The sequence below is a fragment of the Diceros bicornis genome, chromosome 1 (genome assembly GCF_020826845.1).
Source record: "Diceros bicornis minor isolate mBicDic1 chromosome 1, mDicBic1.mat.cur, whole genome shotgun sequence".
Taxonomy (NCBI): domain Eukaryota; kingdom Metazoa; phylum Chordata; class Mammalia; order Perissodactyla; family Rhinocerotidae; genus Diceros; species Diceros bicornis.
Genome location: NC_080740.1, coordinates 43,300,562 through 43,588,919, shown reverse-complemented (window position 1 = coordinate 43,588,919; position 288,358 = coordinate 43,300,562). Strand labels below are relative to the sequence as shown.

Genomic DNA, 288,358 nt, shown 5'->3' with positions numbered 1-288,358 from the left:
CGAGGTTCCTTCAGTTTACATTTTTATGACTACATTCTGCTATCTGCTTTCATATAAAATAGTTTCTAGGTTCCATTGTGCTGAAGGCCTAGAGTTTTTTTCTTCTGCGAATCCTGTCTTCACAATGTTGAAAAGAGTTCAAGTTTTATTTACTGAAGAGTCCCTTCTTCATTTCTCTTCACTCAACACTGATTTCATGCCCTTAAATACGTTATGTTTGAAGCTGCGATTTTTCCCTGGAATCAAACCAGGAACGAAGTTAATCTCAGCCCATTACACTGCTAATGCTTATCTTCACCTCAGGACGTTTTCCAACATACTTAGAAGTCATTATCCCTTATAGGACCTAGCAGTTTACTAAGTTTCCACTTTGTTTAAAATTAGCGTGACCATATAATTTATTATCGTAACCAGGATACATTTAGTGGGAAAGAAGACTCTATTAATAATTATGCTGGCACAACTGGCATTAACTGGGACTGTCCCGATCAAACAGGTACATATGTTCACCCAGTTAAAAGGCATCTCTTGGTGGGGAGAGGTTGTGCTCTGGCTCTACAATCTAACACTAGTATGCCCCCTTGTTATTTTCTACTGTAGCATCCAATTATTTTTTTTCATCACAAAGTACAAGAACAAATTTATTTATGTACTTTAAATACCTGTATTCCTCACTAGATTTTTTTTTGTTCTGTAAAGCAAGATCTGTCACCTAGCACAGCATTTAACATACAGTAGGTGCTCAATAAATGCCTGTTAGATGAAGGAATAAATGGACAAGCCTACTACTCAAAGGCATCTGATTGATTATTCAAGAAGATCTCAAAATAAATAAGGTTTCTGCAAAGGAAAGACAATGACAAATCTACTTTGGTAGATTTCAGACCCAAGCACTGCTGCTTTGTATTTCTGGTGTCTGGGATAAGTCCGGCCATTTTCCTCACCAATGGCATAGTAGTAGATTTGGTGCTGAGAAACATTCAAGTTTAATGGCATTTCAAATTGTATTAATAGTGAATGTAAAGGTGTAATGAAGTTTTTTTTCTCTTCAAGTGGAATGGGGCCAAAGCGTGGTTTTCTGGCTGCGCTGGGAGCCCCACAGGGGCCTGGGCTTTGGGTGCAGAACAAAGGCTTCAGGGGCCGTTCATCACCTGCATATGACCTGCAACAAAAATCTACCAGATCACTAAATGGGTAAGATTTTAGAGGACTGAATTATGCAAATCGACCTCAGAAGAAACCAATTAATGGACTGGAATGCTAACTTTAAAATTTACAAAGAAAATTAGGCCAAGCATACCAGAATACTCATGTCTACTGGTCAGCACAAACTCTCCTATGGAGAAATGTGAATTAGTGACCGAAGGCTGCTTAGGAATATAGACTCCAGGTAGGTAGCTTCATGATCTTAATGCCGTTGGAATCAAGCTTTGAGTGCTCAGGTCCTCCAGGGACGTAGATACTGTCGGGTACTTGGAGAGTCACCTTACACAAGTACTCATGTCTGCTCCTTAGAGAACCCCCCCTCCTGTACAGAGCTGGATAGCACCAACATTTATAATTTAAAATGTGATTTTAAATTGTTTGCATTAATACATACAATAAACTATGATAAGATTTTTACCATTTTAAATAAGAAAATGGGATCCAAGAAGGAAAAAAAAGGCGGGGGGGAATAACTTGATATTTGCATGAAAAATAAGGTCTGTGAAATCCTTATGCTTGACAGAGGTGGGTTGTAAATTTGAGCCTGAACTTTTCAGTAGGCAGGATGGAGGAAAAAAGCTGATCGATTCCTCCTCTCCAGCTCCCATTTATCATCTCCTCATACCTGACATGTTACCAAATAACTGAGTAATTAAGTTATATCCTGGTTTCAGAGGTTGGATTAAACTGGAAGGCTACCTAGTTTTTCCAGGTGCAAATTTACATATCATCTTCTAGGGAAGGTACTTCTACACATGGATGAGTTAATCGTTACTTCAATTCAGAGATTGTTTGTTTCTTAAGCTTATTTCCAAACTCTGTAAGATGTGTCCTACTTGGAAACAGAGCCCTGTGTACTGACTCTAATAAATTACTTAATAAGAATTATAAACACATGGTGTATTGTTAGGTTAACTATGGTCAACTAAGCTTTCTGATTTGGAAACCACAGATTTTTTTTTGGTAAGAAACACTTTTATCTCCCTACCACATATATATTATGGCCTACTATAATAGAGGCAATACTCTGACTCATTTCTCTTTTTGCCATGGTGATAGAGTGAAATTCCTTCCATGATTAACTAATAACTTAAGTTCCTTCTTAAAACATGATATAGACCACAAGAAAATACCATTTTATTATAGAGTAATAAAGAGTTGAGGGGTCGGCCCTGTGGCGCAAGTGGTTAAGTGCATGCACTCCACTGTGGTGGCCTGGGGTTTGCAGGCTCGAATTCCGGGTGCACACCGAAGCATTGCTTGGTAAGCCGCGCTGTGGCGGTGTCTCATATAAAGTAGAGGAAGATGGGCACGGATGTTAGCTCAGGGCCACTCTTCCTCAAGAAAAAAAAAAGGGGGAGGATTGGCATCGGATGTTAGCTCAGGGCTAGTCCTCCTCACAAAAAAAAAAAAAAAGAATTGAATAAGGGGGATCCCCATTTGGGTTTTGTAGCTCCCATAGTACTTCCTTCTCTGACCCCTCAAAATTCACCCAATCAAATACAAATAAGAGATGGCAATTAGGCAATTGACAACAGTGATTCTCAACTGTGGTACCCCCTCTATTCTCCACCATCTTCTGGACAGATGGGATTCACTGCTGTGATCTGGGCATATGTCGTATTCCTCAGGTGTGTTGAGAATGCAACTAGGTTGAAAGTCACTGCCCAACACTTTGGGTAAAGACTGAACACTATTTGGGTAAAGACTGAAATTTTTAATAATGAAGTCACCTTAACTGGGCCATTAGCTGGGACTTGATAATGTTTTTGTTTTAGTTAGTTTTTTGTTAGAATCATATTTGTTTTATTATGATCTAAACTATGTTTGAAAAGAGAATTGCCAAAAATTCCCATTTGTCCAAACTTTAGGATACTGAGTTTTATAGCTGTATATGTACAGATACAAAGACCACAAGGAAAGTCCAGCAGCAAAATAAAGAAAACTCTATGGCATAAACATATTTTAAAAACATAATAATATGTCGTGTAGAAGGGGACATATTGCTAAATTCCCTAGCCAAGGATGGATAACAATCTTCATCGTGTTCAGGGACTGCGTTCAATTAGGCATCCGATAATTCCATCCCTCATTAGAGATAATCAGTGTCTAGAGACTAGATTGATAGATGTTTCTAAAATTTTGGCTAGAATTATATAGAAGAAATTATACTGAAATTATAGAAAAATCATGAAGAAATTATTTAGTAAAACATTCACAACCAGCTTACGTGGAAAAATACCTCTTTCCTCCTACTTCACTCCAGGATTAGGTCTTATTCATGAGGATTTTTTGACTCTAAAACATACTCTTACTGGGGGCAAATGTAGTGCAAAAGATCTTATTTATAGAAAATATAACCAACTCATGGGCCCATGCAGATTTTTATAAGTTTAATATCCTGATTTAGCAAATGATGACATTATAGCTTATAAGGGATGGAGCTTGAAATTCAAATCTCCAAAGCCTAAGCTTTGAACTATTCTGTTATATGGCTATAATAAATACAGCAGTGTGTGTGTGTGTGTGTGTGTGTGTGTGTGTGTGTGTGTGTTTTCCTAGGACTAGGGTCTTTGGCTTTTGTCAGATTCTTACAGGGTTTGTAACTTTCAAAAGGTAAAGATTTATTGTTTTCCTGGCCAATTTGGAAATTTGTATAAAGCCACAGGTTTGGTACGTTAAGATTAGGACAAATATAATTAAAATTCAAGGCTTAGCTTACTAGTAACAGAAGAAGATGTTTATTGTGTACAAAAGAAAGCACAGCACAGACTTGGACAATAAAACTTAACAGGAAGTCCTTGGTAACAATTTCATTAAGCCAAAACAAGAAATTAATGAGTGAGAATTACTTGCAGAGTTTCCACGATTCAGAGTAAAAAATTGTAGAGATTAGCTGGTGACTACGTATTGGCCATCTACCAAGGTTTCTTGTAGTTTGGGAAGTTTCCGTTCATGACAAGGTTTAGCATTACTCATATTTAGATTGGGATTTACACGCACCCTTATTGGCATCTGGGTAGATATTAGGAAAATCAGGCCCTCAGAAACCTGTCAAATTATTATCTGTTTCAGAGTCTCATTTGAAATCATTTGGAACTCAAAAGTCTGGAAATATTTTATCGGTCTCTAATTTATTTACCACATATTAGGACTAACGTTTTCCAACCATTTCTCTAAGTGAAGAGTCACCGTGCCTATACTGTCGTGCATGGGCAGTATTTGGTCTTGCTGAGGAAATAAGCAATAGGAATTTGGTGCCATAGGAATTAGGCCTAGAATATGGATTAACTATGTCTTTGATGCGTAGATTAATATCTCCAACCGGTGTTAATCTTAGATATGAGTAGGATTAGTTAGACGGGAGCTAAGTGTGATTTGGACAATAAATACTGGTGATCCACTTACATGATGAGACAGGGACAGAGCTGAAACTAGAATTCCACAGCTTGGACCTTGTACTGGTTACTCATCCTCATGGCAGCCATGTTCCTGCTCATAGATAGAGAGGTTCCAAAGGTTGATGTGTTACAGCTCACAGCAAAGAATGGCAGCATGAAGTGGTCACCTGATGGCTGATGATATGGGCCCAAACCTCTACACAGCAATTTGTGGGGCATCCTGACACTATTAATTCGGCATCAGATCAGTTTTCCTAACTGAGACTTCTCTTTCTAGCTCATAGGAATCTGACATGTTGCACCTCCCCTCCCCTGCAGGGCTTCCCTCTTTAGGGAGTGAAAAGTAGACCTTCTAGGAAAATAAAAAAAGGCTGAGAACTGCTATGGAAAATGTGACCAAAAGAAAAGAAAAAGGGGGAAAAATAGCACTTGCATATGTCCGTATGTGTATGTATCATCTGTGTGTGCATTGTATAGCTATGAGAATAAGTACAATATTTGAATATGTAACTTTTTAAATGATTATTTTTCATTGAAATTGATGCCCAACTCAATTTTAATTTTTCTGAAGACTTTTTCATTTTATAGTTTTAATTCTGGCATTTGTGTAGGATTTCTTTGTTCATTATTTACCATAAAAGTAAGGTTGAAAAATGGTATTTAGCCAAATGTGTGCTTTATCAAACTCATTGTAATAGTTGATATATTCTTAATAAGCATATTCAAAAGCTGCAAATATACAGAGCAATAAACAAACTGAATGTTTTATCTCCAAATAAATCACTTTTTTTTGCTTCTGGCTGGGGGGTCAATCCTGCCCCAGATGAGCGTCATCCTGCTTTTCATCTCTCAGAGCCACATAGTAGGCCCTCAATATTTACATATGAATAAAGAAGAAGGTGCTGACTGTTGCTAAAGAAACAGGCTTTGTGTCATGTTTCAAAAATGAATTTATTTGAGTCACAAAATTTTGTGTGATTTTTTTTTTAAGGATCTGCCATGAAAAATAAAGACACGATGAGTTTGTGTCACTTATATACTGGTAGATTCATAGAATAAAATTAGCGAGGATGTAGTGACATAATCATCATGGTGCTGAAGGGTCTGTGAAAGCTTAGATAACTAAATTCAATTTCCTACTAGAAGCACGTTAAAACAAATACAATTTCCTACAAAAACATGTAATAATATAATTTCGTGCCTCAAAGGATAACATAGGTCTGAGTTTAAGGTTACTCTCCGTAGTAGATAAGATTAACTCTTTCTTTTTAAAAAAGCAGAACACACAGGAAAGTTTATCATCCTTCTCAGCAAACAGACTAACTGAAGACCAAATTTGGTGCCAAAATATAGAATATATTTAGATCTAACTTAAGAAGGACCTTCTTCCTACCTGGCTAATGATCTTTAACCTTTATGCTTTTATGGTAACTTTTTTATAAATAGTCACCAACCTTTGATCTTATATTTACAAAATAGGTTAATGACTAGCCCAGTGCTTTGCGTTCTTAAAATACTTAAGCCTTCAAAAGTTACTCATTAAATGAATGCTGTGGTGGCTTGGGGAATATGGTTTTACATACAATTTTAACGTAGGCTGAATCAAAATATCTGGGGTTTACGACTATCTACCCTATATAACTCCACAGACTGGGGATAAATTCTCAGGTGTTACTGGCATTTGTGGTACAAAATCTGCCATCGTAAACCTGGCTGAGCTATGAGAGAGTCAGAGTAACTCGGCAGTTATTAAGGAGTGATATTAGTTTCCTATTGCTGCTGTTAACAAATTACCACAAATTTGGTAGCTTAAAACAACACAAATTTATTTTACAATTCTGGGAGGCAGAAGTCTGAAATAGGTTTCACTTGGCTAAAATCAAGGCATAGGGAGGGCTGCAATTCCTTCTGAAGGATCTAAGGGAGAATCTGTTCCCTTGCCTTTTCAATCTTCTAGAGGATTCCTGATTTCTTGGTTCATGGCCCCTCCTCCATCCTCAAAGCCCACAGCATAGCATCTTCATGTCTCTGACACAGACGCCCTGCCTCTCTTTCACTTTTAAGGACCCAAGAGATTACATTGAGCCCACCTGGAAATTCCAGGGTAATCTTCTCATCTCAAAACCCTTAATTTAATGACTTCTACAAAATCCCTTTTGCCAGGTTAGGTAATAGTCACAGGTTCCAGGGATTAGAACATGCACATATTTGGGGGGGTCATTATTCTACCTATCACAGGAATGTTGACAACATTTAATTATTTTTATTATTATAATTATTTTTGCCTACATATTAATGTTTTATTTTTTATTTTCTTGGTTTGCTTACATTCTTTTTTTTTTTTTATTGAGGTAACATTGGTTTATAACATTATATAAATTTCAGGTGTACATCATTATAATTTGATTTCTGTGTAGATTACATCATGTTCACCACCCAAAGACCAATTACCATCCATCACCAAATTAAAATAAATTTATCTTTAATTGTACAATATAGACATATATTCACTTACATATAAGATTATAGATAAATCTAAAATTCCTCTTTTTTTGTTTTCTCCTCCCAGTTATCCAGCCTTCTCGGAAATAACCAATGTTGCTCATTTAGTTTATGACCTTTACTATTTTTTTTTTTTAATATGCTCAGATACATTTACATGTAGCTAAAGAAGTATAGTTTTGCTTGTGGTTTTCTTCTTTCTTTCTTTTCTTTTTTTTTTCACAAGTCCTTTAGGATTTTGATGTAATTACTTTGGGGTTAGAGATAAGTTCCCTAGTGACATTAATACCTTTACAATATTTAGTCTTCCCAACTGGGAACACAGTTTGTTATTCCATTTTTTCAGGGCTTAAGGACCTCGGTAAAATTGTATAGGTTTTTGTGAGATCTTTATAGGTTTGCTGTCAGATATTTTATGTTTTTTGTTGCTGTTGATATGATGAATGTAATTATTTTTCTCATTGCGTTTTCTAATGGATTATTACTGAATTATCGGTAAGCTATTGACTTTTGTTTTTTGCATATTATTCCAATATCTAACCATTTTGATGAACTCTCTAGGTTCTAAATGTTAAAAATTTATTTTGTTAGGTGTTTTACAGAGCCAATGAATTTATCTGAAAATGATGAGAATTTTACCATTAACCATCCTTTACCAGAATTATATTCTTTAATCAATGTATTTAGGACTATAAATTTACCTCTGGGTCCCATATTAGCTGCATCTCACAAGTTTTGATATGTAGTATTTGATTATTGTTCAATTCTAAATATTGCAGCCTAGTTTGTCTTTTTTTATTATTGTGGTAAGAACAGATAACGTGACATCTACCCTCTTAGCAATTTTTTAAGTGTATAGTACAGTTTTAACTACAAGCACAATGTTGTCCAGTAGATCTCTAGAACTTATTAATTTTGCATAACTGAAACTTTATACCTGTTGAACAGCAACTCTCCATTTCCTCCTTCCCTCAGCCCCTGGCAATCACTATTGTACTTTCTCCTTCAATGACTTGGACTTTTTTAGATACCCCATATAAGTGGAATCATGCAGTATTTGTCCTTTTGTGACTGGCTTATTTCACTTAGCAAAATATTCTCAAGGTTCATACATGTGGTCATAGATGGCAGGATTTCTTTCTTTTTTATGGCTGAACAATATTCCATTGTATGTATATACCACATTTTCTTTATCCATTAATCCATCAATGGACATTTAGGTTGTTTCCATATCTTGACTATTGTGAATAATGCTGCAATGAACATGGGAGTACACATATGTCTTTGAGATTCTGATTTCAATTCTTTTGGATAAGTACCCAAAAGTGGGATTGCTGGATCATATAGTAATTCTATTTTTAATTTTTTGAGGGGCTTCTATACTATTTTCCAATGCAGCTGCACCATTTTATATTTCCATCAACCGTGTACAAGGATTCCAATTTCTTCACATACTTGTCATAACTTATTTTTTTTTGATAATGGTCATCCTAACAGGTATGAGATGATATCTCATTGTGGTTTTGGTTTACATTTCACTGATGATTAGTGTTGTTGAGCATTTTTTCATATATCTGTTGGCCATTTGTATGTCTTCTTCTTCTTTTTTTTTTTTGTGAGGAAGATCAGCCCTGAGCTAACATCCATGTCAATCCTCCTCTTTTTGCTGAGGAAGTTGACCCTGGGCTAACATCTGTGCCAATCTTCCTCCACTTTATGTGGGACACCACCACAGCATGGTCTGATAAGCGGTGCATTGGTGTGTGTCTGGGATCTGAACCCAGGCCACCAGCAGCGGAGTGTGTGCACTTAACCTCTATGCCACGAGGCTGGCCCACTGTATGTCTTCTTTTAAGAAATGTCTGTTTAAGTCCTTTGCCCATTTTTAAATCAGGTTATTTGATTTTTTGCTATTGAGTTGTAGGAGTTCTTTATGTATTTTAGATATTAACCTCTTATTAGATGCATGGTTTGCAAATATGATCTCCTACTCTATGGACTATCTTTTCACTCTGTTGATTGTTTCCTTTGCAGAGCAGAAGCTTTTTAGTTTGATGTAGTCCCACTTGTCTATTTTTGCTTTTGTTGCAGTCTATTTTGAATAGAATATCTCTCTCTCCCTGTTAAATATTCCTCCCTACCTCCATAAGATTTATGATTACTCCTTCCAGGCCCTCTGGGGCTCTTAATTTAGAAAGAGGTAGTGTTTCAGGATTCCTTTTCCATGGTGACCTTGAAACTATCAAAGATGCTGTCAGTATCCAGCGCGGTCTGTGTCGTGGACTAGTTCTTTATCCTCCCACCTCCTTAGTTGCAGCTCCAGACAGGGCACATCAGCAGCTTTTTGCAGCTTCCTTTGCCTCTTCAGGTGAGCCCCATCATAGCCCCTGATTTTAAAGAGTAAGCCTAGTTTTGATCACATGGAAAATTTATAGTTTCCAGTAGCTCATAGGAGCTGAACTTCTAGCCATCTCTGTCTGATTTTGGATTTGAACACCTGCATGGCTGCAAGTAAACCCTGCTCAATGCTGTGTTTTTGGTCCGTGGAGTTATTAATATTGTTTTTGAATCTAGCTACCCTCTCACTATATGGTATTTCTTACTTTCTGCTAGACATCTCTATCTAGGTGCCCTAACAGTGCCTCAGGTTCAGTATCCTCCTCAAATTGTTGTCTTTACCTGAAGTTGTGTTTCTAGTAACTATGGCAGCCTTCTTCTGGTGTGTGACTTTCCTTCGTCCCATTGTGTAATTTGGTCCTGATTCTATACCCACAAAATATCTTGCATCCATCTACTATTTTACTTCCTGCAATCACCATCCTAGGTTAGAACTTTATAGCCCCTTTTCAAGGCTACTGCAAATAGATTCCTATCTACTTTAATTTCAAGCCCTGTTGCTAGATTAATTTTCCTAAAGCATAGTTTGAAACTCTCACTCCCTTATGTAAAACTCTTCAATTGCTCCCTACGCTCTCCTAAATAAAGTTCAGAACTCCTTTTTAGGTTGGCATTCAAGGCTCTTGGCAAGCGTGGCCCAACATTGTTTTCAGAGTTAATATTCTCCAATGTCTCGCTCAGTGGTTATCACACTTATTTGTGTGTGTGTGTTTTTGTTTTGTTTTTAAGCAGTGGTCCACTTTTTCCAAGCTAAATCTTATAGGGACACCCTTCCCCTCAATATGAACTGGTTAAACTAAGGTAGGAATTTTCATCCAATCTTAACTAATTTTACCTTCATGCTTTTGGTAGCTCCCAGGGATGACAAATACTTTGAGTCCTGGCATAGCCTGTGTTCTTCATTCCCCAGAACTGTCTCAAAATTTTCATCCGTGTGCCATTACTCCTACTATTGCTTCTGCCTTGAAAGAGCTGCTGTAATCACACCCATCCTGAGAGAACCACCTCAGCTACTACCCCACTGGTAGAATTTCACTCAATTACTGCGGTCAAGTGGGATGTCCACCCCTGTCTCCAGCAGCCTGGTAATATCCAGCCTAAGAGCACTTGAAATTCTGCCTTATAATATAGATGTTTATGTTTACATGTTTACATCTTGCTTGCTATCCTAGATTGTAATTTCCCTGAGGACAAGAAGTTTTCAATTTTAAAACCCATTTGACCATTCCCCTCATACGAGGGTCTAATGGAAAGGATGCTTAATAAAATATTTGTATAATAAGTTTGTAAGTACTGCTTATAGCTTCTAAATTCCTTGAAAACCTAAAGAAAATTGTGATAATCACACTTCTAATAATAATATTAATTTCTTATTTTTTATATCCAGAAATGTGCATGTATGTATACACATATGTGTATATATGTATAAGTATATATACAGATATACGAAAATATTGAAACTATATGTGAATTTCAGAAGTAATTATTCATCAATAATAGGTTCACAATTAGACTTATATTTAAAAGAAAATTTTTAACCCAAAAAATAAAGAAAAAAACAAAAACAATACCCTACCTCCATAAGTTTAGCAATGGCCCCATTTTTGTTCAAGTAGCCAATTGGATCACATTTCCAAGTGCCTGTTGACGGTGCTTTTGCTTTGGTGAGTCAGCAATGCCGCATTCTATATTCAGAGGATATAGTTGCATCGTAATTATCAAGAGTGTTGATGTTTCATAAGAAGTCCCAGTTTACAGTATTCTGACTCTGTGATTACAGAGGCTTCTTCAGAGAAAAAACTTAAAGGCTCATTAACTACTATTTGAAAAATCACTTCCGGCAGTACATTTGATTACATCTTTACCTTAAGAATTAAGTTTTGCTTTTTAAAAATACAATCAATGTTGAGCTGCTTTTAATGCACAACCCATGTTTATTTAGTACAGCATAATAAAAATAACTTGGCTTGCCACCAAAAAATATCGCCTTAAGGAACCTGAGGTGCTCATCTTTGGTTCTCTCATTTCCCTCCCCCTCCAGTATATAAATGAAAAGTTCAAAGTGACTGCCTGAATCCCCAAAGGGTCTCAGAAAAAAATGAAATCTTCTTTTCCCAGACCACAGGGTAGTGAAATAAATTAGTATAATGATTTATGTTTACGGGTTTAGTCGATTCTGATAGAGATTATAGAGACAAAATGACAAACTGCCTTAGCGGTAAGCTTAAATCACGTCAGCCAATCTTTAGTTTTTCCTTCCTCTAATTGCTCCTCCTCTTCATTTGTCTTCCCAGGCAACCTTTGGAAGAAATACTAGTTCAATCAGTGTATGTGCAAACCACCCGAGATAAAAAAAGTTTAGTCTAATTTGTCTCACTAAATCGTAATGTCTCTAGTAAACAAATCTTGGTTTGAAAGGAGACTAAAGAAATCTGAATAATTACGGTGCAAAATGCTCTCTTTTTGCGTTTCTAAAGATACCATTTATACATAGGTCGCTCATCTCTGCACTCCTGCCTCTGTACTTCTTTTCCTTATTGTCTTTGAAATTGTGTCCTATTTCCAAATTAGAACCAAGAATCGCACGCAATATTTATATTCACACAGTTTGGGACCTGTTCAATATAAAAGTAAAAGGTATAGACTTTTTTAAGGAAAAAATCCGGTGTGTCCTACACTGGAAAAGGCTATGTTGAGAAATTACTTTTATAGGGATAATAAAGATTCCAGCATAAAATGGACATAAAACCTCTAGCCACATGAAGAAGACTTTGAAGCATGTGAGCTTTTAGATGATGAGAACAGGATTAAAAGAGTGTGTTCTTTGTTTCAACAGCAAAACTTTATAGTGAGCTTACTATGTGCCAAAAACTGATCTAGGTTCTGGTGACATTACCTTTCATTTAGGGAGACTAGGAAATCCAGGGAAATTGGCTTGTATTAAGTCTCTTTGTGTTTTTATTGAAAAATCACAGAATATCATCTCCACGTTAGAAATCATATCAAACCAGTTTGATTATGGTTAAAGTCTTTTAACTGCTTTTTTCTCTGAAGACAGAACAAACCTGACTTCTCTGACTTCTCCCCAGATCTATCAGAGAGAAGGTTTTGAATCTGAGCTGTAAGTGATGCCGAAGACAAGCTGGGTGGCCTTGCCAACAACATGGGGCTAGAAACCAGTAGATTGCAGCAGCCTCTTGCTTGCATAAGAAGGAGAAAGTCTCTAAAGCCCTTGGTGGTCTGTGGAAGTCACAGCGTTCACTTGCTGCCCACCACATGAGTGTCTGATGCGACTCGCCAGGAGCTTCAGGTGAGGCTCCCTCGTCAGGCCAAGCTCGGCAGCATCCCTCACATCCGCAAGATGGATTTTCATGCTTGTCATGAGGTGTTAGAACTAAGGAATCTTAGGAACCATCTCTAAAATGAGAGACTTGGTATATAGGAGATACCGTGGTCTAGAAAAGATAAGGGACTTTCTTAAGGTCATACGGGTAATAAAGTAGAGAGCTGGGATGGGGACCTGGGTCCTACAAAACCAGGAGGAATGACTCTAGAACCTCTAGACTCATGCTTAGCATGGAATTAGAATGAAGCAAATCAGAGAAGCACATTTAAAGAAAGAGAAGCCTTGAAACGTTAAAGCAAACTTGACTCTTTCCTAGTTAGAAGAGTCACTTCTATGCCAACGTACTTGGACTTGGACAACTAATATGCTTGCTTCGACTCTTCTGTTTTAGAGGAGTGACAGAGTGATTCATTAACCACTGTGTAAAAATTACTGTGCTATTTGTGTTATTTGTAGCTAAAGAAATATTGTGAGTGAATGGATTACTTGGACAGAAAATTTCTCTTCATTAATGGATCTTAACTGTACAGGAAAAAATTAATGGCTTATATACTGGTGAATAACACATCCAGGTTGAGGGGATACAATTCAAGTGATGGTCAGTCAAGACATACAAGTGCTTGCCTTTCTCTATTTTTCTAACTCAAAAGAGAAAAGAAAGTGCAATTTGTACAGACAAGAAACAAACACACCCACTGCTTTCTTGTATTTTACAATTTAAGTGGCCAATTTAATATACATGTAATAGTGTTATCGTATTTCTTCTTTGTGGGACTTGGTTATAGGGAGGTGCATGTCCCTGCCAATGCAGAGTTTACGGAGGAGCTCACATTGATCAAATACCGTTATGTGCCAGGCCTTGTCACGGGCACTTTGATGTATTTTATCTCATGTCCTCATCACAGCAGTCCTGTAAATAATTGTTACCATCTCCATGTTATAGATGAGAAAATTGGATTTTAGAGGGGTTAAGTAATGTGCCCAAGATCACATAGCTAATAAATGGAAAAGCCAGAATTTTAACCAGATCTGAAGACCCCAGTCCATGTTCTTCTCTTTCATCCCAATACTAAAGCATGATTCTTTGGAGAATAGAGAAGGAAATGAATAATTTCAACCAAAGAGAAGGAAAGACCTTTCACAAAAGAGGGAGCATGATTTTGGCAGTGGCCAGAATAAAGCAGGGATGAGGGAACAGTGTGGCACTCAGGCACGGACACTGTAACTGGCCACGCCCCTATCTTCTATCTTTCTCTGCCAAGACCTCTCTGCCAGAGGAGGCTTTGCTACCTGAGAATAATAGTGAGTTAAGGTGGATTTGAACCCTTTCCTTCTGCAAGCTCGAGCAGGAGTGAAGCACAAGGGGGCAGATTTGAGTTAGAATCCACATTTGCGTGCAAGCTGAGGACTCCGGCAATAAGACCTGACACAACGAACATACCATGTGATCCGGCTGGGTTAGAGGGAGAAAGGGCAAGAGGAACCTGGAGTCTTTCAGATGCCATGTATGTTCTTGACTCCCATGTTAGACGGCAATTTTGGCTTGTTTGCTACTTCAGTAACAAAGCGTTTCTATTAAAGGAAAACATCTTCAATATTTAATAGGGAATGTTATCTTTTATCAAAAACCCTGTCAATAACAACCAAGTGAACAAAACAACCAAAACAACTTGAACAAGAAAAGGATTTCAGAGCAGAGTGTTTGGCTATCCGACAACAGTCACAAATGTTTTGTGAACTCTCTTTAGATAGGAAATATATATATTTTTTGTGAATAAGAAATTAAAGAGTAAAGATAAGAGAATCTTCACTTCTGTATGAATGAAGACATAAGTCATGCCAAACCTCTGAATTCTTATCACTTTCCTATGATATCCATTTATCATGGTCATCTATCTGCTTATCAGGCCTGCGAGAGGTAAAACATCAAAAAGCACAAGTAATCTCAAGCCCTTGAAGAAACCACGACGTTGGGCATGACCCTTCAAAAGGCGTCATCATCAAACAGAAGCTATGTCAACTCTCTCACATGGCAAGAGGTTATAATGCTAATGATTAAAGATGATGTTACAGAGAAAACAGGAGAAGCTACATTTTTTTAAAAAAGAGCTAAATTTCCAAGGTCTTTTCATGATTGTTCTCTACAATTCACTTTATACAGAATTGCTCGGCAGCAGTTTTCTGAAGGAGAAAGCTTAAGGGAAAAATATGTTGTCAAAAATTTAAAGAATTATTTATTTGTGTCATTTTATCCGGGATCTCATAGCCTATCTGCCTAGCTGCAATGCTAGAATTCAAAGACACCAGAATGAGAAGGGGCTGGAGAACGGGGCAGTAGGAAAGGTGTGGACGTAGGATTCAACATGGCATCATTGGAGACATCATAATAAAATTTCAAAGCCCCAGACCAGTCCTAGTGTCAATGCATGTCACAGAAACTGATAGACTAAGTAGCTGTGATTCTCAGCTTTTATTCCAGGGAACACTTATCTAAGGCTATTGCAGATAATCCAGATGGATGCCGAGTAGAGAGTAATTTAGCACCACATTTGAGCTGTTGCTACCAAGGGAATGTTCTGCAGCATCACCCAGGAAGTGCAATGGTGCCCACAGATCTGTCCCTAGCTTTGGCTCCAAGCAGAGATGGTAAAATCTTCTCTCTTCACACTGGCCTGTGGAGGAACTCACAACATGCAGTGAGAGATGAGGGGCACAGCCTCGTAGATGAGTGCTGGAGATGGCAGCAGCACAGCACAGCCGCATTCTCAGCATACACTGGAAGGAAGTGTAGCTTTCTGTGGATAATCCCTGGAGGAGCTGAGACTGTGTCTTGACTAAGTGCACAAGCAAGATGAATGGTATGAAACAAAAGGCAGGGAGACCAAACCTTGGACATGAAGGAGGATCCAGATCGAATCAGACTAACCCAGAACTATCCGCTAGTCACACCATGTAAAGGCTTATTTGCATGTTCTTTAGTGGGGAGGAAAGGGTATCTGACATCAGCACCTCTGTCTCTATTTTAGAGCATGGAGTCCACACCTGAGACCTGTGAACCCCAAGTTTTCTCGGACGGCCTCAGGGGGACGAGGACCCTTTAAAGTTGTTTGAAAAATTTGTGATGTATAAATGTTCATTTTTTCTGAGGAAACAATTCTCAAATGTGTCCCAAAAAAGGGTGACCACTGCTTTAATACTTATTGTATGTATAGGTAAGTACATTGCTCTTACGCAGGATGGGTTAGCCATAACTCAATAAGTCACTCTGAACACATCTTTTATTGTCTTAATTTTCATAGTCTTGAATTCAAAGACTCTTCTAAGTTTTTCCACATTGCTATATGAACTAAGACAGACACTGCCTTGTTATGGGCACCAACGGTTTGATTCTAAGACAAAGCGAGATAAGCAGCCCCCTTACTGAACTGAACTAATGAGGTTTGGTTCCATCTGGATATAAATAATTACAGCCAGAGGTTGCAAACTCAGATGTCTATAGGGGCCACGCAGCTTACAGAAGGGCAAGCTATAAGATGATAAAAGGCAGTGAAAACTTACCCTTTCTCTTGGGAGGCTATGAGAAACTATGGAGCATATGCCAGGGTTGGACAGTTATCATGATGGAATGCATGGCCAGTGTTGCCAGATCTTTCAGATTTTTAAGATCTAGAGATCTGAATTTTTCACAAAAATTTCTGTTATGTTAAGGATATCCAGAAAAAGTACTACTAAGATGTATGGATCTTTACTTGATGCATGACTGAGCTATAAATCTTAGTTTTAGGTAACCTGGATTAAATGCTTTTAAAAGTCTTCTAAAGTTTATCTTTAAGATTTACAAAACTCTAAAAATATTTTAACTTAAAATGATAATATGTAAGAATAGGTAGACAGTTGGAAACTCACTCCTCTTTGAAGATGCAGTTGATCATATTATCCACATGATATAGAATGTCACTAGGAAGAAGCCCAAGAAGAGTGCCCCTTCAGGTGCCTGGGGGAGATGTGAACTTGGTCCACGTTGTCTGCAGGGACACATATAACGTGATGTTACTAATTCTGAAGAGTGGCTGATATTATTTCAGAAAGGAAATTTTACTGTATATGGATAGAGAAATGAGGCAGTAAAGAAGGGACAGAAAATGAGTCTGTATAGAGCCCATGCAGCAGGTCTGTTCCTTTCCTCCTGAGATGGGAAGAGCTAGGTATCAGAAGTCAGAGCTGCAGTAGCCAGGCATAGAGTACTCGTGACCTGGGGAATAAGAAAGCATGGGGTGCTCGTTTTGGCAATTGAAAAGCTTCTACTAAACATGAGGGTTGAATTTCTAGTCTGCCCTGGGACACACACAAAGCCTAGAGACTCAGATATACCAAACCTGATTCAGCCACAGCCAGGAGACATTTACTCTCCCAAGCCCAGTAGCTAATGGGCAATGCTGGAAGAGAGCCCTAAAGGATCATATGAGGTTTGCACTCAGTTCTTGCAGAAATGCAATGCTTACCAAAAGGGCTGATTTCACAGTTGGCTAACTTATAATCTCTTTTCTTTAGTTCCAGCCAGAAGAGTCAAAGTATGTGTAGTGTGTTCTAGAAGCCTTCTCTTTATGGAAGAAAATATGGCATTATTTTATATGCTTTGGCCTCTAGTCTTAAGGACGCTCACAGGTATCGACTGTGAGGGCCATGCCTAAGAGAAGGATACTCTTTAAGATTACTGTGGACTACCATGAAATAATGGATGCATTTATTTGAAAAGCTATTTAAAGCTCAACATCATCAATTTTAGCTGCTTTACAAGAAAACTAAGCTGGAATATAAATAGCTGTATTAGTTTATTCTCTATATAATTTGGGTGTTATCATTTCAAACTCCAATCTTGGTTTCAAGTTTTCACACATTTTCTTCTGCCCTATCAGGATGTGATATCCAGACAAAATCTTTCTAATAGTCAGTAAAGGTCATATCTTGTTTTATCTCCAATAACTACACGGCTAAAATTTGTACCTTCTTAGTAGTCTCAAGTTAGTAGAAAAAGAAAGATCATTTATTTTGTGCCCATTTAATAGGGAAATAGTTTGGAATATTTATTTTTATCAACCTAAAATTAAGAGAGAGTTTCTTCACCCTGTGTTGCCATTTAAGGGAACCATTAGAAATTGTATATACACCAATATACTACATTCAGTATATATACCAATATACTGAATGCAGTATATTGCCAAATCAACATAAAACACTTGTTTGAACTCTGAAATACAAAGACCATTATTCATGATATGGAAATTGACTAATTATAAGAAAATTTTAAAGAAAAAATAATCTATTTGTAGAAAGAAAAAGCAAATCACTAAAAATTTGCCTATAATTATCAATCCTAAATTTTCTACAAAAATTGGAAAACTAGCCTGAGTTTTGTAGTACCTTTTGTATGGGTATATGTATAACCTTCTGGAAAGAAGACCTGTAGTATGAAAGGGAAGTCTAAAACAAAGGGTCCTAGGCAGTATGGCAGAATAGTTAAAAGCATGGAAATCAGAAATCAGACTGCCCAATTCTAATCCCAGCTCCACCACTTATCCTTTCTATAAAATGGGAAAAAAATTATAATATCTATCTTATAGAATTTTTTTAAGAATTAAATAAGATAATACCTGCAAAATACTTTAACTAGTGCCTGGTACATGGAAGAATTCTTTTTCTATTTTTTTAAAAAGATTTACCATTCTAACATATGTGTAGTGATATCTCTTTGTGGTTCTAATTTGCATTTTCCTGATGACTAATCATGTTGAGCAACTTTTCATGACCTTGTTTGCTGTCTGTATATCTTTTTTGGTAAACTGGCTGTTCAAATATTTTGTCCATTTTTTATTCCAATAGGGTATTAAATCTCCTCTCCTCACCATGGCTTGCAGAAAGATTGGTCACTGTGCACTGGCAGGGCAGTCTCAAGGGAGATGGCAAACACAAAATGTTCACAAAGAGTGGCTCAGAGTTGCCTAGCAGCAATGATGTATAAGAATAGGGAAATGCTGATAAATCAAATCTTCGTGTTCTTAGAATTTGCAGTTGACTTGTCACCCAAGGAGCTTTTAGTAGAATCTGATTATGGTGCTGGTATCTGAGCACAAGGATAACACCCAATTCAGGGGCTGAGGTGAGAGAAGTGGCCTCCAGCATTATAGACAAGGAGACACCTGCTTTGATCTCCAATAGCGTTAGATCTTGGTCACTCGGATGGTATTTTTGACATGTCAAGTTGGCTAGGCTACAGACCCCAGTTATTCAATCAAATACTAATCTAGGTGTCGCTCTGAAAGTATTTTGTAGATGTGATTAAAGTCCATAATCAGTTGACCCTAAGGGAGATTATCCTAGTTAATCTGGGTGAGCCTGATTCAATCAATTGAAAGGTCTCAAAAGCAGAACTGAGGCTTTCTTGAAGTAGAAGAAATTCCCCTTTTGGATAGCCCATACCCAAGAGCTGCCCTTCCTGAGGGCCTGCCTTATGGATTTTGCACTTGCCTAGCCAGGTCTGACAATTACATGAACCAACTCCTTGCAATAAATCTCCTAATATATGTTGCCTATTAGTTCTGCTTTTCTGGTTGAACTTTGACTGAGAGTGCTGCCCATTGACTAACTTGGCCTCATTTTTCATAAACATGTCTTAGTCCACAAAACTTTTTAAAAACAAATTAGTTTCAAGATGCTTTTTTTAAGCAAGACATAGCTGCATTTTAAAAAAGTATATACTTTAATGAATTGTCTTTTAATAGAATTAATAACCTATTTAAATTTTTTGTGACTAGTGATATATTTGTACGTATTTATAGCATCTAATTTTGTGCTTTCTCTTTACATTTATTTTTTTTAATTTTCTTTTCCCCCCTCTTTTTCTGCATTTTATTGGATTGCTAAAAATTTTCAAAATTTTTCCTACTATTTTCCTTTGCTGGTTTGAAGCCCATACAACCCATCTACATTCTTTTAGAGGTCACTATAGTTTTATATCAATATTTATTTATATTTTTAGTAACAAAACATAAATTTATTCAATATTTATAGCCTCTTCCCAAACACATCATGGGACTTATCAGGTTTTAAATACCATCAAACAATCCCAAACAAAATATTGTTGTTTTTTTCTAGAGCTTTAGTTTTACTATTTTTATATATGCTAAAATTTGTTTTGACTAATTTTTATAGTAATAGTAAACTGTTAATTCTTTTTCCTACCATTTCTATATGGCAGGGACAAGACAGTGTGTGAACCTAAGGAGCCATCTTGACCTTGATTAATTTAATTTTTTATTAGAGATTTTTCAGCATTTGATGTGATCTCAACTAATTAAAATTCTCAAGATATGTCTTAAACAATTTAACCCAGAAATACTCCTAAATTTTACAAAACACAACCAAAAGATGAGAAAACTAGAATTGTAAGTTTAATTCATTACATTTTCCAAGGGTCATCTTGTCCTTTTTCATGAATTTCTAGAATCTTGTACCATAGAACCAGAAAAGAATAATGAAGCACCTACCAATGCTTTCAAAATATCTGGAAGCAAAAGGTTAACCTTTAGTAGTATTAGATTAAAATTTAATATAGCTTAGATATGGAGTTACAGATTATGCAGTATAAGATAGTATTTAATATGCTAAAAAGAAGTTCCTTTTCCTTAAACTTTTTCCAGATATAAAATTGCCCCTTAATTAAGAGTCAAATTTTTAAACTACTACTAATTAAACCAATGTTGTTATTGAGAAAGATTGCAGATCTCAATTCATTGATTCACACAAAGTAATAGCCATTATTACACTGAATTCAAACCTTCTGGGAAAGCAGAACACAAACCCTGAAGTTAAATAAGATTCAGAGTTGTTCTAAAAATGGTGTAAGTCAATATTTAATCAATCAGAACAAATCTGTTTTTGTATAAAAATTTAAACACACAAAATGAATACCTTGAGACAACTTTGGAATATATAAAAGCAAAGAATTTCCAAATAAACACAGTCTTAGCTTATGAGTAAAGCCCTCCGTTGTCATGGGCTGCAGAATAGCAGTGCAGTATAGACAAAGCATGATAGGGCCATAGATCACAGTAATAACATTTGCAATAAACAATAACAGAACAAAGCAGACATCTATAAGAATCCCACGAGGAATTTACGTTATCCATAATTTTTCTTTACATTTGAAAAACTACGGCAGGAAAGGCCATTACAGTCAATGGCACCAATTAATTTCTGCAACTTTTAATGACATCTTTCTGAGTAAAACCCTCACATAATGCCCTGAGCACATGATTAATAGCAGCTTATGTTTGATTTGTACTGGATTCTTGATTTTTTTTAGTATTTTTAAAGAGTCCCTCTGCAGCCAATCAAGCAATCAACATGAAATACTCAGATTCTCTCTTGAAAAGTACAAAAAAAAAAAAAAGAAAAGACAATGTGGCTTCTTTCCTGGGCCAACAGACAACTGGTGATGTTATTTAAGTAGTTTTATGGATGATGGATTACAGAGATTTTTAGTACAAGAGAAAATGATAGTCAAAGAAAACCATTTAATTCTTGTTCTATTCAGGATATCAGAATATAACACTACTCTTAAATATGGGTTTGTAATACACAATTTCTTTTTATTGACTTTCTGAGACTTTAGCAAAAAGTATTTCTTCATAGCCTAGAAAATATCCCGAGTTTGTGATATCAATGAAAGGATTTAAACTAACAAATAGGACCACACAAGAACTCACATATGCTTTTAGTGGGCATGATCATGGGAAATGAATCCTTGATTAGCATGGGGTTTGGATGGAGTTTCTCTTTCCTTTAGCCATAAAAGGTCCAGTCAAAATTTGGATGAGTAGTTTAATAAATAAGTCTGTAACCTAAGATAGTGAGTCTATCTAGTGGTGTGCTGGCAAGCGCAAGGTTCCTACTCTCAAGACATGTACTATTGAGAAGGGTCTTCTGAATGGAAAACAGAAGCCTAGAAAGAGGCTACATAGCATGTGTGCAAGTGACATCTTGCAAAGCAAACATGGCCCAATGGAGACCAAATCCTGCCCAGAACCATTTATCAGTGATGACCATGGGGAAAATATGAAGTGTCTAGGAGGGACAAAACATGCATTCATTCCATAAATATTCACTGTCTATTTTAGTCCAGATACTGAGACAAGTTTAGAAAGGCTTAAATGGCTTGCCCAAGGGCACAAAGTAGGTCACAGAGTTGGGGTTATCCAACTCACTCCAAAATCCTAGTTTGTGAACAATATGCTTTAGTCCATCATGAAAATAGCACAAGTAAAAGGACATTGGATTTCATGATTTAGTGAATCAAAATGAAAATTAGTGAAAAATTCTCCTACTACTTGGTGGTGTAGATATTTTGAACTATTTCAACTACAGATTTTAATCATATTAGAAGACCATGATTCTTGTTCAAGGGGCTCTATTTAACTGTTAATGGTCTTGTGTTCATAGTTAAAGAAGAATTAATGCCTAGATACTTTGGGAATGAATTGTACCCCTGTCTTTAGATTTTCATAATTTTCCTATAATTATCCATAGTTTCTATGTTCATTAACCAAGAATTCCAGATAACACAGCAATCACTCAAACTTCATAACCTCTGCTGACAAAAAGGGTTTTGGATGACAGCTGGCTAGATTAGAGATGATAAAATTCAGATTTTTCCATGACTGCCCATATTGTCACAAAGCAGTTTTGTGGTTTTATACCAGAGCAAACCATTGGCTATGTTCTGATGTGTATTTTATGTAATCTCTCTTCTAATCCACAGAAAGCTTTGTAAAATGGGAAACCTTTTTTAATGAATGGAGTCATCGAGTTCTACATTGCTTTTACTTACAAAATTGCTGCCTAACTCTTTACTACTAAAATGTTACCCCTGTAGATAACTAATAAGGATTATTGCGTATTAAAGGGGGTCCTAGAACTGGAGGTGACCTCAGAGGTAATAAACTCTAATGTCCTCATTTTACAAATCCAGAAATTGAAGCTTTGAAAGTACTTGCTCAAGATCACTGAGAAAGTTTGTGGCAAAGCCAGGATAGAGCCCTAGTCACCAGACTCCTAGTAATTGCTGTGATGCTTCCTGATTACTCAAAATCATGGTAAACAAGAAACAGGGCATTGTACTGTGTTCTTTAAAACACTCTGTGAGCCCTGTTAGAAATTGGAGTATTCTTTTGCCTCCTCTTTTAAGAAGACACAAACTTAACCTTCCTAGAAAGATCAAGATCAAACTTAAAGCTATTCTGCCAAGTGTATGTGTAAGTATTCTGAACAGTCAATATTGGTCATTGCCATTCCCCTTAGCAGAGACAGAGTCTTACTAATTGCCATGTACCATTTTTTTCCTGTAAAACAAAATGTACCCATTGTATTTGAAAGGCTTATTTCCATATTAAACTAAAGAAAGTGGGAGAAATGGAAAAGGAGTGTCAAGAAAACCAAATAAGAAAAGAGGTGAAATGTGGAAAGAGGAGAGTGAGAGGTTTACCTTGAGAGTACCGGGGGACAGCTTCACACCCATTAGGGGAGCTATTATTTAAAAAAATAGGGAATAAGAGTTGGCAAGGATGTGGAGAAATTGGAACCCTTGTGCACTGTTGGTGAGATTTTAAAATGGTGTAGCATCTGTGGAAAACTATAAAACTATATGGCAATTCTTAAAAAAAGTAAACATAGAATTAGGATATGATCCGGTAATTCCACTTCTGGGTATATACTCAAAAGAAGTGAAAGCAGGGACTTGAACAGATATTTGTGCACCTGTTTTTATAGGGGCATTAATCACAATAGCCAAAATGTGGAGGCAACTCAAGTGACCATTGACAGATGAATGGATAAAACAAATGTGATATATATGCTCAATGGAATATTATTCAGCCCTAAAAAGGAAGGAAATTCTGACACATGCTATAATACGGATGAACCTTGAAGACATTATGCTCAATGAAATAATCCAGTCACAGAAAGACAAATACTGTGTGATTCCATATATATGAGATAGAGTAGTCAAATTCGTAGTCAAATTCGTAGAGACAGACCATAGAATAGTGATTGCCAGGGGCTGGAGCGAGGGGACAATGGGGAGTTGTTTAATGGGTACAGAGTTTCAGCTGGGAAAGATGAAAAGTTCTGGAGATGGATGGGAGTGATGGCTGCACAACACTGTGAATGTGTTAATGCCACAGAACTGTATACTTAAAAAGGGTTAAAATGGTAAATTTTATATTATGTATATTTTACCACGATTTTAGAAAAAAGTACTGGGGGAAATTTGTGAAATGAAAAAATGTAAACAACCTTTATACTTCAGTATCCACCTAAAAAAAAAATCTCAAGTAATATTCATTATTTTCAGCAAAGATAATTCTTTTTGTTTCCAAAACAAGCAACTGTTTTTCAAAGTAGTTTGGGGGCAATTCCACTTTCTTCCCCATGGACAGTGTTTAGAGGCAGGTAAACTAATGCACTCTTTCCAGCCTAGAAAAGGTATTGAGGATTTCAGAAGTATAAACTCTGTGGAGCTAAAATATTTTTTTCCCTTGTGTAGTACAATGTTCACTTTGATTATTTCTATTTGAAAATAAATAGCCAAGCTTTTATTTTTGCAATACTCTTTCTGATCGATCAAGGCAGCAGGAATGAATTCTTTCTACTCCTTTACAGTCAGTTTTTCTTTAATTACAGGAAACTCTCATTATAAATACACTCTGCATTATCAGGCAGCATTGGCTATTGGGTACTTAGCCCGGCTGCCAAGTTTATTTTAGTCTTTACAGCTTCTAACTTGCAAGGACATTCCAACTTCTCCCATATCCTTTTAGAGATTGAGTAATGGCCAAACTGCAAAGGATCATTACTTATTAAATGATAGTATAGCTTCCCATGAGCATATATGATATGAAGCAGCTAATTTAAGATATTTAAAGTGGTGCTCGTTTTTATTGACAAAATATATAGTATCTTGAGATGAATGTTTACTTAGTCACCATTGCAAGTATATCATATTATTATTACTCAGAGATTTTAGGAAGCTGCTACCGTGTGCTAGAGCATTTACCATGCACTGTGACAAAAAGGGCCAACAGATGTGGTCCATGCCCCAGAAGATCTTACCATTTATTAGAGGCACTATACAGATCTTAGTTAGTTTACTTTACAGAATTTTGTAATTGGAATGGTTCAGGAGCAGTTCTGCCCCCAAGATTGCCAGAAAATACACCCTTTATATGTATCTTCATCTCTTGTGGTGTGAGAAATACACCACACAACTTACTGTCTATCTTAACATGACTTTACTATTTCATTGTTGTCAATAGCATAATTTTACTATTTCAAGTCTCTTGCCCAAGTAAATAACTGGATTGTTTATTACAGAAATTTCCCAAAAGATCCATCAACTCTTCGACTGAAAACATCAGCAAGCAGTTCACCACTGAACGCTCTTTGAGTCTTTCCCTTCAAAATTCCAATAAATCAGACCTTGCCCTTCCCTCATCTGTGGTACTCACAATAACCAAAAGACGAAACAACAGCGACAACAAAAAAATCGCAAATGTTAATCAACGGAAGAATGGATAAACAAAGTGTGGTATATCCATACAATGAACATTACTCAGCCATAAAAAAAGATCAAAGTACTGATCCATGCTACAACATAAATGACCCTCAAAAACGTTATGCTAAGAGAAAGAAGCCAGACACAAAAGGCCACATATTGTATGGTTCCATTTACACGAAATATCCAAAATAGGTGAATCCACAGAGACAGACAGCATATTAGTGGTTGCCAGGGGTTCGGGGTGTTTGTAGGAGAATGGGAAGTGACTGCTTAATAGTTATGGGATTTCCTTTAGGGGTGATGAACATGCTTTGGAACTAGATAGATGTGACATTTGCACAACATTGTGAATTTACTAAACGCTGCTAAATTTACACTTTAAAATGGTTGACTTTATGTTATGTGAATTTCACCTCAACTAAGAAAAAATTTTCTTTAGTCTGTAGAGTTAACATTCTTTCTTATGTTGATGAGAAATATACTCAGTTTTTAACATGTTGTAATTAACAGGTTCTAGTGATATTTGGGGAGCCAACATTTGACAGCTGTAATTTAAACCAGAGACCATAGTCCTATTTGGGTTTTGAAAATAGATCACAATCCCCTAGGTTGTGACCCTTGATGACTTTCAAAGCTGGAGTTCAGTTTCTCCTCAGTTTTCTCCCCCTGTGAGCAAGTGCTCCCCTTTTTGCCACCATGTTTTATTTTCTTATGTTTCATCTTCCTACACTTCAGTGATCAAGATGTCGTGGATTTCAAGGCACTCTTACATGTAAATCCTAACCCCTGTTTGATTAGCTCTACATTTCTATGTCACAGTCAGCTTTTTCATTATGATGCTTCAATCCTTAAAAAAAATTGTAGTATTTATACATGTCCACTTTTTGGTTTGTTTTTGCTTGTTTATAACCTTTTTGCAAATTATTATTATTTTTTAAGTTTAGTTCTCATGCTGAAAGCACAGAGACTCCCCCAAGACACCTTGAATAAGGAGACCTACTGTGAGGACCCTACATTCAGTTGAACTGGAACAGGATTGGAATGGCAGCAGCTGGGCCTGGGCTAGTCTCTATTTCACTATGTGCAAGTAGGAGAGGCGTGAGCATGTAGGAAATACTCCCCATTTCTGTCTCTTTTGTCTGGGTTTTTTGTTTCTACTCGGGTATGCTTGTCCTGAATGACTCTTATTCCATTTTTTCCTTATGGCTTCTCAATTTAATCAAAGCATAACATAGCCAGGAACGAGTTGGTGAAGCAAGTGTAGTGCCAGGATGCCTATGCCTCATGCTTCGCCATTCTACTGTCCATTCCTTCCCACATCGCAAATATACTCAGATCTAAACCTGTTCTAAGTCGTGGATAATTCGTATAAGTATGTGTCTGCTTTGTTCAAAGACAACTGCTTCATCCTAAAGCCCAATTCAGTAGATTTATCTTCAACAATTACTGGGCTTTGATCACCCTAGAATAGGTGGTGTCGTGTGGTATGTAGCTGTCCTTTTCCAGTGCACTTCCCTTATCAGGATACATGTCTGTTGATTTGTGGGAAGCTGGCTGTTTTTCGTTCCTGACAAACTCCAGTGATTAAAATGTAGTGGCTTCTCTTGTTCCCCTGATAAAGGTGACAGCTGCAGAGTTTCCAGTGGTGGTGGATATCGTCCATGCAGATTGCTTTTTAATGAAAGCCATATATTATCTTACCTAGAGACCCTGAAGCTGTACCTTGTTAATGTACTCTCGGTTGGCACCACATTTATCTATAAATTAGTTGTATTAAACACACTCCTTACTATTTATGCAGCCTTTAAAGAGATTTTCTAGTGAGAAGATTTTGACCCCTTTCTTCACCTTAAGTATTGTTATAGCCCGTGACAACCCCACCAATATTTTAAAGTGCAGTTTAAACTTTATAGTTTAAAACATTCCTAAGCTGGAAAAATTTTACCACAACCATGCTCAATAACTTCATAATCCTCCACCACATTTAGCTATTAAAATATTGTGAAAAGATGGAGTTGATTAGAGCGCCAGCCTTTCAGTTGAAAGTTTGCAATAATTCTGAAAGCGAAGCCCACTAAATAGCATGGTTAAATAAATCTGAAAGAAGAAATCAATTTAAAATTTAGGCTATAAAGGTTTAAAATTTGAAATTATAGGAAATCTCCTATTCATATGTAGAAAAATAAAATCCTGTCGTAGTTTAAAACTCAAATAATCCCCCAACATACAACTTTTTGATATCACCATATCTTGCATAGGCTGTATGTAATAACGTTGGGTCTACCGAGTGGTCACAATTCTGCTGGCAGTGAATGGCCTCTATTGTCCCCACGGAGGAAGACTCCACAGTGAAGTGCAAACTTCATGCTGTGGCTCTGGAAATAGCTACAACACCCAGGCCTTGTAATGACCCATGAACCAAAATTGGAAACAAACAACTATTTTGCTGAATGTGTCCTCTCTGACCTAAACCCAATATTAAACTTTTTACAGAACTATAAATCAAATCCATTAAAAACAAAAAACCCAGTGAACCAGCCTGAACTAAATCCAAACCTACATATTTTCTAAAACAACTGAACTGTAACAAAACTAAAACATCAAAATATTCTCCAACATGAATCGATATTTCATTTGGTTCAAGTCTCTGAACCATATTTTCTATTTCAAGACAGGATTGTTGTTAAGTATTAACCATCACTTTAAAGAGAAAATATAGAAGGGAGGTTAATGCCATAGTGAGTACTGAGTATAAATAAGAAAAGTATGCAGTAAAATGTGTGAAAATATCCATTTTATAAATAATTTAAGTAAACACACAATCATTTAAAGAAAAGCCATAAAAAATTGTCAAAAAGAAGCAAATACAATAATCAAATTTGGGACAATTGAGAAGGTATGGGGGAATCAACGCAGATCACCTTTAGGAAGTGGTAAATGGAATATTCCATGGGGAGTGAATTGATTCCATGATGTAGTAGAGGAAACAAGCAAGCAAATAAATATTAAGCACTGCTAACATCAATTTATATTTTAGATTCCAGGCTATTATATTCACCCTTGTTGGAATTTTCCTTATATATTGGTTATTTTTTTGTTGATTATGAATGGTAGAGAAGTTAGTAGCAAATAGAAAACAATTTTAGGGTAACTTTTGGTCTGTATGAATAAGAAACTACAAAATTCAAAAGTGTACTATTTCAATTTTTAAGTTATCCTAGACAGATGAAAAATTTGGATGGTTTTCAAAAGAAATTTGAGGAAATGATTTTCTAACATCCCAAATTTTGTAAATCATCCTTTTGTGGTGTAGAAATATGAATGTGTCTCTAAAAATAACTGAAATATATTTACACCTTATATTTAACTATGCTCTGGCATATACATACATATCTATATGCACACACACACATTTATCTAAAGAAGTCTAGCTTTTCATGAATGGCATATCACTAGGGAAATGGTCACAGGGCAGAGAGTCTGTGTGGATCCATAATTTTTTCCAACAAGTTCAGGTAAACTAGGGTTCTTGATAAGAATACTAACATATTCAATCTATCTCTTAGGGCTGTGATGAAAAGTTAGAAGTCTGACGTGTGTTCAAAATATTTATAAAATAATAAAATTATACTCCATGTCTGTAAATTTCTCTTAAAGAAATAATCATGAATGTGAGAAGATCTACCCACAAGAATTATCTACAATCAATATGTAGCAGGAACTATTAGCTAATCATCAAACCCATTTCCTCATCTTCCAGGGCATATAGCCAATGAATATTTCCCAGCTTACCTTATAGTTACAGGTGACCCTTTGATTAAGTTCTATCCAATGGAATGTGAGCAGAAGTGATGTTTGATGTGTGTCACTTCTAGTCTCACTGGTAATTGTTATGCTCTTTCCCTTTCCACACTGACCTTGGAAGCCACATGCTAAAGATGGTGGAACCATAATATCGAAGGATCTTGCATCTTTGAATCACCATTTGAAGGAAAGCTACCTGGTGATCAGGAACATTGGTTTGGACTCTACATGAGCAATAAATAAACTCTACTGCATAAAATCTGTTGAGATTTCAGGCGTTTATCTGCTCTAGTGTTACCTTAACATTTTTTGTAATAGCAAAAAATTGGAAACAACCTTAAACCCTAACAAAGTTGCAGTGACTATTCTATTTGGTGGAGATGATTGATAATTTTAATTTCCTTCCTTGAGTTGTTCTCGATAGCATTCATTTTCTATAATACATACCTATGACATTTGTAATTGATATATAAAAATTTATAGTTTTGATATTATAAAAATCAAATTAAATATGAATAGTTTGATGGTGTAGAGTGTTGATAGCATCCAAAAGAGATGGATAATTTTAATAGAAGGAGAAAATATTTTATGCTCATAAAATGCTGTAAGTAGTTGGGAAGAAGAAAAAAAATACCTTTTTATTTTCCTCTCAGTTTAATTTGATTGTATTCCACGGAAAACTGATGATTTTAAGTGGAGGGAATGTTACTGGTTGATTCCTTCATACACATTGTTAAAAGTCTTTGTGTGTGTGTGCGCGTATGTGTGTGTGTGTGAGATATCTAATAGGAATCAAATTGAGACTTGACCAAGCAAATGACCACGGCGTGGCCGGATTCTCAACACTCCTAAAAATTGTATTAAATGGCCTTACTGCCCCGGAAAAAAAAAACAATCATCTATTATTAGGTGACTAATCTAAGGATAGAAAAGCATATCCATTTTTCTATTCACTAACTTTTATTTTAGGTATCACTTATGTGGTTATTACTCCTTTTTATGATGGTCATTATTTATATTATGTAATCAGCTTTAACTCCTTTAGTTTTATTAAAGCTAGGTAAATATTGCCCTTTATTCACATAGTATTCTCTGTCTTAGTTGACTTGTACATAACTAACTCAACCAGAATAACCACGTTCTTCTTTCCACTGAAAAACCAACATTCTGATTGAAGTCCATTGCACATTCAATGCATGTAGTTAACAGTTTATGTTCCATTACCTTTGTGTGTTTTCAGAACTACTAGTTGAGCTGTATGCTTAATGAGGGTTGTTGAGTCTGAGATTTGATTTTTACCCTACTTACAAGCTAATAAATTAGCCCTTTATTATTTCATGGATGCAGGCAGAAGACACGAGACTCCTAGGTTAGAGACAAAGGACTTTATTACTCATGGTATAGCAAGAAACAGGAGCATTGGCTTATTTGCATTAGTTCCCCTTGCTTCCAAGTGGAACTTCCAATATGGTAGGCCCAGATGGATGCTACACATGCAGTCAGTTTGCATTTCATTTGAGGAACATTGGACTTGGGGAATCTGCCTCTTTTATAACAAGCAGTAGACCTACTCTTTGTCCAGGGAGAGATGTTACCTCATCTCCCAAAGTTGCTGCATAAACAACCTTGAGTAATGACCCAAATAAAAGAGCAGTCAAGGTTTTGCAGTCTTGGGACACAAAGCTGTTTCTTAAAAAACTGCCCTCAAATATAGTATGGGCAAGATAATTATTAAATATTCACAAATATTTCATAAAAATTTAGATGGATCTTGCACTAAGATTACATCACAAGTTCTTATAGTTCTCACTCCATTTTAAAGAAACTGGAGATAGAAATCACAGATGATGCATTCTGGTTTGAGAAATAAAGTCAATAAAGAATTGCAATTAGTACATACATACTCAAAGTAAATGAATAGCATTAAGTGAAAAGATTGGCAAATGAATGCACATTTATATGTCTTAAATTAAAAAAATATATTTAATGAAGATATGTATAAGCGTTTCTGGCTCAGTGCTTTAGCCCACTTTTTCAAATAATTGTAGTTCCAACTATTCTAGTTTTCTTCCTTTTCAAGAGCTGTTTATCATCAAATGATACCCACTGATAGCCTCACTAGTGGTTTAGAACCAGATTCTGTATATTTTCTAAAGAACGTGTCTCAGCAAAGAGTGTGATAGTACACAACGTCCAGAGCTGCATTACCTAATTTCCTAAAGGATTTTCTTTCAGAAACCATTTTTCCTCTCTCTGAGAAAAAAGGCACCTTCTCAGGTTGTTGCAGGTAATGACAAACTTAGCTACCTGAAGAGTTATTTTCCAGTTTATGAATCACTCATGAGAAGATTTGTTGACATCATGACAATTTCCAGAAAGAATGCCCACTACAAAGTAAGAAGAAAGAAAGGTCTTAGTAGCTATAGTACACATCAGAATGCAATTATTTATGAGATGGTTTTCCAGAGCTTCTCATGAAGCACCAGCTGCCTTTGACTAAGCTGCTGCTTTTTCCGTGGACAGTTGATATGGAGGTTCTCACCTATCCCGCATGTGGCGTGAAGCCTGGAATTGATGAAACCGATGTGGATGGCCCCGTGTGAAGAGTCCCAAGCCACAGCCATCAGTGTATTGCATTTTACGAGCACCTCAGCTATGGCAAAGGGTACTGTTATTTTATAAGCCTAGAGGATTCTGGACAGGGCAATAGGCCCACACATACAGTGTCCCATCGCACCAATCAAGTTCAAAGATTTAAAAACTTATCTAGAGTACTATATAGACATGACTTGGAAATAGCTTATTCTCAATTCTTATTGAAAACAAACTGTGTTGAAAATGGCACAACCCAATCTAAGTTTGGCAAATTAGTGCTTTGACTTGAATTTATATTACATTAAGAAATGTTAGGACACAAAAGGGCTTAGTGAGGAAAAAATTTTTGACCATGACTTTTTCCAGCAATCACAGAGTTCCACAAAACATATGCAAACAAACCTTGAACATCCTGACTAGCCCATTTATCCTGCAGTAACACCAGTTCTTGCTTATAAACTGTTAACCTTCTGGGACTTTCCTTTCTACACCTCTTTTTTGGGTTCAGTTCCTATTGCATCCACATAATTTGATTGACGAAAATGACCTCCTGATGCAAAAGAAGCAAAGAATTTCCAGATTTAGATTACTAGGGAAAAGAAGGAGATTATCAAAGATCTAAATAATGCAACCAATAGGAAAACATCCTAGTAAATCATACTAACCCAGCTAAATTAGATAGCACTGTCCATATACAATTACACTGTTTGGCTCCCACGACAGCCTTTAAATGTGACATGTTATTTGACATGTTTGCAATTAGGGCTTAGAAAAAAAATCAATTTTCTTCTATTCCACTTAAAATAAAAAATGTACTGTTTTCCAATGAAATGCACCTTTTTTTTAATTCAAGACAGACAAAAAAGTAATACCAGAATAAACATATCACAGCTGCATTATGAAGACAGACATTTAAAGGCCAATTTTATTAGATTTTATGAAAGGGCAGAACCTAGAAGTAATTACCAGCATGTTGTATTTACTTTCACATCATTATCCTTATTCACTCTGCCCCCAGACTTGGAACAGGCAGTGAGGTAGACAGTAACTGGCGGTCCTGGGTGAGTGTCTGAAAAAGCTCTGTGGGAATTGTCTTCATTACCAACTCACACAGGGGGCATCTTCCTCCTTTGATCAGCCTGAGATTCACTACGGACCAGAGAAAGTTGTTCTTTATCCCTCCACCTTCTGTTTTCCTTCAGTGTTGGTTTCAAACTGCTTTGAATAATCCATACGCACAGGCTATGGATAAATATTCAAAGGCAAGATTCCTAACTGAACAAAATGCTTCCAACTTGCCATTCTTCCCTTCTCATAGTCCCTTATTTCTTCTTATATCCTCTTAAAATATATAATAAGCTTTTGATATTTTTTCTCTTTCAGGAAGACATTTTGACCTTTACCATACTTTTCCCCATCACTACATATCAGATATATATAATAGTAATAATGGCAATAATAATAGCAATAATAGTAACAATAAACTAACATTATTTATGTGGTTTCTATGCACCAGGCACTGTTCTAAATGATTTATATGAATTGTCTCAGCTGATCTTTTCAGTGACCCTAGAGTTGTTATTATCATCAATAAATATATCTGCCATTATCAATAGATTAAGGGATCTCAGTGATAATTCTGAAGTAAATCATTATAATTCTTGTCAGTTACTTTAATGCAAATAGGGGGCTATGATACTTAAATAAACTCTGAGATGAATTTTGAACAAAACAAATTAAACATTCTGGCAGAATAATGGCAGAATAATGCCACCCACCAAAGATATCCACGGCCTAATTCCCAAAACCTGTGACTATGTTACCTCACACAGCAAAAGGGACATTGTAGATGTGATTTGGTTAAGGATCTTGAGATAGGAAGGTTATCCTGGATTATCTGGGTGAGCCCACCAAATCACAAGAGTCCTTATAAGAGGGTGGCAGGACTGTCAGAATAGGAAAAAGACTGGAAGATGCTATGCTGCTGGCTTTGAAGATGGAGGAAGGGGTCACAGGTAATAAATGTAGGTAACATCTAGCAGCTGGAAAAGGCAAAGGAACAGATTTTCCTCTACAGCCTCTGGAAAAAACACAGCCCTGCTGACACCTTGATTTTAGCCCAGTGAAACCCATTTTGGAATTCTGACAGCCAGAACTGTAAGATAATAAATGTGTGTTGCTTTAAGCTACTAAATTTGTGGTAATTTTGTTATAGCAGCAATAGGAAACTAATACAAGCATGAATCTGATATAATGTGTGAAGTGTTATCACATGGTATGAAGAAATATGGGGCCCCAGAGGAGGGTCCTGGAGGAGTCAGGAGAGTCTCTTCAGAGGATGCCACTCTGTGAGAGCTGGTCAACTGTGAAGTTAGAAGAAGCATCATCCACACAAGATCACCCTCATTTGTGACACAAATTGTAACCTCAGGGAGTTCCCCAAACCACCCTCAGTTTCAATAATTCTCTGGAAGGACTTACAGAACTCAGCGAGAGCTGTTAGACTCGTGGTTGCATTTTATTACAGGGAAAGGATGCAGATTAGAATCAGCCAAGGGCAGAAGCATATAAGGCAGAGTCTGGGGAAGTACCAAAGGCAGACATTCCATTTTCTCTCCCTCTTGAGTTGTGGACAGCCTCACTTTCCTGGCATTGATGTGTGGCAATACTGATGTGTGGCATAGGAGTATTGCCAAATAGGGACGCTCACCTATGCCTTGGCAGAGTTTTTATTGGGGCTCCATCACATAGGCATGACTGATTGATTGATTGCTCATATAGTTGATCTCAGTTTCCAAGTCAACTGATACCACTTTACTGAGTAAAGTTTACCTTATAGTGTTGGTCTTTCCACTCAGTCTCCACTCTAAATACTACCTGGTGTGGACAGCTGCCATCCTAAATCAGTGTTAGACTATCTGGCATGACTTAGGCCTCTGGCAAATGAAGGCACTCCTACCAGTCATGACACATAGAAGGGCCCAAAGATTGCCTCCCAGAAGCTGAGGGCAAAGTCCAGACCTTCTCTTTGGGCAAGGCTAAATCTTCACTACACATACACCAAGCTGTGTTTAAAGAGTGAGTGGGATTGTTCCCATCGGAGCAAAGGAAAGAGAGAGAAGGGCATCTAAGACACAGAGAACACCATGAGCAAAGGCACAAATGCTTGTGGCATTTCTAAAGAAAAAGCTAGTAATTGACTGTAATTTGAATACAGGGTACTGGGCACTGGAAGATGGGAGTGGCTGGTGAAAACCCTGATTGTAAAGGCCCGAGGGCCATATTAAGGATTTTATATGAAGAGCAAGGGGCATTTGGAAGATTTTTCAGAAGGGAGTGATTTGTACAAAGAGTCCTTTTGTAATGTGAATAGTCACCTCTCAGTTTATGTTTTATGAATTCATGCTTTTGTCTATTAGATTTATTTTTAATAGGGCAATTTGTATTTATAAGGAAGGAGGAAGTTCTCTTTTGCTAAAGTAATGCTGACAACAGAGTTAGACAATCTGTGCAGACTAGACCAGGTCAAGTTCTAGGCTGCAGGACAGAAACTCTGGCAGGGGTGGGTTAGCAGGACTGCTCCCTCTGACTTCTTGTCATCATCTGGAAAATGCAGTGTAACTTGTAGAAAACCCGGTAATGCTGGGACAGAGCTGGCCTGCAAGTAGACTTCTGGCAAACAGCCCAGTAGGTACATGGCTAGTCTTAAAGGAGACTTATCCTAAAGTTAGTTATTTAGTCTTTATTTTGCTTCCCCACAAAGGTCCCCATGCTACAATGCTGTGATGGTCAAGACTCAGAGACAATCAGAAATGCACTATCTTAGCCAGCTACTGTAAGAAAATACCATAGACTGGGTGGCTTAAATAACAAACATTTTTTTTCTCACAGTTCTGGAACCTGGGAAGTCCAAGATCACGGTGCTAGTGGATTCAGTTCTTGGTGAGGACCCTTTTCCTGGCTTGCAGACAGCCACCTTCTTTCTCTATTTTTGCATGGTGGAGAGAAAGAGCACTGTAGTCTCTTCTTCTTCTTATACTGGCACTAATCCCATCATGGGGGCCCCACCCTTATAACCTCATCTAAACCTAATTACCTCCCAAAGGCCCCACACCTCCTAAAACCATCGCATATGGACTTTAGGGGGATGCAAACATTCAGTCCATAACACTCACCATTTTTCTCCATTCAGTTTAGAAGTGCCCATGGGAGCTTACCACACAAAGGAACACCATTGTCTGTCATTTCCTTTTAACAACAGACTTGTTTCTACACAAAAGCTAACTTGAAGGCATTCAGTTGGGAAAGTTATATTATGTGCTTCCTGTAGAAAGAAAGACTGCATTCAATGCCTGAGAACATGGCTTAAATACTTGGTCCACCTTTTGTATGATCTTCTGCATATTTCTCTCTAATATTAACCTGTAAAATGGAAACAGTAATGATCCTTTTTTTCTTTTGAAGATGCTTACTTCACAGAGTTTTGTGAGGATCATGGAATATTGAGATGGTTATAAACAAATGTACACGTGAATTTTCATCTACATGACACAAAACATTGTGTTCATTTTCTGGGAGGTTTGTGGGCCTGCAGGAACTGTTCAAGGACCCTCCATTAGAAAGCACCACTCCTTGAAGGGCCTCTGGGAAACCAAAGAGCTCTAGGACCTGTGGCCTGTATCCTCAAGGACCTTATGAGCTAGGTGATGAGACAAGTTACATAGGCACAAAGATGACCCCAGAAATAAGCTGCTAGATTTAATCACCAAAAATACAAGATTTTCAGTTAAATGTGAATTTCAGATAAGCAACGAATGATTTTTTAAGTATAAGTATGTCCCATGCAACATTTGGGACATACTTATACTAAAGAAAATCATTCGTTGTTTATCTGAGATTCACCTTTAACTGAGTGTTCTGTATTTTATTTGACAATCCTACTCAAAAACCAAAGGAGAAAATGAACTCTCTTGGGACTTAAAAGAGGGAATGTGTCAGTGGGTTCTCAAGGAAGCAGGTGCTGAGGCGGAGTTAGGAGGGCAAAAGGCTTACTGAACAGCAAGACTTGTAAAAGGAAAAGGGAAGAAGCAGGCTTGGCTGGGGGAGCCATCAGTGATGCTGACCTGACGAAGTCTCTGCCAGCACAATCGAGAGATCTAAACAAAGAGTGCCCATTAGAAGAGCCCACGCTGGATAGAAATGGCAGGCTTTTGTACCACCGAGTTGCTCAGTCTCCTCCCAACTCCCAGCCAAAGTAACTTCCTTCTTGTGAAGTCACTGATGCCAAAAATTGTATCATTAAAATGCCATTGCCGCCCAACAACAGAGAATTGGTTAAATTCTCTACCTCTTCAGCACTGACATACTATGCTTTCTTTAAATATAATTGTAGAAAAATAATGACAAAAAATGGGTTAAAACTCAGGTTATGAAACAATATATAGCGTATAATCTCATTTTGTTAACATATGTATTTGAGTCCATGTTTATACACACATATGCACACACACACACAAGTACACATTAGGGGGATGGAGAGAGAAAGAGAGAGCAATTGAGAGGATATACTGTAAAATATTAACAATAATTATCTCTGAGTAGTGGGATTATGGGAGATTTTATTCTGTTTGTTGTTATTAATATTTTCTAAAATTTCTACAATGAGTTAGAGTTATTTTTGTATTACAAAGCCTAAGTTATTATAATTTTTAAAAGTCACTATTATACTCCTTGGCCTTTCCTTCCCTTCTCGCAAGAATTAAATACTTTTCTACACATATTTAAAGTATAGTTGGAACTTGCCATAGGAAAAGATGTCACTCCTTACTTCATTCCACCGGAGAAAGTGATCTAAGCAGTTTCCTGGGATTCTCCTTTTTAGAACCCTATACATCATTGTAGTGACAGCAGGCAACCCTGATAAATGCTAGTGGTCACAATAGAGACGATCTTTGCTTTTTTTCTCCCATATAAGAGGGAAAGAAATAGCAGTTTCCTTGTTACTACCTTCCTCCTTCTGTTTTTAATGTTTAATCTCTTCTTCATTCTGGGGAGCAAAAACGTCGCTTTACTGTTAAAACACCTTGCCTTTGTCAAGAAAGCTTTTATATTAAAGAGCTAGATGTGGAATTTAAAAGCTTATGAAAGTTTTATTTATCAGAGACGTGGATGGCTAGTTCATAAAATATGAGAACATCTACATTTGCCTTCAAGACATGCTGTGGTTTTCTTGGACCATATAAAATACTGCCTTCAGCAACATTATAAGAAGGGATTAAATACTCTTGAGAAGAGAGAAAATAAGATATCATTTGGTTTAGATGTTTGAAGATACTTCTTTGATACTGTGAAACCTGTGTTGTTGTTTTTTTTTCATTTTAGGCTGAAGACATAAAATAAGCAATTTGGAAAGAAAAAACTTAAATGGGTTCAGAAAATGCCTGAGTCATTCATGAATGATGTTTTCATTGGAGAAATCTGTAAAAGAAAACTGAAGATCTTTTACAAGCCAAAAAATCTGCTTCTCTTCTTTATCCTGGCTCCTCCCTGGCAGGGAGGAATATGACTTCCTAGGGGTCCAAAGAGAAAGTTCTCAACCTGCCTTCTTCAGATTCTCTACCACATCAGGTTGACAATTGTTATGGTTTCCAAAACCATAACATCCAAATTTGGTTGTAAAAGTTTGAACATTTATTCAGTTAAATAGCATTCTGAACAATTATGACATACCCGGCACTGAGGTGCTAAGGATATAGACTCTGAGATGGTTGCCTCAGAGTGGGAGTAGGTGGGTAAGAGAGTCAGATTACATGATTGCTGAGGTTCCTTCCAGTTTTTTTTTTATTTTGGTAGTTTTTCTTTTTGCTGAGGAAGATTCACCCTGAGCTAACCTCTGTTGCCAATCTTCCTCTTTTTGCTTGAGGGAGATTTGCCCTGAGCTAACATCTGTGCCAATCTTCCTCTGTTTTGTATGTGGGTTGCCACCACAGCATGGTTGCTGATGAGTGGTGTAGGTCCGCACCAGGGAACCGAACCCAGGTCGCCAAAGCGGAGTGCACCAAACTTAACAACTAGGCCACAGGACCAGCCCTCCTTCCAGTTTTAATGTTCTACATAACATTCTCATAAAATTCCTCAAAGGAATCAGAATTGGAAGGTAGTTAAAATCAAAGTAAGCTAATAGTTTAACCAAATATAAAGAAAAACAAAGAGAAGGTCACCTACTCAGCCTGGGGGAAGAGACAGTGGGGATGCTTCCTGGGGAGGGAATTACTTAGCTGAGTCTTGTAGAACAAGGAGGTGGACAGACAAAGGATAGCAGAGGAGCCCCCTGCAGAAGGGCCCTGGAGCCCTTGGTAAGAGTCCTTGGTGAGTTTGAGGAACTGGAAATGGTTCGACACAATTGGAAAATGAAGATAGGTCTGCCAGAGTGATCAACAGAGGGTGGAGGTGCAGAAGGAGCTGATGGAGATGGCTCGGCACAGCAAATTAGGGAATCTGGGGAACCAGTGAAGGTTTTTGGCAGAGGGGTAACTTGATCAGATTTGAATTTTAGAAAATGACTGTGACAGCAACTCAGGGAATGGGTTTGAAGCTGGGTGTTGGTAGAAGACGAGAAGCCAGAACAAGGAGAGAGACAGGGGCCTAATTTGGTGGCCTGAACTGAGGCTATGGGGACAAAAGGAGGAGATGGGTCCAGATTTATTTAGAAGGCAAAATTGGAAGAATTGGATAACAAATTAACTGGGCTTGGAAGAGAGTCTTGTGTGATGGGGTAGGGATGATTTCTAGATTGACTCCCAAGGTTCTGGCTCAAGCAACTGAGGGATAATAGTGTTATTTGCTAAGGCAAAGAATAAAGGGAAGGGAGATTTGGAGGGCAGGAAAGATGATGGCTGGGTTTTGAACACACTGAGTTTCAGATGTGTGGTAGATTGTATTTTCCAGAGAGAGTCCCAACCTTACCTTGCATACCACATGCTATTGTTACAACGTGACTTTGATATGTCCACTACTGAGAGATGGGGGTCTATGTTCCTTCCAGGTGGGCCTTTGTGACTGCTCTGACAAATAGAATATGATGGAATTGATGCTATGTGACTTCTAGGGCTATCTCATAAAAATTCCATGCACTTCTACCTTGCTCTCTTGGAATGCTTGCTCTCAGAACACAGCTGCCATATTTTCAAGAAGTCCAAACTGGCACCAGGTGAGGAGACCACAGGGAGAGGCCCTGTGCAGGTCTTCCAGCCAACAGCCCAGCTGAGGTCCCTGCCAACAGGAACATCAACCACTAGCTATGTGAATGAAGGTATATCCAGATGATTCTAGGTCCAAACTGTCAAGTTGTTCCAACCTTGAATCTTCCCAGTTGAGGTCCCTAACATAGTGCATTACAGATCAGCCATCCTTGTTGTATCCTCTTTGAAATCTTGGCCCATAGAATTTGCGAGCATAGTAAAATGGTTGTTGTACACAACTACATTTTGGGGTGTTTGCTATATAGCAATAGTACCCAAAACAGGATGCACTTGTGATAGTCACATGAACATGCCAGTGCAGATTTGGCTGTGTGTACTGGAGCTCGTAGCAGAGGTTTGGGTTGGAAATGTTGAACTGGGAGTCACTGGCGTATAGATTATAACTGAAGCCCATAGATATAGGTGGTATCTTAGGAAGTGTCTTAAGTAAGAAGACGAGAAGGATGGATCTGGAATCCAAGAGCATACTTATATTTAAGGAATATTTAGAAGAAAAGAAGCATGCAGAAGAATCTAAGAATAATATTAGTCAGGATTCAGACAGGAAACTAGAAATAACCTGAAATATTTCATGCAGAGATCTAGGTGCTTACAAAATTATTGGAAAGGCTAGGCATCTGCTACCAGCTTCCAGGTTCACTGCCATAGCTGTGGTACAGAGTCAGAGAGCTGCTGCCACCACCCAGAGGACAGGGATCTGCAGAAAACTGTTTGCAGCCTCACAGATCCATCTCAGCACTGAGGTGATGATTGGTAGTGGGGCCTGGAGGCTGCTGCAGAAACTCTTCTCTGTGAAGCCCTTGCCTCCGCCCCCACTGCTAGGGGAGAAGAACAACTTCCACTTTCCCAATCCAGTGCAGTGCATCTCACTGCATCCAGAGTGCAAATTTCATCCAGAACCCCAGAGCAAGGGAATATAAAGAAATGTATCCCAGGCTTCTCCTAGCAGAGAGCTTAAAAAGGCAGGTGAGAATGAATGCTGATTATAAAAACCAAACCAAACTGACCCAAAGCCCATATGACTTTCCAAAGAAATGGGGTGGTTTGAGGTGCAGAATAGAGTCCATCTCTAAAGTCAAGTCAGGAAAGGAAATTGAGGGGTGGAAGGGCAGTGGATTTTGCAGTCCAATAACCTTCAGTTCAAATCCCCAATTCAGTCACATACTTACGGGGCTCACTACTCTTTTAGCCTTCTGTTTCCTCAACTGTCACGCGGGGATGAAAATACAACATTGCAGTGTTCTTGGGAGAATTGAAAACCACATGTATTGGGTGCTGAGCACAGAGATTGGAACACGGAGGCAGACGCAAATGGTGGCTGTTAAAATTCCTAAAGGGGGAAGTGAGGCATGACTCCGCGGAGCAGTGGGAAGTCCACTGCCCACACGGGAGGTTCCATCTCCCTTGACGGATGAAGAGCATGAATGGCAAACACATTAGTGGAGCAGAAACTTCCTGAATGGCATTTTGTCAGACTGGATTCAATAGCCCTTGATTTAACACTACTCCTTTAGAGATCTTTAGATAAAAAGTGGCTTATATCCTCTCAGAGAGTTAGTTTCAACACATACTTTGAAAGGTGAAAGGAAGTGGGCCAAAGCAAGAAAAAGCCGCTAAGAGGTTGGTTTACAGCAGCTGGTACCAAACTGCAGGTTTCAGAGCTGACTCCACTCCCCCTTACACTGCGATCTTGTTCTGCTCCTAGGGGAGGCTCGCTGAGCTGCAAACATCCTGTGAATGCCAGTCTGTCTCCGCTTCTACCCGGGTTGTCTCCATTGCTAAATCATAGTCCAAAAGACGGAACAGTCAAAATGCAGTGTGTAACATCTAAGGATGCTTAGCCTAGTGTAGTAGGAAGATCACAGCTGGATTTAGACCCAGGTGATTCTCCCTTTGAGCTGGGTCACCACAGCTACATTCATAAATTGAGCCTCAATTTCTTCACTTATATAATAGAAAAAAATGTACTGCCTACCCTGCAGGGCTGTTGTGAAGATGCAATGAGATTAGGAAATGATGATAGCCACCACTTATTGACACGAATGTGCCAGATGCTATGCTAAAGGCTTTATATACATTTACTTAATTTAATCCTCAGAACAAGCCATGAGGATTTGTTATCTCTAATTTGTAGATAAGGAAACTGAGGTTTTAAGAGATTAAGTAACTTGCCCAAATCACACAGACACTAAATGTGCTGCAGAGGCAGGATTTGAACCCCTGCTGATGGAAGAGTAGCATGGGGTCTGGCATGCAGAAAGCACTCAGTAAATGGAAAATGTTATTGTTTACTAGTCTAGCCCACCCCCTCATTTGATAGACCCCACACTGATTCACAGACAGCGACTTGCCAAGATGCAGGACTGGGGTTGAAGCCTAAATCTCCTGATTCTTAGTTTATTGCTTTTTAGCTTAACCTAAACTGTCATCCCTGTATCAAATCCCTTTCTAGGAAGACTGACTTGAAGCTTAGACAGGCTGGCCCTGAGGGATCACATGTGCATGACAACAGCGCTCTCTGCTGGCTTCTAAGAGAACTGACAGGGGCCTCTAGCAGTTTACTTCTGACTGAAGGTTTCTTGTAAGTTAGACTTGCTCTCGGCAGCCCTTGATTACTCCCCACCTCCTTTTTTTTTTTAAGATGGGCACCCTTGTGTCCTTATGTCTTTCTTTTACTAGGAAGTCATCTTTTGTCTTTGAAAACCTGGTGACCCTGCCCTAAGAGGGGTGGACCCAGTCTTAGGGTTTCCTCTGATTCTCCAGGAGCCCTCCCCTAAGATTCTAGCATGCTCTTCCCCGTCCCCCTCTTACTGAGAATCACTCGCTTGGTGAGGACAGTGAGGACTGTAACCCAGGCGGTAGCCGTGGGTGTGCTGGTGAATGAGAGAGCAACAGGAGCATGAGGTACAAAGAGCTGTCGTTAGGGTGGAAGTCCATAGGTCTCGACGCTGCCGAAGTCACGTGGGAGAACCACTCTGAGCACACACCACCACGTTTGACTCCAACCTGGGCTTTGCGCTGTACATACAGCAAGGTAGCTGAATGTTTAGGAATACATTCTTTAGGGAAGAAACCCAGCATCTCTTGGTCTCTAACTTCAGAGGTCAAATATGGTGTTCAGTGACCACTGCACATTCAATTTCTAATATTTGGAGCAAATGTTGATGTTTCTAAATGATGAACACATCAATAGTCAAATTCCTGCTCTCACTGAGGATTTAAGGAGAGATTGCATGTAACCTGCATGGCACGGTGCCCACCACCCAGAAAAGCAAGTGATAAAGAATCGCTAGAACAAAAAAACAAAACAAAGCCATTACGTTCCCAAGACCAGCACAGGCTCTCTAGCCTCCTCAATTCCTTCTACAGAGTGGGCATCGGCAGGCTTTTGGAATGAGAATCTGATTGCCAGGCATTCCATTCCCAGCCCTGCCCTCGGTAATACAGGAACTCATCAGCCTTCTCCTGGCATCAGAAACAAACTTATTGTTTTAAATATCCTTGCCTTCAATCCTCCTGCAATTACCAAGAGTTTGCTTTTCTGCCCTTTATTTTCAAATTAGAGAAAATTCACCAAAACTTTTCCTTGATTACTCTCTTCCTGAAAAAGAGAAGAGATGGGGCTCTGGGGAGGAAAGGAACCAATTACATCACTGACAGAATCTGCCAATACCGGCTGGACGTGGTTTTCTATCTTATTTAGGTGGCATTTTAACCAGCAAGGACCAGGCGCGGTCCTAGTGATGTATACAATTTGACAGGGGTTTCTGTTACTACCTCAAGGCTGACTGTATTTGTGTAATCATTTCATTTAAAGAGGTCAATTGGTTAAGAGCACAGACTAAGATAATCCTGGACTCATACCCACGTCAGTCACCTACTCACCAGGCAGTCTCGGGTAATTCGTTAACTTCTTTAACTCAAGCAGGGATCCCCAACTAAAGTAGGGATAATGATAACAGGATCTCTCCTGGCAGCTCTTGTGAGGGTTACAGAAGATAATGTATGGAACTGCTGGTCACTGTGTCTGGCACAGAGTAAGCATTCAATTCACTCATTTATTCAACACAAATTGACTGAGTACCTACTATGTGATAGGCGCTGATCCATGTTCTGGGTATTCAGCAGTGAAAGAAACAGCAAACTCCCCGCTCTCAGAGAGCCCACAGTCCAGCTTGGGGAGACAGATGCTAAACTTGTAAGACATGATATATCTGGAGCAATGTGCTGTGAAGAGAAATAAAGCAGATTAAGGGTTGGACAGTGACCGGGACGCTATTTTTGACAGGGGGAATGCCTCTCTTTCTTTTGACAGGAAAGGCTTCTCTGGGAAAATGGCATTTGGGAAGAAGCCTGAGTGAAGTAAAGGAGACAAGCCTCGGGGATCCCACAGGAAGAGTGTTCCACACAGAGAGATCAGCAAATGTCAGGCTGAGACGCAGGCGCACACTTGAACTTGGGAGCAGAGCAAGCGAACGCGGCTGGAGTTGGGGGGCCAGGCAGAGGAGTCAGAGAGGTGGCTGGGAGCCAGCTCCTGGGTGGTGGGACCTGCGAGGCCAAGGGAAGGACCAGTCAATGAGCGGTGAAGGTGTGCAGGCCAAAGGACCAGACAAGCCCACCATCGTTTTCTTCTTCCTTGGCTCCTTCTCATTCACCCTTCTTTGCACCTGGTGTCGTCTTAGGCAGATATCTGTATCCAGTAGCAACCTTAAAAATCGTTCCGTTTCATGGCCATCATTTAACCTCTGCTTGATTCTGGAGAACTTTAAGATTCATGAGAACTGGAACTTGGGATATCGGTTTAGAGAAGGCATTTGAATAAACTCCATCCCAGTGCTCATTCTGCCTTCTCTATTCAGTACTATTATTATTATTATTAATATTAAATTCTTCCCCATGATAGCTTATTTTGTTAACTGTAAAAGCTTAACTGCCAAGGAAGTTTTTATAACTATTAATTTGAAAACCCACTGATGAGCCTTCAAGAAAATTAACCCAGGTTGTTTGCTTATCCCACAAATATGATGGTCACGTTCACCTTTGCCAGGAACAAAAACTAAAATTATTGATTGCCTGTTTCCTTCAGTACACAGAAGCAAATATTTTATTTTCAAACTTGAGAAATATCGCAAAGCAGAAAGTCTTCCTGAAAACGTAACCCTGCCTATCAAGAATGTGTTTGATGACATAAAATAGATGTTGAAGCTACAGAAATCTTCTCTTATCAGAGGCGGAATCTTTTTCTGGAGGATATTTAAATTTAACCTCTGTGTGTGTAGGCATATATATGTGTGTATAGGTATATATATTTCCCTCTGAGGAAAGCCAGCTGCCATGTTGTGAGCTGCCCTATGGAGAGGCCCACATGGTAAGGAACTGATGTCTCCAACCAACAGCCAGTGAGGATCTGAGGACCCCTGAGTGAGCTTGGAAGCTGATCTTCCCCCAGTCAAGCCTTAAGAAGGCTAAAGGCTCAGCCAACACCTTGATTTTAGCCTAGTGAGAGACCATGCGGCAGAGGCAACCAGATGAGCTGGGCCTGACGCACAGAAGCTGTGAGATAAGATTTGTTGACTTAAGTTACCAAGTTATTCAGTAATAGAGAACTAACAGCTCATAGATGAATTTTTTCTTTTAGCTTTTCCTCAATATCCAGGTTCAAAGAAATACTTTAGGAATATAATGCTTACTAAAGGCACTAGGTTTGCATTTTATGATGACTCCAGAAATGTAAGCTCAAAGACTAGGTCCTCTTACCATAGAAACTGAAAAGCAAGTAAATTGTCGAAGTATTTTGAACTGAAATAATAAAACAAATGCTTGAAAATTCTTTCCACTGTTATGCACCACTCTGAAATATATTAAAATGTAAAGAATACATTCGGTTCAGCACACATTGGCATTTATACACATGCCCATTGTGGGGTTAGATGCAGGGTGATCGCACATAGCCCTGTCTCTAGGAGCTTGCAATCAAGTTTACGGTTGTCACTACCAGATATTTCCACAGTGTTAACATCACCATTTCACAGTCCCGGAGAAAGTTCCTGATTCCCTCTAAGAAGGTTTCTTCAGTTTGAATTAAAACTACCAGTTCTGGTATTGGCGTTTGCTCTTATAAAAAGTCAGATAAGCAGGATGATAAACCATGAATTGGGTCTAGAATATGGATCTGAAGCAAAATAAGGACTGAGAAATCATCCCTTTCATTTACCTGAAAAACTACACCAGGAGCAAAGAAGTTATAAATGTTGTTTAAGATTCCAGAGCTAAGCAGTTATATGGGACTATAGAGGATGGTTTACTCAGTGCAGACACCTGCCTACTGATAAACAGCTGGAGGCAAAACAAAAAATATCCCCTGAAACATTGAAATGGCAGCAAAGCAAATAGTTCTGTTTATGGAGGGAAAAGGGCCCCAAATAAACATATAAATAAACCAAAAAGAAGAAGCACTGACATAATCATGAGCACTTCTCACATAAGGAGACCTGGATTTCTGCAAATTATATTTACTTAGCGAAATGTGAATGCAATATTGCTCATGCTTACCTGAAGAACCAGGAAGCAAATGAGCCTAGAATTAAACCAGATATGCTGGCTAGAATGCCTTTAAAACTTGCTTTCAGAGTCATCAAAATTGTTTGGAAAACCAATGATCTAATAACCATGGAAAACCAAAGCTCCTAATAAATATTGTTTATTTCTAGTTTCAGCTTCTAATCTGTGATGTATGTACACATACACTATCAGTAGTCTCAGCATTGAGGATTTGTTCCTTAAGAGACCTCCATCGCTTTCCCAAAGCATTTATGGCTCTATATGTGTCCTTCCTCTCTACACTATGAACCCCCTAGAGCTGTCTAATTCATTTTTTTAATCTCCCACTAGCCAAATTCCTGGCACATAGTAGATGATCAAAATCTGCCAATTGAACAAATAAATGATAGAGTAAAGGAGCTGAAGGAGAACCTGTGTGAAGCCTCAATAGCATAATCCTTCATCAGACGACAGTCTCACCGGACCATCACGTCCCCTCAAAGAACCACCATCCACAATGTGAACTGAAGGGGGTTCCCCTTGGATGGGAACTCTTCTCTAAAGCTGCTACCATCACCTTGAATCTTGGACTGCTGTTTCTACCCTGCCTTCTCTATCCACGTTTTCTGTCTACCCCTTCTCTGCTGGGGTGGGGTTTCCAACATAGTATTACCATGACTGGGTGAGCAGATAGAGCAGAGAGATAGACGCTTCCCAGCTCTCTGTCACTGAGGGCTCAACTGTTACCCAGAGTCATTTTTATCTTGTATCAGGATTTGATAAAAATTAATCAGAGCCCAATAAACTCAACAAGAAGCAAACATTTATTTAACTTATCCTATTAAACCTAGTGTATTCAGGAAGTCTTCATTGTTAAAGAACTTTTGTAATATTGTCATGAGCAGGATGTCCTGACTGAGGAGGAATGACTTACTAGGGGATCATTTAAAAAGGATGGCCTATAAATATCTATAGAGATATTGACACATGAGCACTTTCCCAACTTTGGCTCAAAGCACAATGCCATGGCCGCGCCTAGATCTTTCTTACTACCATTCCACTGAAAGTCTTAAAGCATATCTACTGATTCTCATGTGACTTCTGAAGGAGGAAGCCACCACTTTACAAAATGGGAAACTGAACTGCCGTAAGTGTTTTTTTTTTGGCTGAGGAAGATTTGCCCTTAGCTAACATCTCTGCCAGTCTTCCTCTATTTTGTATGTGGGTCGCCGCCACAGCATGGTGGCCAACAAGTGGTGTAGGTCTACGTCCAGGAACTGAACCCCGGCTGCCAAGCAGAGTGTGCCAAACTTAACCACTAGGCCATGGGGCCAGTCCACATAAGTGTTTTCTTAATCTGGGACATAGGTGGTAAAATAAATGATTCCTTCATGACAGACAGTTGTTAATCAATCATGGAGTTCACTTCTGTTAGGCCTGGGCATGACCCAGAATCCTTTTCAATACAGCTAAGTGTAGCTACACCAAAAGGGTGGCATGTGAGAAGATATACATTTGCCATCCCTAAGGACACAGGGGCAAATGCTAGTTGTGGCTATGGAGACATTGTTCTGCAGGTATCTTAGTAACAGGCGCATGAAAATTTTTCAGATGAGTGTCCTGAAACTCAGTGAGACTGTCAGTTGACCAAGGTCACGCAGCAAGTGGAAGGCAGAGCACAGTTTGAATATGGAATGTCTCACCTGAAGCTCTTCAACAGGAGTGGGTGGCTTTTCTTTTCACCTCAATATTGTGTTCCATAGTCCTAAGAGAGAGGATCTGGGAGAGACAAGTAGAGCTAAATCTCAATGTCTTTCCTGATTATAAATTGCCGTTCTCTAACCTCTTTGCCAACTTACGGTTAGACAGCCATTACTTTATGTGCAAACGTCTTGCTGTCTAGAGCCCTAAGTCCGTGGTCTTATACGCACCATTCTCCATTCTTGGCATGTGCTCTTCTCTATTTCCTGAACTATGAATCTGCAAAACTATTTTCATCATGAAGTCTTTTATAATGAGCTCTAGGCTCTTGATTTGGAGAATATATCCGAAAAACATAAAAGACTAAAATTAAGAAGTAAATGTGTGAATGAACAAATAATTTTGCAAATAGTTGAAAACATAGTCAGAATCTGAGTAGTTTTATAGGAAAGATCTTACCAAATATGTATTTTAAAAACTATTCCAGAGCAAAAGAAAAGTGGAGAGCTTCTCATCTCATTTCATGAGACTAGACAAAATTCCTGATGCCAACTGGAGAAGGGAGCAAAACAAACAAGCAAACACACAAGAAAAAACAATAACAAAACTAAAACATACCTGGGGCTGGCCCGGTGGCGTAGTGGTTAAGTTTGCACACTCCACTTCGGTGGCCTGGGGTTCCTGGGTTTGAATCCTGGGTGCCGACCTACACGCTGCTCATCAAGCCATGCTGTGACAGCATCCCACATACAAAAATAGAGGAAGATTGGCGTAGATGTCAGCTCAGGAACAATCTTCCTCAAGCAAAAAGAGGAAGATTGGCAACAGACATTAGTTCAGGGCCAATCTTCCTCACCAAAAAAAAAAAAAAAAACCACCAACCCAGAAAACTAAAACACACCAAAGAGCTCCCACCACTTTCATCTGGTCACCTTCCTGAGGACTTGCTCTAGTACCTCAGAGCTTAGGTCTCATTAGTGATCTCATCAGTGGAATGAGCCTGCTTTGGGATTTGTTGGTCCACTTGATGGGCGGTGGTGACGAAAGGGAAAGGGATTAGAGCTCAGCTAGCATCTCTCACCATCAAAGAGAATGAGTTATTGTTTTAAGTGGGAGCATTGTCTCTGCCAGAAAAATAATTCAATTGCTGATAGAAAGAGCCCCCTCTCCCCAACAGGAATTAGCTCAAGACACCAAATAAAAGTTTTCTATGTAGCAAGACCAGCATTTATTTACACTAGGACATCTTCAGGGTAAGAAGGGCCTTGTCATTTTAGCTGGTTGACAACCAGAAGGCCATAGTAGATTTCTGGATTAGTAGCAAGGACATTGAACCGGGAGGAATCAGAAGGCCTACTTGGAGTCCTAACTACATCCCTCATGAGCTCTCAGAGCTTTGGGAAGTCATTTAACACCTGGAATCCTATCTCTTTATCTGTAAACAGGTGATGAGGTTACCTAAGGCTGACCTCATGGAATGTTGAGAATCAAATAGGACAACAGGAAAGGACTTTAGAATTTGTAATATGATATTAAAGAGGACTGTGTGGGCAGGGGAACCTTTAAAAGATATTGATAAAACATATTCAAAGTCTATTATTTATTAAATCACTCACTACCTTGTAACCTTGGGCACGTTACTTAACCTCTATGGGCCGAACTTTCCTCATCTGCTAAATGGGATTAATACTACCCATCTAATAAAGCTGTTGTGAGGATTAAGTTAGTGTTCTTAAAATGCTTAGAAATACAAATATTTTTAAATAAAAATATTTATTAAATAAAATAAAAATCAGATTAATGAGGTATCTCAAAAGTTATTTCTTATAAAATTATGGATTATTAGGTGATAAAACAACAATAAAACAAGATTTTATGCAAATTATAGCTCATCATTTTTGGTGATTATGAGCCACTTTGCACAGGCATTGTAATCTTGTGACAGTACCCTATCCTTGGATTTGGTGATGAAGGACTTGCGAAAGCCTGTCTTGAAACACCATCCACACAGAAATGTGACTGTGGTCAACATACCACTGGCATAGGTCTGGGCTACAGAGTGGACTGCAGAAATTTGGCCTTTATTGTATTCCTGAATGTTCACCTGAGTTAAATTTTCAGTGATCTAGGTCATTGCCGTTGGATTTGTATGTATTTATGTTCATCAAATTGGGTGACAATGCTTTAGGACTCCTACGTGATCTAGTTCTTTGGAGTTCATGGTGACATTTGTGGCACAGCCGTGCAGAAGAGGTTTGAAGTACAGAACCCCTTCAGTGGTAACCAAACATTTACGGTCACCTTGGACCTGAAGCCATCTCGCTGAACCACTGTCAAAGATCCATTCTGTTTGGCTTCAACCACACCTTTGCCTTCAACGCCACAAATTTTACAACTGCCTTACTTTCTCACTCAAGACATTTCCCCCCTCAGAAGAAATGCACTCATTCTGCAATTGCAATTTTGTGATCACACATTCGATGTGGTATAGAAATGAAATACGCACAAAAGATGGATAGTCACAGGCAACTTGAAACATGCCTCAATATGTTCCCAAACAAGTTCATAAGCAATTGGAGTTTCACATTGCAAAACTAGCATCAAGCAAACCATTTGTTTACAGGAAAGAATTTTTGAGCCACCCTTATAATTTTAAATATGGGAGCTTCAACTGGAAACACAAATATTGAATCCTTTTCCTCCGTGTTCTAATTCTATTCCATCAAGACCGACTAGACAGGAGTGAACTGTGGTACCCTTTAGGTCCGCCCACCAGCAGCGTCTACCAATGAGAGGCTCATTTACATGGTGGGCTGTCCTTAAGAAGGCGGGGTGGTGCCTACTGAATGAGTAGTAGAGGAAATGATCACACTCCTCTGGCCACAGCTGTTTAGGTCAAAGCTTAACACTTGACTCAACCTGGGCTAGATTCTCTGTTTGAGGAAACTGGAACTTGGACACAGTGACAGTCAGGACCTTGAGTTCAGAGGACATGTTGGATTGTTTGGGGCAGCCCGTTTTCTACAAACACAGTGAAACAGATAAAGCTGATCCATAGAAAAGAAAGAAGCAGATGTGCAGGGAGAAGAAGACAGAGCATTTGGCAAGAGGATGAGAAGTAGGAGGGAGACTGAGGTCGCTTTGGTTTCTAACTGCTTTGCTGTTTTTATTTCCAGGCCTACATGAAGGCTGATGATGCTTCCTGCCTTTGAGTTCTGTGAAAGATCCTTGAGTCCTACCGGTGTAATCTCCTCCCTCCGCCTTACCCTAAATTGAGTGGGTTTTTGTTACTTTTAACCAAATAATCCCCTGACTAGGACAAGTGAGTAGGCAGAACATAGTGAGGGGAAGAACTAGTAGACCAATGACTGCGTTGGTCTCATTGTAGCCTTTGTCTGATTGAGTCCTGTTCTCACAAACCTGTCTTCTCAGGTGGGCTACCTGGTGGTGTGGCAGGGATCAGCCTTTCTCTTTTGGTGTGTGTTCTGTGCTGAGGAAACCAGGTAATCACAAATCTGTATCCATTAATCGATTCTGTAAATACTTAGCACCTTTCTCATGCTAACACTCTTTGAGAGGCAATGGAGGATGTCTTGATTAATAAAGTCAAGTCTCTCGTCTCTAGGAGCTCAGTGTCAATAGGTGAAATATCTTCTTTAATCAGATTTGTGAAGCAAAACAAAATTGTATTTTAATTCTACTGATTTTTAAAAATACTTTTCCTTCTCATTGTGCGGCACATATTCTAATGAGAAGGCTCAAGAATGTTTAATATCCAGAAATTAGATAATCAGTTCTTTTTAAAAAGATGTCTGATAGTATCAGTATAGTTTCATATATGTTGTTTATATAGAACATTTTGGTATTTTAAAATACAACTTAAAATTTTGTGGCAAAAAATCCTACAGATCAATTCCACATTAAAATCTCCTTTGCCTTGGCCGTGTTCAATTTCTTTCCTCAAAAAAATATTTATCTAGTGTTGCTTTTGTGTTTCTGTCAAGAACCCCAGGATCTGAGGCAGGGGCTGTGGAAACTCGGTATGCCGGTGCCTGGTAACTCAGACAGCAGTGTGTTTCCTCAGGCTTCAGGCGCTGAGGCTCTGGGCAGAGGGAGGGAGTTGGCCTCAATATTCTCGCTGGATTGTACACTCTGGTAAGGCAGCTCTTAGAAACAAGCAAGGAAAAGGAGAGGGAGGAGGAGGAGAGAAAGAGCAGGAGGAAGAAGAAGAGGAAGGAGGAGCAGCAGCCGAAGAAATTAAGCCAAAACAAAGGGTTCCATCCGTGGTTGTTTTGCTCCAGGCTCTCCGCTTTGCTGGGTTCCCTGCTGAAATAAAAGAGCCAGGGATGTCTCAAGCTCTGTCTCCCTCTGGTGACGATTCTTACTGTCTCCCGACTCCGGCACAGGCTGTGTGGCCATCCCTGTTTTTCTGAGCAGCTGAAGCTTCTATTGATAAAAATGCTCACTCTTTCCCTTGGAAGACTCAAATGGAAGCTTCAGTTGGGGCGGCGGCGTAACACCACTAGTGAATGGCACGTGCCCTCGGGTGCGACTGCCTGGGTTCGAATGCCAGCTCTGCCGCCCGCCGTGAAGCAGCCGGTGCATTATTGAAACTCTCTGCGCCTGTTTCCTCATCGGCAAATTGAGGGTGCGAGCTGCGTGAAGCCGAGGTTGTTGTGAAGAGTGAACGCGACACTCCGCGTCGGCGCCTGCACGTGCCTGGCAGAGAGAGCGCGCGCTGCTGTGGCTCCGGCCAGAGGCGCTGGGACTGGGATCCGTGAAGGCACTCTTGTCCTTAGGGAGCTCGGCTTTTCCGACAAGCCAAAGGCATCCTATGAAAGGTCGGGGGTGTGCACATTAGGAGTCACTTTCCTTGTGGAACTTCAGAGCTTGTATTTTCAAATCAGATCCCAGATGGTACAAAGTATATGAAAAACAAACAAAAAATTCCCCAGATCCTGGTCACCAGAAGAATTTAGAAATTTCTATCTCAGGGAGATTCTGGAGTCTGACTCTTTGGGTCAAATCCTGATTCTACCACTTTTCAGCTGTTTGACTTTGGGCAGATTATTTGGCTTTTCTGAGCCTTAGTCTCTGAGTCCTCTGTAAAGTGGGGGGTAAGATGGCTCCCCACCCCTACAGTGTCTTGGGACTGTTAAATGAGATCATCCTCATGAAGCACCTAGTAAATGCTTGTGCACAGGAAGCCCTCAGTGTATGTTACATATTATCAACTCCAATCCAATCTGAGCTTTTCACTCTCCAAGGAAGGCTGAGCCCAGCATCAAGGGAGAAAGCTTGCTAACTGTAGAGTAATTTCTGAAGCAATCAGGTTAGCAGGAATGAAGCCTGCTTTCCTTTTTTTTTTTTTTTTTTTTAAAAAAAGTGTTTTTCAGAATTAACTGTATATTCAAATTGCCTAGAGAGCTTTAAAAAATGTCAAAACCCAGTCTCTACCCTGGGAGGTTCTTATGTAATTGATCTGGGGTGTGGCCTGAGGTTGAGATTTACAAAAGCTCCCCAGAAGATGATAATGTGCAGCCAAGGCTGGCAACCACTGCCTTAGGAGTATCTTCTACACACCTGCATGATGTTTGGGTTTTCTCCTTTTTTTGCACCTTCATGCAAAATCTGCTAAGGTGTACAAGCTAAAAAGAAATTTAAGGACAGAACATTTGAAATCAGAGCAGCTTGACTGGCTTTTCAGAAACAGGAAAACAATGGGAAAGGACAGCTCAAGTCCCACCAAGTACTTTTGCAAACTGTGATACTCTTCGGGAGGATAACCTGTCCCCCTTCTCTTTGAAATCCCCTTCACTTACACAGAGGCCAGAAGTCCTCTGCTATCCCACAGAGATCCAAAACCTGGGATCAGTTGTATGCACATGTGCACACATGAACCCAGGTCAACAGCCAACATCAAGGGAGGAATCTTCCTGAAAGATATGAAGAAACTTTTAGGAAATGGGTGGAGTGAGGGTCACCAGGAAGAATCTGCCTCTATATCTCTGGTAAGGGACTTTAGATGGAAGCCACTGGTGTTATATTTGTCTGAGGCCCAGAGCCCATCTGGGAATAGCTTAGGGTCAGGCAGTGGCCATTGACCAGCTCTCTCAGGGATGAACCTCTCAGATGAGTGGGGATTTGGGGTTGATGGTGGGAGTACAGCAAGCAAGGGCTCCCTTTCCAACCAAGGAGGTGCAGGTGCAGGGAAAGATGTCATCTTAAGGGAAGAGTGGGAGGATATATCTAGTGTGTCTGGGGACAGCAATTAGCAATTAGATGGAAGGCAGTTTTCCAGTACAACCCTGAAGTGTCACTTGCCTCATTTTCCAGTCCAGAGCATGGACTCTGCAGTCAGATTACCTAAATTTGAATCTCAGCTTTGCCACTTACTTTGTGACCTTGGTGTACCACTTAACCTCTCAATGCCTCAGTTTTCCCATCTGTAAAATGGCAATGCTAATAGCACTCACTCCACAGAGTTGTTGGAAGGCTTAAATAAAGTAATCAATGGCAAGTGCTTTGAATAGTGTTTAGGACATGCTGAGGAACACATTCAGTGTCAATATTTTTATTATTTCTGATCCAGCTCTGAAGAAACATTTTTAGGTCTTAAAAAGGGAAAATCTCATTAAAACACAAGTGACTACAATGAAAGGGGTTGCACAGAAAAACGAAGAGAGTGATCTGTGGTTTGGGAGAATTCTCACACCCCTGCCATGAGGACCCTTCCTCTAACTTCAGCAGCAGAAGTGTTGGAAAGGCGCAATGGCTGAGATCAAGCTAGGAAAAGAATTTCAATGTCAGGGCAAAGCCAGCTGGTGTCCTCCAAAGTGACAGCAGGGGATGCTGCAGGGAAAAACACAGGCAGAGCTGCAATCTTTTTGCCTCGGAGAACTTTTTGTGCCATAGGAGAATGCCCTAGCTAACCAGGTTCTACTTTTAGGAATTAGTTCCTAGCAATTTTGTTGTAGGGGGTACTGAAAATGACTATCTCCATCGTTAGGACTTGTAGCCCGTTTTTCCGTTTAGGTGGACCCGAGTATTGACCAGCGGGTCCCCAGCTGGTCCCTGAACACGAGGCCCATTAAACCTGGAGACAGAGTGAGTGCTCCCATTGTACCATCTTTGGGGGCAATTCTGCTGCACAAAGGAGTATGCGTAAGTTCCTAAGAGCAACTCCAGGGGTCTTGGGAGCTTTTGGAATGCGAGGTGAGATGAAGCCCCTAAGGAGAGACCCAGGCCCTCATCATTTGCTGTGACAAACCAACAAGCTCTGTGGCTTTTGTCACATTGCTCTGGGGAAGGTGGGCCAGATCCCTGTTGATCACCAGGGTCAGGCAGGACAGTTAGATATTTGGTCAAATGACCAATTCCAGGTCCACTTAAGCAGTGATTTAAGAGTTAATAAATTCCCCAAATATCTTCAGTCCAGAAATAGTAAGAATCAGATTCAAAGTGTAGCATGATAAAAGAAAAAGCTATTTCAGAGTCTCTGTTAATGAGGGCATCATATGAAGTTTTCCCAGAAAAGGTTTTTTAAGAGGTTTCAAAGTTTTAAAAATTAATTAACATTTTACATTCAGCATCCCACAGATTTCACATCTGCCTCTGACTTTCTTACTAATTAGAAAAGCTGCTGGTGGAGGAATTGTTAGATGTTTGCATAGTACAAATTGGGGCATAATTAGAAGGCAGGGTGTGTGCTAATGAGCAGCAAGGCTGATAAACCAGTGTTTACACCAACAGAGAATCTTTCTTCTCAAGGTTCTTTGAGCTCGTTTCTATTAGGATCCTATATGACTGTAGGTACACATGCCTTTTGATAGTTGGGTAGGAGTTGTTTGAAACTATACAATCTTCAGAGAGAAGACTTGCCTCTGAAGTCTTTTAGGCTTAAAATCCAATGAGAATATTGCAGCCATGCAATACCTGTTCTCAGGTATAATCAGGTTAGACCTAGTACCACTTTCATTACCATCTGACAGTTACTTTGGAATGCTTCTAGATATGCATCTTAAAGGGTCTCTTTTCTTTGTGGAACCTCCAGGCTGGCAGGGACTGAACAGGTCCGGCTCTCATGGAACGCAAAGCAGGGGCCAAGCTGAGTATTATATGGCCCCAGCTGTAGTTCCCATCATTATTGGTCAGCCATTTTGTCTTTGTGATCTTCCTTAGGCACTGAAGACAGCCTGCTGATTCAATATGGAACAAATAAGGGGCACGAGCTGTTCGGCTAACACACAGTAGTTTGTAATAGAAGGTAACAAGTGAAATGTAAGGCATTTCACCTGCCCACAGAAAGTGACTATCTTATTGAAGAAATAAAATATACACTGAAAACCAGTACCATGTAGGAGATGAGTAGTTGTCAAAATGAGGCCTCTGTGGGGGCCGGCCCGGTGGCGCAAGCGGTTAAGTGCGCGTGCCCCGCTGCGTTGGCCCGGGTTCGCCAGTTCAGATCCCAGGCACACACTGGCACACCGCTTGGCAAGCCGTGCTGTGGCGGCATCCCATATAAAGTGGAGGAAGATGGGCATGGATGTCCATGTCCAGTCCACGGCCAGTCTTCCTCAGCAAAAAGAGGAGGATTGGCAGATGTTAGCTCAGGGCCGATCTTCCTCACACACACAAAAAAATGAGGCCTCTGTGAAGGTTTCTGAAGCCAGAGCCCCTGTTCCTGCCTAGGAAGAGAGTGGTGACATTGATGAGAACTTGTGGCCCTTGAGACAATGTGGACTCCTGTGGAATCCCTGCTTCCATGTGGTTCTGGTCCCTTTGTAGAAGGAAATCACCACGGCATAGACTGTCAGGGATCATAACCTGAGGGTTCCAGATAATACCAGCATGTTGTTAATTACAACAATTGCCATTGCCCCATCTTGGGCGATCCTGGTCCACTGTTAGCCTAGACCATCCTACAGCTGTCTGCAGCCTCCATGGAAATGTCTTGATTCTCTAAGCCTGGGAACCTTCCCTCCAGCTTCAAAGCTTTGGCCACACTCAACCAAGTTCTTTGGCCCAACACTGGTCAGGAGGTTCTCAGCAGTCACCTCTGCCTGCTTACCCAAGTCGAGTGGGTGTGCACCAGTGTTGCATACACGTGGCCATTCCTTAGGCCTGGAGTGGCATATTCAAAGTCCACAAAGACCAGAGAGGTAACACAAATGATTGTGAAGACATTGGCAAACCGGAGGACACAGCCTCCTTCTACAGAAAGCAGCCACCACTTGGCTCCAGCCACATGGGATTGTGGACTGAGCATTGCCAGATCTTTCTGATTTCTCAAGAGAAATTGGAACACTGGATTTGTACAGGAAATTTTCCAATTTTGGAAGCGTTAACAACAAATTCAAAACTTTCAAAAACCATAAGTTGAACAAAACAACACACACACAGCTCGTACTATATTCATTCTACATGTGGCCTGGATGGAATGTGCCTTAGGCTGATGATCCCAGTCTCAACAGATATAAACAAAGTGTCAACAGAATTTAGGGATGGGTGATTTTGGCATGAGCTGAAAGAGTCATACAAGACTGCAAGAAGGACCATGACAATTCTATTGCTTTGTACTAGAAACAGGATCTCTAGTGCCCTGTTTATTATTCATTTTTACCATTCTAAAATGGATTTTTTGAAAATTATGAAATATTTTTAATTTTGAAAATATTCTGTTAATATAGTACCATATTAAGTCTCTATTTCCCTAGAAAGCTGTTCTTGGCAGTTCATGCATCCTGTTTTATGATGTAATATGTTGGGATAGAGGTAAATAAATCCCTGAGGCAAAACACAGTTTTTAAAACTCAGGAATTTTAACACATATCATTTTAAAAAATCTAATAGAGTGACGTTCTGCTGAAAGAACATTTACTCTCTGAAGACATATCTGCAGCAGAACGTTGCCTTAAGGAACTAGAAATGCCTCCTTGTTACCAAGAGCTCGTATATGAAATAGATTATGTTGACATTCCAAAGATAGTTATGAAATGTTCCTTTTTGTATGACAGTGAAGTGATGCTTCGGTAGTAACATGCATCTTTTTTTGTATAACATTGTTAAGGGAGAAAAATTGCCTTTAAATTTTATAATGGTCACAATTACATATTAGAGAAAAGGGATTTATTTTCCCTGGTACATTTTTTGTATTCTTTTCCATTTTTTAAAAATTAATTTATATACAGTAAAATTCACCCTGTTTTTTGTGTACAGTTCTATGAGTTTTGACAGACACATAAGTTATATAACCTCTGGTATCCAATTTTGACATTGGAAGTCAAGTATAAAGACAGTCTCAAATCTAGATACATTAATTGCTTCAATTTATTCTTTTCACTCATTCAGTCATTCCAGCTCCTTTATATAGCAGGCACTGGGAATACAAAGGAGCAAAGACATGGCCCCTGCCTTCAAGGAGCTTTCTGGTTTGTAGAGGAGCCAGACACCTAAAAGTGACAACGTAGCCAGGTAACTGCTGTAAAGGATGTCCATAGAGATATCACTCCCATTTATTCATCTAACTAATATAATCTGATCCATCCATCAGTACCAGGTCCACTGCTCAGTGTTCAGAGTACAACTGTGGGCAAGAGAGCCCCAAGCAAGCTCACACGCCAGCCGACGGGCAACTAGACGCAGAGAGGTGAGTGCTCTGCTGGGGAAGGATGGAGACCTGTGGGAGGAGCACAGGGGGCCTGGACAAAGCTCCATCTTACACTGGGAATGGAGGGGAAGGTGTGCTTGGGAAAGCACGAAGGGTCTTGTTGAGTTCCCTGTGCAATTCCTCCAGCACAGCCCAATTCTGGAAGGGGTTGAGGAAGTCTTCACCGAGGGGTAAAGAGGTTGTTAAGTAGATTGATTTATGTCTGGTTAATGATGGAGAAAATGTGTGAGAGAGCATTTCCACTAAAATATAATCCAAGAAAGCTTCTGTTTTTCATGCTCCAATCAGGCATAAAAAAATGGCTGTCCTGCCCACAGGAAGTCCATGATCCATGCGTTGGCAACGCCAGGAAAGCCATTTATTAGTAGGGGGAGGACAGAGAACAGGCCTGGGTGTCTGGTACCAGCCGCCCTGCCTGGCCCCTTGCTGGCCCAGCTCCAGGTGCTGACAGCCACAGGCTGGGCCCGTGATGAAGTAGACATTGGCGGGGCTCACTCCCAGCCAGCCATGGGAGACTGAGATAAGCTGGCCTAATGGGCTGCCTTGGTTACTCTATCACTCTCAAGGCAGGCAGATAATGGTCAGAAGGCAGCCAGAGTGAAAGGTTCCCTGGACTGGAATGCTTGGTTTTGTCCAGATCCATTGGCAGGGTCTTCTGTATCTTCTACCATGCTGGGCAGTGTTCATCAGCTGACAAAGGGGACAGTTAATTTAAATGATGGGAAATTTATTGGCTTGAATTCTGTTCCCTGTTCACTCCCCATCTCTTCATTACAAATGAGTGGAAATCTCCACCTCAAGCCAATGGCCAGCCTTCAGTCCTCTTTTGCCCCCAGCCACACCTTCACAGTCTCCTCTGTGTTTCCCGGTGCTGAATACTTTGCAAAGCACAAAGTCAGCCTTAGAATTAGATAAAGAGGGGTTATCAGCCTTGGGACTATTGACTTTGGGTCTGGATAATTCTTTGTGGTGGAGGCTGTCCTGTGCATTGTAGGATGTTTAGCAGCATTCTCTAACCTCTACCTACTAGATGCCAGCAGGACTTCCTCTAATTATGGCAACCAAAAATGTCTCCAAACACTATCAGATGTTCCCTAGGGGGGCAAATGGCTCTTTGTTGAGAAACACTGAGATAGACCTGGGTTCTAATCTTGATTCTACCACTCATTAAGTTGCTTAGCCTCTCTGAGTCCCAATATCCTTGTTCATAAAATATTTTATATGGTTGTTATAGGAATTAGAAAAATGTAAGTTGGTTAATTCCTGGCATGTGGTATGTCTTCAAAGGGCAGGTATTCTTACCATTTCAGTACTCTATAAATTTTCCTAGATAATTTTTATTGTTGTTGTAGTTCAGATTTCTGGTGACGAAAGAGTTCAAGAAGAATTGTGGAACTGACAGAAATTTCCTTGGCTCTGTCCCTGGCCACATAAGGAAGCTTGGCCTGGATTACATCACCTAAAAGTATAGTTTGGGGTCTCTGTCCGGGAAAGCTGCTGTTTCCAACATTCCTATAGAATGGGATCAGCAGCCCCGTGAGCATAAAGAGACTTCTACCTTGTTTCTGCTGGCTCTGGGGTTTGAACCGCCTCCCTCACTTCTCATTATGAGCACGTAGTTCACTGATGGTTTCTGAAGCCAAGGTTTGAATCCCCAGGCTTTGAGAGTCAGGGTTTAGAACAGATCCAAACCGATTTAGTAGTAGAGTTTTTAAATGGTTTGTAAAGAGAGAATTATTTCTTGGAATATAAGTTGTAATTTTGAGAAAATAGCATTTTAGGGTTGCTGATCAGGATTTAAGGAATGTTCTCCCTCTACCTCTACCACCTCACCACATACACTCTCCCCTTTCTGAAAATATGAACATTTTTATACAATTACATTGAAAAGCATTCTTCAAGAAATTAATATTCTTCCTTTAGCTGATTTATAAGAATAGAGAAGGAATAGAAAGAGGAGACGTTTTTCAGTTTATCAAAAGTCTGAGGTAACATGTCAGTCCTTCTCCCTCTATTCTCTTCTCTTCCTTTCTTTCATCCTTTCCTTCCTTCCCTTCCTTCCTTTCCTTCCCTTTCTTCTCTTTCTTTCTTTCTATAAAAATCTTTATGTTTGTTCTAGGACCTGCCATGCATTATGACAGTCACAACCTAGGACATAATAACTGAACTGAATAAGAATGGCAAAATTAATTTTTCAATTATACTGGAGTGAACTGCTTGTCAAATATAAGTAAAAAACCCCATAAGTGTACACTTTAGTTGTACACAGATTTTAGTCAGAGTTGTACTCAGAGTACAACTTATTTTTATTATTTTGGAAGAAAAACAGTGTTAGGTACCAAGGATCCAAAGAGGAGTGAGACAATCTCTGTAACCAGGAAGTAGAGAATCTAATTTGGAGAGAATAGATAATACAGTTGTTGTAAAGATTAAATTAGAAAATTGACTAAAAAGAAATTAGAACAGTGCTCACACAGAGTAAGCATTCAATAAATTTTAGGAGAAGAGGAAACAGAAGGAAAAAAGGAAGGAAGGAAGGAGGGAGGGAGGGAAGGAAGGAAGGAAGGATCTTATAGAATAGTATACATTAAATGATAAATGAGGGGCACAGATAATTCTTTAGGAATCCAGAGAAGATTCCAGGGCATGGGTAAGTCAGAGAAAACTCCTTGAGATAAACATGGAGAGACATGAAATGTCAAGTAGTTGAGTGGAAACAGAAACCTCAGTTTAGCCAATAACAAATATTTCTAAGAGATAAACACTCATCAGGCAATATTTTACTAAATAAGACTTCTTTTGAATTGCCAGAATTCTCTTCTGAGTTCCTCAAAATATCAAGCTAATGTAGGACAATAAAAGCCATTCCCTCTTAGTGTCTTAAACCCATGTATTTTTAGAACCTAAGATTTGCCTATGTAGTGTGTGATGGAGAGACCTAGGCACATTTAGAAAAGGGCCACAGCTGTCCTTCCTAAAGGCAACCAGAAAGAGCTGAGACGTGTTCTCATTTACCAGCTTTCAGCTGGTGGCCATGACTTCCTCTCGGTGTAGGGTTGTAAGTTCTTTAAGTCACTGCCTGCCATGTAAGTAGTAATTACATTACTTACATTACTCCTAGGTTTACCTCTTTTGAACTCTCGGATTCATATCTGAATCCCTAGATATTCCAGTTCCCATATGAGGAAAAACATCTCAATTCCAAGTCTTTCATTTACCTAAGGGCCAGCACTGTTGGTTTTTGCCCAAATACGTTTTTAGGATCAACTGGGATCAAATCTTCATTTCTATTTAGGGCAAGAGGGAGAAGGACATTCCTGGATCTTGGCATGTTCGAGAAAGTGAGATGACAACAAGCCTGGACCCAGAAATATGGGGCCCTGTACAAGGTAAATAATTTGGTATTCCTTCAAACTGATACATTCTTTGTGTATTTAACATTTATTTAGTAGGGGTGAGCAGATACTGATTTTTTATTAATAAAAATTGTATACCTCTCTCTTAGTGCTCAAAATTAAGACTTGATTACATGTAAAGTGTGTAAAATTACTTTTTTTTCTTTTTACTTATAATTGTTTTGGAATTTCCCTTTTGTAGACTAATTTCTTGGGAAGCATATTAAATTATCTAAACTTCAGATAAAATATTCACTTACTGGGCCTGCCCGGTGGCACAAGCGGTTAAGGGCGCACCCTCCGCTGTGGCTGCCCGGGGTTTGCAGGTTCGGATCCCGGGAGCTCACCGACGCACTGCTTGTCAAGCAATGCTGTGGCGGCATCCCATATAAAGTGGAGGAAGATGGGCATGGATGTTAGCCCAGGGCCAGTCTTCCTCAGCAAAAAAAGAGGAGGATTGGCAGATGTTAGTGCAGGGCTGATCTCCTCACAAAAAAAAAAAAAAAAAAAAAAATTCACTTACTGTCAGTAAATAGCACTCTGGTGTAGTTGTGCTGGGCAGATTGCCCTTTGGGAGGAGGGGTTTTTATAGTGCCACTGGAAAAGTTGCCTACTTTGTGGAAAGCAGGAACTATTTATATTTTACCAGAGTGATCTGTGATCTGGATAGCAACCCATGTTAATAGGTGCCGTGCTTTCAATTTATTTTGCCCAGTTGACCTGCCACTGAACCCAGCTCCAGATGACAGCCCGGGCGCTGCCTCTGCAGGTCAGTTACCCTGGGCTCTTTCTGGTCATTCCCTGAGGGCTCACTATCTGGGAATTGCTCATGAATGACTGGCTTTCCAGAGTGAGACAGGAACCAGCCTAATGAGATAGGGTCGTCCCCAAGGCCCCTGGCCTAACAAGATAAGGCCCCTAACCAATCTGCAAGCTAGAAGGATCAGATAGAGACCACCAAGATCCACATTCCACAGCCTTGGGGCGTTCCCTGGTTTATACAAGCGACCTAGCACTCAGGAGTTGATTGAAGATGACCTTAGCCCCATTACCATAGTAAAAATCACACCTAGGGGTGGAGAGCTAGCATGCTAATGATACATGCAATGCATGTGGTGGCGTGTTGAACAACAGCACAAGCGCAAGAAAAACCCCACCTCTATATGCCATGACAAGACTCTCCTCTCCAGCCTTCACCTAATAAAAAGGCCCACAATCCTGCTCCCTAAGGAGCCGATCACCTGCCCCTTTCCTTTTCACACCAGCTCCCTTGTGTCTCCCTTGTGCACAAGCTAATAAACTTTTGCTTTTCTACTCCCATTTTTTGTCTCTTTGATTTCTATCCTGGGGGACAATGAGAACCCAATGCGTGGGTAACAAGAGGATTCTTTTTTGTGTGTGTGTGAGGAAGATTGGCCCTGGGCTAACGTCTGTGCCCATCTTCCTCTACTTTATATGGGACACCGCCTCAGCATGGCTTAATGAGCAGTGTGTCAGTCTGCACCCAGGATCTGAATTGGCAAACCCCGGGCTGCCGAAGCGGGGCGGGCAAACCTAACCGCTATACCACCTGCCAGCCTCCAAGAGGATTCTTTTTATAGATCTATAAAAATAAAACTGACTGTACATTTAATAGAAAAAGATATTTAGAAAAATGATAAAAATAGTTGCATTAGGACCTTGTCACATCTTCCATGGTTTTAAATTCTGGTTAAATCTCTCAATGTGTACCTTTCCTTTCAAATTTTATTAGTCATCCTGTTCCTTTTGAGGATTACTCACCCTGTTCTCAATCTGCTCTCACTCTGGTGGTCTACTTCACAATGTATCATAACTGGGACTATATGATATCATAAAGACAGACTTTGACTTCAGGAACCTAGGATGATGCTAAGTTACCTTTAAAACCCTCTGTGTGGGGCCAGCCTTGTGGCATAGCAGTTAAGTTCATGTGCTCTGCTTTGGCGGCCTGGGTCTCGCTGGTTGGGATCCTGGGCGATCCTACGCACTGCTCATCAAGCCATGCTGAGGCGCTGTCCCACATGGAGCAACTAGAAGGATGTACAATTATGATATGCAACTATCTACTGGGGCTTTGGGGAGAAAAAAAGGAAAAAAGAGGAAGATTGGCAACAGATGTTAGCTCAGAGCCAATCTTCCTAAAAAAAAATAAAAAACCCTCTGTGAAGTGTGGTAGGGGCAAGACAAATTACACCTCTGCCTTTGGAAAATCACTTAAATTGTTCCTACATTTTGATGAAATAATGAAAGGCAATAGGATATATTGAAGTATATCAGGAAGCCATTTAGTTTAAAACTAATTTAGCCTGATCTTGTTTTTCCAGAAAGGCCTGACGTGGCCTGTTGAGCATGCATTGTACATCAGCTTTAAACATTTACAATGTCCCAAAGACAAGAATGATGCCCTTAAAGGTAGGGATGTTGCCTCCCCCAAATCAGCATTTCTTTAAGGATAAGCATTTCTTCCCAGAAACTAAGGATTAATTACTGACCTGCTTTAACTCATCTCCTGACCACTGACTGACCTGCTGTGCCAGCAAAGCATCTTGTGACTGTAGTAAAAGAGAGAGTCCTGTAATATGTGATGTATGTACTTTGTTCCAAGATGGTGTATAACCACTCTGTACACCTCAGTTCTTCGGACGGCTTCTTTCCTTGGTGGAAAAGTTCTCCCAGGCTATAGTCCTCAAACTGGCTCATATAAAAAACTCACCCCAGTTTTGATTTATAGATTGATTATGGATTATTTGCATTGACAATTCCCTTCAAGGCCTTACCCCCTACACGATTTGTCCTCTGTTGATCTCTGACCTCGCCTCCTATCACTCTGCCTCCTTCACTGTATATTAGCTATAGGGGGTTTCTTGCTGTTCCTTAAATATGCCAAGCTCATTTCCACCTCTGAGTTTTCTTGTCTGGAGTACTGGTCCCAGATTTCCATCTGGTTCATTCTCTCACTTCATTTAGATGTCTGTTCAAGTATTACCACCTCACAGAGGCCTTTCCTAACCACTCCGTCTAAGCAAGTCACCAGCCTTGCAATCATTCTCTATCATCTTACTTAACTTTGTCTTCTTTTATTATCACTATCTGATGTTATAGTATGTATTTATTTATTTTTGTTGTTTTTTCCATTAGAATATAAGCTCACCAGGGGCAGGATTTTTATCTGTTTTACATACTACTGTATCTCTTGTATTTTATCTCTAGAGTCCAAAAGGGGTAAACTTAGAAACAATATAAGGCATTTACTTAATAAAGAATATAGCAGGTAGTTACCTAGAGAACTTACAACTTCACAATGAGAAAATTCAAGGCCACCAGCTTAGAGTGTGTAAACAAACGATGTTGTGGCATTTCAAGGCAAATTTCTGGCTCTTTATGATTCCTCACTCATAGTAGGGATTTAACAATATATATTTTTGCATAAATGATTAAATGTCTCAAATTAAGAGTTGAGGCTAGACAATTTCTAATGTCTTCAAGTCTTTAAAATTCCAGAAGTGTCATCAATTTAGTGAAATAGGGTGCCTTTGGAATTCCTATGGGATCCTAGACTAGGGGGATTCTGTTAATATCATATTGAGAAGAGGGAATGTTTAGGGAAGAAATGAGCTTGTTTCTCTTTTTCTTTTCCACTAGAGAGAATCAGGAAGACAGAAAAAAGAATCAGTGTTTCACTAGTGGAAACTGGGCTAAATCATGAAAGGTGTGTTCTATACTTTCCAAAATGCCCTTGTTGGCAAACTTGTAGAGATGTTTGAGAGTTAATAGCTATCACCAGGGCCCCAGGCAAAGTTGCAGGGAAGGTTGAGCTTGCATTGTGCATTCCAACCCACCTCTTTCCTTGTGAGTCTACTTTTCACCTCACTGACTGCACTCGAGCTATTGAATTTCCTCCTGCTGCCATTTGCTTCTAAATCTTTCCCCTCCCTGAGTGCTCTACTGCTCGGCACAGAGATTTATCGTGTTTCTCCCTCAGCTAGAGCTCCAATCCTCTCAGTTCTCCTGGTAGCCCAGTTAATTAAAAACATTTATATTAAAGGTTGAATGAGGCCTGAAGAAAATTTGCAGTTTGAAAAAATAGCCCAATATCTTACCTGGTCTCCTAAGACCTGATATTCTTAGAATTAGGATTGTAGTCTCACACACATGCACACACACACGCATACACACACACCCTATTTCTCTGTAAAGTTACCCTGTGAGCTAGGAAGCAGTCAACAAAACCTTGCTTTGGTGGGAATCCTAAGTGAGCAATCATGGCCCTCAACATACTGACTCATGTTTATACTGAAAGTCATGGGTTTAGAGGTACAATCTTTGACATTTTTCTAATCAGATCAAACTAGCAAAATAATGTTTTTCAGACAAAGAGATTTCCTAACCATTGCACTTTTTTGGCCTTGTGGCATAGACTACAGAGCAACATACTCTGTGATTTAACAGAATAGTTAAGTAGTACAAATCCCTTAGAGTCACCTTGATATGGAACAAGAGCAGATGCCTTCATTCTCACTTTGCCCTTAAAGGATTGTATCCTTAATCCTGGTTCTCAAGGAGAAGTCTGAGTTCCCACTGCCCTGACAAGCAGTGACAATGAGTAGGACTGATTCCCGCATCTCTGTAACCTTCTCTGGAGAGTCTTGGGATTACTGAGGGGAGAGGACCCTAGAAAAAGATTGGGCTGTTAATTTGTCTCAGAGTCCTCATATTTTGGTGTATAAATGATGAGTGACATCATATTCTCCCCTAAGATGCTTAAGTTTGAAAAAGGCAGTTATAAAAAATAGTGAGACCAGTGGCCAGTGGCAGCCGTGGATGCAGGGGGAATTGAGTTTCAGCACAGAGCCTTGCAGCAGTGACTCATACTCTAGAGCAGTGGGGTCTGAGCAATGCGCATAGGACAGAGCACTGGCATTTGCCTTGGATTTAAAGTAGACCGGAGATCAGAATTTCTAGGGACAGGTCCCAGGAATCTGCATTTTAATGAACACCTCTGGTGATTGTGATGCACAGCCAGATCTGAGATCACTTCCTGGAAGCACCTCTTCTAATGGAGCAGACTGATCCCTAGAATCATAGGGAATATGAACCCTAGAAACTAGGGATGACTTTGCAGGCGGGGATTACAGTACTCAGGAGGTCTTGCACAGCTGTGGGGCAGAAGCGGGCCAGTCTTTAGGAAATGTTATTTAAAAATCAACTTTATTGATTTATTGAAGTATAATTTACATGCAATAAAATGCATCAATTTTACTGTACAGTTTGATGAGTTGTGAAAAAAAATGTATACATATGTGTAACAACCACCCCAGTCACGTTATAGAATATTTCTAAGACATATTAAATTTCCCGCATGCTCCTTTACAGTCAAACCCCCTACCACCCTGATCCACACACCAGGCAACCACTCTTCTTGTTTCCATCAGTACAGATTAGTTTTGTCTGTTCTTGAAATTTGTATAAAGGAATCACACAGTATATGTTCTTTAGTGTCAGGCTCCTTTTGCTCAGCATAGTGTTTTTGAGATTAATCTATGTTGCGTATATCAGTCATCTATTCCTTGCTATTGCTGAGTAGTATTCCATTGTATGAATGTAAAAAGATTTATTTAACCATTCACCTAATGATGGATATTTGGGTTTTTTTCCAGTTTTGTGCTATTATGAATAAAGTTTCTGTAAATATTTTTATATAAGCTTTTTGTGGATATATATATCCTTCTCTTGAGTAAATACCTAACAGTAGAACTACTGGATCATATAGTTGACGTATGTTTAACATTACAGGAAATTGCCAATTTTCTGTACCATTTTGCATTGCCACCAACAATGTAAGAGTTGCAGATGCTTGATGTCCTTGATAACACTTGGTATTGTCAGTCTGTTTCATTTTAGCCATTCTAGTGACTGTATGACATTTCATTTAGTGGTGTCTTATTTTGTTTTAATTTGCATTTCTCTAACGTCTGATGATGTTGAACACTTTTTCAAGTATGTTTGCCATGTGTATATCTTCTTTTGTGAAGTATTGTTTCAAATATTTTGCCTGTTTACATTTTGGGGTTGTTTGTCTTCTTATAATTGAGTAAGAGTTCTTTATATATTCAGGATTTCAATCCCTTGTCAGAAACATGTACTGTGAATATTTTATGCTCTCTGTGGCTTGCCTTTTATTTTTTTAGTGATGTCTTTTGAAAAGTAAAAGTTTTTACTTTGCTTAAATCTAAGCTATCATTTTTTCTCTTTTATTGTTAGGGTGTTTTGTGTTCTATCTACAAGAATCTTCGCCTACAATCTAAGGTCACAAGTATTTTCCTCGTGTTCTAGAAGTTTCATATATTAGACTTTTATATATAGGTCTAAGATCCATTTTGAGTCCATTTTTATATTATGATCAAGTATTCAAGTTTCTTTTACCTACTGCATTAGTTCTCACTAATGTTCTCCAGAGAAACAGAACAAAGAGAATATATAGATCTAGATCTAGGGAGAGAGAGAGATCGATCTAGATCTCTGAGAGAGATTTGTTTTAAGGAATTGGTTCATGTAATTGTGGAAGTTTGGTAAGTTCAAAATCTGATGGGGTAGGCTGGAGATTCAGGGAAGAGTTGCAGTTCGAGTGCAAAGGTCATCTGCTGTCAGAATTCCTTTTTTATCATGGGAGCTCAGTCTTTATCTATTAAAGCTTTCAACTGATTGGATGAGGCCCAACCATAGTATGGAGGGCAATCTGCTTTACTCAAAGTCCACCAATTTAAATGTTAATCTCATCCAAAAAAAGTCCTCACAGAAACATCCAGAATAGTGTTTGACTACATATCCTGGCACCATGGCCAGCCAAATTGACACATAAAATTAACCATCACATCCACACAGATACTCAATTGTTCTAGGGCCACTTTTCCCACTGAACTACCTTGGGAACTTTGTCAAAAATCAATTGACTGTAAATGTGTGGGTCTCTCTATTTCTGGACTCTCTATTCTGCTCCACTGATGTATATATCTATCCTTACACCAAAACAACTCTCTTGATTTCTGTAGTTTGGCAGCAAATCTTGGACTCAAAGAGTGTAAATCCTTCAACTTTTTTCTTTTCCAAATCATTTTTGCCTTCTCTATGTCCTTTGCATTTCTATATATATTTTAAAATCAGCATACCAATTTCTTAAAAAATAAAATTCTGTCAAGAATTTGATTGGGATTATATTGAAGCTGCAGATCAACTTAGGACAATTGACATCTTAACAATATTGAATTTTTCGATCCATAAACATGGTTTATTTCTCTGTTTTTTAGGTCTTCAATTTCTCTCAGCAGTGTTTTGTAGTTTTCAGTATACAAGTTTTACACATATTTTGTTAAATTTGTTCCTAAATAGTCTCTGTTTTCTGATGCTACTGCAAAATATTTTAAAAATTTCACTTTCCAATCATTCACTGCTAATATATAGAAATGCAATTTATTTTTGTTTATTAACTTGTACCCTGAGAGTTTGCAAAATTCCCTTATTAGCTCTAGTAGCTTATTTTGTAGGTTCCTTAGGATTTCTTATGCACACAATCATGTCACCTGTGAGTAAAGACAATTTTACTACTTCTTGTCCAATCTGCAGGTGTTTTATTGCTTTTCCTTGCCTTATTACATGAACTAGGACTTCCATTACAATTTGAATTGCAGTGATGAGAGTGGACATCCTTGCCTTATTCTTAATCTTAATCTTAGGAAAGGCAATAAGTTTTTGACCATTATATGGAATGTTAGCTGTAGGCTTTTCTGAGATATCCTTTTATCATGTTAAGAATGTTTCCTTTTTTCCTTGTTGGCTGAAAGCTTTTATTCATGAATGGATATTAAGTTTTGTCAAATGCTTTTACTATATCTATTAATATAATCATATGTTTTTCTCTTTTATTGTCTTATTGTGGTACATTGCATTGAATATTTTAAAAACAGGAAAAATCAACCTTGCATTCCTGGGATAAACCCCACTTGGTAATAATGTCTTATGCTTTGTATTGCTAGTGTCAGTTTGCTAAAATTTTGTTAAAGATTTTTGGTTTCTATTTTCACAAGGATATTTATCTGTAGTTTTCTTTTCTTTTAATGTCTTTATTTGGTTTTGCTATCAGGGTAATAAAATGATTTAGGAAATAATCCTTCATCCTCTATTTCCTGGGTTTCTGTGGAATTGGTATTATTTCTTCAATGTTTGATAGAGTTCACCCAGTGAAGCCATTTGATCTGAAATTTTCTTGAAGAGCGTTTTTAAAAATCATATATTCAATTTATTTGTTAGATATAGAACTCTATTATGTACGTACAGAGAGAGAGAGTTATTCAGATTTTCTATTTCTTCTTGTGTCAATTTTGTTAATTTATGTCTTTGTTCATTTTTCTAAGTTGTCAAATTTATTGTGATAGAATTGTTCATAGTGTTCTCTTATTACGTTTTTAAATGGCTGCAGGATCTATAATGATAATGACTATTTCAGTACTGATATTGATGTTTTATGCTTTTTTTCCCCTTGATCAGCCTGGAGTTTACCAACTTTATAGATCTTTTTGAATAACTAGCTTTCGTTTTCATAGATTTTTATCTGGTTTGTTTTATTTTTCATTGATTTCTGCTCTTATTTCATTTCCTTCATTCTACTTACCTTGGGTTTAATTGCTTTTCTTTTTATAGTTTCTTACTGTGGAAACTTATATAACTGATTTTAAACTTTTCTTTTTTTCTAATATAAGCATTACATCTAACAGTTTACCACTTAGCATTGCTTTAGCTGCATCCCCAAAATTTTGATATATTGTGTTTTCACTATCTTTCACTTTATTTTCTAACTTCCTTTGTAATTTCTTCTTTGACCCAAAGATACACACACAAAAATACAAACACATAAGAAAATGGAATCATATTTTATTTGTATTTGTTACCTGCTCTTTTACTTAACAATAATATCAAGAACATCTTTCCATTAAATAATTTTCTGCAGCATCATTTATAATGAGTGTATATTTTTGCACATTATGGATATATCATACAAAATTTATTTAAACCGAGCCCCTACTGTCAGATAACTTGACTGTTTCCAATTTTTCACAGTTACAAATTGTGATAAATATCCTCATATATTAATCTTTGTGTAACTAAGAATTTTTTTCTTTACATAATTTTCTATAAGTGGAATTGTTGGGTAAGGGTGTCCTGTTTCAAGGCAATTTCCCATTTTCATACTGACTTCTTCTTGGGCCTAAACCTACATTTTTTATGTGGCTGAATTGATTTATTTGGCAAAATTCTCACTTGTTTGATTTCCTCTAAGTCTTTTTATTTGTTGGTGGATGGTTTTTGCAGAAAATTCTATTGAATAGTCATACTGAATCAGGTAAAGAAACCAAATATTGGTATATTTGTTGCTTCTTGGTTAATTTTTTTTTTTTTTCAGCATTGATGTGGTCTGTGAGCTGCATCAGCCCATAGACATGGCTATTTGGCATTCATAGTAATGAAAAATATTAAACTGCCAACATCTAAAATTTGAGGGGGTATTACATATAGCATGTGGCTTTTTGGGTTCTCTTGGAAAATTAGGAATCTGGCAACACTGGGCCAGCATTTCTCCATGATAAATAGTGGGAAAGGAGTAATTACTTCAGATAGAGCACGCCCTTTCCATTTTGTCATAGTGCTCACTCTGCCAGTGCCAGTTGATTAGGATACAGCTTGACTCTTAATAGGTATTTGGATTCACAAGGCCTGATTTGGTAGGATAGAATCTATTAGAAAACTAATGCTAGTCATGTATGGGCAAAGCCTGATTTATCATTTCAAACCATGTGACAATGGTTTGGAATGGTCTCCACATGCAGGTACGAAAATTTCCCAGTGTCCATGACTGGTATTCTGTTATGTCTCCTGTTTCCTTCTCCAAGAAATTCTAGACCTCCACTTGGTAACCTATCAGATTTAAAAAAAAAAAGAAACTTCACTCTCTTGAGATACAGAGCAGAGATTTCTTCTTGGTGCTTTAATAGTATGAGTTTTGTTAGGCAATTATCTCTAGAACTATGCAAACATAATATATCTACATAACGTCTCTCAGATTTTTCAGGTCTCAGTTTTAACGGTATATTGAAGATACAGCTCTCACCTATCAGTAGTTTTTAATTCACAATACAGTTCTGTTGGGATCAAATTACTAACGTGGGATGTTCCCTCTCTATTCCCCAACCCTACCCAGTCGAAGAGAATTCTCTAGTTACCAGATCAATTTCCTGATTATTTTTCTTCCTACAAATAAGGATTGTTTTCTGCTAGGAGAGAGGTAAGGTTAATCTACATAATAAAGTGATACAGAAAAGAGAGGGTGAGAAAAGGCAGAGAAAGGATAATGATTTGTTGAGAGAAGTTATGGGGAATTGTGAATTGAAATGCTCTGGATTGGCAGCAAGTGTGAGGGGGAGGGGCAGAAGACAAAAGGGATTTTTAATAAATATTGTTATGGTCTTTGAATTGAGATCCCCTTTATGGTTCTTAAGAAACATAAATAAAGGCTTGAGTTATTTTGAAATTACTTTTGGCTGTGGGAAACTGTTTCTTGACTGCAACCCTGCTCTGAGACCAAACTGTGTCTGCCCCAGGTTTATAAAGGTTACACAGGCTTATGAATAGGTTTTCCTTGTTCATATTCTTTTATTGTGCTATGATTATACTCATTTGCTGTTCATGAGATAGTAAGTACTGGACACCTGTTTAAACAGATTTAAGGTTGTTCCTTCTGGCCAAGAGTTTTGTTGTGTACTCTCTTTAAAAAAAATCCAAGACCTAGACAATTGAGACATATATTTCTGTTCTCCTTTTCTATTTATATTTCTCATTTGATGGTTTTTCTGAGGTGGGAAGTCCACGTTAAAGGTCGTACTGCTTCTGGCTCTAAGGTTTGATTTCTTAAATACATCCCAGGTCAACTGGAGTGCTATACTTTATTACTTTTTAAAAACCAAAACCCTGCCAAGTGAAAGGAGAGAAGGACATGTTTAGATGAAAGTGCTTGATGTTCAAATTCTGCAGTTTGTTGACATTTTATTGCTCAATGCAATTTTTCCTATCCTTCAGGGCATTTTGCTTAATGTTTTCCCAAGAAAAGTATGATGAGGCTTCAAAGCAAGCCCCAGGTTTTAACAACAATGCTCTTATTCTGGTTTATATGAGTCACATGTCCAAAACCTCGTATAAATCTGAAGTTTTTCCCATAAACACTTATGCCCAGAAAATATGGTAAGCCACGTTAACAAGCCATATTAGATATCACACACTAATATGGAAATAAACCAGGTAATTCCAATGTAATAGAGTTTTGTGGGGGGTGGGGAGAGGAGAGGTATACTTAAACCAGATGTTAGATGTACTATGCTAAATTCATTCAAGGATATCTGTCACCAGTGGTCTAATGGTACCGGCTGGTTGGGTATGAATTTGTCATTGAGAACCGGCTGTGTTAGTGTAATGCCTTAAACATGAAATTATTACAAATACACCAACAAGATGATATATAACCCCAAGAAGCCTGTTCTTCATGATTATTTATTACACGGGTCAAGGGGAATATGAACAACTTATTACCTTTAAAGTGGTTCTCATCTTACTGAACCACATACATACCAATAATATGTGGCCTTATGAGGGGATATATTTTAGTACTTTCATGGTTAAAAAATGAAGTGCCAATTCTTACACTTGAATTGCTGTACAATCCCTTTCTTACTATTATCTGCTTCCAGAGCTGACTCTTCCCTTCTCTACTTGCACTGGATTGAGTACTTGTTCTGGTCACCTGGGTCGGTCTGAATAGGAGCACTTCTGGGAGGATGGGCCCACAGAAATGAGTAGGCTGGGAGGAGGAAATGCTTGGCATTTATGGTTGTACCAACCTAAAAAAAGTTAATGAGAGATGGTGGAATCTCATTCTCTGGAGGTTTAATAAACAAAGTATATGCTTTCTTCTGTCTGGAATGGTATGCATGTGCTACTTCTAGCAAGTATTGGGAGGCAGCTGATCTCTCAGTCTTTGCCCAGCGTACCATGCTTTCCTTTTCCGTGTGTTTATTACTGAAAAGCAGAAGAAAGGGCTCTCTTACCTTACAATAAGAAGATATAATAGCAGGCAGAGTTGGCAGAGTCACTTCATTGCTGATGATTTCCAACAGGGTAATCCTCCAGGAGCTAAAGTCAGCAAAACCTGCAACATTTAGGATACTGTGGGGTCTGAACTCGTGTTTAGGAAAATGTTAATACATATTTGAAACTTCATCTGACAACCATTCTGCAATACTCATTGCACAACAGAGGAAATTTTCAGCCCTGGTTTTTAATTTTCTTCTCTTTTGCGGGCTTAGGGATGGACCTCAATGTTATTTTAACTTAGTTTCCTCCAGGCAAGGAGATTTACTTAATTAGGTAGCCAATCAAGACACCCTGTTACTGAACATTTTGTATAGTGCAGGCTGTGTGCTCCTTATGGTTTGTGGTGTGTCTGGAAAACAAAAGGGGCACAGGAGAGGAAGCTTAGCCTTTTAAACATGTCTAGAAGGAGGCTGAAAGATATTCAAATAAAGTGACTGTTTTTAAGTTTCCACTGGGCCAAGATAAATTCTAGCAAAATGGTCCTAAAATCAGAGGTGTGATTTTTCTTAGTTGTCGGAGTTTAAGTCTGAGAAGGAACAGCAGCTAGGAATTCACTTGGAATGCTGCTCTTGTATGTACAAGCAGAAAGAAGGGCTTTCCATTCTCTTCTGATCACAATGAAGCTCAAGGAAGAATTGCTTCCTGCTGGAGGTATATCATTACAATCCAGCAATTGTTGGGAATGTGACATCACAGGATTTTTCTAGCAGATGTGTGTGCAGATCCAGATAAACATGGAGGTTTGCAGCCGTGATGCCAGGAATCCATTCAGATAAGCCACAAATAGAATGGTTCCTTTCTCCTTGAAGTCTTTACAGGTTTTGGAAATTGGCTGTAATAATAAATCCTGCATGTGGGCCAATAAAGGCAACCACCGTCAATAACATAATGACCAGAACTTCTCAATTTAACTTAATATTTACTCCCTGTAAAGTTAATTTAATGCTATTTAATGCCTGTAGTAAGTTTATGAAAATTTTAAATATCTTTATTTTTAAAAGTACATCTCTTTCAACACAGGTGAATGTAAGGGAAATAAATGCTACAAATAATGATAGATAATTTTAGCAATTTGTTTACATGTTCTTTGTGCTAAATTAACGTAAATATGATGTTATGTTATGATTAACATAAAAATGATGATGTGAAGGGTGAGAGAAGGGAAGTGTGAGTTATTCACCTGTGAATAGCAAAATTTTTGAGTAAGGGACAAGAGATGCAAAAAAAGGGGGAGGCTTCATGTAAAATGGAAGCTCTCTTCCATCTCTGATTGACTATTCTTTTCTTTGAACTCAGACAATACGTTACTCAGACAATACGTTTTACCTGTGTTGTAGGGTGAGTTTTCCTCAATCACATACCACCTCTCCCCACCTGGCCAGTCTCTCTTTCTCTCCCACTAAGCCAAGACCTGGTTCTTAAGTCTGGAACTCACAGGGCATAAGGGAACAGAATATGAGTTTTTGTGATATAACTCTAGTTGGAGAAGGAAATAAAGACTCTTTTAGTGTAAGTTACAGGAGACATACAGACTAGACTATGTTCATCTTTGCCAAAAGGAGAGAAGTACCCCTACCCACCTCCCCCCATAGGATCCAAAGCATCCTCCTCACCCCACCCTACCACCCTTCCTAGCAGAGGAAGGAGAGAAAGTAGAGAGAAAAGGATAGCCTACAATGGATGTTAACCCAAGAGGTGGCTGAACCTTGAAGAAGGTGAGAGAGTAAAAGGAGGGCACAGGAGGAAGGTCAAGAAGGTGTCAGTTAAGGTCCATCTGATAAGCAGCCATCAAAATGGGATTAGATGTACAAGAGATTTATTGAGGGACATTCCTATGAAGGATAAAAGGGGAGGGAGCAGGAGCAGGCAGGGAGAGCCTTCAGACTGTGATGCAGGGCTGACCCCTGTGAAAGGAGAAAGGGAAGGAGGGATTGGGTAGGAAGAGCCTCAGACCACAGCACATTTTGGAGAAAGTTTTAGCCAGGTTAAGGGGAGTCCTAGGCCACAGTTGTCCCTTAGAGGAGTCCCCTGGCAGGAAGAAATGCCCTGGCTCTAATACCTCTGCTGTGCTCAGTCACTGGCTGAGAAAACTCTGGGGAAGTGTGGCCTTGGGGTGAGGGCCACAACACAGCTGAAGGCCCTTCTCACAGCACCTTTTCTTGAAGAGAGCTCAGGGGGATTGACCAAGGCCACCACAAGGAGGAATATATGGTGCTGACACAAGAGTGGCCACAATGAAGGCTCTAAGGGTGTAGGACTAAGGCCCTGGATCTGGGTTAGAGCAAGAAGACAAGTTGAGTAAAACAGAGAACTCACTTCTGAATCTCTGCCCACTTGTCTGTGGGTTGGAAAATATTGCTCGATCGAGTTAAGGGTTGATTGAACATGTTCCAAGATTCTCTGAGTTTGACAACCTACCAGTAAGGCCATTTGGCTGTGGATATGTAGTGCTGTGTTCAGATGTGTAATTCTCATTTTGACACTTAATCGCATTATATGAGATTAGAAAAACAACTAAGAAAAAACAACTAAGGATTGCTACTGAGATTGAATACAAACTTTACTTTTGACCTTTTCCTGGCAGGCAAGACAAAAAGGAAAACACAAGTTATATAAGGTTCTTATTAGCTAATAGAAAGAAGCATGCCAGTTTTTCTATAGAGGCAGATTTTTTCCTAGCACTAACTCTAAGAAGAATTTTTTTTTATGGCCCCTTATAGATCCATTGGCTTTTTAAACACATGATGGTTTCAATAACAGTTTTATAAAAAAATATAGGAACTTTTTTCCTGTATGATTATTTCTTACATTGATTTTTGATCAATGCCACAGTTCAGAGATGACATTTCTTTGAGGACTTAGGATGTAGTTCAACCATCAGCAGTGAAATGGAGTTGAAGGATTACATCTGGGCTCATAGCCTATGGAAGGAGCCTGGGAATGGTACATTATAGTAATAATGACCACACGCTACTACGTTAAGTATCAGTTTGATATTATTAGCAAACAAATGAAGTTGTATTCAAATAGAATATGACTTTGGCTGCATTTCTTTGGAATTTGGCTAAATAGTTTTGCCTTGGCACAAACATTTTGATTTGACACTAGGCCTTCATCATAATAGAAAGTCTAAATTCCATATTTGTACAATGATCTAAAATTGATACCTGAAACTAATAGGATATGGTATGTCAATTATACTTCAATTAAGCAAAATGATTCCAGTATGTCACAAACTCGTATTAAGAGAAACCACTCTGGGGGATGTGAAAGCATTCTGAAAGAAAGTCCTCCGGTTTACGAATCAGTTTCAGCACCAAACACAATTAAACAATTTTCTTTTATACTCTGCGATTCTTCAAGACTTGAACATGCTAATAATGCTGCCACAGATTGAGCTTCCTGCTAAGTGGACTCTGACCTCGAGACTGGTTTGCAGGAAGTTTATTATAGATGACTGTTGGGATCTGGTACGGCTTCTTCGAGTTGTCTCGAGCTGGGCGAGGTCCTGGGCCTATATACCCCCACATTGACCAGACTTTGGATACAGGCTGCCCTGGGAAAGGATGTGCTCTTGGGCAAGGTGGCTCTCTGGAAAAAAAAAAGAGCAATTCCCGGAAAAGGCTAACACTTGAGGGCTCTGGGCCAGTAGTCCTGCCAGCAACTGGAGAATGAGTCCTTTGGTTCAGAAGGCGGTGCATCACAATGTATCATAGGATTTCTTATGCACTGTTTACCAGACTAGCAAAATATACTCTAATCCTGGAGCACAGCCAAACATCTCCTAGACCAAGTGGTAGATAGAATACGATTTCTGAAATGTTGCTTTATTCCAATGACCTGGATGTACACTCTTTATTCTGTATGATTAGGACATCAAATAGGGTTTATATTTAGCTACTTCTACTGGAAGCCACAGCTCAGTGACTTGGTCAACGAAAAGAGCTTATTTCACTCACTTAACAAATAATACGTAGGACAGTCCAGCTGCTCATGGAACCAGGTTCTTTCTCCTTCCTTCTTTTCCGTTTTTGGCACGTGACTCTGTTCTCATGGCTGCAAGAGGTGCTGCTCCACCCCAGAGGGGAAGTGGGGTGAAGTACAAGGGGAGAAACAGAAGTGCAAGGTGAGCTTCTTCCTCTAAACATGTTCTAAAGCGCCACTCTCTGATTTCTACCGACTTTTAACTAGCCGGGACTGAGTCACATAACCATTCCTAATTTCAAGGGCATCTGGGAAAGTAATTTTACCTGAGAACATTTAACTGACTTCTCTTAATTAGGAAGAAAGGGAGAAAAAATATTGAGAAGGCAACTAGCACTGACTACCACAAAGAGCAGAATTTAATTCTTCCTTCTTTGTTACTAATTGGCTGAACACAGCAAGAACAAACTCCACAGAAAGAAAAGATAAATATAGTTATAAAATATAAATATGAGCACAACATCACAACAGATTGCTGTATTTTTCAGATTTATCCTGTTTAACTCCAACTTGCCACATTTCATCAAAAGCACCATGCATTTATTACCATAGATTTGCGGTTGCATTTCCACCACTTGGGACAGAGCTGTGCACAAAGTAGGCATTCACTGTGTGTGTGTGTGTGTGTGTGTGTGTGTGTGTTGTGTAAACAAAGGAACGTATTTGGCATACAATGTAGCACTGTACTGTGTAATGTGGACATAAAATATGTCCTGCACCTTGCTGGCATATTATGGGGAGCCCTGCAGAAGTGGTTGGGGAGTGGGTTTTAGTCTTTGCTTTCGTGTGTTTTTGTTTTGATTATGACATTGCCAGATGGGTAGCTTTCTGATGATTTGACTTCTATAAACATAGATTTTAGGAAATTTAGAGAAATAACAATTGAACAGCTAGCCACATTATGACTAAACATAAAAGTACAATGACCCTGTCCTTTATTGACCCTGTCCTTTATTGAAAAATTATTGTTCTGTCTTCTACCTATCCCATCCAGAAAAGAAGCCTTACTTTCTATAACTATGATTTTTAAATCTCCTCCATATGAAATACTAGTACTGAGTATGATTTTCAATCTATAGACACATCAAACATGAGCGTGCCACGACCCCAATGACACTTCCCTAAAACACCCAATAGTCTCTTCTCCATATCTACCACAGGTTTAGTGGTACACCATTCTTCCCCTCTTTTTGAGAAAGGGTCCTTTTTGTCAAACTATCTTCTCAAATATTGTCTCAGTAGATAGTTCACAGCGTCACAAAATTAAAAATAAAGGCCATGGTGAATGCCAGAAGATTCTGCATTTCTAATATCTTCCCAGCTGATGCCGATGCTGATAGTGCCTGAACACACTTTGAGTAGCAAGGTGCTTGTTTTAAAACTTGGTTGCACATTGGAATCCTGGGGGAGTTTTTATAAATGCTGATGCCTGGGTTCCACCCCAGCGAGTTGGATTTATCTGTTATGGGGTTCAGCTTGGGCATCAGATTTTTAGAAGCTCTCCCAGGTGATTCTAATGTGCAGCAAAGTCTGAGAACCACTGCTATAAACCAGTCAGAATATTTTTTTCCGCAATCACTCCAAATGCACAATTTGGTAAACTTATCTATCCTTGTATGCCCCGCTATGGTTGATACCAATGTTTGGGTCTTTTCTATTCAAGGACAGTGCCTAACACAGGGCCTCTTTCTTGGCATGGGCTCAATCAGAGTTTGTTGACTACATTAGTATGTAGAAAGATGGTTGTTCTACTTACGTGCTCTGGCAAGAAGGTAAGAGGTGATTTACCTTTCATTGTAATCATAGGTATAGCACATTTCTACTTACTGCAATTCCTTTGCCAGCCTTCTTCCAAGGAAGATCCTAGATAAAGGGTTTAGAGATCTTGGGAACTGAGAACAGAGAAGAGAGAAAAAACAGAGGGGAGATGACAGCAAAGAGGAAGGGGCAAGAGTAAAGAAGAGAAGGAGAGAGAGAAAAGGAGGAGGTTGTGGAAGAAGATTTGGAAGAAATGAGAAGAAGATAAAGATGGATACAAGGGTATTGAAAAAAGTTGCTAGTACATATTTACTAACCACCATCTATGAGAGGTGACACAAAGATTCTGTCGAGATCAACAAACGTATGGTCTCATTAGGAGACAGGAATCAAGTACTTGAAAAGTTATATAAAACTATGCAATAGTAAAAGAATAAAGGGAAATAATATAGCCATAACACATACATATAGACAGAGCTATGAACAAATGAGAGTTATGGGCAATAGATAGCATGGACTCCATTTTTATGGGTGGAAATGGTATCAACCCTGTTGTAATGAATTCCTTATTCTTACTTTGCTTTATCAACTTAACGTGAAGCATATAGGTAGTTACTGAAGAAATAACATTTAACCTACTTTGTATCAGGGAGTCTTTCAGGGAATTTTTAAAATATTTATTTTATAGTTATTTCCTCTAGCCTGTACCATCCAGTATGTTGCTTATGAATATTCACTTTGAGAAAAAAATTATCAAAATTTGCTTGGAGATACCCTTTGAGAGTCTCATCCCCACTCCCAACTCCATGATGCAAACCTAGAACTTTCTTATTAGGGTTGAGGTCTTGATACTAATGTTTTATGAGAATAAACAATGGGAATTCAATCCATTCAAAGTGGTGAAGGTTTGGTATCTTGTTATCTTTTCTAAGAAACACTCTTAATTTGATGTGTTGAACTTTGGCAAGTCCCTTTAGTGACATAAAAGACGCCAGTCTTTACAAGACGCTGACAGATGTTGTGATAGTTTTTTACAATGGAGCTGAGTTTCCTGCTCCGCTGCATGTAATTAGGCATGCAGATAGAGCTTTACTCATTTTACTAGCCCAATGGGAGGGAGTTGGGGCAAGAGCCTCAAAGCTCTGCTTACTAAAAGGAAACACTCTCTTTAACATGTAAATGTGTCTCAATTTCTATAAGAAATAAGTTTGTGTTTTCATTTTAAAAATTCTGCACAAAACTAAGTTTGTGGTAAGGAAAACATCATTTGTATTAATTTCAAGCAAACATAATTTATCCATTTCATAAGGAATTTGGACAGTAAAAAGATATTGTACACATGTGATTTAAGAACCAGCATTTTTCGTGTCCTAGCAACCTCATTAAACATAGAATGCATTGTCTTGCAGTCTGGCTCATCTGAACCTGCTCGACTTTCCTATTTTACCGTTTTTTTTCCTTTGTTCTTCTGGTCTTAGTACTGTGGTATCTAAAATGCTAGTGTCAATAAACAATTGAATTGCCCGAGTTTTCTAGGTCAAGGTGGTTTCTCTTACTTTCAAACCCTTGAAATTTTTTTTGCTGTGTTTCAGTGGGAACTCTGTGTCTGGCTCATAAAATCTCTGCAGAATGCCCAGCCCCCTTCAACTTTCAGGTTTAAAAATATAGTTTGTCTAAGAACAAAACTGGGGCCTCTGGGGGACAGAGAGAGCACTCTTTGGATTGCCTTTCTTTGCAGGCTCCATTCTAGGTCCAAGTCCCAAAGGTTGGCTCACAGATGACTCCTCTGCACCAAGCAGAAAATGTTGGAATCCCTGTTTCACATGTGCTTGCCATGAAGTCTCTATTAGAAATCAAGCACTAGGACAGAGCAGTGAAACGTGAGGAAGCAATCAAAGAGGGCACATGAGGCCAAGGGGCCAAAACCAGAATAGGGCATCTCACTTGAGGCAAAGACAATGTGAGAATGCAGAACCACACACAGCACCAGGCTCTAACAACAGGAACTCGTAGGACCCAAACAAGGACAGAGCAGATTGGGGAAATTCACAGACATGTCACTCTCAAAGTTGGAAGGAACCTACCTCCTAGATGTGTACGTAGGCCAGTCTTGCCCTTTTCCAGATTTATCAAGGAGGTAACATCCTTTGCCCAAGACCAAGAGTTCTCCAGAAGTAGAGCCAATTTCACAACTCATGCCTCCTGTGTACTAGCCCAGTGGGCAAGGTACTAAGGAGACAACATAGTGTAGGACAGACAGGATAGTGTAGTTGGGATGATGAGCAAATTTGCACCAAAGCCGATTCTGCTATTTACTAGTAGTGTTATCTTCGACACATGACTTAAACTTTCTGAACTTTAATTTTCTAATCTATAAAATGAGTAATAATATCTCCACACAAGCATGGCTGGTATTTAAGGCATTTAATATTAGCTCCTTCTTCTATACTTCATTGCATCTCATCAAATCCAGGCTTGTCAGATGATCTGCAAATGCAAGATTACCTCCTAATTCAGCATCTTGGCCTATTTTGTCCACACAGCATACAGAATGGTCCACACTTGACTGCAGTAACATTGCTAGTAACTGCAATAGCATACAGTGCTCCCTCCTACTAGTAAGAATACATTCTACTTTCAAACTCAAACTTGACAAGCCTTTTATAGGCCATGCCAACACTTTGAAAATAAAACTCTTGAAGTTTCAACAGAAATATATTTTTACATGATAGGATGAAACCATCTGGAACTTACTGCTTACATGGATTAAAAGCTGCATCAACAGTAGGGCTGTTATGAACTCAGGCTCCAAACTGTCTCCTAAAGGGATTAGACAGGCTTCATAATGTGTTAGAGGTAGAAAAAAGTGACCCAAGAAGGGGCTAAATCCTTAGTTGTCATGAGTATTTCCTCATGTCAACGCTGCGATTTGAGAAGACAGAAGGAATTGACTTACTTTATATAGTTGTCTGATCCTTTAGTACTTAATGAAAACTAGAATGTTTTATTGGACCCCTCTGGGAAAACAGCTAAACTGGACAGTTTGTTCCTGAAATAAAATATCAGTAATCAAAATACTCTCCAAGTCCCTTAGAAATCAGAACATCACAGATTTATTAGAAAGTAGGTACCCCAAGCTTATAGGTGGCTATTAACATTGTTTTATTTCCTTTATACAAAAAGTAGAAATGACAGAAAAACACTCTTGACAGAAAACAATACCACGGACCTGGTCTCATTGAGGAGCTGAACCCAAACTGCCCATATTATGGGGAAAGGGAAGTTCAACCTACATTAGCAAACACTCATGCAATTGATGAAATACAAAATGGCATCAGTGGCTTGGTGAATGCCCTGTGGGTAGGTTGAATCAATCCAATCTGAAAAAACGCACATTTGCCCAATCATGCTTTTAAACAGTATCTCTTTAAAAACAAGTTATATTTACAAATATCACCCCAAAATGTGTCTTGTATAGTATACTATTATAAATTTAAGGCATTCTGATATTCTGTTCTTCTGCTGGTGAGGCATTGTTCTCATGGTTCTATTTCCACAGAGGATAGTCCAGAAATTTCCAATGGTGTCCAAAGGGCAGCAATGAGAGTTAATAAAAAAGTGATTTATAAGAAGAGTTCTTTTGATTCTGGCTCGGCAATGTGCTTTATGCTGTAGGATTTCTTCATTTTTCTACTCATGTCATTATGCCTAAGCAGAAGAGAAACCACAAGGCCAAAATTAGATAAAACTATGGTCAAGTTACAAGACGTATGACACCACTAAACAGGTCACAAAAAATGGAAATTATCCTCACACAAACCACACTGAAAAACACTTCATTCCAGTAGGCAAATTATTCTCTTTTCATATAAACCATTCTTTAAACAATAAAAGCAATAGTCATGTAATAACACACACTTACTGAACAGTTTTTAATTTGGCTCTGGAAATAATTTCCCAATCACAGTGATTGGAATCCAGGCAAAACTGTACAGTCAAGTGAATTTTATCAGAGTGAAACAAGATAGGAAGTATAGTACTGCTGCTCAAGTGAAAACAAGAGATATTTATATTTTATTTACTTGGATTCACTGATAACACCTATTATTCTCCAATAATCTTCAGTATTAATAGTTTAAAGAAGATGCTTTCTCTTTGAGTGTGTGATTTCTGAGTAGTAGCATGTTGGAAGACCACAAGTAGGTAAATCTATGGGAAAAGGAAGAAACTAGGGAACAATAATGCTGTTTTTCCCTCAATACTTGATACCTAGTTAGCCTATGGAAAGAAGTACAAGCTCAAAACTTGGAACAGTTTTGCTTTTTAAGTGAATTTCCCTCTGGGTAGATGAATTCATTTTTATGAGATGTTAGTCCCATTCTGGGTATAAAATCTTTCAGAAAGGAGCTATCTCCTGAGGGTGGGCAAACTTACATATTACTAAATTCCTTCTTGTTGCTACACCAGAGAAAAACAAACTGTTTCTGGTAATGGTACTTTCTAATATGAGAACATATTTGGATGGAGAACCCCAAGTTTAGTTTTATAGCCTCAAAATCATGCTTGCTTACAAAGACCATGCAGTCTATTCTCAGTGTTCTAGTAAACAGTTGATCATTATCACCATCTGAAAGTTATTCTTACTTTTGCCTTTGAATAGAACTTTAGAGAGTTGTCCATGGGCGAGGAAGGGAAAAAAGTGCAAGAAAAATCTGGCTGGTAAAAAGACATTCTAGGGACTTCCAATGAAACACGGTGGATTAAATACAGACATTCATCAGCCCTTTCTTACAAAACAACAATAAAAAATGAAAGTAAAGAAATGAATAAGGGAAATGGGAGAGGAGATGATAACAGACAAATGCCAATAATACTTCAGAAACGAGAAGGTGGATGGACATGTGGAATTGGTCTAGAGAGCAGAAAAAAGCAGAAATCTAAGCCTACAGTCAGAGAACCCAACAAACTGATTTTCACTGCAAGACGCAGGAACTAGAAGTACCAGGTACTTCTGAAGGTCACAGTGGGTGCTGTGTAGGTGCTGAAAATGGGAAGATTATTTGAAAATTTTTTGGAAGTAGCAGTTCCTACCCCAGATTACCTCCCTGACACAATGCAGCCAGGAGACTGTTCCTTTCCCAAGGTGAAGGAAGACTGGAGGTTACATTTTGCAAGGCATAAACCAGAGACTCTGAATTCAGCTGAAGGAGGTGGAAACCATGTGATTAAATGAAAGTCTCCCTATAGAACACAATTCTCAACGCATCTCAGGCTACTCTGACTCACAGGTTCCTCACAATCAGGTTTATGAGCCCTAGCAGGAGACTGGAGTTTCCTTATCTTGAGAAACCAACTGGCCAAGAGAAAGGCTACAAATACCAATTAGTGAGTTTCCCAACAAAAGAGCCTAGTACTCACCAGTCGGTGGGAAGCAACATCTACCAGTCAATAAGCCTTACCCATAAAGCCAGAGCTTCTATTCAGCTTTAGTTTCTTGTTCTTAAATATGAATGAGTTAGGGATCACTAGACATTTGAGGAAAGCACTACAAGGAAAGCCAGAGACCAAAATAAACAGAGAAATGGAAGTCAAAGTGAATAGAGATAATATAGGGAGGTGATGAGAACTTCAAAACATTATTTAACCACAAAAAATTAACTACAACAACAACAAAAAAACTGGGGAAAATGTTTGCAATTCATATCACAAAAGGTTAATCTTTATAATATGTAATATATAAAGTGCTGCTATAAATCAACAAGAAAAAGACCAGAATCTCAGTAAAAATGAAGGATTAAAAATAGTACATTCATATAATGAAATATGTAGCTATGTAAAAGAATGAAAATGCTCTCTCTATACTAATATATAAAGACCTCCAACATGTTAGATGAAAAAAAGCAAGAAGCAAAACTACGTCTTTAGCATGCCACCTTTATTGTAAAAAGGAAGGAAAGATAAAAATATACATTTGTATTTGTATTTGATTGTAAAATTTAAATGTCTTTCATATATAATGCTATAAAAAAGGAACAAAGAGAAAACTAACAAAGTGCTATCAGTAATTAAGAATATTTTAGCAGAAATAAAAAGTAGAAAGGTTGGAAGGTGAAATTCGGTAAATATCCTAGAAAGAAGTAGAAAAAGCAAAAGTATGGATAAAGACAGAAGAATAGTTAGAAAATCTGAGGATCAGTCCAGTGTGTCCAAAATTAGAATAACAGGATTTCCAGAAAGAGTAAACAGACAAATTGGAGGGAAGAAAATTTTCAAAGAAATGGTACAAAAACATTTCCCAGAACTGAAGCATATAGGTTTCCAGACTGAAAAAGCCTTCTGAGTGCCTACACCCCAGGAATGAAAATGGAAGCATGGCAAAGTATCAAGAAATCAAAATACTGAGGATAAAGAGAAAATCATAAAAGCTTCCAAGGGATTAGCAATCAGGAAAGAAAGGAGCTTCTCAACAGACACATTAGGAGCAAGAAGAAAATGAAACCATGTATTCAAGATTCTGAGGGAAAATAATTTCCTACCCAGAATTCTATACCCAGCCAAACATTCCTAATCCATATGAGGGCAAATTGAAGATATTTTTCAGACAGGCAAAGTCTCAAAAAATTTAGCATTAGGAAGATGTGTTTACCAAAGCAAAAGAAAAAACCAAAAAAAAGGAAAAGATATATTCAAGAAATAGGGCTCTACACAGGAGGGAAGCAAAAGGAATTCCCAGAATGATGTATATGGGAAACTCCAGGATGACAGTTGTGTAGCAAAGCCAGATAGGAGCAGTCCCGACTAGGGCAGGAGGAAAGAGGGTGTCTCCATGAACACACTGAAACTGAGAGAGACCTGAGAGTCTGTAAGCACTGAAAGACGGTTTCTGTCTCCAGCAGAGTGTTTAGAAATGAATTGTAAACAAAGAAATCAAAATCATTATCTCCAGGGAAAACATAAAGTTATATGAGAAAGGAAATGTAATATAGCACACTGCACGGATCCACTGTGATTAATATTTAGATAGCCATAATAATAATAAACATCAAATGCCGACTGAACCCCAAAGAGTGATACAACTATATTGATGGTGGGAAGAGGAAGTAGATGTGTGTGTTGGGGTCGGGGGCAGTGTTGACTGCTAAAATAGAGACGGACAAATTTGGTTCATTGTTGAGAATATGGACTTGGGAAGCAGACTGGCTGAGTTCAAACCCCGGTTCCACAATTTATTGCCATCATTCCTGTGTACACTTGGGCAACATATATAATCTCTCTGTGCCTTGGATTCCAATATGCAAAATTTGAATAATAATAGTATCTACCATATCGTGTCATTGTGAAGATTAAAACAGTTAATATGTATAAAGCTCCTGGAATATTCTTTGGTACATTTTAAGTGCTTTATAAGTGTTAGCTATCATTTTTATCTTCTACAGTAGGATGCCAATAGATAATAGAGATAATATCTAAAATTGAAAATCTGTATGAGCATGTTATTTAGAAATACAGAATATTAGAGAAAACATCTCAAGTTAAAAGCAAGTGGTTGATTCAGGGAGTGAATAAAGTTTAAAAAATAAAGTTAAAAAGAAGGCTTAGGTTGTAGTCTAAGGATAATATCATTTAGACATTGATGGAGTATTTCTGCTTTAATATAAGGGGTGCTGTGGTCAAAAACACTCAAAAGAACACTTTCTGCAGGACAAAACTCAGCATGATTAGACCTGAATCTATACCAAGTAAAATGTTAATTTGAGGCATTTATCTGAATAATATCAGGATAATTCGAGCCTCCCTGAACCCTTCAATTACCTAGTTTTGAATTACCAGTATTCAAAAGAACAAAAGTGTTTGGGTAATTCTGGCATGGATTATTCAGATAATTTGCTGCTCCTTGATTTCATTTTTGGATATGAAATCATATTCTCAGTGACCAAAATTGGAAAGAAGGCTTAAATTTAAATAACAGTTTTTCAAGTAATCTAATTCACTGACTCATCTAGGCATGGATTCCATATTTCCATAGCCCACGTTGACCAGACAGCAACTTAGAGGATTAGTCTAAAATGGCCCATGGGCATACACTACATTTCCACTGATAACCAAAACAGGGAGACTTTTGCTACTTTTGTGATCTCTTTCAGAGCTTTACTGAGAGCATATCTATAAATCCCATCTACTAAGAAATGGGATTCTGGTTCAAAGAATGAAAATCTGTACTCAAAATACCTAAACTGAAACTTGCTGTAGGTAGGTGGACTTGTAAGCAAAAGGCTTAGATTTATACAGAGCCCATCATTCTTTCCGTGGGATGACAGACTCAGTCCTTTTTGTTTTCTTTTTCCCTCTTCTTCCCCCTTTTCCTCTCTCTAGCTCTCTCTCTCTCCAAATATTTATGAAGTCCCTACCATGTGCCAGGCACCAAGCTAGACGCTGGGGGTACAAATGAGGGTAGGATGGTGCTATTGATGGTCACTACTCTCAGGGAGTTCTTATACCTTTCATGGAGCTTACCATATTTTAACTGTATCCTCTTTTAATTCTCTCGATTATGATCTCCCTGAATAAAAGGACAGCAAAATGTGCGGCTTAGAGCTAAAGATACTGCTGAAATGAGTGCACTGGCAATCCAAGGAAGTGGTGATCAGGAAGGTTATACATCTATACTGTTCTCAGCCTGGGAAGGAAAATCCCAAATGACTGTGGTTGGAGCAGGGATGCTTGGTGAAGGTACCGGAAGGTGTCTGGGTAAAGTCTCTATTTGGTACTTGTAAACCTCAAAAGACTTGCTGTTTCTTTAAAACTCCAGCTGTAACAGACTTTATAGACAGGCCCTGCTCTTTTAACGTACAAAGACACCCTAGTGGTGGCAGATGTGTGGTGCAAATATGACACTAATAGAACATGTATCCCCTTTGGAGTTCCACAACTCAAAACTGGACCCTGGGGGGAGTGAGGAAGGGAAGGTGGAGGTGGGAGAAGGGAGTTGTTTGTTCTTAAGTTTTGTGACTACAGTTAAACCAGGATTAGCATGCTGAAAGAATGTATTTCTAGTGAGATTATTTTGGTTTCCAAGGCAGATCTCCCCTCCTTACCCTCCTACCTATAGTTCATGGGTGTTCCACATGTTTATTTCCTCTCTTCCAAGGGTAGTGCTTTAAGACAGAACATAGGATCTTAGTTGCAATAGCTTTTTCTATGTCTCAGCTCATCACACTGTGATACTAAACTCTGTTTCACTGTCTTCCTGAGGCAGAATATGCTTTCTCCTTTCCCAGAGGGTGTGAGGAGCTTATGAAAAGAAACTCCATTTGTGAATCGCGATCTCATCAGTCTTGGGAACTATGGCAGCTTTTATAAAGAGTTCGCTAAGTTGTGCCCAGATGCTGGAAAGATCTGATCATTTTAACTATTCCCCATAACGTGGGCATTTTTCTCTACAAGATTCTACTATGCAACAGCCAATGACAACGCAAAACTGTGGCCGGTTTCAAAGGAGAACCTGTTACTTAATTCACGTAATCTAGAGAAATGGTTCAAGATTGGGGTCTCCTTTCTCCTCCAAGTCATAGGGACAAAGCTTCAGTATGAAATAAGGGTTTCCTCTCTGAAACTAATTTGAACCCTAGGGAGGGAGAGATGGAGGTGGGAGGGATGAGAGTTGTGCAGGGAGCACAGAACACCTGGGGAAACATGGGGAGGCGTGAAGGGGAAGGAGGCCAGATAGACTCTAGGGATTTCTGGAGCAGAGGTACCTGGTATCAACTCTTCCTAATTGATTGGCTCTGGACCCCCGAACTAGTATATTAGAAATGAAAACACAGAAAAACAGAGCTTAGAATTTGAAACTATGGTTTTTGAGCAGAAACTCTAATGTCTACAGTGTTAATAAATACCCTTTTAGCATTAGCACTATAACAAACTTTTCTGAACTGTTACATTGGTAAGATTCGGCCTGCTTTGGGAGATTCACTCTAGAACTATGGTAATATACCTATGACTGAGTAATTACATGATTATTCCTTCAAGAATCCTTAAAGAGCATATGGGTTAAAAATAAATATTTTAAGGTTGAAAATTTAAGACAAGATTAAATGTGGTTATTTTATTATATCCAGAGAAATTCTTGCAAGGATGCATTTGTTCAGCAGGATCAGGGATTCCTTTTTGTGCTGACTGCATTTGTCCATCATGATTCCGGAAATGCTGTTCAGTGGGGCTGTGGGTACGCTCTGCTTGGAACAGGTTTCAGCCAGGGCCTCACCTCTACCTTCCCAATGTCTTCCACCTCTTTGCTTATTTTTCTGTTTAGTATGGTGTCCTGACAATAAGGACAGAAATATGTGTGTGTGTGTTGGTAGTGGGTGGGGCTGGGGGTTACCCAGAACTCTGACTTCCTATTGGGCACAGCAGTTGACCATTGCCATACTCTGACATCACTTCGGCCAAACATACCACTCTTCGAAGTGGTTATTGAACAACCTTGACATCTATGCAAAATATTTGATACTAGCTCTTGGCTCCAGATGTATATTCCCAGTGTGGCTAATTCTTTGGCAGCAAAACCCACACTAATGGTGTTTATTGCTTAACGTCTTTTAAGGAATCTACTCTCATGTTGGTGCTAGGATTAGGGGTTTTCTGACGCTAACCCATCAGGCCCCAGTGCCACTGTGGTCAGAGAGGGTGTGACTGGTGGTGGCCAGGGGTCAATGCCCTTTGCTTATCGGTAACTGGAATCAATGCTCACTTCATGTGTTATAGATCTCAGATAGACTTAAACTCTGGGAAATGAATGTCTTATTGTCATTTCAAGACAATTGCAAACATTGTCTTGGAGTTGTAATAACTCAAAACTAACTTGTCTTTTATAAGAAAAAGTAAAGATAAATCTGCTTGTTATAAACAAAGTCATCCTCTGCAGTTGAAACACACCGGGAAAGCTGTTCAAAGTAATAGCGTTGAATCTAATTTTAAAGGACATTGAAAAGAAAATTTAGATTCTTTGCTAGCAAGCTGTGACCAATTGAGAAAAATAAATAGCAAACAGAATCCCCTCACAAAGCTGACATTCTTTAAAATGTTGTATTTATTGCCCCCATTTTTCCTTTACCAGGAAAAATAAAAATTTCTTAGGAACTAAAAGATGATTTCAGTGTGTGCCTGAAACTACAGTCCACTGCCCCACTCTTTCTCCCAGGGCTATCCTGATAGGGCCATTCAGCGGCATAAGGTTTGGAGCCAACTCTGACCCAATACTGCCACTGGTTTCCAAAGTTATATGATCCCTGCTACCCAAGAGGAGCCATGTGGCCTTCAAGCAAATTCTTGGGCCAAGATTTGAAGGCATCACTGACAGATGAACACTTGAGTTCCTTTCTTTCTTACATCTTTCTATGGGATGCTCTTTCTATGGGTCTCATAGGCAAAATGAAGTGGGTACTAGGATCAACTAGGTGTTTCTTATGCCTACATTCCCATGCTAGTTTTAATTTCTCTGAGGAATCTTTATTTCAACTAGAGATATCCATCCTTACTTTATCTGAGGAGTGAATTGGGCCGGCTCTCCCTGCCTCTGTGTGATTATGACTGAAGCAGAGAGACCTCCCTTCGCTAGCATGAACAAATGAGTGGGTTTCCACTTTCTCCAGAACACATGCCAAACTAAAACCATGATGAAGTATGGGTGAATTTATAAGGTAGGGAAGGGAAGGGGTCAGGATGCTATTTAAATACACTGAATATTTTTATTTTTGGGTTTCTGTTTATCACTGAAATCAAACTCTTAATACGTAAAGCCAGTGAATCTGATAGGTTCAAAACTGAGCCTTCAGAAGGATTGTTCCTTAAACTGAGTATGAAAGTGTTAACCTAGTGTCAGATATCTGAGTAGCCCCATAACCTCATTTTGTGCTCTGATTTTTGTAATCCTATTATAGTAGATTGTTCAGCTCTGTTCCCTTGCTTGTAAAAAGACAGGATGAAATATTTCTGGCAGAAGAATCTACTGTGATACTAATTGTCTTGTTTCCAGGTGCTAGAGGCGCCTGGAAGAAATGAGAGGTATTCTCCTTCCCCCTCCCAAAGAGTTTGCCAAGTCTTTGTGCTTCCTTGCTTCAGGGTATTGCTGGTAACTTCTGTTTAAGGAAAAAGCAGAATTTTACAGGCACCAGAAGATACACCCAAACTAAGATGGGGACAGAGAAGGGTATGGGGGTGGGGAAAATAGGTTGGGAAAATCAGAAGTGGGCCAATACCAATGACTGGGAAGGGAATGGGTATTTTTTTCTATTTCTTTCCCACCCCAGGCATTGGGCTCTCAGCACTGACCAAGGTTTCCTGTCCCAGTGTGGCCGGAAGCAGCCCAGACTTAGGCAACATGTGAGCCTGATCCAAGCAGAACACTGGTGACCAGTAAATACCGAAGCTCCAAGGCACTTCCTTCAACTTACTCAATTAATCAGACCCCTAAGGGCACCCCCTAAAATGGCTGAGATTTTCTATTCCTCTAGCCTGAATAGAGATCTGGAGCAGATTAAATTTGATTTAGAGGGGAAAAAAAGGAGACTGGCATTTTTTGCACCATAGTATTCTGAACTAAAATTCATACCTACAACACATACACTCATATTTGTGTGTGTATATAATTATATACATATACACACATACACACATTTATACAACCATTTTGGAGGGTTTTGGGAGTGCCAAAAGGTGTGTCATGTTTTTCTTTTAATTTAAATGATTAATATAAATTTAATTTAATGTAAATGATTACCAGTGATAGTCTTCTTTTAAAATGGGTTTGAGGGTTTAACTCTTCTGAAATCAACCAGTCAAGAGGCACTGACTGCATTAACTCTCCCTTGACTGCTCTCTTTTTACTCCTCCCGTTTCCTGCTTCGGTCAGGGAGTGGTGCATATTCCTGGGGGGGGGAAAGAAAGCTATGCTGCAGAAGGACTTTGCCCAAGGAAGTGCCTGAACCACTGGGGAACTCGAAGAGGATCCTGTTATGTACACAGTCCATGCATTTTGAATTGTAAACATTTTCTTTGAGAAAGACCCTTGTTTTATTGGTGGGCACTCCCATACTTGCTCATTGACTGGCATTGTGGTTCCGAATGCTCAGCTAGAGCAATTTCAGAATAGCAGGGCCTTGCTTCTCCCAAGAGCAACAGAACGGTGATTAAAGGAGCTCCAAGGAGCTCCTTATAGAAAGGAGTCTATAATCAGCAAGAAAATAAAACCTCAGCTCTGTTTCAAAGTTCTGATTCTGATCGGAGGTTGATTATTCCACCCGTGACAGGAAATTTAATTTCTATACTTACTTGGTACTTGACTTCATTAAAACAAAGACTGAAAGCCAAAGTCAACTGGGAAACACAGTATGTTTGTGAGCCTAGTAGATTCCTCTGCCCTCTGCTGCTGGAATAAAGCCCTTCCAGTTGGGCACTTGCTCCCTTTCTAAGGCACAGTTACAAGTCTGCCTGCTTTTATTTGGGGGATGAGTTGTAATTTTCTTCTTCCTTGGTGTCAGCCCCTGCTAAAGGTGCTCCAGGACCATAATTTAAAAGGTCATGCAATTCAAAGCGAAGGCATGGGACTGCTGTGCAATGCATCCCCTAGCACCACGTACCGTTCATAGTTACGCAGATGCTCTTCAATCAGCGGGTTAGAGGAAAGATTGATGCAGCTGCCGTACATCTCCTAGAGAGGTGCAATTAAACGTCATCTGAAAACATGCAACAAGCTCAGCACATGCACAAGTCTCAATAAACAGGAGGCATGCAGGAGACAGAGGACAGAAGCTTTATATACCCTTTAAGGAGCACAGAGAACTATTGAGATAATTCTTCTCTTCTCGAGTGAGAGAATCCATTAAGTTACTTGGAAAAATTTTATTTGAGCAATGTAAGTCTGGACACATTTAACCCAAAGGGACTGGTGTTTGGAGCACAAGTGTGACTTTTCTAGCTGAAACAAATACACACTACAGTGCTTTATAAGAAAGACAATTCATAGTGGAAATCAATGTATAATTAAAATTGGTGTTCAATTAATTAGAGAGAGATTAAAACTAAAACTTGACTTTGGTATCGCAAAAAGAATTTGGACAGTTCTTAGATCTCACTATAATGGGATTTTACCTTATAGCAAATAATAAATTATGCAGGTTGTGACTCTCTAGATTGCATGATGGATATTCTGGGTCCTTCCATTTTTCAGAGAGTTTCACATTTTGGCTGCTATACCATTTTTTGATGGCATGGTGTGAACAGAACACACAGGAAACACTGCCTATAAAGATGTTTGCATCTCTTATTCACTGGACTTAAACCACAGATTATAGCACATGGTTTTCCAATAAATGCAATTATAAAATGTAGTTCACAGCACACTCTGCCATCCCCTGTGTACTCGCAAGCACTTGACACTGCTGTAGCTTCCTGATCAACACTTAGGGGCCTAAATCATAAAATGCCAATGTGGAGGTCCCTGTGGTGTATTCATTTCAAAGGTCATTCCAAAGTTGAGTAGGTAAGTCTTTAGAAATAGAGTTTCTACTTATGTGCTCTTTAATCAGGCTTGAGAACAAACTACCCAGTCACATGAAGAGAACAAACTCTGCCTGAAGCAGAATCAGGGCCAAAGAAGGGTGCCTGATTTCACATCGATCGGTGGTCTAATCTTGCAGAAATGCTCCCAGTCTAGGACTCCTAATACTCAAACTATTCAGGGAAATTTAGGGACCAGAATATAATCTCCTGTGATTTATTGAATCTTTCTCTCTTAGAGTATTTTCCAAAGGTAGAGCAAAGGGTATGTACTCTAACATGACATATCTTATTAGAAACACATGAATTTGGCTTTCCATGCATCCCTTTGGAATTTTTCTTGGGATTCCCTCAAGGTGGCAAAGATCAACAATCTGTAGTGTTAGGAACAACATAATTAATTCAAAGGAAAAAATGGGATATTCTCCAAAGAGCACTTACTGCCTTATTCTTTCCTTTGCTAGCAGAGCTCGCCAGATTTCCCTTGGCGTCTGTAGTCTTCCTTCCAAGTGAGGTTAAGGGCAATGTGGAGGTCTTCAGCTGGTTGGCTGCCTGATAGTTATTATTATTGTTCTGGTTGCCACTTAGTGTCTCCATGATGGATCTGAAAGTTCCAAAAGGCCTTTTCAGTTGATCCCCTGATTCACCACTCCCAGGGGTCCGCTGGAGGGTCTTGCCCTTATCTCTGTCCTTTTCTCCATTTAGTTCCAGGCTAGTTTGCTCCATCTGCACCACAGGCTCCTCAAAGGTAACTCTGAGTTTCAAGTTCTGAGATGTCCGGCGCTTGGAAGATGGAGACTTGAGGGCACTCTTGGGACTTGTGGCCACTTTCTGGGCAGCAGTGCTGTCAGGGCTGGGCTGAGTGCAGTCTCCAGTTGGCTGGTTTGGGGGAGTAGTCCCTGAGCCTGGACATTGGGATTCCAAGTCTGGTTCGCTGCTCTCTGAGGTGGGAGATGGGCTATGGCCATCCAGAGATTTGGAGGCCTTGATACTAAAAGGAAACCTGCGTCCTGATGCCAAGGTGTGTTTCTTTATCATCAAGTGTAAGCTTTCTGCGCTGTCCACACTCTCCACACTTTCCACAATGGGCTGCGGTCTGGGCCTGTCAGCCTTCCTCACAGGTGTGCTCTTGGGGTCCTCAGAATTATTGGAGTCTGTGTCAGATTCACTCAGTGACCGCTGCATCAGCTGCCTCAGTCTGGCTAACTTCAGTTCCCTCTTCTCCAGAGGGATCTTTTTTGAATTTCTAGAGGAAGCCTGAGCATCTTGGAATTCCAAGGACAGCTTTTCCTGGGTGCAGACATTCTCTGAGATATCTTTTCCCAGTAACTGGCGTAAGATTTTATCAGAATCTTCATCTTTTGCTTTGGCCCTAGCCCGGCTGGATGCTGACAGGCTTCCAAGAACCTGAATCCCTTCTTGGACTCCTGGTTTGCTTTTGGCTATAGACTCGTCATCTGCATCTGGGGATTTCCACTGGGACTTTCTGGAAGCTGGGGAGGATGGTGAACTGAAAGGAGGATGCAGGACATATGAGATGATTTCCTACTAGGTTAAAATGACTTGGCCATAAGTCACTGCATGGCCTTTACTGCCACTAATAACTTATAAATCAATAAGATTGGAATAAGAATAATCACTTAATGTCTACTCAAAGCAGTCTGCAAATACTCCGTAGTGGTAACCAAAGTACAGTATGCCTCATACCTTTTGCTATAACTACTAAATTTGTCTACTCTTTTACTGTTTAAATGTCAATTTTGCACAAATTTTCTCAATTAATCCCATCTTCAACAACCTTATGAACCTACATATCCTTATTCTCATTTCATAGACGAAGAAATGAAAGACTCTGAAAGAGTAAGTGACTTGTTTATAGTCATGCAATGAAGAAATGACAGAGCCAGAGATAAACCCAGGTCTTCTGACCCTAGGTCCAGTGCCTTTTTCCTATGACATCTTATTTCTATCATTTTCATTCCTCCTTATAGGAATAAAATGTTTTCTGTTGTCATCTTCTTAAAAGATATTAAAAGGAAGTCCAAAAGAAGGCTCAGAGATTAAAGATACTTAAGAACGCCAACCACTGATGTTCCTGGTATTACCTGGGTGAAGAAAGGAGTGACTTGCCCTCTGATTTCTGGGCTTCTAGAAGTTGTTGGAGCTGGTTCTGCAGTGTGACACGTTCCACTGTCTGTCTGAGAAAACCAGACCAAAACACATGAGCTCTCTGATACGGGGCTCCTCCTATAAATTAGTAGGTATACCTTTTTTCATGATAATTTACAGTAAGTTGCAATAAATCCAAAAGCTTTACCAATGTGCATAATCTTCATCCTTACAGTTCAGAAATTTTCCTAAGGATATAATCAAAAGTACCCAAAAGGATGTTTAATATTCACATTAGTGAAAAACTGTAAGTAACCTAAATGCTCATCAATACGACTGAGTAAATAATTTATAATTATTTCTATGAAGGCAGTTATTAAAAATGATAATACATTTGAATATCTATGAGATAGAAGTTTCCCTAATATGTATATGTGTGTGTGTGTGTGTGTGCATATATATATATATATAGAGAGAGAGAGAGAGAGAGAGACAGAGAGACAGAGAGAGAGAGACAGAGAGAGAGAGAGAGAGAGAGAGATACACATATACCTCAACAGAAAAAAATCTGGAAGGATTTACTCCAAAATGTTACTTACTCTTTCTAAATTGTTTGAATTCTTAAAATAATTGTATTACTTTAGCAATCAGAGAAAAACAAAGTAAGTAACACAAAACAGGTAAACTATTTCCATGTTGGGTAAAAACAATTAAATAACTTGGTATTTTCTTTCTTTTTTTTTTTTTTTGTGAGAAAGATCAGCCCTGAGCTAACATCCATGCCAATTCTCCTCTTTTTTTGCTAAGGAAGACTGGCCCTGGGCTAACATCCGTGCCCATCTTCCTCCACTTTATATGGGACGCCACTACAGCATGGCCTGACAAGCAGTGCATCGGTGCGCGCCCGGGATCTGAACCTGGGCCGCCAGCAGCGGAGCACGTGCACTTAACCACTACGTGCTGGTATTTTCTTGTATACAGGGAAAACAATATATGGCAACACTCAATTTACTCTGGACCTAAAAGGATGTGTATCAGAATATGCTTTAAAGTTAAGAAAATAAGTTAAAAGCCACAGGTTACAGAAACTGAAATCTGTTTAGAAAATACACATTATTATAAAACTTGAAAAAAGTAAATTAAACTGATTCTGACTTTACAGGAATAAGCAGCATTTACTGAACTCTGTGCTATTAGTGTGGTGCTCCTCAAAGATGCCATCACATCCTAATCCCTGAAGGTGTGACTGTGTTACCTCACATGGCAAAAGGGAATTAAGGTTCCGATGGATTTAAGATTGCTTATCAGTTGATGTGAAAATAGGGAGGTTATCCTGGATTACTGGGGTGGGTCCAATCTAATCACATGAGTCTCTAACAGTGAAGAGGAGGCAGAAGAGGAGGTCAGAGAGACTCAAAGTGTGAGAAAGACTCTATCTGCTGTTGTTGGCTTTGAAGATGGGAGAAGGGGCTGTGAGCCGAGGAATGCAGCAGCCTTTAGGAGCTGGCAATGACCTTCAGCTGTCAGCCAGCAAGGAAACGAGGACCTCAGTCCTACAACTGCAAGGAACTGATTCTGCAAACAACTCGAATGAGCATGAAGGCGACTCTCATTCTACAGCCTCCAGAAAGGAACGCAGCCTATGGAGCCTAATTTTAGTTTGGAGAGATCCATTCTGGCTTTCTGACCTACAGAACTGTAAAATAAGTTTGTATTGTTTTAAGCCACTAAGTGTGTGGTAATTTGTTATAGGAGTAGAAAACTAACACAATTAGGATCAAAAATGGTAGCAGCTCTCATGAACCAGGACATGGAACTAAATGAATGACTTGCAAGTATTCTTAAATTGACTGCTGAATTTTCGATATTGGCTTGAAGAAGCCCAGTGTTCTCCTTGCCAAGTGTCACTGCATATACTCAACAACTTTCGTCTGCCTAAGTCTAATCCTGTGAGATCAGATTCGGACAATACCCTTCCATCAGCCCCAAGCACTCTGTTTTTCTCAGAAGTGGTCAGTCTTAGTCTTAACATTTCATCCTTAAGACAGAGAATTCTGTGGTTTCATTTTATTCTGCCAGACTCACCTACTGAAAATTTAATTGTCTATAACAGGAGCCTGCAAACTTTTTCATAAAGGGTCAGACAGTCAATATTTTAGGCTTGTGAGCCATACAGTCTCTGTCACAACTACTCAAGTCTGCTTTTGTAGCATGAAATCAGCCCTACACAATATGTAAATGATTGTGTGTGGCTGTGTTCCAATAAAATTATTTACAAAAATAGATGGTGGGCTGGATATGGCCCACAGTCTATAGTTTGCTGACTCTGGTTTAAAGAAAGAATAAAAAACAAAAATACATAAGAGCATTCTACTTTTTGCACTTTGCAAGTTGGTATTGCATGTCAAATTTTTAAGAAAAATACTTAGTGAGGGGCTCAAATAGATGAAGAAAGATTATGGTCTGCTTTTAAAGGGTTTATTAGGTGTCAAAGTGAATTATGACACAATCGAGAAAACTATTTGAGGGTAATTGGGTTGACTGATGACTGGAATCCCACATATGAATGGAGGAAAACAGGACTCTACTCTCTAAAGAAGCCCTCAGAAAGGACTAATCAACTTTAATTATAATATATGACCATGTGAAATATGAATATATAATATATATGAAAATATATGAGCATATGCCTAGCATGTTAGTTTGCTAGGGCTCCTGTAACAAAGTACCACAAATTGGGTTCTTAGACAACAGAAATTTATTTTCTCACAGTTCTGGAGGTTAGAAATCCGAGATCAAGGTGTTGGCACGGTTGGTTCCTTCTGAGGGCTGTGAGGGAGAATCTGTTCCCTGCCTCCCTCCTAGCATTTGGTGGGTTGCTGGCAATCTTTGGTGCTTCTCGACTCGTAGATGTATCACCCTGATCTCTTCTTTCCTGTTCATATGGTGTTCTCTGCGTGTGTGTCTGTCTCTGAGTTCAACTTTTCCCCTTTTATTAGGACACCAGTCATACTGGATTTGGGCCAACCCTAATGACCTTATTTTTTACTTGATTACTTGGGTAAAAACCCTATCTCCAAATAAGGTCACATTCTGAGGTACTAGGGGTTAGGACTCCAACATATTTTTTGGGGGCCACAATTCAACCCATGATACGTAGGCTTGTAGACTAGGCCTTCAACAGAGCTGAAGGTTGCCATTTCTAAATAGTAACTATAAGGAGTCAGTAAAGGTATTCTAGTAGGAAAAGGCACTCAAGACTGTCTCCCAGTCAGAATTTTGGACTGGAAAAACTAGTGTTTTCCATCCTTCCTCTTGCACCTTTCTATGTTACTGGTGCCCTGGAGTCTGAAGGGTACAGTGTACTGCGTCTGTACTAGTGGATTTTTCTGTTCGTTTCTAGTTTTGCCAACCTTACTGAGGCACACAGTAAGTAAAAGACTAGGGTCTACAACGTAACCTCTCATATTTTATCTTGTCATTGGCCTAACTGCAACTGTCTACAGCATTCTGCTTTAGAGACAATGGAAGAACTGTAGTCTCTTAGCCTACATATATTTTATCCCAGGATCACCAACAGAGAGAGCAGCCAAGACTCTAACCTTGAACAGTTCACCAATAAAACAGCTATTAAAACTCATGAAAGCCTCTCAGACTCCATGGTATGGAGACTGAGGAGAATGTTTTGTGATCTTTTCTCTAAGTATGAACCTTTAGAAAAAACTTTCTATTGGATCCTTTTAAAGTTCCTCTTCATGGATATGTCTGTACACTACTGGGGGGAGTGGACATTGGTGCAACATTTTTGGAAGGATATTAGGGAACATCTACCCATATTTTAAATACACATGCCCTCTGTTTCAGCAATTCCCTTTCTAGGAATTTATTTTTAGAAATACCTATATATGTACATAAAGACGTGTACAAGTATATTTGCTGTAGAAAGACAACTTACTGAGTTATGGATTTGTGTGCATTTTCCCTTCAATTACGTCCAGCCCTTCAAGCTCACCTAGCTCACCTGCCCCAGGAGAGTTTTGTGCAACTGGGGGGAGGATGCTTGGAGGTAACCCTTTTAATTTTTAAGTTTTAAATTAAAAACTTTTTTTCCTAGTAAAAGCGTAAACTCATTAAAGAGAGTATTCTAGGTACCGGCAGGAAGAGGGCTGGAGGGGTGCAGAGACTGTACCTCTAAGGCAAGAGAGTGGAAGCAGAGAGATAAAGGAGGTTTCCCCAAGCTTGGAGAAGAGTTGGAGGTCCAAGGTCTTGTCATATTGTTGTGTGAATTACATTCATAATCAGTTAAGGCCTCCCACCCACCATAGGTCTTTTTTCAAATGAGCTGTATTCAGGAAAAAAACCCAATATTTTTTCATAACTTAAAGACTTCATATTTTTCTTCTAAAATTTAATTATTAAGGTTTATCCTCCTAATCTGCTAACATTACTTTGAATACTGATTCCCATTTTCAGTGATTCCCTCCCCAATACGGCAACTGTAATTTGACTGGTGTATTTTCTAAGGGCTGACCAGGGTCCCCTCAGGCAGACATCAGCTTCTTAATCCTTCAACCTGCTGGAGATTTACCTGACAGCCTCTCCCCCAGCCCCCCTTTCTTCAAGCATATCATGACAACCTCCCAGAAATGCTTCTCTGACATCCAGGTAGGCAATGTGTCCCAGTTTAATATCTCATCAAGAAAAGAACTGACTTTCGCTAGACATAGAGTGCTTTAAGCAACATCATGCTGAGTGAACATTATTTAATATTCTGAAGATTCATGAATTGTCTGCTTAATTTCTATAATAAATTTGCTGGTGATAGTTATCAGGTTACCTGTATGTAATTTCCCAAATATACATTTTTCTTTTGAAGAAAACTTAAAAGCTGGCCTATCTCTAGCCTTTTTCTCTCTCTCGTGCTCTTTATGATTTCCTGGAATACTAAGAACAGAAGTCCGGGGTGATGCCCATGTCTACTTTCCACGCCCTGCTGCGTAATCTGGCCCTGAGAGAGAAGCTCTCTTTCCTTGTCCATCATGGCTTAAACTCTCTGCTTACGAAACTTGCCCTGCCTCTTTTTTTTTGTTTAAATATCATTTTGCCTCTGCAGAGATGGCATCTTCAGCATGAATGCTGGCTATGAGGACTTGGGACGGAGGAAGAAAAGAAGATGAGGAGACTACTAGGAATTCCCCAAACAAATGGTGTGAGGGGAGCTTACCAAAGCATTTGGCTGAAACCTAAATACACGGATGACTTTGTTCTTATGGAACGATTAGGCCACTTACTCCTTTAGTTGCTTGGTTAGCTTCACCACCTGAGAGGCCAGTGACATGCAGGTCTCCACCACCACCAGGTACCGGGAGCACAGGGTGTGCCCGTGGCGCTCAGCGCTCTGGGACGGCTTTTCCCCTGCGTGGTTCTGCATGGTGACATTTGCTCCATATTCAACCAAAGTCTGTCAGAAAATGCAGAGACGTGATCATATCAAGAGCGCTCTCTAAACATTATTTTTTATTTTTGGTGAGGAAGATTAGCTCTGAGCTAACATCTGTGCCAATATTTCTCTTTTGTATGTGGGTTGCCGCCACAGCATGGCTTGATGAGTGGTGTAGGTCTGCGCCTGGGATCCCCGACCTGGGATCCTGGGCCACCGAAGCAGAGTGTGCTGGACTTAACCACTATGCCACGGGTCCGGCCCCTAAACATTATTTTTTAATGTCTGTAACAGAAGGTTGAATGGAACTTTCCCTGTTATCCCAAACCCAGTTACCAGAGCCAGCAGTGGGTGAGGGGCACCATCACATACAAAAGACAGCCTCTGTGAGCTTTCAGCAGCGGATATCAGACACCTCTCTTCAGAGCCTACAAAGATGCAGCAGAACCAACGCTACTGCTACCAATCCCACCCAGCCTCAGAAGGAGACTGGGAAGGGGAGGAGCCTGCTGCTGTCTTGAGAGGGCAGTGTCTGAGTGAGATGCTTTGTTCCTTTCATTCGATGGGCTCATAAAGTTGGGGGTGCCGGTAAGAAGGAGAGAGGAATTTTGTTTACCTGTTCCTATTTGCTTGGGTGGCACACTTGATCTGTTGCTGAGCCTACCAGATCAGGAATAAAAGAACTGGAGAGAAATGACATGGCAGAGGCTGTGAAGCAGCCCACACTCCCACCATGTGTCATGGCCAGGATATGACCCGTGGATTGAGCAGACGTTGTAGAAGGGAACTTGGCATGAGCTTGTCATCACCCTACTAAAATGGAGAGCATTTAGCTGCCTCTGCAGCAGCAAGAGGCAGTGGGGTGCAACACAGGTGGAGGGAATTGTATGGGGGAGGAGGGTGTAAGGTTGGGGCTAGATCTCCCACAGCAGGTATCAGTGGAGATGCTCCAGAGGGGCCTCTGAAGACTCCACCCACCGTGCCCACCAAAGAGTCAGCATCTGAAGGGTGCCATAGAGGGCATCAGTGGCAAACCATAGTGAGCCAAAGAAGCAATGGCAACTTTCAGGGAGAGTGCCATGACCTTTCCCAATTAAGCAAAGAGACAGTTAATTTTTTTCTCTCATACCTCCTCTTTGTCCCCAACACTGGAGCCCAGAAGAGAGAGGGGAATAGGAACTAATGTGGTGTGTACAAAGCTGACTATGTCACACTCTCCATGACAAGTCCCTTAAATCCTGAGTCTGACCTGGATTGGGGAGGAGAATGCTTTGAATCAGAAATAAGCCTGAGATTTTAAACTGGTTTGGAGTAAATGTTAATGGTCAAAAACAAGCAGCAAGTTATGGAATCTGGCCAATGTATCATTAGTAGAGGAGAGAGGGAGATTTGATGGAGCATGGTTGACATCATTAATTTAAAAATCATCAAAATTCTTTTGTATTTATACTGTGATGACATTAGATTCCACAAAAAGGTGATACATCAATATTAGTCAACTGCCACAATCTGACATATTCTTTGACACTATCAAGATGCGAATGTAGACCTCTGGACTTATTTTAGTAATAGGTAATATTTTTTCCATAAGCAATACTTGTACTTTTTAAATTCCTAGTCTACTTAGACGCCGAGGTCATTAACGAGCTTCATTTTCCTTTCAGTTTATGATCACTCACCATGGAAAGTCAATCTGCCATAAAGCCACCCACCTCACAAGAGCGTGACAGAGACCAGCTCAGCCCCGAGTTCTCTGAGAGACTCAGCGTACACACATTGTTATCACTCCCCTGACTCTGGCCTCTGTAGTCTTCTCACAGTGTTTTCCATACTCAGTCCCCTCCTCACCTCATAAAGGCCCTTGCTACCTCCTTTTCTAGTCTCAGTCTCTTTGTATCTTTTTTTGTAAATCTCACACCCAATGGACAGACCTGCTTCCAAGATTATCCAAGTTTCCACATCCATGGGATCTAGTGCCAAAAATACCATTTGTGTTAAGTGGAGTGATGAATGCTCTGAAAAGAGAGATCACCTCTCTTCACATATTAAAAAGAAAAATAACCGAAATCTCAAACATAATTAGTGATATCAGCTGGTTTTCTTTGGCTTTCAGTCATTTATTAGCTGATTAAAAAAAGTTTATTTCAAGACTATTAGATATTAGAGTGTTTAGTTAAATGGAAAAATGAATTTTTCAGCTTTTATTCAATTATTTTTCCTCCACAAAAAAATAATTCTATTCCTTTCATCTTTCTGTAGATCCTGGTAATTATTTAATTTTCTTTCTTTTCTATACTCTCCAATTTCTCATCACTCCCTTTACAACTTGGTGCCTTAAATTAGAAGATGCTTGCTTTGCCAACAAGAGTGGGGAGACTTTCAGACATTTGGAATCTTTCCTATCAACTTGGCTCTCCCAAGAGCAGTTTCATGCGAGTAGACACTCTAGAGAGCTTTTTGCTGTTACTTCTGCTTTTTGTTTTTGTTAATCTCGTTACTTTTACAGCTTTTCCATATATTCTCCTGTCATTTCCTGAGCCTTCTCTACCTTCCTGAGCAACTCGTCTCACTCCAGTTTTCTCTTTCAGATAGTCTACCTGGCACACAGTAGGACCTCTCAGGAAGTACCTGTTAAATAAATGAGCACAGTGAATTTGTAATAAAAGAAACAACACATAATAAGGTAAAAATGAGTGTTGCTTTCTTAGAGTTGTTATATACACATATTTTGAACTGTATGAACTTGGTGAGGTAAAAGCATTTTCTCTAATCCTGGCCTTCAGCCATATGTTGTCAATGGCCCTTTCCCACATCTCAGGCAGATGTGGGAACAAATCCATAGACGTTGGGTCATTTTCAATAAGAAGAATGGTATGATTGGTCTGATTCTGGTAATTATGATTTATGTTCATAAATTAAATTCCAGGCTAAATCTAAACCTTGTTTCCAACTCAAAGCCTTTCCTCTCCTCACACTGTCACTCCTCGGTCCTACCTGCTCTTCCTTTTTCTCGGCTATCCTCTCTCTTTGCTTTGTCATGAGGGCTTTAAAATTTTTCTAGGTGAAAAAGCTTTTACATTCACACGTGCCCCAAACTTCTGGGGACCTTGCTGTGCTCTCCCACCATGTGTGGTTATGATGGCGGCACTGGGTTTGGCTCAGCTTTAGGAAGCTCTGCATTCAGCTGAGGGATGAGATGCCGACTCCTCTTCTTGTAGGAACTCCACGGGCTCTAGGCAGCCCTCTTGGGGTGCCCCCTCAGATGGCTTGGGGCAGGGGAAAGAACCTCCCTCCCCTCTCCTGTGGCTCTGCTCCCCAACCTTTTTACATCACTGCACACATATAACATGACAATATTAGTAAGCTATGTTGGGCTAAGAGGATGAGGCCACCTGAGGCTGGTGGGTGGAGTGGCCGGCCAACAAAGGCCCTGCTCAAAGGCTGAGGGGATCAGTATTTAAGGCCCCCCATAATCAATTCTGGGTGTTTTTGAGTACATTCGAGAAGCTCAGTGCTCCTAACGAGAAAGGAGGAAAACCACACTACTCTCTCTCTAGCCTAGTACTCCGTACTCTGAAGAATTCTTCCAATCCATTCTTGAAAAATCTGTCCTGGGGCCAGTCCAGAGGCACAGTTCTGCGCGCTCTGCTTCAGTGGGCTGGGGTTTGCGGGTTCAAATCCCGGGCGTGGACCTACAGCACTCATCAAGCCATGCTGTGGCAGTGACCCACATACAAAATAGAGGAAGACAGGCACAAACATTAGCTCAGGGCCACTCCTCCTCAAGCAAAAAGAGGAAGATTTGCAACAGGTGTTAGCTCAGGGCCAATCTTCCTCACCAAATAAATAAAGTCTATTTAAAAAAAAATTAGTGAGTGCTCCACTAAAAAAAAAAAAAACAAAACAAAAAAGAAAAATCTGTCCTGTTTTTCATACACTGGAAGGAGAAGTGCACTAATGATAGCAAGAATGGCTTGCTATTTGAGAGACTGAGAGACATCAGTCTGGGTAGTGGTTTCCTGCTGTCTCGAGAACATGGGGGCACTTAATATCTGCTGTTCTTAGCTTTGGGGTCTTAGAGTAATGCTGAGAGAGCAGGAATAGTGACCTCTAACATTCTGTGACACTCAAGGAAAAACTTATAGAGCTATTTATGCCTATATCTGTGTGGATTTCTGGAAATACAAATATATCAAAATAATTCCTTATTGTCCACTACAAACTGATTTAATCTAGACATTGCTCCAGTGAACAAAATTTTCGTTTTTTATTTTATTACTTGATAAACTCATTTCTTTCTTCAAAGCAGTAGGGCCTGTATACCTGTATGCACCCGAGGTAGCCATGCTGTGAGGCTACATGAACGGCGCTGTTGCCATCCTGGTCCACTTCATCCAACGAGATGCCTTGTTCTTGCATAAACTGAAGAAGCCACAGAAGAATCTTTTCCTATAAACACAAAGATGGTTGGAATTAATGGAATATCATGTAGAGAAGTCTAATATAAAGACAGAGGAAAATAAAACTCCAACATTTCAGCTTAGATATAAGCAAGGTTATGATATCAAGAGAAAATTCCCATTCAGTATGAACTGAAAATCCATGTGTCTCAGCCTGAAGTCAATGAAAGAGCAACACTCAGAGAATTTTAAGGGCAGGAAGTTACCTCAGAAATGCTCTTGTTTACTTATTCTATAGATGAAAATTGATTCAGAGAAAGTTTGAGTACCTCCTCCAAGTCACATAGCTAGACAGATCCAGAGTTAGAACCAGAATTCAAGTCTTGATTCCAAGGCAACATTTTTGCTACTTTGTTACACTGTCTGTAGACTTCAAGAATACTATTATAAAACCTCGGACTATTGAGATAAACTAGCTCCTACTTTTAAGTTTATAATGTTTTAAGTTTATAATGTTTAAGTTTATAACGTTTTACGTTTATAAAGTTTTAAGTTTATAATGTATAATGTTTATAATGTTTCAGTCATGCCTTCCTAATTCCACAACTCCTGCAATCAACAGGCTTACAAAAAAAGGCAACATATTAAGTTGCCAAGTATAAGACGTCACTGAAATAAAACTGGGACCCTCTTGATTTTTGTGACCAAATGGTGGTGGTGTTTTAAAGGTGTTTTAAAGCTTTTCTTCTTCCATGTTAAAGGGACGGCACCCAAAGTTCTGAACACAACCTTTCAAAAGCAAAGACATGGAACATTCAGTGTGTGTTGCCATAATCTGTTTGCATTTTACCCACTGAGTCTTCTGTGGTATTTTCATGTTATGTTTGGCCTCGGGTGAAAGCAGGGGGATGGGAGTTCACTGTTTTAAAATAGAAGAATTAAATATAATGTTAAGAAAATATGAGAGTGGTAAAAACAACAGCATGAAGTTTAGGGGGTGGAATTTGACATTTAAAAAGAAGATCATGCATTTGAAATAGCCTTGAACCTCTTCTTAGCCTTTTAAAGGATTTTTTTTTTCCAGTTATTTGCTTGGACTGGTCATGAACTTTTATACTTTTCTGGATTAAATTTGCCTTCACCTTCTTAACAAGCCAACTAATCTGCTAAAGGAATGTTGGATGAAAACAGCCAACTCCTTTAATGTTTCACCCCTCATATGGGGAACAGGGCACTGTTTATGGAGGCATCTGTGACATCAGGGACAGACCGAACATTTGCACCACACTTTTTCCACATGAGCAAGCAGGGAGTAAGACCCCTAAAGAGCAAGAAGAGAAATGTAATCAATGCCTACAACCTTCCAAGAATACACCCAGGGAAAGCAGGGTGAGTGTGAGCTGCAAACGCAGACAGACTTTGTAGAAAAGTAAAACCCACAACGCCCCTAGAGAAGGAGGTGGAGCAGAGGCTGGAGGCCAGGGCTGGGAGTTAGAATCTGCATGAGGATGTATGGTAGAGCTTAATCCTCTTCTTCAGGGGCAAACTTGGAGAAAGTCGGGGCTGATATTTGGACCAGAGCAGGCGATGTTTCATACTCATTAGATAGAACAACTTCCTTTATTTTTCCTAATCGGATAGGGGAAAAAACTGAATTACTTTTATTTGGAGACAGATGATTATACCATGTGATATCAACTCCTTAAAAGATCTGGATGAATGGGTGTATCCCAGGACAAAGGACATAACCAACTAGTTTAAAGTCAATGGCTAAGACATAGAAACATCCAGGGGCAGGTGGCTCTGTCTCTACCAGTGAAAAGAACAGCCCTGCCATCTTCAGTGTGTCATTCTCACGCTTGTGGTGACTTGGCTTGCTCCATGACATTAAATCATGGAATCTTAAAATTGCAGAGTGGGAGAGATTTTAGGGAATCATCCAATTCAAACACCTTTATTTTACAAATTAGAAAACTGAAGACAACTGTATATTCTCTGATATTCTAGCAGTTTCTTTCTTCAGCAAGTTAAGTTCAGAGGAGTTCAAGACATTTAGAAATGTTTTCTATGCACCTTCTTGTCAGGCATATTTTCAGATTTTTTTAGACCTAATTAAATATTATAGTGGATATGTCTATTCCACATGTACAGAAAATGCCCTTTACTATAATTCACAGTGTTTTGACTTTTAGTAATGGCGTTGTAGGAAATGGAATACTGAATTTCAGAAGACTAGCAATTTTCCTCTTGTAGAAATCTAGGGAAGAATCCAGAGACCTGGACTTTGCAGGGGCTTGGTAATCTGGGAGAGCAGGACAAAGTCTGTGTGAGACAGGAATTGCCTTGGCTCCTGATGGCTCTCCAAGTCAGGTTCAGTTCACATTGTTACAATGACCTGTCTTCTTTTCTTATGATGGCATGGATAACTTTCTTCCTTCCAATTAAAGACCTTATCCAATTCAATATGCAAGACTTACATAAAGAACCATTATTCTATTGCTCAGAATAAGACAGGTCTTTGCCCAGTGCCTCAGATTCAGTTTTGTGTTTTGCAGTGGACAATTTACTTTAATAAGAAGCTATGCAACTGGCCTGTCCACTGAGATATTATATAGAAACAAAAATCTCTCCTATGAGATTGTGCAGAGAAGAACTACCAAAAGGGACTGGCTGACTATACACCTGGTCTATAACCAATTTTTAGGATTTCTAAAGTGGACATGGAAACGGCTAGAATCCCCTGGTTTTAGTAAAAGCATATTTAGCATCCACTCTCAGAGAAATGCTGCTTTCTGCTCTGATTCTGGAGAACATGCCAGAAGAGATCCACTGTCCTAGAATTTAAACTTGAAAAATATCTAGTAAGGAGAATGGAACAAATACAGCTATTTTCTCCAACTAAGAAGGCCCTTATGAATGCATACGTGTATTATATACGCAATGGTGTCCACCTCCCCTCGTAGACGTTAGCGCTCTTTCTCTCTCAGCGTGTGATTGTGTGTGTGTGTATGTGTGTGTGTGTGTGTGTGTGTGTGTGAGGGAGGAGATGTTAAATGAAGAATGTAACTTCAGATCTTCATTTTCCCATAAATATTGCTTTCAGGGAACATCCAATACAGTCACAGGGATGGAGAGGCTCTTCTGTATTATTTCTGTTTTACAGGATGCCTCTCCAACTTATATTCCAGCCATCCTCCCGCACATCCATCTATTCATTTGACTCTCATGTACTGACTGAAAGCTTCCTTCATGTACTAGTTTCCTCTTCTGGGGATTTTCTGCTCTTTTGGTAACCTGTTTTAATATTGTATTTTGTGTGTCATTAAGGCAATGCAATTTGTTTAAAGAGGCATAATACATATAATTTATGAGACTTGCTGGACAAAGTCTAACAAAAAATGTAATTGAAAAGTATGCCACAGGTTTATTACTGGTATCAATAAAATCTCTACAGCTTTTGTTACAACCATAAGTTCTAAAGGAGGCAGCTTTGTCTGTGATCATAGATCATCAAATTTAATATGCCATCAATTATAAGATTCATTCCAGTTTTTTAGATGTTAAAATGTTAAAAATGGCCAGCAATAATTTCATAATGTCATTTATTGTAAGATAAATGTAGAATCCAAAGATAGTAAACGTGAAAAAAAAGTACATCTAAGAATTGATTAAATAGGTTAAGGCCTAAATAGTTCTTTGCCAAGTTTCTCTTATACTTTACTTATAGTGAAGTAAACAAACTAAATAATATTGATAGCAATAAAAATAATAAATTGGAAGATATCCAATAATCATAATAGCCAACATTTATCTAGTACCTACTATGTGCCAGCAACGGGCAATGTCTCACGTGGCTTTTCTCATTTAGTCCTCTGAGCAACCCTGTGAGGAAGGTTCTATTATCTCCATTTTAAAGATGAGGAAACTGAGGCCCAGGGAGACCTTTTCTTTTTTAAAAAATGAACGTATCCAAAGCCACTGAGCTAATAAGTGGTAGGGCTAGGATTTAAACCCAGACAGCTTGACTCAGGAGCCAATGTTCTCCAGGACTCTGTTTTCTATCTTCTAAGTATGAATATCCACAACTACTCAATGCCCCATGACCCTTGACTCCATAAAGGACACGCTCCTCTGGCACCCTTTGGGTCACGGAAATCACAGTTAACTGCTCATTAGCCTGTGGGTTTGTGGAGCTCTATTGGTTATGTTTTTTCAAAGATGGAGAGCATGGATGGATGCTTTGGAGAGCAGATGCTCATGCTAATCAAAGATTTTTCTATTTGCAGCACTTTCAGTGTTGTTTACTTATTTCTACCCCACGACAGTGAAACAATATAGTCAATGCAATATTTCCCCTTTTTAAAGTAAACTGCAGAAAAACAACAACACACAACCTGTGGAAGCATCCCCCTCACCAGCATGCCCGTCACTGTTCACAACCATTGCTAAGAATTGCTAAGCCTTCTCTTTTTTCAAAAGGTGTCTTTTTTTTTTGATTTGTATCAGGGTAGACATTTAAAATGCGCAATGAATAACACAGTGCAGGCAAAGGTACTCTTGGTAAATGCTCAAGACTATGATAGAGGTTGTTTTTGTAGCAGAATCTCTTGACCAAAAGTCACATGAAAGATTCAGAAACACAACAGTCATAGGTTTGAAATTGAAAGCAACATAGAGACCACTGAGCCAATGATCAACGCAGAACAGGCTGAAGCCCCCAAGCAGCTGAGGGCGAGAGCTTTGCTGGGAGCCTGGACGAGGCCATTTCAACATTCACGCTGGAATAAAACAGCCCAAGTCACGCAGGTGGTAGCTTTGACTTGAGACAATTCTGTCTCAATTGTTTCACCAGCAACATCTCTCTGAAGGGACGGCAAAGCAGGTCCATCCAAGGACACCTTCTGCTTCTTCCTGGAGTCTCCCCAAAGCTTTCACTTTCACACTCCCTCTGGCTAGTTCTGCTAGATACGACCAGGCAATGAAATAATTGCACCCTCTGAGACTTCATGTGTCAAGATGAGGAAAATCAATTCCTATCACCCAAGACCTGTCACTCCAGGAGACCACTAAAAACTGCTGGCTATCCTGTGGTACTGGAGTCTTTAAAGGTAATTTTTACAGGAAAAAGGACATAAATTGGGAGTCAAATGGTGCCCATTCTTTAAGAATCTATAGGAGGGGCAGAGGGCAACTAAAATAAACCAAGAGAGGAATTTTCCTCTCTACTATCATTTCCAGAAGTATTTACTGAAGAAACAAAACCAGAACACACTCAAGTGCCTGCTTGATGTAGAAAAACTTGCATGTGCTGAATCCATTAGAAAACTGTTCAATAACAGTCTTCCTTGTGAAAATATTAGCCTTGTAACGCTTCCAAGTTCAGCATCTCCACAGGTTATCTGTTACATAAGTGGCTGTGGCAGATGTAGGATGGCTGGACAGAATTCGCAGTTCTAATGGGCTTCTCCATTTTCCGCTTGGGTAAATGCTCTCCTAAGGGCACTGCTGGACAGCTCTGCTCAAAGCTGTACTTTAGGTCATTAAAAATGCTTATCAGCTTGAAACAACAATCTGAAGACTGATACTAGCATGAAACAAATGTTTGACACGGCTCCTCACATAGGTCACTAATTTCCATATTTTTCTCTAGTCCAGCCAAGTAAGCCACACTATCGCCCAACCAGTCCTAGCAAGGGCATTTTCTTTTGTTCTGTCCCAATAGCTTCAAAATTATGAGAAACCTGCTGTGAGAGCTGAATAAAGAAACTGGCATATGTAAGCAACATTTCCCAAGACAAAGAATGCCGATGCCCAATTATTTACTTAGCGTCTCCGAACAGCAACGCAATCCTTTCCTCCTTTCCTTTGGCAAACTCTACCAAAAGTGCAGACAGCCTTTCCACTGATATCTAAAATTCCTCATTAGGCTTTATATAAGCAAATGAAATCAGGTTCATGAAACAATTATTCAGACCATTTGAGAATAAAATTCTGTTTTATACTGAAAATGATTTATGAAAATCAGCAGTGATAAAATGCTTTCGAAAATTCTATTCTCTCCTTTGCCAGCATAAGCAAAAAAGGGCATCCTTAGCAAATGCTTATTAACTATTATGGTTGTTTGTGGGACAGCAAGGCTGAGGCTCGTAAGCACAATACCCAAAGAAAATGGAGTAATCGTTTCAAAGACACTGGCTTTTACAAATTTTAAATGTTCTTCCTGCTCCTTTCTTCATTTCATAAATTTAGTACAGGTAATCACTTCTTTAATGAGCTGTTAAGGTACTTTACATATCACAATGTGGTGTTAGATAAAATTGTAAAAAAGTCTTCTTCAGCTATATCAACGCCACTGTAAACAAGCTATACAAATTATCTACACAGATGGAGACAAAATGGAACCTGGCCCTGAAATCAGAGGACCTGAGGTGAGATCCAGTCTTTGTTCTTACTAGCCATTAGACCACTTAACTTTCTTTCTTTGTTCTCCTCATCTATAGAATGGGGATAAAAACAACAGGATCTAATATAATTGTTTTAAGGAATAAGTCAGATGATGTACACAAAATCCAATGGCACAGTACCTGGCACACATTGTACATATATTAATTGAAGTTAACACTGTATAAAATAAACTATCACCTAAAATGACTCCTGCTAAAAGAAAGACTGTGGTAATATTCTCCAAATCTATTTTTTGAACTTGAGATCGTCATGCTTGAAAAAGCATAATCTTTTGTTGACAATACCACAATTTACTGCCACTGGGAAAGTTTATGAAGCCAAAGGGGATACGGTTATATGCATGAGAAGCAATTTTCTTTGCCACAAACAAATTTTAATACAGTGCTGACTTTATTTTTTTTAAGATTGAGATTGGCATTTTGCGGTTGCATTTTTTTTTTAAAGATAATTTATACTCATCCCCCTCAAAGGGAGTTAGTGATGATTTTTTTACTCCATACACTGGATTGTGATCTGTGTACTTCAATGACTCACACTGGGATTTCCTAATGTATAAATTGGTTGTAACTGAGACTCATCTAGTTAGTGTGCCTGCTCATTTTTAATAGAGGAAGACTTCCTTGATTAATGTCTTACTAAAGATATTCTTCTTAATTTTGGGATCAAGCAATTTATTGTTTTTCATTTTGACAGAAATTAAATGTTTTTATTGTAGAAAATTTGGAAAATACTGAAAAATACAAAAAGGAAAATAAAAGCCACTTGTAATTCCCGTTAGTGATTACTACTACTATAAACATGTTGTGCCAGTTTTTTCTAGTCATTACATATTTCTCTTTCTGTCTCTTCAAAATTCAAATTAGGTACCAAATTACAGGAACAGTTTTGTATCATACATTTTAACTTAATATTATATAATGAATATTTTTCTGTAAAATTCCATCACATGGGTTTAGCTTCATTAGTTATCCAATATCCTACTACGAAACATTTAGGTTGTTTAAAACATTTTTTCATTAAAAAATATTACAGTGAATATGACTGCTTATAAATCTGATAATTAGAAATTCTTCATACCTGGCCAAAGCAAGCTGCATAATGAATAAGGCTTGGAAAATCCTTAGAACAACTCAATTCTGCAATGGCTTCCGTTTCACTCACCATCCAGCGTACGCACTCCAACTGACCATTCTAGATTTAAAACGAAAGAAAGAAAGAAATTCAAGGAAATTCAGGTTTGGAAAATACCTTATAAATGTTAATTTTACCAAGAGAAGAAATCACATGAATTTTGGTTTTTATATCTGGCTTAATTTATTTATAATATAAATATATCACATTATATTTCTGATTTGTGGTTTTAGCTCTAAATCAACAGCAGAATTTTTGCTTAAATATGTTTTCATAACTTTAATCAGGTGTTTTAAAATCACTTTATCGAGGTATAATTTGCATACTATAAAATATATCCTTTTAAGTATACAGTTTGATGAATTTTGACAAATATATACTCTCTTGTAATTACAACTCCAACCAAGATATAGAGCATTTCCATCACGGCCCCCCCTTGCCCCCTCACATTTCTAGTACTCCTTTGTTCTCATCCCCCTCCCTTTTGCCTCAGGCAACCACTGACATGATTTCTGTCACCACAGACTAGAGTATGTACTCGTTTGCATCTGGCTTCTCTCACCCAGTAGAAAGCCTCTAAGATTCATCCAAGCTACTGCTTGTACAAATAATTTATTCCTTTTTATTGCTGAGAAGTATTCCATTCTATGAATATATTGCCATTTGTTTACCCATTACCTCTTAGAATAAGCATTTTCCCTTGAGAAGTTAAACATTAGGATTTCAAAATAAAGAGAAAATAATCCTATTATACTGGCTCAGATGCTACCTTCACTGAAGGCTCTGTCTTGTTTGTAGAATAGGCTTCCCTGACTCCATGACCACAGTAGCTCTTTTCTCCTGTGCTGAGATCATGCACTGTGCAAACCAAGAAGGCAGTTGTGACCTATACAACCTAGTGATTAAGACCCAGACTTTGGAATGGATTTAAATCCTTAATCCACCACTTGGTTACAAGACTTTGAACAAGTTAATTTACTTCTGTGATACTCAATTTTGTCATCTGTTAAATAGCAGGGAGGGTAGTAACTACCTCATAAAGTTACTGTGAAGATCAAATGAGACGAAGATGTCAGCTTACTAAGCACACAATACTTGTTACCTTATACTCTTTGAATGGTCTCTTAGATCCTCACAACAACTCTATAAGACAAATGAGACATTCAGCGGCCTTCTTGGTTTGCACAGTGTGGGACCTTAGCACAGGAGAAAAGAGCTACTGCGAGCATGGAGTCAGGGAAGCCTATTCTAAAAACAAGACAGAGGAGGTAATCTGCTCATTCTTCATTTACTGCTATGGGATTTCAAGTAGTCAGTTCCCAACTATTCACATGCAGACTCTATTCTCTCCATTTGGGGCATCTAGCACGATCAGGTGTGTGCTGAAGAGCTCCCTGGTCCCCAATTCACTTCAATCTCCTCCCTTCTCCCTTCTCTGCCCTCTTTGCCCCTTGGCTTCTGGCTGGGTTTGGCTGATGGAGAGTGGTGGCAGGAGACCAGGGAAGGAAAGTGATTTTGAGGTACTCTCTGCTCCTGGCTTCCCTATTATGGAGTTGCCATTGGCCAGCTGAGTTTCCTCACCAGTCAAAGGTCAAAAGTCAGCCAGTCGTATTCAGCCCCCTCTATCTCATGTCCTTCCTGAGCTCCTTCTGGCTCTGGGGTGGTAACTCTGTGCTCTAGCTGTTACCCCAGGATACTGCACTTTCCTTCCTGGGATCCTCGCACCCCACCCACCTTCCTTTTGTGTATAAATCCATCATAGACTTTCCTTACAATATGTAATTTGAGCATGCCAAGTATGCTTTGTTGATTTTCTCTATTATTTTTCTATTCTATATTTCATTTATTTCCACTTGAATTTTTTTATTTCCTTCCTTCTGCTTGCTTTGAATTTAGTTTGCTTTTCTTTTTCTAGTTTCCTAAGGTAGAAGGTTAGGCTATTGATTTGAGATCTTTCTTCTTCTTCTTTTTTTTTTAACATAGGTATTTACAGCTACAAATTTCCCTTTAAGCACTGCTTTAGCTGCATCCTTAAATGTTGGTAGGTTGCATTTTCATTTTCATTCATCTCCAAATATTTTCCAATTTTCCTTGTAATTTCTTCTTTGATACAATGATTATTTTGGAGGGTGTTAATTCCATATACTTGTGAATATTCTAAATTTCCTTCTGTTATTGATTCCTAATTGAATTCCATTATGGTTGAAGGACATACTTTGTATGATTTCAATCCTTTTAAATTTATTAAGACCTGTTTTATGGCCTAACATATAGTCTCTTCTGGAGACTGTTCCATGTGAACTTGAGAAGAATGTGTATTCTGCTGTAGAATGTTCTGTTAGATGCCTGTTAGGTTTAGTTATTCAGGGAGGCAACATTTAAATAAATAAAATTAAAAAAAAAAATCTGTGAATTTGAAAGAAACATCATTTTCCATAAATAGAAATACCAAGAAAACAAAAAATGTTATTAAATTCTGGCAGGGGAATTTTGCCTGCTGAAGTCTCTGAGCCTGGGGTCAATCATTGTATGTTAAAGGGGAAGGTCAGTAGGTTACGTGTTTGAAGTCATTTTTCTCACCAGACCAACATTTTGTCTTTGAGCTTAATCAGAAGAACTGAATGAGTATGAAAAAGGAATTAAGGTTGTTTCATTCCAAGTCTGTCTAGCTTCTAAAATAATTTCTTGTACTGGCCCCATTTTAGAAAACCCACTGCTCTCACCTTATAGAAATCTTTCTTTCCACTCATTTTCCTTAACTATTCCCAGAGGGCAATCAATAATGCCCTGAACTTCCATAGTATCTAGTGTTGGGTGCTCCAGAAAACACTCAATAAATTCTGCATGTAACTGGCAAGAATTTATTATGTTCTATTTATGGAGTTTGAGAGCAGAAATGGGGGAGAGATGTTCTTAAGCCTTGGTATGACTTCAAAGGTCCTTTTCTTAGGTAATCTTTTTATATGATACCCTATCTCTGACTCTGCTTCCTGTCAGCCAAGTAATATTATCTGAGCAACTTCTGCCTATTTGTACCAAGTTTGTTTGTCTTTAATGACAGCAGGGCTCTCAGATCTATGCTTAATGAGGTGAAACACCACCAGTCAGTTACTGGTGTTCAAAACAAGGTCCTAAAGTAGAAGAATGATGACTTCCTAGGACTCCCTCAATGGCATCAAATCCATCAAAATACACTGAATGGACTGAAGCGGGACATGTATCAGGACAGATTTCCTAAGGAGGTGGCATTTGTTATAAAATATTTGTATTTACTGCTTTTGTAAATTCTAGATTAAATGAAGGAATAGAAGCACATTTCCATTTCTCAAATCATTATCCAAAAGTAAAGCATAAAAAGCCTGAGACTCCATATTCATAAAAGCTTTTGAGGTTTGATATAGGTTCTTACAGTTCTTATCGGTTTGATATGTGTTCTTCATTAAAACAAAAAAACCCTGCTGTTTAAGTTTGCATGCTGATTGTATGATGGCAATACTATGTTGACTGGAAGAGCTTAAGAATGAATTAACACTTAAAATGAATATTGTAGAAAGAGTTTATACCCAGGGTTGGTATGACCTTAATGACCAGTAAGTTTCTTATGTATCTTCCTACTCTGAAGATTCTTAATCTATCAAAACAAGCACATAGGGCATATATATTAAGAAAAAAGTTTTTTCATCCAACTATGTAGTTAAAATATAATTAATATACATATATTCTACCACTAGTCAGGAAAACAATATAAATTATAAGTTATAAGTATTTTATAAACAGTAAAATGGCAAGGCAAATGTCAACATTCATTGGTTTTGCAAGAATATTTTATTCATCACTAACACATGCCCACTGATGACCAGACCCAACCCCTATCTTCCCACAGGCCTCTGACATAGGACTAGATCCTGAATTTGCCATCTTGCACTTGAATTACTGACAACTTATCTGCTGTATCCACCAGGCTATCAACTCCTTAAGAAAAGGGACTATGCATCATTCAAATTTGTATTTCTATTGCCTAACAAACACAGTACCTGGTGGACTCGGTACACATTACTGAACTCAACTATGCTGAACCCTGACTTCACATTTGTTTTCTCTTTCTTCATGATGGCTGCCGGAAGTTCAGCTCTTAATTTGACATTACATCATTCACAACTAAAGGAAAATTATATCCTCCGGGAACACATATTTTTTTATTTTATCAAGAAAATGTTATTTTCAGGGGCCGGCCCAGTGGCGTAGTGGTTAAGTTTGCGCATTGCACTTTGGCAGCCCAGGGTTTGCAGGTTCGGATTGGAGGCGTGGACCAACATACCACTCACCAAGCCATGCTGTGGCGGTGTCCCATACACAAAAAATGGAGGAAGACGGGCACAGATGTTAGCTCAGAGCTCATCTTCCTCAGCAAAAAGAGGAGGATTGGCAATGGATGTTAGCCCAGATCCAGTCTTTCTCACACACACACACACACACACACACACACACACACACACACACACAAAAGCTATTTTCTATGCTATCTTTGAAATAATACCAATCAAAACTAAATAAAACAGAAAATAATTTTTTAATATATACAACTTCACTGAATGGTAAATAAATTAAAGATATCAAAATTCAGATTTGCATAAAAGATATATTAGGGGTAGGACAGCAATTGCTTGTTTTTCAAATGTGACATGTTCTCTAGTGAATTCACAACTAGATTCCTTTAGCAAGTTCCCCTAGCAAATTTCAATAGAATTCCGTTTATAAAAATTATAATTATTCAGCTTTTAGAAGATGTAACTATTATTTAAAGCAAAGTACATATGCAGAAGCACAAGATGTATTATATTTCCCTGAACTTCGCTTCTGGCTTCTTACTAAATTTTTTTTTTGCCAAAGATTTTAAAAGCAATTTTAGTTCAATCGTTAACCTTCTAGTGAAGTGTTATATTTTACAGAGGCACTCACTGCAGTGCTATAAAAGACCATGTCTTCCTGTATCACAGTTTTTAGGTTTTAACTGTATCCCCGTTGGCATTCATTTGTGTAGTTTCTGACTATCTGTGCTACCGTGCTACTAGCATACCGTGCTGGGCAACAGCTAAACTCAAACTCTGCACTGATATTCTAAACAGCTCCTGATACTGAAAACATTTAATCTTCAGATGTGATCCATTAGAAGCCCACTTTATTATGTGAAATACTCCTGAGTGCTATCAGCCCTGAAAAGACACCTTTTCCTCATTTGTCTTGCTCATTATACTTGCATTAGGAAAAAATGAAACAGTCTCAGAAAGATCCAGGTATGCTTAAGAATCCAAATTGCAGTCACCATGAAGAACAAAGGGTTCTTAGAACCACAACAGATCATTTTCCTTTCTCTTTATTAAATTATTTGAAGCTTACCCTCATTGCACAATAAATTGGAATGCAGTCTCAAAATCTCAAAGTAGTTAGGGACTGAAATGATTAATCTCTTAAATGTAATATGTTCATTTGCTGTTTGCTTGGTATGTCATGCTTCTCGCTCTCCATTCCAACACTTTAGCTCACTAGGAATCTTAAAAAATAGAAATCCAACTTTTAGCTGTGGAGGGCCCAGCCCCCAACCAGTCACCTTGATGGCCAGGCCTGGCGGAGTCAACTTCTCGGCATTTCGCTCACTGAGGCAATCTTCTCCCATTAAAGAAGTGAGGTGCTGCAGACATTCTGCGTGCCCCTGTGACGCGGCAATGTGTAAAAGGTTGTTTCCGCTTTCATCATGAATTTTGTCTAGATTGTCGGCAGCTAGGTGTGGCTGTAAAAATAGTAAGATTAGACAACTTAAGTTAATAAATCAGAATGAGACGCTGTTGGGGTTTTGCTCTGGGCACTGGGAAGAAGAGATGCGCTTCCAGAAGCTCTGGTGGCAGCCATGGGGAACTAATAAATCAGAATTCCTTGCTATTAATTCTAATGATTTTCCGTTATGCTTTTTTGTTATACTATGTTTTAGAACATGAATGCTCAGGAGACTTATCTTCACGTGAGACATGGCAACAGGATAGGTCAGTGAGCTTGTGGAGGCTCCAAGCTGGCTTTCTAAACAACTTCGATGACATTTATGGTAACTGGCAGGTTCCCTGTCTGTCTCTTCCACTCGACTTTTAAGTCCTGAGGGCCAGGCTATGTTATATTCCCTGTTGTAGGTTTGGTGAGTGAATGAACTACTTGTCTCAACCATCTGCTTTGCCTTGAACTATGGAGAACTGGCTTTGACTGCAAGCTCCATGATGACTGTGGCAACTAGGGCTTCCATGGGTACCTCTAGATGCTTTCACCCTCAAACAAACTCATGGGGCATCTGGAGGCTACCTGACCTTTGGTTTTTCTCACCTCTAGTGAAGTTCAGTTCCCTGAGTATGAACTGGTTGACAAAGGCTGTTGGGTAAACTGAGAGGTGTTATCATTTGGGAATGGGAAGGACGAATGAAAGGAAAGAACCAAAGAGAAACAGAAAGGAAGAGCTAAGAGAAACAGAGAAGATATTTTCAGGAGAAAAAATAATTATTACTTTATTTAGTAAAATGTAGTAAAATCAATCGTATCATCCTAGTACAACAATAAGATCTGTGATGCTAGACCAAGCACGTTGTACTTATCTATGTATGGTTTTAACCTAAGTAGAATCACACTGCCAAGACGTGATGATTTTCTTGAATGAGACTTGAATTAACTTTACAGTATCAGCCCACGCTTGCTACTGTTTGAGCCAAGTCTGGAAGCCAGAAAAGAACAATGCAGGCAGATGGAGTGTGATTTCAGTTTAGCTTTCTCTAAGCCTAAGCAGAACAGGCTGTTCTTACATCATCTTACTCTGTCTGTAGAGTCTTTGGAAAAGCTTCTTCATGCTCTCTAGACACGCAGAGCTGGAACTAAGTAAAAACTCCACGTGGGTCAGAGGGCAATCAAGCTCTAGGGTAAGCTCCTATCTGCAAATGCTTTCAAACATCCTGGTCCAACTCTTCTGAATAACGATCAGGATAAAACAGAAGACCCTCTGTTCACGTATCTGGCAGGTCCACCACCAGCAAGGAACTGACATCCCCACAAATAATTGAGTGAGAGCACTGGGAATCATTGGAAAAGCAAAAAGAAAGACATAAAGATTCAAGTTAAAGAAAGTGCTGGGCTTTTTTTTGTTTTGTTTTTGTTTTAGATTGTCTTTATTCCAGTTGAATTCATGCAAAGTTAAAGTGAAATAACACTCCCCTTATAGCCATTTGTTTTTCTCTGCATTAACTTCCTAACTTTTAATTTTAAAACTCAGAAGTCACATCACCCAATGAAAGCCACAAGTAAAGACCAAAAAAGAATGGGAACAAATGCATCATCATTCTGTTACTAACGAATGGAGCTGATAAAACTGGAGTCTAGATTATTAATACATATATTGAATTATATCATACTTACCAGGAGAGATATTTGTCCTTCTTTAACGATGTTCAAGATGCTTTTTACTTTTTTCAGATACTCACTCCTTTCTTCTGGGCCTTGGGAGCTGGTCCAGTTCATGCCACCAATCTGCTCTTCTAGCTTGGCTTCTGTTGCTGAGGATTGCAGATGGAAGGCCCTGAGCTGGCAGTCTGGCATTGCCTTCTCAACTTTTCGACTATGAGGATCACTAAAGCTCTTGTTTAGGAAGTCTTTACCCTGGTTTTCAGGTTCATATGCAGAGCCACATTTAAGCAGAGGAGGTGAGCTCTCAGATTCTTCAGTGGAGAGCTTTTGCTGGTCTCTGACGACAGATGATGCTTTTCTCAAGTGAGGGCTTTTCACAGGAGAAAGAACACAAAATGGTGTCATGTTGGATGGTGAGTTCTCAGCACTTCCTGTAGAGCAGGCTTTGCCAGAAAGACCATTGATAGTTGTGCATAAACCCAAAATTCTTTTTTCTGAAGTCACCTTGGTAAAAGAGGCAAGCTGTTGACTGGATTTAATGTAAGGCACATCCAGAATCTCATCCATGTCGAGGTCATAATGCTCCAGTTCGCCCAGCAATGAGCTGGGCTCTGAGCTCTTACTTTGGGGGATGCCTTCTCTATCTCCGGGGCTGAGCTCCTCAGGTTGGGGGCCTGGGTCAGAATCACCCCCTTTCTGGTACTCCACCTTCTGGTTCTTTTGGTCATCACTTTCATTGTTCTCCAGAGTTTCTGGCTGATGTTTCAGTGGGGAAACTCTCTTCACAGGGCGGAACTTACTGTATACATCAGCGATTCCTGTGGGCTTTTGCGTGTTTGTAATAAGAGTTGAGACGCCACAATTCCAGCCAGAGCTAGAAACTGCTTTAAAATAAATTAAAAGAGGAGACGACTAAATTGAAATACTGAAAATATCTTGGCCATGCAGGCAGACATGGTCCACTCAAATTATGCTCAAAGTAAGCCCCCATCTAAGGGGACAACTTAGAGAGAATATGTATCATAAAACAAACAGTTCATACTCACCATTGGAAAACAGTGAATTGATAAAAGGAAGTTATGACATATTGGCTCAAAATTAATTAAAGTAGTAAAAATGGTAAAGCAGACAGCTAAAGAAAACAAACCCAGATAGACAATTCGATTTATTCTCTGGATAGTTATACCTCCCTGGCAGTATTTTGATACTTGTCACCACCCTGAAAAACAGAATTGGAGGATAAGATCCTCTGTGTTAAATGAACTCTGAAACTAATTTAGGGAGAGATGAGGAGGTACACACACGTGTGCACACTTGTACACACACACATATATGTACACCCCTAAAGCTTAAGAAGTCCCATATAAAGAAGGGATAAATTGTTTAACATCGCGAAAACATAAAACTGTGACCCATTGGAGGATTCACTAGGTAATTCATTAGGTGTATTGGGGAAAGAACAGAAAGAAAGGAATGAAGTGGTCAGGAGCTGACTGGCTTATGGGAGATAAGCCATGGTTGAGTTCACCCCACTGAAGACTGACTATCCCAGCCAACCATCATTCAGGGGCATTTCATGGTGCTTTCATGAATATGACACAGCAACATAATGCACTAACATTTCACAATGGAACATGCTCTTTAAGATTCAGTGCTGCCCTCCATTACCGGGAAACCTGGAAATAAACGGGAGAAGGAAGTTGAAAAGAAAGAGAGAGGTAGGCAGACTAGGGTTTTCTTTTTTTTGTCATTTCTGTGCAAAGCTTAGATAAAGACTGTATAGTTTGCATTTGAGTAAGCGTCTGGTTGAGATGGAGTGTAAAGTGAAACAGCAACACATCTGGAAGTGAAAGATAAGAACCTCCACCTCTCCCAGTTAACCTTGTATGAAAGGCTGCCCTGTGCCTCCTCTCAGTGCAGGACGACGGAGAAACAACAGTCTCCTCGGCCATGATGATACTGCTTCCTCTCTGCTACACTCCCCTGACTAGATGACGGATGACCCAGTACCCTTGGAAACTCGCAGGCCACTGATTTATGGATTCTTACTCCCTTTCCAGCCAGCCCTTGTGCTCTAGTGGTTAAGATTCAGCATTCTCACTGCCGCAGCCTGGGTTCATTTCCGGTCAGGGAACCACAAAACCCATCTGTCGGTTGTCATACTGTGGCAGCTGCATGTTGCCGTGACACTGAAAGCTATGCCACCAGTGTTTCAAATACTAGCAGGGTCCCCATGGTGGACAGGTTTCAGCGGAGCTTCCAGACTAAGACAGACTAGGAAGCAGATCCTGGCCACTGACTTCTGAAAAACTTGGCCAAGAAAACCCTATGAACAACAGGGGAGCATTGTCTTACACAGTCCCAGAAGGTGAGAGGATGGCGCCAAATGACTGGGCAGGGTTCCACTCTGCCGTACACAAGGTCGCTAGGAGTCGGAATCAACTCAACAGTGCTAACAACCAACTCCACTTCCACTTAGTTTACACCATTCCCCCACGAAAGAGGTGAGATTTCAGGACATGCCCTCCAACTAGGGACCTCCCATCTCTCTCTCCTCTTCCGGGACAACAGCAGCTGGGAAGTATTTAACCCCAAAGCATGTGTTTGTGTCTGTTCTTTGCTATTAGGCACAAGCAAAGAATAAAAGAACCTGAGATGGGGGTGTACTCAGGCTGTAACTTCGGTGACAATCCCTGGCTACCACTGATTCTTGGGGTGCAAGTGCCATGCAAGTTATTAAAAGTTCCCCAAATTCAGACCACTGGTCATTCTTCTTCCTATTGGGATGGGTTCTGAAAGGATTCAGAGAAGTTCTGGAACCAAGACAAGGAAGTGAGAGTGTTCTGAGCCTGAATACTATATGACTGTTGGTGGGTGGGTTCTTTCCCCAAAATGGACCACAATTTTGCATGGGGTTTCAGAGGGTCTGCACTAACTTGTCCTCCTCTGAGGCCTTTCAAGCTCTGGCATTTTAGAATCTAAGAAGAGAATACTATGAGCTGTAGAGGGAGACCTGGATTCTGTCCAGTAAGAAACAGGTATTAGCAGGGAATGTTCCAGAAAGGAAGGAAGGTATCTAGATGCTCTTAAGCTGCTGCTCCTCTCCCCTTTTGTTGGCTCTGGTTCTTAGGTGTACACACTACTTAGCACAGAGCAGACAATTAACAAATGCTAGCATTTGAATTTGAATCTCACTTTGTACAATGCATTTTTTTTTAATTTATTTTTCCCCCAAAGCCCCAGTAGATAGTTGTATGTCATAGTTGCACATCCTTTCTAGTTGCTGTATGTGGGACACAGCCTCAGCATGGCCAGAGAAGCGGTGCCTCGGTGCACGCCCGGGATCTGAACCCCAGCTGCCAGCAGCGGAGCGCGCGCATTTACCCGCTAAGCCAGGGGGCCGGCCCTGTACAATGCATTAAATCTCTTTCTAAATGCCCGAAGTGCATCCTTCTGAGGGATTTACAGCTTAATTTCACAAGAGACAAAAGTCTTGTTAACAAACTCAGAGGAGGGCAGGCCCTGTGGCGGAGCGGTTAAGTGCACACTCTCCGCTACTGGTGGCCCGGGGTTCGGATCCCAGGCGCGCACCGACGCACCGCTTCTCCGGCCATGCTGAGGCCGCGTCCCACATACAGCAACTAGAAGGACGTGCAACTATGACATACAACTATCTAGCGGGGCTTTGGGGAAAATAAAGGAGGAGGATTGGCAATAGATGTTAGCTCAGAGCCCATCTTCCTCAGCAAAAAGAGGAGGATTAGCATAGATGTTAGCTCAGGGCTGATCTTCCTCATTAAAAAAAAAAAAAAAAACACAAACAAACTCAGGAGTGATAATCACCAATGAGAGTTGGATTTTCTCAAGTTATTTATGAAATGTAAATATGCAAAGTCAAAGACTAATTCCAGTTGGTCCATTATAAATTTAAAAGTTTTTCTATCCTTTATATGTCCTTTTCTTCCTAAAAATGTGACGCTATGAAAAATTAAATGTCTGCCAAAAATTTCTGCCAAGCCCTTCTCTCTTCCTTTCAAAAACACATGGTTACTTATTTGAAACAGCAGAGAGATAGCAGACATTGAGTTTATAATGTATAAACATGCCTTTAATTTTATCCATCAATATTCTGAAAAGCTTCAAATATAGTGGGAAAAAATATATATAGTCCTTGACATTTCTAAGATACATACTTATTATTGGGTATGGTATTTGCTAATATTTTGCCAATTACCTTCATTTCTTTGAAACTTCTTGAAAATGTGCATCTCAGGATGTAATAAAAAAATTTTAAAGCCACATTTCTTAGTGGGCCAATACAACGAGTGCATTGTACCAATATATTTATGTATTGTATAAGGTCGGGGGTTCAAAGGGCTACTCTTTTATGTTGGCTTTATTTACATGTGAAATTTTTTCCAAGTGATACAGGGAAATGGATACCATATGTTTCCCAGCTGTTTTGTTCTGACAGGAGCTATTAAGAACGCTCTATGGAAATGAATTCTGTCTGAGTCTTATGAAAACACTTCTTTCCACAGAACGGTCTAGAAACTGAAGAAAGGCCGTCAACGTTAGGCTTGTTCTCCTTCCCCTTATTCAAACCTATGACTTTTTTAGGCTGCGAGTGAAATCTGTGCTTTCTAGTCTGTGTCTTGATTACCAGGAAAAATATTCCAGTCATGAGAAATGGATTATTTAACAGGTTTTCATAAGAATGCTCCAATTTATTACTAAATCATATACTTGTCTGAGAAGAAGGGCAATGTTATGTATATACAAAAGACAAAACTCAGTTTATTTCTCCTAAGCCAGGCAAATGGGTATTTTAAGCACAATACAAGAAAAAGCACTATTAATGACTGGCAAGATTTTCACCTCCAACTCTACAAGTCTACCAAAAATTTCACTTATACTGTTGTCCTCTCCCAACACCATAACAAGTTTCTTATACTACATGGAAAAACAGTTGAGGTTAACTATGGTTACCAAGAAGATTTTGAGGCTAAATTTGTTTTCTGGAAATCATGAATAAATACTTCACATGCTAACAAACTTTAAATCCCTGAAAACTTTATGTACTATCTTATTAGATCTTTACAAGCTTTGTGAGAACAGGGTCTGTGTCTAATTTATCTCTCTGTCTCTCAAAGCACCCAGCAAACTGCTTTATGTAAGTAGGTTCTTATGACTTTTGGTTGAATGGTAAACATGTCTAATATATCTTAAACCTATCTACTTTATTATGTCACAAATTTTCTAAAATCGTTAGTAGGTAAATGAAAATATATTGGAGGCTGATTTACAGGCCATGATTATCTCTTCCATTCTAACTGGCATTTGGAATGTCTCTGACCTCCAGCGAGGTATTTCCAATTGCCTGCTGACCATCCACACTTAGCCATTTATCCAACAGTATTTAATGTGAGCCTAGGATGTGCAAGTATTTGTGACAGGCAGCATGTTCCAGTCCAGGGTCTTTTCCCCCTCTACCCTTACCTGCTTCCTCCCTTCCTCTCCTCACCCAAAACACACACTCTACTCTGTCTTCCTAAACGTAGGCCTGTAAACTGGCCTGGATCACATGACCATTTATGCAGTCTCCCAAGCAATCCATCTCCAAGGCATCAGTGACCATTCTCTTTCCTTGACCCCTGCCCCTCATCCCTCAGGCACCAAGTCTTGCTGTGGCCTGATCCTAAATCCCTCTCAAATCTGGTTCCTCTTCATCCTATTACACTGACTGGACCACACTGGGACCCTCCCACAGCCTCTGCAAGGTTCTTCCTGCTTCCCTTGGCCTCCCTTTCCAGTCTTGAGTTATCTTTCTTCAGCAAAGTCCGATTTTGTCATTTCTTAGCTCAAAAACCTCAGGTGGCCCTGTACAGCTTAAAACAGTATTTCCACTGTGTGGGATGCATATTCGTGCAGTATCTAAGATGGCACACCGGAACCATGCTAAATATCCCTGACTTACAGAGTGAGAAGGAGGTAATATGCCTTTCAACTCTTTCTTGCTCCTAATTAATTTAAGGAGTCTCAATTTTGTGCTACAATAAATTGAACTCCTTTCCAAAACTTACAATCTCTCTTTAAATAATGAGACTGCTGGCCTTAGATTCAGAGACTTTCTTAGGCAAAGAGTTAATAAGAATGTTTTATTTTCATCACATTCATTTTAATGATGACTTTGAATTTACTGCAAGTGGCACTTGTTTTCTATTTACACCACTGACAAAGTTTCTTTTAAAAACAGACTTTTAACAGTAAGTTATTTTAGAAGAATATGCTAAGTAAATAATAGTACAAGCGGTATATAGGTAAAGCAAAAATAACAGAGGTAGACGTTGGATATAACACACATTGTGGAAATAACAGTTGAATTACTAAGGTTTGGGAAACCTTGCCTTTCAGGATAGTAGCTAAATTTTTTAGCATGGTATGAAGCAGTTCTTTTATTTATTTTCTAATTTATCTTCTCATCTCAGCACCCATTGTTCCCACATCATTAATTTTTCCCTGCACACCATTGCTAAACTCACCCTTTCTGGATACACCATGTTCTTCCTTTGAGCAAGCTCCCCCCTCTCCTACAATGCCCTTGCTGCCTTCTCTGCCTGAGATGCAGCCTCATCTGACAAGATTCCCCTCAGATGTTACCTCCTTGGTGTACTTCCTCTGATTCTCCCAGGGAATTGTTGCTCCTTGCTTCTCAGTGCCCTGATAATACTTGCCCCTACCTAGAGCCAGGCATTTCTGAAGTTCTGTTGCAACCACTCGCTCATCCATCTGTCTCACCTTCTCTTTTGAGAGCTCCTTACAGGCAAAGATTGTTTGTGAACCTACTTGTGTTTATAACCAGCCCTCTGTCTAGCACAGCATCTCTCAGATATTGGAGATTAGCAGCTAAATCTTTTAATGAATGAATGAATGAAGGGAGGGAGAAGAAAGGGAGGGAAAGAAGGAAAAAGGGAGAGAGAGAAGGAGGGAAGGAGGGAAGGGAAGGAAGGAAGGGAGGGAGGGAGGGAGGGAGGGAGGAAGGAAGGAAGGAAGGGAGGGAGGAAGGAAGGGAGTATGCTAGACCAAAGATGCAAAGTATAGTAAATAAATATGAGTCTTGTTACAATGAGTCACTCTAGCCACATTGGGCACACTAACTGTGTTGAATATTTCAAGGACAGTGTTAGTAAGCTATTGAAGATGTTCAGACATTTAAAGATGTGCTGCATATTGAAATATTTTTATATATTTCCTTCAATAAGATCTGAGCCTTGATTTCTTCATCTGTAAAATAAAGGGGTTAGACCATACGATTGCTAAGACCTGATCCACCTCTAAATTTCTATGACTGTATGGAATGTCTACAAATAACAGGGCTCTTTATTCTGAGTGACTCACTATGAAACACTATAATTCTTCTGGATCCATGTCTTTCAACGGATCCTCACAAATTTATAATTATGAGGCTAAGCTGATTGCTGACACAGAACAACTCTTTGGCTCTTGAGACTGATAAATTAGTATTTTCTTAGGAAGAGAATGTACAGTTTGCTATTGCAACAGTGGATCCAATTTTCAAGACTGAACGTCAGTGCTGGCTCCCAAAATGTCTATTTTACTTCTAAATATGGAGTTCTGTATACGTATCAGAAAATTAATTTTAGACATCGAGAAAGAAAAGGGGTATATGTTTAGGATAAAATAGTATTTCCTCACTGTTTACTGTTAAAAGTTAAATGAATTCTATTATCCTTGAGAAAGAAAATGGTCAGCTTTAGCTTTACTTGCCTTAAAAATGTACATAATGATACACTTCACATCTATAGCTACTAGAAACCTAGGCACCTTCGAACCTAGGCACCTTCAAGGACATACCTTCTAAGTTCTCCAACATTCCATTTCCTTCCATTTTTACATCTAAGGGAGGGACATTATGATAGATTAGGAGTGTTAATGTTAGAGTCATGAGTTTCCCTAATCCAATGAAAAGTGAAATCTGTAGTAGGCCCACTTATTGCAAATATCTCAGGCTCTGTAAGGAGTGGTGACAGGTGACCTATACCATCTCATGACAACAGGAAGAAGGCTATGGAGTCTGAGTGAGGACTACTTGCTGGAGGTTCTTCTGTACTATCCTTGGAGACCAGACTGTAACCTGATCCTAGAAAGGGTTAGGTTAACTCTGGATTTGGAGAATTGTGTAAGGCCATTATGTTGGGAAGAGCCAATGTGTGCAAGAAATGCATGTTTCTGGAATGTTCCCATGGGGTGCTTGCTCATCCCTTCCACTGATGCCACAGACCCTTCATTGAGGGTCTTGTGAGGCTGAAGGAGAAGTAGAGGACTTTACTCCTGTAAAAATATCAACCAATGATTTATTCACATTAAGATGTTAAAATACTGTTGGAAAAGATTCATTGATTTGCTTCTAACTTCCTTACTTTTAAGTGGCTACTGTTATCAAGCAGCTGTTGAAAGTGTCAGATTCATGTTTCATTATTCCCAGTTCTGCCCAGAATTGTCTGAACTACATAAAACCTGCTCAAGTAACTTTGTGCCCCATCTTTGCCCACTTCTTTGTTCTGTAAAAACTCATGCAAATACTCAAGCCCTTACTACCCTGGATAGAAAAGATACTTCTTCACCAAAGAGGCATGTTCTATCATGAAATCAGACTCAATATTTTGACAACTTTAAACCTTTGGGCTTCAAAAGTACAGTTCACATAGAATAGCAATCGGTGGGTCTGAAAAAAGTCCATGATTTCAGAGTTATTCTGTCATCTAGAAAATATGCTGACCTTCACTTTGACATTAGCAAAACCTCTTGAGTGGATTAAGTCTTGTATTCACTCCAGGTCTATTTACCAGGTTTCCTTTCTTTCTTTCTCTCCCTCTCAGTGCTGAATTGTAGAGAGTGATATACAACAAGGGACAGTGAAAAGGCTCATCAAGCAGGGAAATGCCAAAACAGGGGAGAGCTTGCTCAGTGTGCTTTCTGGAAAGTGTTAGCAAGCTTAGTGTAGCTTCTGGAAAGTGCAGAAACACACTTAGTTTTAACTGAAGGTGGCGATGTTTTACAGTGTTGATCTATTGTCAAGGACAAAGAACACCAAGTTACTGCTCCTTGGTAAGATAGAGCAGGAGGCAGATAGAAGGGGGTGGCGTTTGGAAAATCCCTACTCTCTACTCCCCATCTTCAACTGATGGCTCCCAAAATGCCTGTTTATTTTACTTCTAAATATGGAGTTATGTATCCTTATTAGGAATATAGCTTTAGCCACCAAGAAGTGAAAGAAGAGGGGGTAGGTCTTTGGGATACCAGAGTGCTCCCCTACTGTTTTTCGGCTAAAAGTTGAATGAATTCTATTTTCCATGAGAAACAAAGTGGTAAGTCTGTGAAACCTGGTCCCGTTTTGAGAGGGATGCACTTTAAGATCTCAAGGGGAGGAGAAATGGGAGGAAGAACTAGTGTTGGCCTGCAGCCTACGCTTCATCTTGGCAGGCCCACAAGGTCCGCCCACGGGAGCTCCTGCCTGAGCCAGAGTTCTCAGTTACAAGGCTGCAGAAAGAACAAGGCCGGTGTAGCTGAACAAATCAAAGTGCAGACAGAGGCTCCCCCCAGGATCAACGAATGGCAGAGCCACTCTGCCTCCATCTTCTGGTGCAGTTCAGTATGCGCTTCACGGGCATTATTATAAACAATGAAAAAAAGACTTAGGTTTAAGAATGCCTCAAAATGATATTTCTTAATTGGAATTTTCCTAAAATTTCCTCCACTTAACACTTTAAAATTGCTAATACAATATATCTGTGTAAAGTTCTCTATGTTTCTGAGTAAAAGGCAAGTATATGATTTCATTAGGGGTTTTCACAACAACTCTGGAGGATTGATGGGTAGTTCTTATGTATTCCTACTTGAAAATAAATGAGAACTCAGGGAATTTTAAGTGTTATGTGGAAAATTACATAGCATGCTGACTGCTCAACCAGGACTGAGGTTCCCTGACTCCAACTTTCTTTCCATAACACCGCAGGAACGCCTTATCAAAATTAAAATTATTCCCTAAACACACAATTCACATTTTCCCTATTTGGGTCACATGTAGGCAATGGAATCCCAGAAACCAGTGGCAAAACCTGGTTTACTCATTTCAGATTCACTTTAACCTAAATCCCAAACTGTGCCCTTTGCCTAGATTTTGGTAACCACTGATTATGAAGCTTCTGTGCAGAAGCAAAGTTAGGAAAATGGTTTTTAATAATAACTTTTCTTAGAAACAGCCAAGTGGAAGAATTTCCCTACTTTGTTTATTTTTAGTGGTATCAACCTAAATTTAGAGTCACCATATCACTGAGAATTTGTTCTTTCAGCTGCCAATTCCTTCAACTGGTTCAAGGTGCCAATCTCTAATGTACGCAAGAGATACAGGAAAGTAACAAAGCTTGTTCAGAAGTATAAGAGTAAATGGCAGAACGCTAAAATACTCTTATAGGGTTCCTTCATTCAACAAACATTTGTTGAATGCCTTCTGTGCACATGGTTCCAGGGGTGCAGAGGTGAATGAAATAGACATAATCCCTGCCCTCAAGAGAGAACCAGACAGCAAAGCAAGTATACAGATGAATAAGAAACTAAAAAATGCAAAGTGATTTGAAGAAAACAAATAGGGTATTGGAATACAGAACTGCTGAGAAGCCTCATCACGGAGGTGACATTTAAGCTGAGGATGAGAAGAACACAATTATGTGAGGATTTGGGGGAAAATACAAGAGAAAAGATAATTTTGTGAAGATCTGGGTGGAAGCAAACACATTCTCAAATGCCTAAGGCCGGAGAGAATCTGGCAGGTTCCAGAGCTCTTACGTCTAGAGCGGATTGAGTCTGGGTGAAATGACTGAAGATCAAGTTGGGGGAGGTTGTCAGGGCCAACTCGTTTGGGGGTTTTATTGGTCACAACAATGATTATGGTTTATATTTTAACTGAAATGGGTTATTCCTGGAGGGATTTCATAGAGAAGTGAAATGATTTGCTTTATATTTTAAAATATATCCTTCTGCTTATTCTGTGGGAAACAGGTTATTCCTGGGGTGGGCAAGGATTGGCGGTGAAGAAAGAATTGAGACTAATTCATGGCTGTTAACCCAGATGGAACATAAAGGTTGCCTGGCCTGGCTGGTGGCTGTTGAAATGGAGAGAAGTGGACAGAAGAGGATATACTTTGAACACTGAAGACTAAGGACCTGGTGATGGATTGATATGGAGTATGAGGAAGAGGGAGAATTCTCATTTTTGTCGCTGAGCAGATGTTTCAGTAAACTGAGTGCCATTTACTGAGGAGGGGAGTCTGAGGAGGAACACATTGGGGAGGGGGATTCAAAAATTCCTCTTCAAAATACCATGAGACATCTAATGTATATATTGAGTGGGCCATTATATAGGAGGCTGGAGGACTGGGGCGAGTAGCAGCAGCATGTAAGTGGCATTTGAAGCCAGGAGAATGGATATCAACCTAGAGAGACTTAAGAGATGGAGAGGAGAGAGGGTCCTATGGTATACTTAAGTCCCACTTGGATATTTAAAGACCAAGTAAAGAAGGAGGGGGAGCAAAAGAGATTAAGAAGATGTCAGAGTGTTAGGAGAAAAACAAGGAGAGAGGTGGTATCACAAAGCCAAAACAGGAGAATGTTTCCAGAAAGGTGTGGCCAATAGTCTCAAATAATGTGGAGAGGCCAAGAAAGATGAGAATATCAGTGTCAATGGATTTGACATGTGAAGTCATGACCTTCCCTAGAAAGGTGGAAGTCACAGTGGAGATACTTAAGGTGAACGGGAGGTGGAGGACTGCAGATGGAGGTCCCCTTAACTCTTCAAAGCAGGTTGGCTGTAGATCGGTGGGGGGAAGAAGCAGAAAGAGCAGAGAAGGTGGGTAGGAGCTGCTACAGGCGGTATCGTTTGCTTGTTTTTTTAAAATAGGAGATAATTAGAGAGCGTTTGTATGATGAGGGTAATGACCCCTGAGAGAGAAAGACTTTGATGGTGCAGAGAGACGGAGTAACTGAAGGATCAAGGTGTCAAACCAAATGAAGAGAAGGTATGTTCCAATCCTCAATTATGATGCAAAACCCAAAGAAGCAAGGCTTCCTTTCCCCTCTTCACATATTCATTCATCCATCCATACCTCAGATATACATTTAGCACCAGTGCCAGGCACGGGAGATACCATAATGAACAAAATTACCCCAAAGAGATTTTATTTACTCTGCTAGAGAAAACTGATATTAAACCAGCATCACATTATTAATAATGTTTAAAACATAGATATTTAAAGAGGAGGAAATGTTTAGGGAGCTAGGAAATAATATAATAAGTTGGGGGGGAATGCTGATATAATCTAGGCTTGCACTGTCCACAATAGGAGCCACTAGACACCTGTGGCTATTAAGCATGTAAAATGTGGCTAGTAGTATATGTTGAAATGATAATAGTTTTGATGTATTGGGTTAAATAAAATATATTATTAAATTAATCTCATCTGTTTATTCATATTTTTTAATATGGCTACTTGAAAAATTTTAAATTATGTAAATGGCTTGCATTATATTTCTATTGGACAGTGGTAGTCAGGTGAGGGGGAGTCAGGTAAAGGGGCCGTGAGGAGGTGAACTTGGAGTTGAAAGGAGAAAAGGAAGGACATCCCATGTGAAAGAACATAGCATACTGGAAGAACTGAAAGCAGGGGGAGAGTGGCATGTGAGGAAGCTACTGGTCCAGGAGATCACTCAGGGCCTTGAAGGCCACCTAAGAGAGTTTCCCATTGTATACCTTGAGGACCATCATGGAAAACCATAGCCTGGTTTTGAGCAAGGAGTGACATGATCAGATGTGCATTTTGGAAAAGATCACCATACCTTATCAAGGACAATGGATTAGCACCGAGGTGGCCTAAGGTCAGTGCTTCTCAAACTTGAATACGCATAAATAAATCAGCTGGAGAGCTTGTTAAAATGCAGATTCTGACTGGGGAGTCTGGGGCAAGGCTTGAGAGTCTGCATTTCTAACAAGCTCCCAGGTGATGCTGCTGGTGCTGATGCTGGTCCTGCACCACGTGATGAGATGCGAGGGCCTGAGCCATCAACTGCCATAGAAGTGTCTGGGTTTTTGTAGACAACTCTTGACTCTCTCCAAGGATCCTTCAACTACAAGATTCTAGGGTTCTGTTTCTATTACTTCAGTTTCTTTTATGATTTTTTTTTTTTTGAGGGAAGAGTCAGGGCAAAGAAGATATGTAGACAAAAAGGAGTCATTGAAAATGGGAAGACAAGGGCCATTTCATATTGGGAGACAAAAGAAAAAGGATATGCTTTCAGCAAGTAGTAGGGTGCTCTCAGAAACGCTATAAAGCTAGAAAACTAGTAACAACCCCCGCCCCCAACACGTACTCATGTTCAGTTCTTTCCCTCCCTGCCTGAATGCTCATCTCTGTACTTCCAGTTTCTCATCCTTCCTTATTGCAAATTTCCTTGAACTCATTTCTACCAGGAGATTTCTTTATCAGTTTTGCGGGTGGGGTATATGTTTCTCAGAGTCCAATAAAAATAAACCAAAATAGGAAAGGAGACTGTGAGTCCCTTCCCCTAAATTTTCTCTCCCTCTAATACTGTCTCATTCCTGACTTTCTTAACTCCACAATGCTAATAATCTTTTAGAATATCAGGGAGCTGTGGTGTTTATAGCTATGGTTAAATAAAGAGAAGAAATGTTCAAGTAAAGAGAAGAAGGGGCAAAGATGTAATGTATTTAAACTCTGCTTCTCCAGCCCCTTTCATTATTTTTGACACCAACAGAGTTTTATTTTTAACTTTCCTGCCACCCCCATATTCTCCCACATTGACTTCTGCCCTTTCTCTTGGAAACATAAGCAAAGTGTTAATGCATTAAAGGCAAGCATGGTCTCTCCTTTTGGACAGAAGGGGTAGCTCTACTTTCATGGGTAAGTCCTGTGGTTCATTCAAAATAATGGCCATGTACATTTTGTAGCACCAGAAAAAAGCAGCAGATAAAATTGTCCATACATTATGATTACAACCATATGAAAAATATGCCTCAGGAAAAAAAAATACTAGAAAGAAATATAGTAATTTCGTTTTGGTGGCAGGGTTAATTGTAGTTTTTACTTTCCACTTTTTATAACTGATTATATCATCTTTATAATTATAATTTTGTTAAAGAAAAATAAAAATAATTGTTTTGACTAATATTCTCATCTAGATGTTTTACTGTATGTTGGTTTTTACTGTCATTAAATTAACTGAGATTTTTGTTATAAATGTTAGATTCTTTGCTGTATCAGGTTGAAGTATTGATTCTCTTGATTGAGATCTTAAAAAATGTGTTTCCATCTTCTTTGGAGTCTATTTTACATTACCTCATGTGAAATGGATTAATCAGCAGGAGTTTCGATTTAAACTGCCATATCAACCTTCCTTTTCATGCTTTTAGCATTACATCTTAATGAAATTGAAAACAGGAGGTTTATACATTTAGCATCATCAGTGTCACAGCAGTGTCTAGAGGATAAATTTCACATGAACGTACTATTTTTAGTGCTGGCCAAAATCCTTGAAAATCTTAGAAAACAAATTTTCAAAGGTTCAGGGTTTGTCACAAAATTTGCAAGCACAGGGACTAAAAATGTAGCAAATTTGCAATGCTCTAAAATAGACATCCAAAATGACTTTTACCAGATACCAAGTTTAAAAAGTATGGTTTTCCTTTACTCATTGTCATTCAAGTGATATTACTGAGGTATTAAAATTCCTTCAGAGTTTCTTCTCATACACATCCCAGGGCCATTTATTACTGTTACCTAACTGAGTTTTCCAACCTCAGCGCATCTAAATTCTCAGATGCAAAGCTGCATTAATATTTATCTGCCTTCTTTCATAAGAAAATTATACAATGAGCTTAGCAGATACATATTTTGAAAGACTCACAAGACATTTAAAGCACCATGAATTGAAACAAATGTGTATTTGAATGTCCAATTAATTAAAAAAAACTCAAAGTCAATGAAATTGAATACCTTTGATTTGAATACCATATGTCAACATAACGTATTTTAGTCCTCATTTGGAGAAAACTGTACAGTGGAGTTAACATTCACTGCCTTGTGCTGTCCATGTTTCCTACATGAGTAGCAGGGATTCGGCAGAGAATACATGCAAAAATTTTTCACACATAACATCCTTGCTGCTAATCCTTGCCCCACACTACTAGCCACACATGGTTCCTTGGACGACAATTACTCCTCATTTGGCTCAACATCATAAGGGCTCTGGAGTCAGCAGACCTGGTTTCAAGTGCACTTACTAGGTCCAGAACTTTGGGCAAATTATTTACTCTCTGTGAACCTCAGTTTCCTCATCAATAAAATGGGCATAATAATGGTCCTCCCTGAGAGAATTATTTTGGAGACAAACAAGCTGTTTACAGAAGACCTGACGTAATGCCTGGTATACTGAGCGCCTAAGAAGTGACACAGAAATCTCAATAGCACCTGTGCAGCTCCAAGCACAAGCAAAGTTTGTTCTCAGGCTCCCAATTCCTAGTTCTTCATCTGCCCCCCTCTTCTCCTGGTATCTCCAATACCTTCACACTTCTTTTCAGAACTTCTCTCACAAAAATTTAAAACGCAGTCGTAGTATAGTGTAATGATGGTGAACAGTTTAAAATATTATCCTTGTCAGGGGAAAATATAGATTTCAACAAGAATTAATGCCTTCGGTTAAAGGAAGGGCACTCCCAGGGCAGACTCGTGGGCATTGGTGAGCTAGTGGAAGGTGCAGGAACACCGCCCCAGGCCTCTGACAACACTCCGCCATTTGCCTTTCTTAGAGCCCACTGTGGAGCTGGCCCAGGGTCCAGCGATGAAGTGGGGTGAGCCATAGGCTGTATGTCTCACAGACAGGCTTTCAAGGGTCACCAACAGGCTCATTTGACACGCCTGCTCCTCTCAGAACACTTGAAAAACAGGTAGAAAGGACGAGCATGAGTCTTGTCTTGATAGCCCACTAGGGGAGGCAGGAAAGGTAGATGGTAAGTCCTGGGGACTGATCTGTGGAGCCGACAGGTTCTGATCAGACCATATGTGGAATGACCTCGGGTTCAGTTCTGGCTGCTCCACTTTTAAGAGGGATGCTGGTAAACTGCAGTCATCCACAAGAGAGCAAGAAGAATGAGCAGGACACACTTACAACTGTGGGGGCGAGTTTTAACCTGGAGAAGACAAAACCATGGGTGGCTGCTACCTCCAAACACTTAGTGGCACCCTTCCCAGGAGGGATTGTCCTTCTCTGTGGTTCCAAAGAAGAACCAGGATCTAGGGATGGAAATTCAAGGGACACTGATTTTGGCTGAACAAAAAAATTAACCGTATGGATGGGGGGCGTCATGAGACTGTGAGCCCCCTCTCCCTGAAGTGATGAAGTGCAGGCTGGATGGCCCCAAAGTCAGGATAATAAGGATCACCTTCAAAGATCTGATGGACTTTGGACTACATGATTTTTTTGTCTTTGAAAAAAGTTTTTTATTTATAAATAATTAAAAATTTTTTCATTTGTAAATAAATTTATAGAATAGTTGAAAAAATAAAAACAGTACAAAGAACACCAGTATATCCTTTATCCACATTCATCAATTGTCTACATTTTACCCATTTGCTTTTATTATTTGCACTTTCTCATATTTTCTCTCTCAGACTAGATGATTTTTAGTGTCCTTTCTTCCACTGAGAGTTATGATTTCACATGCTGAGTCTTCTTTCCAGGGAATAGGATTTTAGAAAAATTGGAACCCTGCTGGCGGGCGCTCTTCATGACACTTAGCATAAAATCTGAACTCTGTGTACCACGATCGACCGGGCCCTACAGAGTCTGACTGTGACCATCTCCCCGACCTCCTCCTCACTTTGATCACCACACTGCAGCTACATTGGTTTTCTTTTTCTTCCTCATACATGCTTAGCTCATTCCTGGCTCAAGGGCTTTGCACTTGCTAGTTTCTCTGCCCTCAACATTCTTCACTGGTTTTTACATGGCTGGGTCCTTCCAATACTCTCTGTCCCCCCAAAGCCCCCTCCCTCCCCAACTCAAACAAGTTACTCTATCACATTGCCTCATGTCACCTCTCATCACTGTCTGGAATAATCTGGTTTATTTATTCACTTGTTTGTCTTTTGTCTGTCACTCCCTAGAGTGTAAGTGCTGTGAGAATGGGGGCCTTGTCTAAGTTTTGTTCGTTTCCATGTCCTCAGTGCCTAGGAGAGAGAATACTCAACAATTATTTGCTGAATAAATAAATAAAAGAACAAATGGGTCGAAGAACATCTGGTCAAAGACTTGGTAATACAAGGATGGACATTAACTCTGACAAGCTACACAAACTAGAAAGTGCTTAACAAACTTTAGAAAGGTAAAGAGAACCATCTTTATCTGGTAGAGTATATTCTACATGACAGGAGGTTTGGGGAAAAGTTTCCCCAGAGGGTGCTCCATCCAAAAGAAGATGTGGACTCTTCTCAGAAGCCAATATGCCTTCTGCTGCCATCTGTTTGAAAAGATTACCATAAAGATGGAAATTTGCAAGCACTCCCAGAGCAAACTCCTCCCAGGTGGTTGAAACAAGAAAGACTGGCTGGAGGGAGGGGTATTTCTACATCCGGATGCCCATGGAACGAACTGAGAATACCTCAATTCTTTCAGAAACTGGCTGTGAAAACTTGACTATGCTGAGATTTCTTTCAAAGGAGCCCATGGATAATTCTACAGTGATGCTACAGAAAGATGGATTTTCCCATGTGTTTCTTTTTCCAGAATCATTCTTGCTCTATTAGAAAGTGCTTTACCAGCCTCCAAATAGTCCATCAAACTGCAGGTGTATATGTGATTCCATTAAGAGGCCTAAGTCTTTCCCTCATATATCCATTTCCTGTCAGGTCTAATTATTGCTGATTACCTTGAGCACTGGGTCTTTGTTCTAGGTGAAGTTTAAAAGCTTCTGAACTTGAAACTGGCCTCCATCTTAACCAGAGAAGAAATGTCTGACATCACCTATTGTGGAAGTGGCTAGAAGTCACAAGACCTGGAGAAAATGGAAGGAACCAGTCCTAGGAAAAATTACTTCTAAAAGCTGCAGTTAATTCACTTAATCTGGTAAACAAGAAAAGCTATTTAACAGAAAAAAAGAAATTCACCACTTAATTGTGAGGGAAAATGCTGATTTTTAAAGTTTTAAAAGGATAATATCTGAAAATTAAATTAGGGCCACTAAGTCCAGCTTTCTGAGAGGTAGTAAATGTAATGGATCAGAGGAGAGACTCTGGCGGCAGACTTCCTGGGTTTGAATCCCAGCTCTATGACTTAATTGCTGTGTGACTCTGGGAACAGATTTAACTTCTCTGCTCTGTGCCTCAGTTTGCCGATCTATAATATAAACATCCTAACAGAGATTAGCTCACAGGGATTTTAGGATCAATTGAGCTCATGTAAGTAAAATGCTTACAACAGTACCTAGCACATTAAGTACTGTTAAAGTGTGTGCTATTCTTTCTTCTCCCCTATTCCTCCCCTTCAATTAAAGAAAAAAGAAAATACTATATCTACAAAGTACTTTGAGATACATCATCTAATTTTGATCCTAACGATAGCCTAGTAACATGGGCAGAAAAAGTTTCTTTTTTATTTTATAGATAATTAGTCATAGGCTCAGAGTCATATAACTGATAAACAACTGGACGCCAACTCAAACCCAGGCCTGAGACTGGTGGCCTGTCCTCTGCAGTCTGCTGCCTGTGTCACTGATGGCAGTCAGAGGCTCAACTTTGAACCTGGTGATGCAGTTTAAGGAGACACATCCTGATGAGCCTTAGGGCTAAAGCCTCTGTTAAACCTGATAGAAACCTGAGTGTGTTTGAAATTTAAAAAATTGAAAAAAAAAAAAACTGAAGAGAAATGAAAACTCTTATTTGAAATTAAAACTATCTTCTGATGTTTCTGACCCAAACACTGAAGCATGACTTTCACTCACACAAAAAACACGGAGATAAACAAACGTGGAAAGACTAATTATTTTCCCTGTCTCATCTAAGCAAAATGTCAAAAGAAAACAAACTGTCCAGGAGAAAAGTAAATTAGCTCCATACAAGTCCTTTCAGTCAGAAAGGGCTAGAATTCTAGTAGCTGTATAGGTAAGGACCATCTATTTATTTTTAAACACGATACACATAATTCGAGGATTATCTTAAGCTTCCAATCACCCATGATCCTCAGGATTCTAGTTACTATCAAAGGAGGTCCAGCTTTGGCAAGGTTAATGGTGATGCCTCAGAGTAATTACTTGGAAAAATAATAAACATCATTTCATAGTTTAATGCCATGGTATCATTCATATCAATATCCTTTTTTTATTTTCATTTTTGCCCATCACAGAGAGAAAAGGAGAGAGGCTTAATTTGATTTACAGAGGGAAAAACAACCCTGAATGTACTTTTTTGTCAGGGGTGGGAGGGTATGCAAGGAGAAAAGGTCAACCAGCTGGTTTTCATCTATATGCCATAATTCTCTGTTTAGTTTACACTATTAAACCCCAAAGCTTTGCTTTAATCTTAACTGTTACAGTATGCCTTATTGCAGATTCTATCATGTCGCATCCCTGATAGGGTTTCAGACTTTGGCAAAGCACCATCCCCCAAGCTGGTCCCTGCCATATGGGTAGTAAACGCATCCAACATTTTTTCATTGGCGCCTGTATCATTATGTTTTGTCACCAACGGTTTCTCGGCTTTTCAGTAAATTGCTGCGTATACTGTGGTTTGGGGCTGTCGAGATGATCGCCTACATTTATTTGTATACTGCTGAGTCCTCAGTAGGGCCTCCCTGTCCTGTTAGCCTTTGGAGGATGACTGAACATCTGTTTGTTGAGGGTGGGGGGATGAGTGAAGAAGCCAGAAAAGAAAAAGAAAACAGAAAGCAGGAGCAATGTATGGGGAAACAGCTTCCAGGAGACTCCACACTAACAGTCAGGACAGGAAGGAGAGACGAGGAGGAAACCTACCTGGTCTGTCTTCGCTTTGCGAATCACATCTTCGGCACAGTTCTGGGATGGTCTTGAGTGATGTGACTGAGTACTGAATGGGAAGCCAGAGGAGAAAGGGTATAAAATAGCAGTTTAAAACAAGAGCATTACATTCACTCAAATTGGCCAGAAAATCAAAACACAAGACGTGATACTTGAGTACAACATGTAGATCCAGAAAGTCTACCTAATTTTACCCTAAATGGGCCACTTGGTGATCTGGCAGCATCCCAAACTCTACCTATAAGCATCTGAGCAGAAACAGATTAAAAAGAGGGCTGGACAGCCCTTTTTTGTTTAACAAACAAGGTGGGGTGTAGCCAACAGATGTTCTATCTCCCATCACTTCTGCTACTTGTGGAAGATGGAAGAATTTTCTGACCCTGAGAATTTCCAGAAGATGGCCATAATATTTGCATTCTGAATCCTAAGAGCAAATTTTTGTGTGAAAAGCCAAGGGGAGGAGCACCCAGCTTCCTGCAGCACCCAGGGCAGCCAGCAGCCATATCTGTGCTGATGCTGACTGGACTGTGCAAATGTCCCTAATATTGCCTCTTGCCACAGATTTTACTGTGTGGCATCTGTAATCTCCTTGGGAAATGCCAGGGTAACGTTATAAAAACTGAGAGGACCATGGTTCTGTGTTTGAAAGCTCATCTGGGGGCCAGCCCGGTGGTGCAAGTGGTTAAGTGCGCATGCTCCACTTTGGCGGCCCGGGGTTCGCAGGTTCGGATCCCAGGCGCACACCGACGCACTGCTTGGTAAGCCATGCTGTGGCAGCGTCCCATATAAAGTAGAGGAAGATGGGCACGGATGTTAGCTCTGGGCCACTCTTCCTCAAGAAAAAAGGGGAGGATTGGCATCGGATGTTAGTTCAGGGCTAGTCCTCCTCACCAAAAAAAAAAAAAAAAAAAAAAAGCTCATCTGTTTCACGTATAGATTAGACTGAATTGAAAGAAACCATCTTGCAGGCTCAGCTCCAGCACCAACTCAGGGGCCAGCTATCAGGATAACAAATTATGACACAAGGGAGCATAAAAGCAAAAGAGCTAAAACAAATGTAAAATCAATAGCTATGATTTACGGGGACTACGTTTGATGCCAATCCATCTTTCTTTAGAGAAGGGTGTTTTAAAACAAAATAAATAGGATGACTTCTTTTTTAATCAAAGGCCAAGTCAGGGACTGTCTTCAACCATACTTTAATTCACAAAATACAGCTTCCTAAAAATATTTTGCTCTGTATCTTTAAGAACAATGTCCTTATGTAAATGAGACTGTATAATGAATTACTTCACTGTTGCAAAATTTGAGGGGATTGAGAAAAAACATTTAATCTAGAAGAAAAATCATCATGAGAAACTCATTAGGATTATTCAAGCATTACAAGTGAGGAATGTGTAATCAGGTCACATTTATCGATAAGAAGGCAATTTAGTTAGCTTGATGTTGATAGATGAAGCAAAGTGTCTACACTGGCTCCCCCCACCCCGCAGTGCTTTCCACACGGTATCAGGACAGCAAGACAGAGGGAGGGGCAGTCGTAGCTACTGTCAGTTTGCCAATTGCGTGTCACAAACAAATTAAATTTCCAGTACTTCCAAGTGAAAAATGAAATCTCAGATGACTAATTAGAGAAATTACTCTTACCTGTCTGATGCAATAACATCCTGTTTATGTTGGCTATTCCTCAGAGACTACAGGTGCTTTAGCAAATCCACTCATACTCAGACGGAAGGAGGACTGCCTTTTAAATCAGAAATGAACTTCAAGGATTTTTTTCCTTTTACATTATGTTCTTTGAGGGTCGGGGTAACACAGGTACAGAAGGCATTTTTCTTGTTACTAATAAGGTACCTTATGTTTCTGGCCACATACAAGCTCTCTAAGGAATCTGGTAGCTTCTTGAGACCAGCTGGTACAGGTTAAATAATTACAGTCTATAATTCAATTAAAATTGGGCCTTTTGTTTTGGCTGCCATGTGTCCCGTGAAACACCCTTTGGCAAAGTCTTACTCTCTCTCCTTTTTTTTTTGCTTTCCTTAAGAGGAAATTTAAGATTGATTGTGTTTAAATATAGTTAATGATAAATTCAATTAGGTTGCTCATTGGGCATCATGATACATACCTGATTAAACTGGGTGTGCTGCTATCTGCACTTCCAGCCACATGCACCCTCACTGCCACCTCCCACACCAAAGTCAGGCATGTTAGAATCTCTGATTCATTAGCTGTACCTTCAACTCTTCCTATGTGACCTCAAAGGTTCCTAGTGTGCAGTGAATCTTAATTTGATGAGGTTTAAATTTGAACAGCACAGGCTGCCTGGTTGGTGTGGGGACCGAGCCACAGGCAGAGACTGGCCTAGCTGAGCACCTCATTGCCTCAACCTACATCACACATGGCGGCTTTGCCTCTCCACCCATGGCCATACAGGAAGTCACTTTTGTGAAGGCACATACCTTAATTCTTTGGGAATAATGACCTTGAAGAAAAAGTCATATGCTGCTCCTGGTAATGAAAATAAAAAGTACAGCAATCTACGCAAAGAATGATGTGTTAGCCAGAAAATCAAAGTTTTGGATAATTGTAAGGGTATACGGAATGTCACATTCAGCGATGACTCCAATCTACACTGTGAACAAATCCACCATTCTTTATAAAGATGTAAGAAAAAATCAATTTGTGGATTTGTTTCAGTAAGTACAAACATTGCTCTTTGGATATAAGATAAAGCTTAAGGGAATACTGTAAAGATGGTTAAGTTGTGATGTGAAGAGGTGCAAAGGAAACACACAATTCACAAAACCAACATGCAAAAATGTTTTCATATTTGCAAATCTGGGAATAAGCAAATGACCCAGGAATCTTCCTTGCACTAGTACATTGTGCTACCATCTGGGAGCTGAAAGGGAACGCTTCCCAGGCCTTCATCCCAGTTCACAGGTCAGGTGGCCTTTTATAAGGAGCTGTCAGATTGTCAACCCACCTCATTCTCAGAACAATGGCCAGCTCCCAGGGCAGCACCTACTATCATTTTGGTCCTATCAGAACCAAAGCCCAATGTATCTTCCCCATCTCTTGACCCTAACCCAAGCCTTTATATTCCCTTCCCTTGATTCCTATTATCCTTGGAGTGACAAGGGAGAGAGGGAGCTTACAGTTGGTTGAGAAGCATTATATTTCCTATCTCTACGCTGCTCTCATTTATTCTTTTTCTAAAACTCCTCCAGAGGTTATTCTCTGTGGAAACTATCTTTCTGATCCAAACCTCTTTTCCATTCCTCCATCAAGTCTCAAAAAGAGCCCCTGCCAAAGGTTGACTGGCTGCCTCTGCTCCTTCAATGTAACTGTGCATTCAAAGTTTAGTTCTCCTTCTGTTCCTTTACTCTGGGTCCTCCTTGCCTGCAATGCCTTCCTTTGGCCAGACAAATGCCACTGTTCTGCAAGGCCAGCTTGTGTTCCGCCTTCTCCATGAAACCCTGGCTGACCGCTTCAGCCCTTACTGACCCTAGTCTTTTCTGCCCTTGGTAAAGCACCACCTAGCCGTGTGCTCTGTTGTTTCCTTTGTGTTCGTGTTAGGTCCCCCAAATGCCCGAGGGAAAGGAGGAAATCTTTGACTTGTATATATGCATGGCACACAGTGATTTCTTAACTGTTTGACTGAAATACCAAGATGCACACATTTGACTAATCCCTGGGCATAGTAACATAGATCTTCAAAGGAGTTCTTTCATATTTAGGTAGTAAGTGGGAATTTCCTCCACGCTTCCATACTTACACTAGAATTAATTAGCTTTCTAAAATGTAAATTTGACTAAGGTGCTTCTCTCTTTGAAATCTTCCAGTGGCTCTGCATAACCTATAGGGCAAAGACCACATGCCTTACCATGGCACATGAAATCCTCCATGAGCTCCACTGTCCCCTTCTCTTTGATTGTGGTAATACCAAATTTCTTGTCGATTCCCTATCTACTGTTTTACCTGTCTATACCTTTATGCATGCTATTCCATATATCTGGAATGCCGTTCCATCCATTTTACTAGGCAAATGCTTTTTAATTCACCAAGCTTTGCTTGGTTATCATTTCTACAAAATCTTTTCTGACCCTCCCAGATGGAAGTAATGCCAGCTTTCAAAGTGTGGTCTCCTGACCAGAGGCATCAACACCATCTACGAACTTGTTAGGAATTCTCATTCTTGGGCCGCTTCCCAGAAACTCTGAGGGCAGGGCCCAGCAATCTGTGTTTTTTACAAGCCATCCAGGTGACTCTGATGTATAATGAAATTCAAGCACCGCTGCTCTATATTATTACCTTATCCGAGGCATATGTCCATTACAGAATCCATCACATGACATTTCACCCGTATGTTTATGTAATTGCTTTTCTGCTTTCTGAGGGTGTAGACAATATTTTATTTACCAAAGATACTAGGTACTTATTGAACTGAATAAAATGAATTCCCCTATGGAGCCCAAGATTTTAGTGGCAATAATAATAGTAATAATGATAGTAGTTAATATTAATATAGCACTAATCTTCTTAGAAAAACGCATAATTACAAGACCAGCAATGTAATCACGGTATATTTAAAAGAAAAAACACTTCTAATACATTAATAGTATGAGTGCTGGCTGATGCCTTAGCCTTTTGTATGAAGAACAATGGATATGCCAGAAGATCTGGATTCAAGACCCAGTTCTGACACTTACTAACTCTGTGGTTCTGGAAAAATAAATCATTTCATATCTCTGGGGCACAGTTTTCTTATCCATAAAACACAGATAATTGTATGAGATAATGTAAGTGAAGTCAATTTGCAAGCTGTAAAATGAGGTTAAATGTTTTTGTCTCTTCTCTGTAACCTGCTTTCCATGTGTATACCACAGCCCTTCTCTCATGTTCATTCCTCTGATTTTAAGCTCAGTAGATCAAGATGTGAGAATTAACGAGGCAGGAGGAGGGGGGCTAAACTGGGACTAGAAGGGAAAGGAAGGATAGCTCAGCCAGTCCCAGCACGTTATTTGGCTTCTCTTTGGTCTTTCCTCATCCAAGAAAGTCCGTGGCCAAGCGCTGACACTGAAACTTAGCTTCGCAAACTACATAGAGTTGATATGACGTAAGACACTCCTACACATCCCAGCCTACGCCAGTCAATTTTGTCACTCTGCCATGCAAAATAGCTTGAACACGCATGAAATTCATAATAACAGTGTGTGATTTTTGCACTGGGCTATGGGGATTGCTGACTACCCCAGATATTTTCAGGGCCGAAGAGCTTTGGCCCCCGCTCCTGAAAACTAGAGCCAGTTGGGTGAACAAGCAGACATTACTCAAATGGTAATGAGCCACAGAAAATGAAAGAACTAAATCCCAAGTACCTTTTCAAGCTAGGGACTTTGAAACAACTAAGGTCCCATTAAGTTTCCAAAAGAAACAATTAAACCAGTCATCCAAACAACTATCCTGAAATTCATGATTTCTCACACAGCTTTCCAAAATTCAAGCAGGCATCTCAACAGACACACAATAAAATAACACCAAGTACGCATGCAAAGCTGGTATTGAAAGCAAAGACACAGCTGAAGTGAGATGTTCAGAAACACAATATTTTTCTAAAATTTTGACCTTTTTCCCAATGGCCTGCTCTTCAATTCAGGAAGGGGTGTCCTGACTTCATGCCCTCCATAACAAATCATGCTCCTCTGCCCCTTCTCTGAGGATGTGGTACTAATAGTCCACCCTTTCACCGCTAGCCCTCTGCTTGTGCTCAGGTCTCTTCTTCTCCCATCTCCTCAGGACTCATCTCCGCCATCACCCTCTATTCTCTCCTTCTCTTCAGCTGCTCTCTCAACATTGGCTCCCTTCTGATCCTATGAAAATAAACAGGCACGTCGCCACCTCAAGACATGCTGCCTCCCCAGTTGACTAGGGACTTTCCCGCCCTTGTGTTCATAGCCACCTTTTTTGAAAGCATGGCCTTGGGTCTTGTCTCTACGTCCTCACCTCTACATTTACTCCTCCAGTCACCATGACGTGGCTTCTGTCACATCACCCCAGAGGCACTGCTTTAATTTTGGCCACCAATGAGTCTTAACTTGAAAATTCAGCGGGCACTTTTCAACCCTTCTGTTTACCACTATTTCCCCACTATGAGCTATTTCCCACTATTGACCACTTCCTTCTTTAAATTCTTTAAATCCCTCCATGCTTTTTAGCTACCTCAGTATTCCTCCAATATCTCTGAAAACTTCTTTCCAGTCTGTTTTGTAGAAACCTCTTTTTCCTCCTAGCAGGTGGGACATACTTCTGCACAGTTCCTTCCTTGGAACATTCTTCTCTTTCTGCATTCCATATTTCACAGGTGATTGTACTGACTCCCACAGTTTCAACCACCACTGCTACATAGTACAGATACTAGAGATCTACACTTTCATATATCCACCCCAGTCTGCTTTAAATACATTTTTTCTACCATTTAGGATCCATGAAAGGAAATTATTATAAATAATCTTATTTTTAAATGCATTTGATTTTTGCTCTTGTTCCTTGTTTTTAATCCTATCAAGAGGGTTTTTTAAAAAACTAATAATAATCAAATTCTTTTATGCTAAAACATTGCTTATGGTTGGTATCTGGGAAAACTCAGTAACTCTTTGACCATTTCAAGAGTATACCAGGAGCTACTCAATTGTAATGCTGTAGTCAGACAAAAGACAAAGGTCCACCTTGGTAAAGGCAGTGAGATCACAATACTGAATGATCTCCCTCTACTGTGAGAAGTGGTCATGGATGAGAAGAGACTTGGATGAACTGGAACTACCAGAGGTGACCAAGGGGCCCAGCAGAAGTCATTTTCAATACAGTGGTTACATACACGGATTCTAGAGCCAGACTGTCCATGTTATATCCTGGCTTCACCATTTTCCAGCTAATTAATCTTAGTTACTTAACCTCTGCATATCAGTGTCTTCATCTGTAAAACAGGCTAATTAGGTACCTACATCAGAGTGTGCTTGTGAAGATTATAAGCTAATAATGTAAAACATGGGGAATAGTGACTGATGCATGGTAAGTCTTTGACAAATGCTATTATTATTTATAATGAAAAGTATACAAAATGAACATTTAAAAATGAAGCCAAAGTAATGATAACTATTGAGGCAAAAATTACAAATTACAAAAGAAATTTACCTTGCCGTAGGGCAGATGGCCAGCCATAAATCTTATTCAACTTCAGTGATGGTCTAGTTTTAATTGTTAGCCAATAATTAATTACCACCAAAATATAAAGACTGACTATCAAGAACGGAGGTTGATATTGTAATTAAATGTGACCTACCATGAAGTTAACCTGACATTTCATAATATGCTCAGTCGTTATTATTAGGTACTGTAAACTCTGTGAAATGACAGACCAGGTCTGTGTCATTTAGTCCAAGCCTAGAACCATTCCTGGCACACTGTAAATGTTTAATAAATGCTTTTTGAGTAGATTGGCATAAAATCTAGTTATGCATAAAAAGTAAATAGTTTGTGTAAATAACTTGCATAGTCAATCTAATAACTGCTATGACTATCAGGCAAGACAAGAACTTTTAGGGCTATCTGCAGAGTAAGAGAAGAGCAAATAAAAAAGCCTGGCAGTTGCTCATTCTTCTCGGAAATCACTCTATCCATAAGGTTGCTCTCTACCTTCTTGGGAAGAAGTATCCAGTCCAAGGTTTGATGTCTGGGGACCTGGGTGCTAGTCCTGAGTTCTAACACTACCTATGGAACATGAACATATAATTCATCTTGTCTGGATTAGATTATTCCTAATTCCTTTCCTGGCAGGTGTTAAGAAAACAAGATAACACATATAACATATGATATTAGAACAAGGCATGAGATTTTTGATAATGGGAGGCTGGAGAAGGGGAGGAATGAGAGGTAATTTAGACAGTTTTGTAGTTTTGTAGTTCTACTACAAAAAGAACATGTGAACATTGATGGAACTAGATCATACTGAGAAGCACTAAGTCAAGTTTTTTGTTTTTCTGTGAGGAAGCTCAGCCCTGTGCTAACATCTGCCAATCCTCCTCTTTTTTTTTTTTGCTGGCTAACATCCGTGCCCATCTTCCTCCACTTTATATGGGACGCCGCTGCAGCACGGCTTGCCAAGCAGTGCGTCGGTGCGTGCCTGGGATCTGAACTGGCGAACCCTGGGCCGCTGCAGCGGAGCGCGTGCACTTAACCGCTTGCACCGCCGGGCCGGCCCCTAAGTCAAGTTTTAATCTAGATAAGAGCAGGGTGACTACTAGGAAGAGCAGGGCTGATAGACAGGGATGGCGAAGGGACTGAAGCAGCCAGAGGCCACATGCAAGTCTTGGTCACCTTCTAGGAAGCACAGAAGAAAGTATACTAGGATCTTACTCAGGTAAATTGCTTGCTAGAGACAAGGGGCAAACCAGGCTCTCTGTACCTCTTTTTCACACCTAAAATCAGGGCAAAAGCTGTATTCTTTACTGGCCCAACTCTCTGCCTGAGTCCACCTGATGAGCTCTACACACTCTTTCTCAAGGTCTCCCCCTGCTGTGAAATAGCTCTTTGTCGAAATGTAACAAAATCTGGGAAGGGAAGTGTCAGTGGATTGAATTGAGTAACAGGTGGTGCACACAAAACAGACAGGGGCAGGTATTTTAGTGCAAGTGATGCCTGATCTGTAGGATGGAAAATGTGCAAGTCATTGAAAGTGAGGTTTGGTTGCCATAAGAACTTATTTTCTACCAGACAGTGGTTCAAGCACCTTATGAAAATGAATCCACATAATTCTGTGCTATTATCCTAGGTTGCAAGGGCTTGGGTCAAAGGGAATAGCAAAGTGGAAGGACACTTATTTATCTTGAGCTATTTGACTTGCACAAAAAATAGGTTATGTAATTACCAACTTTCACCAAAGTTGTAGTCACAGTAATACAGAAAGGCAACAAAAACTCCTGTGCAGAGGAATATCTTCCTTACTTTTATTTATATATGTGCACATATGCACGTGTGTGCATTTATTTACATATATCTGTGCATATGTACATGTAGGTATGTGTGTACATACATGTGTATATAAATATGTTGGTATGTGTTTATATACATACACAAATATAAAATCTAGAGCAATAGAGACGATTATTATCATTTTACAGATGGGAAAGTTGAGGTAAAATTAAGAGATGTGCTTAAGTTTTCTTTAGTTTGTTTTATTTTATTTATTTACAATATATGCCAACTCCGTTAGTTCCAAAAAGCTACTTGCAACTGTTTCTCAGTGCCATCTGGAGATAGTGATGGATGAGATGACTGGTCCAGAGATTCTTCTACGCAACCAAGTTGCCCAGAAGGGGAAGACTAATGCGGTCAGTTTTTTATTTAAATACTGACCCTGCCACTTAACTATCTGTAACCTTGTGAAAGTCATACAACCTCTCTAAGCCTCAATTTTTTCATCTGCCAAACAGGGGATTAAAATAGGACCTGCTTTGCAGAGCTGATGTGAGGCTTAAACAAGATAATTGACTTAAAGAGTTTAGCGCGGTGCATGGCACAGCCAACATTTGATGGTGATGAGCGAAGCTCTTCAACAGATCCACGGTTTGGCCTCTGCTTTATTCAGTCCTGTGTATAATACTATTTTTGAGAACAGCAAATTGGCCTCTCTTAATAAAAGAAATACACCATGGCTACTAAAAACCCTATGGTAAAAGAGTATTCCAGAGCATTTTTCTTTTTTAAGACAGAGGGATCTGGCTTCCATAGGAATAAAGAGAGAAATCTATAAACCCATTTGCAGTGACAGAAGAGCCCTACTTTGAACATTTGTGTTTATGTGTGTCGTCATCTCTCCCTCACAGATCTGCAGTTATTGCACAATGCTCTGCCCTTTTAGATGGCAGGGTTACAAGAATGTATAGTTTAAACTCTGCATTTTGCAAAGAATGAGCATTGTTTTCAAGTCTGGGAAACTTCAAAATAATTTGATTGCCTTCTGTGTTTTGTCTCATTAGGTAAAGGCAAAAAAGTTCTAGTTTTTTTTTTTTTTTCGTTCCAATATACAGCTTGTGTTTTAATTAAAACAAGAACCAGGCTCATGACCAGAGGGAAAAATCATGAAACACAAAGCCTAGACTACGTAATTGGACTATGGCTAGAGAGTAAGAAGAGCCGTTTGAAACTCGAGCATCTTTTTGGTAGACATGTTTTTCAAATGTATTGTGCATTTTCCTCCCCTCCCCTGCCACTTAACCAGGAAAGAGGTTTAAGGGCTGTCAGACATGGAGGTTTACAAAATCCTAAAAATAAAGGTATATTTATGGGAGACTATGGTTTTTTTATGCCAGTGAATTAGCAAGTTGCGTACATCTTCATTTTTCAATGTTAGCATCTGAATAGTCTCCATTTAGCCCTTAAAGCAGTTGTTAAGATTTATTCCTCGTAGTTTACCTAAATGGGCTGAGAACGATCACTTCAATATTTAAGAGGTTATCTCCACTGCTTTCCTCATGAAGTCATTATATAAGAACATTACTACTCTGGCACACTGAAGGTATGAAACCTGGATTAGAGTGAACTATTATAAAATAATCTACCATGTTATAGAGGTTGCCAGTCAAAGTAGAGCTTCTTTAGTTTCATGTGGATTAAAATAAACCAGGATTGTTCATCCTCAGTACTACCAACATTTGAGGTCAGATAATTCTTTGTTGTATGGGATTTTCCCGTGTATTTTAGGTTGTTTAGAAGCATCCTTGGTCTCTACCCACTAGATGCCAGTAGCACCTCCCCAGTTATGAAGGTCAAAAGTGTCTCCATGTATTGCCATATATTCCCCCAGGGAGTGGGTAAAATCGACTCTGATGAGGACCATTGCAATCGACTACTCATCTTGGAGATGCAGTCAAGTATTGTGGCTAAAAGTAGATATTATAGAGACAGAGAGCTCCTAACTAGCTGGGTGACCCTGGACAAGTTACGTAACATCTCCATGCTTCAGTTTCCTCACCTGTACAATGCAGAAAATAAGTACCTTCTTCATAGGATTGACGTGAGGATTAAACAGGATAATGCCTATTGCACAGTAAGTGCTCAATAAATCACAGCCATTATTATTGTTTCAAAAATTCTATGCAATTTCACTTTTTTCCTTCTGATTTAAGTTTAAATGCAGGTTAATGATCCAAACAATAGAAACATACTTGAAGTGGGGGAAGGTTTGAGTGTAGTTACACAATTACAGATGGATATCCTTATGTTTCAGAGCGGTCAAGTTATAGAAGCTCAACTATTGCATAATCCTGTATCCCAATTTGCTAAGTAGCCTCAGTTATTGCTTAACATATTTTATTATCTTTCAAGTGGAGATTCCTAATTCATCAAAATTATGGGCTGCTGCCAGATGATTCTTCTGTAAATACAACTGCTCTATTGTATTTTAAAAAAAAGTCTTGACGTGATGCCCAGTCTTTTCCCTCGAGTTCTGTCTTCACCATTGGTCATATAAATATTATTGTAGTATTTATTGAAATAATAACAAAAGCTACCATTTTTAAGAGCAACTTACTGTGTGCCAAGCTAAGTGCTTCATATATATTATTATTTCACTCAATCCTCACATCAACCTTAAAAGTTAGGTGGGCATGTTAGAGAGAAGTTAATGTGCTCTAGCCAGCAAGGTCAGAACAACATAGGAACCCAGACTGGTGCCTTTAAAGCCTGTGCTCTTAAAATGCAACTTCATTATCAAATCTCAGAGAGCTACCCAGAACTCCTACCCATAACACACATTTCCCTTTCTAAACACCTTCCGCTGGCTCTCCCCACCCCTCCCCACATTATCATTATTTTCCTTGCTCTTCCCAACTCAGCTCAAAATACCTTGAGGGCAGTGGTTATAAAAGAACCATGTTCTGAATACTTTTCAGTCAAGCACAGTGATTTAAAAAGAGATGAGAGCGAGAGACAGACAGATACCACGGGAAAGAAAAACTCACTTCACATTGGTCTTAATGAGGACTGATAAAAATTGTCTGGAAGCTGAAACAGGGAAAGGCTGAATGTACATTTCCCTGTTACGAAGACTCATCCAAGGTTATGTAAAATAGGTGATTCATCAACTCATCCAGTAATCCAATTCTCACGCACAGTACGCAAACCTTACTTCAAAGTAAGGAGTCAAGTAGAGGAATAACTCTGTTGCCAGAGGCATGTTTAAGTAAGCTTAATTTCCAGCGGTGACCCAAGGCCCCAGGCCCTGAGAGATCAATGAAAAGTAAGGTCAGAAACTGTGACCTTGGAGGTCCTGGGAAGAAAAGCTACAGCAATCTTCTCATCGCGTCCTCTGAGAATTAGTCCAATTTGGCCCAGGTGTGAGAGGCTAACACATTTGCTGGTTGGCCTCTGTGGCAGAACTAATTGTGTGGCCCAGGATACGTCACATGCAGCTCTAAGCAAGGTGCATGTAGACCATCCATTCAGAGCAGCCATGAGTAACCTGGACGCTGAAGGAAGATTGTGGCTGTTGTGGGAACTAAGAAGCTTATCAGCCTACAGCATCAAGCAGGGCCTCTGAGGTCAGCTGGTCCAGTCCTCATCAAGGCATGACTCTTCCTCAATATTCCCAAAAATCGTCCAGCCTGTGTTTTGATACTTACAGTGACTGGAAGGATTCCTCTTATTGTTCATCAGCTGATAACTTGGCCATCCTTCAGTCTGTGTCTCTGTCAACTCTAAGGAATGCTGGCTGTAGCATAGCCAGTCATATAAAGGGAACTAACATTCATAGGGTTAATTATGCACATAAGTAACTATATGCAAGTGTCTACTGTATGCAGGCACTTTATAAATTTACTCAATGCATCATTTTGACAACAATGAAACAGATTAGGAATGGGAGTCTCAGTGAGGGTAAATGCCTTTCACATGCAAGCTGACACACAATTAAGTGGGATTCACTTCTCAGTCCAGGAGGCCCCCAAACCACACTTTGTCTGCCACATAGGATTTATGCTGTCAATTTCTAAATGTAGTAGGAAGAGTTTAGGATATACAGACTATAATAAGTAGCCTGTGTAGGTAAGGGCAGAATCTCCTGAAGCATTGCTTGCAAATAGCAATACTTACAGATATGTCATCACTGAAGTCAATTTCATCCAAATCAAGGTATTCAGGGGCTTCCATTATTCTTCTTTGCACATTTTGAGTAAGGTCAAATACTTATAAAGTCCTGAACAAGACAGAAGCAAAAAAGAAAGGCAAAAATGTTAGCTGTTTTATAACCAAAAATCATATCTATATTTAAATAAACAAAATGTGAAGGGTAATTGGGTGCTAGTGCTGCCTTTGAGCACGTTTCTTCTCTTCGAATGTCCCCAGTCTGGCTTTCCAGAAGCAGTAAGCACAGCTCCTCCAGGCTCCCCAGTATGGCTCCCCAGGGAGCATCCATGGTGCTTTGCTTCACTTCATTTGTGCCTGCTTGTCTTTGCTGGAGCAATAGCTCGAGTCAGAATCTTCCCCTGTGATCAATACTAGGATTGACCCAACCCATCCCTAGCACCTACCACATCCTGGGTGAAAGCAGGGGCTTCACGGACGGGGATGGAGCCTCAAAATCTTAGGACAACCATATTCAAACGTTTACTGTGAGCATATCCTTGGATGCTGTGCATGGAGCAACGAATACTGGATGTCCACAGTAATAAGACAAGTTCAAGACAGATACCAACTAAGCAACAGTAACGGATATTACAGAATTTGTAGTACAACCTCCAGTTCACCCCTCAAAAAAGAAAGGATCTAAGTACAGATTTAAACCACAGAGTTATTGCACTGCCCCCTGCTTCTAACAGCTTTGCCCAACTGAGCCAGAGTGACCTGACGCAGGCGCCAGAATGTCCTCAGTCAGCATTTGCCTGAGGGCTGCCTGTGGCAATTCTTTGAATCTGTCAAGGAAGATACATCACCTCCCAGTTCATTTTCCCATCACTTATCATCATCACCATTGGTGTTGGCAGTGGCACCTACAGATGTCAAGAACAGAAATACAGATCTCCTGGCAGCGCCTCAGTGTGTAGTTATCTTCCGCAGAGCCAACTCGCAGATATCAAATAAGATTCCATTTCCCGTAACTTGTCTTTCTTATAAAAACTGTCTTATGTACTCAGACTTGAGTATCTGAAATAATTTATTTTTCCCTCTTTCAGTTCTCTAGTCAAGGGGTACCTTGCTGAAGAATAAGGAATACATTATTGGAAAGTGAAAATAAATCTAGGCTGATGAAAATGGGCTTCTCAATAAAAGATGAAGAATGTAAAAATGCCTACTTTTAAAAAGGAAACTCTTATTCTGAAGGCATTTTTTTCTCATTTTGAGATTTTTTTTTAATGTTACACAAATAGTATAATTACAATAAAGGAGGAAAAAGTCCCTTGCCATCCCATACTTCAAACCCATCACTTGATTTAATTTTCAGTGTTTCCTCTCTTTCCCATCCCACATGCATATGCCATTTTTACATATTTTTAATTATAGTAGTTGCAGAGTTGATCCAAGAAAGGATTAGGATGCTACTCCCATGTTCAAATGAAATTATCCATTTAGAACAAATATTAAAAGTTCTTTTGAAATGACAGTAAAGTTTAAAATGAAAAGAAAACCCATTTGTATTTGTAAAAAATACATATATTATATATAAATACACATAAAGTTAGAAATTTTATTATTTATAGACATCTAAAAATAGGTTCTTAAGCAAATTGCTTGGTACAAAAATATATCACTTTTCCTCTAATCCTCACAAAGCTTTTCAGAGGAAAACACACACACTCATACTTGCAAATTACTCAAAATAACATTCTCTTCTATTCTGGTGGATTCTGAGACAATCCAGACTCTTTGGATTCCAGCTCATCAGCTAACAAACAGACTTTCTTCCAATCCAATTTCTTTTCACTATATCTGTACTCCACGAGGAACTGTTGATTTACAGACTATTCCCATGGCTTTGGTGAACACAAAGATGATGCTGGGTGTCAGGATGGGGCACAGACAAATATAATATCACCAGAAACATGGAAACACGAGGAGACGATGTAGAAAAATATGTGTCAAAGCTGACAACCAAGTGGATCTTAAATACAGTCATGCATAGCTTAACAACAGGGATACGTTCTGAGAAATGTGTTGTTAGGTGATGTCATCATTGTGCAAACATCATAGAGTGTATTTACACAAACCTAGATGGTATAGCCTACTACACACCTAGGCTATATGGTACTAATCTTATGGGACTGTTGTTGACTGAAACATTGTTATGTGGCGCATGACTGTATATGGAAAAACAAAACTAAATACAAAATGCAAATAAACATGTCTTAACCAAGTAAATTAACAAATAATCATTGAGCCCCTGTTTGAAGTGTTCTGACAATACAAACAGCAATATCCACTTGAGTGTAGCCATTCTAATGGAACATACCCAGTGGATAATATAAATCATGACATTAAAGCAGAAAATCTTTATATTCGGACTTGGAGGATGGTAGTGAGATTCTTTATTTATAGGCCACAACACAAGAGTTACAACAGTTTCAGCCCGTTACAGGAAGACCTGGGCCACTGCTCACATTTATCTCAGTGGGTTGGATGGTCCAGCCTCAGACTAAGGGGTCCAAGGCAGCCAGGACTCTCCTTTACTTCCTAATGGGCCTCCACACACAGCCATCTCCTTTAAGATGCCTTATTCTATCGATGACCCAATTCCTTTTGTCTGGTTCCAATGCTTCTCTCCTTCAAGGTCCCCCTTTAAAAGTATTACATCCTCATTTATAATGTGCAGAAATCCCTGTGGTTCACCAATCTTGGCCACATTCCCAAAACTGCTTCTTTTTAGTCCCGAGTGAGTCCATAGTTGTCCCAGCGGTCACATTGCATTGCCTCCTCCTTCCTCACCCGCCTTCCACTGAGCACCTGGCACCCTTGGGCACTCCCTCCTGAGGACTCAGGGATGCAATGGGAAGGGATGAGGTCAGGTTAGAGCAGCTGCTGCAAATAATCCAACGTGATAAGGAAACTGTGCTGGGCTGTGGGCGCTTTTCTCATCCTGCTCTTCTGGCACCATCCCACCCCACACAGCAGCTCACAACAGAAACCAGTGAGCCCCCTTTTCTGCCCAAAGACACAGACTCTGATGGAATGCACAGCTACAGAAGGCACACACCGGAGGCCCCTGAGCCGAGTCTGGCCCACAGATGTGACGTGTTTGGCGCTAGCAGTATTTAAAAAAAAAAAAACAGAATCAGTTGCCAACTTGTAGAACTTGGGTGACTTCACATAAAGTTCTGGATTTGTGGCTTCACTTTAAAAATATCTGAAGCTCTGGCAGCACAGGTCTGCAATCCCCATGACAACAATTGGCTGGAGCTGAGCTGCAGCTGCCCCTACCTGTCTGTGAGGCAGGCGCTCCCCAGTTCACCAGCTCCCTCCGGGTCTGCGAGCTGCTCTGGCATAGACAGCCCTGCCAGGCCTTGGGGGTATTTGAGTGTTGACTCTTCAAAGGAATTCAGTATTAAACAATAAGTACCACTCCCCCTTCTTTTATTGGTGCCTCCTGCCGAATGATGTTTACTTCTCGCGTATTCTAAGATTGTTTTAAAGTCTCATACCTCAACAGCAACAAAATAAATTTCTTACTAATAAACTACCGGCATGTTACAATTTGTGCTTGTACAGAGCCTCCATTTTATCTCTTATCACTAGAAAAAGAAAACCTTCACAAACAGAATAAAATGTTATGATGAGGTGGGGACTATGTTTCCTTCACTTTACAACTGGGGGAGGGAAGAGTTCTTGCCTTGATGTGATTGGCCTTGTGGATTTACATGGTGCCACTTCACTGTTGTCACTAGAGAGGAAGGGCGAAGCAGCGCCAAGTGCAAGCCCAGAAAAAGACTGAAGCCATCCTCCATTTGGCCAGACCAGCAGCTTGGATGCAAGAGGGCCAACTCGACTCAGGGCCAACGAGAGTGGGTTTACGCCTAAGTGAAAAATATTTTTCAGCCTCCACAGAAAGGGCGGTCTAGCTGAACTTTACATGAGAATTTTATTGCTATGCATCACAGTTGGCCCTGGGCCCCTCTGGGATCTCAGAACCCAGTTATTTATAACGCATCCCCACCCCATCAGCCCAGACCCTACACGCTGCAGTCACTTGTCCCAGGTCCTCTGAGGTCCTGAGGGCTTTCTTTTGTATTGTCTCCCCCCTCCCCCCAACTCACCTCTTACAAGATCTGTCTACCTTAGGTACTGTTGACTGAAATCATGTCTTTTCAAGCTCAATTGGGCTTTTAATTTCTCTTCATTGACACTGGCAAATTTTGTTAATTTACTTAGGCAGGTATGTTGTGTGTTTAATTTTTTTTAAAGTGGGGGGAGAGTTGAAGATAGAGATTGGGCAGGGGTAGGAGAGTAGAGAAAAGTAAAGGAAACATTTCCAATGGTTTAGCTCTACCGAATTGGGTAGGAAAATTTATAGGGAGGGCAAAAAGAAAAATATTAGAACATGAGAACACAGGACTAGGTGGCTAGGACCTGCATGCCCTGCAGAAGCTGTTGGTGACACGTTGCCCCCCTCCTTTTGGTGTGCCCAAGACACCGGGAGAAACTTGACCCAAACTCCAAACTGATGCTTGATTAGAGGAGAAAAAGAACAAAATAATAAGCATCAACTGTACACTATGTCTGAAGGATTTTTCCGACTCACAGAGTTCTGATAAACTGCCAAGAACAGAAGTCCCTCCAGTGTCTATTAAAGTGTGTGGGAGGGGCTCCTGGCCCTAATGGGTCTATCAACACCACATCACCCTCTCACAAATGACCTCAGTGATGGCCCAATTGCTTCTTTCAAGGGAAGATTCAATTTGGAAAGAGCTCAAAGTAACCAAGAGTCCAACTGGATAATAAAAAGTAGGCAAGCAATGTAAAAACAACCTTGCCCCTCCAGTACTATGATTTTCAGGTGATATTTTTAATTTTTTTGTTGTGATTTGAAAACTGATTCTGTAAATAAAACCAAATGAAGACTTCCAAAAATCTGTTGGGTAAGGCAGCATCACTGGAAAAAGCTTGGAGTGGCCAACAAAATTTCTTTGAGAAACTACACTCACTTAATGTACACATTCTGGTGTGCTTGGCTCATAAAAGGCTCACTGATTTGCGACTACAGTCACATATCCCATAAACTGCTCTACTGAAATTCTTCTTAAAGTGAATTGCCTCACTCCATTTTATAAGAAGCCAGCATGGACTCATTCTGAAGGCTCATGTTACACAGATTTCTCCTTTTCTGCCAAAGTCACTATTGCTACATTTACCAGTATACTCTGAGGCCTGGTAATTAAAAGTAAGCTGGGCTTGTCAAAATAAATGAGCAGAGTACATTCAGTGATGAGGTAACCTCAGTCGATTTGCATTACAGCTTCTTTCTTTACTCTTTAATTCACCAATACTTGGGAAAACATAGCAGCTCCCTACACCCTTACACACACACACACACGCACGCACACACAGCCACAATTGTATTGGGATAAATTTTCAATTTGAAAGCCTGCACACAGATACTGAACTTACTTTCTTTAGTATGACAAGAGCCAAAAAAGAAAAATCACAAACTAAGTACTAGAAGGGGTGGGCGGAAAAAAGTGGAATATATGAAATGTTGTCCCCAGTTGGCTCAGTAGCTTGGCTGGCAAGGAAGCAACTCATTCCAAATGTTGGATTCAGTTTCTTTCACTCTTTGATTCAACAGTGGCCAGAAGCATGGCAGTCGCTAAATGCCTAGTCTTGAAGCAGAAAAATGATAGAGGCAAGAAATTTCTACTGGAAAGAGGCAACTGAAGGAGAGCCAAGAAGTACACATGAGGAGAAAGGCGGAAAGCACAGCTCTGTAGATTTCACCCGCTTCTTCATTTATGGAATATTCCTGTGTGTACACGCTGGATGAGACCTACATTGCTCTCCACGCCAGTATGGGCATGCAGTACAAGGGGAGACAGACAAGAAAACAAGCCATTACAATATAATGTGGTCCTTGCCAAGACAAATAAATACACAGGAGCCTGGGACACCTAACCTAGACCTTGCAGATGAGGGAATTCTGTTTGGTATAGTGAAGTCTAAGCTGAAAGCTGAAGGACGAGGGTATGAATGGGGAGGAAGTTGTAGGGGCAGGAGGAAGTGTTCCAGGTAGTCTTACAGCATCGGCAAAGGCCTGGAGGTGAGAATTCTGCAGCAGAATTTCCAGAAAGATGGATAACACTGATTTAGCACCTATTGCTGTTTTTGCTTCAGGAAAGTGGTCTTGAAGGGTGAGGGCCATGGTGGGGTGATAAGCAGGGGTGATCAGGGGAGTATTTCCAAAGCCAGAATATAAATAGAGCACATCTTGGAATTTCAAGTTTTCTGGCATGTTTGGAAAAATACAAGTGAACGTTTGCTATCAAACAGGAGACTTCAATGTAATACATTGAGCCTGCTCCAGCTCCTGGGGAAGGCGTGCTGCATTTGAACACCCACGGAAACATCTGTGAAGCAAAACTTTGTACCAGGGTCTAGGTCTGGGTGCTTTTACATATAATCTCTCATTTATGTTTCACAAAGAGCTTGGGAGACAAATATCTTTATAATCTCCTTTATGGGGATAAGGAAACCAAGGCTTAGAGAGATTCTGTAATTGCCTCACAGACACACAGCCAGGACTTCTGATGTTAAGTTTGCTTTTCTCCCTTATTTCAGCTTGCTGAAACTGCAGTGGGAAAGTCACACTTCACCTGTACCAAACGTTTCATTTTTTCAAATCACCTTCAATGTTTTTTATATGACTATTTATTACAACTCTGTGAGGGAGGCAGGGGGTGTACCACGATTTGCAATCATATTCTTTCTATTTTACAGATGGCAAAACTCAGGCATGTTTTGGCCAAGGTTATGTACTACTAAGTAGGGGCAAAGCCAGCTCAGACAAACCACTTCCCAATAACAAGTCAGAGCTCTTCTGATTTGCCCCCCGGATTGCTCTGCAACATGAGTTTTCACACCAGAATTCCATATACCTCCTCAGCCCTGAATTGTACTGCTTTAGGTGTTCACGAACTGTAAACGAATTGCTCTTTCTTCTTTTCAGCAGAGTCTAAACAGAAATTGTAGGCATGATCATCATCATTAAAGACAAGTGTATAGACCTTTGTGTACCTAGCATACCTTACTCACAGATACTCCTGAACTGGTCTATAAAACATTATATTCCAGGGGCCGGCCCGGTGGCGCAAGCGGTTGGGTGCGCGCGCTCCGCCGCGGCGGCCCGGGGTTCGCTGGTTCGGATCCCGGGCGCGCACCGACGCACTGCTTGGTAAGCCATGCTGTGGCGGCGTCCCATATAAAGTGGAGGAAGATGGGCACCGATGTTAGCCCAGGGCCGTCTTCCTCAGCAAAAAAAGAGGAGGATTGGCGGATGTTAGCTCAGGGCTGATCTCCTCACAAAAAAAAAAAACAAAAAAAAAACATTATATTCGATAGCCAATTGCTTTAATACTTCAAAGAAAATTTGATTATGATCATCTTTCCTTATGTCTTATTAAAAAGGCAAGTAAGATAGCACTGTACTAGAAAACCTCATTCTAGAGATCAGGATTGCTCTGACAAGTCCATATAAAGGTTGGTCTTTTTGTAGTTTTGAGCCCTAGCTTATAGTTTAAAATTCTTGCAAATGAGTTGGGAGTCATTTCGTTAGTTCTAAAATCTAAATACTGAGAATGAACTAACTTATACTAGAACTTTAGAGCTTGAAAAGACCTTAGTTTTTAAGTGTAGAGATACAGGTATTTTTAAATTTGTATTTGTGTGTGCGTGTGTGTGTGTTTGTGTGATTTAAAGTGAGATTAACATTTAAAATTCTTTTTGGAAGGAGGAGAGAGAATTCATGCTCACAGTAGCTGCACAATAGAAGATAAAAGAATATACAATAGAAAAAAATATAAACATATATGTAGGCACAAGAAAAAATACATTGCATTCAGCTCTGGATGCCACTTCTTAAGAAGGCCACAGGTAAACTGAAATGTACCAAGACACAGTAAGGAAGTCCAGATAGCTAGTGGTTGGAAAACTCTGTCTCAGGAGACACAACTAAGGAAATATCTAATGTGGAGAAGAGAAAAGCACTCTTCTCTTTCTCTAAGAATCTAAAGAGCCATCAGGTAAAAGGAAGATTTGACTTCAGGGGTAGATCTTAGGGGAAGTTTCAAGGATGCCAATCTCAGCAAAGACACGGTAATAATGACATCTGGAATGGGCTTAAGTGGAATGGGCTGCTTTATGAGATCACAAGCATCCCAGTGAGAAATTGTTCATATAGAGGTTTGGAGGGATCCTCTGAGGCAGAAAGATGAAGATCCTGCATTGGGAAGGAGGAAAAGATGACCTTCTAATTCAACGATTCTGTGTGGTCTGAGACAGCCATGGGAACACCCCTGAAACCAAACTGGGCCCTCAGAACAGTCCTGCCCAACTCTGACCCCTCTCCAGGGTACTACCATGACAATCCCTGTTGAAGTTCCCTTATCCTATTTCATCTGCCACCCTAATCCCACCAGGAATATGAATGAAATACGGAGCTTAAGGGAGAAGAAAAGGGAGAGAGAGCAAGGGAGTTCAAGTGAAAATAATTTTTAAAAGAGAACTGGCATGTTGTTCATTCAGTGAGAATATGACTTACTCTCTGTTGTAGATAAAAACCTATCAATTCCACAAGGACAAAACTATGACCTAATGAGGCCCAAACAAAAAGAAAATATCTGGGGAGAAAAAGGAAACATTTCTAGCACTGGGAAGTTGAGCCTGGGCTTAAGCCAACCATGTCTTGCACCGGCTTCTGGAAAGGAACTATGGAATAATTTGGGAACTGGATCCCTTACTCAGTTATGTACAGGAAACTATCCAAATCCAAGTTCCAAATTTTTGGCACACCTGAAGTGGTCATGCTTTACTCTTGATTTTCCAAAGATTGCTTGATTTCTACAGTGGATTTGTTTGGCAATTATTATTGAGAATGTATGGAACACAGATGACAATCCTGATTCTCATTTTAGACAGAAGTAGACATAACAGCAGTATGCATGGGGAGCATTAAAGAGTACATCAGGACTCAGTTATCTTGGCTTCACTCTCATACCTCTCAAAGTCTATGAGGATTAAACTTCCGAGCAACCCTAGGCCAGAGGTTCTCAAAGTCCAGTGTGCATGAGAATCACTGGAAGGCTTATTAAAACAGATTGCTAGGTCCAATCCCGAGAGTTTCTGATTCAATAGGTCCGAGTTGGGGCCTGAGAATTTACATTTCTAACAAGTTCCCAGGTGATGCTGATTCTGCTAGTCCCAGAACCACATTTGAGAACTACTACCTAAGATCAATGGCTCATCCCAGCCCTGGCTACATCTGCACTTAATTAAAAGATAGTGACCTTTTCTCCACATCCCCCATCTCCCCAGATGTTAACTGCATTACACAGGATCCATGCCTAGTGCCCCTCTGATTAAACTGCCTCAGTGGACTGGACTAAGCACTTCCCATGAAGACCACCCAGAAACCTCAGGAGGTCTTAAGTCTGTGTATGTGTGTGTGTTTTAATTCCCAGTGTAATACAAGGGACAGATGTTGGCCTACAAAACCCTACAAAATTTGGGCCTTGGCTACTTTAAAATTTCCTTTCTCCATAGAACATCATGGCAACAAAGATGTTCTAAGTTTCTCCTGTTAACAAGATCCAGGTTTATAATTTTTAGATGCAGGCTTTTTAGAGCAAGAATCTCAATTTAGGGATATCCATTCACTAGCACTACAGTATAATAAATCCCAGATCTACTTGTAAAGAAGGAAAATGAAAAATGCATGAATCTAATAAGAATTAGTTTAAAATTCAATGCTTATACAACATGTATGCATAAGATATTTAAAATAATTACTCATTGAATTTGAAGCAGTCCAAATGGCTATAATGACTAACCGTGATAAATAAAAACCTGGCCACATATTTTTAATTGAATTATAATGTGCTTATTTTTATTGACTCCAAATCCAGAAATAAGGTTATTATGAGGATTTTATCAATTCTTCCAATTCTAAATGTATCAATTTAATAATCAAAGGAGGAAATAAATTCTCTATAAAGTAAATGTCGCTTTTTTCTGAAGAAGAGCAGAGTTTGATATTTAGGTGATTAAGCAAGCATACTGGGGCTAAATGTCTGTAGTAACCCAATATTGCACATCTATACATACCCGGAGAGTGTGATTTAGCAAGTACTAATTTAATCCAATGCTTTTATCTAGCCCTAATTCACTGAAGACCCTTAAGGGAAGGAAAACGAACAAAATCTGCTTCTAGCTTATATGAGGTACTATTAATAAATTACAAAAACTAAACATTGCATCGTTAACTAATACACTTCCAATATGTGCCAAAGCATTTCAAGAAAAACATAAGACGAAAACACAAGATTACTGTTAAGTACCTTTAGGAATTCAGCTAGAAAGTACTATCCTCAGTTTCAACAATTTGCTATTTTTTAACACAATACCCTACACAGAGTAAATACTTAATATATTGTTTGTTACGTTGAGTTCATTTCCAGATTGTAATCATTGTTAAGATACTTTAGAATTTCTACATTAAAAATCTTAGTATTGTGCTAAATAACAAATGTTGTGATGACTACTTTTCTTCAACTTATAATAACTTAGTATTCATATATCTTCCTCTTGTACAGTTTCCCTCAGAAGTCTATTTTTGGGGAGGAATCAATCTTCTAGTCCCCTTTTCAGAAGCTGTCTGTTGATGAGGGCTATGGATATTTTAGCTGCACCTTCCAGTGATGGGGCCTGTTTCCCAATGATTAAAACCGAGTTCTTTGCCATTAAGCATATGGAGAAAGAAAAACATTTGCAGGCTGTGGCGTGGGTTTTTCTTCTTTGGCACCACAGAAGGACACCAACTTCATTTTGTAATTCACCAACATAAGTAGGAAAGGACTGACAGCAGAGAAGCCTGAAGAGAGAGCTGTGAGAACAGCTGGAAAAAAGACACAGGCTGCCAAGTTTTTCAAGAAATAGACTAAGATAAAGTGAGAAATCCAAAGTGGAGTGATCAGCCACATTAATAAAATACTAAACTTGGCCCCTCTAAGGATTTCAATTTCTAAATCATCATCGTCTCCAACCCAGATGTCGCCATATGTCATCTTCTTTCTTTCCGAAAGGAGAAAAGACATCCAGAAACAGACGAAGACTAAGATGGCTAAAGGAAGAATATCAATCAAAACTAAAAATATTTTCCCATAGTAAAACTCTACCTGCTTGTTTCCAAAGTCAATTAGGCAATCCATATAAATCCTCCTAGAAGACAAGGGGTCTGTATCATTTCCTGCATTCAGGTATTTCAATTTTCTAGTGTAAAGTAAAACTGGGATGTACACCGCCACACCAGCCACCCAAAGTGCAGAAACCACCTTCAAGGAATGCTGCTGATGGTCTGGGTTTGGAGCCTCACTCAAGGGGTGGACATTTTGGTAAAGCTTCCTGTGGTAGAACAATGCAAAATGTAACAGGAACCAGATGGCTAGTGAAGTCGTCAGGGCTGCTGTGAAGTGCAGAACTTTGCAGCCAGCTGAATCCAACATGAAACCAGAAGAATAAACAATTTTCATGACATTCACCACCAAGTTTTTAATGAGGTGGACAAATATAAGACTGAAAATTAGAAGAAAGGATGTCTGTAAACACCCAGTGATACATTTCCTTGTAGAATAAAATAAACATATGTTTCCAACAAAGCTCACAAGGATCAGAATGGTGCAAACGATGATCTCAAGCACGTCTGCAGATGGCTTCATGGTAAATGGCAAATCGGTTACCTCAAATGTCTTCTTCTCTTCAGTTTAAGTCATCAGGTATTTGGAAAATTTTAAGAGGTCTTTAGTGAGAAGATCTGGGTTTTTTTAATCCACTATGTTGACAAAATCATCAACTGGTATCACCCTAATAGTTCAAAGATGTTCTGTAACAGAATTCTGCTTGCTCCAGCGATGAGCTGCTGAAAACAGAACAGCTTCCCAAGAGGACTCTGTTTTATCATCTCCAGGGACTTAGCTATGATGAGAAAATTCTAGGTATCATCACTTAATTAAAAGTTCTCAGAAATGTATTTATAGCACCGTACCTAGATACACTGATACAGTTTTCCACAACCGTGAAGGAGAAAATAAAATTAAATTTGTGACAGCAAAGGAAAGGTAGCCAGAATTGAAATTACTCTCTCTCCTCATGGAAAAAAATTAAAGACGCAGAGGTGTCTGAATAAAAATGAAGATTTCCAAATAACAAAATGACAAATTAAGAATGACGGTAATAACATGATAGAGATTTACGAAGTACGGTAGTTTTCTAGTTTCTCTACCATGTTTTGCAAAGCAAAGAATACTAACACCTGTCCTGATGATCTCATGGGGTTGTTAGGAATACAAAAGAGATGATAGAAAATACTTGTGAAGTCAGTAGGGAAGGAAATAAAGAAGGGAGGGCAGGAAAGAAAGAAGGAAGGAAGAAGGATAGGAAAGAAGAAAGAAAGGAGAGAGGGAAGGAAGAAAAGAAGAAAGGAAGGAAGGAAGACACTTTTATAAACATGAGCATTATGTCCATGACCAAATCTCTAAACTATTGGTTAAAGAATCATTCTGACAATTGGTAAGTGGTTAGGGAGACCTCCCCTGCTAGAGAACAAGAAGCTAGGACAAGATTTCTGTCCTAAGTACAGAGTATAGAGCAAGGACAGAAAAATGGCACTGAAATACATTGCTCAAGTAACCTGGCATTAACTCACTTTCCAGATGAATTCTGTTGGCTGAGTATATCATAATGATCCATTCTGGGGACAAACTACTTTCCTTCTACTTACTGTATTTGCTTGTAAATTTTGCTGTCAATCATCCTATCCTATCCTGTCAAACCGTATGCTTCAGCTTGACCCAGTGGTGTATTGGAGCCAGCTTGCACCAACTTAAGCAATTGTGCACATCTCTTCCCAACTCTATGTTCATTGACTTCATGTTGGGAGCTTGAAATTGGGTGTGCTGGGAGTATTTAACTATGGAAATTAGCAAATGCTACAAATCAGGGCTTTTGGCGGTGTGGGGAAGAGTTGTTTTACTAGGACAACATTGGCCTGACCAAAAAACACAGAGTGATAAGAAATTAGCTGATATTTTATCTACATAAGGATAAGATCAGGATTTGGTACCTACCAATCCCTTCAGGAAGGGTATGTGTAAGAGGTTTACGGCAGTGTTAACAGGTAGGAAAGCTGAGCCCCTCGATTCCACTGTGGGGAGGTGGAGCTTGGGGGGCTGACACTTCCTATTAAACCCCTTATCCCTAATTGGCTACTAAGACAGGTAGCCAACTCAGAGTCTCCACACCACATTTTTCTTCCCTAAGAAATATCCATTACCTCAGAGTCAATTACAGTCAGTCAAATAGGCACCCCTGAGTTTCTACTAATGATAACAATAACAATAATGATAATAAATAGTAATAGGAATAACACAATAATAATGCTCATGTTGGCTACCATTTATTTAACAACAATTTGAGCCAGACATTGTGTTGGTGTTTTGCTTTACAAATTTAACTTCATTTAATCCTTAATATTACTCTCATTTCACTGATGAGAAAGAAGAAGACCAGAGAGGAAAGTAAATTGCTCAAAGCTACTGAGTAATGGAGACAGGAATCAAAGCCAGGTATGACTGATTCCAAAACCACTGGTTCTTAGTCACTGCCTCTCCACGAATGCTTGTCAGATTGTGGATTTTCTGTTGACTATTCTTGATCTTCCCCTAATGATCTGCAGTTGGTACACCCAACATATAGAGCCTATGATAAACTCCTTCCGAGAAGAGTTTCCTGAGGGTTACAATACACAAGTCATGCAGATTTTTGAATAGCAATTAGTTTTCTCCCTTCTCCTTCAATGATAATAATATACGTTACGGGGGTTCACACTTCTGCATCTCATAAGGATCTTTATACACATTCTGCACATCAGTTCAAGATGCCTACTTGAAACAGACTGTTTCCAGCAGTAGTGAACCCCCCACTTCCTGACGGTGTTTAGGCAGGGGCACCATAACTGCCTCGAGTGAATCTGCAGAGCAGCGAAGGACAACTCTAAACAGCAGACAACATATAGCCCACCTTAATTTGAGATTTAATGTTGGGATAATGAATTAAGAAATTGTTTATGCGATGCTATTCTCAAATACGCCTAAATAGTAACTATTTATGGCAAAAAATACTAACTTCTCAGAGCTGAGGGCTAAGGGTAAAAAAACGTTTTGTAAACCACCCTCTCTCCAAAAAAAAAGGCTTACCTAAACATTTGTTTTTCAAAGGATTAGCAAACATGTAACATGGTCCTTTGCAGTAGGGCAAAAATGTAAAATACATGTGTCCTTTTCCTTCAGGGTAATTTCTATACTAGAGAAATAGCACACATAATAATATAAGGGGAGTAAAATTAATTTTTGTGAATACTGGCTTGACTGATGGATAATACTTTTCTTCATTAACTATGGCACAGTAGGGCTAAAGAGGGACCTTCATAAGGCTGCACTTAATTGGTTGTCAACTGAGAACCCATCATGTGCCCCACAAGGCCCCAGACTCTAAGGATGACATGTAGGAGTGGAAGCCATCGTCCCTGCTTTCAACAGGCATATGGTCTAGTCGTAAGAACACACTAATGTATTATATGTTATATATATTGTTATATTATATGTATATATACACATACTTGTATATAACATATCACTTATAAGATATATTTAACTAAATAATTATTTATTAATAATTAATAAATGAATAATACAATGTAATGAACTGCATGGTTGTGAGTATAAGAATAAAACATTCAGAGAAGAGAGGGACTCGTATGGGCATGACTATTTTTAATCTCCAGTTCATGGAAAAGGAAACTGAAGCTTGGAGAAGTTAAGCCACTTGCCCTAACCAGCAGGAAGAGCTGGCACTGAACTCCAGACCTCTCGCTTTCAACAGCTCTTTTTGAAAGGGAAAGGAAAGCTGCCTGCTCTGTGAAGCAGAAGTGCTAAGAAACCTGGGTGCCAACTCCAGGATCCCCAGGAGCTGCACGGATGAGCTCCTGAAGGCAGAAAGCCCATTTCTCAGAGGTCCGGACGTGGCTCAGAGCCAGGAGGGCCCAGGAAGCAATACTGCATCTCCTGCAAAGGAAGGTAACTGTCATGTGTACACTTCAAGGAGAAAAAGAAAAAAATCTTCCTTTGGAAACCAAACACTGACTCTGCCAATCCAACTTCACTGAGGTCATTTGAGAACTAAGGAGTTCAAAGGTTCTCTACGGCTTCCATTTACTTTGGCATAAGATTTAACAGAAAAAGAACTAAGGGAGAATTTATATGGCCCAGGCTGTTTTCCAAATCGCACACTGCTAAAGTTATTTAGAATTTACTTTAACTCGCAATCACATGTAAAGTGGTTCAGATGTAAATGCTTTCCGTGTGGCTTCAGGCAATCTAGGTTTCCTCAAATGCACATGTGCAGTTCGAATATTAAAGATTTGGATTCAAAATCTCAAAGTACTTCGGGATCCTCTTGATTAGAGACTGCTGTTACTTTATGCGACTGGGTCTGAGGAGGAGAAATAAAACACACGGCCTTCATTTGAGCATTACGTTCTCACAGTAGCGCTAAGATAAACAAACTTCGCAGGCTGAGGGAAGGGCATTTACTCCTTTAAATTGAATATGTAATATAAATAAATGTCTTTTAAGAAGAGATGCCTGAAACTTGATTCTAAGGCTGAATCTATACAAGGGCACTAATTTATTTTAATGAAGATCAGTATAGCACATATGAGGGAGGGCAGGCCTTCTTGAGAGTAACGCTGGTCTAACCAAGCAGGATAATTCACTAAGTCACACCAAGATGCTGCTTGAAATTGTCTGATTTGTTCACTGGCCAGGAGCAAATTGATATTTGCATTTTTATATAGAACAAAATGAAGGGAATTACCAAATCTTTTATCTTGTAATCAACTGCTGCCTGAAGTGATTTTCAATTCTCTCTAAGGCAGTGATTTTGTGACCAGCCAGTGCTGGACTAAAACCCCCATGCTCCAAATTAGAAGTGAATGGAGAGGAACTTCAGGCTGGCTGGGGCCAGAGCAATTAAATGGTAATTGCCTTTTAGATATCCTAATGTTCTAATTATATTCGTGTGCTAAATGGTGGGAAATGTGGAAAAGGGCTCCAGGCTGCTCTGGTGGGGAAAGGGAGCTAAGATTGATGAAGCCTGGCCCTGAGCGGGATCCTTCACAGCCGTTCTCTCCTGAAATCCACAAATAACCCATGAGGGATTATTAGCTTCAATAAGGCTGAGGAACTTGCCCAGTTGGTTCCAGTTGGTATGTGACTGAATCAGGAGTCCCACCAGGGTTGCATGGCTCCAAAAAGTAGTGGGTTGGCAGGGCCTTGAGAAGGAAAGGGGAGAAATACTGGATTCAAAAACTGGAAGAAATCTGCTAGCAGAGAAAGATGAGAGAATTTGAGAACGAGGCCCTAAAGAAAAAGTGTGCAAGTATGAGCACCCCGGTGGTGCCTTTCCTTCTGTCTGTGGAAAGGAAGAGCTCAGGATAGGGAAGCTTTGTGGGAAGACTCTGGGGGAGCCTCAATGTCAGAACACAGGAGCCTGGGAGGGGAGGAGGTGCCCCCATAAGAAGAGGAGCGGCTTTATGGGGCACCGGGAAACCACTTAGCACCCCAAACACTAGAGGTGCCAGGGGAGAGGCCCCCAGATGTCTGAGGCTGAAAAGCCTTGTCAACCAGGAAGTGAAGTGGAGGGGGCAGTGCCTATACCTGACACTCTCCAGGCCAATCCACGAGAATGACAAAGTCTGTCCCTAGGATTCCAAAGCCAGAAGATCTGGGTTAAATCATGTATGGACTGTGAAAGGTTTGTCAAGTCATATCTGCTCTGAGCCTCAGGTTCCTAATAAGGAGTTTCCCAGAGACAACGAGATATATATAGCCATATGTGTGCATGTGTGTGTGTACAAGTGTATACAAGTGTGTGTATACACACATAAATACATATATGTTTGTATGCATGTATATGTTTATGTTTACACACACACACACAGCTACGAGGTGATTATAAGATCAAATGAAATTGTGAACCCAGTCTGAAGGCTGCAAAGTGTTATACAACTGCTAGTTTTTATATTTATTTCCTGAAATCATACAGACAGTCATAGAGGTGCTTTCTGCTTGTAACTGGAAGGTGCTACATGGGCTCTTTGCCAAAAGCTGGAAGTCTAAATGCACTGTCTTTGCAGCCTAAGCTCAGTTCCTTGGCAAGCAGTTGTGGAAAATTCCCCCAACTTTCTCCAGGCCTGACTCCAGCCCTGAGCCCCTTGGTCTCCATCTCTACTCCATCCTCTAAAGATTAAACCCAGCTGTGGCTTTTTGCACCTGCCCACACACATCCCAAGTCTCACCAACCCTACAATTAAAACCTATCCCAGGGGCCGGCCAGGTGGCACAAGCAGTTAAGTGCGTGTGCTCCGCTGCGGCAGCCTGGGGTTCGCCGGTTCGGATCCCAGGTGCGCACCGACACACTGCTTGGCAAGCCATGCTGTGGTGGCGTCCCATATAAAGTGGAGGAAGATGGGCACAGATGTTAGCCCAGGGCCAGTCTTCCTCAAGCAAAAAGAGGATTGGCAGATATTAGCTCAGGGCTGATCTTCCTCACCAAAAAAATAAATAAATAAATAAAACCTATCCCAGCTTTAGATTCCATCCCGTTTTTTCTGCCCTCTCATCCAAACTTCTCAAAAGAGGCGTCTACATTCACTGTTGCCACTTTCTTGTCTCCTTTTACTTCTTAATCCACCACAATTTAGTTTCTATTTCTTTTTCCTCTGGAAATGATTTAGAACAAGATCAGCTCCTACCATTAAATCTAATAACACCTGGACCTGTCCGACATTCTTTCCCTTTTTCCTTTAAGGCTCTAATTTTTTTGCTCCCTACAGGTCCAAAAGCCTTGGTCCACTTCTTTTCTCACTCAACCACTGACCCCTATTATGTACAGATATCCATCTGCTCCTTGATATCACTACCTGGATGTCCCATAGGCTCCCCAACTCAAACTTAACCTTACTTGGCAACACCATCATCCTCCACTCAGCTAAGGTTAGAGACCTGGGTATTATCCCTGGCCCCTCCCTCTTCTTCACCTGCACATTCAATCATCCTGCCATTAAGTTTTCATCCTTTCCACCCTTCCACTATTTTCTCATAGCTTCTCGCTGTTTCTTTCTTGAATGAATTTGAGAAGGACAAGACTAAAGGCAAGGAAATTAGTACATTTTCGCTTCTTCAAAATCATTCTCTGAGTCTACACAACTGTCCAAGTGACTTAAAACCCAAAGATGGCCTTGCCACTTCCCTAGTGAAAACACTTCAGTGTCTTCCCATGGCCTACAGGGCAGATGGCCAGTTCCTCCACTACTCATATGAAGCCTCTCATGTTGGGTGCCTGCCTACTATTCAGCTCCTACCAATGTCTGACTCACACTGGAAACTCTGATGACACTGACTGACATTTTGTGCATATTCCATGCTGTTCCTTGTCCTGGGGTTTTGGCTAATGCTGATATCTTTGTGAACATCCTCCTCCTCTCATGACCACCCCAAATGATCCAAACTCCCACTTGCCAATGAATGGTACAATCATTAGATCCATTCTCTCAGGTAACTATATTTCCTAAGCTCCATTGCCAGATGACGGGCTTCCTGGTAGGCCTGGCCAAAGGCACACTCAAGCAGAAGATTAGAGAGCAGGGAAAAGGGACTTGGTAAGTGTCTCTTTCTCTTTCTCTCTCTCTCTCTCTCTCTCTCTCTCTCTCTCTCTCACACACACACACACACACACACACACACACACACCCCCCTTTGCCCTGCCACTGGCAGTGTCTCCTATATGTCATCAGCTCCTGCAAGGCAGCATCATTGCATCATTGTCATCATTCTCAATCATCCTAGAAGGCTCTAACTTGCAAGTGATAATAGACCTCCTACCTTTGTCTGTTCAGTTTTAGGGGTGGCAGTGGCTTCCTTGCTTTTGCTAACCTCAGGACTGCCTTATCTTGCTTAGTTTGGTATCTCAGCTCTTCCAGCACTAGAAAGCTAACATTCTATTTTAATTTCCCACTTTATGAAATATCTATAGTGGTTTCTGTTTATTCTGACTTGACCCTAATTCACTTTGTTTACCCTTTAAACTTATTCTTTAAAGACTCACCTTAGAGGTTACTTAGGAAGTAACTCCTAAGGAAGCATTCAAGTCTATACCTCACTTCAAGTTTAGATTATCTACCTGTTTCTTCCTCTGTGCAAAATTCCTGAGCAAATTATATTCAATGTACTTGCCATAACTAAATACTATCTGCTAATGCATCTGCTTCCCTCGTGATGACATCCTTGTCTTGTTCACCATAGTCCAAAGTGCTCAGCCCAGAGTCTGGTATATGAAAGGCACTCAAGAATTTGTTGAATGAATGAAAAAGTTCACTGAACACCAAACAGGGATCTTTTTATAAGCAGCTAACTTCAGCTTTGCCACAAAAGGTATTGAAAATCTTCTGTACCAGTACTATGCAAAGTCTTACCACAAAACAAATCATAGTTTCATATTTTAAAACAAATTGAGGACATATTGCATTTTGGAGAAGGGCATGTGTCATAAAATCAAAGTCATGACTCCAAAAAATTTAGGGTTAATGTTTCCCAACAGTCCAGAGAGGAAGTTGGAGAAAGTAAGAAAAAGATGGGCATTTGAACAGTGAACACACAAAACCAGGCTGACCAAGGGTCAGGGGAGGGCAACAAAGCAGACAGGAACCCAAGGGGAAAAAACCCACCAATACAGGGTTTTCATGGGATTCTGACAGGTTCTTTTGAGGTTCATTTTATGTTCAAACTCTAGCCTTACCCAAATATCTTATATGTGCCTCTTTTTACTATTATTCTCTTGTGTTTCCTTTCATTGGAGAAAGCCATTGAGGACTACTATTTAAAAAATTACTGAATAGGGGCCGGCCCCGTGGCTTAGCAGTTAAGTGCACGCGCTCCGCTACTGGCGGCCCGGGTTCGGATCCCGGGCGCGCACGGACGCACCGCTTCTCCGGCCATGCTGAGGCCGCGTCCCACATACAGCAACTAGAAGGATGTGCAACTATGACATACAACTATCTACTGGGGCTTTGGGGGGGAAGAAAAAAAAAGGAGGAGGACTGGCAACAGATGTTAGCTCAGAGGCGGTCTTCCTCAGTAAAATGAGGAGGATTAGCACGGATGTTAGCTCAGGGCTGATCTTCCTCACACACACACAAAAAAAATTACTGAATACAAGGGAACTTCCTCAACTTAATAAAGAATATTTACAAAACCCTACAGCTAACATCATATGTAACGGTGAGAAACTCAAAGCTTACCCATTAAGATCAGGAACAAGGCAAGGATGTCCTCTCACCATTCTTTTTCCACATTGTACTAGAAGTCCTAGCTAACATAATTAGACAAAAGGAAATAAAAGGTATACAGATTTGGGAAGGAAGAGATAAAACTCTGATTATATATGACATGGCTGTCTATTTAGAAAATCTGAAAGAACTGACAAAAAACTCCTGGAACTAATAAGTGATTATAGCAAGGTTGCAGGATATAAGGTTAATATACAAAAGTCAATTGCTTTTCCAGACACCAGCAATGAACAAGTGGAATTTGTAATTAGAAACACATCATTTACATTAACACCCCCAAAAGTGAAATACTTAGGTACAAATCTAACAAAATATGTATAATATCTATATGAGGAAAACTACAAAATTCTGATAAATGAATGGAGACATAGTCCATGTTTACGGATAGGAAGACTCAATATTGTCAAGATGATAGTTCTTCCCAACTTGATCTATAGATTCAATGTAACCTCAAACAAAATCCCAACAAGGTACTTTGTAGATATTGAAAAACTGATTCTAAAATTTATATGGAGAGGCAAAGGACCCCAAATAGCCAACACAATATTGAAGGAGAACAAAGCTGGAGGATTGAGACTACCTGACTTAAGACTTTTATTATAAAGGTACAGTAATCAAGACAATGGGGGTATTGGTAAAAGAATAGATAAACAGATCAATGGAACAGAAAAAGGAGCCCAGAAATAGACCCACATAAATACAGTCAACTGATCTTTGACAAAGGAGCAAAGGCCATTCAATGGAGCAAAGACAGTCTTTTCAACAAATGGTGGTGGAACAACTGGACATCCACATGCAAAAAAATACATCTAGACACAGACCTTGTACCCTTTATAGAAATTAACTCAAAATGTATCATAGACCTGAATGTAAAATGCAAAACTATAAAACTCCTAGAATATAACATAGGGAAACACCAGATGACCTTGGGTATGGTGATGGCTTTTTAGCTATAACACCAAAGGCACAATCCATGAAAGAAATAATTGACAAACTGAACTTCACTAAAATTAAAAAATTCTGCCTTGTGAAAGACGATGAGAAGACAGACTCACAGCCACACAGACTGTGAGAAAACATTTGCGAAAGATACATCTGATAAAGGACTGTTATCCAAAATATACAAAGAACTGCTGAAACTCAACAAGAAAGCAAACAACTGATTAAAAAATGGACCAAAGATCTTAATGGACACCTCACTAAAGAAGATCTACAAATGGCAAATAAGCATATGAAAAGATGTTCCATATCATATGTTACCAGGGAAATGGACATTAAAATAATAATGAGATACCACTATACACCTATCAGAATGGCCAAAATCCAGAACACTGACAATACCAAATGCTGACAAAAATGTGGAGCAACAGGAACTTTCATTCATTGCTGGTGGGAATGCAAAATGGTACAGCCATCTTGCAAAACAGTTTGGCAGTTTCTTACAAAACTGAACATATCCTTAGCAAGTGATCTAGTAATCATGCTTCTTGGTATTTACCCAAAGGAGTTGAAAACTTACCTCCATGTAAAAACTTGCACAGGGATGTTTATCGCAGCTTTATTCATAACCACCCAAACTTGGAAGGAACAAAGATGTCCTTCAGTAGATGAATGGATAAATAAGCTGGGGTACATCCAGATAATGGAATACAATTTAGCACTAAAAAGAAATGAGCTATCAAGCCATCAAAAGACATGGAGGAACCTCAAATGCATATTACTAAATGAAAGAAGCCAATCTGAAAAGGCTATAGACTGTATGATTCCAACTACATGACATTCAAAACTACGGAAAGAGTAAAAAGCTCAGTGGTTGCCAGAGGTTGGTGGTGGGGAGTAGGATAAATAGGCAGAGCAGAGGGGATATATACGGCAGTGAAAATACTCTGTATGATACTATAAAGTTGGATATATGTCATTATACATTTGTCTAAACCTATAAACTGTATACAACACCAAGAGTGAATCGTAAGGTAAACTATGGACTTTGAGTGATTATGATGTGTCAACGTAGGTGCATCAGTTGTAACAAATGTACCACTCTGGTGGGGGGTGTTGACAATGGGGGAGGCTGTGCATGTGTGGGGGCAGGAGGTATACAGGAAATCTCTGCACTTTCCTCTTAATTTCACTGTGAATCTAAAAATTCTCTAAAAAAAATAAAGTCCTTAAAAAAATACTGATTACCTAGCACAATCTTACGAGTTCACAAATGAAGGAAATTAGATTAAGAAAGGCCCAGTGACTTGCTTAAAGCTTTCTAATGGCAGAGTTGGGAAGAGGACACAGGTCTCCTGAGTTGTTCCGCGTGTTACGTTTTTCAAATTTATTGGAAAATAAATAAATAATAGTAATAAAAATAAATGAAATGAAATTAGTGAAAAAAATATTTTTTGACATTAAAGCAACTTGACCTCAAGTTGGCTGCTGCCCATGCACCTAGTTCAAATAACTTCATTAGAGAGACATTCATAAACACAGGGTGTCCAATTTTCATTATAAGCAGGCAAAAGACATGGTGGTACAAAAAATGCAGCTGTCTTGAATACAATTTTTTAGAATATACATCAGAAGTCTCACATCTGTATCAAATATTTGAACAATAAGACATTGAATGTAGATGCTTATTTTTTCAGATGCATTATATGTGGTGTGTTTCTTCAAGAAATTTTTCAGCTTCAAACCATTTTAAATCAATCAAGAGATGTTTTTTAACTCCTTACCAGTTTCTAGCACTGTTCTAAGTGCTACGGAAAAGAAGGATTTTGTTTCCTTTCTTCCTTTTCCCCTCTGTACCTAAGTCATGTAGGATTCTCAATTTAAATACTTGTGTTTACTTCTAGTTCTACACTCATTTTACCTTTTCCTGGACCTAACTCTTCCAGGTGGGTATGGCAAAGGGAGCCAATCTCAACCACCAGGGCCCTGGTCAATCTCAACCACCTTACACAGGGTCTCAGGAGGAGGAGCTCTGTCACTTCCAGACCAAGTCCCTTCCAGGAAGCAATGCCAACTGGCAGAACAGGCAAGACAACATGGATATGTGACTACTTGAATTGTTGGCATTAAGTGCAATCAGGTTAATGAGAAAAACAATAGCAGCCATGGTACCTGGAAGCTCAGTGTTTTAAACATAGATTCTTTCGCTCTTGACCACATCTTTCGTCTGGGACTCAAACTTTTCAAATTCCATCCTCCAAGGTGAAGCTAGCTGGAGGATGTGTTGCTGCACTATTGAATTCATTTGCATGTCTTTGTTATATCATTATCAGGGGCTGGGGGGGCATTGCTAAGGCCATTGACTGTGGTTCAGATTCAGTTCAGCCTCAGTTGGACCTCTGCTTCATTTGTCAAACTCCAATTGAGTTCTTGGCTCACTCCATTCTTGTTACCTGGTGAAATGCAGACATTCTCCAGTTTCCTCTCCCCCATTTAATCTGATTCTGCACTTGGTAACAGTACACATTCCTTGAGTTCTCTGACTTCAAACATTCCATTTCTACTGATAAGCCTTAAATTTTCCCTGTTCTAATCCACTACAATTCTTTTCAAGTCAATACTATAATTCCTCTGCATACCTCTGAGTTGAACAGAGGAAAAACCTGGCTCTCCACCATTAGTCTTTCCATTTGCTCCATTCCTGGGGTCAGAAAACACCCAGATTCCTGGATTTCCAACATAGCTCCTGTGGTGACCTATACTGGTAATCTTTATACCTCAGTAGGCAACAACATCCATATTCATACACTCTTGCCAGATTTCTAATCCATTACCCAATGTTCAAAGGCATTTAAGTCTAGGAGACTCAGTCTCCTCATCCGTAAAATAGGCACATTTTACCTTAGAGAGTGTTGTGAAGATTAAATGAGATCATGTAGGCCAAGTCCTTAGAATAGTGCTCAATAGATGTTTGTTGTTATTGTTAGTATTATTCTCATTATAGATCAACTACAGTATTTCCAATGATAAGCAAAATCACTCAGTGAACCAAGGTCAGCGACGATTAGGAAATCAGGACTCTGCAGCTGGAATTTAGAGCATTCACACACATTATCTTCCATTATTAGTTGTCCCCATATGGCATCCATCCTCCACTAGCAGAAAATGACAAGGGTCATTCTTTCGAAATCATTACTGGCCAGTTTTATAGATGATTAAAAGTTGATTGTGCTGATACAGAGCTGAGGAAGCATGAAAGATCTTTCTCCCTTTTGTATATCTGGCCTGTCATTAGGAACTGATTTTGTGGAAGCAGAAGAGCAAATGATACTCATGGAAAAGCTATTCTGGAAACCCAGGGGACAGCATGAGCAAACATGCTGAAAAAGATCATGCTGGGGACCTTTAGGTCAGTGCTACAGCTCTTCTTCAGGGGATGACAATAATTCTACACAGGGAGGCCTGGTTATCCAACGTCCCACAATTTCAAGGTTGCACAGGGATATAAAAGTCATCATAACATGAAAATATTCATGAACTGGCTGTTTTAAAAAACATCCCCCCGCACCTAAACATCCCTCCCTGCTTATAAGTGGCATCTCTCCGTATCCATTAAATCAACATCTTTGGAAGTCGGTCTAGCACTGGTTGTAGGAGGTTTCAAACCCTCCTTCAGTGCAACACAAATACAATGCAAGCAGATTGGAAATGCAATTGCAAAGCTTGCAAAAGATGCAGGATTCATGAAGTCAGAAATAGTTGCTGAGTACTCAAGAGATGTTGAGTAACTGCTTGAAATACACATCAGGTCACCAGACAAGTTGGGAACAGTTAGTAATTTCAGAAACACATCAACAAAGATAGTGATGTCATAGACGTTTCACAAGAGAATGATTTGACCATCAAAAGATAAAGAGAAGGCTTTGGGAAAGTTGATGGAGCCAAAGGGCATTTTTTTTTTTTTCTTGGCAAAAATGACCATCATTATACACTGCAAAGACAAACACAAAATGAAGAATGTCATGCAATATGAATGTGTAATTTTGTTGAAAGAATTGACTGCCAATTCATTCTAAAGATCTAACAATTCTCACTAACTATAGGCATAAATGGATTTATTTTAATAATTTCAGTTTAACTTTTCAAGACAAATTCCAATTAGGTGAATTTTATTTGTTTGCTTTTTTAATATTTACTAAGAAAACGTTCCAGTTTTTAGTGACTTCACTTCTTAAGTAGTCTTTTATTCCTCTCCTGATTATTCTCTGATAATGAGGACCTCTAGTACATATAATCATACTTTTTTCATGGAGTATACTTGGAGACATTACAAAATAAAACTAAAGTGCTAAGTGAATGTAGTCCAAAAAACCAGTTCTCTTCTCCAAGTAGAGTTCCAGCTAATGAATTTAATGAAGCTAAAGGGACAGTACTGCTTTTTAAGCAAGGTCCACATCCCAGGCACTTTACATGCCTAACTTCTAAAGCTTACAACTCTGCAAAGTTGGTATAATTATCCCCATTTTAGAGACAGGAAAACTGAGACATGGGTTAAGTAACAATCATTAGTCCATAGAGCAAGTAATTGGTGGAGAAAGGATTATAATCCACATAGAATAATCTAAAATAATTCCCTGGTGAGCCTAAAATCATTCCCCTGGTGCCAGATGTCGGAGTCGGAGGGAATCACCAGTTTTCAGTTCAGTTGCTAATACAATCCTATTCATTACCAGCTTCCACAGGAAAGAAACTAAAATGTAGTTTCTCGGGCTGGCTGCGCAGCCTAGCAGGAAGATGAAGATCCACAGCTCCAAGTGGTTCCAGGTCTTCCGTTCAACTGGTGCTGCTAGAGACATCTGAAGCACTGCCAAGCATTCTTATGTATTTGCTTGTTGTGGGATATTCTTTTGAGTAGAAAGGCTGGCCATGCTACTAAATATTTAGGTCTCAATGAGCCAAAAGCAATTCTGACATCAAAACGTTAAAATCCAGCAAGAACTGTGGGAAAGTGGTTACAGGTGCTCTCTGGAACAATGTTTTCCCAATTCTGCATGAACGAGCCCTACCACAAGTGCAAATAATCAATCCTGACTGCCGAAAGAGGTGCTTAAAATCCAGTAGGTTCTCCAAGCTGTAGCACGTTACACACACAGGAATCCTTGCAGCATGAGACCCTCCTCTCAAGAAGCTGAAGGCATTACTATTTGTGGTTAGCAACACGTGGTAGAGACCAAGATCTTGATCTCTAAGACTACAGATTCATGGGCTGCTTAGCACTCAGCCTTTAAAGACATATTATGCTTTCCCTTTCCCAATAAAAATAAAATTAATATAACTTTCCAATAATAGCTATTATATTTCTCTCATAAGATCCTATTAAATAAAAGTATTCATTAATTCATTAAGCTTTCTGGAGAAAGACAGTGGATCTGCAAAGTATATGTGTTTTATTCAAGATCTAAACATCTCATGATGTTACTCAGAGCAACAGAACATTTGACATTAGACCTACTCAAAAATTTAAATACTCTGACATTATTTTGATAGCTCAAATCTAATAAATTTCTAGAATCTAGGCTTCAGAACATGATTTAGTAAATTATTTTGGGCTTAAACGATTTATTTCTCTATCTTAAAATCAAACAAAAATGACAAATTATTGTTTTTGAAACCATTCTTGGAAATAATTTTCATATCTACTATATGGAATTATTTCCTATCTAGACAACTGTATATTAAGAATTGTTTTTTAAAAACCTTATATGAAGTATATTTAAACGTTTCAGATAAGTTTTAGAACATTTTAAGAAAACCTTAAAAAGCCAAGAATCAAACTTATTTTTTAATAGATGTGATTTGTTACAAGGAGGACACACATTCTTAGCCCTGGATTACCTTGCTTCTTACATATATTCAGAAGTTTCTCTGAGTTCAAAAGTTCACAGCAACAATTTATAAGGGTCTCAGCTCTGAAGCAAGCCAGAGGGAAAGTGCTGCTTTTAATCAACACTCAGCTACAGTCCTCGTGCTGCAGCAGATCCCGCCAATCCCGTGTGACAGAGTGCTGCTTTCATACACTGTCGGGACACTTTTAAAAAGTATGATTTTCCACAAGGCAAATTAAAAAAAGTTACACAAATAACCTGCAGGTACACACCTTCCATAATTCTAACTTTTGGAAACTGTAGCCTAAGTGAGAGAAAAAAGCACACTGTGTTTATGCAAACACCCTGGAGATAAAGGGGGGAACATGGTTTATGGTGCTAAACAGGGAGCAGGAAAACTGTGCTTTTCTCCTGGAAGTCAGATAATATCTTTAAATTTGAGGGTTGGAGTTCCCAAAGTCAGGCTCTGAGGAGATGAGGTGAAATTGGCAAACAGACAGGAATTAGAAAGGATTCCATGATGATGACTAAATATTCCTCCCAAGTCTCCCCTTACATATTAAGAAACATATTTTAATTTTTTCAATTCTGAAATTTAAGCCTATTTAGGGCCATGGAAGGACTGGAGACAAATATTAAAGTGATGAAGATATCTCTTCCTGAACATCATAAGGCTCTTCCTTCCTTCTTTCCTCCTTTCTCTTCCCCCTTTCGCTCCCTCCTTCCTTCCACTCATATTTATTGAGCACCATGTGTCAGACACAGCCATCGGGCATTCAGCAGTGAACAAGCAAGACAGGCTCAGGAAACTCATATTTTAATGCAGCACTGTCCAATGGAACTTTCTAGGATGATGGGAATGTTCTATATCTGCATTGTCCCATATGGTAGCCTCTAGCCACAAGTAGCTATTGAGCACTTGTAAGGTGGCTAGTGCAATCGAGGAACTCAATTTTAAATGTTACTTCATTTTAATTTATTACATTTAAATTTAAATAGCCGCATGTGGCTAGTGGCTACCATATTGGACAGCACAGTTCCAATGGATTAATCAGACAATAACAAATAAATAAGTAGGTATACAAAATCTTTTCAGGTTTGGATAAGTGCAATAAAGAAAAAAAAAGCAGGATGAGGGTGATGGGGGGGAGGAAGGCTGGGCTCTTTCAATTATGGTGGGTCAAGAAAGGCCTCTTTCTGCAAGACAAAAGGCATCAAGCCACATAAAATGTAGAAGAGAATTCCAAGTAGAGAGAACAGCAAGTGCAAAAGGTCTGAGGTGAGAGTGGACTTAGCAGAGAGACACAGCAAGAAGGCTAGTGTGGAGGAGAATAGGAGCGAGTAGGAGGAGACTAAGTCAGAGAGGTAGGGAGAGATGTGAGCATCCACAGCCTTAAGGCCCATGGAAAGGAGTTTGGAACTTACTCTGATGTGGAGGGAAGCCAGTAAGTGGTTTTGAGTGGGAGAGTATCATAAGCTGATTTATGTTTAATAAGATCAGACAAGTGGCTAGCTGGAGACCAGACTGCAAGAGTGGAAGGGTGGGAATAGCAGTCAGTTAGGAGGAAATGGCACAGTCAGGCCTGATGCTCCAGCGGCTTGTCTAGGGCCATACCAGTGCCAGATTTAGAATATATTATGAAGGTAGAGCCAGCAGGCCTTGGTGATGGATGACACGTGGTGAGAATGTATATGTAAGTGAGGAAGAAAAGGGAGAGATCGAGGAGGATGATTCCGAAGTTACTTGGAGAGCTTATTCCAACATCACCAGATTCTGGGGAGGGAATGACCTTTGAACGCTTGAACAGCATGAGAAAAAAAGGTGCTCAAATTCCTAGAAGTAGTTAAACCAGAAAAGCCCTTATCGATATGTTAGGAAGCCTGTGTGAGCGTGTTTGTATAAAATTTTAAGTAAAATGTGCCCAATTATTTCAGTCTAATCAAAAAGAACTTCTTTAACTTTAGGCATATAAACTGTGTAATGATCTTTTAAAAAGGAAGCCAACTCTTGCAACATTCCACTGCTGCCCAAAAACAGTTTGGCATAGTATTAAACACAATCTACATTTATTTAAACATGCATAAATGCCACCCACCTTCAAAACCAGTATTCTAAACCATAATCAAATGCTATCTAGTAGGAGAGTTGGGGTACAGAGCACTTAAATCTCTCTTTACATGTGTTGTATTCAAGTGTTTAACCCTGGAGTTGACAACATATTTCCCCTGTTGTGTCCCTTGGTGTGTTATGCACAGAAAAGCCCTATAGGGGTATCATAGATACAGGGTGTCACTACACGTATGCATATAATTTCAATTCACTTCTCCAGAAAGAGGGAAGACGAAAGGAGAACAATTGACATAGTGTGGGAAATTCCACTCGGCATTCTCCTCAATGAGTCTGGGGCCTGATAATGAACATGGGACTCAGAAGAAGAAATCAGCTGTTCCACCTGTTGATTTGGTTCCCAGTGATTTCACGATGTGGGGATCTTACCATGCCGAATGCCCCTCTACTGTTATTTTTCCTGTAATGTGGCCCTACCTCATCTGATACTCACAGACAAAGTGCTGTTTCCAGTGCTGGAGGAAAAACTGGCAGCACTGGGCTCACGGGGAGGTGGATTTTATGGGCAATTTAACGGGCATTCAAGGGTCATTTTGACTAGACATAATTTTCGCCTCATGCACTGAGTTTATAACCTAATCACCTTATAGGATGGGGGTTCACTGTATACCATTATTGGCACAGAGTTACTTCAACTTTAGTTTGCTTTGGAAGGAAAATCACAAAGCATTTTCTATTACTATCTTTCAGTGTGAAAGAACTTGAAAATCATGTTCTCTCAGGATTTTTTTAGGGGAAGCCATCCTATATATGAAGGACATGAAGACAACCAAAAGAGAATATACAAATTTTGAGAGGTCTTACCTATTAAATTTATGGCCTCTGAAACATAGTTATAAATCTAAGTTGAATTTGTTGTGTTTATTTATATAGCCTGTGGAGAAGTGACAGGACAGTCTTTGCATAGAATTTGCTTGCTCTCTAGAAATGCCTATGGGATAAGGCTAAACTCTTGAACAAAGAGCGTATGCACCCCCCCACACACAAAATTTTTAAAGATTATATGATCTCAAAACCTAAACATTCTTTTGGAACATAAAACCAGAATTTATATCCTGGCACTTGCAGACTTGGGAGTGATGCCTAGAAAAACAAACATGTTTTCTTTAATTAGTCCTAAAGGAAAAGAAATACAACTGGAAATTAGTATTGTTGGTTTAAAAATGCAATAGAAAACATGCTTCATAAATTCTGAAGGAAATCTAAATTTGCCCTATGCTTTAATCTGAATAAAAAGTATAAAAATAAATAGAAGCCCAGTTGATCTGCTTTAAAAGGGATGTTTCATTTACTGTTTTTGATTAGTTTGTGTTTTTGCTCATGTTTAAACTCCTACTAGGCTGATCATTGAAAATATCATATAACCCCAGTCACATAATATTAACATAATTACTTCACCATATATCTGCTCCAAGACAATCAGCTCAGTCAGGGCAACTTTCTTTTCAATTGCCTTTGCTGAAAAGTTGCATAAATATCCAGACCAGTTTAATTACTTCCACGGGCTTTAAGCCTCATTGACATGCAGATGAGAACCTGATCAAATGACAAGCCTGGGAGCCAAGTTAGGCGCACGATTTTACCCGAACATAAATGATGGGGACTCCAGTCTGCAAGCCCAGAGGAGGATGCAGCAGCAAGAATTCTCTTTACTCTCATCACAGCCTTTCTGGAAGACTAGTGTCACTTGTAAGGAATATGAAACTACACTCAATTCTCAAAACATTCTTCCTTGAACACAGTGAAACATGCAACAAGTACAAGGGAGAAAGAAATTTTAGTTAGCGCCTTAACAAAATGAAATATCCAGTTGTCTGACATAGGAAGATTAATGTGAATCAAGGAAGTGCAAACTCAAATGTCTACTGGGGAGGGGCGGGTCATGCAAATGAAGCAGCTGGAAAACCTGAATTCTAAACTGTGAGGCTAGTCTGGCTGGGTCAGTCTGGTTCCCAACTATACCCCGGCATTCTGCTCCATGTCTGGGACATGTTACATGCTCAACATATATGTATTAAATGAGTGAATATATGTTGTCATCAAGTAGCTGTGTAATTTGGTCAACTCACAGTCTCTGGGGAGGCTTCCTTTCCTCAGCTCTAAAATGTGGTGGCTGGGTTACACCAGTGGCTCACCCTCATCCTACCCCATCTTGGGCCCTCCATATTATCCCTGCTTTAACTACAGCAGCTGTCTTTTCCCCCAATTATCTCATAACGGTTATAATTATTTTAAGCTTTTGGTTGAAAAGTACCCGAATCATAATTGTACAGCTTAATGAATTTTCACAAACTGAAGCCATCTCCCTCTTGCCCCATTTCAGTCACTATCCCCCACAACAACCCAAGCTAACCACTATCCTGAATTCCAATAGAACAGATTGGTTGGCCTTGTTAACTTTATATAAATGAAATCACACAGTATGTACTCTTGTGCCTGGCTTCTTTTGCTCAACATATTATTTGAAAGACTCATCCATCCACACTGCTGTAACTGCTGATTCCTTTCAATTCTAAAATTCTACTGATGCTAATTACTAACTCAATATACAAGAAAAAATACTTTTGAAAACACTGAGGGCAATATAACTGATCACAGTAATAATCAGAACCATAAGCAGATAAAGTCTAGGAGATATCATCTTTGTCTATATGTGTATTAAAGGATTTCCCATGTAGATGGGGTTCTGTATCAACTGGTGAGGAGTAACTGGAAGCTGGTGATGATTCCAGAAGTCTTCTAGATAAAGTTTGCAAGAGTCTAAGTTCAAATTAATTGTTCAGTTAGAGCCGTGGCATATCAACTACAGTTAGCCATATATTTATCTGTAAAGCAAGGTGTTTCGAGTAGCCTGTAACTCATTTGCATGAAGATAATGGACTAATACCCTCTTTTCCAAGGAACCCAAAGTTATCTTCTTATGTTCTGTCATTTGCCCACAGTAATTTTTTTTCTTGGCTTATAACTGTGAGGATTAAAAAGCCTGAATCTTTTCACAAAGTTCATACTGCACAAGAAAAAGCTATCTGGAGGGAAGAAGGAACAGACAGAACACAGAGGATTCACAGGGCACTGAAACTACTCTGTATGATACTGTAATGGTGGATACATGTCATTATACACTTGTCAAAACACATAATCCATACAACATCAAGAGTGAACCGCAATGTAAACTATGGACTTTGGATGATAATGATGCGCAAATGTAGGCTCAGCAATTATAACAAATGTACTACTCTGGTGGGGGATGTTGATAATGGGGGAGGCTATGCGTTTGTGGGGGCAGGAAGTATTTGGGAAATCTCCGTACCTTCCTATCAATTTTGCTGTGAATCTAAAACTGCTTTAAAATAGAAAATCTATTAAAATATTATGGAAAGTGAGGGAATTGACAAATACCCATGGATTTCCCATAAAGCATACAATTTCTGAAATATTTATATTAATAACAATTTATCTATAAAGTTATAGCATAGGGAAAGCTGAGAGATATTCTTATTAGACAATTCTTCCCACAAACTTTATAATAGTAACATTTCAAACAAAACTAATTGTTTCTAGTACTTTTCTTTTTATAAGATGAAAGCACAAATCTTTGTGATATTTCCAGTGACTCTCTGTGAAATTTCAAATATTGTTTTAAGTATAAAAAATATCCTGGCAATTTATTTTAATTTTTCTGTATTTAGGATCTGAATGTGGGAAGGCAAAACTCAAAAAGTTTTCAGAGGAAATGTAGATACTACTTAATGTAGACATTAAGAGAGGATCAGGGTGACTTTCAAACAATATCTGGTTCCTTATTTAATCAAAGTAACAAGAAAATATTTAAAAAAATAATCAGAAATGATAAAATTAAAAAGAAACTTATCTCTTTCATAAGCGAGAAACTTTTGCATTTTTTTCCCCTTAAATAATCAAAGATATAATAAGGTTAAAGTACTTCTTAGACAAAAATGTTATGCCATCTAAGAAAATCAACAGGCAGTAAAGAATAATCTTTGATTTCACATATGAAAGCATTAATTAGTAAACCAAGGAAACAAGACCACCAAAATTGAGCAAACTTTTCTAAGCTTTTAACGAATTTCATACCTTGTTGTCAGACTCAGATATTATAAACCAGGGCAAATGATATTTACTTTCCAAGTTTTGTCCTTCATTAGACTAGAACGTAGGAGGTCCATGATGTCAAATCTTATCTCAAAATAATAGTATATGTCGTTTCTATTACCAAGCAATGCATTAATAGCAAATCAATACGTATGTTTTAAAAAGCTATCTGAAACTTTAAAGAGGTCAAAAAACATTTTTAAAAAACCTCCAAGAACATTTTCTGTAATGAGGAACCATTTTCCCATCCCTTTATAGAACCATGAAGAAAGGTTTCTAATATTTATGATACAACAGAATCTTGCAAATCAAAAAATCACTGGAATCCCACATTTGTAATTTGTCCTTCAGCAAGAGAAGCAGAAAACTCAGTAATCAGAAAAGATAACTTAGCCAAAAATGTGGATTTTAACCCTATTAATGAGATCCCAATAGAAATTTCAATAACTGAAAAGAAACTATTAAATGTATGGACATTTGTTAAAAGAAGGCTTAACAAAAACATATAGTTTTAAAAAATCACTGGAAACTTTATAAAGATATTTGAGATTTTTATGCAAGCAGTGGTGTAATCTTCTGTGATGACAATGCAGAACTGATATACAAGGAACTCATTTTTCCAGGAGGGTTTGGGTGAAATCTGTTAAGAGGAGCAGAGACCAAAAGATAATAAGTGACTGTCACCCAAAACACCACATGTATCAATTTAATACATTCGTGAAAACATCATTAACAAACACTGAGCATCCAAGATTTTGAAAACTGCACTTTGCCAAACGTTCATAAGCCTTTGTTTCTTCCAAGACAGCCATTAGATGAATCAGACATGGCCTGCCTCCTAGAGGATACCAGTGGGTGAGATCACAGTATCTCGCTTTTGGGGAAACAAGAGGTCATCGTCGCTGACAAACTCTTCCTTCTGAGCAAGGCAATAATCTGGTCTTCTGGTATACAGCCGACATATTGTATACAAACTCTTTTGGTTCGGGCTAGGGTTGGCCAAATTTGCTAAGCAGTCAGCCTTCCCTGATGAGGTCAGTACAAACATCCCAGTTACAGCTGGGTCCAAACACAGACAGAAGATGTTGTATGCTGCTGATTAAGTGCCCTTTGTTCAGGCCTGTCTGGGTCCTAACGACATTAAATGCAAAACAAAAAAAGCTGCTTACTGCCTCTGGTAAGTACACAACCACTACAGAAGAAATATGTCTTTAATCAGCTCACATTCTTAACTTTCCTCTGGAATCAAAAAGCACATCTGTTAAGGAGGAAAGAAGATGTAAAATGAGGAGAGAAGATATCACAAAACAGAATTTAGACAGGGTAACAAAAGCATGAAAAAGGGTAACACTTTTATATCCAAGAGAACACAAAATAAATACGCTGAATCAATAGAAAAACGAGGGAGCTAAAGCAGAGAGACAGTAAAGTAAGATCTGGGTTACAGTAACTGATGTGCTAGACACATAGTTAATGTTTCTAACAAAGCTCTTTAGGATTAAAAAAAGTCAACAGAACTCAACACTATAAGCAAGACTGAATGTCTTAGCTATTATAAGGTCTTTGGTGTCCTGGCTTCTGTAAGCCTTAAAAAATCCCTTAGTACCACCCCAATCTATTCTCCCTACTTCATTGTGAATACGCTGATCTCATCTTGTACCTTCTCTTTGTTCCATCTTCCCACTTGGGACCCACCTTTTTGTCAGGCTTTGCCACGAAGCAGCCTGAGCGTGGTTTGGAGACCTGTCACATGATCCCAACGTACACATCATGTGACCTTCAGGCTTCCCTGCACACATAAGCACAAAAAACTAAAATAACACTGCTGTTGCCCCAAAATTCTTGCAATTAAGGTTGGTCAGTGAGGAGCTGTGAGTCGGTGTCTGAGCTAAAATAATAAAGGCGATTTATAAGACTTTCCTAGTAATCAACTACGATACAAGCAAAACTCTTTAATCCTCGTAAATCCTTTGTGAGGTATTATTCTTTTGCACAAAAGGAATGCACAAATCTAAACTATAATAGCTACTTAGTGTATACTGAAATAAAATAATAATATTAAAAAGTTATGTCATCCCAATTAAAAAAAAATTCCATTCGTTGAAACTAATTCTGGGAAACTTAACTAGGAAAGAAGAAATTATCTTCTATATTTGAAGGGAACTTCAACAATTAGCTCTGATATCTCTTTCCCCTAAAACATAAAGATCAGCAAACTCATTTATGTATTTATAAGTCTTCAGCTGCGATGGACCCCTGAATTCATATATTGCCATACTTTACTTATTCCAAATATAGAAATGTGACATGACCAAAAAAATGCAATTCTTGAAGTAAATCTGTACAAGGTAAACTTTTATTACAATTGAATAAACCTTTCGGACTTTCCCCACCATTATGTCTTTTTCTATGATTTCCTAACTTAATAAGAACTTACTGAGTGTCTACCTAATATGAGCAAATTATAATACCCATGTAGGGAAGAACACAATACAGTTGCTTTTTCTAAAGAACATTCTGCTGATGGGGGAGCAAAGGGCTGTGGAAGTTGGGAGGTGTCTAAAGACTTGCTGAGAGGGGCTGTGATAGGTCGATGAGCTGGGCAGCCACAAGTAGGGAAACGTTCCATCAGAAGCATTATAGCCTGATGAAGCACCACATGTTTGGGAAGCAAGGGGTGCACTTATGTGGCTAGAGTCAGATGCATAATAGGATGGGACAGCAGAAGAGATTAGAAAGAGTGAGGTGGATGAGTCTGCAGAGGTCCTGCCTGCCAGGGCCTCAACCTCTCAGAAACACTAATATTACTATGATGTTTTCTCTAAAGAGAAGAAATAGCAGTAGGGGAAAAAAAACTGAAGAAATACCTAGTTCAAAATACAGACATGAATTGTCTTGCTTAAGAATATTCTCTTTCTTGTCAATAAAGACCTAATATGCTATCACTATTTTTTCAAATTTAACTTATATAAGGGAAAACCTTAGAAGTTTTCAATACATTAAAGCAGTGTAAGAGGAAAATCATATCTATATTCATTTCTTTGGTTGTAAAGCTAACTGTTAGGAGTACTTTAAAAAATAGTTCATCTCAAGCTCTACCCCAGATTCTGATTTAATTGTTCTAGGAGTGGAACCTGGGCATCAGTATTTTTAAAGACTCCTAAGTATTTTTAAAGTGTGACCAGAGTTGAGAATCACTGTGCTAAATTAATATTCTGAGAAGACACAAATAATTTAGGTTTTAAATGGAAGGATCAACTGAGGCACATAATTACTGGTGATGGATAATTCAGAATGATGCTTTTATTTAGGAGGTTTTCATTATCAGAGAAAAACTGGAAACAGGAAAAGGCCAATCCACTTTTTCATAGAAATAGTGAAAAACATCATACTGGGTTATGATTTTAAGTTCATTAAAAATTATATCATAAGGAACAAAGTTTAAGCTAAAATTGGCAGCTATGAACTGGAGTAAAGATTGAATCAAATGTTTATTTTTCTGGGGACGTAATTTTTCTTTTCTGACAAAATCATATAACAATACAGCCTAAACTAGAGCTATTATTGCAAAAAATACTCAAAAATGTCATCTGTCTTCCCAAGAGTTTCTCTTATCCTTTGATTCTGAAATAATTCTCATATGAAACATCTACTTATATCCTCGTCCATTTTTGTTCTCTCATTTTAAACTGTTCATTGGTCTAACTCCGCTGGGTCCTCATTTATCAATGAATTTATATCTGATTCAGGCAGTTTTATAACATCAATTTCTTTGAATTAAAGAATTCTTACAATGAATTTGCTTTGTTATATGGATTGTATGTGTACTATATTTTTAGCACTGTATTTTATGCATTAAATTGTTGTAAGCATCTTATAATCAGCCCAAAACCGATTAATAGAAACACTAACTTGATGAGGTTTTAGAAGACCACTTTTATAACTATCGTTCATCAGTGAATATTTTCCTCTTATGACAGTTCACCTTGTAACTCAACTGTGAGGACTCAGATGATGAGGGCTCCTGTTACCACACCACTTATTCAAGAACATCAAGATAACGAACAACAGCAATTCCCTAGACCATAATGTTCCAGAAAGTGAAAGCCAGGTTTCTATATCTTTTTTCCTTTAATGAAAAAAGATTTCTTAACAAATATGAAGGAATAAACTTTATAAATAGTTGTTTCTATGTTCCACATTTCTTTAAGCAACATATAAAATACTTGAAAATTTAAAATGTTCCAAGTTGTATCCCAATTGTTAAAATATTTTGAATGAAAGATATATGTCCCTCGGAACCTGAAATAATGAGAGGGATCCCAGAAATTTGAGAAAAATGTAAATATAATCAGTATTTGTAGCATTTTTTACATATTGAAAATCACTTTTAAGTTAAAAGATAAAAACAAAATATCTATCATCTGGTTTTCCCATAACATGCTTGGTAATGTTGAATATTCAAAGGCTGAGAAAAAAGAACAAATAGGAAGGAAAATACATTTACTTTTATATATTTAGTTTTGTGTGTGTGTGAGGAAGATTAGCCCTGAGCTAACAGCCGATGCCAATCCTCCTCTTTTTGCTGAGGAAGATTAGCCCTGGGCTAACATCCATGCCCATCTTCCTCTACTTTATATGGGATGCCGCCACAGCATGGCTTGACAAGCGGTGTGTCGGTCCGCGCCTGGGATTTGAACCTGCGAACCCTGGGCCACCAAAGCAGTGCACGTGAACTTAACCGCTATGCCACCGGGCCAGCCCCCTATTTTTATTTTTTTAAATCAAAAATGGCATCAGAGGTGGGGCCAGCCCGGTGGCGCAAGCGGTTAAGTGCGCGCGCTCCGCTGCGGCGGCCCGGGGTTCGCTGGTTCGGATCCCGGGCGCGCACCGACGCACTGCTTGGTAAGCCATGCTGTGGCGGCGTCCCATATAAAGTGGAGGAAGATAGGCACCGATGTTAGCCCAGGGCCGTCTTCCTCAGCAAAAAAGGAGGAGGATTGGCGGATGTTAGCTCAGGGCTGATCTCCTCACAAAAAAAAAAAAAATGGCATCAGAGGAAAAATCAGGAGGAATGTTTCCCAAATTCAACTTTTCCCTCTCTCAAAGAACTTCATAGGTCTATTTTAGGCAAAAAAGTATATTTCTTCTTTTCACGATATTATACAAATAAGACAAATAGAACTGTTTGAATACAATGTTCATTATTTCAAGGTGCCACGTTGAATGCACTATTTTAGTTAAAAATATAAAGCATTTCTAGAAATTGAGAACTTAATCAGAAGGGAGACAAAGGAAAATCAGTATTAAATTTTTTTTTCAAATTGAAGATATCTACACATATGTGAAAGTATCAAGGACTTTCAAATCATCTGGAGAAATAGAACATATTCTTATGTGGCTATGCTTATGATTTTAGCATGCTTGCACATGTGCAAACACACACACACACACACAAACACAAATACACACTATTGTTGTCTTTGCAGTCTGGCCTCAAGTACATAAGCCTGTCAAGAGACAAAAAAGAAATCATTCCCTAAAGCACTGCTACAACCGGTCAAAGAGAGCAGAGCTGGTAAACAGATGTTCCTTGTGGTAAAGATGCTATGATCACCACTTTATCCCAGCAAGCTTTGAAAAGCATTTCTCATACAGACCTTCCAGAAAGCTGTAATATATTATAGATGACAAAGAATTCATATCTATCTTTTCAAATAATTTGTGGGTAAAATGAAGAAAGTTAAATAACACTGGCCTCTGAAAGGTTCTACTGAAGGACACGCTTTTTGCTCCAGCTGCATTAAAACGTTGAGTTATCTCTAACCTAATGATAAAAATTAGGTCACTCACATCTGGGAATCATTCCTGAAAAGCTTGCCTCAAACACTGTTCTAATTATTTGGTAATACAGTTAATGTGATTGAAAAAACCTGATACAATCCATTGACAACTGCTTTCATTATATGCATATCATTAGTGTCTCTTACAACCCCACAGTTCAAATATCTCAGTAGTCAATAAAATTATTACTTTCGATGTGGCTACTAAAGGTTTGAAAATTGACTTCTCGGCTTTATACTATTATGGACTGGACATGTAAAAATACATCAAATAAATCATTTCAACCCTCTTTCACTTAACAAAATTCCAATAAATTATTAGAAAAGAATGTGAAAGTCTCATTATTCAACGACTAGAAGGAAGATGTGTATTTAAGTGTCTACTGATTCAGCTGTCTAGGAGATTATCTCTAATAATTTTACAGCTCTAAAAGTCTATTAGTCCATCAATCTATGCTTTGCAGGAGACAGGATATAGTTGAATTTATTGGTCAAATTGCCTTCTACTTGAATGAAGAGAAAAGAGGGAGTTTTATTTTGACTTTGGAAAAATCATCAGCTATTTGAGACAAGCTCTATTCCCTCATCTCTAACACTGGAATCCTACTTTTAATCTCATTTACTGATGTTAATGTACTTAGAAAATATAAAGCCACATACAGCAAATCATGGGAAAAGGGAAATACATTTTTGAGTTTAAAAAAAGCCTCTTGGAGGATTCTAAAATCTAAATTCTAATTCTAAAGAACTACAAAAATGCTATAAGCCAAACCATACAGTGTAAGCCATTCTTCGAGTGTCCAAGAGTCACATGGTTTTCTTGACTCTCTAACACTTCCAGAAAGATCTGTGGCTATGGGGTGCACCGGACCATCTCAAGAAGAAAATCAGTAGAGGGCATAACTTTCCTGGAGGGCAGGGTCAGATCACACTCATCTTTGTATCCCCCCATCACCTTTTATGATATTTTGTACCTAACAGAAACTTAACATGTCTATTGATGTAACACATTCTTATTCCAGGTGTTGAGCAATGTTATAATCCACGAGGGATAAGATAGGGTCATATAATACCATAAATGGAGGATGCGAATAACAACGGACAGAGATCATGGAGCAGGTCTCAGGCGAGGATCTATCACTAATGCCCTGTGTGAGACTGGGTGAGTCAACTCCTCTCCAAGCCACAGCAAATAAAGGAATAAGAGAGAATATTCACTTTGGTTCTTCTAGTTTTGCAACTAATCTATAATAATAACAGGTGCCCAATCTACATCCCTAGGGCTGCCCTGGACTCTTTAGAACTTTACATATATCTCAGGAAGCAGGTATGGGGAAAGGGAAAAAAAAATCCAGTATTCTTATTAATTATATTGATCTATTGATCCTATGTTTAAAAGCAAGAAATATTAGGTTCTTTGAAAGAGCTAAGTAGGCATTATAATTAAGGAACACATGAGGGCACTCTAACCAACTAACAACAATGAATTTGATATTAACATTTTTTTGAAAGATAAATTATCACAGCCCTTTTGCTGATGGTACTAGTGAATTCCGGCATCTGCCCATGGCTAGATTGGTCATTCATGTCATATAAAATTTCAGGGTGTTCAGTACTCAGCCTGAAGGGGCTGCATTCTTCACCTGCCAGTACACATGTTCTGGGCCTTCTAACTAAATCAAGGATTTTGTGTTCCATCTTTACGGTGAAATGCAGATTTCCTATTAAAGGCAACTACTTCAGTTCAAAAGATTGAGTGTAATGGTACTTAAAAATATTTGCAATTTGTTCAATTTAGGGAGCTGAAGAAATAAGTACAAAACAAGAAAAGTTTTGAAAACATAAAATAAAAATTTTAAACTCTCAATAAACTGTTATTTGCTTAAATTCCAAACTTCAGTTGTTAGTTCTGAAACTACAAAAAAAGTATTCAAAGAAATATTGTGCTCGTCCTTCCATACCTTCCAGAGAAACCACCTAATGATAGCCTTTCACTTCTGGACACATTTTCAATGATTGTTAGTATAAAAAATGTTGGTATTCTCCTATTGTTTTCTCACTTCATGTATCATTCTGGGCTTTCTCTCCTCATTTCCTTACAGCTCAAAACTTTCTCTTATCTGAAGCCATTGTTTGCTTGACATGAAAAACAGACTCTAGTAAAACTTATTACATCAAATGAGAGAAAAACCTAAATCTCAATTATGGAATAATTAATTATAAAACCATTAGGTAGAATTATCATACTTGAAGCTGTGCTTCTCCATTCAACAATTTATTTTAAGCTATATTTGTGATCCTTACTATCCTCATTCTTTAATCCTCATTCTTTACCTTTTTACAGCAAATGTCTAAATAATCAATTCAGTTAACAATTATTCATGGATTGTAAATTATGTGCCAGGCATTGAACTATGCTCTAGGGTTACAGTATTGAATAAAACACAAATTTCCTGATCTCATGTAGCTTACATTTTGACGGGGGAAGAAGATAATACACAGTTAAATATAAAACTTCAGGTTGAGAAGGGGGCTGGGAAGATAACTAGAGCTGGGTGAGGGTGACAGTCACAGGGTTGTGCTATTTTTGAACAGAGTGGTTATGGAAGGCCAGGTAAGATGACACCTGCGCAGAGGTGTCTGAAAAGAAAAGAAAAGAAAAACTCCACCCTAGCGTGGCCATCAACAGAGCCAATATTTTGATCCCTCTCTAACTGTGGTTTCCTATCTGGAGAACCACAGAGCAATGGTTCTCAATCTGGGGTGATTTTGCTCCTAGGGGATATCGGGCAATGTCTGGACATTTCTGATTGTCACAACTGGGAGGAGGTTACTACTCTCATCCAGTGGGCAGAGGCCAGAGATGTTGCTAAATATCCTATAATGCACAGGGACAGTCCCCACAACAACAAATGATCTGGCCGGAAATGTCAGTAGGACTGAGGTTGAGAAAGAAACCCCACCATAGAGGATGAGGCATGCCTGGTCTCTCCAAAACCCTCAACACCTACCCAAGAGAAAACAAACAACAGCGTATCATCTTTAAGAATATCTATGCAGAGCTTATTTACAAAACACTCAATGATTCATTAAAGCAAGATATAATTACTAATATTTCATTACTTCAGTTTAAATAACTGCTTTCATATAAAAGCCATACTGCTGTTCTTTCAAATATCCTGTAATTAAAATTTGCACTAATTTCAACAGTCCCCAGTTCAAATTATTGAATTTTTTTAATGTGTTCCTACTCTAATGACATTTCTACTTGAATGAAAGATTTCAGACAGCAATCATTGTTAGGAGGATAGCGAGATGAAAGGAGAACATGAAAAAACTACTTGATCAGCAAGAGTTTAGCTCCCTAAGCAAATATTTAGTTATTCCTTATTAAGAAGCAAACAGAAAATAACATTAGTTGATTTAGTTTGAGAGCTAAACACCTAAGTAGGTCTCAACATTAAAATGCTCAGTTTTAATTGTGTCATTAGAAAATCTGGTTGGTATGAAGGACTTCCATAATTTTAACTCATGAACATATGTTGCTAAAACTATTTTAAGATGCCATCTGCCACGATATTTCTACCAATACAAGTGTAATCACAAGTTTAAGAGGAAAGGAAGAAAAAGACATTCTATTTTGTTTCTTACTTAAGGCAAATATGGAGATAGAGTTTCACATATCAACTGCAAAAATCCCTTATATACTATCTCTAAGAACAATATATCTTAAAAATTCTGCCATTGCCAAAAGAGCAATGCCTGCTATCACACTGTCACCATGAAAACAAGTGACAGAATGAAGACGCTAACATTGCATTATACATACTGGTGAGTGAAGTAGACAGTTGGGAGGACACAAGGCTGTGTAAAAGGCTCTGGAGCCAGGGTTGAGTCCTTTTACCACCACTTACCTGAAGAATAACCATGGGCAATTTCCTTAACCTCTCTGTGAGTCCCAGTTCCTTCATCTGTAAATGGGGATAATGGTCATCAAGGTTCCCCCCAGGAATGTCATGAGGATTAAATGAGATAACGTCTGAGAGTATTTGCACTTCACTGGGCACACCATGATTCAACAATGATTGACAACTATTAGTGATGTGATTAGTGGACTGCATGTGGATTGAAATGATCCTGCCTTTTCTTTAGCATCCAAATCCATATCCACCCATCTGAATCATGGTAAAGAGATGCCAGATCTTTGCTTGCCAGAGGCCCCTGGAAGCCTGCAGTTGTCTTCCTTCAGATGTGACCTGAGGGCCTGTGCACTGGGAGCAGTGACTCCCACTGGGAGGGAACAGGGCAGTGTTGGTTCCATTCTTCCCTTCCCCACACTGCCCAGCTCAGTCTTCTCTACCCTTTAACCTAAGTACTTGGGTAACAAGACAACAGCAGATCAATCATTGAGGAGAAGAGTAGAAGAGGAGGAAAGGAGAAACTAAAAAACTGTAACTTTGGGTGTATTAATATTGATAGCTGGTAATCAATAGCCTGATCAGTGTGTGAACATGTAGCTGATGGGCAAACACAGCTAAAATCTCATGTGTCTCCACCCACGGAAGTGTTAGTTTCACTCTCATAGAGAGAGAGGTGGCTTCAAGACCAAAAGCATATTTTATTTAAATTTTCTAGAGAAACTGTCTTAAAGTTTATTTTATACTCCTTTAACTTTTGATTCTATAACACAATCAAGAAGTGAACTTATGAGAGACAAAGGGGTTTGGAAGCAGCGAAATTCAGGATGGGGTATTGTTTAAGTGCTGGCTATTCCCACCACACCCCAACTATCTCCTCCTATTCAGCATTTCCAAGATACTAGGGGTGGATTTCAAATGGTGGAGCCTGCCCCAAAAACAATGGAGTTTCCTACAGAACCCCAAGAGATGAAGGCTCTTACTGTTCTTCTGAGGAGGTACTGGAGGGACCACAGTTTTAAACAGTGACAAGAGGCATAGACAACCCTACTGTTTTCCAAATAAAAGTGCAAAATAAACTGGAGGTTCGTTGATTGCACATGCCTGAATTTAGGCAGAATTCACTTAAAATCTAGGATTGGGTTAATTTCCAAAAAGCTTAAATCTGAGTCTTTCAATGGTTTGGTCTTTGTACTACAGTAAACAGCTGACAGGCTTACCAAACTGGGAAACAGATTGTTCCTTTTAGTAAAGGTACTATAAAACTATACAAAAAGAACATTAGTATGAATATTGTTGATTTTTATATTTCAGAGTGTGTACTTCTGATTTTTATGTATTAGCTAGAAAATATCGATGCCTAAAGTAGCCAATTCATTTAACTGACCACAGTGCATTACCCTGACAACCGAAAACAACTTAAGTTTCAAAATCTTCATCAAGGCCAGGGAATTGAGACTGTTCAACCTGTAAGCTCTGTATACTTTTCTTTCAACACTTTAAAAATATACCCTGTCAGTTTTGAGAGAGACAAGGTGCTGATTATCCTCACTGGTTAGCCAAGACATAAAGTAGAAATTTCTGGCACTAGAGATTCTAACTTTAAATATGTCCTTCCTTATGGTAAAGCAGGCTCCTGGAGTTGAAAGAGAAGGAGGGGTGGCAGGCCAAAAATGCATTAAAAAACACTTTTCTTCCCTCTTAGGCCATGATCGCTTGATTCAATTTATGAAGGCCTAATCTCTGTTTAAGGTTAAATCCTAAGGTACTAAAACTAATTTATGAAAGCTCTCATGTAAGCAGCCTGAAAATCAGCTTAATAAACAGGTATTACTCACCATCAGCAAGTGCCTAATAAATTTGTCCAGACACAGGTGACGAGGTAGTAAAATTTACTTTAAAATTTCCATGGAATTGTAGGATCATGTGCTTCTTCTGAGTAATGAAATATATGTTCACATATTTTAATAACAGGGGTCACTGAAATGATTGTTTATGTCTACAGGACAAAGTAATTGTAAATATCAAGGATATTATGCACAACTGACAAAGTTGAATACTTGAAGGACAGATCAAATTCCTAAATTATTTTCATGGCTACTGTAAATATTTTGAAAAACATTCCTTTGCTTCAAGGTGTCAATAGTTCTCATTGGTTTTTTTACCTGGTGATTAATATTTACTGATGAAGGGGAGGAACCGAAGCTTCCATGGTGAGGGAAGGGAGAGGTCTGTGTTGGAAGATACTGGGATGTTTCGTCACTGCCTTCTACTTATTCCCATTCTAATGCCCCACTTAATTCTTATCAGGTATCTTAGTATAAATGAGGGGAAAACAAGATGCTTCTCTGTATTCACATATACAATAAGAGAACAGTACTACAGAGTATTCTTTACATTCAGCTCCTCAGTATTTAAAATTACTCAATTGCATCTTGACCCCTCCTCATCCATCACATGTTTGAGAAGCACAGCAGAATTTCCATGTTCTCTACTGAGCAACCAAAAGGAAACTCAACACATGGAAAAAATACCTCAGGTGCAACAGGGAAAAGACTTTCCCCACAGTTTCCAATTCTAAGCAGGCTTTGTACAGTGTCTTTTTATAAACTGCTTGTAAGGGCAATTTATGAGCTCTTGATTACTATAACATATTGTGCTCTTAAAAAGAAAAAGGTAATAGTAGTTTGGCTTCTTGTCAGCATTCCATTTTTTATAGATTATTATATTGTCTTCAAGCTGGGTTGAATCTGAAATTAATATAATTAACCCCCTGCTTAGCTACATGCATCTATTTTCCATTCTCATTCATCTCTTCTCTCTGCCCCTAAAGACAGACTTGGAAAGGAAAGAAAACTATGTTCAGTGGTATAACATTCATTGTTAGTTCCCAGACTTCTGTTCTAGAAGCCAGTATCAGTCCAATGTGAAAACAACTTGAGAAATCACAAGAGACTCTTCACAGATGACCGGCTTGCTTCCCATAAATAGCACTTACCTTTTCTGTTAAAAATGTTATAAAAACATATCAAGGATATCAGACAGACAAATGATCAGATAAAAACTGGCCACAAAGGCTTGAATCAAGACAGGAAATCTCTGAGATATAAATGGGAAAGAGGAAATTTGGTATCCAATTTTGGATCAATCAATAATAAAAGACAATATCCCAAATAATACAGGATTCCAACTGCCCCCCCTCCCGTTTTTTTGGCTAAAAAATACATATGTATGGCTTAAACTAAAAAACTGGACAGTCATTAAATTTTTCACACTTGAAGAAGAAAATTTAAAACTATCCAAAGTCGGTTTGGATTCTATTTAGAAAATTCTATTAAGATAATTAGTTTCCTACTCAAATCATATTGGCATCCCATGCACGTAAAATGGAAGACTACCCAGACCTCCAGTTTCCCATGACTTAGACGGGAATATGAACATGCAGCCCACATAAGGGATTGATTTGGCCCAATTGGTGTTCTAAAAATAAGGAATTTTACAAAAACATCCATATTTTGGTCTTCTCTTGAAAATCAGATGTGGAGAAATTGGCACTACCTTCCCAAATGATCACAAACGCAGCCGCCTCCTTCAGACCAGGCCCACACCATTCAGTTTGCATTTCCACCACTCCCCACCTTATCGTACCCAAGTCCCCCTCCTAGTATCCAAGTACCTTCCTGCTCCATATGCATATGACTACGATCCCTGCCCCAGAAGCAGAAGCGCGTGTGAATCTTGCTATAAACTCTTATGTTTAGCCTATAAAGAGGTTTTAGGAAATGAGCATTCCCTTGAAGACTTAGCCAAGAGACTTGAATGACATACAAAACCTTATTCAAATACTATGGGGATCTAAAATAACACTGAAACCTGAATGTCTTTATTAAATCACTGTACCTTACATAGGAATTCACAAGATATTATATTAGTACTTGATTTCTGACTTCACTGTAGGAGGAAAAAAGAGAATTCAAAGGCATCTTTAATTTGGTTCTCATTCATAAACCTTTATAAGTTGTCAGTGTCAGTATAACTTCACACACGTACGTGTAGATATGAAACAGTATTACTATAGTTCAGTGACCATTTTAATACCCAGAACAATAAAAAATAATCATAAATTCTTAGTTGGTCTTGACTCTAGCACTAGTAGTGATAATCCAGTTTACAGACATTGAGATTAATACTGATAAATTGTAAATGTGTATTTTTAAACTGACTGACTTGTGGTTGTTAACGAACATATATGCATACACGTGTTCATGATGTATTCAAATCTTTCTATGTTTATATAGCAATACCCTTCTATCTGCATTTCAAAAAGCAAACATATCGTCATCTGTTTTTAATACTAAAGTCCCAAATAATTTATAATGCAGAGTTATACAAAATATATGGGACATTGCATCAATCATGCAGAAATCGCTGTTCCATCCAACTGTTCCTGAAATCCTCCATTAAATTAAGATTTGAGCTGAAACCAAAGACATATGAATAAAGTAATAGTAGCTTGAGAAAAGACATAAAATACTTCAGATTGAGATTGTCATTTATTTCATTATATCAAAGAATATATGTGACTGAAAATATTACAATGACTCTGCTTTTTCCTTTTTTTTTTTTTTACTACAGATGAAATACTATATGAAAATCTGACAAACGTCTTAAAGTCCTCCTAGATTATCTGACAAGCAGTACCCTATTAAAATAAGCAAAGGAACAAGAGAACCTTGTCTATTTCAATGGTGCTGTCAAAAACAAACCAGAGGAAGCCGACTGTCACAGAGCAATGGAAGTGTTGTATCACTTGTAACTTGATTCAACTGTGGGGATCATTCAACCATATTCTCTCAGAATACAGAACACAGCATAAGAGAACACAGTTCAGGCAATTTAATCAAACAAGAAGCCCATAAGAAGTTACTCTAATTTAAATGAGGTTTAAATTCATTTCAAAAGTCACATACTTCAAGTGTATAGACTTACATTTTTCCTAGTGGCTAATCAAATGATTTCCTTCTACTTGTTCCAGAATCTCCTCATCATAAAAAAAATGGTTATAGGGTCATTTAAAGGTTGGTTTGTTTCTGTACGTACTATACACACACAAACACACACACACGTTTTTCTTTCCCCATGTTAATCCCCCCGAAGGGAGAATCAAGCATGGGACGTCAAATCAGTACACCCAGCTTCAGCTCTGACTCCTACCACATTCTAGCATCGTGAATTTCCTTTACCTGCTAACTAACTCATCTACTAACCAGGGGCAGAAGTACAGGGCAGAAGCCAGCCCAGAAGGTACTAGTTTTCATAGAACACTGGGCCACTGTCATCAACACTACAGTCCTGGGAATAAAAGCAGGAATAAAAACACTTGCCTTTTACCTACAGAAGTTGTGGCAAGGATCAAATGCGATACACACTCAGTTTAAATACCAAATTTCTGGGGTTTGTGAGGACAAAAAACCTGGATAAGGAAACATCATTAAATCTAGAGTAGAAAGTTATCTATTGAAGCAGAAAATCGCTGGCTAAGGTTCAAGGATTAGAACTAACAACACAGCAGAGGATCAAGAAAAAAAGGGCTTTGATTTGGGTAGATTTGGCTTAGAGTCATGACTACACCACTAACTAGCTGTGTGATCTTAGACAAGTCACTCACGCTCTCTGAGTCTGTTTATTTGTCAGTAGAATCAGGACAACAGTACTTTCCTCACAGGGGAGTTACACAGATTAAATGATATGTTAAGCTCCTAATATAGCGCATAAGACTAAAAGTGGCTCGCTCTATCTATTACACACACTCTTGTACACACACATGTATGTAACTAAATATATGACCTCTTCCCTGTTTCTATGCAAAAAGAGACTTACTCAAAGAACAAAATTTCTCTTAGCTTTATTTTCTTTGGAAAATGAGGCTTCTGTGATAATGCTATATATAACTTAAATGTCAACAATAAAACGTAAATATTGTTTCTTAATATTTCTTTCTTAAAATTTGAAAATATTTAGGTCAGTTATTATAGAGGGCACTGTTGTATGTTACCCAGATTCCCTTTCGAGACCGAATGACTTATTCTCCCAGCTGGGAAGGGTGTTTCTAGACAGCCCTCAGCTGTCAGCCTTCTCTGGGAATTGCCCCTGGCTAGAGAGAGCCACCTTCCAGGGGCTGCCTGTATCCAACAACTGGCTGCCATGGAGTCACACCCGCCAGGCCCCTTGCCCAACTCGGTACACTGCTACAGGGCCCTCCTAGATTCAGAGCTCTCCACAGGTCAGCTGAGGCCTTTGGGGGGACTGCACCAGAGCCCAACTTCTGCCCATTCCTGCTTCCTTCCCCTCCTTTCACAAGTGTGGATCCCAAGAGCACTCTCTAATAAACTTCCTGCACCAAGTCTGGGAAGTCCACAGGGACCATGATGTGCAACAGCTACAGTCCAGACAAAGCATCAGCCAAAACTCGGTGTGCTTTCCAGGTTACTTAGGTCAGGCTTCCTGTACCATGATAACTGAAACGCCTTTTACTTTTCGTAAGAGCTGGTGTATCTGCCTTCTCTACAACTACAAATGGGTCATTCTGATTGAGGAAGATGAGAAAAAAATAAAAATAGGTTAATTTAGCCAAGTGATTAGTTTTGCTTATTTGATCACAGAATCGAATAGTTACTCCAACCAAGCAGTTATTTTGGCATTGTACAGACAAAACCCCAGACACGGCAGGGGAAGAAGCCTATCTTTTGGGTCCTTGGCAATTGTTCAACTAAAACTTCCCCATAAAACTGTTTCTTCCCCCTAACAACTATATTCCACTAACCATTGAGTTTTGTTTTTATTTAAAATAAGATTATAGAGTATCTTGGTTGTCCAAGAAAAAGGAAAAAGGGAAAAATGATTGAAAATATGTATTTAAGTTGACTAAAAGTCTTCCTCCCACACTTTCAACTGTGTTATTTGTTAAAAGTGAAGGTGTTTTGTCAAATGCAGTTAAAAGTCTCTTCCAGCCAAGTATACACGATTTAATAACATCTCTGGCAATTTAATAATATTTCCTGAAAACCGCAGTAACTAAATTCACACCTAAAGGGTCAATATCACTTTGGCCCAAGGGGCCTACATTGAAGGAATAATCCACAAATTACTGGACACTTACCCAAAATCAGTGGTTTATTCATTTGCACAGTGGTCACAATGAAATATTTCATATGCTGCTTAATCTAGGACTACTGCAAAGTTGCACAATATTAGCACATTTTCTAATAAGATATTTTTCAATTGCAGAATAGAATTTTTAAAAGAAACAATTTTTGTAATATGAACTCACAACTCCCAGATGAGGCTTTGCTATTAAAATATTTTCTCTAATCCTCCCTATGTTTTCCCTCCCTCAATTTTATTACCTGATGTCCAGTGACATGAACTTGAGTGCCCTGTTTTACTCATCACCTCTCTGCTGGAGCTCCCTCGAGTATGAACTACTCAGTGTTGACCTTGAACAAAAACCTAACTGCCAACTCATTCTTTCATACAACAAACAGTTAAGCTCTTACAAATCATCTTAATTTGTCACCTATGTCCAAAAGAGACAATACAGTATAACGACCAAGAGTATGGACTTGGATCTGAGGTTCCCAGGTTCAAATCCCAGCTGGGCCTCTTGTTAGCTGTGTGACTGGAACAAGTCACTCTAAAACTTTCTATGTTTCACTGTTTTCATCTGTATAGTGGAGATGTTAACCATTCCTATATCACTGGTTATTGTCAAGATTAAATTAGCTAACATATGTAAAGCATTCGGGACAGTGTCTGCACATGGTATGTATGTGTTTGCTACCACTAGTTTGCCCTTCTATTTTCATTTTCCTTGAGTTCCTCTTCTTATAACCTCTTTGGAGACTGCAAGCCTGCTCCCTCATCCTCTCACATTGTTACCTGACTCACCATCTTAATTCACTTCTCTCCTCTTCACAAAGCTCAGTCTTCCATACTGATCTGCTCCTTCTCGTAGCCCCCATCTCTTCCATATCTACCATAGCATACATTCCATTTCCCCATTATTTCTGACTTCTTATTGTCATCTGCCTCCAAACATTCCATTTGCAGCCCAACTATGATAACATGCAAGATGTAATTTACTAACATTGATAGATTTCAATTCATAACTTGCAAGGCACACAAAATGCAGGACTGCTACTGTTGTGCAGTCTTGCACTCATTTTTTTAATGAGTTATATAGTAAGCTCTGCCTTGGTTAAATTTGGCAGAGAGGTACCATAATGGTTTGAGTGCTCAAAGGAAATGGTGGAACAACTAGAATTCAAAATGTAACGTTTCAAATTAAGTATGAACTTGAATTTTGAAGAACCCACTTGCTTTTCGGTAAATGAGGTATGGTCTGTGTCAACAAAGTGCCTTTATTTCTACTTCATCTAATATCATCATCCACAATATAAGCTCTGGTTTAGAGTTCCTGGGATTCTTCAGGGCTGTGTGAGGTAGAAAGGACTATATCTTGCTTTTACAATAGCTACTGTGTATTGGCTATGCAAGGCAAGCAGTAGTAAAACCTAGTGGGAGTCAATAAACTGAGTAGATAGGACTCGGAAAATACCTAACCAACAAATAGATTCTGTAATAATGTGACATTTTTATGGTCACATTTTTTAACCATAACAGTGCTTGACTGGTACACATTATAGTATTTCAATTTAGTCATTTATCTCAAAATGAGTTTTATCTTCACTCATAAATAAACAGTGACATTCCAGCAATTTGAAAAGCTTAGCTCCACCTTTGGCTGCAAATCTCATTTTACAATTAGAGAAACACATGCCCTTTTGTGCCATGTTGCTTAATCTTTGATTTATGGCTCCTATCTTTGTGCTAACCTCTTTCTGTAAACTATACAAAGTTTGTACAAGCTCAGACATTTCATTCTTATTTCTAATCTTAATGGGTAATTTTCTCCCAAGTGGCCATGTCTCTCTACCCAATAGGTTGGGAGAAAGTATTCACTCTTTCAGTTCACCATACTATTCAATGTCTTAGTATGTTCTCAGAGTCTGAAATAAGTAATGCATTTCCCTAAAAACCTTGGCTGGCTCTTCCAGAAAGCCTTTCTTTTCTGTCCCCTGCTCCTCCCACCGCTTGCTCTAGCGTGCCTCCCAACAAAGCCCTCAGGGGGACCGGCTGCCTGCTCTCCGTCCTTTCCAAACTTCACGTTCACCAGGCTCCCTCAGCAGCAGGCTAGAGAGAAGAAAATTAAAACAGCACATCAGAATGGTTTGTCCTCTGGTTCCATCTTGTCTGCCTTTCAGTGGTGACCCTTGGAAGTTTACAGTCACTCCCAACTTCTCCCACAGTCTATCTACAGCTCTAGGTCTTGTCGCATAATTCAGGGAACACTGGAGACGTCTTTTATGGCAGGGCACTTAATTTGATAGAAATCTGTGTCTTGCTCAAAGTCTAAGATGATGAGATAAGTGTAGGTTCTTATGCCTTCCTTCATCTGTATCCACACATTACAGACTTGGCAGGTGTACTCCAAGGTTTGTGCTCTGGGGTTGTTGCTAATGACTTGTTTCATTACAGATGGATTTTCTTCTCTGTTTTTCACCACTTCTGTTGTTCTTTGGAAGGTGGGAGAAATGTACTTTTACTCTCTCATTTTTAAGTAGAAATCTTTATAAAAACTCTTGTTATAATACAGAAAGATGCTGATGATACAATAAAAGTGAAAAAGTGCAGGTACAAAATAATATATCCAGGATGACACATAATTATGACATCAAATAGATGAACGGGATAACACACCAAAATGTTAAATCATTGTCTCAGAGTCGGAAAGTGATTTCACATTTCTCTATCGATACTTCTTTGTATTTTCCACATTTTGTTTTATGTTTTCAGTGAGCAAGCATTACCTTACATTCAGCAAACAATGTTTACAAAAACACATTCATGTGACAGCACAGCCTGTTAAGGACTGTCTACTAAGCACAGACTTGTATGTGACATTTATTCATTCAACAAACATTTACTGAATGTCCGCTATGGGCCAGGCATTCTGCTAGGTTTGGGGAATATGGCAGTGAACAAAGGAAAGTCTCGCACATATCAGCTCACATTCAGGTGGAGTAGACAGATAATAAATAAGCAAATAAACATAGGATACATTACGTTGGGGGAAGTGCTACAACAGAAAAAATAACACAAGGTAAAGGTACCGAGAACGACAGAGGATTGAGTGGAGACACAAATGTTTTGAGTCTGCATCGATCAAAGAAACCAGGGAAGGCAAAGAAGCTAAAAAAGCAGACAGTCAGAAGAGCCTCACTAGGTTCATACTGTGCTTATCTTTCATTTATTGTTCATTATCCGTTAGGCAGTCATTAAATCATCATATATTTTTCTGATTTCTGAGCAATTCTCCTGAAGGACACAACACTTTTACTTTGAAACGTATAGGGACTAATTATATGTTCTGAGCATTTGGAAAACAGCATATTTTAAGGGTTCTTCCTGTTAAGATGTTTGACTAATAGCTAAAATAACGAGGGACTGCTTAATGAACACTCAAAACCAATGAACTCAAGAATTCTCACAAACAGGAATTAACTAGTTACCACATTTTAATATGTTGTGTGCATTAAATGATTGTTCACCACTAACATTTGTTCACCCCACTAACTTTTTTTAGGAATTGTGTGGGAAAACCAAATGCACTTAGGCTGCACCCTAACAAACACAAAGTTCCTTAAAGTGGGTTTTAGTATACAAAATTGTCATTTTTAATATAAGACAAGGCAAAATTTCCCCTATTACAACACATCTATAAAACATAAGGAAAGACATTGAAAACGAGCTGAAGTACAACTGTTCCCTTTCCCACTATTGCTAAGGGATGAGGCCGGACATGGAGGTCAGCCCAGACTTCACTGAGTGCTTGCTACACTCCACTGTGCTACAGTAGCACACGTTTTTCTTTTTTCATTTAATCATTAAAACACCCCAGCAAAGAAGGTACCTCCATTTTAGAGGTTAAGTAATTTTCCCCAGATCCTACAGCTAGTAAATGGCTGAGCAAGAATTCAAAGCAGGCACTCTGATTCCAGGGTCCACACTTTTAACCATTACGCTCCACCGACAATCCCTGAGCTTATGATGACTCCACTTGAAGCTTCATTTTTTTTTTTTGTGAGGAAGATTGGCCCTGAGCTAACATCTGCCAATCCTCCTCTTTTTTTTCTTTTGCTCAGGAAGACTGGCCCTGGGCTAACATCCATGCTGATCTTCCTCTACTTTATATGGGATGCTGCCACAGCATCGCTTGACAAGCAGTGCGTTGGTGCACGCCCGGGATCCGAACCGGCGAACCCCGGGCCACCGCAGCGGAGCGCACTTAACCACTTGTGCCACCGGGCTGGCCCGAAGCTTCATTTTTTTTTTTTTTTTTTCAAGGAAGATTGACCCTGAGCTAACATCTGTTGCCAATCTTCCTCCTTTTTTCTTGTTTTTTTTTTTCTCTCCCCAAAGCCCCAGTAGATAGTCATATGTCATAGTTGTACATCCTTCTAGTTGCTCTATGTGGGACGCCACCTCAGCATGGCTTGATGAGCGCTGAGTAGGTCTGCGCCCAGGATCCGAACCTGTGAACCCTGGGCTGCAGAAGGCGCGAACTTAACTGCTACACCACCGGGCCGGCCGACGAAGCTTCATTTTTGATTGAAAGAATTCTAAATTATACAACATACTTCCATACAACAATTAATTTTGGACCTAATTTAATATTTATATGTACATTTAATTTTAAATATCTATTTTTAAAAGCCATCACATATTACTCACTCACGATATGTCTGCTTTTAACATTGTTTCCTCTCAGGCTGTTGCCACATAGACTGCTTCTGCCCCTGGATAGTTGCTCCTCCAGGTCTAATAAACTTGTTGCACCAAAGTTATTAAGATTTGTCAGTTAAATAAAATAAGTTCCACAGCAAGTTTTAAGGAACACAGGCGGGGCCCTCTGTTCTTCCATCCATCCATCCATCCATCCATCATCTATTCCATATTTCTAGGAATTACCATACCAAATTTCTCCACTTGAATCCTACTGCCTCTATCCTAGTATAAATTCTTTTAAATTCTCTTTTTTTTTTTGCTAAATATTGTCCTGATTGGACTCATAACAAATCTCTTTCTCAATCTTTATTTTTCTGCCAAATTCCCTTTCCAAAGCCTAGTTTGAATTTGTTTTTCCCCTTTAAAAGAGATGTTTGTAAATAAATTAATACCTTGCCTGGTCTGTAATAAGTGCTTTGTAAACACTATTATTTTTGCTATAACCATGTGCCAGACATGAAGCTAAGCACTGGGAGTATGGCAGACGTGAATGAGACATGGTGCCTGGCACTGAGGAGCCTGAAGTCTAGTGGAGACAGAGAAAAGTAAACAGCCTATCACTATACAATTGTGGAAACACCTCATCCCGGTGTGGGTGGAGGCAGCGGTCAGAAGCAATGAGTTGACACGGGAAGAAGGGTGGGAACAGGAAGAGGAAAATTCCCAGGAGATTAACAGACTAGAAATTACAAGGAGCTTCAAGTCATTTAATATAAGTCTGAAGAAGGGTCGGGGATTGGTCACGGGACCCATGAGGCTGGACAGCTGGGCAGGGCCAAAATCATAACGGCTTGTACGTCATGCTAAATATCTATAAAATTTTGGATTTTATAGATAGGCAATGACAACCTACTAAAAATTTACCCGCACCGTCATTGATGCCATCAATTTTAGAAAGATCAACTTGGTAACTGTGTGGGAACTGATCAGAAAGGGGTAGAGTTGTGTTAAGAGGTTGCTACAGTAATCAAAGGGAACAATAATGACAACCTGAATAAAGATACTAGAAACGGGGATGGGAAGGAGACAATAATGTTGAGAGTAACTGAATAAATAAGGGAACTTGTTTAGTGTTTGGGTATTGGGAGATATTGGGAGGTTCAAGAGAAGAGAGCGTTACGGATAATTTCCTTAAAATTGTGGCCATTCACTAAACTAAGAAATTGAGATAGAGCCAAGATTTTGAGAGCAACGTGATGAATTTACTTTGGGGGTGTAGACTTTGTGAGAGCTGATGAAACATCAAAATGCAGATAACCAGTAGACAAAGAGGATCTCTAGCCCAGGGCTAGAGATAAAAACTTGGAAGTCACCAACACAGGTGATAGTATAAAACTTGAGAATGGATGACACAAGAGTCTACGTAGGATTATTTATTAGTATCATTCATTGAAAAAGATATATAAGCTCCCTTTTTCCACAGAGGAAAATGGATCAAGATTTGGCTCCAGTCATCCTTTTAATATTATCTCCTGCCACTCCACATCATATATCTTACTGTGAATTCACATCAAAATACCTACAATTTCCAAACTCTGTCAGACCCCAACACCCTCCCCTAAATTTTCTGCCTGGTGAACATGGCCTTTAACTCTAAATCAAATGTCACTTTTCCTGGGAAGCCCTTGATAATCTGACCACTTTCCTCCCAATTCCAGGTGGAGTTCATTGCTCCCTCTTTCCTACACTTGGTCCCTGCCTCTACTATTGATATACATTTTTTTCTCCTCCACTAGATAGAAAGTTCATAGAAGGAAAAGGCAGCATCCACATAGGAAAAGGTATCCAAGCATGTTTATAGAATGAATACATAGAGTAATGTGTCCTTCATCTGCCAACACCATCAATTACTCTGCTTTAAAGAACCCACAACTACTTCCATTTGGCAAGCAGCCACAGAAGGTTCTTGGGTATAATGCGATATTTTCGGTATGATCTACTAAGAATCTTATTTTATTCCTATATTACTAGTACTCATATCGACACAACTAATGTGGTGAAAACAGCGTAATCATTTAGAATAATAATTACAATAAATACACTAGTTCCTCTCAGTGGAAATGCTAATGTATTTTGAATGAAGCAATAGGAGGCTTCACCAGGATCAACCGGGAGATCATTAATGGCACTTTGATGTAATATCTCCTCCAGAAAGGACAATTCAAGACAATAAATGAGTAAATAGGTAGTTGAGAAAGTTTATATTTCTTAAGTGCTCAATACATGAAAGGCATATTCTTTATAAATAAAGAAGACAGGAACCCTACCCGGGGTTAACTTTAAAGAAAATGCTAAAGATAAAAGAGATGCAAATGTTCAAATGACAATCATTCCTTCTAGAAGTATCAACTCTTCTGGGAACAGGATATTTGTGCCTACTCAGCTCCTTGAACAGAAGGGACAATCTATAAATCCATCTTTGGACTGACATAAAAAGGCCTTTCAAATTGCTATTCCTCCCTTGACTCTACTTAATGGTAAAAAAGAGATGTTTCTGAAATTCACTTTCTTTCTAGTTTGTTAGAGAATACTTATACAGTTTTTCCAAGAGATTAAAAGATACATCCATATGGTCTGAGATTTCAACAACTATGACAAATTTAGCATCAAATGGAAAGAAGTTGAGGATGTTTTGTTTTTCAAACTGACCACTACCTCTTCAGGGAACTGGTGAGTTTTCATTCCTGACAAACAGTTTAATGAGTGTACTATAAGTTATAGATGAGATGGTTCTAAATATCACAGAGTTAAGAATGAGAACTCTAAAACAGAAGTCAGAAAAATGTGTATGTGCAGAAAATCTACTATGCAAGCATCATAATACTGCTCCTATTCAGCCTTGATTATAAATAAACAGATCTACCCTCAACAGCTTCCAAGAAATTGAGTCCTAAGGATCATCTGTCTTGAAGCTACCAAGAGGGTATAAATGTGCAAGTTCTTAGCCCCAGCCCCTATAGTAATTAAGTTGAAGATGCTGAGTCATCCATGATACAAACGAATTATTATTTAGTGGTCACGAACAGGGTTTATTTACATTAGGCATACCCAATTATCCCAAGCAGGTTATGTTTTAATTTACTAAATAGTTTGAAGTTGTACCTTTCTTTTCCAGACATGTTGTGACTGTGTACCCTGTGCAAAGAAACAAGGTCAAAAATCTCAAATTCACTGTTTAGTTCTGCCCCAAGCACTGAGTGACCTCAGCCCTTGACCTCTGTTTTACTTTTTCCATTTTTAACATTTGCAAGATGACAGTTGTCCTCTTACCTTTTTAAATTTTTAAAACAATGCAACAACAATTAATATGGCAAACCCAATACTTTGTAAAAAAAACAAAAACAAAAAAAGACAACCTGATGATGAGGATAATACTTACATTGAAAACTTACTATCAGCCAATCATTGGCTTATTATACAATCATTGTATTAAATCCTACCTAAATCATGTCATTCTTACAACGACCTCTGAGACAGGTAATGACTTGTGTCAGATTCCCAACAAGAAACAGGTGGCACACTTAAACGCAATTTGAGGGCAGTTTAACAAAGAGACCATTTGCAAAGGTGTGAGGGTGTTTGTAGAAACTATTAAGAGATGGAGCAGTACCCTGAGCTAGTAAGACTAAAGGGAATCAGTTACCAGCATGAAGTGTCTGGAGGAGGGCAAAGTTACCAGAATTCAGAAAGCAGCCTTAGAGAGATGACTGCCTGCCAGGAGCTGTTGCCTACAGTAGCAGGAGGTGACCTGGTAAGGAGGGAACCCAGGGAATAAACAGCTCAAACTCTCTCCTCCCACCTGCTTGCTTATCTCCTGCTGATGCCTCCCATTGGCCAAACCCAACCAGAAGCCAGAGAACCAGGAGCCTCCAAACATCTCAGCACACAGAGCAGGTGGAGAAAGGAAGAGAGTGGATCTGATATCCATTATTCCCATTTTATCCCAAGCATCCAAAACTTACCTTGAATAAATGAGGTAATCAATAAATATTTGTTAGTGAAAGAAGAAATAACATCAAAATATCAAGACATTCAGTAAGCTGCCCTGAATCACATACATAGTAAGAGGCTGAGCCAGGCTTTGCTCCGAGGTTCAAGTCTATGCTCATAACCTCCTATTCACCATCTTTATTCCACACCCTTTATAAGCACGCTGGTGGGTGTTTTGGGAGACAGTAAGAATAAGAAATAATTACCACCTCCAAGAAATTGCATGCCAGTTTTGTTATCTTACCTTTCCACCTCATTATTGCCAAATCTCCAAATTCCCTTCTAGCATCAAAATTCTATAAAAGCAGGTCTTAGACCTCTTAGAATTCTACCACCTATTCCAACTGAGCAGTGAAACCTTCCACCACATGGCTTTTTGCCCACTTGTTTGAGAGTATCCTGCCTCAGAGGGATGTTCTGAGTATAAATAACACAGATAACATGATGACATCTTTTGAGAAGACAAGCCCTTAATCTCTATTTACTGCAATGGAGTAAGCCTTAGGTCTTATATTATTAATACATTTACTTGCAAGACATGTTGAAGGACTAATTTATTCAGCCAACATATATTGATCATATAGTACATACCTGAAACTGTGCTAGGTACTTGCACAGATTGAGAAAACAAATCTTACGAAAATCAACAACTGGCTTTCTACAGGAATGAGTCCATAATTATCCAGTTAAAAGTGTGTTAAGTACCAAGAGAGACCATGGGCACACATCCTGGAGTGTAGTCATGATCCTGCCCCTCAGCAGCACCTTCCCCTACTTCTTCTCAGTTGTTCTAAGCTTGGATATAGGATAAAAACCTAAAACAAGCATAAGCATCCCAACCCTGATGTTGTTCCTCAAGACAATCAAGTATTCTGCTATTTTTCCATCTCTTAGGAAAGGCATCTGCTATGAAATACCAACCCTGTGTACAAGGGCCTGCCTCAAATAGATCAAACAGGAATTTGTCCCTGTAGGTTTTTTCTCAGTTCTGCTTTTGAGCCTGGGGAGGCCACTCTTTCATGCCTGATCCTGACGGAAATAGCACATAGAAATCTTTCGTCTTTTTCAGGGACAAGGCAAGTGAGTTGGCACAGCTACTCCCTTTCATGCTGTGCAAGCATTAGCTTTGCATTTTTAAAAACTATTGTACAATGTGTCATGCAGCGAGGTTTGCCAAAGGGAGGGAAAGGAAAAAAAAGAATAGCAGAGTTGATTTCCTACATTCAAGTTTTAATGATTCTGGAAAGTCATCAACCTAGATCAAATTTCTATACTAATTTGACAGTTTCCCACTAAAGGCAAGAATGTAAAACCATCAATTAGCTTCATGATAATTATATTTTAAAGAACAATCTATTTTCTTGATAATTCTAACAAATGGAAAAATTCATTTCATTAAAAACTAAAATACTTGATGATGCTTATTTCATCCAAGAGCTCTAGGTAAAATCACTCTTTCAAACATCCTCCAAATGTTTACTCAGGTGCATACACCTGTGCTTTCTGTTGCTAACAAAATCTCTGAGTGTGCAGGCCTTCTGCTGCATGAAATGCATTTACATATGTTATGAAACAGAAACAGAGAAGAAACAATCAAGTCCATTAGTGGGAGTTCACATCCCTCTTCTCACCAAATCAATTTGTAACTTGCGAAGAGCTCTGCTATTTCCTAGCAACATGAGTAAACATTATGCTATATCCAGTGCCCAAGATTTGTAACCATGTTAATCTACGAGTACTCGACTTAATTAAAGATTAGACTTTTAAATTGTATTTTTAGTGCACAACAGTACTGCTAAATTATGATGATCACTGGCTAAGTGTGCTTATGTCTGCAGAACTCCAGGAATGAAAATGAATCATTTATTTCCATCTTGATATGACTGTTCTTCTCTGAGGCACTATTCTATGAGTTCACAGGCCCTAGAGTTCATTGGAATTCTATGGTTAAAACACAGCTTGGAGACCTCATTTACGAAAATTCCTTTAAACCTTTCACCACTTTGACAAATTCAGTCCAAGTTCACCGAGCCAATTCAAAAGTAGCTCTCAGCCTTTTTATAGGTTTTCAATTACACCAACACAGCAAACCAGAGCCGTCATGTTGGAAGAAGTATTTTACGGCTACAGAGAGGCACGAGTTCTTTTTAAGAGACTCAAATGAAAGCAGCATTCCCAAAACTGGAGCCAACAGATGTGAAGCTTTGTGTGTCTTGAACCATCCTTGACTTATTAAAGAAGAGAACTTCAAATTACTTAAACATGGCTAGTGTTTAGTTACCTACTATATGACGGATGCTATGATTTTTCTAACTTTTTAGAATTTACTTTGCAAAAATATTGGCAAGCTACCTAGCCCTCAAACCATTCCAAATAGTGTTGTTGAAGAATTGTTCAAAACACTTCCTAGACTTCATTCATCCTCCCTCACATAGTGTGTGACAGCAAGATTTACTTTTCCCCGTATGCATTCTGAGAAACAAAAGCCCCAAGCAGGTCAATGAGCTTTCCAGGTTGAACTGGTAATCAATGGCAAAACGGAGGTTAGGCCTAATTTCACTTTTTATTTCAATGCAGTCTTTAAGCGGGCCCGACATAACCATACTCTTTTCTGAGAAAGGAATCCATTCTTAAAAGGTTCATATGACTTCACAGATCAAACACAAATATTTTCTTCCATTTTAAAACTTTGAATTTATTTGAATATGTGGTTAGTATGGTTTTATGGGAGTACCAATCTCTGAGACTTGGTTGCATGAATTATTTTAAGTGACATTTATCACTAGGGGTAAAGTAGACAGGCAAGCACATGCACATTAGTTGGTTAGAAGCACTTGCAAAATTTAAATACTATACGTGCAAAGACAAATTTATTCAGGATATAAATAACCTGTTCTCTCGGGGGAGTAGTGATGACTCTAAAACCACTGGGAACATAGAGAAAGGGCATCGTGATGACTCTAACAGCTCCAGTATGCAGGCTATTTCTTCCTTGTATATTTAATGCTCAAGACGTCAGTTTGGCCTTTTTTGTAATCTCAGTAGGAAACTTGTTCAGTGGATGAGTTTTGCTTTGGTGTTTGGTCTGTCCTGTGTTTTTTTTCACCCTGTTAAATAAGATCATTACAATTCAACACACTAGACTGCAGATAAGTTCCTCTAGTATTCAATATTAGGAGACGTGAAACCTAAAGCTAGAAGGCACGTAGAGGCTCAGTACAATTCTAGACTAGAATATCCTTTTTGACTGTAGAGGCCTCCTGTCCATACAGTCTGACTCAAACGCAGCTCTGTGGCACTGGATAGAGCTGGGATTGAAAGGCGGGAGTCGAGGCTGGTGAGGCACGACCCCACACACCAATCCCTTCAGCTCCTGGGGTTACCAATAACCTTCCCTCATTCGTTAATGCATTCCCAATGTCCTGAATGCCAACTGCGGGCCTACTAATCACTGTACTCTACATCAGGGACAGAAAGATGACAGACGCATTCCCTACCCTCAAGAGCCCAGGTTCAAGAGCGCAGACAGCCATGGACAACACCTCCGATAGTGGCGACAGCAGAGGAGCAAGCTAAGTGCTGAGGGACAGAGGCCTGGGACTCCCAGGGCCTCCTCAGCCCAAACGTGCGGTCCACTACGGGAGCCACTAGCTACATGTGGCTACTGAGCACTGCAAGTGTGGCTACTCTGAGTTAAGAATAAAATACACCCCAAATTTCCAAAGAGCTTAAAAAAAAAGAATGCAAAGAATCTAGTTAATGATTTTTTTTTTGCATTGATTACAAGGGGAAATGCTAATATTCTGGATATACTGGGTTAAGTAAAATATATTATTAAAATTAATTTCACCTGTTCCCTTTGATTTTCCTTAGTGTGCCTACTAGAAAATTTGAAATTATCTATGTTGTTCGCATTCATGGATCCTAGTATTTCTATCAGCCAGTTCTGGTCTGAGCGGTCATAAGACAACACTTGGGGAGAAAACCTGGGAAGGAGGCTGCCTGGGGGGCAGGTGGGCGAGGGGGAGAAGTAACTGTGAAGGGGGGGAGGAGAGACAACACACAGGGGAGCCTAAGAGGGGCTATGAAGAGAGAGCAGAGGCTGGCGACGTGTCTGCCTCCTGAAGAGCGCCTGCCTGCTGGATTCATTTGCAGCAGAGAGACCACAACATAAAGGCCAAAATAACAAAAATAACTGCATCACGAATAAATGAGAAGCAGCCTGTGGTTTGCAGTGAGCCATGCTCTGCTGGGGACCAGACCAACTAGTCAGCCTGGTCTCCACCCCATCTGCGGCTAGTCATTTGGTCACTCTACCGTCTCATCTGCAAAGCGGGGACTGAGATGAACTGCTCTGCCTGTGTGTCCCCCTTACTCTGGCAACTATGTCTCTGGAAGCTTGAAGTGCTCTAAACACCCCGAGGGAGGGAGGAAAGGGCTAAGGAAGTAGACACATTTGTGACCAGAGTTTTGAAAGGACACGTGTGCAGAATGAATCCTTCATACTTCCTTTTTCATAAAACCTCTCTCACTTATTTAAATTATTTATTAGCCTCCTTCCTGGTTAGAAATAAGCTAGATGGAAGTGCCATGAGCCCAGGAACCACATCTGTACGGAGCCCAGGCCCAAAATAAATGTCTGTGGATGGGTCCAGATGGAGAACCTGCAGTCATTTTTGTTGCTGAGTATCTGCTGAGTTCAAGTTTCCAGGTGCGTAAACCACTCAGGAACAAGCCAGGAACTCACACAGAGATGGTCAGGCAGTAGTGCTGTACGGCTCTAATGATGTTATCCTCTCTGCGTGTGAAAGAGTCATGACAGGTGACGGAGGACAGTGAGCTGAGACCCTCCCAGCCCCGCTCTGCTCCCGCGCTGGAAACATTCCAGGAGGCTCTTGTGACAGAAGCAGCCACTTGACCGACTTTCAACAGGGAAGCTGAAGGCTGAGGGAAGTCAGGACTAACAAAGGCTCGGAATTTCACTGGCACAGGTCTCATGCTTAGCTTCTAAGATGAATGAGCATGGAGGCAAAGTGAAGCAGCAGTGATGCAGATCTGGGTTCTGCATTTAATTCCACTCTCACCACTTGGCAGCTGGGAGACAGGGTAAATTCCTTCTCTGAACCTCATTCTCCACAGCTTAAAACAAGGCTCACACTGCACGTTTTAGAAGGCTGGTTAGCTATAATGTACTTCTCAAAAAGCATTAGCTCATGGTAAATACTCAATATGTGGTTTCATGTGATACCTAGTAAACACTGAACAATGGCTATTATCTTTCTTCTGGATTATGGCTTTTAAACAAGGTTTTTAACTTGGAACCTATGGAGCCCCAGGAAATCCACAGATGGGCTTCCACGTATCCTTGAAGCCCCTGAACTCAAATACAAAGTGGTTGTGTGTGTGTGCACATCTTTTTCTCTAAGGAAAAAATCCATAGCTTTCATCAGAACCTCAAAAGGCTCTCAGACTGAAAACAGGTTAAGAAGCATTGAGCTTCTGTGGCTTCCAAAGTGTTTAGCTCATTTTATGCACCTACGCAATAACTTTCTGAGTGATCCTCAGAACTAAGCCTTTTCTATGCCTTTCCAAGAGGCCTACGTTTTATATACCACAGTACAACCTCCATAGGAGGCCTATATTATCTGGCAACATCAGAATCACTTGGAATATAACTGGAATTTCTAAGGTAGAAATTCATATTAATGTCAACTATAGTCCTGGAGTCCTTATCTCTTTAAATATATCTTTTTCCGTAGTCTTTTTGACATAATTGATGGCCAAGGGAGGCAGCTGGAATGTTTTATTCTTAGGAGGTAGGCACTTCATTTTAGAACAACAACAAAAAAATCATAATGGATGAACTGGAAGAGCCCAGTTGAAGACTGATTCTATTCCTCAACAACCCAGATGAGTGTCTGGCAGCTCCACAATCTCCAGGAAGAGGGAGCTTACTGGCAGGCAAGCCCCCTCAACTCTTTAAATAAATCTTAGTTTCCTATGATGGAGAAAAAGGATGATAATGATAATACCTCCTTCCTGGGGCTGCTGTGAGAATTAAATAAGGAAATAATTGTAAGGCATCTGGTAAGCACCCAACACAGAATAAGTGCCTCATAAATATTAACTATTAAATATCCTCTTTATGGTAGGAAGAAAAATTATTCCTCATCTGATCTCTGAGCCATAGATTCTAGCCTCGAGATTGATTTTGGGCCACTGGTACTTTTCAGCCTCTTTCTTCAGTAGCTCTTAGCGACCAAGGAGGAAACAAGTAACACCAACTGTTGGGAAAACCCTTGAAAAAGTGTCTGAGCAGCAACTTCAAAGACAACCTGTCTTCACCTCCAACGTTCTGAGATGCAAATGTGAGAACCAAGTTAAAGGAAATAGAATAAACCTAAAAAACATCACCTTAAAAACCTAAAGATTAATGATTTCATTTTTCATTCATTCGTTTAAAAACTGTTGCGTATATAAGGTGTGAGGGGCACTGCACTAAGCACAGGGATATGCAAGATGAGAAAGCACAATGCAGCTCTCGGGACACTCAGGGCAGCGAGAGAGACAGAGAAGTATACCTAACACAGCACCACAGGGCAAAGTCTGATGCAAGGGCTGGGCAGGAGTGGGTGTTCAGCCGAGCTTCTTGAAAGAGCAACACTTGGGTTGAGTCTGGAAGGAGGAGGAGATGTTCACTAAGTCAAGAAAGGAGAAACAATATTCCACAGAGACAACAGCACATGCAAAAGCATGAAAATGAGAGAGAAAATGGAGCATTTGGGACCTTAATGTTATACAGGCCAGCACAGCATGAGGATAAGGTGGGCGGCTAGAAGCAGCCTTTGCTGAACACCCTCCCTCCTAGCCATCCGCTTCGTCCACAGAAGTAGGCAGGGCACACATCGTGGGGAACCTCAGAATTTATGGCCAACAGCTTGGACTTTTCTGCCAGGGCTATGAGGTTTTGAATGGTTATTTTTTAATCGAGATATAACTGACATATAACATTATATCAGTTTCTGGTGTACAATACAATGATTCGATATTTGTATATATTGTGAAATGATCAGCATAATAAGTCTAGTGAACGTCCATCACCACATATAGCTACAACTTTTTTTCTTGTGACTGAGAACACTTAAGATCTGCTTGCTTAGCAACTTCAAATATGCAATATAGTATTACTAACTACAGTCGCCATGCTGTACATTACAGCCCCAGGATGTATTTATTTTACAACCAGAAGTTTGTACCTTTTGACCGCGGACTCAGATTCGATTTTATTTCTTTGCTCTGTAGAAGAACACTGAGGCAGTGCAAGGAAGACGGCCTGGAAGCCGGGATACTGGAAATGACATCTGAGAGGTGACTTGTGAAGAGGGAGGGTCTAAACCAAAAGAGGCAAAGAGCAAGACCGAGAGCTGGAGCAGGAGGCCCTGGTGATTGATTAGGTGGAGGAGGAACGGGAGATCAGATCAAGATCATTCCCAGGTTTACGGCTTGGTGGCTTAGCAAGAGGATGATAGGTGCTCCAGGGAAAACAGATGGAATAGTTTCTGCTGTTTCTGCTTGAACAGCATCCACTTTCTCTTCTTTTCAACATTTTCTTTTTAAAAACCACCCCTTCCCTGCTCTCAGATCATTTGATTTAGGAGGGTTTTGCTGACCACCCTCCCACGCACCTCCTCCACCCCCACCCACCCCTCTCACAGATCACATTCCTAAAGGCTCCAGGCTGGGCACATCATCAAGGCCCAGCCAACTGGCGTGTTCCAAATCTCTGGCCATAAGAACTGGTTCAGGCATGGGCACGTGATCAAAGTGGTCTCATTAGAGGTAATTCTGAATTATTCTCTTTTCCTGCAGAAGTCAAGCCTGAAGCTGCTCCTGACCATTTTACCACCACGAAGATGAGAGGAAATCAGAATTGGGTCCTTCCTGAACTTTTCCAATACAGGAGCCAGGATATGCCCCTTCCTACCTGAGCAAATATAAACTGGCTTTCTGTGACGTGGTGCCAAGAGTCCTGACAAATATAAAAAGTAAAGACAATTGTGTTTCAAAAAAGAAAAAAAAAAGTCCATTTTTGTGAATGGTGGATTATAAAAACCTACATTACTGTGACAATGGTACCTTAAAACATTTAAATCTACAAAAGGCATTTAGGGACTTTATAACAAATTCTACAGTGAATAATGAAAAGCCAGACCAGACTGCTTTAGAAAATGTTACTGCACCAGATAACGGCACATTCACTCATTAAGTTAACATTTATTGAATATCTTCAGGGTTCTTAAACTTGTGCAATAGAAACTATAAAAAAGTGTATGCTTGGGCTTGAGCTGGTCCATCCAAGGCCCCTCCATAAAGAGCAGCTGCGTACGCCGTTCAGACTAATTGTGTGACGTGAGAGAGGCCAGGTGTTTCTCTCGGGCCCAACAGCTGCACTGGGTGGTAAGGACGCCACCTGAATTTCAGACTGGCCATCTATAAAACAAAGCTGGGGAAGCAGCACCTCAGCCGAGCCCTTAGGTAAAGACAGAACAGAACATGTTTTGAATTCCTCTCCCCTCTAATAAAACATCCACTGACATTTATGGAGGAGCCTGGATGACGCATCGTGCTGGGCCATCTTTTCTTTCTTACTCTCTTTCCATGAGAAAACCCTACCACTATCATGGGTTTAACTGCTATCTATGTACCCACATCTTTACGTAAATGGTCACCTCCTGCCCTGTCTGCTTCCCACTGGCTAGGCTCAAATAAATCTTCAAGTGTCCATCTCTGGTGGGCATCCGTTGGTTTTTCCACCCTCTGTCCATTCCCACTTCTGAAAGTAGTGCTCCCACACCCTTTGAGGAAGTACCTACCTACTCCCCACTGTGTGCTGTCTTAGTAGGGCTGTCAATCAATGCTTCTGGCTCAGCACTGTGCATGCCACTCAAACTAGGCCAAAGGTGTTTTCTTTCCTGGTACGCTAAGTCCAAGGGCAGAGCGCTCCAAGGGCAGAGCGCTCCAAGGGCAGACATCCAGCTGTGCCTCAGGAAAAAGAACAGTTCCTACTTTCCAACCTCCCAGAGTAGTTGTGTTTCCACTCTGAGAGTGGTTCTTTTCTGACTTCCCTTTGATGCTTAGGATATTCTCCTCATTGATGTTGTTTTCTGTTGCTTTACAACTAAAGAAACTTAACTATACACAATCCGCTGCTATTTAAACATTGAGCACTAGCTAACATTCATAGCATACTCTGCAATTTATAAAGTACTTTCACATTCAATTTATCTCTTTTTTTTTTTTTTTTTTGTGAGGAGATCAGCCCTGAGCTAACATCCGCCAATCCTCCTCTTTTTTTGCTGAGGAAGACGGCCCTGGGCTAACATCGGTGCCTATCTTCCTCCACTTTATATGGGACGCCGCCACAGCATGGCTTACCAAGCAGTACTTCGGTGCGTGCCCGGGATCCGAACCAGCGAACCCCGGGTCGCCGCAGCGGAGCGCGCGCACCCAACCGCTTGCGCCACCGGGCCGGCCCCTCAATTTATCTCTTTTAATCAACCTTTCTGGAACTGAATTTTCCTCCTCCCCCAAGATAAATCACGTATTGATTTCTCTATTTCTCACAACAGCACAATCATTCTTTCAGTCACTTAAGCTCTTTTAAATCTCAAAATGATTTTGACTCTCAGCTTTCACTAACCCCCTATAATCAGTCACCTAATCCTAAATACGGGATCTCCCAGATCGATCCTTTCATTTCCATTCTTTGAGCCTCCACCCTTGTCAGAGCCTTCCTCACCTCCCAACAACGGTCTGCTGACTCTGCCACAAGCCTACTGTCTCCAAACCATCCTGACTCCACTGGCAGAAGGACATGGCTAAAATTTTATGATCATTATGTCACTCCTACCCATGATTTACAGAACAAAGATTACAGGACAATGATTTACAAGGCAATTCCCTAACCTCAATTCTGGGCTGTCTACAAGCAGGCTCCACCTATCTCTCCTATCTTAGAGTACACTATTCCTCAGCAGAAAACATTTGCTAGAATAAGTGTTCTCAAACATGTAGTAGACTGGAAAAAAAACTGGCTACAATTTTTTGCAGCTCCCTCTCATCGTAAGTGGAGTCTTTTGACACCCCTTGAATCTGGGGTGACCTTGTGATTTGATTTGGCCAATGGGAAAGCAGTAAATATAACACAAGCAGAGGCTGCAAAAATGATTTTGAATTGGGGTTTGCTCTTTTGTTGCTCTTGGAACACTGCTTGATTGCCACGTAAAGAAGCCCAGGCTAGTCAGCTGGGGAATGGGAGGCACATGTCCCAGTCAGCTGTTAACCTGGCCAACAGCCCAATAACTGCGAGACATACGTGAGGCCATCTCAGATCATCCTGCCACCAGCTGACTGAAGATGCCTGAGGGAACCCAACCAAGACCAGCAGAAGACCCACCCAGCTGAACCCAGCCCGCACTGCTGACCACAGAATCATGAGCTATAGTAGTTGTTTTAAGCAACTACATTTGGGCGTGATTCGTTATGCAGCAACAGATGACTGATAAAACATCTAAGCCGATTTGGTCACTTTCCCCCAAGAATTCCCTTACAATTACTATTTAGTGTCTTGGGCACTCAATTATAAATTACCTTCTTTCATATTTTGTACCATTATAATGTTTCATGTGTCTATTTCCCCTCTTGTAAGTTCCTTGTGAAGAGACTGTGCATTTTATATTTTTGTATCCCCCATATGCACAAAGTGAATACACAATGACTTTAGTCTTCTCCCAGGGCCCAGTCATCAGGCATATCAATTAACATTGGCACCAGGCATATCATTGCAACACATATATTGATCATTTATTTTACAAGCTTAATAAAAGAGATAACGATACAAACCATAAAATATAAAATCATCGTCTAACCTATAGAAAGTGCAAAATCATGCATAGTATATATCCTATTAGTAACCACTTTATTGATTCATTTTCAGAAAATTACTTCCTGTAAGTGACTCTGCACGTCAATCAAAGGGACACAAGGAAACAAGTATGTAAGCGTAAAAGTTTCACAGAAGCAATGGTTTGATTTTCACCAGGATATTATTTTTCTCCCAAGACACATATTTCTCCTATCTAGCTTGCAACCCTAATATGACAGACTGCCAAAAAACAAGGCGTCTATTCTAAGAGTGTCACTGATTCTCTTGTTGCTATTCAATTAGATTTTGCATTTAAAAGAGAAATTCCCTTGTGTTTCTCATAATGATGCACCTGCTCCTTGGGAGATTTCCTCTTTTGACAAGAAATGCCTTAAATCTGGCAAGAAAAACAGCTCCAGGCTTTCTCTGATAATATCAAAGATCATTTGTTTGTATTAGACGTTTGTGTGGGTTTCCCCTCTGAAGAGCAATAAAGTACTGTTACAGTTCCCTCCAAAACAACAGTGCACACAAAGTTTCTTGGCCTCTGTTCTACATTTCCACTGTACACCTGCACCAGAACAACTGCCTGGAATTAGCAAAGCTGTGACATAGTAGACAGAGAAATTCACTTGCTTTAGTCACTTCCTTTTGGACATCAACACATGTTAAATGTCAAATCAAGAAATGCAGCAGCACTTCAAATCTACTATCTTGTAATCTTTGCTCATGAAATGCTTGCTATGGAGAAAATGAAGTTATATTCAAAATTATATCCTTTATTTTTTATATTTTCCTTCTAACTGAGATGTCCAAAGATCCTTAAGAGAAGCACCATTTTTTTCTTTCCGTTTCTAGACTTAGGAGCTCCTACATATTTGGTTATGAATAATCTTCAGTTAATATTGCCTTCCAGAGAGACTTCTGTGATTGGTACCAAAATGTCACAGCATTTCACAGTTTTAAGGACACCTTAAAGATGTCTCCCTACATTCTAACCATGCTGAATGTAACTGAACATTGAGATGCATCAGAAATACCCAACAGACATTCTCTCCAGATGTGAACACATGAGCAGACTCTTCCTACACCTTGTTCTCTTTGCCTTTTAAAATTTCAATATGTACAAATGAAATACAGATTTCAACTCATTCCCAACTGAGATGTCTGCTCCATAATAAGAGTAAGTAGGTTTTTGCCTTCGTGCAGATTCAGCAAGGAAAGTGGTGCTTGAAAATTACGTGTTTCGAGTGACACCTTGGAGAACTGACATCCTTTGCACACATGTAATCCTCATAAACCTCCCCAGACAGCCCTTATTTCATTTTGCAAACTGCACCCTGGCCGGGATCCACAGCACGTGGTGTGTGGTGAGACTGTCCTGCAGGGTGCTCCCTTCCTCCCGGCTCTTTGATGGGCACTTGTCAGTAACAGCCAAGAGGAGTGGGGCCCAGCGACCAGCAAGTGAAAAACGGACACCGACAGTAAGCTTCCTTAATTAACTTTCCCAAGGAAAGCAACGTTCCCACAGGAAAAAACAACACGTTTCCCCCCTCCTAGCGGTCCATTGAAAATGAGCAACAATGCTGTTGCCTTTTTGTTTCCTAAAGACTTTCTTCGCTGCAAGCAGTAGCGTGTTCCTCAAAGAATGCTAGTATTTCCTGTGGAAACTGTATGGCTGCCAGTAATGGCTCATAATTTTCCCTCTTTTCGTAAAAATGAAATAAACAAAACGTGGCATTTGACAATAGCCAAAATACCAGTTCACCTCATTTACCACCTGCAGATGAAAGTCATCACCACGAGAGAAGGCCAAGAGAGAAACATTCCCGGCTAAAATTGACGCCGATGAGCCCGGGACGCAGGACAGCGCCGGAGGGAGGCGGTGGGAGCCCGGGCTGAACGGGGCAGCCAGGGAGCCGCGGGGCTGGCGAGCGAGGAGCTCCCCTTGGGCGGCAGCAACCCCAGGCGCCCTCTCTTGCGTTTATTATTATTGTTGTTGGTACTGTTGCTAGTACTATTACTTCGCCCCTCCTTAGCTCTTAGGAGCTGCGGCACTGCCCATCCCTGCCTCTCATACGACCCGAGCTGGCAGCATGAATAATAACCACACGAAATGGGCAAATGAAAAGAACAATCCTTTGGAAACCGAGGCGGGGGCTGTTTCCTCCTTCCCCGGAGTAAAGCAGCCGCTTGGCAGCCGCCGCCGTTACTATAGAGACCTCCCCCCAAACCCTGTCTGCAGAGGTGCCGCCGCTGCCCCAGCAGCCCGGACTCGCGGCACAAAGGGGGCCCGGGGCTTGGAGGGAGCAGGGGCGACACCCGCCGGGGTCGCCCCGTGCAAACTTGGGAAGGCTTAGGCGCCCGCGCCACCGGCCCCCGCCTCCCTGCGGCGCCCGCCCTGGACCTGGACTCACCGGGGGCGCCCGGCGCGCTGGCGGCTCCGGAGCACAGACCGACTGACGGACGGGCGGATGGACGGCGGCGGCGGCGGGAGCAGGAACAGCCGCGGCAGGAACGGGCGGGCAGCGGAGGCGCTGCCGCGGCCCCGCTACGTCACAATGCGGCCGGGCCGCTGGCGCCGCTCCCCAGGCCCCCCAACCGGCGCGCGCGGGCGGGGGCAGCCCCGGGGCGGCCGGGCCCGGAGCCGGCGTGGAGGGACGCGGAGCGCGGCAAGGGCGCACCGCCGGGCACGGGGGCGCGCCACCACTGCCGAGGCTGCCGGAGCCGCCGCGCCCTCCGGCTGCCGTGCGCCCGGCGCCCGCCCCCCGGCCGGCGAGCCCCGCTCGGCCTGACTGACAGCGACCCTCCCCGCCCTCCCCGCGGCGCCCCCAGCCCGGTCCACGCCCCTGCCTCGCCGCTTCCCTCCCCCAGACCCCCCGGCCCGCCCACCCGCTCCTGTCCACGAACCTGCTCTTTCTTCTTCTTTACCTTTCGGTCTCTTACCTCTGCTGCCTTTGCTTCTCCTCAACTGGGCTTCTCGTCTCCTCCTCTCCTACTTTTTGCCCCCGCTTCCTTCTCTCTCCTCCGCCCCCATGCCCCCGCTGCGCGGCCTCTCCCCCTGGAAATGAAATCGCCCCTCACAGTGATCCATGCGTCAACCGCTGCCACCTGATTGGTCCCCAAACCATTCCAGGGTTCCAGCCTAAACCGGGAAAAGAGACTCGGAAAGGGGGGAAACGGAACGTGGGCACGGTCCTGGGAAACTGCTGTGCTTCAGAAGCCTTTGACAGAGCGTTTTGCGTTGGCACGGAGTCTTCAGCCCCAATCCTCCAACCGCCCAGGCTCGCCCACCCTCGGGGACTTCGCCAAGTAGCCCGGAATGTTGTGTGCTCAAGTGTAGGTGGTGGATGGAGGAGACTTTGGTCTGAAATAAAGGCTTTTTAATTCAACAACGTTTAATACCCTACGGCCCTACAGTAATGTTAACTTTACTTTTGGCGTCTCTTTCTTAATGGGGGAGGGGGGGGAGAGCTGGATGAGGCGTCAGCAAGCCAGCAGGGATGACTGCCTCTTTCCTTCCTTATTTCTGAAACGAAATCAGGGAGAGTGGAAGCACTTATGGTAACATTGGCTCACGACCATCTCGCTTCTGCCCTTTGGAAAGCTTTAAATGGTTTTTAAGAAATTTCTTTCCCAGGAGGGATGACTCGGAGAAGTTCACTCAGCAAAGCCGTCGAGGGCCACACTCTTGCTCCAGGGTGTGGCTGCTTGCCTGATGCTACCCCAGAGAAAGTGTGAGAAAGCAAGTTCTGGTCCGTCTGTTTAGGGGCATCCTCCTTCCTTTGCCACTTGCAGAGGCCAAGAGTGGCGCCATGTTCCTGGGAAACTCAGCACTACCTGGGTTACTGGAAATGGGGATGAGTCTCATGTGTGAGCCTGTCATTGAAAATATGTTACCAATAAAAAAGGAAGGATCTGATTGTTTAAAAACTTGGGTTCCCTTGATGACTAGTAATACCGCACACAGCGCCTATGGAGTCCAGGGGCTGCTCTGTCGGTATTGCAGGAAAGAGGCGACTGTACTAGTAGGAGGGCACGGAGGGAGCAATCCTTACCCTGGACCTATTTGGACAAGTACAATAGTCGCTGCAATGAGCACTAGCTTGAAGGCCAAAAGAAGACCTTTCCCATGATTTTAATTCCATTTCCTATTGAAAAACTAAATTTCTCTCTCTGCTTTTTGGCATAAAAAGCCAAGAGCATGTTCTGCAGTGTTGTAATTTGTTTATTGTAATTTATCCTATGTAAGACTGAGTATATACATGGAAAGTGGCTTCACAATTTAAAAAATACACATTTATCCCTCAGTAAAAAATATAAAATCAGATGACATCATATGGCCCTAAAAATACTTGAAAATATTGGGTTTAATTTGTTCACATCTGGTTAAAATAAAAATGCTTTTTTTCTTTGCTCAGTATAAACTCCGAGAAAAGCACATCTTGCTTCCATCCAGTAAATATGGATGGAATTGGTATCACCCTTGACATGATCTATAGTCAACATACTTTCCTTGCCATCCTCTTAAATATTTTGACAGCCTGCTTTTTAAAAATCAAATTTTAATTTATTGAAAGAGTAATTTATTGAAGAATTGTAAATGGCTGTCTCCTTCCAACTGCCCTAAACATCCACACCTCTAACAATGAGCCAGGCGTTGACTCAGTTTAAAGGGTTCAACAAGAAGAGGCATGATCGTGTTGCATGTACAGAAAAGAGGTTGTTCCAGGAAAGAAAGCTCTCCGTTTTTGCACAGCCAGAGGAATAGCATGCCATAGTGTAAAAGAACAATCTTCGAGATGTCGTTTCAGATATTTTCCCGTTTTTTATAGTTCTTTTGTTATGGTTCATTCTGTTTCTAATGTGTTTTTGATTACGTATTTACCATTGTTTCCATGTGATTATTTTTACACTGTGATTTAAACCTATGCTTACATACACTTTCCTACATAGACTGGCAGTTTGCTTTTGCTTGGGCTGTTTGTTGGTTTGCTTCTCCTGTGCAAGCTCTTGCCAAATCCTAAACCTCAAATTGGTATATCAAAGTGTGGAAGTAGTGAAGTATTAGGGTTGAAACAGAGCTGCTAGATTTTAGAAGGGATGGCAAGAAAGCCAGCTTCTTCAACATAATGTTGACTTTTTATCAAGCTAATGAACTGCTCTGCATGGTCCTTCAGTCACTTCTTACTACCAACCAGTCTCTGATACTCCATTCTCTAATGAAGCAGCTGGCTCTGTAGGCTGGCTAGTACCAATGGAATGGCTTAGCAGCCACAGCCGCTGGACCATTTACCCATTTTTAGAATAACCCCCACCCATGCCTGCCACAGCACAGGGTGTGCACCTCTTAGAGCACTTAACATATTTCTGCTTCATGTTTATTTCTTATCCCCTAACTTCAATTGTCAGTTACCATCACGATGCCAGGGAGTTCATATTACTTATGTTTGGATCTTCAACACTGAGCACAGTTTTATACTGAAGAGTTAGCTACTGAAAATAATTAGTACAGAAATGTATTTCACTGTAAATCATCTGCCAATAAACTGCCATGTAAATGTTCATTCAATTATTACAATTAAACATCTGCCTGTATTCTTTTACCCAGTTTCCAAAATATATTGTGCTACAAAAATTGGACAAACCTGCTATAACATTGCCAGTGATCAAGTAGAAAACTATTCTCTTTTTTTCCTGTTCGTTAAGTGTAGATTTTGCTAAATAAAACATCCGACTCTGTATTAATGGCTCAGATTTTTTATTCTCATTGCAGAGTCTGGGTCATTGAAGAAAAATCTGCTTGACGTCTTTTCTGATTTCTTGTTGGGAACTATAATTCAGTTGGGCCAGACTATTCTTTTATTCTGGAGTCAAGCTTGTTTTATTTGCTTGTACAAATGTATATAAGTAATTATAAAGTATTTATATCAAGAATCAGATCACACTTCTTATGTAAATGTGATTGTATCAGTCAGGATAAGTTAGGTTATGTTGTGGTAACAAACAATCACAACAACAACAACCCAAAACTTCCATAGATTAATAAAAATGTATTTCCTGTTCTCACTATATGACAATTCCGGGTCAGCTGCAGCTCTGTGTCAGGTCTTTTCACTTAAGACTCCAGCCTAATATCAGGAATTAAATGCTCCAGCTCAGAAGTTAGGCATGTCACTTCTGCTCACAACTTCATTGGCCAGAACTAGTCCTGTGGCTCCACCAACCACAAGAGGATAAGGAAGTGCATGCTATAATATACTTAGAATATTTGGTAAATAATATGATGAGGAAGCATGAACATATTACACTTCACTGTAGATCTTATAAAACAGGAGAAAATTCTCCGTGTATTTTGCATAAAAGCCACAGAACTTAAGTATGGAAATAGATGCTGAACAGAAGTATAAATTCCATAGCAGTTCTACTTTCTGACATAACTAAAAAAACAAGAGGAAGGAATATGACCGACAAGGAATGATTAGGAACCCAGTTTTTGAACATTTTGAAGTTTCACAGAGAAAGGAATGGTTATAGAAGCAGGTGGTTTTGCCAAGTTTTCCGCCTGGTGATGGGACACACTCACATGTTCTCCCCGCCTTCTTTTCCTGCACACACCTCCCTTATCTTGGACTTCTTCTTTAGACAGTGCTCCTCTTTGTGCACCCCTGTGTCTTTGTGTGCCTGAGCTGAGGGTGACTAGGAATGTAGCATCCCTTGCCTAACCTGTGTTTTCTATGGTCATTTCTTCACTTTTCAATGATTGTTTTTTTCCTTCAATATTTTTTCTTTTCTCTCTTCTTGGGGCAAGTGTTATCCTTTTGCTTCATCTTAGCACTTCTAATAAAGTTAGAATTGGGGAGGGAGATGAAATTTAAGTCCGGCAGCTTAGCTGTTTATAATATAGCAGCTTTAATAAAAGATTTGGTATAGAAGACAATTTATGGATCGTTAATCTGATTCATTGAGATTATCCTGAGATTCCAATTGATCCTATTACTGTGCTTTACCTATTCTTACAGTTTACTGGAAGTTTTGTTGTTAGTTTTTTAAATGGAAATGATTAGACCACATGCAAGAATACGATCAGTATTGAGATCATTGAATGTCTTGCCATGTGTTCTGAGGCAGCCTGGGGAAAAAATATAAAGACTATGCATGAGGGACTAAGGGTTTTTTGGTAAATCGGCTGAGAAATGATCTTTCCCCTGTGCACCTCTCCATAATGAGTTACCAGCAGAGAACACAGTCAATCTGTAAAGCTGACGGAATACCTAGAGGAACTCTGGATCCAAACTCTGCTCAGGCAGGCGATGTATGTTTCATGACTGGAGTTAACTACACTGACTTTAACCCAATAGCCGGATTTTTGCAAGTTAGCATTTTATTCTACCTGAGGTTGACTTGAGCTCGCTCTTCACCTTGGCCCTGAGAGACTCTCTGCCCAGTCTTGTTAAGCTTCATCCACAAACCTTCCGTTTTGATTTAAAAGTGTTATTTCTGCAGCAACCTGAGTCCAGTGGATGGGTCTATTTTTCCAGGGATTCCACCCACATTGTCTTTAATAGGTCACTTTTTCCTGGATGCTTTTTATGGAAAGCTTGTTTTCTTCTTTGAGTGGATTGTTGCCTTCAGATCTATTTGAATTGACTCCTCTTGGGTCATTTCACATCTCGCTGTCTATCCACTGATGCCTCCAATCTGAATCAGCTTGCCATTGACAATGGTGAAATCTGCGTGAGCCCTGTGTTCCCAGAAATCAGTAATGGTTGAGAAATGCCCCCATCTTTTTGTGTTCCAGGAAAAGGCTTACCACAAAGAGCCACCTCTCCATCTGACGTTGATAAAACTTACGGTTCACTCTTTCTCACGACTCCATAAGGTTTGCAGATGACTCCCTTGTTTACCTATGACAAGGCCAAACACAGATTTTCCCTTTCTGCCTGAATGTGCTGACAAGACCAGACACAGACCCTCCAACTTCCCATTCTTTGTCTCATGAATGAATAGCTGAGATTAGAACTGTTTGTCCCTCTGAAACTTGCTAGACACAGAGAAAAACATTTCCTGTTCAGCTAACTGACCTAGACTTCCCCTGATTGCAAAACAGTCCCAACTGTAAGCCCCCCCTCCTGTAACTTGTCTGTTTCTCCCTAGAAAAGTCTAATGCGCAACCACCCTAGAGAAACACTCTGACAATCAGATTTAGGGTGCTCTTTGTATTGCAGAGCCTGAATAAAATCAATCTTATTTGTCTGGTTTTTGTCTTTGATATCATCCTTTTCCCCTTTGGATTCTAGTCTCTTTTTTCCATCTTCATTATTAGCTACCTTACTCACTGATGTGAACTGATGTCATGAATTTGTTATTTAATCATAAAATGGTTATTTCTAAGCAAACTTTTACACCTACATTTTTGTCTGTAAGGGAAATACCTAACACTCTACAATAATAACTGAGGAGTGTTTAAAACCTTTCAAATTGTACAGCCTTATTATTCAACTTTTTCCTAGGTTTGTTTTTTCTATTGGTGAAATAAATAGCCCTCCTATGTCAGAGTATTCAATTTGGTTAGGGATAAATGAAAATGCTATACAACTGTCAAATGGTCAGCATACTTGCTTTCATAGCATCACATGTACATAATAATCTCTTAGTTACTAAATACTCTGCCAGATTCTCTATGCTATACCATGGGATTAATATATTTTCCAGAGCTTCCAAATTAGTAATTTGCCTGCTGGGTTACACTACTTTCCAACTTGGGCCAATAGGACAGATAAATAATTTCTAAGATACAAGCCCAGGATGGGTGCTTTCAACAACTGTTATATCCCACAGATTAAAGACCTCTTAAGTGAGGGAAGGAGAGAGAGAGAGGGAGAGAGAGAGAGAGACTGACTCTCAGGGAGGGGCACTTGTAGTCTCTCTCTGAGAACGATTCCCTAATACAGGCCAAGGTGCATAAAACCAAACATTAACTGGGGAAGTCTGACCTTGACTGGAAATTATCCTGCTTCTTTCCATTTATAAGAAAAAAAAACTGAGAAAATTTAAGTCTGAAAAACTAGGGCTTGGAGGTCTTGTGAAATTCGTAGGCAAAGGGCACATTTAGACACTAGGGATTTCACACGTGTGCATAAACAGATTAAATCTCTAACTGAAGGTTTTGGTATTTGAAATGAATTTGATTAGATTGTTTTTAAAAGGAATGCAGGTCAGCTGAGTGTGGTTAAATGATTTGAAGAGGAACGCAGGTCAACTTCCGAACACCATGCCACATTCACATAGACCTGCCACAGTTGGAGAATATGAGACCTATGAAAACACATTCCATTGATTACTTATCAAATGTAACCGTGCTGTGTATTTACTTGCATCTGGTCCTATAGGCAACTGTGAAGTCTCCCGCCTTCGTTCTGATAATGATCTTACTATAGCATATAATCTGTGCTCTGAAGAGTATAATGATATATACCCACTTTACTTAGATTCAGAATTTCTGTTATCTTTACAAGTAATTCACGTTTTTTTCTCTCTTATTCTACCTTGAGACCAAAGGCATGCATTTGGAGATGACTAGATCATCTACAGATGATGCACAGGGCTATGAAAAGGAATAAAGGGATTTAGATCCTGTGAGATTAAAACTATAATGGACTGTTCTCTGGGTTTATCTTTAAGCAGCATTTAGTGGATTAATAGAACAGAAACTTTTTCCCCTTGGATAAACCACGTAAAGACATTAGAATTGGTTACCTCTAAGTAGCAGAAGAAAGCTATCAATGAAAGGAATGCATAAGTAATTATAATCTCTACTGTTCCAAACCAGAATAAATCCTATTTCCAAACGGCTTTTGGGAGGAAATACTAGTTCTGAAAATGAAGTAAGGTTTTCAGACTTCTTAGATATGACTGTCTTGTGAGTTTTACTTTCTTCCCCAAATGTATAGCTTCCAGTTTCCAATTCCTCGGCCTGGGGACATATGGTCCTCTTTATAAGAAAACAAGGAGAGAAAAACTAAATACATATTGAACTGGATGAGAAAAGCTGATGGCTGATGAAAAACGTCCCTTGTAAATCATGGGAAATGTTTTAAAGGTGGTTTGCGGGGAGAATAGAGAAAGATGTAATTGTTGATAGACTAAATGCTTTTAAATTCAAAGTTCAAGGTAGCCCAATAGTGTAGCGCTTAAGCACAGTGATCTGGGAGTCACAATCCCTGGGTTCAAATCTCAGCTTTACTTCTTATCTTCTTCAAAATTATTTCATGTGTCCAGGCCCTAGTTTCCTCAACTACAAAGTAGGATGTTAATAATGCCTACTTCAAAGGATTGTTATAAGAATTAAATAAGCTAATATTCTATGAGAATTTAAAATTGAATACATTAAGAATATTAATAAATATTTGTCAAGTAAATGAACTCAAGAAAGCCAATAGTACCTGGGTGAATTCACTGGAAATATGGACTCTGGAGCTGAGTGCTGGCTAGCTGGCTGTAAATATCTCTATTTCTCTACTTGTATCATGGCATTAAGTAGTGCTAGAATTCTTTGCTCCTTAAACTACAATAATAGTATGTCTTGGATTCCTATGTGGTACGTGCATACTTGTCCACAACCCTACTTTTATTATAATCACTTAGATTATGTGACATGTTATTTGGAAAACCTTTGAGTTCATGTTTTGGTATTGCCATTGGTTCTCTGGCAATTTCAGATTTTTAAAAATTTAGATCCTCTAATTTGATATTTAACTTTGGTTTGTAAACCACATTTAACATTCTACCCAGACCTCCAATGGTGGTGAATTGACCAACAATTCAGGAGTAGATGAAGAAGAAGTACTTTAAAAAATGAAACATCTCTAGTGAGAGGTGTATCATTAGCATTTTAACTCTAGGGCTGTCAATATAATTTACCATTAATGTGATATAAATGGAAAAATACAAAGTATTTTGTTATGCATTTATTCAGTGAATATTTTTGCACACCTGCTGCACACTGGGCACTGTGCTAGTGGTTTAAGATATATTGGGGTAGACAGAACAGATACACCAGACTACCTTTATGCCAATATACAACTATATTCCAGTGTCAATATACAAGTATATTCCAGTGTTGCTAAGAGCTCTGAAGGCAAAAAATAGATTGCTGTGGAAAAAACAAAGAGAGGATCTTGTATAACACTGGATGGTCACAGAAGGCCTCTGAGGTTTGAAGAATGAGAAGCCAACCATGTGAACAGGGAGAAGAGAAGAGTTCCAGGCAGAGGAACCAGCTTGGACTGCTAAATATCCATCCACCAATCACTCAGAAACTAAAAGACTGTTCAGAGTAGTTCTCAAATAGCTAAATGATTTAAGGAGGGCCAAACGCCATCTACCTCTTGGACTGGCACCACACACATATAAAAACAAAAACGATTGCCAATAATACCATTAACCACACATTTGAGAAACACAAGTGGAAATGCTGACACCTTAAAGTGCTTGCAAAACATCTGTGAGAACATCACGGCATGTTGCTCCTCCCTGGACAGCGAATCTTGAGAGAAAGTAGAAACTCCTACAGCATCCTCCCTGGTGTGAGGATCAAGCAGGGCTATTAGAAATGTGTAGCCAAGGTGGAAAGGAGATTAATTGTTCTAAAACCTTGGAGAATTCAGACTACAACACAAAATACATCTAAGAGCAAGTCAGACAGCAGGAAATTATGAAAGGGATGAAAAAGTCTACGAAAATCATAAATTACCAGGTAGATTATTTAAAGATTTTAAAGATTAAAAAATCTTTAAAAATTTTATTATTTAATATGTAATTTAACTTTAGAATTGTGACCTAGAAATTTGGAGCGCTTCTCAGCTCTAACTTTCCATATTTTCTAAAATCTTTCATGGCCTTGGCAATGGCTTTTAGTAGCTAGATTGACTAGGGGAAAAGAACTTGGACTCTTGGTACAAGTTTGAGGAAACGGGGATTTTTGAAAAAACAATTCTATTGTCCACAGCATCCTGAGCTACTCAGAACTATGTAATATTATATAAAAGCACAAATCATAACAAATACTTTAAGTCTAGCCTACAGGATCTGTCTAGGGCTGCACTGTTCAATACAGTAGCCATTAGCCAGAGGTAGTTACTGAGAACTTGAAATAGTCCAAATTGAGATGTGCCATAAGTGCAATATATACTCTGGATTTCAATAGAAAAAAGAACGTAAAATATCTTGTTAATAATTGTATAGTGTTTGGACATATTGGATTAAGTAAAATATTGAAAATCAATTTCACCTGTAATTTTTTTATCCAGCTACTTCAAAACTTGAAATCCCATATTTCATTCACATTATATTTCTATTGGACAGCTCTGTTCTAGGGAACATGAAAAATCACCCTCATCACACCTGCTCCCTAAACATCTATCCTAAACTGTTCTGTCAAAATGGATGGCAGTGTTGTCAGAGGGAAAAACAGGTGGCTAACCAGCTACAGGTTTAGGTGGAAGGTAACAGATGGATGTGACAGTTACATAGTATTGGAAAAATTAACGCTTTGCAAAAAATTCATTGATAAGTGTTGGAAGGAAATGACTGATGTGTTCTAGATGTTCCCAAAGAAGGAAACTGGGAGCCTAAGAAACAAAACAGTACACAACTTTTTCCTTGTGCCCAGTGGCAGAGGGACTGCAGAACACATTGTCTTTTACATTGCTTGTGCTTTTTTAAACGGAAGAGCATGCATGATTCTCCAAATCTATACCCAACTCCCTCTCCCTCCCTCAACAAACAACTACTAAACAAGCAGAAAATAAGCCTTTACAATCAGTAAGCTAAGGCATCCAGTGTGTATTCCCCAGACTTCATGACAATAGCCCCGCTTCATGTAGACATGCAACAGATGTGGATGATGCTTAGCACGAGCTGAGGACAGAGAAAAAAACTACCGTATCTTTATACTTGGCTGAAGGAAAAAATCTTTTCCCTTGAAAAGATCCGCGTAAATGTACGCCCTTAGCAAAGTAGCTAATATGTCAGGCTTCAAAGTGACCAGACTGTAGACTTACTGTTTTACTAATCCTCTGGCTTCCCCTGTTTTGAAACAGTTTCAGAAAAGTCCATTTTGGAATATTTTGCCCTTGGCTTTAACACTTGGCAGAGGAGTTCACTGTCCTCTGCTCTTCCTTGTGTTAGTTATAAAGCTGTTTGTCATCTCTAGTATCCGGAACACCTGCTTTTTTTAAAAGACTGCTGGCTCAGGGAAAAGAACATAAGTTATTTTTATGCAATAACTCGTCAGCTCAAGACTTTAAAAAACTCTATCTGAAACAGTGTATTTTCTTCCCTGCTAATCAAATAAGGTATTTTAAAAATCAGAATTTTTTATTTTACTAGAGTTTCCTTTTGAGATAAATCATTGAAGGGCAAGTGACAGGACAGTTGGGCAAACCATAGAAAGAGTCTTTTGCTCATAACAGGATACACAAGGGAAGAAAAACACATGCCATCATGCCTTCCAATCCAGTGAGAGATTTTTAAAAGAATTTATAGAAAACTAGGGAAAACATTCAAGAATTTAGGAAGATCAAGAAGATGAGGGAGACTCTTCATATGGAAGGTGACACATTTAAAATCCCATGTTTAGTATGTATCTGTTGTTTTTGCCTACTTAGCAGACCTTCTCCCTTTTTCTAACAGCTATTATCTTTTCTTCTGGGAACTTCCTCTTCCTCAGTCTATAGATTTGTTTATCACTTGACCTGCCTCCCTCACCATAGGGATGGGCACATGACCAAGACTAGCCAGTCAGAGTCTCCGATCCTCTTGGCCATAGTGATTGCACAGGGATGGAGAGAATGGTTGGAGCTATTGAAAAAGAGTCATCTTTCTTGTTCTCTTATGGTTGTCAGCTCTGAGAGTGATGTAGGCCTAGGGCAGCTGTGGCTGCCATCTTTGTTACCCTGAGGGGACAGCCGGATTGCAAATGAAGCTGATATAGAGTAAAGTAGTACTGAGAGGTGAAGAAAAAAAAGGAAATCTTAATAAAAAAATTTAAGCCCCTGGATTTCTTACTTACATGATCACAAAATTCCCACTCAGCTTCCCTTTTCAGCATAAGCTAGTTTGAGCTGAGGTTCTGTCTCTTGTAATCAAAAGATTCATAACTAATACACTGTGTTTGAGTGCAAATAAAAACTGTTAATAAAAGAGAAACGAAGGAAAAAAGAAAATAATAAGGGCCTCCCAAAATGGGGAAAAGAAAAAGAAAACTGGAAATAATTAGATAATTTCTCTTCCTTTCTCTCAATGTGTTAGCAGAAATTACACACATACACATATACATAAATACATACATGGAAATTCTAAAGAGGATACCAATCTTAACTTAGCCACTAGAATTGAATACAAACTAAAAAATTGCAATAAAATTAACTGTTCCTGGCATAGGAGGTAGTCTGCATACAAAAGAAGAAATTTTTGAATCATACCTCCCAGCTCTTTCCATATAGTTTTTTCTATTTTACCATTTGCCTCTTTTATAAATAAAAAAATAATTATTTAAAAAAATTAATGAACTAATGTATAACATTTTTTAAAAATATAAGTAATAAAGAAGACAATTCATTAAAAAATAAAAATCCAAACCTTACTTTTCAAACCCATTCTTCGTGTGTCCTTGAGTGTACTCTTCCGGATCCTTTTCCTTGCATTTATCAAAAATATTTCTTTTTCTTTTAACAAAAAATGGAATCAAAGCATACATCTTATTCCCAACATAATTCTTCTTTTTTGTTTTTTTACAATTAAAAGCATTTTATGGACATCTTTTCACCCAAAAACACATAGGTCCATCTCATTTTATTTAGTGGCTGACTGATATTTTAATGTATTGCTGGACATTTAGTCTGTCTATAGTGTTTTTTTTGTCTTTGTTTTTGTTTTTGTGAGGGAGATCAGTCCTGAGCTAACATCCGTGCTAATCCTCCTCTTTTTGCTGAGGAAGATCGGCTCTGAGCTAACGTCTATTGCCAATCCTCCTCCTTTTTTTTTTTCATCCCCAAAGCCCCAGTAGATAGTTGTATGCCATAGCTGCACATCCTTCTAGTTGCTGTATGTGGGACGCGGCCTCAAGGTGTATCTGTGCGCCCCCAGGATCTGAACCTGGCCCGCCAGAAGCAGAGCGCGTGCACGTAACCGCCAAGCCATTGGGTCGGCCCAATAGTGTTTTGTTTTCCTTTGCTTTGCTATTAGATCCAAGGATATAACAAACAACCTTCAATATATTTTTATACTCCCCTTCTTTTTTATTTTATTTTTTTTTATTTTTTCTTTATTGCAGTAACATTGGTTTATAACATTGTATAAGTTTCAGGTGTACATCATTATACTTCTATTTCTGCATAGATTACATCATGTTCACCACCCAAATACTAACTGCAACCCATCACCACACATTTGTGCCGAATTATCCCTTTCACCCTCCTCCCTCCCCCCTTCCCCTCTGGTAACCAACAATCCAATCTCCCTTCTTTTTAAAATTAGGGTTACTTCAGTTATTGTTGCAAGAATTTCCCAATTACAAACTATGAACTAACGATCAGGACAAGGGCCAGTTAAATCTTCATCTTGCACACCTCCTTATGTACACACACACACTGGGTGTGATGAAATAATAGGCAGCAGTGAGGCGTGATTTGAAGTGTGACTTGAGAAGAAACATCAAGATAAATTATCTGGCCTGGGATGGGTGAGGCCTACACCCACATTACACATGCAGGGTTGCCTTCCCTTGTGTTCATGTATAACACTCAAATCATGTTCCAGGCCTACAGGCCTTGGCAGATGACTGACCTCTTAACCTACCTCTCCGCCATTGTCATTGTCAGCTTCCGTCAATTACTGCACAAGACTGTTAGTAAAACAGTTCTTCACCTTCAGGCAGATGTCTGTTGTGCATTTGTCTAGATTAAGAGGCTTACAAGCACTCCTAATTCTGAATTATGTGGGGGTGCTGGAGTCCTGGCAGGATTGACAATACAATGCTCCTCTTTAATCAGCCCAGTGGACAGGATTCATTTATTTTCCCTTCTGCTTTGAATTCTTTTCCAAGGAAACTTCTAGAGTTTTAAAAATAGTCCAGTCCTTTCTTTTTGCTTTTGTATCATTATTAAACCTGAAGAGAGTATCAGCCCTTTTCGGGGGTACTGGGGTGGGTGTGATTTATGACACTTCAGGTTACTGAAGCCTGACTCAATTACCTGCAATATTTTCCTCTACCTGCTCCAGGCAAGAAAACTTAAAAAAAAAAAAAAAAGATTCCTTCTTGTAGTGGTTTATCACGTGGCTTAATTTTCTTTACACTAGCATTTTTATTTCTGAAAGCGGGGAGATAAAATGTGCTGACTGATATACAGCACTTGTTCTCAGATAACCTGAGTGGTACAGGACGTGCAGGTGCCTTGCCTGTGACCCCAGAGTGGCAGCAGGGCCCACTTTCACTTCGGTTTTATTGTTTTCTTCAGTTCTATTGAAAGTAAGAAAACAATGTGAGACAATTTTGTAATGAAATCTCCAATTGTAGCAGAATATTTGGCCAAAACACACTGGCCAATTCAAACAGCAAGCCCTCTCTCTTTGCTGATAAGGAAGATAAGCTCCTGATCGTAGATTCCTGTTCAACATTGAAATGCAGGAGAGCCTCTGAAGCCCAAATCAACCAGACTTCTGGAGCTTCTTTTGTTTTCTTTGTTTGACTGTCATCAATGAGTCATAAATGGCTGCCATCAAAGCAGGGTCCCTTCCTTATGCAAGGCCAGTACTTGACTGCAAAATTGTGGGGTAGGCAAAATTTATGTTGGGTACCAACCACCTCACTTCACTTTTCAATTGCCCTCTATCTCTCAAAATAGGCCCCAACTTCTTTTGCCTCTAGAAATCCACTATCCTCGCCCTGGGCTGTGCTGCCCGGGACCACAGCTTATTCTTAGATCTGGGCTGTGTATCACATCGCAGACTTTTCTGTCTCCACCCAACTCTTGCCACCAAAATATACTTGTCTTGTGTCCCACTCCCTCTGGATCCTCATAGCATCTGGAGTGAGGCTGATAAACCTATACAAGTGAAGGTCACTAGTGGCTACATCTCTTGGGTAACATGTGCAGTTAAGAGGCTTCTCCTGAATCTGATTAGAATTCCCTCTAGGCAAAAGGAGTGAATATTATGGTGGGGCTTTAAGGCACTTTCTTATGGGAGGTGTGCAGTGACAGAGTGCTAACTCCTCCAAGCACATTACGAGGCAGCTTCCTACCACACCAACTTAGCCTGGCCTTCTGCCTTCTGCCGTTTTGACAGGAAACTCCATGGAATATCCTAACAGAGCTGCAACTATAACTTAGCGTCCTTAGGTCTCCTCCCCACAGCAGGAGAAGAGAGCTTTGCCAGGGAACATTCTCCAGCACGAGGCAGCCTCTCGACACTCCACAAGACAGGTGGTGAAAAGATCCTGTTGTTTGAAATGTGTGGATTTTACTGATGACTTTTCTCACACTTATGTCTCACCTCTTTGATGGCTAACCTGCCTTGTCTTCTAGAGGGCACACGGGTGACTAGGTGTGCTAACTGCTCTTACAGAACCTCGTTTAAAGGCTTACCATGTTATATTCAACAAGGGAGCTCAAAAGAAACAGATATTGGGTCAAATTGGGATGAAGACAGTATTGTTCCAACTGAACGAAACATTCAATTATTACTTTTGTCTCTTGTCTTTTCAAGTCAGTTCTATCCTCTCTGATACCTTCAAATTCCCTGTTTCATAATATGATTGTTTTTTCTTTAAACGGTATAGATTCTATGTAGTATTTCAATCTTATTTTCCAAGCAGCAACTGAAAATGTAGTATGTGATATAAGTGATTTTTGACTAAGATCATAGGGAAGAGAAGTTAATCTAAGGTTCTCATAAAGATGGTGATCTATTTCTCTATATTTCTTAAATATAAGTAAGAATTCATTTCATAGACTGCCATGTTTCCTCTAAATATTTCCCTAAATTCAATTGATTATTCTCTGGTCAATCCTGCTAGTTCTATTGTATCCTTTTATAAGGTAGTTTGGAATAGCTGACTAATATTCTATTACCAGGAGTAGATTTTCCTGCCTGCTTAAACTATTTTGGACATAGTTGTAGCTAAACACAGTACTTTCTAATTTTTCCATCGGTGAAGACCTTTGTTCAATTTACTCAGCTTTAGCACAACATAAAGAAAATTTATAGGCACAACATTGGTTAATTTTATATTCAATGAAGTGGCTATTTGAAGGATAAAGAATAATTGAAGACTTTGATTTAGATTGCATTAAGCTCTCATAAATCAATAATAAAAGAAAAATTTATTTACTTTTCACTCACTTAATTAAATATGTTCATGTTCAAGAGAGAAGAATTACACAATTAGGGGAATACCTCACATCTCAAGAAATATAATAAAAATGAGATTGCAGTTATAAATCCTTAATCAGTGGATCTTAATGTTGGTGACAGGACATTGGGAACAAGCTAATTGGCAATGTAAGAAAGACCTAAGGTAGGAGGGAGATTTTCAAATCAATAGAGTAAACAACTGGCTGACATTGGATAGATAAGAGAAACTTGTTTCTATATAACTATCTGAAAGCTGTATTTCCCCTTTGACCTCAGTCTGGGAAAGACTGAATCTATGATGTGAAGTGGTGAGTAGGGGATGAATCCAGGGATTTCAGGCTTTCAGTTTGGGGCTTTGCCATAGTCCTAAATCATCCCTATGGTCTCAATTCATTCTTCCCTCCTTTCTCCTCAAACCATCTGTAAAGGCAATAAAAATACCTGTCATTTTAGCATTTTGAGGCAAAGGCTTAGGAAGAAGGTGGAATTCTTTTCAAGATTTTTTTTAAAAGAAAGTACCCTAATGGCCTGGGCCTGTTTGGCTATGAAAGTTGAGCCCCTCCCCCCTCCCCCCCTTTAGGGAAGCCTAAAAGGGTTCCCCACCCTGTGATGTAATTACTCTCTATTAGCCACAACACCTTCAATAGTCTTCTATCTTGAGTTGATAGTACTTTTGCAAGTGAAAAAAAAAGAATATTTTTTGCAGCTGCTATGTTGCCCAGCGCCAGGGACACCATTTACTCCTAGATGCGCTCCAGAAGACTTCATTCACACAGGCTACAAAGTGAGTGAACACCCTAGCTTTGTGCAGAAATGGAGCCCTCAGTGCTGTCCAGAGTGGGGTGAGGGAATGTGGAAGAGGGTAGGCTGCCACATAGGCACAGGAATTAAGAGAAAGAGATAAACCGGAAAACAAATCCTCCTGGGAAATCTGTGAAATATGGGGAGGGGCACTGAGATTGGGGTAGTGATCCCGTTTATTTGGATATTAAAGAAAATGGTCGCTTCAGAAGGCTGGAAACTTGGGGATAACCCTAGGGCAGACATTTAAAATGTGCATCCACAAATACACATCCTCCTGCATTCCCTGTCAAAATGGATCACATCTGTGATCCTCAGGGAGCCTGAGCCTGATGTAGAAGGAAGAGACTCAGCCTGTGTGAGTATTGGGAGGGAAATGAAGAGGCTGTCCAGGAAGAGTCACTAATGAATCTCATTTTCCTTAAGTTCTTCCCTTTCATTCATCTCAGCATGTTTCAAAAGCTAAAGAGTTCGTTCTCCTACCCAAGAACACAAGTACAAGAACTGAACACTGTACAGAGTTAATTCAAATATGTGTATAAGGAATTTTAGTTAAATATTTACACTCTTGGGAAAAGATTGAGAAATTAGGTGAAAAAATCAGTTTAAGATATTTGGGTTTAGGTTTTATAAAGGCAAGCGCTTTTTTCTTTCTTTCCAGCATAATTTTTCAAAAAAGAGTTTAGTTTTTTGTTTCATACATATAAAAATGCCCAAATCCAGAAACCATAAGAAAATCAGAAAGAAAAATCATTGAACAATAAACGTGATGAACTTGATGTCAAGCTAAAATGAAACATTTTGACCCCCTTTGCCCTGTGGGGAGCCCCTCCCTATTTGAGTAAAAGAGAACAAGTCTTTTTTATTTTAGCTTAAAAGATTGAAATTAAGGTCCTCTAAGCGAATGTGTATCTGACTTCAAATATTTTGCATATAAAACAGCCAAGTTAGAGAAAGGCTGGTTCAGCTGCAAGGACCATGTGACACCTACAAAGCAGGCAGTTCAGAGGGGGACGTTTCTCATGTGAGCCAAACGAGAAGCAGCTGGGGTGCCAGCATGCCTCCTCACCCCAGACACTCCCAAACTGGAAACTGAAGTGCCAGCTTTATGTGTATGCCGCGAGAGCTTATCTTTAAATAGTCTTTCTGTTAAAATCATCTTTCATATATTAATAGGAACACCCCCCTCTGACTCCCAGCGCTAAAACACACACTCTCAAAGGAATAGGGGAGAATCCTTATTCTTTTGTGCTTTAATGACTAGGTGCCAGGACGTGAATAGATCACCATGAAGAAGGATAAATCCACAAACTGTGAAAATCCAAATCTGCCATATTGGGTAAGAAACTAGGCAGCTCAAAAACAAATGCCTTTGCCAACAGGCACATGAAAAGATGTTCAACATCACTGATCATTAGGGAAATGCAAATCAAAACTACAATGAGATATCACCTTATACCTACTAGAATGGCTATAATTACCAGGACAAAAAACAACTAATGTTGGAGAGGATGTGGAGAAAAACGAACGCTCATACACTCTTGGTGGGAATGCAAACTGGTGCAGCCACTATGGAAAACAGTATGGAGATTTCTCAAAAAACTAAAAATCGAAATGCCATATGACCCAGCTATACCACTGCTGGATATTTATCCAAAGAACTTGAAAATACTAATTTGAAAAGATATATGCATCTCTATGCTCATTGCAGCATTATTCACAATAGCCAAGACATGGAAGCAATCCAAGTGCCCATCGACTGATGAATGGATAAAGAAGATGTGATATATATACACAATGGAATGCCATAAAAAAGACAAAATCGTCCCATTCGCAACAATATGGATGGAACTTGAGAGTATTATGTTAAGTGGGATAAGCCAGTCAGAGAAAGACAAACATGGTATTATTTCACTCATAGGTGAAAGATAAATAAATACATGATGGACAAAGGAACAGATTAGTGGTTACCAGAGGGGTAGGGGGTTGGGGGGTGAGCATAAGGGGTAAAGGGGCACATATATATGGTGACTGACAAATAATAAAGTACAACTGAAATTTCACAATGTTATATACTACTATGACACCAACAAAAAAAATGCCTTTGAAACAGGCAAACATCTGATGAAAGGATTTTACCTCAAGCCAAAATACCTGGATAATTACTTCAGGAGCTTGTCCCCAAAAGTACCAGGATATAAATCAAAGACCAAGCCTGCTTTAAGCATAAGGAAAGCTTGCAAGTCCAAGAAAATGGGAAGACATGGTCACATTTGATGCTAACTATTAATATTGTCTGTGACAGCACTGATGTATCAGCTGGTTGCCAGCCTTCAATGCTGTAGTTTGAATGGAAGGCAGCGCAGGGACAGAGAACTTGGGGTCAGGTGCTCCAGGTACAGTTCCAATAAGGAGCGCATTTTCATCCCGTTTGCTCTTGCCCAGTAGTAGTAACATTGCAGCATCATGTGACAACCAATTGTCCTTGAGCTTCCTAAAATGCTACATTTGGCCTGGCTACCCTCTCCAAGGGAGGACTTTTGCATATGTATGTAGCCAGAGTCTTAATCTATGTGAGTTAGGGTAGGTAGACTCAAAGAACAGCTTGGGGACTTTGCCACTTTCTTTCTTTCTTTTTTTTTTTTTTTGTGAGGAAGATCAGCCCTGAGCTAGCATCCATGCCAATCTTCCTCTTTTTGCCGAGAAAGACTGGCCCTGGGCTAACATCTGTGCCCATCTTCCTCCACTTTATATGGGACAGCGCCACAGCATGGCCTGAACAAGTGGTGCATCAGTGCACGCCTGGGATCCGAACCAGGGCTGCCAACAGCGGAGCACGCGCACTTAACTAATACGCCATGGGGCCGGCCCCGACTTTGCCACTTTCAATGAGTACAACCCACAGAAAAAAATTTGCAGTTATTCATGACAGAAGTAGAGACATATTGTTGTCTACTCTCAGGCCCCAGTCACAATCACCACATGGCCAGACCTATTGCACTGCATTTTCCTACATATCAGAAAAGAATAGCCACTGAGAGACCACTCCTCTTAGGGGAGTGAGGATGGTGCGATGTGACCATTGTGGGAGATACTCTAGGCTTGGGGCATGCCCCACAAGTCTCGTGAGACCTCAGGGACTGCTCAGCACAGCAGAGGTAAGAATTACCCACTCTGGGCATACCTAAATGTTCAAGACCAGCCCAGACCCTCAGTGGACCTCTTGCCACTTTTCAAGGTGATTGTGATCCTGTACACAGTGAAAGTCACTCTGCGATTTGCAGATATATGCCTCAGATGGGGAAGGATATAATGGGTTGTGTGGTACCACCGCAGATACATGCTCATTCAGAGACTGTTCTTTGCTACACATAACAGGGCATTCATATTCTGCTTGACCTTCCAAACTACCCTAGTCCTGACATTACCTCAGTGATGGACGGCCTGGGTTATGAGCCTACCTGACAAAAACACATTTTGCAAAGCCAAATATTTTCATCAAAATAAATATGCTTGCCAAAAACTACAAACCCACAGTTCCAATCTGTTAACACTTGTCAAAGATAAAGATACAGAACAATCAGTTTTCTTGGATTCTTTAGTTTCCGGTGTTACCTTTACTATTGTTTTTAATTACCTTTCAATTCCTACTTGGACACCAAGGTAATCACAGATTTTAAGAGAAAACCTAAGTGTCAGGATAAAGAGTTACCAATCTGGTCCCCGAGAGCAATTGTCAGCCATCTTGGTGTGGAGTGATTTTTCTGAGGTGGAACGTTTCATAATTTGGAACCAACGTTTTAAAACTTTGCACCCAATAATACTCAAACAGCTATGCATTCTTTAAAATTATTGTAACTACAGCTTCAAAGAAGCACAGGCTTCATGTGTTTCTACATTGAGTATTATCTATGGAAGAAAATTCTGGTCTAATATTCATGACGTAATGTATATCAGAGGCCAGTTTATTCAGGTGAGTGAACTAGACCTTAACATGAAGAAGAAAACTCATGCTGGATATTTTTGCATGGTATCTGGTGTTTGACATTACCGCATCAGCTTATAAAACTATTGTTTTCTTTGAGGATTCTTCATCTCAGGACTGATTATAAAAAAATGTACAGCCATTTTTTATTTTGAGCAGTAGGAGTTTAGACATTTTGTTTATAAGGTTAACATGAAATCTGCTCATCAGAGTTGAGGGTAAGCTCCGTGGGGCAATGTAGTAATTAAACTTCCCTGTGAAGTTGTAGGTTCTCAGATGGCATGTGTCCCAAGAAGTTCAGTCCTGCAATCTTGTGATTACAAGAGTTTGCTTTATGATCACCAAAAGAGTAGGTTTGTGTGTGTGCGTGTGTGTGTGTGTGTAAGCAAATGACTCTTAAGCCTCCTATCTACATGGCTGTTTGAAATACAGCTCATCAGGCTAAATTGAAAACACTCTTTGTTGACCTGAATCTGTTTCTTTTTTTGAAATGTGCTGATTGCAACAGGTCTGTTATATGAAGTCACAACATCTCTACAGAATTAGAAAGCAGGAGGAGCAGGAGGGCTGTAAAGGGTCTTTGTGTTCACATTTCAAGACTTTACATATATGTCGTTTTTATTGTCACCCATTAGTCAAATGAGAAGTGGGGCATAATAAAGGCCAACCACTTTAATGTTTAAAAATTTTTCAAGATCAAAACCTGGGTTTTAAAAATCATCTGCAGAAATTGATAACTCAATTGTGTTTGGGACTTGATCAACACTCACAGTCAAACTGAACATTGCTTTATAATTGTAGGGCTCATTAAATTTGGTTTAGCTACTTTTTACTAAGATGAAAATCACTTTCTAGCTATTGGAAGTGGTTCTTAAAATTTCAAAGAAATTTAAGATCAGTTTTCCAATAGTTCATATGTAACATGATCACCTTCCTTTATTTACTCCTCCTCTCCTGATTCCAACACACATAGACACACAGACACACACAGACACACACCGGGGGTGTCTAGATTCTGGAGGAACAGGGAAAGAGAGAGTTTAAATTTGTGAGCAGACACTTTGCCTGATATTAAGACTCTACTAAGAGTCTAATATGAAAGTGTATGGATGAGCATCAGAAAGTCTGCCCCAAATTAATTAATATGCCAATGAAAAAAATCACAGCATCTCTCTTAAACTCTTTAGAGAATTAATGGTAGATAACATATGCACTTAAATTATTTACCAGCCTGAGCTTCACCAGGCACAAACAGCCACAAATTGAAAGAAATTTACATCTGATATATCCTGTCACTGATTTGGGTAAAGACCTACTCTCTAGGATGATGACTATTAATTTCTCTGATTTTTTAGACACCACCAGGAAATCCGAAACTTCTCTAGTACTTAAATGCTTCCATCCTTAAACCCTAATCCCACTCCCCACACACACTCCCAGAATTCATGCTTGTAAATGATTTCCTATCTGACTGCTATCTTTTGTGTCAACTTTCTTATTCTATGTTCACTGTCAATAAAAATACATATTTATTTAGGTACTTTAGATATTTGTGGTTCCTTAATTTCTATAAAGTTTATTTTATAAATAAGGAAATAGACACCAATAAGAAATTTACTGAATGGCTGAAGAAACTTGTTTACAAAGTAGCCACTGACCTGCCCCAGGGAATCCAAGTGAGCCTGACTGTGAGCAGTGTCAGAGACGGAATAAAGGCTGTCCCATTAGCAGCCTAGATGGCCTCAGACTTCCCTGGCAAATCCAGATGGCCTCTGCTCCCACTCTGTTCTAAACCTGCTCTATCTCAATCTGTTTAATCCTAGCTTCCTTAAAAATTCCACTAGACACCATTCTCTCCATAAAGCCTCTGCCAGTTTCCCTGGATTAAAAAGACTCACTTCCTCTGAACGCTGGCTGTCCTTGGTTTATCTGGACTGTATCTTAGTGTTTTTAAGACTTTCTGTTTTATACTGTTGATATTTCTGTATGTGTGTTACTTTGAAATCTACTTGAGAACAGAGCATTATTTACCTCTCTGCTTTACATCAATGCCCAGCAAAATTTTATGTGCATATTATGTCCTCAGTAAATGTTAGTTGAATAAATGAATACAAAATTAAATAAATTAATGGATAAACAGAATATACGAATGGCATGTTATCTATGGTGTCCAGGTCCATACACAACAGGGCGAAGAGTAAAGAAGGTCCTATGTCCTCAGTGTCCAATCCTAGGCATCAATTTCTAGGTTGTACTTTTACAATTATTTCTCTTTGCATGGAAATGATGAGATTTTTACTTCGCATTATAGAATCACTCCAATTAGCAAACAAACCACATTAACTATCTTAAAGTTAATAAATATGCCATCATCACAGAATAAAACTCATTAATAAACCTGAGCAGAGGAGGACAGAAGAACACTGCTTAAACCCATAATTTGAGGAGCATGTTTTGTGGATTCATTAAGATATTCTGTGTTGACAATCATGTCATCTGCAAATAAGAACAGTTTTATTTATTCCATTCCAACATATATGTGCTTAATTTCTTTTCCTTCCTTCCTTCTTTCCTTCCTCTCTTCCTTCCTTTCTTCCTTCTTTCCTTCCTTCCTTTGTCTTATTCCAGTGGCTAGAACTTCCAGTACTATGTTGAATAAGAATGGTGAAAGTGGATATCCTTGCCTTGAGTCTTTTTCATTATGATATTAGCTATAGGTGCTTTGTAGATGCATTTTATCAAGTTGAAGTTCCTCCTCTATTCCTACTTTGCTGAGGGTTTTTATTATGATTGTGTATTGGATTTTGTCAAATGCTCTTTCTGTGTCAATTGTGTGATCATACTACCTTTCTTCTTTAGCCTGTTGGTATGGTGGATTACATTCATTGATTTTCAAATGTTGAACCAGCCTTGCATGCCTGGAATAAATCCCACTTTGTCATGGTATATAATTATTTTTATGCATTGTTGGGTTTGATATACTAATATTTTGTTGAGGATTTTTGCATCGAAGTTCTTGAGAGATATCGGCCTGTAGTTTTCTTTTTCGGTATTGTCTTTGTTTGATTTTGATATCAGGGTAGTATTAGCCTCATAAAATCAGCTGGGAAATGTTCCCTCCTCTTCTATTTTCTGAGACATTGTGTGAAATTAGTGTTAATTACTTAGATGTTTGGTAGACTTCTCCAGTGAAATCATCTGTGCTTAGAGATTTCTTTTTCAGGAGCTTTTTAATTACTAACTCAATTTAGTGTTTGTAGGACTATTCAGGTTGCCTATTTCATCTTGGCTGAGTTTTAGTAGCTTGTGATTTTCAAGTCCATTTCTTCTAAGTTGTCAAATTTATGAGCATAAAGTTGTTTGTAGTATTCCTTTATCTTTTTGATGTCTGCAGGATCTGTATTGATAGCCCCTGTTTTATTCCTGATATTGTTGGTTTGTGTCTTCTCTCTCTTTTTATCTTTGTCAGTCTTGTTAGAGGTTTATCTATTTTATTGATTTTTTTTGAAGAACCAGCTTTTTGTTCCATTGATTTTCTCTATTGTTTTCCTGTTTTCAATTTCACTGATTAATGCTCTTATCTTTATTATTTTCTTCCTTCTGCCTGGTGGTGTCAAAAGTTTATTTTTCTGTGTTTATATTTTTCATATTAAAAGCTAGTGATTTCTAAATTGACATGATAGCCAGTCTATAAATATGATTTTAACTGTGTTAAACACTGAATAATCCTTAAATTGCTAATAATATTTAGTATTTAACTGTTCATGGTGACAAAAAGTTTAGGTAGAAAACAGGAAAATCAGTTAATTGGCAAGTAATAAGTTCAAGTCCTACTTAAGTTTTCATTTGAAGAGATTCTGGGTATTTACAAATATTCTCTCTCAATCTAAAAAGTCTCTCTCAGTCTAAATTTGAGGAAAATTTGCAACATAACTCTAAATCACTGAGCACAGATATGTTGAGAGCTAAGAAGTTTCTATGAAAGGTCTTTCTTCCAAGGAAGGACAGGGAAACTGCAGAGTAGAAAATAAACTGGAGAGAAATGAATTACCCACACAGGAAAGAAGGGATATTTTAGCTGAAATATAGCTGGAAAATTTAGGTAGAGTTCTTACATGAGAGAGGAGAGAAGGCCGAAATGTCTGAGTCAGAGAAAGATCGCTCCCTGAAGAGAAGTGAGCTGCCAAAAAGAGCAGAGGTTTGCAACTGAGCTAAGTAGAGAATAAATGTAGAGAGGAAAGAAGAACTTTCTTTAAAAAACACTTATAAGTTTTGAAAGAAGTGAAGGGCAAGATTAGAAGCAAAAATACTAGTTAATTAATCTTTAGGAGCTTATGAATTTAACTCCCAGTCCCTGCCCTCCTAAAGCTTGCAATCTAATCAATTGATTCTGTTTTATTGGATTACTTTAAAGTATATCACACCTAAAATAGATGTTCATATATTAATTTACATTTTAATTGCTTAAGAGACAAAGTGTTTTTAAAATTACAACTTTTAAATTTATGTGAATCTCTGAAGTTTAGCCAGTGTGTCTGCCATAACAATTAGTCCTATTGAGCCACAGTGTGTTGGGTTTTCTATACACTACAAAACTGATAAGAAGCTACGTACTGGGCCGGCCCAGTGGTGTAGCAGTTAAGTTCGCGCATTCCACTTTGGCGGCCTGGGGTTGGCCAGTTTAGATTCTGGGTGTGGACCTACTCACTGATCATCAAGCCATGCTGAGGTGGTGTCCCACATAGAAGAGCTACAACTCTACAACTATGATACACAACTATGCACTGGGGCTTTGTGGAGAAAAAAGAAAAAGAGGAAGATTGGCAATAGATGTTAGCGCAGGGCCAAACGTCCTCAAAAAAAAAAAAAAAAAAAAGGAAAAAGAAGCTATGTGCTCATTGTTTACGTCTGCAAGAACAATCAATAGGTAATTCTATTTCATTTTTAAAGTTAGCTCTGGACATTAGTTTCTCCCAAGTCTCTGAAGAAGCCCTATCTCTATTTTGCTTTCTCTTTCTCCTTTGTCTCCCTAAATGTAAACCTTCATCAGTGCTTTGTCCTCAGGCCTTTCCTCTTCTAGTTTTAAGTTCTATGACATCTCAGTCTGGAATGTCTGTCTCCCCACCTCCACCCAAAAAAATATGTGTCGAACTCTCATGTTTACTTTTAAATCCAACTCAGAAGTCACCTCCTCTGGAAAGTCATCCCTAACTACTCTTTCCCTCCAGGGCTCTTTCCGTTCCTGTATATATTGCTTGTGCTAACACCTACCACAGTGCACTGTGTACTGCATTTCACACTTGCCTTCCTAACTAGACTTGATGGCAGAGATTGAGTCTTATGACTCTCCTGTTCCAACTTCCTAGCACAGGGAAAGTGCTTGGTAATAAATGCTGTTCAATGAATGAATACATATAGAAGCTAGCAATGGCTATTTAATAATTATTTATTCAAATAGTTTTAACACATCCACAAAAATACTCAGCATATTCAGAGTAGACTTCTTCTGAAGTAATAAAAAGGTAGTTTAAAAGATATTTTGAATAATTCATTTCCTTGACATAGAATCAGTGCTAATCAATAAAGCTTAACTTTATGAAAGAATAAAACCTTAAGCGAGAAATGATGCCTTTTGCCTTAAATTTTTTTTTTTTTTTTTTTGTGAGGAGATCAGCCCTGTGCTAACATCTGCCAATCCTCCTCCTTTTTTTTTTTTGCTGAGGAAGACTGGCCCTGGGCTAACATCCATGCCCATCTTCCTCCACTTTATATGGGATGCTGCCGCAGCATGGCTTGCCACGCAGTGCTTCAGCTCGCGCCCGGGATCTGAACGGGCGAACCCCAGGCCGCCACAGCAGAGCGCGTGCACTTAATCGCTTGCACCACTGGGCTGGCCCCGATTGCCTTAAAAAAATTAATATCTACAAGAGAATGAGAAGACAAGTCACAGACTGGGAGAAAATATTTACAAAAGACTTATATAAAGCACTGTTATCCAAAAATGTAGAAAGAACTCTTAAAACTCAAAAATGATGAAAAAAAACCCAACCGACTAAAAAATGGGCAAAAGACCTTAGCAAACACCTCACCAAAGAAGATGTACAGATGGCAAATAAGCATATGAAAAGATGTTCAACATAATATATCATTAGAGAACTGCAAATTAAAATAATAATGAGATACCACTACACACCTATTTAGAATGGTCAAAATCTAGTAGAATACTGACAACACTAAACACTAGCAAGGATGTGGAACAGTAGGAACTCTTATCCATTGCTGGTGGAAATGCAAGATGCTATAGGCACTTTGGAAGACAGTTTGATAGTTTCTTACACATCTAAACATACTTTTGCCGTATGATCCAGCCATCGCACTCCTTGGTATTTACTCAAAGAAGCTGAAAACTTATGTCTCCACATAGGTGTTTATAGCAGCTTTATTCATAATTGCCAAAACTTGGAAGCAACCAAGATTTCCTTCACTTCTTGAATGGATAAATAAACTGTGATATATTCAGACAATAAAATGTTATTCAGGGCTATAAAGAAATGAGCTATTAAGCCATGAAAAGACATGGAGGAACCAAAGTGAAAGAAGTCAATCTGAAAAGTCTACATACTGTATAGATTCCAACTATATGACATTCTGGAAAAGACAACACTATGGAGACAGTAAAAAGATCAGTGGTTGCCAGGGGTTAGGTGGAAGAGAGGATGAACAGGCAGAGCACCGAGGATTTTTAGGGCAGTGAAACTATTGTGTATGATATTATAATAGTGGATACATGCCATTATACATTTGTCAAAACCCATGGAACTTACAACAACAATCATGAACCCTAATGTAAACTATGGACTTTGGGTGATAAAGACGCATCAATGTACGTTCATTGATTATAACAAATGTACCACTCTGGTGGGGGATCTTATAGTGGGCAAGGTCATGCACAGGGTGGGGGTGCGGAGGAGGGAAGGGAGGAGTATATGGGAACTCTTTGTACTTTCTGCTGAATTTTGCTGTGAAGCTAAAACTGCTCTAAAATAAAGTTTGTTAGGAAAAAAAGAATATCTGTTCTACATTTTTTGAGTGTAAGTAACTGACATAAAGAAGACAACACCATTGCATATCACAGCGTAGGGTCTTGCTACTCAAAGAATGTCTGTGGATAAGATGCAAGCACAGCACCTGGGAGCTTGTTAGGCATGTGGAAGCCCAGGTGTCACCCCGGACCTACTGAATCACAGTCAGTTTTAACAAGTTCCCCAGGTCATTTGTATGCACATCAGAGTTTGAGAAGCACTGGTGTAGAAGACCAAGAATGAATTAGGAGCAAGAGGAACCAGGTTCTTTTCTTAACCTCATCCACTCACAAGCTGTTTAGCATTGGGCAATACATTGAACCTGCAGGTTTCTAGTCTATAAATCAAGAGGGTGGGCCTGAGTCCGAGGTTCTCACAGTGTGGTCCCTGGACCAGCAGCATCAGCATCACCTGTGCTTGTTGCAAATGCAAATTCTGCTGAATCGTAAACTCTGGGGGTGAGCCCACCATCTGTCGTATAACAAGCCCTCCAGGTATTTCTGATGGGAGTTGAATTTGAGGACCACTGGATGATCTTGAAAGTCCTCTTCAATGTGAACATTCTATGATCATTTGGAAAAATTTAAATGTCATAAGATCTTGTTTATGTATATATATTTTAACTTGAAACTGAATACTTACACACTTTAAGCAGTTAACTAGCAACCTTTTCATTTTCAGATAGTGACTTTACTCATTTAGAAATATTTCTTATATTGCTATAAATTTCTATTGATTTTTTCAAGTAACAAAAGCAGATTCCTTGGACTCTGATACAAAGTGAACGATTGATTTGAAGACATCCTTAGACAAAGAAACTCTGAGCTTGCTGCCCACTAAGAGATGAAGATTTTAATCTGATATAATGGCTTTATTTTTCCTTCTGTAGTTAGCAAACCACATATTTTTAGTGCCAGGATGGCTGGCTAGGGTAGTTTTCATTATCATAATTCCCACTAAACGCTAAGTATGTTTCTTTCATCCAGTAAGAAAATCTGAAAAAAAGCCGACAATGTAAACTTTAATTTGGGTTAATCACAGACAAGAATGCCATGATCACATACTAAATTGTGACTCGTGAAACAGCTAATAGGATTCAGTAAGGAAACATGAAGGCGATAACTTCTTGTCTGGTTTGAGCAGGATGAGAGAATTTGGCTTCATTTGAAATTCTGTCAAGAACAACACAGACAAGCACTATTTTTAACTCCTACTTTTGTCCTAAGAGTATTCACAGTGTAACAATCAAACAGCTAGCATTTTGGAAGAGGGAAAAGTGGGGACATATTCCAATAGGTCAGTTTTCATTATCAGACAGTTGTTAATATTATTGTGTGTCGGGGGGAATCTACATTCCAGGAGTGTGGATACATGGGCCCATGTCTGCATTCACTCCATGAGCACAGTACCCACCAACAGAGCTCCAAGGGGCCTTCTTTCCTGGAGTGTGACTGTGAACTATTTCCTACATATAATAAAACAGTAGTGGGGAGATGATGCATTTGTGTACTTTAGGCTTAATTTACCTTAACCGTTTCATTTCCAATATGTAAGCCCTGGTAACCCATCACAATGAGATCAGTTGCTGGCTCTGACATCTTCTATCTAAACCTCTAGATTGTAGCCATAGCGCTGTCATTTTTTTTTCCCCTAAATATATCCATTCTTTTGGTCTTTTGAGCCTTGATGAATAGAGCAGTTTCACCAACCTTTCTGGCCAGATCTTAAAGGAAGAGCCTCCATTTTAATGAGATAAAATTGACTTTTTGCCTGTTATTTTGCAGAAAACAATTCACTGGTTTTAAGCATAAGTGAAACAGAAGCCTTAAAAACAGGAGGTTCTGAAGACGGCCTAAATCTGGCCTAAATGTGTTGCTGATGGCAAGAAATCAGTAGGATTTTGATTTCCTATAAGGGGTTTACCTCTCCAACCACTCTACCTTCCCAAAGGGAATGATGTGTTTGCATTACAAAGGGTCAGCTTGGGTCAAGGGTGAGGTGTGTGGTGGGGCAAAGGATGTGACACCGAGGACAGCTGTTGAAATAGGCTCTGTGGAGAATATGCTCAGAGAGACATCCATCGCAAAAGAATTCATCTCCTCAAATAGAAGAGAAGGTAGGATAAAAAGAGCGTTGAGGGAGAGGGAATGGAGAAGATGGAGGAAGAAATGGAGACAAGAAGGAAGAAAACGAGATGAGGAGGAGAAGGAGAGCTGAGAAAAGAGAAATAGAGAGTGAGAGACCAGAAATGAGGATCTGACGGAGAGCCCCAGATGAAGAAGAAGCAGAGGTGGGAAATGGTAAAGGGAGAGGCAGGTGGGAGTGTGTTTATTTTGGGAGGATCTTCATGGGTGTGGTCCTGGCGATTTTGTCCAATGAGGTCATGAGAATCAAGTGGTGGACAGCCTACAGAAGCTTCTCCCCAGCATGTGTCTCGAAAATGCATCACTGGCATGGATGAAATTAGTGGAGAGCCAGGGCTGTTCTCCCGAGATACGTTGTTTTCCTAGAGCAGGGAAAGCCACGAGGTACAATTTCTCTGCTGCAGTCATTGGAAACCAGTAAGCACAGTCAGAGGGAGGATTCTGCTATGGGATTGAAACATCCCAATTAGTCGAGAAAAATGCCTCAGCCACTATAAATTGTTTTCCCCATTACTCTTCCTATATTGGAGTTTCAGTCACTACACGATGTCTTAATGCACATCAAGGGCTTTCCCTTGTTGAGGATTTACACCATCCCTCTCTTGTGACATGAAGATATCTGTCACTGCCTTACTCACAACTTCATGTTTTCTATGTGATAAATGATAAATGTACTGCATTTTTCTAATATTTATTTTTAGGACATAGGCCTAGAGGGAAATTTTGGGAAAGAAGTTCAAATATTTTCTTAGTTTTACCTATAGTGTAATAAAATTGAATTTATTTCTGTTCAACCTGACTGTAAAATGTACATTATGCATTTATTAATTTCTTTGTTGTGTTTGGGCTATGGATAAGTCTACCAAAGACAATGGAGTTTGTCATTTGTATATTTTATGATATCAAATTTCTTTTCGCAACTATTTTATATCTGTTTACCCCAAGACAAAGTCTTGTATTGTAATAAGCTGAAGATTACCTCATGTAATAAGGATTCTATAAATAAAAATATACCTTATTAGTCTTTCTTTTTTTTAATGCTTTACAAACTCTAAGCTAATATCACTGATTACTTTTTAATAACTGTAATATTCTACTATATTTTAACTTGTTTTCAGATTGTTCTCCTGAAATGCTAGAAAATAAATGACTCCCAATAAAACATCAGTTAAATAAATCTGCAGAAGCCTTTGTATGCTTTTTGTTAGAAGTAACTCCTGCATAGCCAATTTGGAATGTGTTCAACACAAGTGTGAATCATCGATATGTAATCCTTGAGAATATGTTGAAAGTATTTGCAGAAGAGCAAGTACCTTAAAATGATCCTATAGCATCTGGTTCACACCTGGGAAAGTAAATTTTATAGTTTAGATCTATTATAATTTTAGAACGCTAACATGAATAGTCTTTGGATTTTATATTTTCTTATTTCAGACTATTTGTACTACTAAAATTAATTTGACTGTTTTGAGCCTTTTTGTGCACAGCAAATACTGAAGTAAAAGTTGCAGAGGAGAATTGATTAATTACACTGTGGCGTTCTCTCAGATACTAGCCAGAGTTAGCGGTGCGTGAATATGTAAGTCTTTGTGTTATTGTGGTGCTCACAAATTTGGATCTTCACAAATCTCCACTCTCTTTACTGTATAAAGTTTTTAGCTTAAGAGCATGAACTCACCTATACTCAAGATTTGTATGTAAAACCTATTTATACAGAGAAGTAACATATCAAGTGCTTTCTAAATAATGCAAAAATGTTACTGAAGGTCAGCATAGTATGAATTTTTCGTTGTTTGGTATTGTCATGGTTTCTGAATGTGATTCTAATTCATTCCTTCATAATATCAATTATGCTACATAGGAAGGCATTCAGCAGGCTTTTTTTTTTTTTGCATTCTCCTTTTGGCCCATCATTTCTTAAGTTTTGTGCATGTGATAATTTTGTTAAAAGGTGAGAAATGTCTATAAAACAGTTAATTTTTTTCCAGCTGATATCAAACTTATGTATCCAAATTTCACATTGCTTTATTAACGCAGCCCCTCCTCTTCATCTCTCCTTTCTAAACCCTCTACTTATATATGTTCTGTCTACTCAGTTCCCTCATTTGGGTTGCTCATGTGAACTCATAAACAAGTCTACACACGTATGTTGTCTACATACACATACTAAGTATTTTGCAACTAATTTTAGTTGTTTTCTTCTTTTCTGGTCATTTTTTTCTTGACAGTTTTGGCCCTGATTCTACCACTTGACGTCTGACATCAAAATAGGTGAAGTCATGAAGGAGGCTGAGATTGGGTTCAATATTCTCCTTTGTTTCTTTGTCATCTCTCCTATCTTTCCCTCCTCTCGCTTAATCAGAACCCTCGTGCTATGCCTCAGGGCTCTCTCTTCTTGGCTATGTCCTCCCTACACATGTACATCCTCTGGGCAGCAACTCCTACTGCTGAACCTTCCATAGTCCTGTAGTCCATCAAAATGCATCTATTTTGTGTCATGGGGCCTTGCTCGTTGATCGATGACAAGAGCAGTAATGAATTAAGCATAAAACTACCCGCTGTCCTTGTGAAAGTGAGGTAATGCACTTACCTTTGCAGAGAGCATACTTTTTTTGTTTTGTTTTGTTTTTTAATTTTTTGCTTATTGCAGTAACATTGGTTTATAACATTGTATAAATTTCAGGTGTACATCATTATACTTCTATTTCTGCATGGATTACATCATGTTCATCACCCAAATACTAATTACAACCCATCGCCACACACATACGGTTTTCCCCAGCTGTGTGTCTCTTTCTTATCTTCTAGGACTCACCTCATGTGTCACCTCCTCAGAAAGCCTTTCCCTGACCTCCTTCCTCTAGCTGTTCTCTATTCCATCACTGTTTATTTCCTTCACAGCATTTAAACATTTGTATTCAAAGTATTTAATATTTACTGAAAAGTACATACATCATAACTGTACAGCTTGATAGCTTTCTATACAGTGACCTCCTTAGATCCAGAAGTAGAATATTGCCAGCATCCAAGAGACCTACCTCATGCCCCCTTTGGGTCAATCTTCCTCTTCCACCCCAAGGGTAGCCACAATCCTAACATCTGCACCATAGATTAGTCTGTGTGTTTTTTAACTTTGTGAAGTAGAATGTGCTTTTTTATCTCACTTCTTTCCTGCAATGTAATATTTATGAGATTCATGCATGCTGTTGCATATGGTTGTAGTTCATTCACTTTCACGGCTGACCATCATTTCATTGTATAACTATCCACTATATATTTATCATGTTACCACTGAGGGACAATTTGGGACTATTAAACTAATACTGCTATAAACATTTTTGTCCCTTCTGCTGGATATATACCACGAGTTAAATTACTGAGTCATTGAATAAGAATTTTTCACGTTTAATATACACTGCAAATAAGTTTTCCAAAATGGTTGTACCAATTTACATTTGCAGCACCAAAGTACGAGAGGTCCACATCTATACCAACACTTGATATTGATAATCATTTAAAAAAATTAGCCATTTTGGTGAATGTGTTGTTATATCTCATTGAGGTCTTGACTTGCATTTCCACAATGACTAATAAGATTTAGCACATGTTCATGTTTGTTGGACATTTGGATATTCTCTTTTATGAAGTGCCTGCTCAAATTTCTTGCCCATTTTTCTATTGTGTAATCTGTCATTTTTTTACTGATTTGTGGGCGCTCTCTATATATTCTGGATATGAATCCTTGCAAGATATACATATTGAAAATGTCTTCTGCTACATTCTGGCTTAATTTTTCATTCTGTTAATGATGCCTTTGGATAAGCAGAAATTCTTAATTTTGATGTAGTCCAATTTGTAAATATTTTTCATTATGGTTAGTGCTTCTATGTTCTATTTTAAAAATATCTTTTCATCTCTCAAGGTCAGAAAGATATGTTCCCATGCTATCTTCTAGGAGCATTGATGCTTTACCTTTCACATTTAGATCTGCAATCCATGTGGAATTGATGTTTGGGTATGACGTGAGGCAAAAATCAAATTTCATTTATTTCCATATATAGATATCCAATTGACCCATTATCATTTATTGAAAAGAGTGCCCTCCCCACCTCTGGGTAGGACCATTTTTGTCATAAATCAAATGTCCTTTGGGTGTGAGCCTTTTTCTGAATTTTCTACAATGTTCCCTTGATTTGGTTCTCTTTTTCCGAATGCCATATTGTTTTAATAACTGTAGATTTATGATATGTCTTGATATTCACTAGTGTAAATCTTCCAACTTTGTTCTTTTACAAGCTTGTCATGGCTATTTTCGGCCTTTGGCATTTCCATATACATTTTAGACTTAGCTCCTTTATTTACACACACACACACACACACACACACAGCTGAATTTTTTATTGAAAATGCAAAACCCGACAAGAGCATAATGATAAAGCAAAAACAATGTCTTTCATGAGCACATATTAAAAAATCTGAAATAAAATTTGGCAAACCACTACATCCAGCAAACTTCTACTTAAAAATGTGGTCTCTGACTGACTCACATACTTGAGCAATCTACCTAATATTTCTGTTCCTGTATTCTGTATTTTGCAGTCTTCACTTATTGTTTTGTGAGGTTCAGATGAAACAATGTGTATAAAGCACTTGTAAGAGTGGCACCAAGGGAGCCAGTAAAAGCTGGGTATTATTGTTATTCCTCTATCACATCACTTCTTCATTTAGTCTCCTACTACATGTCATGATTTATATGTCTATTTCTCTGTCTAAATTATAGGCTCTATGGCCGGACCATCCTTGGCTATGCTTTAGCAAGTGTCATATATCACAGACACTAAAATGCTAAATTATGGGTGCTTAGTCACTTGAGATTCAACCCTGATGATTGGTACAATGTAGCCTGTCACCCCAAAACATCAGCTCTTGTGACTAAATTGTTCAGGGTCAGGGAACATCTTGATCACGTTTCTTGTCCTATGTCCTCAAAATAAAGGTGATTGCACTTGGCTGTTGTGAAGGTTGCTTGTCTGTGCCACTGCCCATGTCAGAAGCAAATGCTCCTCTGAAGTAAGGGTAAGATTTGATGAGCACAGTTGTGCTTAGGGAAGAGAAAAGACAGTGACTAGCTGTCAAATTCTCTGTTTTATATAGTATGAATGCAAGAGATTTTTGCATACCAATCATTTCTTTGTAGTGCCAAGAGTCTCTTTTCTTGCTTCTCTTTGTGTTATGATTTCTGGATCTGGAGGTATGGTATTCACAAGGGTTGTCTATGGTGGTTGAAATATTAGATAATTTATATATATGGGTCTAGATATAACATGCATGGAATATGTTACTAATTCTTTACATTGGTAATGAAAGAGATACGTAATGCTAGAAACGTAAATGGTTTTATTTTTATTAAAATATTTAGTGACAGTTCATTGTTTTCAAAATTTAAACATTTTTGGCTTTACTTAAAGAATCTTGATTTTAAAAGTTAATTTATATGAATCCCTCTTAATCTCCTCCAAAAAATAGAAAAAAAGGGAACACTTACAAACTCATTTTTTTGGTGCTGATTACCTTGATACCAAAGTCAGACAAGACACCATAAGAAAAGAAAACTACAGGCCAATATCCCTAATGAACATAGATGCAAATATCTTCAATAGAATACCAGCAAACTGAATTCAACAGCACATTAAAAAGATTGTATACCATAAGCAAGTGGGATTTACCTCTGGGATGCAAGGAGAGTTCAATATACACAAATTAATCAATGTGATACACCACATCAACAGAGTGAAAAATAAAAACCACATGATCAATTAATAGATACATAAAAAGCATTTGACAAACATTCAATATCCATTCATGACAAAAAGTCTCAATAAAATAGGTATAGAAGGAACTTACTTCACCACCATAAAGGCCATATATGAAAAGCCCACAGCTAACATCACAATCAATGAGGAAACACTGAAAGGTTTTCCTCTGAGACTTGGTACAAGGCAAGGAAGCCCACTCTCACCACTTCTATTCAACACAGAACTGGAAGTCCTAGCCAGAGCTATTAGACAAGAAAAGGAAATAAAGGCTATCCAAATTAGACAGGAAAAAGTAAAATTATCTCTATTTGCAGATGATGCGATCATATATAAAGAAAACCCTAAAGACTCAGTAGAAAGATTGTTAGAACTAATAAACAGATTTAGTAAATATGCAGGATACAAAATCAACATATAAAAATCAGTGACATTTCTATACACTAACAACAAACTATTGGAAAAGGAAATTAAGAGAACAATCCCATTTACAACAGCAACAAAAAGAACAAAACACTTAGGAATAAACTTAACCAAAGAAATGATAGACTAGTACACTAAAAAGTTAAAAACATTGATGAAAGAAATTAAAGAAAACATATATAAATGGAAAGACATCATGTGTTTGTAGACTAGAAGAATTAATATTGTTAAAATATCCATGCTACCGAAAGGAATCTACAGATTTGATATGACACTCTTTACAGAAATAGAAAAAAAAATCCTAAAATTCTTATGAAACTGCAAAAGTCTCCAAACAGCCAAAGAAATCTTGAGCAAGAACAAAGCTGTAGGCATCACATTCTCTGATGTCAAAATACATTAGAAAACTACAGTAATCAAAACAGCATGGTACTGGCATAAAAACAGTCATATAGACTATGGAAGAGAATAGAGGGCCCGGAAGTAAATCCATATGTTTACAGTCAATTGATCTTTGAGAGGGTGCTAAGAACACACTATGAAGAAAGGATAATCTCTTCAATAAATGGTCTTGGGAAAACTGGATGTCCACATGTAGAAGAATGAAATTGGATCCTTATCTCATGCCATATACAAGAATCAACTCAAAATGGATTAAAGACTTAAATGTAAGATCTAAAACAGTAAAGCAACTAAAAGAAAACAGGGAAAAAGTTTCTCGATGTTGGTCTTGGCAACAATTTTTCTGATCCTGATACCAAAAGCATGGGCAACAAAAGCAAAAAAAGACAAAAGAGGTTGCAAGAAACTAAGAAGCTTTTGCACAGCCAAGGAAACAATCAACGAAATGAAAAGGCATCCTATGAAATGGAAGAAAATATTTGCAAACCATATATCTGATAAAGGGTTAATATCTAAAATATATAAGGAACCCACACAGCTCAGTAGCAAAAAAACAAATAACCTGATGAAGAAAATGGGCAAAGGACCTGAATAGGTATTTCTCAAAAGAAGATATACAAATGGTCAACAGGTACTCTTCCATCTGTGCTCTTGACAGGGCTTGGAAAATGTGAAGTGGGTCTCTTCTTGAAATCAAAGACCATTTCTCATTCCCCCCCCTAACCATATATGAATGCCAAACACAAAATTCTGCACATGATAGGTACCCTCTCTCCCTAAAATGTTTAATTGACAAGTGTATCCTTGTTGAGTGACCTTAGGATGGGCTATCAGGTATTTTCAAGATAGTAAGCCTTTTGACACCTCTAAATCACACTTTTAGATGTAGTGATGTTTAGGCACTATCTACTCCAGCCCTGAGTAAGGTCCCTGAATGCTCAGACACTGCCAAGGAATGTACTTCTTCCTTCTAACCACTTCCTTCCCCAATAGGTCAGCCACTCCCTCAGAACCCATCTCTCGGGGCTATCAGATTAAACTAAGCAGGAAAACTGGTAGAGAGGTTAATACAATTGGATCCAAAACTTGGAATGGTTTAAATTCAGGGGTTTCGTTGCTAGTTTTAGTCCCAGGGTAGGATATTCAAAAAGTAGACTATGCCTCTGTTTAAATAATCTTCCTTAATGATGAAGTAAGGCAAAATAAATTAGTTTTAAAATGTTCTGGAGACGGGCAAACATTTTTTTTAACTTTTTGGTTTGTGTGTATACCCACTCAGACTGGGTATAGATGAACATAGCCACATGAAGTTGCCAGTTTAGGAAAAAAGAAGACCTATACAATTTTGGGTTTATTACAAAATGTGAAAAATATGATACAGACCACCCACTGAGTTGCTCTGAATTAGCTTAACCAATTTTTGGTTAACCATTGTGGCACTTCTCTCTCTATAATTCTTTTCCTGTCTCTTCCCCACCAACCCCATCCCTCACACAGAATAAAAGTTTTAATATAAGAATAATAATAAATCTGATGGTAAATATCTTAATTTGTTTTATGCTTTAGCCCAAATTCTTTATTTATGTTTAACATATTATTGCCATGCGGGCACATGATACAGCATTCATTTTGAAATTATAATCCTTATTTAGTGAAACTCTTTTATACACATGGCTCTATATATGATATTTTCTTTTCTGAAGTAATTGGAAAGACTCTCTGCAGGACTTCAACTCGCAGAATGTCTCTAGTTGGGGGGTTTAATGGTCTTTCTGCTTTCCAGCACAGCACCTTGTATGAAGCGAGATGTGCTTTAGAAGCCAACAAATAAGAACAATAATTGTCCATGTTTATCAACTCAAACTCTTTCAGTCTTGTCTTCATCATGCATTTTGCCACTTAAGGCAAAGTCAAGGACTTGCAGTTTGCTTATATTTATCTATTGCCTGCCAAATGATCCTCTGCTCAAAAACTCCCCAACCCCCCACAAACCAGGGTAAGAAAAGTTTAAGTTATTCTTATTTGATGACTTTATTTGGTTCTTTCATATTTCTGGGGCTTACTTTTCATCCATAAAATTAAAAATAGAAGTGAAACTCATCTTTGTTTTTATAATTAAACCCTCATTTCATTAAATTGGATTTCACTGGCAGGACTTAAAGGCATAACCTTCCACTTATTATCACTCTGCCTTGTAATTCCTGCCGTCATTACTTCTGTAGCGGATGATTGCGGTTTGTGCGTTTTTGTTGTTGTTTTTTAAATATATGTCCCTTACTGTTATTTGGAAAGCGGCCATTGTTAACATGGAGGTTCTTCCAGTTTACGTTGGCCAGATTCTCTAGAATAAATGACTATGCAAAACACATTTGAATCTTATTTGTTTTCTTCCATAGCTTGAGTTTTGTACCCAAAGATCAATGAACTTAAAACATAATTTTCTCATTATACATTTAAATATTAGTCACATGTATATGCAAGACTCTTTTTTCTGTCTATATACAATGCTAGAGGCATCAAACTCCACAACTCCAGTAGGGTCTCCAGTCAGCAAGTTGTCTGAGGTCTAGAGAAGGAAGTGTGAGGGGAAGTGCCAAGCCACAGGACAGCACTGTGGGGGTCTCTGTTCCTATCATCATGATGGCAAGGCTAAAGGCTAAACCTGCATGTTAAGATTTTGGCTGCCTGCGCCAATGGTCAACCCAACATCCATTATCAAACAAGTGTCATGATTTTATAGTAAAAAGAAGTCATTTACTATGTCGATGCCTTTAAAAAGATTTTTGGTTACCAAAGTTGTATGTCTCTGGGAAAAATAAACATAGGTTGTGGCAATATTTTTCTTCATCAAGAAGCTTTGTTGTTATAAATGCTTATATTACTATATCATTCTTTGTTCTTAGCAAGTGCCAATAACTTTCACCGAGGCATAGCCAAAGGAGTAAGGCCCTGAAAAATACCTCGCCAGTGGGCCTCAATAGGAGCCCAGGGAGCCCACAGGTAGTTGTAGGTGCTCAGTATAGTCTGAAAGTCCATTTAAGCTCCCAAAAGATAAGGCAACCTATGTATGCAGTCAGGATAGCAGCAAGGGCCAAGAGAGAGAGCACCATGGCCCACCCAGCAGGGAGGCCATATTCAAAAACAGGCAGAAACTCAAGGGCAAGTGGGATGCTTATACATGAGGAAAAATTATAGCCGAGCTACCACGTTGGAATTGCCTGCTAGAGTCTCCAAAAGCAAGTTTGGCTTCTGGAACAAGCTGGAAAAAAGCACACAAACCAGTGGAGGCATGGAAAGGAATGTTTCTGTTTTACAGACACACACACACACACACACAAACACACACACACTCATCTTGAACAAAGCTGACTCCCACCCTTGATCTTGATTCTCAGGTTGCGTCCATCTCAGCAGAGCCAAGGGGGACTGGCAAAGGGCTGGGAGTTGGAGAAGGTATGTAAAGTTTAAAAATATAAACATCATTAAAAATCTTTAAAAATGTTTGTAACCCAACGTGAATTCACATGCAGCCACAAAAATTGGCCTCTGACAGGATAAATGGCTTGGGCCTTCAGTCATTATTGGTGTTGAAAACCAGGACCCGGCTGTGTCTGCTGCCCAAGTTCACATGGATCCACAGAGAGGAGGAGGAGCCACCATTTGGCACAAGGGAGAATCTAATACTTTTTCTCTAAGAGAAGTTCTTTGCGCCTTGCCCCTTCTGTCTTACAAATCCTACTGGTTGGCAGCAATAGAGTAAAAACCTATGGCTTTTAAGTTTGCTCTTGACAGAGCGCACTGTTGAAATCTCAAACAATAAAGGGTTTTCCACAATCCCAGTGTAATTCAAATTTAAACAGAGTATTCTTTGGTTCCAGAGCAAGAGAAATAGCATTTAAGATGGCAACAAAGCATTTTTTTCCTTATGGAATTAATGTAAAAACAGATTTTGAATTTTATATTAGAGAGTGGGGGAATCAAAGTATTTACCTTTTTTTAAGAGGAGGTAACATGGAATTGAATTTTATTGATTTTTAAAAATGTAGCCCTAAATAGAAAAATAGTAGCCTATACAAACAAACCTGGAATAGTTCAAAGTATATTTTAATATATGTCTGATTTTAATAAAAAGTCTGCAGAATATGGCTGGCTTAATTTTTACTTAACAGATAGGAAAATGTTATCCAAATCCTTCCTTTTCAGAGGATGGCCTGCAGACTTCTAGCATTAACATCACCTGGGAGCTTGTGAGAAGTGAAGAATCTTGGGCCCAACGTGGCCATACTGGATCAGAATCTGCATTTTAACAAATCCCTAGGTGAATCCTGTGTCCATGAAAGTTTCTGAGGCACTGATCCAGATTAACCATTCACCGAAGGCAGTATCAAGTAGGCTCTGGAAAGCCACCCTTCCCTCCAGCACTAGCATATAAACTTGCAAGCAAAGTAAAAATTATGTTTACTATGCAAATATAACTTCAAAATGAGTCCCCTAATACTCCTTCACACATTCTGGAACCACCACTTATTTCTTTGCTTCTACACTTCTTTCTATGAAATACTTCCTAGGGTAAACACCTTCACTTTTTGCACAGATTCTTTTGCCTGTGACTTTGGAAGCTTGAATAATGGCTATGGTAAGATAACAGAAGGAAGTAATACTGAAAGGTTTATAAGGAAGAAAAATAAATAAGTGAAAGACAAGGCAGAAATAAAAAGAGCAAAAATAGCATGAACCAGAGAGACAAACATCTATACATTTTATTTTATTTATATTGAAAATAGATTTATTATCTATCTAAATATACAAATGAGGCATGCTAATAGTTTTTGCTAATTAAAAAATGGTATATTCTTAGATAATACACAAAAGTAGGAAGAAAAAAGTATGTCCAGAAACATCATCATGAAGGGATAAACTTCTTTTGTTCTTTTAGTGGCCCAGCATCCACTTACCTTTCTCCAGAGAACTATCGGTTTTCCTTTAGGGAGACTCCTCCTTTCTCCACCTGCCCTAACCAACTCTCAGGCCCGCTATAGGTATTATCCTATATTACCCATGGAAATGGTGGATATATGGTGGAACATGGAACCCAGCACACAGGCCTAAGGCAATCAGAAATTTACATTCTCTAGATCACAGTGTTAATTTGGGTATGGGCACATGTGCCAAGTTAAGCTAACCAGGCCCAATGAACCCAGAGCTTCCAATTGAGTAATCAGGAAAAGACTCTCTCTTTCATGCTAGTGCTGAAATGGAGAGGAGGAGAGGCAAAAACTGTGGCAGCCATCTTGTCACCATGAGGGGAGATACTGTTCTGAAAATAAAGCGTCACAGAGAAAACAGGGCAGAAACTTGGAAAGAGAGAGAAAAACTGTCTCTTCCTGATGACCTTGTTTGAAGCCCTGAAAGAGATGTGCCTGAAAGCAAATCAAAACTCTACACTTTTCAGCTGTCTGATCCCAAAAATTCCCTTTTTGCTTAAATCAGTTTGGACTGAGTTTCTGTCACTTATATTCAAGGGACATATAACTGATATATAATTATTAAAGTTTATATTTACATGTGTACATCTACATAAATGGAGCTTATTATATATAATTTCATACTCAATTTATTCTTTATCTATTATTTTTACCCTGCTTTTCTCAACAAAAAAATATATCACGAGCATCTTTCTGGGCAAAATATGTATTGTTATTTTATTAGATATATGATGTTCTATAATTTGTACCATAATTTATTGAATCAGTTTCATACTGAGGGACATTGATAGATTGTTTAAATACATTTAAAAAATCCACATATGTATAAATTAATTTAACCTATACAGTAATCTCCTTGGGATAAATTTCTAGAAGTGGAGTTGTTAGGCCAAAGGTATCTAATTTAAGATATTATTCATACTCCCACACTGCCTTCCAGAAATCTATAGAAGTACATTCCCACCAATAAGACTTGGACACCTCAGTGTTCCCTACAGTCACATAAACATCTGCTACTTTCATGAGTGAAAAATAATATATATAATTTCTTTTCCATTTCTCTATTAGTGAGTGTTGATTTTCCACATGTTTGTCAGTCCTTACATTTCTTCTTTTGTGAATCACCTGTTTTTTTAACCCATATTTCTGTTGGACTGGTTGACTGTTTTATTGATATGCTAAAACTCTTTATATATTAAATGTATTAACTTTTTCTCATATATTTCCAAGCTTGTATTTTGTTTTTGGATTTACTTTAAAAGCTTATTTCATGGTACAGAAATTTTATATTCTTATGTAACTAAACTTATCAAAATTTAATTATACATCCTGAATTACTTATATAGCTTAGAAAGATTTTCCCATTCTAAGATTATAAAATTATCCAACCATATTTTCTTCTAGAATTTTAAGTTTTTTTCCTTATCTTTTAAAAAAATATACATTAAAGTTTTTGATCCATCTAGAAGTTACTTTTAGATTCAGCTGAAAAGATTCAGGCTTCTTTTCTCCCAATGTCTAGCCAGTAATCCTAATGTTATTTATTAGAAATTCTATTCATCTTCTCACCAGTTTGAAATGCCATCTTTATCATATACTTAGCTACTACATATCCTTGGGTCTATTTCTGGCTACTTTGTTATGTTTAATTCAGACTGTGTGTGTGCCTCCCATAGCAATTCTGTTTTAGATATTGTAGTTTATAAATGTTAACATCTAGTAAGTAAGGATTCTTATAGGTCTTTTGTTTTTAATCCTTCCAAATTTTCTTGGGTTTTTTATCTATTTTAAAAATTAATTTTAGAATAATTTACAAGTTCCTCAAGAAATGTTGTTTCAATATTGAACAAAAATAAGTAGATATTATAGATTATTTTGAAGAAAGTGAATAGATGAACAGCCTTAAAATACTGAGTTTTCATAGCCAAAAACGTGACATGTATTTTCATTTATTAAATTATATTTAATGTCCTTTAGTAGAATTTCTTAGTTTTCTTTTGTATACTTGCAGAAAATTTCTTAGTTTATTCATATATATTTTATTTTATATTTTTACTAGTATTTTGAATACAACTTTTCTTACATTATCTTTTTTGCTTAATTTGGATTATTATCATAATAAGAATATCTTCATGTTTGTAATTTGGGGGAGACTTAAAAAATTTTTTTTAAGTCAGGAATAGGTCCTGAATTTATCAAATATCTTTTAGCATCTGCTGTGATTTTACTGATTGAAAGAAATCAATATATTTCCCAATATTGAATTGGATACATTCTTGGAGTTAATGCCACTTGGTTATGTTGTATTACTCTTTTAACCTACTGCTAAACTCTCTCTGCTAATTTATCATTCAGAATTTTTGTGAGGAAGAGAGAGGAGGGACACAGGGGGAGAGAGAGAGAGGTGGGTGGAATCTGTTTGATGTTACTATCACACATATGCTGTTGTCATAAAAGAATCTGAAGAGAATTCTTTATTTTGTGTTGCTCTGGAACAAATTTAAATCATATTGGAGTAATCTGTTTTGTGGAAGAATGAAAAAAATTACCAAAGACATGTTGTACGTCAGAAACTTTTTGGAAAATTCTGACATTTACAATTTCTTCCATAATTTGTAGTCTATTTATTTCTTCTTGAAAAAAAAATCCAAGTTTTGAAATTTACTAGTATAAAGCTATGCAAAGTATTTTCTTATGATATTTTTTCATTATCTGTAGTCATTTTCCCTTTTCATTGCTTATTTTATGAATTAGTGTTTTTTCTCTCTCATATTTAGAATTGGTAAATGATTTATTTATTTAATTGTGTTTGATTCCTCTCCCCCGAACCAACTCTTGAATTCATTTATAATTTTTATCGTTTTTCTCTTTATGAATTTTTGCTTCCTATTTTTAAAAATTCCTTCTTTCTGTTTTTCTAAAGTTTATTTTGGTATTTATTTTTCTAGCTTACAAGTGGCACCTTATTTACTTCTTTCTAGTCTTTCTTTTTTAGTAGTATAAATGTATATGGTTTTAAATTTTTCTCTCACTGCTATTTTTCAGACATTCTATAATAGTGATTTTATTATTTCTTTAACCTGGGAATTATTTAATAAAAAAGTTTTTGTTTTGTTTCCAATTTCCTTATTTGTTTCTAGTATTGATTGCATTTTGGTTAAAGAATGTTAGCCATAGTATTTCTACTTTTGGGAACTTAGTTCTTTTATTTCAAAAAAATAGGATAAATATCCGTGAACATCTATGCATCTTCAAAAAAAAGACACATTTCTTTGTTTCTAGGATTTGATATTTGATATATGCATATCTATTAATTACTACTACACGTATTACTATTCAAATCCTCTGTATTTAAATTTTATATTTTTTAGCCATAAAGAATTGAAAGTGAGGTATTGTCTTCCACTATTATCGTATTTTTGTAAATATATCCCTTATCTTCTGTAATTTTATATTTTATTTATATTTTTGCTAATAAGGAATAAGGAAAATTATAACTTCTCTGTAGATTTTAACCTGCATCATTAAGTGACATAAGACTTTTGACTTGAATTCACCTCTGCCTGATATTAGTATAAGCTTTGTTGCCGCTGTTTTATTTAGTAGATCATTATGCTGTTTACTTTTATCATCAAGCCAATATATTAGATTTTTTGTCATACTAATATTCGTTTCTGCTTTTAATGTTTTTCATCTCCTTTCTTTGACATCTTCTCCTTTGACATTTGAAAAACTACAAACTATTTTAAGTTCAAATAACAATTGCAATTATAGTATTAAATAACATGTTTAAACCTGTGGTTCTCAATATATCAATTTTCATATAAAGTATACCTTTTCTCCTCACTTTGAGAAATTTGGAAATAAATGTTAATTTTGACACTCATAATTTTAGTTTCTAAGTGCTTACTCTCATCTCCCTTGTTCCAAACCTAGAAGGGTTGGTGCACAAATTATTTAATTGTTAATTTGTGCCATGCTTGTACCACTAAGTTTGTGGTTGGAGGAAATATCTATTACACTGCTAAAAATGGAACCAAGGAACTAGCAACCCACAGTAATTGTTTAAGGATACAAATTTGAAAACAAATTTGTAGAAGACCACTTTATCTCATTACCTTGAATGACAACAGGGAGACCGTTTCAGAACTGACAATTGTTAGTACAGACGACCTATGCTTGTTTTGCTCTACTTGACACACTTCAGTGACTGCAGCAATTATACTTTAGTTTTCAGCCCCCCTTCTCATTAAAATGCAAACGAGGGAAACGTAGTCAGTCTTAGTCCTGAACAAACAACAGGAAAACAAATGCACCGGAGAATAATGCTCCACTCCACTTTGACGGTGGAAACCTATCCCATATTGATTAAGAAATTATGTAGCTTGATTCCTTTCTTATTTTTTGACTTATAATATCCCTTGTGGCATTGTATTAAAAATTAACCCAGGGAAAGGGAATAAGGGAGGAGAATAGGAATGAAGTATGTTTTCCCACTCCCTCAAATTGTGGCCAACTGGCAGAAAATACCAAACATGTCAGCATGTCACCCTGCTCTGGCTCAGGAGGAAAGTAATGGCCTCCATTCTCATCCAGTCCCCAAGCAGCAGAATGGATTCTGTGAATCATACCATTTTCTCTGCAGGTTTGCCTTTCTGGCTGTGTGTGTGCGTGTGTGTGTATGTTTGTGTGTGTGTGTATGGGTGTGTGTGTGTGCACACACGTGTGAATCCTCATGTGTACATAGAAGCCTGTTGGAAATGGATTGTTTCAATCCCTCTGTTCAGATGTAATCAACACTCCCACTCTCTTCTTACATTGAATTTTGGAGAGCAAGCCCTTGCAGTGCTCCATGTCTGCTTTAATTAGTCAAAGAATCAGGATCAGGAGAATCTAACTCTTCTAAGGGAGTTCTCAGGGTGGTATGGCAAAGAAGTTTGCATGGCAACAGGTGATTTAGGAACAATGCAGTGTTTTTTCTCTCTGCTTTGCAAACTGAAAGGGTTGTTTCCTTTTTTCTCTTTTATTTTTTTCCTGTTACTGTTAAATTTTATTAACAATATATAAAGCATTAGAAATCTTTTGGATCTGATTATGATTTTGGTCCAGAAAACGTACAATCCCCAATGAAGAATATATTAAAAGAGCCAACTCCTTTCCAAAACTGTAGCAATCAGATGTTAGTATATGAATAGCTTTTGGCTTGGTTAGGAAACTTGTCCCTTCGCCCCATGTTTTTTTTACTTAAGCTATAAACTTTAAGAGTAATTTGTTTTCTTTATCAGTCAGGGTCCTTGCAAGAAACAGCTGGCACATACAAATTGGATAATTTGAGGATTACTTAAAAAGAGACCTTTAAAAAGGTGTGAGCTGGGTATAGAGAAACCGGAAGGGATGGTACAGTACTTGGCGTAAGGAACACTAGGGAACCACTCCCACCCTAGGCCTGAGAAGGCAAGGGGAGGAAATTGCAATTGGAAAAGGGAAAAAAAGAACTGGGTGAATAAGACCTCTCATGAGAGCTGGGACTCTTCAGTTAAGTTACATGGCCAGCCTAAATCAACCTGCGAGGAGGAAATGGAAATAAATGCCTGAACCTCACTCTCCTCTTCCCTCGGGTCTCCTACTGGTGCTCCCATTGTTCAACTCTATCAAATCTCAGAGGACAAGGGAGCCCATGATGCTGAGTGTAAGTCAGCCTCCTGGTGTGCAGTGTGGCAGAAAGGGTGAAGGGGGAACTGGAAGAGATCTAGCACATTTTTATTAAAATCAACCAATGTTTATTCAACAGCTACATTTGAGGAATTCCTCATCTCCAAAATTTCACCATCTACATGAATTGGAATCCAGGGAGAATTTTCCCATGGAAATTGAATCTCTAGGCTGTAGGAGATTGCTATGATAAAGTGAACGTAACTTGACATTTGCTGTCATAAGATGTGTATTCCAATACTGACTTCATCACGTGCTAGTTGTATAACTTTGAATGAGTCACTGCTGATCACTAGTACTCAATGGTATCTATCAGAATGGTGATGATAATCATGTCTTTTTCTACTTTTGTCATAAAATAGTTGCTATTATAAAATTATCTAGTGCATATAAAAATACTCGATGAACTATAATATACTTTAATTTTATTTATTTTGAAAAAATTCCTTTGAAGCCATCACATTTTCAGCCTCTTTACAAGTCAAATTTTCTTCTTTTGGAAGGAGGTACTATTATGAAAGTTGTTTCGTTGTTTAACAGTTTAGACATTTGTATCTCGTGGAAGCAAATGAGTGCTCAGAGTGTATACTAAGACTTTCCCCAGGGAATTTCCAATATCTTTCATCAAATCAAGGAAATCTTATAAATAATGTCATATATAGAGAGACTGCTTTGCACATTAATTACATCCAGTTACCTCTAGAGAGAGAGTCTGGCTTGCCAAGCGTACTGCTGATTTGGCTCTAGCTGGGGAAGTAAAGAGACGATGCAACAGGCATTGCACTAAGGGCCTTTGGGTATTGTCTTCCCAGCTCTCTCCCTCTGGAACTCTGAGCAGTTTCCAGAGGTTATGGAAAGCCAGAGAAAAGTGCAATCCATAGATATTTGGGGATGTATGCTCTGGGACTAGTCCAGCAACAAAAAAGTATCCTAATTTGGAAGACTTCAACAAACCTTTCTCAGAAATACAACAAGTAGACAAAAAATATGTATGAAGTAGATAAAATAATGCAATAAAACAAAACAAATAAACAAAAAACTCTAAAGGATAGAAAAAAGAGAAACCAAGACAGGAAAATCTATTCACTTTGAAATTTAAAAACACACAAAATGATAATAATAATGAAAAAATCTAGGCTTAAAAGTATTTAATAAAATAAAAATTAAATATAAATGAACCAAATATTCAACATAAGCTAGAGAAAGAATGAAAAACACACCCAAAGAAAGTAGAAGAGGATTCAAAAGATAGAAATAGAAATTAATTAATTAGGAAATAAAAGCAGAGTAGAAAATGTATGTAACATCAAATGTTGCCTCTTTGAAAATGCCAATAAAATAAAATTTTGCTAACCTGATCAAGAATAAAAAACATCAGAATGATAAAGAGATCAAAACTATAAATACGGGAATTAAAAAAAAATAACAGAACATTTTTACAGAAAGTAATTTTTAAAATGGAAATGATTGACTTTCCTAGAAAAATATAAATTAATAAGGTTACATCAAGGAGTTAAAAACAAAAAAGACCAGCAGCATAGACAAAATGAAAAATATAGTCAAAAGCCAGGACCAGAAGATTTTATGGGTGGATTCTACAAAATCAGACCAGAATATTAAAAGAAGAGAACACAATAGACCTTCTCTTATAACGATAGAGGCAAAAACCCTAAATAAAATATTAGCACTTTTTTTATTGAGGTATAATTGACATACAACATTATATTAGTTTCAGATGTACAATATAATGGTTTGATATTTGTATATATTGTGAAATGATCACCACAATAAGTCTAGTTAACATCTATTACTATATAGTTACAGGAAATACTATTGGATATCCATTAGGAAAAAATAGATGGATATCCATTAGGAAAAAATTAGCATCAACCCTCACATTACATGATAGCCAACATTTAACTCAAAAAGGATCATAGACCCAAATATAATACACAAAATGAGAAAACTTCAAGAAGAAAGCATAAGTGAAAATCTTTGCAGCCTTGGGGTAGGGAGATATTACCTAGGTAGCTACTGAAAGCGTGAAGCGTGAAAGAAAAATTTATAAGTTAGATCTCTTCAAAATTGAAAACCTTTTCTTATTGAAAGACACCATTAAGAAAACAGAAAGGCAAGCCACGGATGATGAGAAACTATTAGCAAACCAGATGTCAAACAAAAGACTTGTATCCAGAATCCATAAAGCACTCTTATAACTCAATTATGAAGCCTAAAAATCCAATAAGAAAATGGAAAATTTGAAGAGATACTTTACAAAAGAAGCTATACAAATAGCTAATAAGCATATGAAATGATGGTCAAGATCATTAGTCATCAGGGAAATGCAAATTAAAACCACAGTGAGTTACAATTATATACTCATTAGAATGGCTAAAATTAACAAAAACTGAGTATACCAAGGGTTGGTAAGAGTGTGGAGAAACTAGAACTCTTAAAATACTGCTGGCAAGTATGTAAAATGGTACAACTGCAATGGAAAAGACAACTACTAAGCAGTGAGCCCTATCTACCTGTTCCCATTTATAGGAAAAGCTCTTAAAAGAGTCTGTGTTTGCTCTCCAAATTCTCAGGTTCTATTACTGCTTAGTCAAGCTTTTTAATCCTTATCACTTCACGTAAACCTCTCTTGCTAAAATGACCAATGACCTTGCTATAGACTGAATGTTTCTGTCCCTCCAAAATTCATGTGTTGAATTCCCGTCTCCTAAAGTGGTGGTATTAGGAGGTGGGGGCTTTGTGAGGTGATTAGGTCATGCATGGGATTAGTGCTCTTATAAAAGAGACCTCAGAGAGCTCCCTCACCCCTCCTACCACATGAGGATACAGCAAGAAGACAGCTGTCTATGAATTAGGAAGTGGGCCCTCACCAGACAGAGAATCTGCCTGTGTCTTGATCTTGGACTTAGCCTCCAGAACTGCAAGAAATAAATTTCTTATTTGTGTTGCTTATAAGCCACTCAGTCTATGATATTCTGTCTTAACTGGAACAGCCTAAGACAGAAATTGGTATCGAGAGTGGAGTGCTGCTATAACAAATACCTAAAAATGTGGAAGCATCTTTGGAACTGGGTAATGAGCAGAGGCTAGAAGAGGTTTGAAGTGCACGCTAGAAAAAGCCTACATTGCTATGAACAGACCATTAAGGGCAATTCTGGTAAGAGCTCAGAAGGAGAGGAGGGGAGCTATAGAGAAAGCCTCAATCTTCTTCAAGAATACCTAAGTAATCCTGAACAGATTGTTGGTAGAAATATGGACTATAAAGGCCTTTCTGATGAGGTCTCAGGTGGAAATGAGGAACATCTTATTGAAAATTGGAGAAAAGGAAATCTTTGTTATAGAGTGTCAAAGAACTTGACTGAAGTGTGTTCCTGCTCTGGTGTTTTGTGGAAGGTAGAACTTGTGAGGAATTAAATTAAATATTTAGCTAAAGTAATTTCTAAGCAAAGTGTTGAAGATGTGGCTTGGCTCCTTCTGACCGCTTATAGTAAAATGTGAGAAGAAAGAAATGACATAAAAATGGAACCGTTAAGCAAAAAGGAAGCAGAACTTAAAGATTTGAAAAATTCTCAGCCTATATTGCAAAAAATGAGAAAGCATGCTCGGGAGAGAACGCTAATGGTGTGGCCGAGCATCCCTTTGATGAAGAGATTAGTATACATGTGTACCATGGATTTAATCAGCCACCTCAGCAAGAAAACTGCATTTGAACTGAAGAAGAAGGAGATGAGAAGGATGAAGGAAAACTGTTGGACTTCTGGGATTATACAAAATGGAACCCTAAAGCTATTTGACTGTGAATGTGCACTATTCTTCAAGACAAGGGGAGAATGACCCTGAAGGCAATTCAGAGATCATTGGGGTTGCCTTCATGGTTTCATAAGGGGAGACCATCACCTCACTTTCAACAGGCCAGATGGCCTCTGCCCAAAGCCATGTGGGTGGTACTGCTCAGAACTTTGTGGGTCCCACTTCGGCCTGGCAGGGCTTTGGGGGCAAGGTTGCCACCCTCATGGGTCCACAAGGTGGGACTTCACCCCAGTGTATCTGGAACATGGGACCTCCACGCTACCTGGACCTGGAGGACAGAGCATCAAGTCAAAGAGAATTATATTTGCGACTTAAGATCTCATGGAATTTGCCTTGTAGTTGGGGCTTAATTGGAACCTGTTAGTGCTTTTTTCTTTCCTACTTCTCCCTTTTGGAATGGAAGTGTCTGTCCACTCTGGCCTTCTCATAGTTCCTGTCAGGCCACACATGTTCCTGCCTTAGGGACTTTGCAATTGCTGCCTTCTCTGTCTCAAAGTCTCCTCCTCCAGGTCTTGGAATGGACTGCATTCCCTTCTCTAAATTTTATGCTCAAATATCTCACAAGACACTTCCCTGAGCACTCTGTCTAAATAGAACTCCCAACACTCTCATCACTCTTACTCTCCTCTCTTGCTTTGTTTTTCTTCAAAGAAAAATATTTTTATTCCCCTTTTCACCTCTTCAGTGTAAGCCCCAAGAGTTCAGGGATTTTGTGTTTTCCATTTACTTTTGTATTCCCAGTGCCTGGAACACGGTATGTACTCAATAAATACTTGTTTTCTGTTGGTTTAAGACCAGCACTATTTATTTTCTAAAAAGAATTATGTGGTGTGCTCTGATTCTCAAATATTTGCTATCCCTTCCTGTTGGGGGATTATACACCCTTTCCCATGGAATTCAGGCATGGCGGTGTGACTCTCCCTGGACAGAAGCTTTAAGTGCCTACACATGGTTCACCCCTGTCTTCTTTGCCACTTTGCCACAATAACGAGCAATGCTCTAGACAGAGGCTGTTCTGTCAGCTTGATCCCCAGAGAAAATGCTGTGGAGCAAAGTCATAGTCGATCATATGGATCTGTAGCATGTGCAGTAAATAAACTGTGCTGTATTAAGCCACTGAGATTTTGGGGCTGTTTATTTCCACAGTATAACCTAATTTATCCTGACTAGTACAGACACCTGGGCAACCATAGACAAAGAGAAAGCTTGAGAGTATCTAAAACATATTTGACAAATTACACAAGTTTGCCTGAGCTGGCTCTTTCCGAGTGTTTGCCACCACATTTTCTTTGAAAAAAATAAAAATAACAAAAAAAGCAATGAGACATTTATTTTGGCATGATCAGAAGTCATTGTTTTATTTCTTCATGTTTTCATGAAAAACCATTATAGGAAAAAGTAACTAAAGTATCTAATGGATTTAAAAACTATTTCCCAAACATGGCATAGCTTAAAATCGAACAAGAGACTTATAAATAACACTGATTCCAAAGCTTTGTCTTGGACCGACTGAATAAGAATCCCTGGGACTGGTGTCTTCAGATCTGTATTATTTTTAAAGTTCCCCAACTGATTCTGGTGGAGCTAGTCCAAAAAACAGTACTCGAGGTAAACGTCTCTGTACTTACAACCCTAGGAGATATAGGGGGCTATACAGAGCCCCTACTCTACCCTACTCAAAACACATCTAAAGGTATAGCTTCTATAATCCCTTATTGAATCACAACACTTAAGTTGTCAACGGAAATTTTGTAGGATAACTTCCTAGAGAAAAAAAATTTGCTTTAGTTTCAATTGTCATTAAATGAAAATGGCTTACTCCATACAAAATTCTCAAGGCAGTATCATTTAGATCCACTCTTGTAGAAATAGATAGGACTAAGAATGCCATTATAAACCCAGTATAATTGTTTTCTGTTTAGGCATTGTGAGACTGAAGTGGATCCAGCAGGAGAATCTCCTTTATGAATGCACTCTGAGTTAGTTGCTTACATTATTTTATAAGCTGTAACTCAGATAAAGTAGTAGCAGCTACCAAGAATCCTAGAGGAAACACCAGAATTTTATTATTAGGTGCCAGAAACTGCCAGTGTTGGCTGTGAAGAAAGAAATTGAACAGCATGTGGATATTTCCAAACACAGGCAATGTAATGAAGTCTTGCTTCTTACACAAAAAAAGCCTTTTACCCCCATCTATACCTCGCCCCAGGATTCCCTCCCTCACAGGGATAAAGAGCTGAAAGAAAAGGTTGCAGCTTTTTGAACTTTTATTTGACTTTGACGGCAGGGTTGAAGGTCTCATAAAATTAAAATGTTGAAGGAGAGGGCTTTTGTGCTGCCAATAGAGTTAGAGCAACACACTCACCTAACAATGCTCTCAAAGGAACCCAGAATCTTACACCAATTTGTAACGTATTTGCTATAGGAGCGAGGGACAATCATATTGAACAGTCTCAATCCAAAAGGAGCTGTGCGGTGTAGTGAGGGTCACAAAGCCAGAAGCAATAGCTGGGAGGAGTGTGGTTTGCTGGAAAGCAAGGGTCAGTTCTGCAGGCTTTGGCAGCAAGTCTCAGCCTTATCCAGATACGCATTCAGGGACAAACCGAGAGAAACATCCACCATTGCTGACGGATGAAGAGAATTGGTCTACCACATCCTTGCTGCTTTGCTTTCATTTTTAGTAACGCAAACACAAGCGAGATTTTTCTTTCCCATGAAGTAACTAATTGCTAGGTAAGTTATTTCAAGTCCAAGTATTACTATAAAGAAAAATAAATTCCTTTCTGGCACCACCTTAAAAGAAGAATTTCAATCGGATTAAGTTTCTTTAATCTAGATGAACATAATAATACCTTCTTGTTTTTTAACCATCCCTCAGTCAAATCCCACTCTATCCCATACTTTCTTCATTTGCACTTAAAAATAACTTTTATTTCTTGGATTTTATGACTAAACCTTGCCTACCCAAGGCAAGAGTACAGATTTTAGTAAATTGTCTGCATAATTTACAAAATAAACACAACTGTTTGAATCATTCAGAAAACTGAGGAGAGAAATATACATCACATGCGTACAGGGAGAGAGACAGAGACAGACAGATGCAATACACAGACTATTTCCTACAGCTGTAGAATACTAGCTGATCCTGCTGTTTTGCAATTTTTCTGCTCAAATCAACCTGTGAATTGAATGAAGCTGAGAGCTGCCTAGAAAATTTCACAAGTTTCTGCTTTTCTGAAATTTTAATTTATAATGTTTGTAACTAACCATTGTTTTATACGTGTTCCCCTCCTCCTCACTATTTCAATTGATTTATTTGAATACTTAACAGATTAGGGGCTTATCATCACAGATTGTAATCACCCACATGTAGTTGTAAAACCTTGCTGGGAAAGGTAAGAACATTCTTTAAGGTCTTAAGTCTACCTTATTGTTTGTTTGTTTTGTGAGGAAGACCAGCCCTGAGCTAACATCCATGCCAATCCTCCTCTTTTTGCTGAGGAAGACTGGCCCTGAGATAACATCCGTGCCGATCATCCTCCACTTTATATGGGACACTGCCACAGCATGGCCTGACAAGCAGTGCATCGGTGCGTACCTGGGACCCGAACCCCGGCCGCCAACAGCAGAGCACATGCTCTGAACCGCTACGCCAGGGGCCGGCCCCCAACCTTACTGTTTGGAGAAGTGAAATGTGCCTCTTCTTTTCTCACACTCCCTCCAGCTCCCAATTCCTACATAATGGCTAACAAACTTCAACTTCTCAAAAATTTTCAATGGAGCAATGTCTTCTTTCTCTAGAGAGATCTTCATGAAACCTTCAAAAATACACTTTACCCGGGGAAGTGTTACTTTATTTGGGTAAAATTGTGAAGAACATATATATTTTTTAGTTCTTATTTTCTGTATACCTACCAGATCCAAGGCAAAAAAAAGGAAAGAAGGAAAAAAGATCAATTATTCAAAAAGTTTTGTAGTTTTGTACCAGTTATTTGCTAATCTATACTACTTTTGAAATTTGAGAGAATAAAAAAAATCCCCCATTACATTCTCTATCATGCTTCATAGTACTTCACAGTATTTATTTCATTTGCAGTATTTATGACCTATTAAGTAATTTTTATGTAATTATTTTTAATATTTTATTTCCCATTAACCTACAAGTTCCATGAAGGCAGGAGTGTGCCTATCTTCTCCTCCTCCTCTGTGAAATATATTTTTAAGTTAAAGCATAAATTGATTTGAATAAATGGTTAGGTCAGAATGACTGGGCCAATCTATACAGTGGGAACAGAGACAGCTTTTGTGTTCTTGCTAAACACAAATTGTCCTCACCATTTACAGGCGCTTAATCCTTAGTGCATAGATCAAAAGATCTGATAATATTTAGAAAGTGGTCTGAAAGTTGAATGCTTTTTTGTCAACTTTTAAGAAGCTTCCAGAAATAATCATCTAAGGAGAGTGGTGATAGAATGCAACTATTGTTACACACACATAGGATAGTTTCTGAGAATTTGAGAAATCAGTGGGTCATGCTGAGCAATTTGGTATAGCATCACAGTCGTCAACACATTAAGAATGCTGTCAGGGATTTTGTACATTAATAAATCTCTTGGGATCATTTTTAATTTGGAACTTTATGGCAGGAACTAGGAAAGGTCTGAGATTTTAACTTACATACAACCAGTTAGCTTTCTATAGAGTTCATGGAGGCTGGCAGAAGACACAAGACTTCTGGACCAGAGACAAAGAACAGTTTATTATGTGCAGCAACAGCAGTAACGTTTCTTTTTTTAATAAAGTTTTTTTTTTTTTTTTGTGAGGAAGATCAGCTCTGAGCTAATATCCAGGCTAATCCTCCTCTTTTTGCTGAGGAAGACCGGCTCTGAGCTAACATCTATTGCCAATCCTCCTCCTTTTTTTTTCCCCAAAGCCCCAGTAGATAGTTGTATGTCATAGTTGCACATCCTTCTAGTTGCTGTATGTGGGACGCGGCCTCAGCATGGCCGGAGAAGTGGTGCGTCGGTGCGCGCCCGGGATCCGAACCCCGGGCTGCCAGTAGCAGAGTGCGCGCACTTAACCGCTAAGCCACGGGGCCAGCCCAGCAGTAACATTTCTATGAGAGTCACTGAGCCCCAGTTCCCACAAGGCACTGTGAGGAGAGCCATAAGAAATCTGTACATGTGGTGGGTTATGCCACAGGAGAGGAACCCTGGGCTCAGGGAACCTGAATCTTTTATAATGGACAGTGAGCATGCCTGCACTTTGCTCTAGAGGGAGATACTATCCGTTCCAAGGCTGTTCACTATATAAACATCCTTAGAAATATGGCCCAGAAGAAAAGACAGTGAGTATCTCTTTTGTAAGATGTGCAGAAACATGAGACTCGTGGAGAATTGTCTCCCAGCACTATGTTTCTGGAAGGTTTTTTTCCCAGGGGGCCTTTATTACGTTAACTGATATACAAAGATATACACAAAGACATCCTCCAGTATTCTGCGTGGCTCACACACATGCTAACATCAGGAGGATGGGACAAGATGAGTGAAGAGCTAGAAAGCCAAGTGTCTAGCTAAGAAGAGAGGGCAGGACGTGAATACCTCTTCTATCAACTGACTTTGGTGTGTCAGATAGGAATTACAGATTGATGCAGAAAACAGGGACCAGAAAAACCCCAAATATGCTCTTGTTCTCTCCTGTCAGGATATATTGTCATTTGGGGCAAGTTAAATCACCTCTTTTCACTTTATTCTTATTTAGAGCTTGTGAAAGCCTAAGTAATCGTTTCAAAGGCTCTTTACCTCTACTTAGCATGCAGCTGCTTTGTTATCCCCAAAGGCCAGAGAAGATGCAGGAGCAAGAGTTCAGCTCCGTCAGGGGTTGCAAGGGTGAAAGGAGAAGAGAAGCCATTAGTCACCTGTCGGGCAAGGACCCAGCAGTGCTGACATGGAAATCTTGTGAATCTGGCTTATTCCTGCTCTTGCTAATGAGTTTACACTACAAGGGAACAGGATTTTGAAGGTTTGGAGTCAGACGGAGCCTCAGTCATGCAGGACAGTTAAATCTGTTTTAAAAAAAACCACTGCCTGCCTTTGTTCTTTAGAGTGAGACCCATCCCATACAACAGGCCCTCAGGGCACACAGATAGTAAGTGTAAAGGTTTTTTCAAGGACAATAAAAAGCTCTTGAGGATTTATAAACTGTTTCATCTGTCAGAAACTATTTATGCAGACTTGGCACTTACAGTGAATTATTCTTATTAAGCAACAATTGGGAAAATTGCTTAAATCTCACCAGAAGGTACCTGCAGTCTATCAGAAGCTAAGACACCCTATAAGCTATAAACTGAAAAGAAATTGCATGTCTGTATGGATGTCTGCAGTGAGATGAATGACTCCAAAGAGAATGTATCCCAGCTTTGTTCCTCATTCTGCTGGGCTGGGTGATTTTTCCATTCTCATACCCTAGGGAACTTAGGGAGGGCATTTGAAAGGACTACATGCCAAGGACAGGTGTCCCTTTCATTTCTCGAGGGATATCCCTCCCCATACACAGTTATGTCCACTGTCATACAGCCCATGCAAATCTATTTAAGGCATTGAGAGAAGCACTCTACATGAATTATTTTATTAATTTCTAGCAATGATCCCATGAGGTAATGTTATAACCTCATTGTACAGAAGCAGAGCTGAGGCATGGAGAGATTAAGGATCTAGCCAAAGTCCCATAGTTGTGGTGATAGATCTGTGATGTAAACTCAGGCGGCCTGACTGCAGGACAGACTCTTCTGTACACTCCACAATGCCCCATATGCCTCTGCTCCCAGAAGTCACAGGATCGCCTGATTCAGCTGGTGACTCCTGGGACTTACAGGGGAATTTCACCCAGCAACCTTTTCTCACAATGGCCACTCAGTCCAGACTCAGCTCTCCTAATTTGCCTAATTACAAGTTTTACTCTTTTCCCAAATGCTTTGTCTCTTTTACCTTTTCCCTCACCTTTCTGAATTCAGAAAGCCCTACCAGTTCTAATTCTTCATAAATTTGCTAAATATGCTCCCATGCAGTGCTTGGCACAAGGTAGAGGCTCAAGAAATGTTTGTTGAATGAGCTTAGATAATTTCCATCCTAGTGGGCTCATTAGCCTCAAAACCATTCAATGTACACATCCTGCCTTAAGATGTCCCATCTTTGTTCTTTTCTTTGAATACATAAATTCCCACATTTACACCTTATAACATCTGCTCCATCAGTCTGGGATCACCACTATAGCATGCCAAGCTCATTGAGCTAATGGCCCCATTAGAAAAAACATTTAGAAGGCTAACCTTTTTTCCCAAGTTATTATTTAAATATTCAATCAATATTTAAACTTCTAGAACTGCTCTGTCAAAATAATAGTTTTCCAAGATTCCATTGATAACATTTATTAGATTTGCACGCAGTTTCCATCAAATGGGCATCACTCTAATAGTGATCAGCATCTAAGACATCATGTTCTGGTACTCCCAGTGTCGTTAAAACCATCTTTAAAACAATAGATAAGAAATAAAAGAAAGCTGGGAAGAGAGAAATTGTCTTATTAGTGTAGAGAAAAGATCCTAAGTGTTATGTAAGTTGCGTCTGAAAACATTAACACGTCAAACAATCAACAATATTCATTGATCAATATTTTCCATTGCTTCTTATGTCTACTTAGCTACTCTTTGCTATCTGCCCTGGCTCCTCTCTGTCTCTCTCTCTCTCCTGACAGAATATTCCTATCAGCTGGTTTTTAATTCTGTGGTCAATGCTACCACTGAACAATAGGACCTGACTGGTAAGAACGTGGTCAGCTCTCCATATAAAGATGCAATCTTTCTTTCAGTGGCTCATTCCCTCACAATCCCAATTCCATACTGTGAAAGGTCACAAAATGCTGAGATTTTTTTCAAGAAACCCAGAGTTCACCTTTAACTCTGGCTACTCCTCAAATTCATCTCTACCCAAATGATCCTACTTGAAGTGGAGCCAAGAAAGGAATTTCACTCCCTTTTATCCATTAGACTTGTAGCTCAGAGTCCTAAGTGGGCTTTGAAATACTAGACACATTCTAGGCAAATATCCTGGGGTCTAGACAGTGGAACTGCACTGAACGGCTCCAAAGACTTTTTAGCAGAATTCTTTCAAGTGATTTTTGCCTTTCCAAATGTAGAATCTTTGCCTCCACCTACCCTCCATCCCATACCAGACCAAATCCTTCCTAGACTCTCATTCTTTTCATCAGAAATCATTAGTGACTCTTTTTTCCTATTCTAACAAGACTAAGCTCCTCCTGGCTTGTGTGACTCTCCATAAGTTTGTCTCACCCTTACTATCTGTCACAGAGCAGATTTTGAGGTAGAGATTTTCATGCAGGAAGTATTGGGCCTACTTTGAGAATTGATACCTGTGGGGAAGTGAGGGAAGAAGGATTGGGCAGAAAGAGACATCAGGCTGTGACACGGTCACCACACAGTCCTCTGACAATCCTACAGGAAGCTTGGAGCTGGATTGGCTCTGCAGAACTGTCCCTTCATTGAGGCAAGAGGCCCAGCCTTTATATCTTAGCATCAAGCTATAATTAGGTATGGGTTGCCTCTGGAAAGAGGATGAGACCTTGGCCTAGATGGCTCTCTTCAGCGGAGGGCAATTTCTGGAAGGATCTCAGCTGAAGGACTTCAGCAGTTAACAGTCCCAGCAGCTGGGGGAATAAGTGCTTAAGTCTCAAAGCAGGGATCTGGATGGCATACCAGGACATCCACTATCCAATTTTTTTCTTTCTCCTCTCCTACACATGTTTTTCTTCCAGGCTGGCCCTGTCTCATTAACATTTGTGGTCTCATATCCAGAATCCTGGGTCTTTCCTCCACTTATTTCACTAACTGCTCTATTTCTCTAATCTGAGTCTGTCTCTCTCTCTAACCTAGTGAGATATTATCTCTTCCTCATGTGCCAGTTGTTTGCCACTCTTGTTCTCACTGAGCACTCTTATCTAGACACCCTCAGTCTGTGGCACAAATTAGCAAAACTAGCATAAATTAGTCTTTTAGTTAAAGAAGCAATGTTTGTGTTCCTGGGAGGTGGGAGCAGGCAAGGGAAGTGAAGGCGTATTTGTCTCCTCATTTAGATTATATATTCTTTGAGGGCAAAGACCATGGTTTTAATTTCTTGTGCACTACACAATGTATGAAGAGTGTTGTGCCTGTTGAAAATGCACAGTACCTTCACAAAAAATAGGTATTTAACACTTATGTGCCCAGCACTGTTCTAGGTACTGGGGTCTCAATGCTAAATAAAATAGATAAAGGCCCTATTCTCAAGTAGATTACATTCTGCTTAC

The 288,358-nt window shown here is 39.2% G+C and overlaps 1 protein-coding gene across 3 annotated transcripts; it reads right to left on the bottom strand.

The window, feature by feature from the left end:
- Positions 1–83,468: 83,468 nt before the first annotated feature.
- Positions 83,469–227,935, bottom strand: SNCAIP (synuclein alpha interacting protein). 3 transcript variants are annotated; one of them, XM_058539252.1, is made up of 12 exons: positions 227,824–227,935; positions 155,201–155,303; positions 142,028–142,100; positions 121,927–122,798; positions 120,092–120,271; positions 114,430–114,543; positions 106,811–106,936; positions 102,339–102,508; positions 97,044–97,136; positions 95,380–96,448; positions 94,020–94,090; positions 83,469–84,090 (listed from the first exon to the last, which is right to left on the bottom strand). In XM_058539252.1, the coding sequence occupies exons 2-12, from the start codon at positions 155,255–155,257 to the stop codon at positions 84,006–84,008; spliced, it is 2,910 nt and encodes a 969-aa protein (XP_058395235.1). In that variant the 5' UTR covers positions 155,258–155,303; positions 227,824–227,935; the 3' UTR covers positions 83,469–84,005. The 3 variants fall into 3 exon arrangements, with proteins under 3 accessions (XP_058395235.1, XP_058395246.1, XP_058395257.1); XM_058539263.1 differs by having other exon boundaries at positions 121,927–122,795; XM_058539274.1 differs by lacking the exon at positions 94,020–94,090 and having other exon boundaries at positions 84,031–84,090.
- Positions 227,936–288,358: the final 60,423 nt, after the last annotated feature.

Bases quoted from the DNA above. Each gene is read 5' to 3' on its own strand.
- SNCAIP (XM_058539252.1), bottom strand. From the start codon at position 155,257: ATGGAAGCCCCTGAATACCTTGATTTGGATGAAATTGACTTCAGTGAT. The intron at 106,937-114,429 runs GTATGAAGAATT...TTGTGTTTATAG, and splicing joins ATGCAGCTTGCTTTGGCCAG to GAAAAGATTCTTCTGTGGCT. The intron at 102,509-106,810 runs GTATACAGGCCC...ATTTTCTGACAG, and splicing joins GCTACCTCGGGTGCATACAG to ACTTTGGTTGAATATGGAGC.